Here is a 260825-nt window from a genome sequence, read left to right on the forward strand (position 1 = left end):
TAACTATTAAGTGCATTATTTTAAAATATAGTAAAGATAGAACCACAAAATTTAAAAGAACAATAGAAAAATAATCATAATTCACATTAATTGAATATTTACAAATGCCATGTTCCAGGCATCGAGTTAATTGTTTCCATGTTATTTTCTGTTATCTGGAATTTTGTGAGCTGTGTGATACTTTGTGTGCTTCAAATACATCATCTCATTTAATGTTCAGACACACTAAGAAATCAATACTATTATTAGCTTTTTCATTTGAAAGGTAATATTGAATGATTAAGCCAATTAACTTGATTTGTAGCAGAAAGAGGTGCTCATTCAGGCTCCCTTCCCCCATCATCAACACTGTCACTGCATCATAAAGGAAAGACAATCTACACATCTGCTGGGAGTAAACAAACCATTTGCTCACACACAGTCCAAAACTTATTGCCTCATGAGCTTTCAACCTGATTCAAGAAAAACTAGGAAAATTAGTCCATAAAACAAGAAAGACATTTTTAAATTTGTTTTTTTCCTCTAAAACCAGGGTGCTGTGATGTTTTCTGTAGACCACCACCACCAAAAAAAAATTCACCACCATTATATTATCTTGATTTCATCTTATGTATAGCAATTATACTAAAAATACTGGCTATTAACCTATCCTGACAAAACAGGCTAATTAGTGAAGTGCACAGTTATCTAATTTTTTTCTTATATGAGATAGGTATTTTTTTAAGTGATAAACCATAGTTAGCTACTGAAAGTTTAGGTTTTCTTTATAATATCACATATCTCAATAGCAGAAGGTAACCTATAGATATCTTTTTAAATTGAGGGCAATCATGCAAAGACAAATTTTTAAAACAGTAGAGATATTTTCTCTGAAGCATTAATGATTGATTGTAATGAGTCAACTTCTTTTTAAGATTAAAATAGGCATTTGTCATTATATAGACTTCATAGGTTTGCGTCCATCCTGGGTTTTTTTTTTTCTAGGTTATACTGCCTAAGTCCTCAAAGGTCACTTTGAACAAAGGGATAGATCCTGGGAAAGTTAGAGACAATCAAAAATAAAGATGCCAAATTTCCTACAGTCAGTATCATAAACCTCTCCAGGTGCAGGATTCAATAGTCAAATGGGATTCAATCTGCTATGTCGGCTTGCCTTGGAACTAGTATCTTCAGAGAAGACAGAACATAATAAACCATACCTCACTTTCCAAAAGTAAATGCCACTCCACATCGCTTGACCTTGAATTACAAAACAATTACCAAGTGGGTGGTATAAAGGGGGTGGCACGGAGATGGGGGAGGGGGGGAAAGACGCGGGGAATGAAGAGATGAAACAGAGGTGACATAGGGAGAGTGGTAGAGGATTTGAGCACTTTGGTAGTGGTAGGGTGTAATAACCTTATACATCAATCATCATAAACTTTTAAAATATTGGAATATTATATAAACTACAATTTTTTGTTGGCTGCGTGCAAGGCAAACAAAAAAAAACAGCGGTAGGGCGTTTGCCTTGCATGCAGCCAACATGGCTGACCCGAGTTCGATTCCTCCACCCCTCTCGGAGAGCCCAGCAAGCTACTGAGAGTATCTTGCCCACACGGCAGAGCCTGGCAAGCTCCCCGTGACATATTCGATATGCCAAATACAGTAACAAAGTCTCCAATGGAGACGTTACTGGGCCCGCTCAAGCAAATTGATGATCAATGGGAGGGCCTTTACAATTTTTTAATTTTAATTTAAAAAAGAGAAAGGGAAAATTCACTCCAAAGAGAGAGGAAAGCTAATAGGACCATTTAGACCATGTACAAGGAACTTCTCTGGCTTTGATTATAAGTATATCTAGAGAACAGAATTGCAATCCATTCGTTTTTACTTGGGAACTCAGCTCTTTGAGTCCAAGTCCATCATCTTTAAAATGCTTTTTCTGTATCTCAGATAGACAAGGGAACACCAAGTAAAGGATGTTGGGAGGACCCATTCGAGTTGAAAGATGCGTGCTGAAAGTAGACTATCGACCGAACACGATGGCTGGCTGCTCAATACCTCTATTGCAAACCACAACACTCAAAAGGAGAGAGAGACCATAAAGGAATGCCCTGACACAGAGGCGTGGTGAAGTGGAGGGGACAGGTGGGCATGGTGGAAGGGATACTGGAACCATTGCTGGTGGAAAATGGGCACTGGTGGAGGGATGGGTACTTGGTCATTGTATGACTGAAACGCAAACACGAAAGTTTGTAAGCCTGTAACTGTACCTCACGGTGATTCACTAATTAAAAAAATTTTTTAATTAAAAATAAAAGGCTTTTCCTTTGGTTTCCAGAACTTTTAATGAAAGCAATCAAGAGAATGTGACCACTGAGCATCTTGCTGCTCCATCACCCTAGGTGAGGCTCTCCTCTGGCTGATATCACTGTATCTATTCTGAAGCAAGAGGCAGAGAACCTCCCCACCAGGTGGGTCCCAGTAGCCTCCACACCCATCCTGCACCATATTAAAGGTACAAATCATAGCTCCTGCCTGATTTCCTTCTTGTAGCTCTAATAGCCCAGAGTGGTCAAAGAAGACAGAGAGCACTCTCCAACTTAATCCCTCAGTATCTTCCAGGGGGAGTATCTAAAAAGATTCACCCCCAACACAAGAAGAGCACTTGAAGATCAATGGGGAGCAGGGAGCATGAAGAAGCCCACCAAACTCAATAAGTAAAAACAAAATCACCAAAGATTTAAGCAACACCAGTAAATTCTCAGCCAGTGTCGCTAGCGATACTTTGTTGAGGGTGTTCGATGAGTTCAAAGAAATGGGAACACAGATAGTCAGCAAAGCATAAGAAAGCATCAGAGTCAAAATGAAAAAACTGCTACAGTTATAAATGACAGAAATGAAGAACTTGGTAGGTGATATAAAAAAGTAATAGAAGCTCTGAATGACAGAATAACAGAAGCTGAGCAAATGATTGAGGATCTCCAAGATGAAAAAGTGGAAACTGTGAGGAAACAGCAGAAGATGGGAAATAGCCTGAAAAGAAATGAAAAACTTATCAGAAAACTATGGGTTGAGTTTAAAAGGAACAACATGAGAATATTTGGCATCCCTAAAGAACAGAAAGGCAAATGTGATGAAGAAACATTGAAGAAATCATCAATAAGAACTCCTCAGAGTTGAGGATTACAGGCACTAAGATTCAAGAGACCTGAAGGGTCCCAGTGAAAGTAGACTCGGTTAGGAAAACTCCAAGACACATTATACTCAAAATGACAAAATCCAAAGACAGAGACAGAATATTGAATGCAGTTAAGATTTAAAAAAAGGAACTTATATACAAAGGAAAGCCCATTAGATGTATAGCAGATCTATCAAATGAGATTCTATTCTTCTATTCTTAGCTGGAAGAATATGGAAGGATATTGTACAAAAAGTCAATGAAATGAACACCTTACTAAGATTATTCTATTCTGCCACAGTATAATTCAGATTTGAAGGAACTTTACAGAGCTTCATGGACTAGCAACAAATTAGAGAAATCATAGCCTTGAAACGAGTATTTCTTTAATAAGATCTTAGAAGTTTATTTTAAAACAGGAGTCTTTGGAATTTTCTATATAGTTTCATATTATCTGTAAATAGAATCTATTTTTGTCTCACTTTCCAATTGAATACACTTCTTTTTAATTTTTTTATGAATCACCATGAGATAGTTACAAAGTTTTCATGACTGTGTTTCATTATACAATGATCAAACACTCATCCCTCTACCAGTGTAAATTTCCCACCACCAATGTCCCCCGTATTGCTCCCACCATCCCCATTCCACCCATCACCTGCCTTTATGGCAGATAGTTTCCTTCTTAATCTCTCTCAACTTTGGGACATTATGTTCTATAATACAAATACAAGGAGGCCACTTAAAAACAATTCTGCAAGGAGCATTAAAAGAGCTCCTTTAAAGGATAAGAGAAACTTCCCATCATTTGGCACTGAGTATGACACTCCCTAATAGTGCATATGGTTGTCCTCTAAAAGATTAAGAAAAGTTAAAACCTTATAACTATTCATCATCACAAATCAACTTTTATTTATTTTCTGATACTTCAATTTGCCATTCTTTTAAGTTTTATTGGACGAAGTAATATGAAATAAATTTGCCAAGGCCAGGGGGTGGGAGGGAACCTGAGGATATTGGTGAGAAGAAGGAGACTTTGGTGGTTCGAATGGTTTTGAAATGTTGTTTGCTTGAACAACTTTATTATGAACAGCTTTGTAAATCACAGTGTTTCAATAAACATTCCTGGGGGGAGCCGGGCAGAGGGGATGGGTAAGGGGGTCCCTGACAAGATGGTATGGGTTGGTGGAGGGAAGTTGACACTGGTGGTGGGATCAGTGCTAGAATATTGAATCTCTAAAAGTCAACTGTGAATAACTTTGTAAACCACAATGCTCTAATAAAATTTAATTTTTTTAAAAAAAAAGAACGTGACTATCCACTGACCTGAGAGCTGGACACAGGTCATCAGAGGCCTCACCTCTCCTTACTGTGATTATATTTTGCTGAAGTGGAATTAAAATCATATGATTAAAACACATAAAATTTATATAAAAACTTCAGAGATGTGGAGGGTGTGGCTGGGATTTGAAAACCTACTCATCTTGTTGTCCAAAACACATCCTCATATGCAATATCCCTACCTTATTAAAATGTCACTTCCCAATTTAGAGTGATTAGCCTTTTCCTTTTGTCTCTTTTTGCCCTCCTTGTGTAGATTTAGTTTCAAGTTGCACCTAAGAAACTTCGGGAACTCTGACTCAATAAGCAGCCTCCTTATCCTGTTGATGCTCCTCCTATTTCCACCATCCCTTTCCTCTTTTCACCTATTTTTTTATAAGAGTCTCCAAGTTTGCCTTTCCAGATTACACATCAGGAATACCAGGTAAAAACTGCTTAGAGAGCAAAGAGAAGGGTCAAAATGGTTTTCCCACTAAAACGAGTTTACTTCTCCACTCTGCAAATTTAGATAGGATAAGAAACCAGTAAATACAAAAAGGAGTGGTCAAAAATGTATAGTGAGTAAAACCTACCTCCAAGTCTGACCATTTAAAATCCAAATAAAAGCCCCATTAGACTCCATGATTTATTTGTTAAAGATATCAGTAGTTTTGGGGGAATACAGTGAAATAAATGTGCAGAGAAGGAAAAGGTAAAGACAGGAAAAATAAGAGCCAGAGTTATGACTCAGTGGTAGAGCACTTGAATTGCATGTTGGAGGCCCGGGGTTCAATCTCTGTCACCACAGGGGGAGAAAAAGAGAAGAAAGAAGAAAGAAAAATTGTGGTGTTTACTGTCAGCACCTCTGGTTGCTTATGGAGACTCACTATAACTCTGCACTTAGGTTCCATGAGTCATGTAATAAAGTTTCCCCTGTTCATCAAACTAATCCAAATCATGTAACTAATATCCCAAGAAAAGTCAACAATGAAGACATTTGGGAATGGAAAATAAAGCGAATAACTTATTGTTCTTTGATTATAAAAATAAAGGTGGGTTGTTGTACGCCAGTTTTTTCAAGTCTCTCTCTTTACCTTCTGCAAAGGCAAACCATAAGGCTAATTGCTCTTTGATGGTTAGAACTGACGGTTAGAACTAGTGCTTAAAGACAAAAAGGAGGTCGGAAAAAAAACTCCACCTGAAATTGAAGCCAACTACTTCTCCCCTTCCCATTAGAATATTTTTCTATAAGTAAGTTTTCCAGAGAAGAGGACATCACTGAGGAAGCAGATGGCTATTTTCAGACAAGTAGGAGATACTCCTTATTGTCATTCTCTTGCGTCTTCATCGGGAGGGATTTCAGCCACTATGGTTATTCCTCACATACATTTCAGTCATCCTGTTTATGCAATGCAGTCAATGGACTGATAATTGTACAATTGTACTGCAAAACAAGCAGCTGAATGGGAAACAAGCTGGATTCAAAAACTGAAACCTTGTCAGTTAGGCGTTAGTGAATCATCACATGAAACAAATTGTTCAATTTCTGTTCAATTCATTAGCCACATGAATAAAAGGAATTGCTATCCCAACACACAACATTTCAATTTCCTATTTTCACTTACTACCTTCCTTTTCCGTGTGGCAAAGAAAAGGCATTTATATTTTGAACTGAATTTTTTCCCTCTGAATAGGATTTTGTTTTCATCAGAGATAACCCTAAGCAAGTGCTCTCTGAAATGGAGTCTTGATAATATAGCACCTCTGACATTGGAGGATTGGTCATGCCTGCCTCTTAGTAACTGGGCTAGTGCCTTCAGTTAATACCCATAAACCCCTTTGCCCTTTATTTTGGAGTTTCTGACATAAACAGTTATGAATGTTTCAGAATTAACTTGATTAAATTCAACAAATTATGAACTTGACTTGATTAGTATCTTCTTCCCAAAGAATCCAAATTTCTATTTTTCATTAATTTAAGCAGAATTTTAAAACTTTTTATTTCCAATTTATTTCAAGAGAGAGAACTGAGACCACTGAATAAGTTAGAATACTCTTCTTTTGTATTTCTGGTTAGTGAATTCAGGATACCATGCAAATAATTGATGCCAAGTCTACAGATTCACACCTTAATGAGATTGAGTCAGTTATTTTAAAAAAGTGGTCAAATAAAAGTGACAAAAACAAAAACAATGACCCATAACACTAGTAAAATATTTTTGGGGTCATTAAGGTACAATGATTTCATCACCTGAAAGTATGAGAAAAATTAGAGATATTTAAGATACTTTGAGACAAAAAGAGAAAGACATTAATACTTATTAAATATTTTTCGTACAATATGTTTAATTTTATGATAATTCTGTATTCTCATTTATGAAAAATTATACTGATACTCAGAAATCATCTATAAGTCTATAGAGGAAGGAAGGAAAGAAGGAAGGAAGAGAGGGAGGGAGGGAGGGAAGGAGGGAGAAAGGAAATGTGTAATTTTTATTTCAAAAATAATGTTCCCTTTACTGTACTTTCGACTAGAATTTTTGCTTAAAGTTGCCCAATTCTGGTAAAAGTCATGATTCTCGAGAAGTACTGTTTAGAAAAAAAAAACTAGGACACAAAAAGTGTTCTCCAGTTATCTTAAGTTTAATTTGTCTTGACACCTTTTTCCATGGAACAAATCAGTGGCCAACAGATTGAATATCAAGTTGTCACCTGGAATCAAGCTAAACACTTCTGTTGAGCAATTTTGCTGGCCACATCTCACTGGAAGAATCACACTGCTCCTAGCATCAGAGGAGGATAAACAGGTCATCCCATATTTCTAAGTCACAGACTAAACCAAAAAGATATAAATAGTACTTCTCAGGAAGCTGTGATTTCCAAAACCAAGAGGAAAAGTCTGAAGAAAGCAAATCTAAAATCTCCTACATCTTCTCTTGTGCTTTTATCCTAAGTGTTAGCACTTTTTTGATGCCAGTGACAGCAGCAGGAAAATTAGAACAGGGGTTTAGAGGGCATTTATTAGTCCACAGACCTTGGAAGCAAGTCCAAAAGCACCTCTAGCTTTAAGAGTAGCTAAATGCTCAAGCTTGTCAGTGTCATTAACACACTGGTTCTATCTCATCCTCTTGACCTTGTGTTCATTATATGAAGCCCTGGAAGTTTCAGACTTACATCACAGGGGAAACTAGCATGTCTCTTTCTCAATAGTTCCAGAAATGTTTAGAACTTAATCTTAACTAACCCACTATTGGGCAGAGCCCACTCTTGCACTAATCTTAATGGATCAGCAATTATGATAGTTTATTTACCAAGTCTTAGTCATAAGCCCACTCATTGATCTGAGAGGTAGAGTCAACCTCTTCCAAAGTATGGACTTAAAAAGAGGGGTGTTCAGGCTGCAGAGATAGTACACAATGAAGCAGTTGCCTTGCATGGGGCTGACCCCTATTTGACTCCTGACACCACATATGATACCTCAAGCATCACCTAGATGTCCTGACATTATTGGATGCGTCCCCCCAAAAAGAAGCGATGATTCACAAAAGTCATACGACTACTGAAAAAAAAGAAGAATGGGCCAATTTAAGCGACACACCAACACATACCTTTTTTTCTACTCTCCTAAGAGATATTCATGTTCTCTCTTGAACATGTATTTTTCTCTCTTTCTCACTCCCCACATTTCTCTAAGTAATATTTTTCAATAAAAGTATTTTGCTTCACTGAAAAAAAGGAACAACATCTTCACAAACAAATTTCAAACATAGAATAAATATTTCTGTCCAGGCTAGGTAGGAATTGTAGGGATTTTTTTTCCGCCATTTCCAGTCAGAGGCTCAAGAGGCAGATTCAGTCTGGCAATTAGCTATGGGCTGATCACCAATTCAAATATGCTGGAGTGGGCTGGGCTGATGATCTGTACTTGCAGTAATCATTTGGCTGGGTGAATCAAATTATACTTTCCAATGCCACTTGAAATCAGGATTGCCATGTCTGCACTCATTTTCAGCAGTAAGTGGTACCCTGCATGTTATTCCCTTTGATATTGACTGTATGTGAGCAAGGGAAGACTTTAAGCTTCTTTTAAGTTCTATTCAACAGGAAAAACCAAAAGTTTTGGAGATTTCTGAGGAAGCTAATTAGGATCCATTCCAACTTAATAGTTAGTCTTTCACACTGAAATGGATACGGGACTATGTTCTGCCCTTTCAACATAGAGATTTTTTTTTTCAAGTAGTTATGTGATTTGGGAACTTCATTTGTTCATAATGTCATGCGTAGTGATCAATCAGCTGTAATGATCAAAAGGAAGTTTGCCTCAATCGATTTCAATAAACAAATAACCGCTATAGTGGCAAATCTAATGTGTTCTTCACTTCAAATCCACTTGCCAATAATTGGCCTCATTAACGTCTGGAAAGCTAGCTGTTCACTAAAATTGGGCAAGCTGTACATTAGATGTGTTCAGTGGTTTGCAACCCCTTGGGAATAATAGACCTACTGAATCAGCATCTTGCTAACTCCATGGAAATTAACAAGCTAAAAAGTAAGGATATTGCAAGATATCTGGAAGGACTGAAAGAGTAGCCAGAAAATTCCTACCACCTTCCCATAATTAATCTTTTTCAACTTATAAAATGATGGTAACTTTTACATCTTTTATAAGAGATTTGACTTGAACAGAAAATAAACTTGATTTCTTTGTGCCATCTAGCTTTCAAATTGCCCTGCCCACATCTGTCAGATGTTTTTATTGTTCAATTATAAAAACTGTACCCAGACTGGATTATGAGAATGCTGTTCACAGACACCATAACCACAGATGCCCTTGGGTTGAACATCAGGCTCACTACAACTTTCCCAAAGAAGGAAATATACATCCAGCTGCTGCACCAGACTCATCTTTCTTGGAGAAACAAAGAAATCACAGCAAGTGAAACTTTCTGGGGCATCTGAAACATACATTTGGGAATATGGGATGCAGTAAGAAGAGTGGAAATAGACTTAACTAATTCGCTTACATTTACACACCTGATTTGTACAGAAATGGTCACAACAGACAGTGAATACAACAATTCAGTTTGGCTAGGGGGTAAAGTATATATTTTTATCCTGAATTATTTAAGTCAGCACTACCAACATTCACCAATAAAGATCTATTTGCTGCTTCATTTTTGTTTGTGTGGTCAATATCTGTAAGTCACAAGAAAAAAAATTGCATTTGCTACCCAATCTGACTTTCTGTCTTTAGAGCTAGTCCAGGTAAGTTTAATATGAAGTTTTTTGTCAAAGGAAGTTTTAAGCATTTGTGAAAGACACAGAATGTCACTGGACGCCTGCTTCTCCAGTCAAGTCACAATCAATCACAGAAATGGTTATTCCAATTTCTGTCAGCGTCTCACTGACCATTTGTAACTTTTTTAACTAACTTAATCACAACTACAGCTTTTGTTTTTGTTTTGGGGGCCACACACCACTATGCTCAGGGCTAACTCATGTCTCTGAACTCAGGGTCATTCCTGGTGGTGCTCAGGGACCGTATAGGGTGCTGGGGATCAAACCTGGTTTGTCCGTGTGCATGCTAAAACTTTACCACTGTACTATTTGTCCAGTCCTCAAGTATTTTTAATAGTGTCCTCCATGATACATTAAACACTGACTTTGAAAAATCCCGGTCTTTCCATGGCCTCTTGAATTATTTATTACTGCCGCATTCCAACTCACCCTGCAATTGCAATTTATCTCTGTCTCTGTCTCTCTCTGTCTTTGTCTCTGTCTCTGTATGTGTGTCTCTCTCCTCTCTCTCTCTCTCTCCCCCTTTGGACATTATGGAATATAGATTATATGGACAATATGCAATATGCATTATGGACATTATGCAATATAGAATTCAAAGGTTATCAGGTATATCCCTTTACCTTCTTTCAATACCAGTTTGTCCAAAAATGATCATTTCCAACTATCCAACTATATTGTCATCCTGTTCTCTTTTATATCTGAACTGACTTTCACTCCACACACACTTGTGGCAAGCTTCAAACATTGACCAGTCCTCCTGGCCCCCCATTTTCCTTAGCCTTGGATATTAGTCTCACATAATTTTTCTATATCCCACAAATGAATGCTGTCATTCTATATCTCTTCCTCTCCTTCTAACTCATTTCACTCAGCATGACACTCTCCATGTCCATCCATTTATAATAAAGCAAATTTCATTTTTTTCTAATAGCTGCATAGTATTCTATTGTGTAGACGTATCATAGTTTCTTTATTCTTGGGCACTTGAACTGTTTCCATATTCTGGCTAATGGGAATAGTACGGCAATGAGTATAAGATGATATTTCTGCTGTATGCTTTTTAGCCCCCAAGCTGTACTCCTGAAGTGATATTGCTGGGTCAAATGATAGCTCAATTTTAAGCAATCTGACTATTACAAGCCTGGATTATCTTACCCCTGTCTCACAGCTATTTTCTTTTCTTTTCTTTTTTAAATTTTTATTAGTGAAACACCATGAGGTACAGTTGTAGACTGACAAATTTTTTATGCTTGGGTTTCAATTATACAATGATCGAACACCCACCCCTCCACCGGTGTTCATTCTCCACCACCACTGATCCCAGTATCCCTCCCACGCCCCCACCCATGACCCCCATCCCACCTTGCCTCTGTGGCAGGGCATTCCCTTTTGTTCTCTCTCTCCTTTTGGTTGCTGTGGCTTGCAACGGAGGCATTGAGTGACAATCATGTTTGGTCCACAGTCCACTCTCATCACAGCTATTTTCTTATCCTTCCTCTCTAAATGACATCATTTTTTCTCAGATACTTCCACTCAGTCCTGTTTTAGAGTTGCCGGTCTTCCTGGCCTCTGTTCCAGGGACACTGGGTTGTTTGTTTGTTTTTCTTTTCTTTTTTCTTTTCCTTACCATTTTTATTGAGAAACAAGGATTGACAATTTTGTTAATTATACCTTTTATAGTCATTCATATATACATCATCTCCAGAACATGCCTGTCACCAGAGTGCCCGCTTCCCTCCACCAGTGTTCCAAAGGACCCTCTTCCTTGTCAGTTCAGTTCTATTGGCAAATCTCCAGTTCTGATGAAACTGGTCTTTTTCTGTACCCTTCATATGTGTCTTTATATTCCACATATGAGGGATATCTTTATTTATAGTGGAGGTAATGATACTCATACACAGATGAATAAAGCTAAACTTCTGAAATTCTACACAACTGTAAATTAATGATGTTGATAAAAGAATTATTTTCAAAACCTATATCTTTCTCATTTTTAGGAGGATAAAAATTTAAAAATTAGTATGAATAATCTATGTCAATATATATTTTTTATAATTTATTTCTTTATTGAATCACTGTGGGAAAAGTTACAGAGCTTTCGGGTTTAGGTCTCAGTCATGTAAATATCAAACACATTTCCCTTTACCAATACTTATTTTTAACCACGAACCCCACTAGAACCCCACCTCCCACCCCTCCCAATTCCTGTGTGGCAGATGAGTTCTAGTGAATACTCTATCTACTTTGACTAGATACATTGTTTCGATAGAAGATGCACCATTATTGTTTAGAGTTTACGACACCCCCCCCATCAGACATGCTGAAACAGCGTTGTGAAATGATTTTATGTCAGTATATTTTAAATTTCACAGGATATAGATAAATCCTATAAATATACAAGTTAGCAAGAGTGAGGAAAATTTTTAAAAATTTAAGGGAAAATCTAAATAGATCTATAGAACTATAAAATGTGTTTTATCCTAAAAAGGGAATATAGTTTTGTGATCATAAATATTATGTTATAGATAATGCTTAAGTACCTGCATTAATAAGTAAAAGAATGCAATAAAAAAATCTCTACTGATGTAAAAAAAATAAGATCACCTGAAAAGACATAGAATGAACATTTAATATAAATAAAATGCTAATTCATAACTAAAAAAGTATCAAATCCCTTAGCAAGCTAGGAATATACAAACCTTTTTTAGTTTAGTAGAGAACAACCAAAGTGTCATGAGTAAATGATATTCTAGTGGCAAAGTGCTAACAACTTGTCTTTTAAAGAAGCTCCATTAACCCTTTTTGCAAAATGGACTCCAGTTCCCTAAGCTGTAACCTGATCATGAAACTCTGTATCTTTCCCTCAACTCTGAATGATATCCTGCTGGATAGAATCTTCTTGTGAGGTGTTCATTTTATTAGGTTTTGCTTTTGTTTTTGTTTTTAAGTACATGCCACCATTCATTCTCTTCTGGCTTAGAGGCTCATTTGATAGATTTCTGTGAAATTTATGGGCTTTCCTTGTCTGTAAATTCCTTTTTAGATCTAGCTGCTATCAACATTCTGCCTCAGTCTTTGGCTTTTGTCATTATGATTATAATGTGTCTTGAGGTTTTGCTATTTGGGTCTATTTTTGCTGGGGCCTTTCTAGCTTTTTGGACCTCGGTGTCTGCACTTTTCAACTCTGGGAAATTCATTAACTAGTCCTGTTCTTCAGGGACTCCTTTGATTCTTATATTGTTCTTCTTTAATTTATCCCATAGTTCTCTAGACTTTTCTTAGAGGTTTCCTGCATCTTATTTTGAAGCTCCTCAATATTTACCTCAGCTGCTATTGTTTAGCTGGTCAGACATTCTATTGAGGTTTCTTTTTATACTTATCATCTATCATACTCTTTAGTTCTGTCACTTCTGATCGTAGTTTCCTCATTTCTAACTCAGACTTTCTTGTGCCTTGCTGATTCCTTATGGCATCATTTTTGAGCTAATTAAACCTCTTCAGCATGGTGTCACTAACATCATTCTCTGAATTTTGCAGAGCTGATTGGTAGTGGTAGAGCCTTCTATGATATTATTTCACTCGTTGAACTTGATTCGCTTCTATGCATCATCCCCGTGTGTATGCTATACTCCTGCTGTTCTGAGGGTGAATCTTTGTACTCTGAACCCTAGGGATTTCTAAGGTGGGTGTTGCTCTTTTCCTTCCCTATCTTAAGGCGGGAAAGGGGGGTAAAAATGTGAACAGTGTGAAGTGTAATAAGTAGGGTGTTTCAGATGCTGGATCTTCTGAGATGGCTATGGTCCAGCATGGAGGTTGTCAGAAACTGGTGAAAGGGAAGATAATCCATTTCTGATTCCAAAAAGGTCTAGGGAATGTCAGCCAAAAAGTTGATGTGAGGGGCTGGAGCAACAGCACAGAGGGTAGGACGTTTCCCTTGCACACAGGCGACCCAAGTTCAATTCCCAATATCCCATATGATCCCCTGAGCATTGTCAGGGGTAATTTCTGAGTGCAGAGCCAGGAGTAACCCCTGTGTATCCCTGGGTGTGACCCAAAAAGAAAAAAAAAACAGGTTTATGTGACCTGGAAGGAAGGGTGGAGGAGCAGAAGGTCTGAATTGTGGAGGTGGGCCTGCCAAGATGGCAGAGGTCCTCAGCGATATTCCTTCCATGGCCTGCTTTATGTCTGGTTTTTTCCCCTCCTGTGGTTCTTCATCAAATAACTTTTGCTTAGAACGGCTTTTCTCCCATTCTTCTCTAGCAATATATCACTCCAATTATTTTTAATAAAAAATTGAGTCAGGGAGATAGTTCAATTGACTGGAGTGCATACTTTGTATGCAGGGGCCCTGGGTTCAATCCCTACAATGACATGGTCCTACAGGGCCCCTGGTGGACCTGCTGATGGGCACGGTCCCTCATAGTTCTCTATGAGCACCACCAGGAGTAGCCCTAGAGCAGCAGCAACAACAACAACAGCGCAATTTTCCACGATTTCAAATAATCCACTGTCGTTTTTGTGCCTGTATCTCTCCACTAGAATTTAAGTGAGCATAAGTTTGCAGTCACATTCACCACTATATCCTCAGTGTTTAGAACTGTGCCCGGTACTGTTCTGATATGAATATTTGGAGTTCCCTCAAGTCACATTATAAAAAGTCACTATTTTATGTTCCAGAACTGATTTATTCTAAACACAATCTAATATTAGAAAAAGCAGCAGCCCACTATTTATTCCCCTGACTCTTCCCAGAATGTGGCAATCTGCATAAGAATCACTCCCCAGAATAAGAGAGCTTCTTTGAAAATTGAAGGGGAAAAAAAAAACACCTCAAACTCACTGGGAACTTGGGGCTGCTTTCGTTTTCATTATAAGTAAGACAAGGTTCATGAGAGTAAGCATCTGCTCTTGATTCTTTAGAAGTTGAAAATTAGATCAAATGAATTGGAGGACAACTACATCTTGTGTTAATGTTTTCCTCCTCGAATGAAGAAAATGAGATGATGTGAGCCATGACTCCATTTGAAAATGAAAGTTTGTATTTCTATTTGCTTCCCCGTTAAAGTACACTGTTTTTTCATTTCAGACTTTTCATGTTGGTAAATGTTGCAATACTTTACATTCATTACCATCGGGCCCATTTACTAAGTGCAAGCAAGACAAGCATAGATACATCATCTCCATGAAGCATCATCTCTAAATTACACAATAAATAAATGAGACTAAGCCAGAAACTATTTCCCAATCCTTACCTTAATGTAAAAGAAAAAAACCAAAAACAACAACAAAAAAATTAACCATCATGGGTGAAAGTTCCCTACTCTTAAAGGGTGATATTTATAATAATCTAGTATGCTTTATTGTGCCAAATAAACTGATCATCCACAAATATATTGAACGCTGACCCTAATTCATAAAGTCAAAAGTGGACAAGTCAGACTTTGCCTGTCTTATGCAAAGTATAATGCATTAAGAATCTTGCTGGGAACCTTCTGTTGATTTCTTATTAACTGATTACAGAAGTCAACAGCAAAGCCAAAATAAAGTAGTGATTCACAGGCAGATGACAGTTAGCAAATGTCCTTAAATTTATAATTGTCCTTGGGTCTATTTAATTTAGCTTTAAGTCATGAGGCATAATTGAGATAAAATGGTTACACTGAGAGGTATCAGATATGACAAGAAGCTGGCTGTGACTGTTTTGTTGTAACGCTTCCATTTGGGGACTTTTTCTGCCAACACATTTCCTATGATGGCTGTTAAATTTTATAGGATTTTTCCCACCATTAGTTGTAATGACATTTACATGTTAAATGCTTGCAACAAATGAAAACCATGATTCCATTGTTTCACACAGTGAAAACCATGGTTACAGCTATTCTGAATGAAGAACAAATCTAAAAAAGAATCAAGTAATTCCTCCTCCTCATATGATACCCACATGGGCTCAGTGGGAAAGCCTATTTACTTTGGAACTCTTCTATTTTTGAAGCAACATAGATTTTTGCACATGTAAGGAAACTAAAGATAACACTATAAGCCAATCAGGAAACAGCTTAAATGTGATTTTACTTGAAGAAAATTGTTCTCTTTCATGTAGCTAGAAATTAAGGATGGAAGACATTGTGGGTGTTGTTTTAGTGGGTTTGAAATGCCAAATTTTAGAAACAACATGGAAAGCAAGTATTAGCAGGTTTTTTTAACCAAATTCTTACCTGAAAAACTTCAAGGAGTGCTTCTGGGATGTTCTGCATTACTGTTCTTAGTCTTTAGTCTGATATTGTTTACTGAAATTTTGTAGGTTTATTCTGATTGGTTTTCCTGAATTATTTAAATAAATAACTATACAGAGACCCACCTAACAGATTGATGATTGCCAGAAGCAGAATTTAAATTTGGGGGGAAATGAGTGGATTGTAAAACATTAATAAATAAGAATCCTTCTAGTTATAAAGTAAGTCATGGAGCTATTTATAATGTACAGCATAGTGACCACAGATAATATTAAGATTCTTTAACTATGTATAAGGGATGTCAACTAACTATTGTGGTAATCATTTCATAAATATGCACAGATAATGAAACATTATGCTGTATATACCTAAAAGCAACAAAGGTACATGTCAGTTGTGGCTCAATTTAAAAAATAATAAATTAATCCATCTCAGTTCTGGGAACATCTAAGAAATTAAAGATTCTTGATAATTAGCATTTAATATTCAATTTGAATTGTCTGTTATAGATTTTAACTTTCTGATATTCTTTCTAAATATACTTAAGCCAATATTTTCTGACTCATAATAGAGTCATATAAGAGTGTGAATTCATCTGAAATTATATGTAATTTCCTATTAAAAGAACACCATTGGAAATTGTTCAAGTATATATTTGAGAATTGCTAACTTAAAAGTTATCTTGTCATCTTCTCTACTTTTTCTTATTCCCTCAGTTCTACCACCAAATATGCTGTAACCAATGCAGTGTTGTGTTTGGTGAAAAAGAAGATGAAATTTATTTTTTCATTCAGCATGTTTTCATTTGGATTCAATAATTCATTAAGCTTTTTTATTTGTTTACTAAACTACCTACTCTATCTCTTAAGGCAAAATTGACCAAAGACTTGTGGTTCATCACTCTTGTTTACCCAAATTTTTCCAAACTGGGCAATTGGAAAGATTCTCAGAAATCTGGTTTGGTTTAGTATTATGAAAAGAAACAATTTCGTGGTTGGCAGGCAATCGGAAAGCACAAACTGAGTTCTATTCAGTGATAAACATTAGTTTTGGTAATCATTAGTTTATCTTCAAATACACATAAATCCATGCATACAGCAAGTTGAATTTAGCAATCCAAAAGCAAAATACAATGGGCTATAAATGTTGGTGCATAACTAATTGTGCTGCTTTCGGCAAATTGCTTAACCTCTGAGATTAGATTTCTATACCTTTGAAATCAAAGCTCTATGATTTTATTGTCCTCAAAGAGAAATAGGTTAAACACCCAAGTCATAGTAATTTGCTTTATTCCAGCATACAATTCATAGTTCTGATATTTATTTCCCACCATTAAGCCTTTCCTAATGTTCTTCCTGAAAGTATTTTCTTCCAAAATACTTAGGAAAGCCTGGTACAACTTTGTTTATACAAGGTCAGTGAAACCTCTATATTTCATTTGTTTTTTTTAAAAAAAAGCTCTCTTTTTTATATGCTGGACACTCAAACTAAAAAGCAGTCCACCTAGTGTGTTCAGCAATTTAAATTTTGAAGCAATACTGAATCTTTTATTAATGTGAAGTTTCATACAATTTGTGTTTATCTTAAATAATGCTGTGAAAACACTAATACTATAGAAATAGAATCAACTTCACTGCTATTTTCATTTTTCTAATGAATACAGAGGGGAAGCTCAGTCTGAGAAGTAAAGGTCATAAGCTAGAATTATACCATGGCTATTTGTTACAAATTTTAAAACAGGTACAGTTTGTTTAAGGACACCAGGCAAGAATGTCAAATCTATTTAAGACATTTAAATGTATTACAATTTTTCCTACAATGAGTGGTTATCTGTCATTGAGTTCCTTGTGGGATTTCACACATTAATACAGTTGAGTTACAAATAGGTAGAGGTGGATGAAATCGCATGCTTTCTAGCCAAGGCATTACACAGAAAGTCATGGTGTTATATGACATTGACCAAGTTGCTGCTAAGTCCCCCAAATACAATGCTGGCATCAATACTGGTTCCAACATCAAATCCCCAGATATTGGTTCATTTTGTTCAAGGCATCACACACTGTGTTCAAATCACTGCGGAGGTCCTGCACCACATTTTCAATACTTCGAGTGTCTTTGAGAATTTCAACACTCTGTGTGTAGGGATTGAAATGCACCGAGAAGGGACGGGTAATTGATTTTGCAAAATCCCTGCAAAATAAACAGAAACAACGAATATGAGATCAACCACTACTGGTGTCAGACGTAGACAGAAACAGAGTCAGAAAAATGAAAAAACTTCCGTAGAAGGAAGAACAAATGTACCTCATCTTTTCTTTGGCTTCCTCAAAACTTTCTGAAACAAAGTAGGCTTCCTGGAAGGTGGTAATAAGGCATTCCTGTAAGCAAGTGGTCTTGGGGTCAAAGGCTTTCACACAGGCTTTGTCAGAAAGAGCATGCTGCAAAATATACCACAAATGTGTTACATTTTTTAGCAAGGGGCTAGGGACATGATGCCATGGGCTGGAGTGTATTCTTAGATGCGAAGGCCTGAGTTTGATCTCAGTACTACATCACACTGCCACACCCCACGCCCCTGCCAGCACTATTGGATTTGTCCTTCGTTGTCCATGGCACCACTGGGCCCTAGCAGCTTCACACGCCCAGACCTGAGCATTCAACTGTCTAGTCCAGCAGGTCCAGAATCCCTAGGAGTAGCTATGGGCCCACCTCACCCCCCTTCCTAGTCCCTCTCCCAACCCAAAACAAAAAGAATCAAAGTGCCAAGAGTCAAAAGAGCACATCTCTAAAGAATATCATTAATTCCACAGAACTTAGATCATAGCGTGCATGAAACATGGAACTCTCCCAACAAACATGGTAAATTGCATGTCAAGTCCAGGGAGTTATTTTTTTTCAGTCTATTATGTGCTGAGGGAGAAAATTAGGTTAAAGTATTATTTTATTTGTTATCATCCAAATTCATATGGAAAGATAGCTCAGTGCTGTATCCTAACAGAAATGGAATTTTAAATCTATGCTATGAATAGGAGAAGGAAAAACATAAATATGGACCTAAATTTGTTGCTATAAGCAGTGTGCTGAAATTTCATTTAAATGGCAGAAGTAATAATTACCTGCGTGGAGAAGTAATTGAGACTCTGACTGAACTATTTGTGGACTCATTGCGAGACATTTTGAGGCCAAGTAGTGTATATCAACAGAGTCTGGAGTGGGCCTGTTTACTTAATAATGCTTGCAAAGCATTCATTTACCTTCTACCAAGTTCCTCAAAGCAAAACACAGCACAAAATATTGCCAGGTCGGGGCAGAGGAGATAGGGATAAAAGGGCTAATATTAATAGTTATAGTTATGCCAAGATGGGCACTAGAAAAATCAGAAAGTCAATGTAACTGCACTCTGAGCATCCTTCGTCCCACTCAGCTCACTGTGTGGCTGCACTTAGAGAAAAGGGAAAAATGAGCGGTCATGTTCCATAAAGTCCAGGATGCTAAAAGTCAGTACTTACTTCCTATCTCATGCTCACTGCCACTTTATAGACCCTGGTGAGCTCACTCTTAAACACATGTGTCCTTCAGATCACTATGAAACTTGTGGGTCTCCGGGTCTCGAGCTTGCTTGTTATGTGTGAACAAATCACAAAAGGCATCCAAAATGACTCAGACATAAATGATTATGAATTATATTTTAAGAAGTACTCCTCTGCATTTCATCTCTTTCTTTAAAAGGATCTTATCCTTAAATTAAGGGTAAATTAATTAGCAGAGAGTGCTAGAGAGAGAGTGAGGTTGGAAAGGAAAAAACCTTGAACTAAGTTAGAAAACTTGGTCTCTTGTTCACTTACTGGTGCTGCTGGCTAATTGGTTGACCCTTGCAAAATATTTCACCTCTCAGTGCCTTCACTTACTAAACTATAGATGAGAAGTTTAGAGGGCACATTTCTAAAGATAATCTCTATTCCAATCTCTGGATTTCTAAGCGCTTTTCTATCTCCTCTATCTCTAACCGCTAAGATTTCCTAGAGGAATGCTGAAGATCTTTCATGTTCAGTATTCTTCGTGCATTCCCCCGCAACAATTTCAAAATGCATGAAATGATTTGCAGCCTTCCATGAAGAAGGCCGTAGTTCCCTACATTTGAAAATATAATTGAGAACCAAAGACTGACGTGCAAGAAAAAGAAAACTACCCCGCATGTGATTTGCTTTCTCACAAAGTCGCATGTCCAGATTAATGCATACATGAATCAGGAACACGGAGAGCGAGTCTAGCAGAGCTAACACATTCTGGTTTGGGCCCCACAAAATAACTTCATTATAAGAAGGTCACTACACCCGCAAATTTGTTCTAAATTCAATATGGTGTAATAAACATCAGGAGATTTTAGTTCCACGTGACTAGTAATTCTGTCCACATTTTAAAAGTTTTTTAAAACCTTCCATTTTGAGAAATAAAAAGCGCTTTCATGAGATATTTCGCTCATCTGCGAAGAAAAGAGCTCCTGATGGCTTAACCATGACTTTGAAAAATACTTGTTTTCTTTGCAGCTATGTGCTGTGGGTCCGTTTAACTGCATGCGTTGTTCCATTCATCTCTCAGTACATATGACAGGAAAGACAGTGACTTAGTGACTAACTCTGTATCCCTTATCTTTCTATTCTCACAGTGCTACGGTGAAGACCAGGCAGACAGTGGCAGCAGAACATTTGAGCAACAACTCCTCAAGGGCATCCCTGCTGAGTCAAGTGTCCTTGTCCCTACTGGCCAAGGACAAGTACAAGAAGGCAGTACAACATCCCTGCTTGGGTTCACAGTGCTGTGAAAGAACATTAGCAACAGCAACTTGAGAGGTCTCTGTGTAGGTAATGTGGATGTGGGAATAAAAACTGAGAGCCGTTTTGTTAGAGAAAAATTCATCATGTGATCATTCCACTGGATATTCAGATACACTCTTTCAGTCAATACAACTGATACATGAGATTTAAAAGACCAAGTAAAATCCCAGGAAGTAGGTATAGTGCTCAATACTTCAACAAAAGTTAATGAATTCTGGTACCAGAGAGATAGAACTGTAGGCAGGGCACTTGTCTTGCACATGGCCAAAGTTTGATCTCTGGCACCCCATATGTCCCCTGAGCACCTTAAGAAGTGATCTTCGGGGCCATGAATAAGCCCTGAGCATAGACAAAAAGATCAAAATCCAATATAGTCTTTTTATATACATATATGTGCATATATATGCAAATATATACACTTATATACATAGAGATTGAAATAGCCATAAATATCACTTACCTGATTTAATGGTCAAAGGGAAGATTGAAAACTGATTGTTTTTAACTCTGAAAAATGCAGTATATTCTCAGGAACCTGCTCTGTCCCACTATTCTAGGAGTTTTATTGGCTTGGTTTGGTTGTGGGGGTTTGAAAGAGGGGGTTGTTTGCTTTTGTTGGTGTGTTTTGTGATGCTGGGAATTTAACCAAGGCCTTATATATGGAAGGCAAGTGTTTTACTGCTGAACCACATCCTTCAACCCAATAATTTCTTAATTGTGAGAAACCTCTCCTGCATGGAGAAAAACAGTGCATCCTCTTGGGTACTGTCAATATGGGGGTAGTAGTGGCCAGAGACTGTAGCACTACACTATCCTCTCGTTGTTCATCGATTTACTTGAGCAGGCACCAGTAACGTCTCACTTTGTTGTGAGACTTGTTGTTACTGTTTTTAGCATATCCAATACATCACGGGTAGCTTGCCAGGCTTTGCTGTGTGGCTATGCTTTGCTTTTGCTTTTCAGTAGCTTGCTGGGTTCTCCAGGAGGGGCGGAGGAATCGAACCCAGGTTGGCTGTGTGCAAGGCCTTACCACTGTGCTAGACTAGAGAACAGGAACCTGGATTTGAGGGAGTAGAAGTCAGTGTAACCAACAAATGGAGTGATGATCACATCTATAGTCTATGATATAGATCCTGTGTGATGGCTCCTACAAGGTCTTCTGTTTATGAATACTCAAAATACTCAAAAATGTCTGTTTTGGATTTGCCCATTGTGCCAACAATAGAACTTAAGACTAGGAGACAGGCAATCTAGGTTCTAAACATACCGATTGTGATGGCGTGTTACCAATGAACGAAACTCATCTAGGTTGAGAAACAATCTCATTGACAAACCACAAAGATTAATTAAGATGAGTGCTAAAGCTTATTGCAATAAAATTTTTAATACAGTCTACGAATACACAGCAGTCCATACCATTCTCCCTTCTCCACTCACCCAGCATAAATTGACCATAGTAGCCTTTCCCATTGTCTGAGGATGACCTTACCACCCTTCTCAAGGGGAATAAGCGACATTATCAAGTCGCTGGCTTTGATCTGTAAATTGACTCATTTGCCGTTTCAGTCTTTAAATACAAAATCTCTTTACCACACCAACTTTTTTTCCAGAATCCAGTTGTTAAATTGTTAGTAAAAAATATTATGAGGTGCCTAAGATTATTGGCTAGTAACTGAATGTAAGGAAATTGAAATTCAGATCCATTCTTTCCTGCATTCTTTCATCATTTCAGACAAGTTACTTCACTTCTCTCACTTACACTGAATAAGCCTATTTCAGAATTTGTCTGAAAACTGGAAATATTAATATAAAATTCTATTTCCAGAGTGATAGAGATTAAACAAGGCAATACATAAGAAGTGGAGAGCCCATGGGAAATGCTCAATAGATTTAGCTAACAACCATCATTCAGTCTCAAGATGGTGCTTGAAAGACATGTGAATGTGCCGTACCATAAACTAGTGAGGCAGTGCTCTTCTCCAGAGGTCTGGAACCCTTTTTTTTTTTTTTGGTGGTGGGAGGAGCACAATTGGCAATACTCAGGGGTAATCTACTCCTGGCTCTACACTTAGAAACTTCTCCTAGCAGGGCTCAGGAGACCATATGGGATCCCAGAGTTTGAACACAGATTGACCACATGAAAGGCAAGTGCCTTACCACTGTACTATCTCTCCAATCTCTGGAATCCCTTTTTTTTTAATTGCTAGTTTGTTGCCTCATGGATTTTTTTAATACTTTATTCAAATACCACGGTTCACAAAGTTGTTCATAACATGATTGTTATGGGCTTTGATGTTCAACACCAATCCCATCACCAGAGTGACCTTCCCGCCAGCACTGTCCGCATTTTCCCAATCACCCCCAAAGCCTGTTCCCTTAGGACTCACATAATATTTATTTTATACAGCTTGTTAAAATTCATGGACAAATCAGTCTCCCAGCTGAAAACTCTGGGGCGCCCCCAGGAGTGGGAAGGGCCAGGGACCCACTCTGTCAAAGGTCTGGCAGCCACACTCGCACCCCAATGCCACCTCCATGTCAGAGACCCAACTCCACTCCTTCACTATTAATCTCCACAGAGAGACACAAAGAAAACTCCAGGTACTCTAGTGCTTAGGCTGAGAGCTCTGAGATGTTCTCGGAGTTGAGGAAAGTAGCCTCCCTCCCCACCTCTTACTTCTGAAAGCCCTAGCAGCCACACTCACCTCCCACAGTTGCTGCCATCTCAACTCATTGGCCAAGTTCTACAGATCCTGGAGTTTCTGGACACAACACCTCCAAATTTCACAATACTGAAGTTCCAGTAGGAGCACATCAAATTAAATAGACAAGTGACAAAAAAGCCATCTACAAACAGTTTGAACATCAAACAAGAAAAGGCTCAACTACCAACAACCAGCCTAGCAAATCCTCAGACATGGACTTAACCTAGTGATGAAATAAAACAGATTTCACAAATTTTCACAAATCCTTTCTTTACAGAAAGAAAGTGCTGCCCAGTCCTGAGGCTTCCATATCCTAGGCTGCAGTACTGCCTACTCAGGCCTCATCAATTTAAAATCTTCCCGTCAACCATCTTTGCAATGACACAGTTCAGGTATATTTCAATAATAGTAGATATAATCAATACAGGTTAAATCTGGGGGAAATCTTATGGTTAAAGTCAGATTTAGAGGTAGTTTTAGCCCTAGATTCTAAATAAGATTTTGTAAATATTTCTATACTCACACTACAATCATTCTTTCCCACATCAGAACAAATACACATACACACACACAGATGTATGTAGGTCTATAGTATTTATATATCTCCTTTAAATATTTCTCCTGCTAACCAAGCAAAATGATATAACATTTCTATCATTCAATTGAGTAACAATAGCATGGTATTCTCTTACTCAATAAGTAATTTTGAAAGTGATTCATGAGTTTGAATAAGGTACAGGGGCAAGAGGACAAATACTCTGTTCAATCAATTCTTATCTGGTACCCAAAAGTCCTACATTTGCTCTGTCATTACTACACTGCTAGTTTCAAGAAAGAGGAGGGGAGGAGAAAGGCAGGCATGAGCCAGATGAACAGGGTGTAGTTGTGGGAGACTTATAAACAGGGAGTCCTACTAATTTCACCGCTTACATTCTAGATAACCTCGGAGAATCCACAGATATCTCAAGTCTTCTCTCTCTCTCTCCAGCGTGGCAGCCTGGCAATTCTTTAAAAAGTTGCTAAAAATGGCAGTAAACACAAATACTGAAATAAATATCAAGGTGTTCTGTTAATGTTGATAAATCATCATATAAGAGTAATATAGCAAATTCGCTCTTCAAAGATATACCAAATCAAAACACCCATACAGTAATTGTTTAAACCATGGTGAAAACCTAAAAAGCAGAACAGATAGTTTTGTATGTCATATTCTAGCAACTACTATGAGGCAGTAGTTGATTTAGTTCAAAAAAGAACTAGTTCAAAAAAGAACTAGATCTAAAAAAAAGAACTAGATCTTTCCCATACCCACACACACAAAAAGAAATTTCCTCTTGCATTTTGAGATGGATTCACTTTTTTGAGATAGATTCACTCAATTAACGAACAATTATTTTCTTCTACCTAATGTTAATGAGCTTCACTATTATTCTCCTAGCAAAACAGAACCAACAAAGACTCTTATCAATCACTGTTTTAGAATTTCCCTACTTTGAATCCAAGTTCCTTGAAATCTGGGAGCTTAAATTTTAAATTGGGTGACTAAAATGAAAAAAAAAAAAAGACTAAGTGCAAACATTTTTCTTTAATAATAAAGAAAAAAGTATTTTAAAAAAGACACAAGTCAGATCAAGGATAAATGCCATTCGTTAATCCTATTTTCAAGTTTATTTTAAAGTCAATTTTGCAGATGATTTAGTTCATTATCAATTGTGGGCCATTTTGAAGAAGACATGGAAAGTCTCTACCCAAGTACACTATGGTTGTAAGATTTATGTTGGCTTTTACACATTTTTCCACATTTCTTTTGTTTCTGTCTTAAATAAAAATGAGCATTGTCAAAATGTTAGCATTGTCATTGTGAAAAGAAGGGTGAAAAATGAAAATAGTCTTCCAAACTATAAAATTATGTATATACTCCTTGGAAATACTTGATTAACTCCAAAATGAGATAACTACACACACATACACACACACACACACACACACACACACAAGCGCACACACACGGGCATGCAAAAATCCTATTAAAGAAAAAATAATTAATGTCTGCTGTTCAAGGATGAAAAGTGAATTGTAAATACTTATGTAAAAGTTAAAAACCTCTACCAAATTATTTAGGGCCTAGATTTGAACTACAGTTGGACCAGCAAAAAAAAAAAAAATTCATCATATAGAATAGTACAGGGGCTAGAGTGATAGCACAGTGGGTAGGGCATTTGCCTTGCACGCAGCCAACATGGCCAACCCGAGTTCGATTCCTCCGCCCCTCTCGGAGAGCCCAGCAAGCTACCGAGAGTATCTCGCCCGCAGGGCAAAGCCTGGAAAGCTCCCTGTGATGTATTCAATATGCCAAATATAGTAACAAGTCTCACAATGGAGACGTTAATGGGCCCGCTCAAGCAAATCCATGAACAACGGGAGGACAGTGACAGTGACAGAATAGTACAGAGGGTAGGGTGTTTGCTTTGCACAGGGCTGACCCAGGTTTAATGCCCCAGCATCCCATATGGTCCCCAGAGTATGGCCAGGAGTAATTCTGAGGGTAGAGCCAGGAGTAATCACTGAGTATTGCTGAAGTGGCCCAAAAACAAACAAAAAAAATCACCTTAGAAAATAAGTGCATTGATAATTATAAGCCTGTTTTCACAGTAATCATTGTGCTGCTATTAATAGCTACCCCTACCTGGCACCAGGACTGTCATTTGTTCATTCAAATAAAAGATAAAATTGCTCAGAAGCCAGTGAGAGGGCTCTGGACACTTTCACGGAACTAGGCAGGAGTTGAGTGAGAGGGTACAAAGGAAAGTATCTTATGCTATATTTTCTGTGTGAGCAAGCACAAGATATTTCTTATAGGAAGAATTTCTGAATTGTAAAAATGGTCAAAAGTAGCCATCATAGGGAGGTTGGAGTGTTGAAATTTGAGAATGGAAGAATGCTAATGACTAGAGGTGATGGACCAGAACAAGAAGATTCACAACCGACAATGCCCTTTGGTATTCATATTTCTGGCTGAATTCCAATTCCAGATGATTCTGTCTGCACCAACAAGAGCAAAAACAACAGATTCACCCCAATGCTGCCTATGCATGCCTCATTAAGCAGACCAGAGGACCCTGTCGAAAGTTGGGGCAATAAGAGAGATTGTTTCGTTTGTTTTTGGAATAATTTATAAACCCACTGAGAAGAATGTAAATAAATGTAGCTCACAAACTACATCTGTTTTTTTTTCTACTTTTTCCAGGAAAATCAAGAAGCATCTTGTGTAAGGCCTCTATCTTGCAGAGGTATGATATAATTATGTTTCTTTGGAGTTTAGCCACTGCACTAAGATGAATTCCAAATATATTTGGTCAAGATCTTTGCTTTAAAAAAAAAAAAAGACTTGGGACCAGGAGGATAGCATGGTGGATAAAGCATTGGTCTTGCACGTGACTCACCTCGTTTCTATGCCCAGTATGTGGCTCCCAGAGCACCACCATCAGGAGCAAACCCTGAACATAACCATACGGCCTCAATCCTTCCTCCTTCCAAAATTTTATCCCATTCCATTAAGCTTTTGTTACATTAAGTAGCACTGCACTGCACTGTCCTCCCATTGTTCATCGATTTGCTCTAGCGGGCACCAATAATGTCTGCAATGTGAGGCTTGTTGTTATTGTTTTTGGCATGTCGAATATGCCACGGGGAACTTGCCAGTCTCTGCCATGCAGGCAGGATACTCTCGGTAGCTTGCTGAGCTCTCGAGAGGGGTGAAGGGGCAGAGGAATCGAACCCGGGTGGGCCGCATGCAAGGCAAATGCCCTGACCCCTGTGCTATCACTCCAGCCCTTGTTACATTAAGTATTATAGTCAATTTCAGTCCCTCTGAGCCTCAGGCAGGCTTTGACTAGAGCACTGGCTGTGTGTCCATTAACTCAACTGTGTTCTCAGCCTCTGCTGATTCAGCTTACCTTTTCTCAATTACCACACTGCTCAGCATGACTTGTCAGAGGAATTTCCAAGTACAGTGTGATGTCAGATGCCACAGTGCCAGCAGCCATCTGCCTCACTGTGCTATCAAATATGCTAGACTCTAGCTTCTGTGATAATGGGGATGCTAGATGATACACCAAGTGGTTAAGAGCTCTAGTCTTGACACCTAGACCACTTGAACTTGGGTCCACCTGCAGCACTTGTTTGCTGCCTAGTTTTGAGCAAGTTCCATAGTTCTTTAACATCTGTGTGCTTCCCTTTCATCATCTATGGTAATAATACTCTTCTTTTTGTAATCATACTCTTGACCTCATTGAGATATCATGAGAATTGTCAGTATACTAAATATGCCTAAAATAGTAAGTTCTCTGAGGTATGTTATTTTCCTCATATTCTCATTATTCAATTATTGACTGTTATTTACTTAGTGTCTGAAATGGTACCTGGCACAATGCGGTACTCATCCAAATGTTTGAGGAATGAATCAATAAAATAACAAAGTGAATGGGCTCAATAAGACTACAGCTTAATTGTAAATCTTTGGAGTGGAGTGATAGCTGAATGGGCGGGAGCTCATGTTTTCTTCAATCCCTAACCCTCATGATCTATAACACTGAGCCAGGACTATCCCCTGAGTGCTACTGGGCACGGCTCAGAAACAAAACAAAGAGAGAAGAGGAGAGGAGGGGAGTAGAGGGAAAGAGAAAGGTGAGGAAGGGAGCGATGGGAAGAAAGGGAAGGGAAATTATAAATCTTTCAAGAATACAAACAAGCTAGTCCACTGAGCCCTGCCAGAAATGATCCCTGTGCATAGAACCAGGAGTAAATTCTGAGCACTTCTGGGTATGACCTGAAAACAAAAGAATGTAAGCAACCAAAAAGTTCCAAGAATCAAAAAAAAATTCAATTATATTATGTAGTAAAAATTAAATATTCAAAAGAATACTCAAAATTAAAATCCTAAAAATAGCCATGTTACTAATCTTAATCTGAATAATCAAAAACTAGAATAAAATTGCAATCATCACCATTTCCAGATTATATATCATATTGCTTTCAAAATTCACCAAAACTTTCTATCTCCATAAAACTCACACTATTAAGAAGGCAAGTTGGGAGGGAGGGAACCTGGGGACATTGAAGGAGGGAAGTTGATACTGATGGCGGGTTTGGGGTTGGGGCATGGTATTCTTGAAACTCTACCATGAACAGCTTTATAAGCATGACTCCTTTAAAAATATATATTAAAATAATAACTTATCACTGTATCACTGTCATCCCGTTGTTCATCGATTTGCTCGAACAGACACCAGTAATGTCTCCATTCATCGCAGCCCTGAGATTTCAGCAGCTTCTCCTTACTCGTCCTTCCCAACGCTGCTTTATTGGAGGCTCTTTCAGGGTCAGGGGAATGAGACCCATTATTTACTTTAAACAATTAATTAAATAACATGCCATCTCCTAATAGTATAAAATACAATCCTTAAGTAGCCAGAGTCTATAAGTTGTCAGAATGCTCCAGGCTTCACCCTTTCTGAAGATCACTCACTGCATTTTAGGACCCAAACGAGTTATCTGCAAGATACCACTACTCATAATTACAAACCTCTCTGACTATAATTATTTTGTTGCATGTTTTCAAATTGCAAACAGATATCATAATATATTTTAATTTGAAAAAGCTAAAAACTACCTCAAATTCCTTTTGGAGAAATAAATAGTGGGGAATTCATGGGAGCCATTAAAGTCACAGAATGGAAAGCAGCCAATACTTTCCTAACAAGAGAATTTCAATGACTACTAGTTCATTGCCCACTTTTTAGCACTATATTTAGGCCATCCATGTGTTAGTCAACAGTTGAGCACATATTTGTCATTCCTGCTGATTTGTTCACATGGCTGTTCATCCATTTAAGTCACACCACAAACCCAGAAAGGTCTGACCCATTTTCAAAAGTGCAAAAAGTTAGGTCAACACCCACATATGAGGTGCCAAAGCCTCTGTATTAAATATTTATGGGGTATCTTCAAGTAGAAATGCTCAGACAAACAAATCAATATTTCCCATGACCTTGAACCATTTTGCTTGGGAAGGATATTTTCATTCACAGCTTCATACCTTTAATTCTCCAATGGAGGAAAGCAGTCCTGCTCCATATGCCCGCAGTTGCCCTTCTTGCTTGCAAAGGCCAAACTCGATTGTGAAGAAATAGCACTGAGGGAAAAAAAAAGGACCTAGTCAACATGTTCTCCTATAAGGTAAAATGGCACCCAAATTAAATGGTGCACTGTACATAATTTTTAGCACAATCTATTGAGATATATTTCACTCAAGAATATTTTAAAAACATTTTTTCCTGCTTGATAATTCCTTCCTAGGTTAAAAATATATGAAAAATATATGTATTAATAGCTGAAAATCTTATGATTCCTGGATACAGAAACACACAAGAGTCAAACAAATCATATCCCCTACAATCATTTTTAAAATAAAAAGCACAGATTTGGAAATAAATATGTCACAGTGATCACACTATAAGAATATGCTACTATATTTATCAAGTTGTGTTTCAGTGGCATAAATAAGTTCATGTAAATATAAATATGGAAACATAACTTGAAATCCAGTAATTCTAAATTGATTTTTGCAATTTGTTTATTTATTTGACAACAACAAAAAAAATTTAATTAACTACTAGGTTCCAATCATTAGTTTAAAAATTATGGTAAAGAAAACAGAGACCAAGAAAGCAAGCACATGTCAACAACTTACCAAATCTATGACTCCACTGTTAAGGATTTTAGTGAAAAACATTAAACGCATTTCCATGTACTATACACACAGATAAATATGTGTGCTCATGTGTCTATATCCACATATACATATATAAATAAGATCATACATACAAGTATACATATGTAAGTTAGAACCATTTCAGTGTCCCAATCTTATCATTATCAACTGCTACAGCTTCCCCAAGACATTAAAATCTACAAGTGCTTCTACCGAGTTTAACAAATCAACATGGACAGACATAAATCTCCGTACAATTGAAAAATGCACAAAGCTCCCGAGAAACGTTAATATCACACTATTATTGCTCTGAAAGAAAAATCAAGGGAAACTGACAATGAGCAATAAAAAATGCATCAAATTAGCACTGTCCTGCATTGGTGATGATAGAGAGCTGAAGGTGTTAGAAAGAGGAAAATTTAAACACTCCTTAAAGGGGGGCAAAAAAATAATAATTTCCAGCCCTTGGCAGTTTGCTCTATTTTCATTTGGAGGTTAAGATGTTCCTCAGATCTGAAGTATTGGTTGATACCTTTTTTTCAGTGTGATGAAGATATCTGAATTTGAAGAGCCTGTCTGCTATGCAGCACTGGGCTAGACCTGAGGAGTAGTCATTTTCGGTCATGGAGTTGAAACTCTGGAGGCAAATTTCTTTTCCTGGTACACCGCCCAATAATACTAAAACAATAGCCCTTCCTTCTCCAGTCCCCTCCCACAGTGTCCAGCAAGAATTCCTCCTTCCTCTCTTCTGACTTGACTTCCCATTTTTCCATTCTTTATCCATCCTTTCATGGTCTTTAACTTCTTTATATACAATATTTCCATTGACATCTGCCTCCACACACAGGACAATAATCTATGAGCACAGGTGTCTCTGCTTCTCCAGAACTGGGTTACCCAACCTCAACACTATTGACATTTTAGACAGGAAAGGTGGTTTGTTTGTTTGTTTGTTTGTTTGTTTGTTTGTTTGCTTTTTGAAGAAGGGCTTTATTTGATGGGAACTTTATTTGAGGGGTTATTTTCTTTTGTTTTTGTTTTTGCCTTTTGAGCCATACACAGATTTTCTCAGGGCTTACTCATTGCTATGTGCTCAGGAATCACCCAGTGATGGTCAAACATGCATCAGTCATGAGCAAGCAAGTTGCTGCTATACTATCTCCCCAACCCAAGAGAGGACAATTTTTTGTACTGTATCTTAAAGGATGTTTAGCAGCATCCCTAGCCTCACTACTCACTAGATGCCAGAAGCATCTCCATCCCATGTTTTTGTAGGAACCAAAAACATCCCCGTACATCTTAGTACCACCAGTACTACAGGACTAAAGCAGCATCTAGTCCCCGGGTCCTAGCACTGACCCCCTACCCCAGATAGCTTCATATCACTGGGAGTGAACCAGAGGCTCCCAGAGTACCACTTGGGAAGATCCCAAATACAAATATCTCTAACATTGGAAAATATCTAGAGAAATGGACATCACATCACTCCTAATTTAGAACCACTGGCACAGAATGATATCTGAACTATGAATACTCAAGAACTCAAGAACTATTTGCTGTGTAAATAAATAGTCAATGAATGAATGAAAATAGGCTAGTTGTTCAATAGCATTACCTGGAGGAAAGAAACATTATAGATTGCCTGAGTTCTAGTCTCAACCCTATTTCTAATTAGCTACTTGACTATATCCGCTCTATGTGTAGCTTTCCTGTCTATTCATTCATTTCTTCTGCTAATACTCTTTTAATACATCATATATGTCACCTAACCATTGAAGATGTACAATGAAAAATGTAACAAAGCACTTGATCTCATGAGGAATGTATGCTAGTAGAATGAGACAGACAACAGTAGTAACAACAACAAAAACCAATATACAGAATAATATAAGTGAAATATGGTATGTAAATAATAAAACCATACGTTTACATTTTTAGCAGTGAGCAGTTATTCAGATGGAGTGATCAGGAGAGGCAGGAGAGGCATCTCTGAGGGAATGAAATTTAAGCTATAACTTTCTTGAAAAATCAGCCCTTCATTTAGTAACAAAAAGGTCAGTTGTGAAAAGATCTGGGGTGAACAATTCTCATTCCTTTGTGGGTGTATAACATAATGGGAAAAGAACAAGTGCAAAGATACTGAGGCAGGAACAGACCTGTACTTTCAAGGACAATGATAATTCATAGGAAGGTTTTAAGCAGGAAAGAGAACATTTTGATTTGTTTTCAAAACACATTCCTGGTGCTAAATAAAGAACATATTGGGAGCTGAGGTGTGTGTGTGTGTGTGTGTGTGTGTGTGTGTGTGTGTGTGTGTGTGGTGTGTATGGTGGGGCGGCGGGGGTCTGGGCAGAGGAGTTTGAGACTATAGGAGCAGACAGATCCTTTCAAAGGCAGAAGGATCAAGGATCAAGGGTGGTGGTGAATGACTTAGACTATGACTTGAATGGATGTAAGAAGGGAGTTCTAATTAGCTACTTGACTATATATATACTTGACTATTATATAAGGAAGAAGGGAGTTCTAATTAGCTACTTGACTATATGTACTTGACTACTTGAATACAAGGGAGAAGTCAGAATCATACAAATAACCAATACAAAGACATGTTAAATATCTAAAATATAACCCTCAAGTCTGTCTTTCAGGATTGTGTAAAAAAAAATTACAGTCTAGGTGATAACATTTAAGAGATCTAGAGTTTGGTACATTAAAGAGCTAGACATCTGTTACTTTGGAGCTTCTAGGAAAAGACAAATACCATATGATCTCACTCATATGTGGAATATAATGAAATGAAGCAAGGGATGCAGCAGCAGAAGCAAGGGATGTCCCTGATGAGACAAATCCTGATATGGGGAGTCAGCAGAACTGTGAACTAAGGATGCTGAAGATAGGGGTGTGGGGGGTTAGGACCATGGGACCATAGTGGAATGATCTTGACACTCTGGTGCTGGACATGATGAAGTAATACTGCAAGGAACTATGATACTCAATAAAAACCAATAAGGGTTTTCTTTCTAAAACATTCTATTTAGATATATGTTCTTTTTTAAAGTTTTCAAGGTAATTTTTTGGTAAAAAAAAGTTAATGTTTCATTTCCTTTATTACCAAAATGGAAAGAATCTAAAACAGAGGAAAAATTAAGATCACATGACATCTCTGTAGTGTATCTTTGTCTGATTTATTTACGTTGCTATTTATAACACATAGTGTGAAATCCTTGGTTCCTTGACACTGAATTCATGGCCAGAGATGTTGCTCAATGGTAGAACACTTGCCTCGCATATGTGAGGTTTTGGGTTTTATTCAAGCAATAAAAATTTATAGCAATAATAATAAGTTGAATGACAAATTGAACACAAAGGTGTTTGTAGGGAAAAAAATAAATATACTATCACATTCAAAAAACTTCAAAATGCACACATGAAGCCAGCTACGCAAACATTGAAGTCAGTCTATTAAGTTCAGATTTAATTTCCTCCTGTTGTGTCACTGCATATACAAAGTATGATCATGATTATAACCACAATCAAAACAGACTAAGTTCCTGAAAAATATTCTAGTGTATCATATCACAGTTTTCACATAGATTCGACATCCCCCTTCTGTTTTCAGGAAGGAATGAAAAGATCTGCATAAACTGAATTAAAGGCTTAAAGTTAAATCTACCAATATATCTTAGGTTTGGGTATTTCTAGAATCAGAGTATTTCTAGAATCAGGACAACCTCAGAGTAAAGAGTGACTGTATATCATGAAGAATGTTCTCTGGACCCACACCCCACATGAGAAGCCTTCCAGAAACACTGACCTTACACAGATTCATCTGCTCATATCCTACCTTTCCCTCTGGATTCCTGCTGTCCTGAGCCCAGGAAAGTACCTATCACCTCCTCTAGCTCACTCTATCCAGAGAATTAAATCTTTTGCTTTGAGGCAGCTTTCCATTTGCAACTCCATTTGTAGCAAGTAGAAAAGGAGAAACTGCAAAATACACCTACACCTTGGGTACTGGAAAAATTTTAATTGTGTACACTTAAAGATAAGTTTTGTCTATTTTCTGTTTTAAATACCATTTGAGAGTATAGAAGGTTCTAGACATGACAACTACCGGGATGTAGGGGCAGAGGGAAGGGGGGAGGAAGGCAGCCTATGTCTTCTGTCTGATTTTCCATGCAAAGTCTGCCTGCAGTCGAACTGAACGACTCCTTGAAGACCTTTCAAAATTCAATAACTAATTGCTTGCTGAAATTTTAAGAAAATACCATTTTCTTTTCTCTGAATACTCTCCAGCTGCGAATCTATAATATGTTCCCTTAGAGATTTAACAAATAAATATCCTACCTATTATTCCCACCCCCCTACCATCTACCAAAAATACCAGAATTACGGAAAACAGTCCTGGCCACTAATGTCTTCTAAACAGAAACAAATAATAAGACAAACAGTTCCCAAATTGAAGGTTACCTTTCATCAAAGCTGACGTTCATGAATTCTAAATTTTACACACCACTAATTATATGTAATTATTTATAAATATTTTATTTGAATATAATTACATATAATCATTAACTGAAAACCAAAACAGGAATGATAGATTGAAGCTCCTCCATTGAAGAAAAGCAGAATAATTTACATACATACAGTCATTAGGCAGAAAAAAGTCTGAGTGACAACCTGAAATCCAAACACCACCGTGGAACATAGTTAACGCACCAGCTACGCAGGCGGGTGCTTCGTAAAATGAGATAGTTCGCCCAATGCTGCCATCTTCAGATCACTACTGGTAGTGCAAAAGTTCAGTCTATTTAAATCAGCGGTGAAAAAGATTTAAGGAGGAAAGGTAAGAACTCACCAGCAAAAGAATACTGTCCCCACATGGTGAGATCAAAAGCATACAATGCAATATTTGTTTTTTTCTCTTATTGTCGCTGAATTTCTTACTAAGGTACATACTACAATTATACATGTATACAACATCTTCCAAAAATTCCTGATGGAAAAGAAATTTACTGTTCTAATTTCAGTCAGTCTTAAAGGAGGTTTTCACTTCTTACTTCCCCATTCTCAGCATCCCTTGATATAATTATATAATCTCGTATTGAAAGCCATTCTATAATCCTCGATTGATTAAAATTGTACATATGTATTTATACATTTACAATGTTACCACAAATGTTTTTAATTTTATTAAAAAGTAGGAGGGAGCCCTAGGTCCTTCTACTTTCTCAAGGAACATGACATGCACATGGTAGCTATCAAATGAATATAAGTGTAATAATAATGCAGATGAATCTGGAGCAGTGGTGGTGGATCTCTGTTCATTCACAATTCTGTTTCAGTTTTTTCAAGAATGAAAATATTGAGCAATAAAGATGCTCAGACTCAAACTTGGAAAGTAGGAAAGTTTATTGGAAAGTAGAAGAGAAAAGAAAAGAAGTTCCCCAACTGGGGAGAATCTTAGTATAGGACTAAGTTAACTATGGCTATTTTGTGAGATTTTTATAGGAAAACCAGGTCTTTGTGTTACAAGGAATGTGGGGATGTTCAAGATAAGGGCTTTCCTGTAGACCCTTTTAAATGAAAATTGGGCGCTTGGCAAGCATTACAGAGGATACAAAGATCTGGTCATTTGCCTTAGGTATTTCGCATAATGGAAATAGGTCCCTGTGAGCCTAAGCACTGTGGCAGAATTTTATGATGAACAATTGTTAACTCCCAGTTTATCAGAAAAAGCCCAGGAACTTGCAGGAAGTCAAAATTGCAGGACAGGTCAGTCAAAAATAACTGCTCACAGCAGCTGGCAAGGGTAAACTGAGGATTCTTCTTTCAATAAGTAGCACATGAGTGACAGAATATGAGAATGATCTATTTTCTCTTTGCCTTCATTAAAAGTTAATTTTTACATTTCCTAGTATATATTTTTGGACAATCACATTCACCATTCCACCTTGAGAATTTCATCATCCACATACTCAGGACAGATAAGCCACAAAAAGTAAACAGTTTTAAAAAGTCCTACCTGGGATGTAATAATTCAATTCAATCTACTTTACATAGAAAGCATCATTTGGACCATGACACAGATACTACTTGTGTACATTTCTCATCCCCCTAACATTAGAGAAGGACAAAGAATATAAACAAATGCAGGCCAAACAGCTCAAAAATCTTAGAAATACAATGTTCAGTGTCTGAGAAAATAATCTGGAATATAATGATACTATTTAAAGTCATTGCTAAACATCTCAATTCAACACTAACACTAAAACATCTAAAGATAGGATAATTTGCATACAGTCTCCCCAGTTTAAGAGAACTTCTTAAATTAAGGGACTTGGGGGTTTGAGACCACACCCAATAGTGCTCAGGGATCATTCCTAGTGGTGCTCAGTGAACCACATGTGGTGCCGGAGATGGAATCAGGGTTGGTCACATGCAAGGCAAAGACATCTTAATCCCTGTAATCTCTCTCTGCCCCTCTCCATACATATTTTATCTTACTACTCATTTGACATAGACCCTGATTACTTTCTACTTTTATAGATGGGAAAACTCAATGCTCAGTGTTCAAGTGATTTGCCTAGATTTCACAATTCATATTTAGCTGAACTAAGAGTGAGGCTAAGTGTCCTAACTTCAAATTCTCATCCACAAGTACACTATGGACAAAGGCTGCTACCAACCAGTCAGCCACTACAGTTCCTATTACTAAAGAATTTCCATATGGATACAAATAGTTAATACCCCACATCCCCAAGTGCTCCCTGGCAACCAATGCTGCCCATTTCCCTTCCAATCCTACCCCCACGCCCTCCCTACCACCACTTAGTCATTTAAGCAGGAGATTAGATCTGCAAAGCTGGGGCATCCAGAATATGGCTCCCACACATCTAACGGGCATCTGTTCTATTTGGCGCCTGTGTCATAGAAAAAGGATAAATCATAGAAAGGAAGAATGCCACTCCAAGGGTCCCAAGTATGCCTCTAATAATCGCCGATAAAGACACAGAGAAACTGTCCTTAGAGCCTTGTTTTCAATGACTCCTCTAACATCTCCCTTAGTTTGAACAACTAGTGTGTCAAAGAGTACACTTGAGTGCCGGAACTGGAACATATGTGTGGCATGCAAAGGGTCCAGGTTTGACTGCTGGCACCACAATGACTCCCTAGCACTGCAAGGGGTACGCCACAGCTACCCAACAAACATACAAACCGAAAGAATACACTTGAACAATTGTTGAAAATTGCAAAGACCATGCCAGGTCCTCTCTGCCTCGCCTATCACTCATCCCAGATGTTAGAATTTGAATTTTAGCAACAACAAATTTCAGTCTACGAGAAACAATTTTCCTTGGAGTTTTGGAAAAATTCTTTAACCTTAATGACACGAAAAAAAAGGTAGGACTGAGATGAAAACAAGGCTTGACGGTTAAGCAGGGGGAAAAAATGGCACATGTTAAAGCAATACAAATCAATTTATAATCCATAGTGTAAATCACAGTGTCTCAAATAAAACAGTATGGGGGGGGGGGTTAGAGGGGGGATAAAAAAGATAAAAAACTAAATCACACAGGAGAATGTGCCAGGACTGTGTTTGCAGAACAAGAGACTGACTAGAGACTAGAAAAGGTCTCTGGAAAAGGATTTCAAGAGATAGAAAAGAAGGGAGGGGACATGGGTTTCGTGCTTCATATTTTGCCCTGGACTAGTCAGGGCAAAATAAGGTAAATAAGTAAAGTACAACAAATGCTGAAGTTGAGGGGTTGCCAAATCATTCACCCCACACTTTATATCCTCCCCTCTTCATGGGTCCACAGACTTGGGGGCCAGAGATTCTAGAGCCCAAATATCTCTATCTGGGTGCCCTGTGGATTTCTAAGCTTGTTTTCTAAGCTCCTGGTAAAACAAGAGTGGAAATCAACATTATTCTCAGTAGTCTCATCTTCACCACAGCACATTTTTTTGTTCTTTATTAAATTATCCTGCTCTCGAATATTCAGATTCTGAGCCAGAGCCAGGTCATTCTTTGAATTCACAAGCAGATTGAAACATGAGTCATTAGCAAAGAAAATATCATTTTCTCTTTCTCTAGCTAAGACCACGAACATAGCTAAAGATAAGGTCTCAAGAATCCGAGAACAAACAATATGAACAAAGAGAAAAGGCTAACATTAAAAACAATAATAAAGACAGGTATTAGAACATAGAATGACTGAAACCCAGTCATCAAAAACTTTGCACCTGTGTATCTCACGGTGATTCAATAGAAAATAAATAAAAACAATAATAAAGCTCCTCTGTTTTTAATCCCACCTTAAAACATCTCACAGTGTCTTAAAATTGCTTGATGCTGGACCTGTCTGGGAACCGGGAAGGCAATGAAACTGGTTTGAGACCCAGATGGGTAAGTAGGCTCTTCAAGGAGCTTCAGGAAGAGGGAAGCTACCGGAAAGAATATTGCAGAGAGATCAGGAGAGAATTATGAGAACCCAGAATGAGCACCACAGGAGGCAGACACTAGGACATTTGTGGAATGTGCCAGAACCCCAGGCTTCACTAGTGCCGGTAGAAGCTGCCTCTTTTACCAGTTGTTTTCCTCCAACCACAACAGACAAAAACAAATAGAGGAGGGGAAAAAAGAGAGAGAGAGGGAGAGAGAGAGAGAGAAAGAGAGAGAGAGAGAGAAACATTTTGGGATCTCAGCAATGTCTTGTCAGCTGAATGAGATGACCCCTTGAGTCGTGAAAACCAGCATATATTGTCTTAAGCTAAGAACGAATGAATTAAAATGTAAAAACCTAAGCTCTGGGGACACATTATGGCAAACCTTGTGGAAAATTGATCATCAAATATAAGAGGAACTTCCGTCGGAGGAGGGAAAAAAAAGGCGTCAGCAGAAAACAACTTTTATTGAAGAATACACCGACATAGGCGATTTTCAGCAGTGTTGTTTTAGTGAGGATTTCTGTGTGTGTTTCTTAACTACTTTTTCCTATATCATTCTAGTTGCTTTCAAGACTAAATGGATGGTTTTAAGTACCCTCTGGCCATTTCGGTTTTATTGTCCCTTCTTATCCTGAGCATTTCAACTTCAAAGGCCACCGGACTTATTATCATTTAACTATTGCTAGTTTCTTACATCAGACTTTAACAGACTTTTTTAAATAATTTTTTTTAAGATTATGAAAAAGAAACACCCTCTGCCTTCCTCTCAGACAGCTCTGGAATGCCCAACCACTTTCCCTCAAGGTCCCCAAGCCTGGCTTGCCCTAGAACTTGAAACAATGCTGCTTTCAAAGCTCAGTGTCAGGTCACAAAGGACTGTGCTGTCCCTCTCAAAACCCTCCTCTTCACCCAAGAGGAAAGGGCCAGACTGGGACATCCCACAGAAAAGACCCTGTAGAAGGTGAGGCTGCCTCCTACCGACACATCTCGCATCCCTCTTCGTATCACTCATCCCACAAGGAACCAGTTGCCGCTGCCTTTAATTCACTCACCCCGTCCACATTGCATGAGGCCTCCCCTCTGTCCAGAACATTCTCCAGTTACCCAGTCTGTTTGCCTTGTTCCCTCCTGCCCGCAGGCTCACTGTTGTCCTCACACCCCTGGTGTTCATGCCTGGATCCTTACTGAAATACCAGTTCCTCCTCCCCTGTCAATGCTAAAGTGAAGACCAGGGGTCTTTGGAGGTGGAGCTTGAACACTCCTTTCCATTTTCGCACTGGCACACAGGCTCCCCTGCAGCTGTTCTCCTTTACTTGTAGGACTTGTGCAACCATCTGAGTATAGTGCTGAGTGCAGGGGTAGGGGGCATGAGGGGGGGATGTTCATATCTGTGTGCTCAAGGGGGTCACTCTCCTGGTTGCAAGATTGCACAATCCATTGAACTGCATTCTTTAGTGATGGAGCTGGAGATGTCCATCTAAGCAGTGCCTCCAAGCCCGAACTGCAGAAGAAGATTGCACTGGGTGCACGCAGCAGCACCAGGGATGGAACCCACAGTCTTGAGTTTGCAAGGCAGGTGCTTTCGCAACTGAGCTCTCTCCCACACCCTGTTTACCCATATTTGCCTGCACCACACTGAGTTGCCTGAGGCTAGAGACAGGACTGCTTGTTTCACTGTTGGTGCAGTTAGATGTCTGTCTTAAACACACTGTCTGCCGTGAACAGCTGCTCAGCAAATATTGATGGGAGTGGGGAAGTAATTCTGCAAGAAGAGCGTCCCAGTGGGCGAAGCCAACAGTCAGGGCCAATCATCCAGATCAGTAACTACTACCTTCAGCAAATGTTCCAATATTACAGGCTTTGGAGAGATGAAAAACTCCCTACTCTAGTCATCAACTCCTGTTTCCACTTATAGCCTCAGAAACCCATGTGCTCCTTGCTCTCCCTCCACACTCAGGTCAAGCGCATCCAGGAGGAACCACAGCCTCCGAGGCCCTCGGAGGACGGGATGAAGGTTGATTGTCAGGTATCTCCAGCAGAAGCTCAGCAGTCTAGTGATTAAGTGGCTTCACTAGAAGCAGCAACTCTGAAAACCCACTGATTTTGACATCTGTGTCCTCGTCCAAAAATGTCGGGGCAGTGTTTTTCAGCTAAAGGTTGCAGCCAACGGGAAACTAGCCAGGGAAAATGCTAACTGCTTGATCAGGGAATGGAGGAGTTTGACTGTGAAAGAGCCAATCCCTGAAGTGCCTCCAGGCCCGGACTACTCAGAATTAGCAACAAGGAAGAATTTCAATCAGCATCACAGCCCAGGCCTCCATTTAACAGATAATGACACACAAGAGCAGACAGATGCTATTTTCTCCTGGAGATGAATTGTGAGATGACCATCCTTCCAATTCTGTGTTCCCCCAAATTCTGGGGCTCTATAAAAAGGATATTATGAATATAAATAGACTCCCTTTTAGTGCTTGCTGGACCTGCTGGCATTTCACATTTCACAATTCAAAAGCTGGTTTCATATTCACTGATATTACTCCTCGGACTCCAGATGTAGTGCATGAGCCTCAGTGCAACATCTCCATATCAAAGCGATTCTCAAAGTTTGATTCTTTCTTTAAAGCAATTCTATCTTTTTCCAAATGCCCGTTTGCTAAACTTATATAAACAGCAACCTTGAAGGGGCTAACCTTTTTCCTGAGGACACGCGCACACAAAGAAACACACATACACACACACACACACACACGCACACACACAACCACTTTCCTACCAGGTACAGGGATCAGCATTTCATTTGTATATGTTCTTTACCTAATGTGGTTTGGAAGTGTCCAGTAACTGACATTTAAAAAAAATTTTTTTAATTGATTGAATCACAATGAGATACACAGTTACAAAGTTGTTCATCATAATTGGGTTTCAGTCATATAACGTTTCAACATCCATCCCTTCACCAGTGTAAATTTTTTGAAACCACCGATGTCCCCAGTTTCTCTCCCACCCCCTTACCCACTTCTGACTCTGTGACAGGCACTTTCTCTCTCTCTCTCACTCTCTTTCACCCTCTCCCTCTCTCTCTCCCTCTCTCTCCTTCTCTCTCTCTCTCTGTCTCACTCTGTCCACTCTCTCTCTCTCTCTCACACACACACACACACACACACACACACACACACACACACCTCCCTCCCTCTCTTTTTGGGCATTTATGACTTGCAATTCAGATACCTACTTTCAACACTCAAAAACTGACTTTTATAATGTACGCAATTCTGAGCTCCTTGAAGGAGAAGAAAACTGATGAGCACATTCTCAGTCATTCATCCTTTGGTGTGCCCTAAAATGTTCTGCATCAAATCACACATTCTCCCCAGATGTGGTGATTTTAAAGGTCAGCTCTCGAATGCCAGAACGAAAAATGAGGTTTTTACCGACTCCCAAGTCAGCTGTGGGTAGTCAGGGCTGCCTTTAAAGAGTCATTTGATTTTCCTCCCCACATTATTAAAGCAAACTCCTCTTGAACATTAGGGCTAAAGGGCTAGTACTTTCTCATCTATTTCTTTCCGGGTAAGACTAAGAATCCAGGAAGATGACTCTACGTCTGGAAATTGAGGAAAAAGGAACATTTAGTGGGGAAAGCCATCCTTGCCGCTCAGCTGCTCTGAGCAGTGTTCTATTTTAAGTCTTTATTCATGAAGTCAAGCTTCTTTTCTAGTCACCACCCATCACCACTACCACTTCCATCTCTCACTTTCAGGGGAGACACTAACTACTGATATGTGGAAATGGGGCTGAGAAGATTTACCTGGGAACTGGGGGCCCTGTCACAATAAGAGGCCAAATGAAACTGAACCTCTTGATAGAATTGCAGCTCGGTGGAGCTCCCTGATCTCTCATAATAATCACTGTCAGTGACTGAAATCTTCCCTACATAAGATCAGTGTTTAACATCATACAGCCACCGCAAGAGACAGGAAGCTGCAAGTGTAATACAAATCAGGCATTGGAGAGCACTGACTCTGGAGTGCAGACCAAAGTTCAAGGACACTGTCTGTCATTTACTTCATCTGAGAAAGAGCTAATCCTTTCACCTTTCTGCATCCTTCTCATCTGTAAAATGGAAAAACCACAAAATGAATAACACTTCAAGAATCATTACTATGCACTGGTACAAAATTGTTTGTTTTAGGGGCGGGAGGGGGGTATATTGGGGTTCTTGGTGGTGAAAAATAAGTACTGGTGAGGGGCTGGAGTGACAGCACAGCGGGTATGGCATTTGCCTTGTGTGTGGCTGACCCGGGTTCGATTCCCAGCATCCCGGGAGTAATTCCCGAGTGCAGAGCCAGGAATAACCCCTGAGCATTGCCGGGTGTAACCCAAAAAGCAAAAAAAAAAAAAGTACTGGTGAAGGAAAATGTGTTTGATCATTGCATGACTGAGACTTAAACCTGAAAGCTTTGTAACTTTTCCCACAGTGATTCAATAAATAAATAAATAAATATTGTCTGTTTTACTGATGGAAAAATGAGACTTAGATTGAGGAATTTAGGCAAGCTTAAGAGGGAGAGATCTAAAGAGGAGTCAGTTCTGCTTATCCCCCAAAGTCCATGTTATTTGCATCCTGCCAGACCATCTGTTCTCTGTTCCCAGAGTGACTGGATATTAGAATTGCTTGCTATGCCCTTGACTGTTGAGGATTCTTTGTGCTAGGAAAGATGGAATCTGCCTAGCTTGCCTGTAGTCTTCCTTCCACAACTTGCACAGGAATTATTTCCTTCATCATTGTGGCCCCTAACTATGCCAAGTAACAGCAGACAGCCACCAGAAACCAATGAGGAGCATACATATAAGGCCTTCATCAAAGGAATCCCAGTCTTTGGAGTCTTACAGAAGGAAAGAGCACTGTCATTGCCTAACACTGAAATGCTGAGTACAATAAATGAGGATGGGTTGCAATTAAAGCACATCAGTTTTCTAGTAAAATGTTGTATTATATAGCACAAAACTAAATACTAAAAAGTACCACTATAGCATAGTCCTCCCATTGTTCATTGATTTGCTCAAGCAGGCACCAGTAATGTGCCTGCTTGAGACTTGTTGTTACTGTGTTTGGCATATTGAATACGTCACAGGTAGCTTGCCAGGCTTTGAAGTGTGCGGGAGAGATACCCTTGGTAGCTTGCCAGGCTCTCTGAGAGGAGTGGAGGAATCGAACTCAAGTCGGCCGCGTGGGCCGCATGCAAGGCAAACACCCTACCTGCTGTGCTATCGCTCCAGCCCTAAAGAATATTGTTGTTTAAAACTACAGGGATCATGGGTTGGAGTGATAGAATAGTCACTAGGGGGCATTTGCCGGCACATGGCTGACTCAGGTTCAATCCTCGGCATCCCGTATGATCCCCGAGCACCGCCAGGAGTAATTCCTGAGTGCAGAGCCAGGAGTAATACCTGAGCATCACCAGGTGTGACCCAAAGAGCAAAAAAAAAAAAAAAAAACTACAAGGATCAGACTGGGGATATGGCTCAGTGGTAAACCATTATATCTTGTATGTATAAGGTCCTGGCTTCAATTCCTGGCACTACCAAACTTTTTTTTAAAAGAGGGAACTACTTACATTGAATAGGAGCACCATTTGATGAGCACAACATGGATTTGATAAGGGACAGTGCGGGAATTCAAGAGGCAAAAAACAAGATTCCTGAAATAGCTCTGAGAGTTCTTGAAAAGCTACTTTGTCAAACTTTGTGACTGACTACCCAGGCCGCCAGGATGTTGTGGCTGCCACACATCAGTTCCTCTGTTCCTCTTCATTCCTCTCATCAGTAGAGAAGCTACAGACAGCTGCCGAAAGATGAAGTTGCACTTCTAGCTCAGAACCATGCACCCCATCAAACGGGGACATTAAGTCAGCTCTAACCAGCTGTATCCTTCCGGAAAGACCGGAAAGACCGTCTGAGGAAGAGTGAGACTGACCTTTAAGAGCAGCCAGCAGTACTCCGTGATGGCCTTTCATATGTAAATGCAGGCATGTATTTGGAAAATAAATTAATCAATTAGTGCAAGCATGTCAGTTCTTTTCATGTAAGCAAGGTGTACACTTAATTGTTTTTCACAGACCTCGGCCAGAGCAGAGGATATCCTTTCATGAAAATAATTAAGTCAGGATAGTGTTCAAGTGGTAAAGTACTTTAAGTACCTTTCCTGTGCAAGCCCTGGATTTGGATTCCTGGAACCACCAGTGCCCCCTCCCTCCCTGCACACACCCCTCCCCACACTAAGGAACATCCCACATAACAATTTATAAAACAGTAGAAATTGCAACAGTAACTTGCTGCAGGACACAGTGTACATGTTCGTACTTGTCTCAATTGCGCAGACAAGTGCTTCGGTGCATTGGAGATGGTCTCAGAAAAACAAAAAGCTCAGCCTCTGTTGTTACTCTACAGTGTCCTCTTGGCCAAGCCTCTGTCTGAGCTTCCCCTGTAATCCTCTGTAAAACAGGGGTTCCTATTCTCATCAAAGTTTCTTTGAGCACTACTTATACATCAGCCAACTTGGCTAGCCAGGGACTATGATGAGGGGTAACATGAACACTGTCAGTGTTGATGTGCCGCCATTGGGACATGAAATAAACACATGGCAAGTGCTAATTCGTGTAAGAGGGGTAAATTGAGGTAAGCTTCCTTACTCTGAGGTAGTTAAGACCACAGTTATCTTCAAGACCGGCTCAGACCCTATCTCAGAGATCTGGTTCTACAGAGAAATCACCTTCTGATAAGGCAATTGAGGACTTTTAATTATGGGTCAACAATTTCTGAGCCCCTCCCGCCCCCCCCCCACCCCCACCTACGGCAATCTAAAGAGATGCAAATGTTTTCCAAAGTATTAGCAGCTGTTCTTTCTCAGTAAGCAAATAAAAATTAACAAGATGTGGAGGGTGAGGGTCACCCTGAAAGAGGAGGGGTGCTATTAGGTAAAGTTTTAAACATAAAACCCTCTAAGTAACAGTAATGTAAAGCACAGCGCCTAAAAATGTATAATTAAAGTGCCTCTCATAGAGACAGGTTGGGGGGAGAGGATGTAATAATTGGGAGACATTGGTGGAGGGCAGTGGACACTGGTGTTGGAACATTGTATGCCTGAAACCAAACATGACTAACTTTGTTATTCACAGTGACTAAAAAAAATTTTTAATAACCAAGGTGACTGCTACATGTTCCCTCAGGAAATCACCTCTGGTGATTTCATCTTCTCCCTGATTTTACCAAAGTTCTCTCCTCCTTCCCCTCTTTGCAGTCATGGAGTTGCCTTTAATTTCTCATAATCTGTAACCCTCTAGACTGTGAATCTCCAAGGAGGAGGACTAAGCCTCCCTGTCTCCAGGTGGATATGCAGTGTCTGACTCATAGTAGATGCTCAGGAAATACTTGCCAAATGGATGATGAATAGACTGCACTTGATTCCGCCAGAGCTTTAAAAAGAGACATTGAGTTGTAATCTCGCCAAGTCATGCCTTTACAAAAACGGAGCTTTGCAAAGAAGCAGAATCCAATGCCCCTTTCTTACTGATCACAGCCTAAACATGAATCTTGGAAGAAATAAAGTTTCCTAATTAAATTTGAAGGAGGAAAAGGTGAACTGCCCCAAAAAAGGTCTCTGAGAGCATTCCATTTAAGTGCTTCTCCAATGTCCCATTTTAAGCTCTCTCCCTTGCTTCATTACCGAGAACTTTTCAACCTTGCAGACCCCAGCATAGGCCCCCTGTGTGCAAACACGGAGACAAGTGGAAAATGCCTCGGAACTAGAGCAAACATCTTCTGGAACTCTTTCAAGTGCTTCTTTGCATCCTTTTATGTTAATGCCTCCATCTCACAGCCAAACTGCAAACACCTGGCTCGAATACTCAAACTTGAACTCATCAAGAGGAGCAGCCAAGATCTGAAACCCCGAATTTATTGCTTTCTCTCGTTATTAAAGGAGGGCGGCATGTCTCAGTGAACAGCATCACTCCTAATCTGCTTGAGAAGTTTAGTCAGGAATTCATATTTCATGCACTCTCCCGGGCACAAACAATATTTATTCATTTGTTTTCCCAAGCTGTTCCGTCGACTTGCTTTTCTTTTGGCTCACTCAGGGGAGATGTGCTATTAACTCAGAGGAGGCCTCCTCCATCTCCCGGGAGAAGCTTGACATCTTTCAGGGGAGGCCTCACCCTTATTATTTATGGTTAAAACACTTTACATTGCAAAGTAGCATGCTGTCTCTGTCTAAAATCCCTTTTGTAATATAAACTGCAGAGTCTGCATTTCAGAAGGGAAACCGGAATGCTAGAAAGGTAGAGAATTACCCAAGGTGACAAGGAAGAGGAAAACAATTCTCTCCAGGGCCTTCTCTGCACTTGAGTCTTACTGGTGTGACCACCTAGATATTAAGTGTAGAATCAAGTCAGATAGAGGCATTCACATTTATTAAACACTTAGCTCTGGCCTAAGCAGCTTTTTTGAGGTATTATCTTATTAATCCTCAAAAGCTCCACCAGACTCGATTGTATTATTATTTTCACTTTAAAGATAAAGAAACCAGGGTACAGGGAGAGTAATTAAATTCTCCAAAGCTATGCAGTCTCTAAGTAAGTGACAGAGCCCAGAGGTGAAGGGCAATTGGGCTCTGGAGCCCTGTAATCCCTGCTACCAGCCTCGATAGAGGGTTCCTAAGAAACGAGGAAAGGCTCAAGAAAAGTCGCATACTGTCATACACAGTAGGGGCCGCTTGGTTTTATTCCAGCTTTCCCTTTTCTCTCTCCCAAGATTATCTAAAAGCCCAATGCTACAGGGGAAGCTTTAAAATACTGTTGCTATGGGGCTGGAGCAATAGCACAGCGGGTAGGGCATTTGCCTTGCACGCGGCCGACCCGGGTTCGATTCCCAGCATCCCATATTGTCCCTCGAGCACCACTAGGAGTGATTCCTGAGTGCAAAGCCAGGAGTAATCCCTGAGCATCGCCGAGTGTGATCCAAAAATAAATTAATTAATTAATTAATAAAATAAATTAAATAAAATACTGTTGCTATGGAAGGGTGATTATGATCTTACTCAAAAAGAACAGGTGGGGCAGGAGAGACTATACAGCAGGAAGGGGGCTTGTATTGCGTACCAGGGTGTGGCCCAAACACAAATCCCCAGAAAACTAAATAGGAGGTGTGAGCATTGATTAGGTAAAAGTAGCACTCCCTGAGGCAAGACTGACAGAAGGAAAGGGATAGATACAAAAGGGTCTTTGGAAATGTGGGATTTAAAGATGCATAGCAAGATAGCAACAAGGGGCTAAAAGCAGCACAAAGGGGGAATTGATCTACACAACTGAGTTTATGCGTATTGAAGAGGAGTGCTGAGGTCCTTGGGGGAGGATCGTGGGTACATTGGTGAGGGATGTGGTATTGGAATTATGTGCATGGGAAACCATCATGAGCAGTATTGTAAATCACAGAACCTCAATCAATAAAGAAAAATAAAGTTTTGGTTTGGGTTTGGATTGGGGGATTTACCCAGCAATGCTCAGGGGTTACTCCTGGCCTCACACTCAAACATTACCCCTGGCGGTGCTCCAGGGACCCTATGGCATGCTGGAGATAGAACCCAGGTCAGCTGTATACAAGGACAGTGCCCTACCTGCTGTACTGTCTCTCCAGCACCAAGGTTTTTTTTAAGTTTTTTTTTTAAGGGTTTACAAGAACTGGGAGTCTGGATTCCCGTTGTTCATCGATTTGCTCGAGTGGACCCAGTAACGTCTCCATTTTGAGACGTGTTGGAACTGTGTTTGACATATTGAATATGTCATGGGTAGCTTTCCAGGCTTTGCAATGTGGACGAGATACTCTCGGTAGCTTTCCAGGCTCTCCAAGAGAGGCAGAAGAATCGAACCCGGCTCGGCCGGGCTGGCTGGCTGGCACAAGGCAAACACCCTACCACTGTGCTATTTGCTCTCGCTACAACTTTTTTTTTTAATTAACCCTAGCACAGGGGGTAGGGCATTTGTTTTGCAAACAGCTAATCCAGGTTCGATTCCAGGGAATATGGTCCCCTGAGCACCACCAGGAGTAATTCCTGAGTGCAGGGCTAGGAGTAACCCCTAAGCATTGCCAGGTGTAATCCAAAAAGAAAAAAAAGAAAAGAATTAACCCTAGAAAGATTCACATGTGAATAAAGAGCCCTTGGGAAGAGGCTCAGTGTCAGACCACCCTCATTGCATGCCTCAGGCCACAGTTGGAGGCCCTGCACTCCATAGCATTATCAGGTGTGGTCAATGGCAATACCAAGGGTCACTAGTGCCCTCTGGAACACCACAACCAAGAGTGTTCCAGCACTGCGACCAGTGTGTGACCTCCAGTCATAACAAACACAGCAATTAAGGCAAGGGGAGAGAAAGAAATGTGTCAGGGTGGAGATATATGACAGAGGTTACATGCTTGCCTTTCACGGGGCCAACCCCAGTTCGATCCTCAGCACCACACATGATCCCTGAACATTGGTAGGTGCAGTCACAGGGTCCATGGGCAACATCCCATCTACAGGAACTCACCTTAAACTGTTGGGAAAGAATCACTGGTGTGGCTGCTGGGCCTGATGAGCAACACTCGGCAGCTTCCTAGCCCCCCAAAGAAAGAAATGTGTGGGCCTGGTGTGATAGCACAGTGGGTAGGGCATTTGCTTTGCACGCAGTCAACCCGGGTTCGAATCCCAGCATCCCATATGGTCCCCTGAGCGCCGCCAGGAGTAATTCCTGAGGGCAGAGCCAGAAGTAACCCCTGTGCATCACTGGGTGTGACCCAAAGAGAAAAAGAAAAAAAAGAAAGAAATGTGTGTGGAAACCACTACTTTTACTTTTGCAGTGCCAACAACAGAACCTGATGCCTCATGCATGTAAATTGTGTGCTTTATCACTGAGCTACATCCCAGGCCCCAGTGTTTTCAGTTCAAAGATGCTAACAGCTAACTTTGCCACCAAAAAAAGTAAAAGCAAACAAAACTCATTTGCTGCATCTGATCACTGAAACCCTTCACAACTTATCTGAGGGGGAAAAAATTATAACTTTCCTATTCCTAGAGCACTTTCAATTTGTCTTTTCTTCTGTGAATGTAAAAGATAGTCTCTCATGACAGCCCAAGTGTTTGATAAATGGAGGAACACCTCATTGCTCCTTTTTCTAATGCCAAGATTCCTTTGACTAAATTCTTCTTTGATGTGGTAAAATTACTTCTCTGAAATACTGGAAGGTTCTATATACCAAAATGGTAAGAGCAGTTATCGCTGCTGTGCTGTTACAAACAATCTTGATATGCCTTTCCTTATTTATCTGTTTTTAAATTTTTCTAACAGCGAATGTGTCATGTTTGTCAAAATGAAGGGAAACAAGGCTTTATTTCTTTTGTTAAGACTCATTAGTAAAGCAGTCCCTAAGTCATCTTACATTTGCCTTCCCTTCATTGCTGAAGAAATAATTTTTTATGAACACAATAAAATGTAGGTTTTCCGAGACCCTGGCAAAGATGATGAGCGCCCACCCCATTGTGATTCGTTCCTCCTGGCCTGGCCAACATTTCTTATTTATCATCACATTGTTTTTATAAAATGCAGCATTTTATAAAATGCAGCCATCAGAAACATTCTAGAAATGTCCATCCATACAGCAACAGGCATATAAACCTCATAGACAATTACAGTATTTCTAAGAAAGGAGCAAAGAGATTTTTAATCATCATGTGTTCAATCTCATGCCATGTTTCTTATTGTGCCCCCATTCATTGTGGTGGCTCATAATGTACAATAATACATTTTACATCTACCAAATGTATTCTGGGTTTTTATATCACAGTGCAGAAGAATAGCTTTGGAAATCCTTTTGACTCTTTTATTTGAAAACTACATTTGTGGAATGGGGTAATTAAATTCCTATGGTTCGATATAACATTACCTCTGCTATTCTAACTCATAAAAAATTCCAACCATTTTCTCTCTGCTTTTGCTAGAAATGGAATTACACCACAGATATTTCTGTTAATACCAGTCTAGGATTTGAGAGCCTACTCTATTGTAGTTAAACCAGAAAAATTCTTTTGTACATCTTTATGGGTATTAAAATGACTATAGCAATCTTCTGTACTTGATGAATGCATTGCAGCTTCCTTTGAGGAAAAAATAAAGAACTCAATGCCTGGGTATTTGACTCATGAGAAGAAATTATCTCTGATGAAGAACTAGAATTAACTTTAAAATATTTTTAAATTTAGTAACTTTAAAATAAAAAGTAAATTTAAAATTATTTAGTAAACAATACATCTTTTGGGGTAAGATTTCTTAGGCAATGGTGAGATGGAGTGTATTTATATTTGGGTATGATTTAATATTAGCTCAGTATGTGTCAAATTTGCTTTATTTGCCCCTCATTTAGCAGTTAGTGGTAGAACTTTTCATTTTCCGAAAGGACAACTGAAGTACAAAGAGGTGGTGCAATTTATCCCTGAGTACAAAGTAATAACCAAAATGGCATCCATATTATTGAAAAGACAAGTGTTAGCAAAGATGTGGAGGAAGAGAAGACTTTTGCACTATTGGGAGAATTGAAAATTAGTGCAACGACTATGAAAGTTATGAAGTTCCTCAAAAAAATTTTTTTAAATCTGTCACTCTCACTGTCCTCCAGTTGTTCATCAGTTTGCTCGAGTGGGCCCAGTAACGTCTCCATTGTGAGACTTGTTGCTACTGTGTTTGGCATATGAATACGTCACGGGTAGTTTGCCAGGCTTTGCCATGCAGGCAAGATACTCTCAGTAGCTTGCCAAGCTCTCCAAGAGAGGCAGGGAATTGAACACGGGTCAGTCGGGCCAACCTCATGCAAGGCAAATGCCCTACCGAACATATATATTATCCAGCAATTCCGTACCTGTGTATATATCCAACAAGTACAAAAATATGATCTCAAAGAGGTTTTTGCAATCCCATATTCATTGCAATCAGCAGCCAGTAAAACAGTCAAGATATGGAAATAACTAAAGTATTTATCAGTGGAATAATGAATAAGGATGTAGCATATATATATATATTTAATTGACTATCATTCACTCTTGAGAAAGAATCAAATCAACAACAGGTATGGACCCTGAAAGCATTATGCTAAGCAAAAGAAGACAAAAAAAGACAAATATCACATAATATCATAGGATATCACTTGTATGTGGAATCTAAAAAACCTGAACTCTAAAGACCAGAATCATTAGCAGAGAATGAGAGCAGGGAAAATGGTGTAAATGTCTGATTATATGATAAATAAATATGGGTATCTAATGTACAGCATGATATTTATCGTTAATAATGCTGTAATACCTGACTATATTACAGGTATATTATAGGTAATAATAATAATACAGGTATATTACAGGTATATTATAGGGTTGAAGCAATAGCACAGCAGGTAGGGCATTTGCCTTGCATGCAGATGACCCGGATTTGATTCCTCTGCCCCTCTCAGAGAGCCCGGCAAGCTACCAAGAGTATCCAGCCTGCACGGCAGAGCCTGGCAAGCTCCCCGTGGTGTACTCAATATGCCAAAAATAGTAACACAATTTGTTGTGAGACGCTACTGGTGCCCACTTGAGCAAATCAATGAACAACAGGAAGACAGTGCAACAGTGCTACAATGCTGTAATAAATACTTCAAAGTTGCTAGGAGAGATCTTAAAAATCCTCTACCGCCAGAAAAGACATGGTAACTATGTGACATGATGCAGATATTGTGTGCAATAAGTAAATATATCAAATCAACAAATAAACTGTGAACTCATTCAATATTATATATCAATTATATCTCAATAAGGTTAGCATTTGAACCCCTATGGGTTCAAGTTCAGATTCTGGTCAGGTTCAGACTCTGCAACCAACCAGAATTATACTACATACTACCCATCAAACTTCCAGAGTAGTATTTTACCAAGTGCTGAGGAAACCCAACTTCTGATTTGTGATGCTATTATGTGGGCAAAATGAAGCCCACTCAGGCTGTAGAAGGAGGATGATTGGATGAACTGGTGCAGTGCTCTGCAACTATGATATAATAGTCCTAATATCATGAAAACTATAATACTTCATTATAAAATAAATTAATTTTACAATAAGAGAATGAACATTGACTGAAGCTCCTCTATAAATGAAGGACAGTTTCAAGTTTCAAAAACATACAACTGTTTGAGATCAAAAATGAGTTTGCTAAATCTCTCAGTAAAATGGGAATAGAAGGAACTTTCCTCAACATAGTTCAAGACATGTACCAAAAACCCACAGCTAAGTACAGTGGACAATGTAGAGCTCTCTTCTCTATTTCAAATAATGGCGTTGTGCTCATAATAGAAAGAAATAACCACCCCTTCTTGGGGACACTAATGAATATCACAGGAGAACATCCACAAACAGAGCAAAATAGCTTTAGCTTCAGTGTCAAAGTTCTTAGACAAGAACGATGGGCTGAAGGAATAATTGCCTTGGAGCATTCAGGGAGAAAAAGAGCATGAGAAGGGTGTGGTGGAAATAATGAAAAAGGACAGATACTGAGCTCTCTGGGGCCAGTTAAATAAAGTGTTCTTTCCAAAACACCACTACTTTTCTACACGCACAAAAGATAGAAATGTGAAAGTAATGAGTTGTAATAGATATTATTAAGTTTTAATTAAGTTATCTTAGAAATAACACACAAACTGATCATCCGCCCAAACATCTCAATTAAGAATGTATAAAAGTGCATTCCTTCCAGCCCTTTGTCGGCTTTGTATCAAATGATCCAAACAGCTGAACTAGTTCAAAGACTCTACATGGAATAAATAAGCCTGGGGCTTATTTCAGGCTTTCTGCAGAGACACTAAAATGGTGATTCTTAATGTCATTCATCTTCAGAAAGATCTAGAGCTGCGCATATCATCAAAAAAGTTCACCACCCCCAACCAAGTATGCAAAGACATGAGAAACCAGGAAACTAATGGAATGTCCTCCACAGGTAGGAAAACACTACTTAGCAATTCATAAACTAAAGTTCCCTTTACACTTCCACTTGAAGTGTGAAGTGAAGTTGATTATTAGTTTAAAACTGAATGTATATTTTATTACCACTCTCAACATGAGAAAGTACTGCTTATACCTGTAAATTCAAATATACTTGACTCATAATCATCGCAGAAATCAATCAGTATAAAGACTTATTCTTAATACAACAACAAAAACTGCTTTATTTTGATTTTTAAAAAATGTTATTCATTTCCAGAAAGTTATCTTTCACAAAAATGAATTTCTATTGATGCTCAGGTCTCTGTTCAGAACGAATTATACCTTTTCAAAAACTCTTCTAGACTTACATCTCCTAAATTTTACTCCTTGGAATATTAAAAAATTGCGATGATAATATTAACTTACTAAATAGTGAATTCTGTAACAAAATAATGTATTTTTCAGGTTCATCTTTTTCATGTTTTAACATTTGCAAAATATAACTTTATCTTACAATGTCAAAAAATGAAGCAAATGAATCCTTTTCTTTCTCCTCAAAAAGTGCTATTAGGGGACCAGGGGAGATAGCTCAGTGGTCAAAGACACATGCCAAGCACTGAGACCCAAATTCAAATAATAACAACACATGACCCCCCCAAACCCTACTGGGATGTGACCCCCCAGCACCACAGGGGTAAGTAGATCCCCACCTTTGGGCCAAGCATTGAATCATCTAACCTAGCTGGCGAAGTATCATAGGTGGTAACTCCCAGGCCTCCTTAGCACTATTTGGGAACCCTTTAAAAAATGCTGTTAGAATAAGGGTGTGTTTCATAGCAAAAACACCTTAAAATGTAGGAAACATGGTAAAATTTTAGAGAGTGTTTTTTGGGTGTTTTGGGTTTTTGCAGTGCTGGTGATCAAATCTAGGGTCTCATACATGTAAGATATGAGGACCACCACCACTGAGTCAGGTTCCCAACCTTAGAAAAATATTTTTTATCACTAGTGTAGATTCCCTCTATACATGATCTTACCAAAGTCTCTAAAATATCCTACACTTGAAAAACCCAATGCTGTGTCCTTCACTGAACTCAGTGTTGCCCAGATACATTTACCATTCAATCCCCTCTCTAACAAAACTCATAATAACACTTCATGAGACTAATATTCTGGAAACTGCCTGGGATAGACTACTTATTCCTTCATTACCCTGGGTCAAGAATCCTCTAATCAGCATTACCAAGATTACCAAGGACAGAATCCCTTCAATCTGAGAGGAAAGTAAATATGTTTCAGGATCAACAGAACTGAATAGATGACCTAACTCTCTCTTTAGAGGAAAAATTCCAACTGGGCCAGAGGCCTATATAGTCTGCTTGAGAAACATCTGTGATGTATTCATACTGATTGCTTTCTCCCACAAATGATGCACAGCTTTGTCTGTTTCAAATGCCTTTATGATGTGAGAAATGAATAAACTGAATTGAAGCCATCTGCATCATCGTAGGATGGGATGCACCGTGTGGTGAAAGGCATCCCTTTACATTCGCTCACAGATGAGGAAAGAAAAAATCAATATTTTCTAGAACTAGTTCTTAAATTTACCTGGTCAGCAAGTTTCTGTGAGTGTGTTCCTGTGATGTGGAATAATACAAGTTGCATGCAAAACAGCAGGCAGTAAGAGGAAGAACAGACCCAGAAAAAATATTACCAATGATATGTTACTTTGCGATGCAGGGCTCTAGATTTTGTTGTTATTGTTGTTCTTCTAATACCAGGCTAAGTCCCAAACACATTCATTTCACACTTCAGGCTATTTATCTAGCAATAAACCAGTTTTAAGCCAATTTTTTTTAAATAGCATTAAGGGATCATGGAAAAGTCTCGAAGGTCTAAAGCATAGCTTCAGCGTGCTGGAGGCCAAGGTTCAAGCCCCAACCAGCTCCGCATGTTATTCTGAGGATCTCTGGGAATAACCCCCAAGCACCAATCTGGGAGGAACCCCTAAGAAATACCAGATGTGGCTAAGAAAAAAATTTTTTTAAAATATTGAAATAAGAAAACAATGCTAAACAATTACCAGTGCCTTTAGAAAGGCACAAAGAGCATTGTCCACAGGCCTGGCCAGGGCATGTACTACACTTAAACCAGAAGCATCAGCACTAGTGCCCCCATCTCAGGCCCCATTCTGCACCTACTCAACTAGAATCACCATTTCCACAAGATTCTGGCTTCTTTTATATACAAAACAGCTTAAAAATCCCTTTCTAGAAAATATAACCTTTGACTTTCAGTTTCCTATTGATTGGGACCCAGTGCATCATATTACAGTGCTAACTTGTGGAGATTAATAAACTGTCATTTTCAGCTACTAGAAACCAATGATTTCTGCTGGATAGGAAACTTAGCCGCAAGGTTACAAGGTGGGAGTGTTCAGTCTGAAGAACATAAACCATTCGTACCCTATCCCAGGATCTTTTCTTTCAGTGATTGTATTGTCTGAGTTCCTCAAGATCTTCTTTGAACCAGATTTACCATGTGGCTCTTCCCTCATTAATGAGTTGAATAAATATTGTGCATATACTTCGTGCAAATGTAGCATAGTAACTGCTTAAAGTTATAATTTAACACCAGTCACCTCTCAGGGACAATGAGAGGCTTATCTCTGATGAACATCATCAAGCCATCTTTTCTTAGAAATAAACAGTCCGTTGTCTAGCAAACATTAACTGATAACATCTACTATGATGAAGCCCACTCTAGTCTGGGCTGTTCCCACACAAATGGTTTAGTCTAAGGTATAATCAAATTTTAGAGGGCTGGCCATAAGAACCTGTTCTGGCTTCCAGACATGACCTGTAGCCAGACAACTTTTTGTTTCTGTTTTACTGTTTGAATTTGAAGGTGTTTGGGTATCACATGTTTCCTTCTCCTCAAGCTCTAATACTTATTTTCTGAAACTAGGTTGTTTATACATGTTTGCTACCTAGCTGGCCCCTGAAGGCATTTAGGCTTCCAACTCTTAAAGAAGACACTAATCTGTTAAATTCAGTTAAGCCAGCACTTCAGAAGGAAATGGCTGGTCTCAAATTTATAGCACATTCTAATCAGCCATTATTGGGAATATTTTTACATATCTATCATTCACAGACCCTGGGCTGCTATGATGAGTATGAAAAGAGTACAGCTGCCAAAGTCAGTGGCCTTATTCATTATCCACCAGAGGGCAAATTATTTACATGTATAACAATGCATTTGAAATGCATTTACTAAGCATCATCATCAATTTCTCCAGATACAAAAGAGTTTCATTTAAATGATTCTCAGGGTGTAGAAACCACAGCCCCCATAAAACAGCAGAGATCACTTCATGCTCAAACCTGCGTTATTAAAATGTCAAAATAAATACCATGCCGAAATATAGAAAGAAGAGACAGTAGCTACAGGCAATAGGGTGGTTGCTCTGAAATCTGGTGTAGAAATTCAAAATCAGCTTTGACCTAAGCAGAGTTTGGCAGTGCCAATTAGTCCTGGTGGACGGTGTTTTTTCCCCTAGATGGATTTGTTGACAACACATCACAGAAAGTTGTTAAGCGTCTGTGCTCGCTAGGCATAACTCTCTTTTTTATAAGTGCTAAATTCACGAAACAAGGAAAAGTAGGCACTGGATAAACAGAGCCATTAATAATATAAATCTCAACTAGGGTAGAAGAATAATAAGGCCTGTCTCCTCGTTCTGCCTAAATAGTGATTTCTGTGGTTTTTCCATTTGTCCTCTCTATGGATTTTTCTCCTTTGGTACATCTCATCTTTCATTTTACTCTAGCACTTCTTCAGGGGCTTAATGGGAACAACTTTGAGGAAATCAGCTAATAATACCCCCATTGCTCATCTGGACAGCTAAGAGGCCTAGCTAACCACCACTATCCCCCAACCACTGGTCTGCTTACCCTGCTCTGAGGCTTTAGCTCTTAATCTCTTAATTTTGCTGCAACTGGGCCATTAAATTGGCCTTATAGCTCTAGCATATGGCTTGAGATTGTTAATATGCATGCCATCCAATATGGTTATTTATTCATTTTTTTACTTTCCCAGCTGAATTCAAAATGTGTTTTCTTTCAAGACCATCTTCCAACAGCTTCCCATACACTTCATGAATGTGTCTGTGTGTGTGTTATGTGTGTGTATGTGTGTGTGTTTCTTACTGAAGGATATAGCCTCTGGTTCTAGAAGTCAGTAGCAGTTTTAGTTCATTTCAAGAAAAGTCTCTCTAGTCCCCTCACACTGGCCTATCGTTCTCCATACCCTTCACATCGTATAGAAGCAGTTTTTCAAATTTCTCTTTGTTCTGAAAAAAAAAAAACCACCTTTCAAAATAAATGGACAGTCTAAAATATGGGAAAGAATTGGGACTGCAAAGCTTGTGAGCAGCAGAAAATCAAAGGTAGTTGGGATGCAGGTTCAGGTGATATCAGGAAAAGAAAACTAGGGGCTGGAGCGATAGCACAGCAGGTAAGGCATTTGCCTTGCACACAGCCAGACCCAGGTTCGAATCCCAGCATCCCATATGGTCCCCCGAGCACCGCCAGGAGTAATTCCTGAGTGCATGAGTCAGGAGTAACCCCTGTGCAAAGATGGGTGTGACCCAAAGAGCAAAAAAATTAAATAAATAAATAAATAAATGATACAGCTGGCAAAACCATATGCTGCAGGTCAATTCCCACCACCCAATTCCCTATGGCATTTAGAAAGAGACTCAAAATGTTTAATAGCCTTACACTTTCTTGATTTTATCATTGGAAATGCCACTACCAGATTCTAGGCAGGGTTGGTTTCCTTGGGGGACACTGTGGTCCCCATAATCCCTTTCCAGTTATTTCCAATGTAGAGGAAAGCTCTCTGTGGGCTCCTGCACCAGTTCAGGATTCCTGGCTGCAACACTGAGCTTAGGATGCACACATCCTGGAAGAGGAGACTTACATCCACCTCTCCTGCATATCTGCTGATGTACATGAGCAAAAACTGAGACTGACTTTGAGTCCTCTGTCTTTGTGACCTAGGTGGTAACTTCATTGTACTACATCTTTGTCTTTTTCCTATTCCTCCACCTGACAGTACCTAGGATTCTTTAGCCTCTTAAAGAATATGTGTTGATTTGAAGTGACTTTTGGAAAGAAGCAAATACATTCCAGGGATAGAGCAATGAAAATCAAGCAGAGAGGGAGAGAGAGACAAAGACGAGGGAAAGGGGAGAGAGAAAGAGAGAGATTATTAATGGATTAATGGTCTCTAACAGGTGAAAATGTTTTTCAGCTGTTGGAGCTAGGGAAATTCACAGGCAATGGTATTAGAACCATGTTAAAGATTTTATGTTCCACAAGAAAATTTACTCATCCTACAAATATACTGATCCCAATAAATAGCTTCAAAGTTAATTTTTTCTTGAAAGCATAAAAATAGACACAAAAATATGGGAGGGGATACATATAGTGACCACCTCTATATGTGTTCCCTTATATTTTCTCTCTCACACACACATGCACACACACACACATACACACACACACACACACACACACACACGCACGCATGTGCACACATACTGAAGCCCAAGTCTTTAAAACCTGTGAATATATTAGAGAAAACAAAGACTAAAACCCAAAGTGTCCATGAGAAATTTGAAAGACACATAAATTCTAAAATGTTGAATTTGAAGCCAGATTGAAGGGAGGGAGGAAGAGAGGGAGAAAGAAATAGAGAGAGAAAGAAGGGAGGGGAGAGAGGAAAGAGGAAGGGAGGGAAGAGATGGAGGGAGGAAGGGAGGAAGGGAGAGAGGGAGAGAGGGAGGGAGGGAGGGAGGGAGGGAGGGAGGGAGGGAGGGAGGGAGGGAGGGAGAAACAAGTGGTGATTTTAAAATGTCTACAAACACTTTGACATTCCTTTCTCTGAAAGATGGAATTTAATTATTCCCTTCCCGTCTTCCTCCTAGTGAGTGTGAGCTAGAGTGAATCCCTTCTGATGAATATAAGCCAACATGAATAGCACATGATTAAGTCACAAAAGCCAGTACAACTTCCTCCTCCTCCTCCTCCTCCTCCTCCTCCTCCTCTTCCTCCTCCTCCTCTTCCTCCCTCTCCTCTCCTCTTTCTGATGCTTCTGCTGCTCTTCCTCCTTTCCTCTCTTCCCTTCTTCTTTTCTTCCTCCCCTCATTTCTGTCATTCTTCTCTCCTTCCCTCCATCTCTCATTACTTGTACTGGAGGATGTCAGCTTGAGGGTTGGTAAGCAGTAGTATATTGCCAATAAATATAAGAAACAATCTCTACAGCAGAGGCCAAACTAGAAATCAAGACCCAGACTTCAGTCTACAAATATCTTATCATTCAGAATGGTGGAAAATCTTTATGAATTTATAATCATTCACTTCATTTAGAAATTCAGAGATTTAGAAATTCACTTAGAAATTTAGAAATTGACTTAGAAATTCAGACTGTCTATATTTAAGACAGGTGTAGACTGGCTACACCAGCCCTGCATTCCCACCAGACAGCCTTAAGTGGGAACTGAAAGTCAGATCCCTGACGTAGACAAGACACTCACCCTAGCATACTTCCCCCTTCCCAATCTGTCTCTACACTAACACCAACTTCAGGGCATTTCACTGTTTATTCTCTTTTAGTATAGAAGTATTTCCAGGTTCCAATTCCCTAGACATCAAATAATGTACTGAAACAAATGATATACTGAAAGAGCTGTTTTAAGGACCATAGAAGAAAATTTATTTCTTGGAAGTGAAGGATATTCCTGCTTTGTCTAATATTACACCATTGTGCATCAGTGTCAGATATATGCAATTTGAGATCCCATTTTCCCCAGCAGCAGTCTTGCTCATCTGGAATCACGGACTGGTCTCTGAAGGTGACCCTGCTCCTTCTCACCCTGGGCTCTTTGAAATGAGCCTAAAGGAAGTGATCTAAGCTTGCTAGATCAATTTACAATAGTGCACATTTCCTCTTGTAGTGCTTGTTTTAAGAAGATCTCATGGAGGCTGTAGCATCTCTTCCATCTTCTTCTGGGTTTATACTTGTACCTCTCATTTAGTCTGAGCTTCTTATTGCTCACTCAGACTGTGTCTGACCATAATCACGTCCACTAAATCAAAGAGATGCTCCCAAAGTACAGCCCCAATTTTACCATTAATTACTTGCCTTTACTATGTACTAGTAATTAATATGACTAGTACATAAACATTGTTCTAAAATGATAGTCAACAAGTTACAACGGGCAGAGCAAATCTGGTCTACTATCAGTTTTTATAAATAAAGTTTTATTGGAATACAACTAAACTTGTTTCTTTATTATGCCATCTGTGACTGTTTGCATCAGAGTAGTTGTCAGAAATACCTTAGGATATCCAAGCCTAAATTATTTATTAGCTAGTCACACACTAGAATGAGAAGGATAAAGATACAAATATTAGGTTGTTAATCAGTCAAGAACATACACTGTGCTGTAAAAGACTGCAACATGAGAAAAAAGTAGCATCACTATTTCCTTCATAGAACATTTGCCTTGCATTTCACAAGTCTCTAAAATTCTCACCTTATAAATGGACATAAATTGAATAGCTTTTGAAGTTGAAAATTAACTTACTGTGGCTAGTTTCTGAACATCTTCATCTGATGCTCCCAGGGATGCCAGGCCTATTTCTTGTGAAAATTGGGCAAATTTAGGGTCTGCAAGTAGTGGAACATGCCCCAGGAGTTCATGGCATGTATCCCTGGCAATAAAAACAGAAATATTACATAAGAAGCTTTAAATAAACATTGATAGAACAAGATAAAAAATACTAAATATATCCTGGTAATGATAATTATGTCTGTTACCAAATTTCATCAAGCCAAAGATTTTTTAATAACATTTCACATCTCTGAAAACTAGCGATAACTTGCAATCAATAACAAATTATATAACATATAATTTTTAATAAAATAATAGTGACTAATGTTCTATTGTTTATTGTAGGTCAAGCATCTGATCATTATCTGGCTATGTATATATATATATATAATCTCTGTTGGTCCTCAAGAGAAGCTTCAAGAATTTAAGAAACTTATTACTACAAAATCCTATAGGGACAGGTGCTATAGCACAGCTGGTGGGGTGTTTGCCTTACACGCAACCAACCCAGGGTTCAATTCCCAGCATCCCATATCCCATCCTGAGCACTGCCAGGAGTAATTCCTGAATGTAGCATCCCAGCATCCCATATCCCATCCCAGCATCCCATATCCCATCCTGAGCACTGCCAGGAGTAATTCCTGAATGTAGAGACAGGAGTAACCCCTGTGCATCGCTGGGTATGATGCCAAAAAAAAAAAAAAATCCTATAGTTCAGGATGGGCAAGTTAACAGCCTTGTACTAAATCTGACCCACTGCCTGTTTTTCAAGACAAAGTTTTTTTGTTGTTTTTGTTTTGTTTTGTTTTCACTTTTTGGATCATACCCGGCGAAACTCAGGGCTAACTCCTAGCTTTATACTGAGAAATCACTCAGGAATTACTCCTAGCGGTGCTCGGGGGACCAGATAAGATGCTGGGTATCAAACCTAGATTGGCTGTGTGCAAGGAAAACGCCCTACCCACTGTGCTATAGCTCCAGCCCCAAGACAAAGCATTATTGAATCACAGTGATGATCACTCATTTATGTGTTGTCCATGATTTTTTTGGACTAAAATGGCAAGGTAGAGTAATTGTGACTGACATTACCCAATCTACAAAGTTGTATTTAGTTACTAATAAATAATGTATTATTCTTACTGCCATTTTGAGAAAAACTTTTCTGATACTTGCTATGGAGAGTAATAAAGCCAAAATTCAAATACACCTCACCCTGATTTTTAAACTCTTGCTTTTTACACTTTAGTTGCACTCCATCTCCTGTCACACTTTGCCAGGCATTGGGGAAACAGCAGAGGACATATTGTCATCATTAGAGTGACTTTGCCCAGAGACAATTCTTCTGTCTTCATATAACAAAGGAATTCCCTTGAGTCTGTACATTAGAAGCCCCCCCGAAATCCTCCCCTCAGCAGCCTTCTGTTCTGATAGGTATAATAGAAGCTTGAGAGCCTTGCTCATTTGCCTGAATTTCCCTTTGGAGCTGAATAACTAGGCAAAGGCAGGTAGTATCTCTACGAAGCGAGACAGATGCCTTCCTGGGTCACTGCCATGAATCCTGATACCAAGCTATATTGGAATGAATTCCACTGTGACTCTCTAGGAAAAGATCAAGAGGCAGCAGTATTTCATTATCTTGACAAAAACTAATTAGCCAGGTAGTAATTGAAAGACTCCAAACTCCTTTGAAGTGTTTCACTTCAAAACAGTGCCATAATATAAATGCAAAATGCTACCACCACTGTTGCAAGTAAGCTGGGCAGTCATGTGGATGAAACAAGTGAATGGTGGTGAAGGGCACAAAAATTGATGTCTACATAAAAGAGTTGGCATTACCCAATCAAAAAATCTTGTTCCCACAGTAGAAACCACATCCTAACCTTGGCCAGTCACTATATAGACATGTCAGGTGTGAAATACAGCCAAATGAGAATATGTAGACATGATACTGAAAGAAACTCCCAATTTATTCCCTGCCAACTATGTGCCAAAAACATCCCTTTACACACAACTAAATTTGGGGGAAAGCAGATATGCTGACCATTCTACAATCTCATTGCCGAAGGTAGAGATAAAGACTCACTGGATACTCATCTAGGAATTAGGCATCATCCAAACTATTTTATCTATAAAGAAATTAAAGAAAGAAGGGTGGGGAAGAAGCTAATATAGTTATCATATTATGTATTGGGTATTGTACTAATCATATAAGTAATTTAATTATCACTTACAAAGAAGTTTTATCAATTCCATTTGTAAGAAGGAAAACAGATTTGCTCGAGCGGGCCCAGTAATGTCTCCATGGGAGACTTTGTTGTTACTGTGTCTGGCATATCGAATACTCTCAGTAGCTTGCCAGGCTCTCCGAGAGGGGCGGAGGAATCGAACTCGGGTCGGCCATGTTGGCCGCGTGTAAGGCGAACGCCCTACCCGCTGTGCTATCGCTCCAGCCCCAAGGAAAACAGAAATTCAGTAAATTTAAGCAATTTTTCCAAAATCAAATTGCAAATATGAGAACATTTTGAACTCAAATTACTCTGCTTAAACACTATGCTTTTTGTTCCCTTGGTTTAACTTTTGGATGTAGAATAAATGAGAAGAGGATTAAGGAAGCCTGGCTCAGGTTGTTGGGGAGAGAATTTAATCAAACTGGGTAGCTGTACTGAGTCTGAAATCTCTTCTCATGCCATTTAGTGGCCCTAAATTCTAGAAATTATTTGAGAAGTCTTAAAAAACACTAATAGGGCTAGATCAACAGTACAGCAGGTAGGGCATTTGCTTTGCATGCAGCGGACCCAGGTTCGATCTCCAGTCTCCCATATGGTCCCCCATGCACCACCAGGAGTAATTCCTGAGTGGAGAGGCAGGACTAACCCCTGTGCATTGCCAGGTGTGACCCAAAATAAATAAATAAGTGATAAAAATTAAAAATACTAATCATAGAGTCCAAAAACCTACTGGCTTAAAGGAGAGTAAGATTGCAGGCAAAAATTTTTTTAACCAGACTCTGGCATAACCAGAGCATCTCTATATTTTTCAAAGCTCTCCAGTGGTTAAGGTATAGACAGAGAAGACCTCCCACACACAACTTTGAAGATAACTGATAATGCTAGGTACTTTGTTAACTGGCTTCAGTAACTAGATAAAATTTGGATGGGTGTAATTTTGAGTTTCCAAATTTTAATTCTGCTAGAATTACATCAGAAAACTAGTGAATAAAGCCGGTGACAGAAAGGTCATGAGATAGCTAATAACATCTCCACATGCATTTGAATCAGTTACTGGTGTAATACTTCTATGCCAGAGTGGACCCTATAGACTAGCTCTTGCGATCAGTTTTTTAAAGGTCATGCAGTCCACACTGTTTGGAATTAGGATCAAGAGGCCCACCATGGATAAATATGAATACCCAACTACAGCCTACTCTGTAAATACTGAAGCACCCCAACTGAGCCAAGTTGAGAAAACAATAATTTCAAATGAGACCAGATGTCAAACTCCAGAGAAAAGCTGAAGATGATGATACATACTATTAACTCACAGTAGCATTTAAAAAGCCAGAAATTTAAATACAATTGTTGTAGCCAACATGTATTGAATGCTTAGTATGGGTGAGATACAATGCTAAATACCAATAAGGTAAGAGTATACTAGTAGGTCCGCCTACTGTATAGAGATGAGTTACCTATATATAACTAAAGCACTAGAGCCAACACTACTGAAGGCATGGGACCCAGACTACAAAGATTAAACTGAAAATATGTCTGTCAAGGAATCAGGGTGAGGGATGAGAGGGAAACTGGGGTCATTGGTGGAAGGATGGGGTCATAGAGTTGGGGGATTGGAGGTGGGAACATTGTATTCTTGACACTCTACTATAACAACTTTGTAAATCACAGCATCTAAATTTAAAATAATTTCAATATTTGATTATTGAATTGAATTCACAGCAGTGAATTCTTGGTGTCATACTGGATGTTCTTTTGAGTCTACTAAATAGTTGAAGAAGATTTCTGAAGAAGTCTTCTGTTTAACTGATTAGTAATAGAGTCTAAAAGTTTATTCTCTGGCTGAGATTAGTACCAGGAATTTTACTCCAAGGCTTGGAGGCCAGCCACACATGCTAGGAGAAAAGGGAACTCAGATAGAGAAGGGAGCACCAAATAAAGGGTGTTGGGAGGATCCTCCCAGGATGGGAGAAGCATGCTGAAAGTAGACTATAGACCAAACATGATTGCCACCCATTGCCTCTTTTGCAGACCACAACATCCAATAGGAGAGAGAGAACAAAAGGGAATGCCCTGCCACAGAGGCAGGGTGGAATGGGGGGCGGGGGGATGAGGGGTGGGAGGGATACTGGGATCTATGGTGGTAGGAAATAGGCACTGGTGGAGGGATGGATATTTGATCATTGTATAATTGAAACAAGCACAAAATTTGTAAGTCTACAACTGTACCTCATGTTGTGTCACTAATAAAAATTTTTTTAAAAATAAAATAAAATAAATAAATAAAAGCTTATTCTCTTAAAGGAGCATAAAACAATATCTTTACATGCAATTAAAGAGAAGGAAGGAAGGAAGGAAGGAAGGAAGGAAGGAAGGAAGGAAGGAAGGAAGGAAGGAAGGAAGGAAGAAGGGAGGGAGGAAGGAAGGAAGGAAGGGAGGGAGGGAGGGAGGGAGGGAGGGAGGGAGGGAGGGAGGAAGGGAGGGAGGGAGGGTGGAAGGGAGGGAGGGAGGGAGGGAGGGAAGAAGATATTTGAGATTCAAAGACACAAAAGGGCTAAGATCTCTACAGTCAGAAAATGAGCTTTGGGGAGGTAGAAGGACAGCATAAAGGACTGAAGTGGGAGTTTTGCATGCAGGAGTCACAGGATTAACACCCAGCACCACATGGCCCCCTAAGCACTGCGAAGAGTACCTGAATTACCCACATAATGCCACCAAGAGTAGCAATTTGAAAGGGGAAAATAATCTAGAAACTAAATTTTAAGTTAAGGCACCATCAGAAAAGTACTCACAATCAATTTAAAAACTCTTAATAGTAACAATGAAAAAGTGATTCAACCATATACAAAATAGGATCAAGGAAAGTATAAGTTTAAAAGACAAGAATCCTTCAATAGCATGAGTTATATTATTTCATTAATAATGAAAGCTTAGTTTTCCTGTGACTGTTAGGCGGAGGAGATTCTGGCCTCTCCTTGATAGTCACCTCCCAACTTTCAATGCTCCCCAAAACCCCTCAATAAAAAGGTTTTTAAAGAGAAGAAATGAATAAATGAAAACCCAAAGAAAAATGTCTGACAGAATCATTCAAGGAGAGTGAGAGATACTCACAGAGTTAGAAGCAGAAATGTTCACACCGTCTTTTACCGGTTTGCACTCTGCAAACCTGAGACCTGAGAATGGGTCACACTGAGACATTCTAGCGAGCACAGAAGCAGCAAGTGTGGCTATCACACTACTCACGGGGTCAGGGTTTTAAGTATAACCATATCTCAAGGTCAAAACAAGATCATTATGTTTCCTGACTTTTGGGAAATTGTCTCAGAAATAAACACTAGATTATTCTCTATCCCAATGTCTTTGGCTATTACTCCACGGTATAGGCAAAGAAAGCAGAAGTACCTGGAAACTGCAACCACACAGCAAAGAAAGGTTTTTAATAGCACTTTACAAAATCAGTTCATAAATTCTGAAAAGCTGGCATATTCTTTAGCCTCTTGGAGACTGAGGCACTTAGAAACTGGCTTCACTACCCATTTGAGGCTAAAAGAAGTCCCAGATGATGAGGAATCTGAGCAAGCCTGAACTCTTCCCTCCACACTGGATGCCCACTTCTGTTAGGCTAAAATCATGCTATTTCACTCTTGCTCGCAAATTGCAGTAGCTGTTATGCGTGCATGCAAAGTAGTTCTTGATTCCCAGGAACTGGTCACCCACAGTGGGACCCCTGATTTTAAAGAACTGGGCTCTGAACTAAGCCCTCGGACCTATATCTCTTACCAGATCATTCTTAAAAGATTCCATTATTTGGCTATAATTGCCCCTGTCAGCACATGCTGCTGCCAATCTCAACATGGCAAACTTTTCTCCTTTAAACTCACATCCCTTTGATACATTTTCACCTGAATAATGCCTTTGAGAGGACTTCTCACAAAAGCCCTCTGTTCATAGGAAATGTAGGGCCTTTCAGAAATGGCTAAGACTGCAAAGCATCATGTCCCATATATATATATATATATATATATATATATATATATATATATATATATAAAAGGTGGGAGAATGAACAGCAAAAACTGATATCAGACACTAAATTTTTGCTGTTTTAAATTGGAATCTTCTCTGATAAGCCCTGTTAGGAAGATTCTAAAGCCCTCAAAATGGGTTTACAAAGGATCCAGGGCAAAATGCCTCCAGAGAATTCTTAAATCATTGTGAGAAAGTTGTGAGCATTTTGCCACAGGGGGGAAAAGGTCCTCATTGTTCAGTTCAAATTCAAAATGAGTCTGGCATTTTCCTCCTTTTATCAGTTTTCAAAGCTGACTCCTAGCACTGTGTGTTCTACAACTCTACTTTTGCTGGAAATTAAAGCCTTCCAGAAACAATGAGTGGGCATCCAACATTTACTTTCCACCTCAAATCAGCACATCTGTTCCCTCCCCCCCCCCACTATATTGCTATAAGTTTGGTTTGCGCTAAATGACACAGAACCCAACACTTAGTGCTAAATCATGAAGGGAAGGGATGGAAGGTGAGTGGGAGGTTAGAGCATTTGCTTTGATGAAAGAAGCAAGAGGATGAGCTGGGAGCAAACATAGAGCACGACTTTACATGTCAACACAATATTTGGTGAGTTAAGCACGAATCATCGTAATGGCACACACAGACGGACACTCTGAAAGAGGATGTCTGGGCTGTTTTTACTGTACCAAGAAGATAATATTGGGAATTAACTTGGTATGGGGTCTTTTTTTTCCCAGTGCTTACTTTAGAAGCATATACAAAGTTTCCTCAGTTTAGATTTAAAATAGCAATCTGTAAAGCCTGGCCCAGATAAGATTTGAAATGGTTCTTATGATCCTTTCCTCCTATATCCCAGAATAAATATATGTGTGGTTCCCCTTTATGATTGGGTATTAGTCTGGAGGAAATCATCTTTATTTTTGACCTTTCTTTCCCTTAGAATCTTAAGAAAGGCCATTAATGCTATTATTCTTCACTATAATTATTTTGAGATGATCAGAAAATAGTACATTTATCATTTTTGAATTCTAATTCAACACACATTTAGTGTGTGTCTAATCAGCACCAGGTACTATGTCAGGAACTGAGGTTTTAAAAGTGACTAGGGTAGAATATAGACCAAACATGATTGCCACTCAATGCCTCTTTTGCAAAACACAGCACCCAAAAGGAGAGAGAGAACAAAGGGGAATGCCCTGCCATAAGGCAGGGATGGGGGGCATGGGGGGTGGGAGGGATACTGGGACCCGTGGTGGTGGAAAATGGGCACTGGTGGAGGGATGGGTATTCGATCAGTGTATAGCTGAAACCAAAGCACAAAAATTTGTAAGTCTATAACTGTACCTCATGGTGTTTCACTAATAAAAATTTAAAAACAAAAAAAAGAAACCACAAGAAAGAAATAAATAAAGAAATAAATGTGACTAGGGCATGATCCTAGTATGAGTCTCAGCAAAAGTCATCCCACCGAACATAAAGTAACAAAATATGAGACTAACACCGAAGAGTAGCCGAGATAAGTACCAGGAGGATTACCCCATGGCTTTGAGGACAGCTGTACACACTAGGGGAAAAGGCAGCTCAGATAGAGAAGGGAGCACCAAATAAAGGGTGTTGGGAGGTTCCTCTCAGGATGGGAAATGCGTGATGAGAGTAGACTATAGCCCGAGCAAGATTGCCACTCAGTATCTCTTTTGCAAACCACAGCACTCAAAAGGAGAGAGATAACGAAAGGGAATGCCCTGCCACAGTGGTAGGGTGGGATGGGGGGAAGGGGGGTGGGAGGGATACTGGAACTGGTGGTGGTGGAGAATGGGCACTGGTGGAGGGATGGGTATTCGATCATTGTATAACTGAAACCCAAGCACAAAAATTTGTAAGTCTACAACTGTACCTCATGGTGTTTCACTAATAAAAATTTAAGGAAAAAATAAATGAATAAATAAAAAAGTCATCCCATTGCTCCATAAAAGGGCAGTCCAAAATCAAGTATTAACTTTCCTGATACAGTGAGATAAGACAATGCATATATATTAAATTACACTTACATCTAGGCCTATAACACCTCAGTTGGTTTTAACTTTGGGAAGATATTTTATCCCTTAAACAAGGAGTAAACATCAACAGGACACAGGTCACACCACACTTAATCTTTGGGTTCCAGTGCTTAGAAAAGTTTGAAATCCAAATGTGTGGCACATAATATTCAATAGGGGATGCTGGGGATCACATGGTACCTGGAATCCAATTTAGGGTCCTGCACCTGCTGAATCTGTGCTCTACTACTTGAGCTAGCTGCCCAGCCCCTCGTAACTGCTTTCTAAACATGCCTAAATAGATGAACTCCCAGTGCTCCATGAAGAAGAGAGTCAAGAAAATCCCAGTGGTTTTCCTAATCTCCAGTGTAGCATACGGGACTTGGACTAGCTCTCAATTTTGCTATTTTCTATTTGTGTGACGGTAGGGAATTACCTGACTCCTATGAACCTTAAATCACCATCGATAGACTGGTGAGTGAAATCCACAGGATGTGGGGAATGTCAGGTCACTTTTTCTTTCTCTCTTGCAGTGACTTCTGTGGTGGTCAATAGATGTCATTCTCGATATGATAATGAAAAGATCTGAATAGAAGTTGCCTCTTTCTTGCCTAAAATGCAGCTATTTTGGATTTTTTTCTTGTGAAATTTTAATTCTTAAATGCAAATATTCCCAGAACATTTTCTCCCAGGTCATCTCAGTCTTCCACATAAAAGTCTCTCCCTCGCTACATGGTACTGAGGGAAGATAAAGAATCACTCTCCAGGTGTAGGTGCAAAAAAGCACTAATTTTGGATGATAGGCAGCAAACAGGCAAAGACTGGGGTGTGGTTGGGGTAAAAAAATAAACCCTCCTTTGAATCTGCATGCATAAACGTATGTTACGCACAAGCACACAACTAAAACTTTTATCCCCAGTTTCCAGTTAACAATCTGAGAACAAAAATAGGGCTCTGACAGGTACTTAGGCACACATTTGGTTTCAAAGCACACAGGTTTTAAATAATACATAAATTATATGAATAATTCCCATTGTCAGAGCACTTGGAATTCTTGTGACAAACCCTCAGTTAAAAAGACTTAGGGGTTATTTTGCTTTTAGTGACCTAACTAATCAAGACACAATATTGTGATTAAAATTTTAGGGATCCCGTTCTAGAAAATCTGGTCTTGTAACTAAGGATTTGCTAGAATTTTATGAGGCTCTCGGTCTCCACAAGTTCATAAAAGATGAACCCCCTCCCCCAATAAAAAGGTCAATTTGGTATTTATGTAAAGCCATTTGTCTTCATAGATCAAGGCATGAGGCATGATTTCCTCATCCATCATGCTGAGGAGATGTGCTGGCACACAGTCACTCAGAGATGATAATGGGCTCAAGGCTGGTGTCTACAGCCATGCCTCCTGCCAGAGGATAAGGACATAGCAGCCACTCTCCTGCACTTGGACGTCGGGGAGAGACACTGCCTTCTTTTCTCCAGTGAAATAAAAGCTTTATCTCCTCTGATAAACAGGAGGATAAGGCAAAGGAGAAGATGAACTTCAGCAAGTCCAGTAGTTGGACTCAGGAGAAAGTATTCTCCATACAACACCCAACAGGTGCACAGACTCTGAAATAAGGCAACCAAGATGCCTTATTATTTTTTTGAGGGCCATCAGATAGGGCCTTACTATCTAGGATATACAAGACACTGGTAGAACTTAACTAGAAAAAATCTTTCACCCCATCCAAAAATGGGGAGAAGAGGGGGTATGGTGCTGCCAGCAGGTCAATCTGTACCTGTGAGGCAAGTGCATCAGCAGCCTCATGGCACCTTCAGACTTCCAGATACCCGAAAATTGCTGCTGTGCCTTTGGCCAGACCCCAAAAACTTGGGACAAAGTTTACCAAGAAAGTAAACGGCCAAAAGTTAGGTATGTGGGAAACACACCCACAAACCACCTCCAGCGCAGCAAGGCCTCTTTGGCTCCTGATTGAACTGCTTAATGGCCATGATCCCAGAGACTCAGAAACAAATCTCGGAACCCAGCGGCTTTAGGTAGAAATGCGTCCAGTCTCTGCAGTAGGCTACCGGTGCTGGGACAACCCAGGTGGGAATAGGTTTCGTGCCTTGGCCTGTTCCCCCTGGCGGCCCAGTGGCCACCATCCTTCTGAGGCCACTGGATAGTCACATTTGGGCCCCCAGTCACGAAACACACAGGGCCTCATGGGATGGGGGTGGAGCCGGGCTTGTCCTCCCCACCCCAACGAGACCCCAAGTCATTGCCCACGAATGGCCTCTCTGGCTCCTGATCAAGCTGCTTAATGGCCATGATCCCAGAGACTCAGAAACAAATCTCAAAACCCAGTGGCTTTTGACAGAAATGCATCTGGACCCCACAGTATGTTACTGTCGCCAGGCCACCCCAGGGAGGAAAGGGTGTTGTCCCTCCGCCTGCTCCCTCTTGGCAGCTTGGTGGCCGTCATCCTCCAGAGGCCATTGGACAGTCAGGTTTGGGCCCACAGTGACGAAACTTGTTGGGCCTCACGGGATGGGGGGGGGGGGGCGGAACCGGGCCTGTCCTCCCCACCCCAACGAGACCCCAAGTTATCATCCACGAACAGCCTCTCTGGCTCCTCATCAAGCTGCTCAATGACCTTGATCCCAGAGACTCAGAAACAAATCTCGAAACCCAGCGGCTTTTGGCAGAAATGTGTCTGGACCCCGAAGTCGGTTACTGTCACCAGGCCAACCCAGGGGGAAAAGGGTGCTGTCCCTCCACCTGTTTCCTTCTGGCGGCTCGGTGGCTGTCATCCTCCAGAGGCCACTGGACAGTCAGGCGTGGGCCCGCAGTGACAAAACTTGTTGGGCCTCATGGGATGGGGTGGAGCCGGGCCTGTCCTCCCCACCCCAACGAGACCCCAAGTCATCGCCCATGAACGGCCTCTCTGGCTCCTCATCAAGCTGCTCAATGGCCATGATCCCAGAGACTCAGGAGCAGATCTCGAAACCCAGTGGCTTTTGGCAGAAATCCCTCCAGATTTAAGTGTTAAAATTTCAGAATTTCAAAACCACATGGCCCTACTGCAGCCACACGACATCATATGTTATTCATAACCAGCAATAGAATACAAATTGTCTACAGTTGCCTTTTCAGCAGATCTGAGTGTTGGGGTAAAATCTCAAATAATGGTGGGTCTGGCATTGAAATTTTGAATGTGATCAAAGTAGAGAGAGAGTAATGTGGAAATCATCTGCCCCACAGGTAGGGGGAGGGTGTGGGATGGGGGTATACTGGGGTTTTTGGTGGTGGAGAATGGGCACTGGTGAAGGGTGTTTCATTGTATGACCGAGACTTAGACCCAAAAGCTTTGTAACTGCTCTCACGGTGATTCAATAAATAAAATTATAAAAAATGAAAAAAAAAAGTAAGGTGGAGTTCATGCACAATTCAATCAGCTAATCAGTGGCTGAATAAATAGCAGTACTCCTACAAAAAAAAAATTTTAAAAAATGGGGAGAAGAAATGAACAGAAACTTCATCAAAAAAAGAAATTCAAATAGCCAAAAAGCACATGAAAAAATGCTCTACATTGCTAATCATCAGGGAGATGCAAATCAAAACAACAATGAGGTATCATATTACACCACAGAAACTGGCACACATTAATAAGAACAAGAACAACCAGTGCTGGAGCAGATGCGGGGAGAAAGGGACTCTCATTCTTTGTTGGTGGGAATGCTGATTGGTCCAGCCTTTTTGGAAAACAATACGGAAATTTCTCCAAAAACTGGAAATTGGGCTCCCATATGATCCAACAATGCCACTCCTGGGAATATATCCCGGAGATGCAGAAATCACAACAGAAACAACATCTGCACTTTATGTTTATTGCAGCACTATTTACAATAGCCAGAATCCGGCAAAAAACCGAGTGCCGAAGAATAAATCACTGGTGAAAGAAACTTTGGTACATTTACACAATGGAATACTATGCAGCTGTTAGAAGAAATGAAGTCATAAAATTTGCATATAAGTGAATCGACATGGAGAGTATCAGGCTAAGTGAAATGAGTCAGAAAGAGAAGGACAGACATAGAATGACTGCACTCATCTGTGGAATATAAAGTAGCACATGGGACTAACATATATGGGACTAACATCTAAGGACAGTAGAGATAAGGGCAGGAGAATCACTCCACAGTTTGGAAGCCGGCATCACGTGCTGGAGGAAAAGGCAGTTAGGAAGGAGAAGGAATCACTAAATCACTGATGGTTGGAAGGACAGGCTCAGAATGGGAAATGCATGATGAAAGTAGACTAAAGACCAAACATGATGGCATCTTAGTATCTGTATTGCAAATCATAACACCCCAAATTAGAGAGAGAATAAGAAGGAATGTACCTGCCACAGAGGCAGGGGGTGAGATGAGGTGGGGGTGGTGGGAGGGACACTGGGAACAATGGTGGTGGAAAATGTGCACTGGTGGAGGAATGGGTGCTCGAGCATTGTGTGACTGAAACATAATCATGAAAGTTTGTAACTGTATCTCACGGTGATCCAATTTTAAAAAAGAAAGAAAAGGAAAGGAAAGATGAAGCTAGAGTCAACACATCTCCCAGCATGAGAAATGAGGAAATCATGCTTTGATATCCAAAGATAAATCTTTACAGGCAACCTGCTTTTCAGCCCAGCACCTAATGTGGTCCTCTGAACACTAGTAGGAGTGATCCCTGAGTGAGAATAAGTGAGGCCCAAAACAAAAGTAAAAGAATTTTTTTAATTAAGATTTTCTCTTTGCTTATTGCTCCATAACATTCCATTGTATATACACAGCACAACTTTTTCCTCCCAATCAGAAATTTTCTGGCTGTAATTGTACTTCTGTCTCTACAGTGCTGATCCTAGCTTCTCTGACTATTCTTTGACCCATATCTTTGCATAGCTGCAGCTTTATATTTTCCCTTTAATGCAGATATAGACTAATCCTCCCTCTAGTCATACTACCACTACTGCCTCAGGCTACAGTGATTAAAGACAATTACATGGCACCTCAAGAAATTGCAGGTCCTTGGGGTGTGGTGCCGCCAGCAGTTCAATCTTTAACTGCGAGATGAGTACATCAGTAGCCTGATGGCGCCTTCAGACTTCTAGATACCCCAAAATTGCTGATGTGCCTTTGGCCAGAACCCAACAACTTGGCGCCAAGTTTACCAAGAAAGTAAATGACCAAAAGTTAGGTATGTGGGAGACACACCCACAAACCACCTCTGGCTCAGCTATATAATTGGAGGCAAGTCCTCTCTGGTTCCTGATCAAACTGCTTAACGGCCATGATCCCAGAAACTCAGAAACAAATCTCGGAACCTAACGGCTTTTGGCAGAGATGCGTCCGGTTCCCGCAGTAAGTTATTGGCGCTAGGCCACCCCAGGGGGGAAAGTGTGCTATCCCTCCACCTGCTCCCCCTTGGCGGCTTGGTGGCCACTATCCTCTGAGGCTATTGGACAGGGAGACACATGGGGCTTCACGGGATGGGGGTGGAACCGGCTCTTTCCTCCCAGACCCAACGAGACTCTGGGTCACTGCCCATGAATGGCCTCTCTGGCTTCTGATCAAGCTATTTAATGAACATGATAAAACGGACAGTTTAATTAGGAACCAGAGAGGACTTGCCTCCAATTATATAGCTGAGCCAGAGGTGGTTTGTGGGTGTGTTTCCCACATACCTAACTTGTGGTCATTTATCATGTCCCAGAGACTCGGGAATAAATATTGGAACCCAGCAAGTTTTGGTAGAAAACCCTCCAGATTTAACTGTTAAAATTTCAGAATTCCAAAAACACGTGGCCACTACTCGGCTGAGACATCATATGTTATTCATAACCAGCAATAGAAAACAAATTAATTTGTCTACAGTTGCCTTCTTGGCAGATCTGAGTCTTGTGGTAAAATCCCAAATAATAATGGTGAGTTTGGTGTCAAAATATTGAATGTAACCAAAGAGAGAGAGAGAGTAATGTGGAAATCATCTACCCCACAGGCTGGGGGAGAGTGTGGGATGGGGGTATAGTGAGGTTTTTGGTGGTGGAAAATGGGCACTGGTGAAGGGATGGGTGTTTCATCATTGTATGATCAAGACTTAAACCCAACAGCTTTGTAACTGCTCTCACGGTGATTCAATAAATAAATTTACAAAAAAAGAAAAAACAAAAAGAAAAAGAAAGAAATTGTAGATCCATTGTTCCTGAGTCTGGAAACTTTGGAGCTAGATGTTTAACAAGATCTTTATCCATTGATCCATAGTTGGTCATTTGGGTTGTTCCCACATCTGGACTATTGTATAAAGCACTGTAATAAATGTATCTTGCTCACTGAAATCAGCCAGAAGGAAAGGGAAAGATGATGTTTTCTGTGGGATATAAAGTACATAGTAAGAGAAACAGATTATCAAAGGAAATAGAACTGGAGAGTTGGTCCACAGAACTGAGATTACATAGAGAAAGGAGGTGCTAGGAAGAGTCATTGAGGCACTGAAGGGAAGTGGGCACTCTGGTAGTAGGTGTGTTATTGGAAGATGGATACATTAATAGGACAGTATTCACGGGCTGAGCAATATTATAGTGGATAGGCACTTGTTTTGCACACACTATCCCAGGTTTAATCCCCAGCATCCCATATGGTCTCCCAGTGCAGCACCAGGAGTGATACTTGAGGGCAGAACCAGGAACAACCCTACCCAAAAGTATTCACAAATTTCACATCTGATTGTCTCGATACAAATGGGGAAGAGGGAAAAAAAATATTCAACATCAGCACATATAAGTTTTGATATTTTTTAAATTAATATTACTGCTACCATAGAACCACGATTAATCCACAGATAGAAGCATTGCCTCTGAGTGTTGGTTGTTAGGTTGAGCAAGTAACTCAACCACTCTGTGCCTTTCTTTTCCCACCCATAACAGTCCAAAAGGTGGTTTTGTTATGGGGGTTTATTCACACACAGTGTTTACAATAGCACCTGGGGAGTAACTAAGGGCATACACAGGCCTGCCATTGCCAGTGGAAGACCAGGCTACTGATGCTGCTGTGATTGCCTGTGCCTGTCGTGGTAGGAATTCTCTGTATGGGAGAAGGTCAGGAATGATGGTGCCTTCAGGTGTAGAGCCTGTAACTTCTTGTCAGTTCCTAAGTGACCCAAACCCAATTCCTCCTGAGGAAAAAGATGATGGGTCAGCTGCAGGTAGAACAGGTAGGAAAACAAAAGGATTCTCTTATTGAAAGCAGACAATTTTCTCAGAGCTCCTGGAACCACTACTCTGAGATCCTGCCTAGCAGAGCAGTAATGGCCCTGAGTGGGAAGCTGACCGACTCGCTGCACAGAAGCCTGGCCTGCACACATTTTCTGGGGAAGAGCGAGTAGAAGCTAAAGAAAGCGTAGAGGGTGAAAGTTTCACTTTATGAGGATGTGGCTTATCCTCACAGCCCCATGAAAGATCTTGCCTGCAGCTGACATCTACAAGGTCCAGTATTCCAGACACCGTCCACAGAAGGGCTGACGGCTTCTCTGAGCTCTCTGAGGGCAGCAAGAACAAGGGTGGGAAAGGAAAGAGCCTGTTTCTGCTCGTTAGAGCTAGTGAGAGGTATCTGCCCCATCAGGAAGGAACAGCCAACCTTCCCTAGCCATTCAAAATCCTGCATCTCCACCTGCTGATATTATTACTTAACAAATGAAGATTTATGTCTGACCCTCAAGAAAAGGAAATTAATGACATCTTCTGCCACTTTTACAGAGGGATTCGGTCTAATAAGCAAGGGCTAGGCATAAAATTCACTTACTTAGAAACAGGTGGAAAATATTGTCCGGAATAATTCACTTTTATTATTTTTGTAAAACTGAAACACAGCTACAATGATCAGGAAAATCAACTGACTGAAAAGACTATTTTTTTTATCTTTAAGCAGTTACTTTTTAAAAAATAACATTAATTGCTCCTCAAATATTTGACTACAAGGAGAAAGATATTTCCTAACACACAATTGGCTTGATTATGACAGTCAGTGTTGCAACATTAGTCGATGGCACCATGGGTTTTTCCTATTGGTGGAAGCTTGCTCTTTGATTTGAAAGTTGACGCACCAGGAAAGAACAGAAGAAGCTCTACCTACGTCAATACAAGCCAAAAAATCCATCATCCCAGTGCAGCTCTGAGTCTGGAACTCCCTGATTGGATATACACTATGTTGTGCCAAGTATATTTTTGTTACTAAACATGTTAAACACAACATCTGAAGAATGAAAAGAATAAATATTTTTAAATATTTTCACTAAAATATTTTTAAAAGGAATTTCTGGTGCAAAATTGTGTTTTTATTTTGGCAATGATAGCTCTTTGGGGAAGATAGATATTGGCATGTCTTCAAAAAAAATTGCTATCAAAAAGAGCATTCATACTTAAACCCTAGATTTAAAATTCCAAGTTGCTCTGTTCTGAACAATTGACAAGGGCTAGGGAGGCTGTGCTATAAATGTATTTTACAACGTTGCTCTGGGCAATATTCTGTTTCAAAGGGCAACCAGTACAGAATCATTTGATAACCTCTGGTCTCTGTTCTAGAAATCTAGATCAGGGGCTGGAGAGATAGCACAGCGGGTAGGGCGTTTGCCTTGCACGCGGCCGACCCGGGTATGATTCCCAGCATCCCATATGGTCCCCTGAGCACCACCAGGAGTAATTCCTGAGTACAGAACCAGGAATAACCCTGTGCATCACTGGGTGTGACCCAAAAAGAAAAAAAATTTTAAAAAAATAGAAATCTAGATCAGGGCACGTTTGTCCTACATTGAAAAGAATAAGACTGGATATCAGATAGATAATAAGGTAAATGATAAGTCATATGCAAATAATACATATTTTGATAGATAAATAGATGAAGAAATGCCTTAGAAAGCATGGTTGTCTACCCAGCATCATCTCTGAGACTTCAGTCAGTCAATACACACAGCTTCTGGAGTAAAATATGAAATTTGGCCCCAGGAGAATTTAAAACTGTATTTCTTGTTATCAACTTCTGCGTATGATTCCATTAGCCATCAGGATGCCATATATAATTTCTAGTTGTATACATAAGCACATGCAAGTCTTCACCATCCACCTGGCACAAAATACATTCAAGACACCTATAGGTAGGACTGGAGCAATAGTACAGCAGGTAGGGCATTTGCCTTGCACACAGTCTACCCGGGTTTGACTCCCAGCATCCCATGTGGTCTCTCAAGCACCACCAGGAGTAATTTCTGAGTGCAGAGCCAGGAGTGACCCCTGAGCATTACCAGGTGTGACCCAAAAAGCCACGCCAAAAAAAAAAGACACCTGTAGCACTGTAGCACTGTCCTCCCGTTGTTCATCGATTTGCTCGAGCAGGCACCAGTAACGTCTCACAACAAATTGCGAGACTTGTTACTGTTTTTGGCATATTAAAAATAACATGGGTAGGAACTAGAAAAAAAATAGAGCGATCCCACAGATGTCCTAAAGTAAGTACCAAGGGCAGAAAAATCCAAATAAACAGAAGAAAAACTCAGGGAGTGGGGTGCAGAGATTAAACTCCAGAGCAACCTCTACACACCAGAAGATCAGAGACCCAACCAGCAAAACCAGACCAGGGAATGAGAAAAAGATCCCATGTCCAGCTCACTTCTCTTCTCAGCATGTCCACAAATCCACTAATCAGAATTAGCAGCACTTTCCCAATAAGAAAGAGAAACTCAGATGCTTTCTAATCCTACTCTCCTACCTCCCTGAAGGGAGGAAACACCACACTTCAGACATTCAATACATATGTACCTCCAAGACAGCTTCCACGGACCTGTGCGTAGCCCTGGTAGAAGTTAACAAGTCATAGAGCATAATACCGCGTGTCACAGAGCGGCATATTATTTTTTAAAATCAGATAATGAGCTTTCCAATTTTTTTACATGGGACAATATTCAGGATGTTACCAAAAGGAGAAAATGTACATGCTGTGCATTGTGTGATGCATAGCTGAGGCTCTTTTTCTTTTCTTCATCCCCTAAATTTTTCTCATTTTAATGAGGAAAGGAGTTATGGATAATCTCCACAATTCCATTCACTGCTACTCTCAAGGCTTAGGGAATCAGCACTGTATTATAAAGTTATGTTTATATGAAAAACTAAACGGGCAAGCAGAATTGGCCTGTCTAGGTGTTATGGGAAGAGAAAGCTATTCTCATCCATATGCTCTACCCTCAGAACTTCCTATGGTGTTTGAAATTCCAACACACACCACAGCTAAAGGAGCATGACTCCCAGTCACAATGGCATCAAAGGGAAGAGAAAGAAATATTTTTCAGATATTCGTGATTTTCATGCATATTGAACATGTAAAAATGCCCCTTTCATAGGATGTGAGTAAAGGCGTTAGGGTGAAGGAAGCCCCTAAGCAATATAAAACTGGAGTTATGAAGGTAGAGACCCGAGTGCTTCACACAGCATGCCCAGGACACCCTAAGCTCCCTGACCCCACAGAACTCAGATTAGGGCTGGGACTCTGAGCAGATGCTGCCTCTCAAACCTGGCACCTCCTGTGGCAGGAGTGCCTGTGGTTGCAGCTTACGCTGGATTCTAGTTCCACTTGATATGCCAGGTTTGGTGATCCACTCCAACCTCAGTCTGGTCCCCTCTTTCCTCTAAGGCCTTTGCCAACAACGGGCCCTGAGTTAACTCCAGTGAACCAGGAACCATGAAACCATGGACCAATGCAACCATAAGCCTTGCTTGACGTAAAGGAAAAGTGCTACAGGAATATCAACCTCTGCCTGGAGAGTCCTCACAGAGAAGCTTGTGATCGAGTTTTAATCCTGGAGCGAGAGGATTTTACAAGAGCATTCCAGGAATTCTGAGTTATCTGTCAAAGATTCAGGGGAGGGTAAGAAGGCAGCAAATCACAGCTGACACATAAGAGATAGAGCAAAAGGAGACAGTAAGAAGCAGCTGTGGTCTAATGACCTCAGGCGTTTCCCCTCTCTATGCAACAAGGAACCAGCAGAAGTTACACAGGAAAATATTGTACTCAGATTTGGGTCTTACCAAAAGGAAAAAAAAAATTGCTGAGGCTGGAGCGATAGTACAGTGGGTAGGGTGGTTGCTTTGCATGCAGCCAACCCAGGTTCTATTCCCAGCATCCCATATGGTGCCCCAAGCACCACCAGGAGTGATTCCTGAGTGCAGAGCCAGGAGTAACCCCTGAGCATCTCCGGGTGTGACCCAAAAAGAAAAAGAAAAGCTTGCTTCAAAGAGGAATGAGCATGATAACGAGCAGACAGAGCCAGTAATGTTTGCATGATATATTACATTTCTTCATCTGAACACAGGTTCTCCTAGTGGGTAAAGTCCCCCCACCCTCACCACAAAGAATATTTGGCAATGGCTGGAAACATCTTTGATGTTCACTTCTGCAGAGGCGTTTCCACTTGGGCAGAGCCCAGGGGTGCTGCTTCACATCCAACAAAGCACAGGACACCCCTCCACAAGGAGGCAACTGATCCTAAAAAGCAGTAGAGGCTGAGAAACCCTGTGCTAAAAGCAGCTGAGGTGGTCAGAGAGTACGAGTCAAAGCAGCCCACAGCAGACTTCCCAGAGGAGCAGATGGCGGGGCTTCTCAAGTTTTCATGGTGCCACTCCCTGTGCTGGGTGACAATCCCACACCCAGGGACTTGGCCAACTCTCCTCATTCCACTGACGAAGAGGGATGCTATTCCTGGAATCACCTTGAATTTGGACCCAAATGATTTCTTAAAGGAAATCACCTGCAAACCTCAATACCCAATTAGTGACAATGTGCCCTAGAATCACAGCTGATCAAAGCAAGCAAGAAAGCAACAATGAAGAGCAGAATCAGTGCCTCTGATTCTGCCTGGAAACAAGAAAGCAGGACCATCTTCCACTTTTAGCAAATCAGTGACCTTTCAATCAAGGTAGAGTAAAGCAAATTCTCCCGCACTCACCAAGTCTCCACTGTGTCCATACCAGAAAACACTCCCTAGGGAGTTTCAACCTAGACTGTCACCACTTCAGACACTCACATCTCATTATCTGGCCCGATTAGAGAACCCAGAGTCTTTACAACATAAAATGCAGGCACATTTAAAATCCCCTTCGAGGGAGAGGAGAGGAAGGAAGAGGGAGGGGATGGGAGAGAGAGAGGCAGGGAGAAAAGGACAATGCCTGCCACAGAACCATAGAGGGTGGTTGTGGGGGGAGGGGAGAAGTGGTGGGAGGGAAACTGAGGTCACTGGTGGTGGGAAATGGACGCTGGTGGAGGGATGGATGTTGGATCATTGTATGACTGAAACCTGATCATGAACAGCTTTGTAACTATGTATCTCACAGTGACTCAGGCTGTTTTCACTGGGTTGCTCCAGAGTGTGGCAGGTGAGAGCCCTCCCCGCCCAATGAACCCAGCCCCAGCAGCCAAGCTCCACTGCCCAGCCACCACCATGCTCCAGGCCACTTTCTGGATGCTTGGACCTAACCTCACACATGAATAAAGTCCCACAGAACCCAGATAATGCAGAACTTTGTGACCTTGGACTCTGAACTCAATGGGACCCGGGAACAGAGATCCTCTGCCTGCTTCTCCCAGTCTCTGGTGACTCAGGGATCACACCCATTGGCCACACCCTGCCGGCACCAGATAATCTCCTCATCAGCTGCTCCTCCCAGATGGGAGTATAAAATGAGGCCCCATGACCATGCCACTGGACTCCGAACCAGGCTATTTTCACTCGAGGCGCCCCAGAGTGGGGTGGGTGAGAGCCCTCCCCGTCCCAAGGGACCTAGCCCAGGCAGCTGACCTCCACTGCCCAGCCACCACCACTCTCCAGGCTGCTTTCCGGCCCATAAGACACTTCCTACCCATTTTCCATGGTTACCGCACCATATTTGATAGGATTCAAACAGTAGGCAACAGATCATAGAGAGAAATATATAAATATATGCCTCTCGGAGAGCCCGGCAAGCTACCGAGAATATCCCGCCTGCACGGGCAGAGACTGGCAAGTTCCCCGTGGCGTATTCGATATGCCAAAACCAGTAATGACAACAGGTCTCATTCCCCTGACCCTGAAAGAGCCTCCAATCATTGGGAAAAGGCGAGTAAGAAGAGGCTGCTAAAATCTCAGGGCTGGGAGGAATAGAGACGTTACTGTCGCCCGCTCGAGTAATCGACAAACAACAATGGGATGACAGTGATACAGTAAATATATATATTATATATATATATATATAATTTTTTTAAATCCCCTATGTGAGGGCTAGAGAGGCAGTACAGCAGGTGAGGCACTTGCCTTGCATACAGCCAATCTGGGTTCAATCCCTGTCACCTGATATGGTCCCCTAAGCCATGCCAGAAATGATCTCTGAGCACAGAACCAAGAGTACATCTCAAGCACAGCTGGGAGTAGACCCACAAAAAAAATAAATAATACTAAAATCCCATGTGTGTTGTAAGCTATGATATCAAAATACTTTGTAGCTGGACTGAAAAGAAAGATAAAAAGGTGTTTTTTTTCTGATAATGTCTCTTTGCTGCTCTCACTCTCATTCCTACCTGCATCTTCAGGGCTCACCTCGGTCTCATTAGCGTTGCTTCCACTACAACAGTTCAGCAATTGAAGGCTGTTATTTGGAAGTAGAGTACAAGTACCAAACACAGGAGCCAAGTTGAACTTCACAAATTGGAGAATCTGCCCTCTCGTTGGCTTTCAATTGAGGATATGGGATTTCATTACAAAAACAATGCCTGTGAAGGAGCCCGGGCAGGAAACAGCAGTACCAATATAGTACCCCATAGATTCAAACTATGTGGTTGAGAAGGGATTTAGGATTTAGCAATACATCAGGATTAAAGAGATCTTTACAGAGAATGTGGTCTGCATAAATGTATTTCTAGAAGAAAGTAATGGATATTGGTAGTAGTGGTCACCTCTGGAGTGATGAGGAAAGATCAGAAAAGTTCCTTTGACAATGTGACAGATTATAAACTCTGAAATCTGAGTCATGCACATGTTTTACAATTTATAAAATAATAGCGCTAAAATACTGTGCAAGATGAGAATGATATAAAACTCATCCAGAAAGAGCCTTTAAAACAACCCCAAGTTTGCAAATTCCAAGTCTCCATTCTCTGACTTGGCTTCCTCTATCCTGAGTGTTCCTAGGAACATGGAATAAGAAAACAAGCAAATTGACCACGGAAGCTTCAAATCTGCCTCTGAACTCCTAGTTTTTACATCCAACCAGGTGCTTCTTCCTCAGAGAGTCCCACCCATGGGTAACTCAAAACCAAGGTGTGCAAGTCCAAATTCTTTTTCATTCTCTCTTCCCTCAAAGCCAAATGTTCCTCTATATTCTTAATAATTATTAGAAATAACTATTCACGGGGCTGGAGTGATAGCACAGGGGGTAAGGCATTTGCTTACACACGGCCGACCCGGGTTCGATTCCCAGCATCCCATGTGGTCCCCCGAGGACCTCCAGGAGTAATTCCTAGTGCATGAGCCAGGAGTTACCCCTGTGCACTACCGGGTGTGACCCAAAAAAGCAAAAGAAAAAAAAAAGAAAAAGAAATAACTATTCACTATGCTTCCTCTCTAAAATTATTTGGTACTTCTCCCCCAGTCTCACCCTTATTATAGTCACCAAATAGTGTTAATTCCATTGAAATCATGCTTTTCACATCAGTGCCTTCCGGTCCTATCTTTTCTGGCTCAACACCTGATCAGGTGTGTTCCTTCACCCGCACCTCAGCAGTATGCGTAGATGGTCACTAGCTCATCCTCTGCACCACCCCGTTCCAGTCCATTATCCTTCTCACACAAGATTATCTGTGCTTAAGAACCTGGGATAACACAAGATGACCTACTGAAAAGAACCCAAATCTCCTAGCTTTCCATTTTACTTTGTTGCCTGAAGAAACATTTCATCCCTGACACATCGCCTGTCCTCTGGCCACTGGGTGTAGCAAATCTTGCATATTTTTACTCCTTGCATGCCTCCACAACATCTCGCTCACTGTTTTTATATCAAAGTTTTCCTGTGCTTCCCTGCCCCTGTCTTGTCCAAAAAAAGGGAAATTTCCACTTACCTTTCTAGGCCCCTCACTCAATGTGTAAACTTCTCTGAAAAGCTTTTGGGAAATACTCCCCCCCTCCCACCCCACCCCACCCCACCTCCACACACATACATACAAGCTCCTCTTGCCTTTAATACACTTCTTCATTATAGCTCTAACCATACTCCTTCGTAATTATTTATGTTTGTAGCTCCCCTGCCAGAGGGAAAAAAAGTACTATATTTTATTTATCTTTAAATCCACTGAAACTCCCTGCTAGCTTTGCACATAAATGTTTGCTGGATGAATTGGCTGAAAGTGCTTTGGTAAAAGTGTAACACATAATCTCAAAATATTTCAGACCTCAGTGGCTAAAATCTCATTTCTTTGTCCTCTCTCTCTGCATACCTATTGGCAGGCTAACACGGGGCTCAGGAGGGTCAGTTATTCAGAGGGAACTAACAAAGCGCTGCTATTTGTAAACAGAGCCATTTGTAAACCCTCTGGGCTAGATTTAGAGATTGCCTTTCTAACTCTGACAATGTTCCTCTGCACTCACTCCACTCTAAGCATTTCTTTGCCAAATGTCTTGAGTCCTATAAGTAACCTTTGTTTACCCTGAAAACAATTTCAAGGAAGCTGAAAGGAATTTAAAAACCATGTAGGGACCCAGTAGGGACTCACCTGGTCAGCAAGCCTCCAGCCTGCCTAAGAAAAAGAGGGGGCTCCGGAGACTCCACTCGGGGGACCTTTCTACCACCATTAGCTACTTAATTGCTTGAACCTCCAAAAGCTCTCTGCTCCCCAGTGAAGATCATGGCAGTCCATTAATCACAAGATTATTCAAGTAAAACAGCATCATAAGCAAAGTAGTAGCCCTGGTTGGTCTGAAGAATAGTTAGTACTTTTTTAGGTTCTGGGACTCATTTCCAGTACTGGGGGTTGGGGGTGGGGCGGCTTTCTTACCAACAGGGAACAATTTTATGACAGCCTAGATGTGTCTTATAATGTAATTTAATTCTGAGACTATTACCCAAGGAACTATTAAGTCCCACAGTTTTAATAATTCAGTCCTACAAGGCCACCCGCACCAACACCCCAACTCAAAAGCCAGCCACGAGTTCTTGCGACCATCGGTGCTTCTCGCTGACCAGTTATCATGGGGTCCAGCAGCCCCACCCTGGGTTGCAGATACCAGTTGCAAGGCCAAGTACTTAGCTGTGCTTCTAACTCACTGACTATAAATATGAGGTACCCCAGAGTCCTTCTGGAGAACAATTCATCTGCTAGAGTCACTTACAAGTATGCTAGAGCATCCAGATGATTATCCAGAGGGAGAGAACATTGAATGAAATGTGGGGAGACATCTCAGAGTGCCTGCACTTTCTCTGAAGGTGCCGCTCTCAAAAGTTCAGACATTCACCAACCCACATGCTTCCAGGAACTTTAGTCTTCTGGAAACTTTATCAAGGCTTGTTATACAGGTTTAATGAATTAAATCTTTGGAATGGGCAATTGATTCAATGTCTTTTTTTGGTAAGACCCAAATCTGAGTACAATATTCTCCTGTGTAACTTCTGCTGGTTCCTTGTTGCATAGAGAGGGGAAACGCCTGATGTCATTAGACCACAGCTGTTTCTTACCGCCTCCGTCTGCTCTATCTCTTATGCTTCAGCTGTGCTTTGCTGCCTTCTCACCCTCCCCTGAACCTTTGACAGGTAACTCAGAATTCCTGGAATGCTCTTGTAAAATCCTCTCGCTCCAAGATCAAAACTCTATCACAAGCTTCTCTGTGAGAACTCTCCAGGCAGAGGTTGATGTTCCTGTAGTACTTTGCCCTTATGTTGAGCAAGGCTTATGGTTGCATCAGTCCATAGTTTCATGGTTCCTGGTTCACTGGAGTTAACTCAGGGCCTGTTGGCAAAGGCCTTAGAGGAAAGAGGGGACCAGACTGGGGTTAGAATAGATAACCAAATCTGGCATATCAAGTGGAAATGGAATCCAGTGTAGGCTGCAATCACGAGCACTCCTGCCACAGGAGGTGGCAGATTTGAGAGGCAGTGTCTGCTCAGAGTCCCAACCCCAGCAAGGTGGGACTGCAGGTTCCTCCAGTCAGTTGCTTCCTAGGGCAATCAGGATCTAGTCTTGGATGACTTAAAGGGATACCCAAACAAATCACCTAGTAAAGAAGCCAAGGACAAGTCTAACTCTCTCACCAGATGGGAAATAAAAAAGGTTTCAGAAACTGTGCTAGAAATTGCAGTTTTAAAAATACAAATATTTATCTCTTGATACGTCACAAATCTCAAGTAATAAATTAAGGAAATTAAGATAAGATTAGGTTAGGCACTTATTTGAGTGGAGTCCCAAGTGAGAACATACACAGTTTTCAATCTCAAGCTCTTTTCTTTCTTCTCTCTCTTCTGCAAATATTTTTCCCAGAGATCTATGCATTCAGGTGTCGGCTCAGTGTCCCTCCCCAAAGGCTGCCGTATTCCCCCACCAAAAGGTAGCAACCATTGCTCTTCATCTCTTCACCTTGCTTTCTCTTCACAAAGGCAAAGTACATCCAAGTTTGTACATCATACTCATTATTAGCACATCATAGCACTTGTTATCTCTCTCTGTGTGTGTATGTGTGTGTTCTATGCTGACCACTGTCTCCCTTATTCCAGGGAAGAACCTTGTATTGCTCTGACAAACCAAGCAAGTGTCCTAGTGATTGTTCATTTTCTTAAATATCTAAAGAAGTCTAAGGAAACCAGAGCAATAGTACAGTGGGAAGGGCATTTGTCTTGCACTGAGCCAACCCAGGTTTGATGCCTGGGATCCCATATGGTCCTCTGGACAGGAGTGATCCCTGAGCGCAGAGCCAGGAGTAAACCCTGAGCACAGTAAGTTAGGACCCAACACTCCCACCCCAAAAATCTAATCAGGACACCATTCTGAAGTTGTTTATGATTTCAGGAAAGATGCCTATCACGTGGTTAAAATGTTAAAAGCTAACAAGCTTAATTACATGTAACAAGTGGGTAATAAAGGACTTCTGAGAAAGGAATGTTTATACATAGGCTAGAAGGAGAGTGTTTTCTAGAGGAGGCATATGTGCCACCGAGGTGGTGATGAGAATTTCACAATGTGCAGGAAAGGGACCAGAGCATTTCTCTCTGGGAGTCTGCACACGCCCCTGTGTCAGGAGGCCAAATTTATGAGTATGTGGGGGTTCATGGCTTCCCTTCAGACCCCCACCGCTGATAAGTAGCAAGCATGACATCACCATTTTGCCTCCCTCCACACCCCTAGCTCACCTATTTGCATCAGAGAAGAAATAAAAGCCCCAAAGGCAGCTTCTCCCAAAGTAGACAGAGTCAAAGAAAAAATCACCATCCAATATAGATTTGAGATGGTAGAGGAATGGGAAGAGAGTTCAGGAAACCAAACCGGCAGAAGAGCAAGGTCCAGAGTTCTGAGTTTGAAGATAGTAAATTAAAAAAAAAAAAAAAAGGCTAAAGGAGAGGGCAGTGGTGAGTGAACAGGAAGCTCCTTGGTGTGGGTGCAGACTCCTGAGGGATAGATAGGCGTGTCTGGCTGCGTGTCTGTTCAGGCCTCGCCTCCCTGTTTCTGGTTCCTCTTTAGTAAAAATGGGGAGAATGGAACAACCTATACAATAAGGCAGTTGTGGGGATTAAATAAACTGATGAAAGCAGCACGGATATGTAGAAATGATCCTAGTTATCCTTGTTATTAGTATTTCAGACTGAGCCATGATACCCTGAAAGCAACATTTTCCAAACAGTCTATATGAATTGTGGCTTTAACAAAATCACACATGCTTTAAGCAGCAATGCTGTTTACAGCCTGACCAAAGCAGAGGGCTGGTATGGGATTGAAGTTAAAGAGTCATACAAGCGACATGAGCAGACACCATCTACCCAGCTGAAGAGCTGATATTTCAAAGGAATGCTTCATTCTTCAGGTGACTAATGTGGCTCTTAGTAGCTAGAAAGAAAAAAATTGCTTTGGAGGTAAAAGAGGGTCTATATCACTTTCAGGTAAAGTGAACATTGATCAGCTCCGAGTATGATGATCTCTGTCTAGCCTTGACTTACAATGCAGATACTCACGGTTCTGGCGTGTAGAGAGGGTCCGAGCCATGGCGGATATATTGAGTACAGTGGAACACTCTGTAGGCCAGTCCTGCCAGGAAGTCTCTTGGGCTCAGATAACCAGCCACAGGTCTCACTGTGAACCCAGATCTTTCTAAAGAGGCAACAAAAGAGCCAAACTACTTAATGCAAAATAATTTGAGGGTCCAAACAAGCCTTCCTATTATTTATCAGGGTGTTCTAGAAACAAAGCCATCTCACTCTCAGTAGTCTTAACAATTGAATGGCATATACTGTTAACAATTAACACGTTTGTGGCTTTTGATTACTAAAATACACTTATGAATGATGGTTTCCAGGGAAACAAGGCTTTCATTCAAATGGAAATAATGGTGAAAAAAATATTTAAGAATCAAAGTTCAGAAGCTAGACTGGATTATGAAAGCTCAAATACACAGGAGGAGATTTCAATAGAATTGATGCTTACCACTTATGACTGGGTGTCTTTTCCTAATAGACAAATAACATACATGGGTAAGGATCAACTCTGTGTGTATGTGATCAGTTGCACAGATAACTTGCTCCTTTCATCAGCATCTTAGAATCAGTTCACACTAAGCTTCCTACTATCAGTTAATTCCTTCATTTTGTAATTCTACATTGTTCTCTGTGATATTTTAATAACAATTGTATCAGTTGACTGCAACTTGAAAAGATACATTCAAGTTCCAGATGCTCTGTTGGTTTCTGATAAGAGAAAACAAAATAAGTAGATACTGAAAAATCTATGAAATCAGCTTGTACTGTTAGCTGAAGTAGGCTAGGCTGCTGGCCAACTGTGTTCATAATGTAAGGGCTACCTGAAGTTTTTCTCTTGTGAAGAATCAGAACATTCACAACAGATGGGATATTCTCATCCATGATACCAGCACAGGAGTAGGATGTTTGCCTTGCACACAGCCAGCCTAGCTGAGCTGGGTTTGATTCCTCCGCCCCTCTCAGAGAGCCCGGCAAGCTACTGATGGTATCTCGCCAGCACGACAAAGCCTGGCAAGCTCCCTGTGACGTATTCGATATGCCAAACACAGTAACAACGAGTCTTAAAAAAATGGAGACGTTACTGGGCCCGCTTGAGCAAATCGATGACAGTGACAGTGACAGTGATACCAGCACTGTAGAGTTTCCCATTCTGAAAACTTTAACTCATTAGGTAAGCACTTGAGAATGTTTAGAGCTGATTTTTAATGACAAAAATAATTTATTCTTATAAAAAATAGTTCATCCTGGGATTATGGGTATCTACATGAACTTGACCCCTGTTCTCAAACCTCCCTGGACCCACAATTTTAACTGTATTTGTGCCCATTTCAAAAGTTTTCATTTTAATATGTTGGATTCTGAATATCAAAAGATAAAAAGGTTGTTTTTTTTCTTATTTTTATGTTTTATGACAATCTGGTCAATATAGCCCATGTATGGGACATAAGTGTTAGCACATAAACATTTTTTAATAACTATGCATTTTGTTTTTATATGAATTTTCAAAAACAGGACCAGAGATCTAGTACAGGGATAAGGTGTTCACCATGCACACAGTCAAACTCAGTTTCATTCCCAGCACTACATTTGGTCTTCTGAGCACCACTAGAAATCAACCCTAAGCACAGAGAGCCAGGGATTAGCCCTCAGTACAGTCAGATGTAAATCAACCAACATGTAACCATCAGATTAAGAACTCTGAATTTATGTATACCATTGTTTCAAACATTTAATAAATTTTTTTGTTAGTTTCCCTCACCTTCCTTCTTGTCCCTGTTGCAATGCCTGGGGGGGTCACACACTTGCTTACGGTGCTTGGATACTCTGCTTGCAGTGTGCCAGAGATCAAACACGACTGTGCTTCCAGGAAACCCAAAGAGTAAGTCACCAAGATTACACCCAGCATTTGTGAGATGGTCCTGAGGATTGAACTCTCAACCTCAGGCTTGCAAGGTAGACATGTCTACACTGATCTATCCTCCAACCCTCCTAAATAAGGTCTAATCTAAATCTAACTATTAAAAGAAGTAAAAACATTTAAACCATTCTTACTAAGTACCAATGATTGATATAAAACTCCAGGCATACAGTCATCAAGGGCTGTGAAGAACAATGACAAAAATCATCACAGTTAAGATTCAGAATTGTTGAATGCATACAAGCAATATCCTGAGGACTACAGGAAAAACAATTGTTTTCCCCTGTCAACCACTTTGATGTAAATTAAATAATCTACATTTTCAGAGAGGAAATTGAGGTACAGAAAGGTCTTGATAGCTAGTCTCATTTCACATCAGTAAGAATGGACAGAGTGGAAACTAAAGCCCAGACATTCTGCAATCTAGAATTGATGCAGAATCACATAGTCTCAAAACAAAAATCATACAGTCGCTCATGAAAATGCTAAATTGGAGGACAGATGTAGCAAAAAGAAAAAAGTTATGTATTCTAATTAGTGTTCTAATTATTAGGGTTTGAGAAATAATGCAGCAAAAATGCAATCTCTGTACATGAGCGATTATCAAACCCAAGGTAAATATCTAAGATCCATTTAAGATACTTAAATATCTAAGAGGATATGAACTATTTAAACAACAAAGAAGCCTGTAGAATGTAATTAGGTGCCAAGTAAGTGAAATGGATCAGTCACTGTCACTGTCACTGTCCTCCCGTTGTTCATCGATTTGCTCGAGTGGGCTCAGTAATGTCTCCTTTGTGATACTTGTTGTTTACTGTGTTTGGCATATAGAATATGTCACAGATAGCTTGCCAGGCTTTGCCATGTGGGCGAGATACTCTTGGTAGCTTGCCAGGTTCTCCGAGAGGGGTGGAGGAATCGAACCCGGGTCGGACCGGTCGGCCACATGCAAGGCAAACACCATACCCGCTGTGCTATTGCTCCAACCCAGTGGTTCACTATATTCTTTCTACTGAGGATGAGTGAGAGAAATAGTACAGGGCTTATAGGAGCATGCCTCGCATATGGCCAGTCCCAGTTCTATCCTAGCACCACAAGATTTCCCAAGTACTGTCATATGTGGCCCTGCAGGTCCCAGAACACCACTTGGGTGGCCAACATAAATAATAAAGTATGAAAATTTAAAAAAAAAATCCTAGGGATGATGTTCACAATTAAGACCATTCCCATCATGCTAGGTGTGGTTTTCAGTGTACCTGCTCTGTGCTCTGTGGCTGTTCCTAGCTCTCCTCTGGAGACATCACTGACCTAGCTCGAAATCAGAAAGGGGGCAGGTGTGCCTTAGGCAGAGCAGAAACTTGAAGCACCCCTTGCTTTGTCTTGTTGGCAGCTCTAACATCAGCAATGAGTACAGTCCCTCGCAAGCAATTTACGCTTTAAAATATTGATTTGATTAATTTACTACTTTTCCCCCAGAGGAAACTCACTTACTCAAGTTGAACATTTTATCCAGGATATTTCTTCATCCAGCACAAAATGTTTAACAAAACAAAGAGCCACTTCGGAATTCCTTCCCTTTCATTCCTTGGAGCCGGACAGAGTAGGGGTTAGATCTGAAGTGGCAACTGAAGTGGCGAAGCTCCTTCACAGCCTACCACAGAGAGACCTGCCAGGCCCTGGAGGTAGACAAATGGCTGAGGCAGCTCCCTGCCCAGAAACCCAGCTCTGCTTCACACTCCCTGCACTCCTAATTGTCCTCTTTTTAATCCAAAGGACTTTTCTTTTGGGGTAAAAATAGCCCTTGACTGCAACATGGATCCTTCCAAGGCAACGAACTTGAGTTTGCAAATGAGAATGCTTGTCCCTGTGAAGCCTCACCTTTCAGGAACAAGGAAACGTCTTCGAGTTGAGGCACGTTATCCTCCCGGTAGCCGCAGTATTTCGACAGCAAAGGGAAGTTTTTCAAATACTCCCGGCAAGCATGAGTGGGGTAGAGCTTTGAGAGCTCCCGGAACACAATACCCCAAGTTTTTGTTTCTTCCTCAGTGTACTCCACCCGGGGAATGGGCTGACCACTAGACACAAGAGAAGACAAACGGAAAGGCCCAAGGGCTTAGGAGTTTTCTTCTTATCTATCAGGATAACTATCAGGAGTCAACTTTGAATTTTTTTTTATTATTAAGGAACTGTTATTTACAAAGTTATTCATTCTTGAGTTTCAGGCATGCAGTGCTCTATCCCATCACCAGTGTCAGCTTCTCTCCTCTACTGTCCCCAGGTTCCCTCCAACCCTGCAGCCTGCCTCCTTGACAAGCACATTTAAAGTTTGGCTGTTAGGGCCGGAGCAATAGTATAGCCGGTAGAGCATTTGGCTTGCATGCGGTGGACTGGAGTTCAATCTCCAGCATCCCATATGGTACCCTAAGCACCGCCAGGAGTAATTCCTGAGCACAGAGCCAGGAGTAACTGCTCAGCATCACTGACTGTGACCCAAAAAGAAAAAAAAAGTTTGGCTGTTATTGTTTGGTTCTCCTATTACTTAATTGGGATGATGCAGAATAATGGAACAGGGAATAAAAGGTATCCAAGGGGCGTGGGGGGTGGGTGCCTAGATTACCCTGGTCCCTAGATTCTAGAACTGAAAGGGACAGGGAAGGGAAGGAAGAAGAGATGGACAGAAGGTAACAGGGGCAGGAGGCAAGGGTTAGCTGTGTAGAGCTGTGCTAGATCTATATATCTAAGCCACAAAACCAGCAAAATGGAAAGCAAGAGCCAACCTTTATAAAGAGGTCTGAGTGCCTAAAAAGATCCCATTCAGGGCCAGGGAAATAAAAAGCAGATAAGGCGCTTGCATTGCCTGTGGCCAAACTGGTTCCATTCCCAGCACCACATATAATCCCTAAGCACTGCCAGGATCCCAGAGCCTTTCTGGACATTCCCCCCATTCAAAACATGAAAATTTACAAAATAATAATAATAATAATAATAATAAAAGGATGCATACTTCCTAATTGTGTGTGTTTGTGTTTGAACATTCAGATAAATGATTTAGTTTCCATCTTCATGCTTCCTTATGGAAACTTGATGAGAAAAAAAAAAAGCATGTCCTTTAACTGAAATCATTAACTAATAAGAATTGTGGTTGAGTTTAAGTACGCTGCTGCATTCTACAAGCCTTTTCTGCAATCACAGACAACAGTGATGCAGAAGGTTACCTGAACATCCTCAATAGGTTCCTAGAAACTTCTACTTGGAACAAAAGGATGTTATAGGAAAGCACATCCTTGAATAACATCAGTTCATTCCATGTGACTGGTGCTGGTTTTGTCTCATCTACATTCTAACAAAACAACGTCGAATGAACTAACAGTATTCCAGGACAGTGGTGAATGAATGCTGTCCCTTGAAACTGAAATTGCCTGGCACTCTCTTTGTCTCCAGTGGTGGAATCTCACCCAAACTCCAAGTCATTTTGAGATCATTTGTATTGTGAATAAACTGCCGGCGGGAGACGGGGCGGGTGGTGGGGGGGGGACTAAAAGACATCTAATTTAAGGTGAGAAATTTTGCAAACTATAAAATATAATTATTTCTTACACATCATGCTCTGTGGTGCACACCATGAAGTGCTCTCCACTTAGGAAGGTTAGGACAGTTTTTCTGTAAAAGCACAGAAACAAAAAGATTTTTGCCTTATGCCCTACCCAGTCTCAGTCACAACTGCTCAGCTCTCCCTTGGATCTGGAAGGCAGCCACAGACAACAGGTAAACAGATGAACATTGCCTTATTTTAATCAAGACTCCATTAGAAAAACAGGTGGTGGGCTGCAGTTATAGCATACTGATGTCTGGGTTAGAATATTGAAAGGTGGCCCTCGACTGAAGTTGTCAGGGAGGGCTTCCTGGAAGAGGCATATAGTACCATCTGCAGCGATGGTATCTGCTTATGACTGCTGGCTGCTGTTAGAACATCACCTTTCTAAGTAGGACCATCTCTCCTGATATTGATATAGGCTGGCAGGCAGATCGGGCAAACCTCCTCCCCAGGTGATGGCAGTAAATTTCCTGGGAAGTAATAGCTCTGAAGTTGCAAAGGCCAACCTCGCACAAAAACAGAAACTAAGGCCTGATGAGACCCTCACCTATGTAGAGCAACAGACCCAGAGAAGCTCCTGCAGAAACAAAAGGCCAGGAAAGGAATTTCAAAGAAGGCCATCACCACTCCAACCCCCTCAGGTAACCTCTTTAGCAATGGACTTTTACCTAGGTAGAAGCCCCACATAGGGGGAAGGTTGGAGAAACTCTATAAAGGCCACCTTGAACAAAGGAAGGGTGTGCATATGCTGCCCTAGCCTATGTGTTGCTTGTGCCCATGTGTCCAAGTACATGCGGTGCCTGAACACATATGTCACCTGCGTCTCCCCTCTTGAGATGTGTACTTTCATGCTTTCCTGTCTAATGCTGGGATGTGTGTATGCACTCTCTCTGCCATTGGAGAAGCCTGGGTTCTCTCTTAAGAACATTACTCTCCACTCTTTCCCACTTTCTCTTCCTCCTTCCCTTCAAAATCTCTAAATAAAATATGTTTTACTTCACTGCTTGTCTACTCCTGAAATTCTTTTCTGTGAGGCGAACCCTGGGTCCCAGTGGCAGAGGCAGATGGGGAGAAAGTGACTGTCTTTCTCTTCCCCACTTCATGGGGCCCACTGACATCAATATAACCTAGAGCCATAGAAGGAAGGGGAAGGTGTGTTTTGTTGTTGTTGTTAACTATTCCTTAAGCGATCTGAATATTCATTTAACTCATTTAATATGGAATCTCCAATGAAGATGCCAATTCTGAAAATGAAATGGGGATTTGAGAAAGTTTTCATGATATGCTCCACAGCCACTGACAACATTCCCCACTGCCTGCGCTGGTCACTCAGCAGAAATTCTACTGATGATGTCAGCAAATATAAACAGGGAGCATATGGAAGTTCAAGTACGTGCACACAAAACGGAACTCGGCTTCTGCAATCTACGGAATAGTGCAGCACCCAGCCCCCACAGGAGCCGATGGTCCAGGCTGCAAATGCTACATTCTGGGAAGCATCTTCAGGGAGTTGGGAGCATTCAGGCCAGGGCTAGAGGAAGGGCAAGGAGAACAATAATAAGAGAAGACCAGCCAACAGGCCCCCTGCCACCTAACTTCCACCCACCAGTACAGAACTCGGTATGTTTTATCAACTGGGACAATCACTCTGAATAAAGGAATTCAGGGCATTCCTCCTCACTCCTCTCTCCTTTTGGGTGTTGTAGTTTGCAAAATAGCTTTCTATTTCTCATGTTTCAAAGACTTCTGCTGAGAGGAGGACTTTCCTTACAAAATTTAAACTGGGACAATCACTCTGAATAAATGCCACAAACTAGAATTCTGCCCCCTGCCCCCTACAGTTTATTAACATTGTAGATGAACTCAAATACTTTCCCAATCAGCTCTACCTGCTGGTGCTAACCTGTGCTTCTTTTTTTTTTCCAATTTATTTTATTTTTTTATTGAATCACTGTGAGGTACAGCCACAGACTTACAAACTTTCATGCTTATGTTTCAGTCATACAATATGACTGAAACACCCATCCCTCCACCAGTGCCTGTTCTCCACCACCAATGTTCCCAGTATCCCTCCCTCCCGCCCCCCCACCACCTCCCTCGCCTCTGTGGTAAAATTTAACTGGGACAATCACTCTGAATAAAGGAATTCAGGGCATTCCTCCTCACTCCTCTCTCCTTTTGGGTGTTGTAGTTTGCAAAATAGGTACTAAGTGGCTACCATGCTCGGTCTATAGTCTACTTTCAGCACACATCTCCCCTCCCCCCCACCCCTGAGCGGGTCCTCCAAGCATCCTTTACTTGGTGGTTCCTTCTCCACCTGAGATGCCTCCTCCCCCCAGCATGTGAAGCCAGCTTTCAATCCGGGGAGCAATCCATGAAACGAAGAAACAGAGTTTCAGACTCTTAAAAATAGAACAGTAAAGGAGAACAGAAGAGAAACTTACTGAACTATTATATGATGATGTATGATGACTCCCCATTTTATTCCTCTGTTGGTGTTTTCCTAAGGAAAATCTTTTGCAATGTGAGTAAAACATTATGTAAATGTTTAAAAAAATACTTTCTATTTCACAGTCCAAATCAAGCGATAACACAGCAGTAGGGTGTTTGCCTTGCATGCAGCCACCCGGCTGAGCCGGGTTCAATTCCTCCGCCCCTCTCAGAGAGCCCGGCAAGCTACCGAGAGTATCTCGTCCGCACAGCAAAGCCTGGCAAGCTACCCATGACATATTCAATATGCCAAACACAGTAACAACAAATCTAAAAATGGAGACGTTACTGGGCCCGCTTGAGCAAATCAATGAACAACAGGAGGACAGTGTTTTATTTGTTTGTTTTTTTCACAGTCCAGTCCCCAATGTGGTTTCCATTACCCCAAATTGCCTGCAGTTTTTTGTTTGTTCGTGTGTGTGTGTGTGTGTGTGTGTGTGTGTGTGTGTGTGTGTTAATTCACTGAAGTACATAAGAAGTAAGAGAACATACATGGAAGAAAGCCAGAAATTGACATTTGTTTTCTCTAAGTACGAAGACTAGGATTTAAATAAACCAAATTAGAACAAGATTAGCCTTGTTTAAATTTGGCTGTTGATAACAAATAAAAAATTACAACCTGGCAAATATTTGCTAAGAAGATCAAGCTGCTAAGACTTTGCATCTGTGATGAATTTAGAGTGAAAACTTGCAGTGGAAAGATAAAAATAGAAAGGATGTAGGGAAATAAATATATAAACCGTCTGCCTTTGGTTCCAGAAAATTCAACAGAATCAATTTGAGTCAGGTAAGCCAATAAAGCTAATAAGGAGTGTGCACACTCAGAAGGTAGAGAAGCGATGAGGCTGAAACAATAAATGAAATATCGAGAGGCCATTTGGAAAGAATCGTTAGGTCAAACTTTTTCCTTCACTATTGATCTGCAAACACACAGCATTGCAAAATGGAGCTGAATAAGCCAGCAGAAGGGAAAAATGGTTTCAGGAAGAAAGCAGGAGTTTTACAGGTGTGTTGCTTGATCATGAACTGCCAACATCCCTAATGCTGAGACCGTGGGTTGTCATAGATATTCTCTTCTGTTTCCACTTGACTGTCCTGCCTGGGTGACTGACTAACATGACATTTGATTCAAGGGCTGATGCAGTGACCCTGGTCAATATTTTACACTACACTAACCCCAACCCCCTTAGCTATTTAAGGTAAATGCTTAAAAATCAACTTTATCACAAACTAAAGGCCAGCTTGAGCCATTTTATTTCTATTTTTAAAAATTCCATATAGAGGGAAAGATTCTATTTTTAAAATTCCAAATAGAGAAATCTCCTGCTTTTTCACATAATTAATGCAGAAATATCATAGTTCATCTTTGAGAACCATCAGTCAGAGACTTTTGAAGTTATGTGTTTTAGGTGAAATAATGCATTTAATTCTCACAGCTCCATAAGATAAAAAAAACAACTGCAGTTCTCATTTTATTGATGCATAAATTGAGGTTCTACTAGATGAGGAAATTGAGGTTCTGAGAGATAGAGCTATTTCTTAAACAATGGAGTCTGCAAAAAACTCAATCTGGTTCTAGCTGACTATCATATGTAAGCATGGTACTATCATAATTGGCAAATCATATAAAATACTTCATATTTATTCACTCATGTGTCTTACACAGTAAGACTGCAGAGAGTTCTGGATGTCTCCAATAGAATCAGCTTGTGCCGCAAGACTCAGGACTAGAGGGGCACTCAGACCTTTTTTCCATTTTGAAATGGACATTTATAAAAATTAAAATGTTGGTGTTTGGAAAAATCAGAACGTGTTATATTTATGTATCCTTATGCCAGGGTTTTATCAATTACATATGAGAAAGATAACAGAGAGATGTTCTGATGTTTTCCAGGAAATATTACTGTATATTACTTGCTTCTACCCTCGGGAACATATTCTAACATATGGAATAGGCATTGTATTTAAGCCTCTTCAAATCACTGCTCTGACCCCAAAACAAAGGAACCCGAATATACCACTTTCCAGAGAAAGCCCCTAACAGACGGCGTGGAGCATCTCTTTGAAAGACTGATTAAAGGCAACAGAATGGGTCCAATAAAAATAAAAGAGAATTGGGGCTGGTGCAATAGTACAGTGGGTAGGGCATTTGCCTTGCACACGGCTGACCTGGGTTCAATTTCCGGCATCCCATATGGTCCCCTGAGCACCGCCAGGAGTAATTCCTGAGTGCAGTGCCAGGAGTAACCCCTGAGCATCCCTGGCTGTGACCCCTCCACCCCCCAAAATAAAAATTTTTTTTCCCTTTATTTTATTTTATTTTTTTTAAAGTTGTAGATTTACAATTTTTTGTGCTTTGGTTTCAATTATACAATGATCAGATACCCATCCCTCCACCAGTGCCCATTTTCCACCACCATGGATAATATCCCTCCCACCCCCATCCCCCCATCCCCCCTGTCTCTGTGGCAGGGCAATCCCCTGTGTTCTCTCTCTCCTTTTGGGTGTTGTGGTCTGCAAAAGAGGCATTGAGTGGCAAACATGTTCAGTCCATAGTCTACTTTCGACATGCATCTCCCCTCCTGGGAGGATCCTCCAAACATCCTTTATTTGGTGCTCCCTTCTCTATCTGAACAGCCCTTTCCTCTAGGATACCCGGCTGGCCTCTAAGTTATGGAGTAATCCTCCTGGTGCTGATCTCAGCTATTCTTGGGTATTAATCTCATACTTTGTTACTTTATATCCCCCAGATGAATGCAATCTTTCTATGTCTATCCCTCTCTTTCTGACTCATTTCGCTTAGCATGATACTTTCCATATTGTACCACTTGTATGTAAATTTCATGACTTCATCTTTTCTAAGAGCTACATAGTACTCCATTGTGTAGATGTACCAAAGTTTCTTTAACCAGTCATCTGTTCTTGGGCATTCAGGTTTCTTCCAGTTTCTGGCTATTGTAAAGAGTGCTGCAATGAACAAACAAGTGCAGATGTCACTTCGACTGTACATTTTTGCCTCTCTGGGATATATTCCCAGGAGTGGTATTGCTGGGTCAAATGGGAGCTCAATTTCTAATTTTTTGAGAATCGTCCATACTGTTTTCCAGAAGGGCTGAACCAGTGAACCAGTGGACATTCCCACCAACAGTGAAGGAGTGTCCCTTTCTCGCCACATCCACGCCAGCATCGGTTGCTTTTGTTCTTTTGAATGTGGGCCAGTCTCTGAGGTGTGAGATGGTATCTCATTGTGGTTTTGATCTGCATCTCCCTGATGATTAATGATGTAGAGCATTTTCTCATGTGCTTTTTTGCCATTCGGATTTCTTCTTTGAGAAAGTTTCTGTTCATTTCATTGCCCCATTTTTGGATGGGGTTGGATGTTTTCTTCTTGTGGAGTTTAACCAGTATTTTGTATATCCTGGATATCAACCCCTTGTCAGATGTGTATTCGGTGAATATCCTTTCCCATTCTGTAGACTGTCTTTGTATTTTGGTCACTGTTTCTTTGGAGGTGCAGAAGCTTCTTAGTTTAAGATAGTCCCATTTATCTATCTCTGTTTTCACTTGCTCGGCCAGTGGCGTGGCATCTTTGAAGATACCATTAGCTTCAATGTCATGGAGGGTTTTGCCAACTTTATCTTCAATGTACCTTATGGTTTCTGGTCTGATGTTGAGGTCTTTAATCCACAAAATAAAAATTTTTATAAAAACAGAATCCTGTCATACCATGCCTGTTACTCCACCTCAAGCCTCACCCACAGGTCCAATAGAGAATGAGAGGCTTGAAACAATAGGAAGGCCAGCATTTGAGAAAAAAGGAAGGTTTTTTTTCCCCTTTCCTGAGTGAAGAAGAATGGCCACGCCGGTGCAGCGGTGTCTGCCATCTCATTTCTGCAGAGGCCGCACTGAGCAGCAAGGTGACAGGCCTTTCATCAAGAGAGTAGCCACAGTGAGACAGTCCCTGGGAGGGGATCTGGAGCCCAGAGTAGCACAGCAAGCCTTGACATGTGTATGCTGATACTGGAGATTCACACAAGCCTGGCACCAGGTACCCACTGAGATCTAGGGGTTTTCATGGGCCCAATATGGGGTGGAAAACAGGACCGCCCAGCGTATCCTGTTCTATCCAGTACTCAAGAGACAAGAGAATGCTGCAGGTTCTCATCAGGCCTGAAGGGCAGGTTTTATTGAGGGGCTTCCATGCTGTGGTGTGTCTAGCATGGAGAAAAGTGGATGCTGAGAGCACGGACAAGGCCCGGGGAAGACAGGGCCCATATCTGCAGGGGTGGATATGCTGATAATGGCTTCCCCACCCTACCCCCTGCCATCTGTACATAATGAGGGGAAGGGGGAAGTGGGGCAGGGAGGGGGGACCTTTAGCCTCTTCTGCCCTCTCTTTTGCTACCAACTCTGTTTCCTGGGTTTTGTTTGTTTGGTGCATTGTTTGGGGGCCCACATTTGGCTGAGCTCAGGGTTTATTCCTGGCTCTGAACTCAGGGATCACTCTTGGTGGGGCTCCAGGGACCATATGTGGTGCCAGGGATTGAACCAGGTTGGACACATGGAAGGCAAACATCCCACTGTACCATTGTCTGGCCTCCCAGTTATCAACTCTGGAAGAAATAGGCCCTAGAAGAAGAAAAGAGGCTGGGGGTAGCTCAGTTGGTAGTACACCCTGCTTCAAAGGTGTGAGGCAACAAATTTCATCCACAGCATCACTTCCCATGCTGGGTGCAATCCCAGCAGCACTGCCACTCGGAATGCCAGGTGCCACGACCTAGTGTGTGACCCAGCAAACTGAGAAGGTTGCACCAGTACCGTAACTCAAGAGGTGTGAGCCCAGATCATCACAACAGAAAGGGAAAAAAGGAGGAAGATTTGGAAAAGTGGAGGAAAGATGTCTTAGCATTACAGCAGCCTCACACACATGCCTCAGACACATACTCACGTGAACATAAGTCCATAGATATGCATACATACCTACTCCAAATAGCTAAGCAGGTGAGGGATACTTTGAATTAAGCTTGAGATTAATCTTTTTTTTTCGATGAGCAGAACAAGATCTTAAATACCCAAATGAGACTACTCGAATAATTGAAAATGACAGGAAATTAGATGTTGCTAAGGAACTTGCTTCCCAGCAGGAAAGTACAATTCAACACAATACCATTGAAAGCATTGCTTTCAATGGTAGGTAAATAAAACCAGTTTACATTGGTATAAACCTCAACTAGATGAGACTTGGCACAAACTAATTATATGTAAGTATTATAATTTGATCTCTAGGGAGACCCTTCCATTTATAAAGAATTAGTTGGGAATGCAGGAATTTCAATCACCAAAATTATTATTCACAGACTCCCAATTCACAGGGAAAAAAAAGACACAACTTTCAGTAGTTTCCATTCATGGCCAAGTCTGCCCTTTTCCCAAAGAATGGCAAACTAAGTTTTTATCGACACAAGAGATGCAGTGAAGACAGGACAAGGAAATGGGTTAGAATGGTCCCGGTGGGGATTTAGGCTCAACAATAGGAAAAACTTCATGGTGCAATATATACTCAGAGATGCCAAAGAACTTCCTTTGGAAATTCTGAAGGATGTGGGAGGCATCTTCCAGCCTGTGAGGTTAAATCCTGCTCTTTCTAGGGACAAGGACATGGATGTCCCTGCAGAGAGGAGGGAGTGAATGTGAACAGAAGACCTAATTGGGGGCAGGTACAGAGGAAGTACTGCTATGTAAGTCCTGAGCTTGTTAGAGCCAAGTTGTTTAACAAATACACTTTTGACACTGAATTCTAGGGACATCTACCCCACTGAGGATGAAGTGGTGGGAGTTCTTTTCTACAGGCAGATGAATAAACAAGGGTATAAGCAACAATGCCATCATTTCCTTTAACTATTTGTTTGATCTTCTCCTCTAGCAGATACAACAGCAAGCTATTTTTCATACTTTTCCTTTAAACTTGCGGAGCCAGAAAACATTTGATTACAGGCTATATCCCGCCTGCCTCCTGCAGTCTTGGCTGCTCCGATTCCTAATGTGCGATGGTTTCTCTGCTTGTATTATCTTTAGAGGATCTCCAGTGTCAGGAAGCAATTCAGTTATTCAGTGGAAGAAGATGTGACAGCCACAATTGATGGTATTTACATCAAGATGGCAAGACTGATGAAAACACAATGCATATTGTGTTCTTTGAAAACAGTCAGATATCCTCAGTGGCAAGGACCAAAAGGAGCCGAAGGTAAACAGAGAATTGGTTAAGGGGATGGGTGAATCTAATAGAGTGAGGAATGAACTATTTTCTATTTTATTTCATTTACATGTTCCTCAGAACAGGAGCTGCCTCACTTATTCAAAAGCTGTTTATCTGCCTGGAATAGATGGTCCCTCTCATCTCTATCTCATCTCTTTTCTTCTTCCCCACCTTAGGCCTCTCTCTTGATTGACACTTCCACCTGGGGGGTTTGCAAAAGGGAAATGAGATGAGGTGAAATGTAAAAACTCATCCACTCAGCAACTCATTAGCAATTAGCAGTTCCTCCAAGGGTTTGAACAGAACCTTTGGAAAAAGATTATGGGAATGCGAAGGCAGGAGGTCTCTATCTTTGTTCCTTCTTGACTTATGAGATGCATGAATGTGCCTCAACGAGCCTACTCTGAATTCTGCATAATTTCCAAGGATGTATCTGTAATGCATCCTTTTCTTTTCTTATCCAAGAAAGCACATAAGAACACAGAATGAGGTTGAAATGACTCTAACGTTATTATAAGAATCTTGATTTTGATAGAATACAAATCTTACAATTTTTATCATTCTTACTGTAGGCTTACAAAATTGCTTATGTTTATGACTCTGATGAACAGGTTACCATACCTCCCCACCACCAAAAGAACCCAAGACCTTCCATCAATGTCCTTCTGTTATTTCCCCTTCCCTTATCCCTCTGCCTGGTAATCTGAGTTTTGTATTCCAAGGCCAAGGATTTTTCCAGTATTTTTCAGTATTATCTGTTTCCTTGTTTTGTTTCTCTCTATGCCACAGAATAGCAAGATTATCCAGAATTTGTCCTTATCTGATTTATGTCACTTAACGTAATGCCTTCCAGTTCCATCCAAGGTGCAGCAATCTGAAATATTTTATTTTTTTATAGCACATAGTATCCAACTACATATATATATCAATGCACATATACATACATACACATATGCACATAAACACACACATGCTCGTGCGCACACACACACCACCATACACATACACACACATATATCACAACTTCTTTCTCCAGTCATCTGCCATTGGACAATTAGGGTGTTTCCACATCCTGGCTATTGTACTCAGCTCTGTAATGAAACTTGGTGTGTATAAATCTTTCCAATTATTGTTTTCTTTTTAGGGGGTGGATAAAACAAAATGAAATTGCTGTCATGTGAAGATTCTATTCTCACCTTTTTGTGAACTCTCCATACTATTTTCCAGACATTATGACCACCCGCCCTTTTTGATATATGTCATTCTCACTGGTGTGAGAAGTTATCTCACTGTGATTTTGATTTGTATTCCCTGATAATGACAATGAATATTTTTATATGTGTATTGGTCATAATTTTGTAAAAATAGTATCCACCGATAGTCACAAAATTTACTATTATTTGTTTGCACTTCTCACAACTGGGTGACACACCAAAGTGAAAAAATTCCAATCAGTTCTTGATGACCCTTACTGCTCCCTGTCAACGTAATGTCACCAAATACAAAGCTGGTTAGTGCCACCTCTGTGAAGTAATGTCACCTGCAGCCAGGGTTCTTTAGATAGTGATATTGCTGAAGAGTGTTCAGCAAAAATGATAATGTATGATGCTGATACAAGGAAAAATGCTGCTCCAGCCGGAAAAATAAGATATCATAAGTAAATAAATTCCATTAAAGCTTAACTACAAGCCAAATGCCCTTTTTCTGATTTCTAAGAGACTATAAGAAAATCTGAAGCAACTTCATTTGATACACTTCAGAATTAAGGTCAAAAAGATTCTCTATAACTTTAAGATCAAATACATTCATAATTGGCCAAGGGAAATTAAACAAGAAGTAAAAATAATAAAAAATCTAACTCAGCAAAGCTATGCCCCCTTGTCAGAATGTATACTCCTTGAAGACAGGGAGTTTTGCTTGCCTTGCGCACATCAGATTTTTGTTTTAATTCATTGGGGTAGTGCTTATTAACAAGACTGTAAATGTTCATATGTTTTAGGGGTTCAAGTTTACCATACCATACCACCACTAAAGTGCCAATATGACTCCACCACTGCCTATAGGATTCTTCCCATCTATAATTCCCTATTGGTAACCTCAGTTCTGTCTTCTGAAGCATTCTTTGTATTTTATCTCACCACCAGAGTGGAGGCTGAAACATAGCATAGGTGTTCAATAAGCAATATTTGTGGGATAAGTAAACCAAGAAAGGAAGCCAAAATAGTTCATAAATTTTAAAGTTGGGGAAAACTAGAATTGCATATCAAAAATTCTAGCATATATGTATTTGTCTTTCCTCATATATTTTAACTGATAAGAAAAAAGCAACTCTGGGGCTGGAACAATAGCACAGTCTTGCACACGGCCCACCTGGGTTCAATTCCCAGCATCCCATAAGGTGCCCCGAGCACCGCCAGGAGTAATTCCTGAGTGTATGAGCCAGGAGGAGTAACCCCTGTGCATCACCGGGTGTGGCCCAAAAGAAAATAAAAGAAAAAAGCAACTCTAAAAGCTTTGAGATATTTTGTTTGTTTGGGGCACTCTCCAGCTGCATCAAGGGTTGCTCCTGATGCTGTTTTAGGGATCACTCCTATCTGTGGATGGGGACCATATGCAATGCTGGGGATTGAATCAAAGATTGGCTGTGTCCAATCCTCTGAGCTTTTACTGAACCCTCTGGTAGCATCAATTATTCCTAACTACTACTTACTTTACATGAAAGGACTTGTTTTTTCTAATTTTCCCAAATCATTTCAGGTCATTGTAACTAGAATTTTCCCCATGAAAGAAAGTAGTATTCATAAACCTAAAGAGACAGAATCACTCAAGCAACTAAAACAGCAATGATCTTTGGTTAGACATCTTAATTAATGAAAAATATTTTCAAAGCCACAGAGCACAATGATTCAATGACATTTTTTAAAAAGGGAACTCACAAATCAGAGCAGTGACGTATCGAGCAGCTGGATAGGACCCAGATTTCAAAGCAGTGAAGTCATTTGACAAACCCAAACTGGACAAGGCTCCTCTGGAGAGGAGATTGGTCAGCCTGCAACTGCTCAGCTATACCACAGAGTAAATGAAGAACAAACACATTTCCTACTAGTCCCCTAGGCCACTCAGGTAAAGAGCATTTGTGATCACATATTTTATTTGCTTTTGCAAATGAGTTTTGCGCACATGAATTTTTGCAAATGAGTCTACGGGCCCTAAGGAACTTTCAGATAGTAGCAAACAAAAGCTTTAGTATGTTTTGTTCACATTGTTAATATTGGCACTGCCTTTACCAGAGACATAATGAAAATAAACTACTGCACCTAGGGAGCCTCAGGGAGAGTGAAATTTCAACTCCTGGAAATTATTGGCTTTTATTTTTCCTGTGCACCCCAGGACAAAACTTCCCACCATGTTCTCACCTTACAAAAAGCCCTTTCGCATTCTAAAAGGATGATTTTCATCTGTCAAAACGACCATGAAATTAAATATCAACAAGGACAGCAATTGTTCTAACACCCATTGTAATGTACAAACTGAACATCCACAAGTATTTTGAGTGCAAAGAACGCAACACAGAAAAACATAAAAATTCAACAGTAATCTCAGGTCCCTAGGAAGAAAATAACTAGATTGGGGTTCTCCAGGGGCCCACATTCTGGCAAGGAAGTGGTTCAGTAGAAGAGCACAAGTTCCAGGTATGTACTCAATATATACAAGGTTGAGGATATAGTCAGGGTGAGGTATGTGTGAGGGTCAATACTCACTACACACACACACACACACACACACACACACACATACACACATACCCCTCAACATTCAATCCATGTCACTGGTACCAAATGCCATAAGGTCACCTAGTTCACCTAGTTCTATGCTTTTTTAGTACTTCATTTATAACACAACTATAGCCAGAAATCTTCAGAATAGAGCCTTAGAGTCAATGAGTGTTCAATAAAGAGAGGACTTTTGCTCCAGAGACTGGAAAAACTATTGCAAAAAATATTTTACAAGGGAAAAAAATGACCAACAGAAATTAAATTCTATTAACACCTGAACCCGAACCTCTGTCTGTAGTGGAGAGGGAATATGGTTATCCAATAGTTCATGACCCTAGGAAAATAAATGAATGATCCCATTTAATTTAACTGTAATGATAACAATAACATTATAGCATATGGCACAGGTTATGTCATATAATACTCACCTTTTTTAATCTTCATTAGTCACCGTGAAATTACAAAGTTATTCATGACTGGGTTTCAGGCATGCTTGTTTCAACACCGATTACTACACTTCCCTCCACCAATTTCCACCCCTACCCACTTTTACCTCCCACCTACCAGTCTGCCTTTTTGAGGGACACTTTTTAAAAATATATGTTTTTGCGTTGTGGTTTACTGTTCTGTCTCCAATAGCATTTTACACAAACACCTTCCTGTCAGCACCACCTGTTCCTCTTATTTGATCTTCCCTCCACAAAAGTCCTTGATCTTTCCTATCTGGAACAAGGATGGGATCTCCCAGGACCCTCTGGTGATATGTTTCTTACTGACAACCAATTCTTGTGTTCTTTGCTTCCATTGTCTTTGGGCATTTATTATTCTCCCATTCTATTTCCTTATACTCTGCATATGAGAGAGATCATTCTGTCTCTCTAACTTCATTCAGCATGATTCTTTCCAGGTCCCTCCATGTAGCAGCAAACTGCATTATTTTGTCTTTTCTTGTGGCTATGTAGAATAATACTCTATTGTGTATATGTATCAGAGTTTCTTTATCCAGTCATCTGTTCTTGGACACTTGGGTTGTTTCCAGATTTTGGCTATAGTGGATAATGCTGAAAGTAACATAGGGATTCAAATGTCTTTTCTCCGTTTTGTTTTTGGGCTCTTGGGCTAATAATATTCCAGTACTTGGGGTTGCTAAATCAAATGGAAACTTAATTCCTAGATTATTTAGGAATGTCCAGATTGTTTTTCAAAAAGGCTAGACCAGAAGGAATTCCCACCAATAGTGAGTAAGAGTCTCTTCCCTCCCTCCCCCCTCTCCCCATATCCACAGCAGTGCTGGTTGTTTTTATTCTTTTGGATGTATACCAGTGTCTGTGGTGTGAGATGATACATCATTGTTGTTTTGATTTGCATTTCCCTGATTATTAGTGATTCAGAGTATTTCTTCATGTGCCTTTGGGCCATTTGTATTTCTTCTTTGATAAAGTTACTTTTCATCTCTTCTTCCCATTTTTTTGATGGGGTTGGATTTTTTTCTTGTGAAGTTCTACCAGTGTATCGTATATCTTGGATATTAACCCCTAATTGAGGGAGTGTTGGGTAAATAGCTTCTCCCATTCCAAGGGCTATCTTTCTATACTGGTTGTTATTTCCTTTGAGGTGCAAAACTCCCTTAATTTAGTGTAGTCCCATTTGTTTATCTTTGTTCTACTTGCTTGGTCGGTTGTGTATCATCCCTGAAGATGCCTTTAGCTTCAATGTCGTGGAGAATTCTGCCTACATTTTCCTCTGTGTACCCTATGGTTTCAGGTTTGATATAAAAGTCTTCATTTATTTTCATTTGAATTTTGTGTGTGGAGTTAGAAAGAGGTCTGAGTTCAATTTTTTGCATGTGGCTGATCAGTTTTCCTAGCCCCATGTGTTGAAGAGAATGCTTCCCTTACAGATAATTAAATGACTCCTAATATCCCCCCCATTTCGTTACTGAGAAAGCTGAGGCTTACTGCATAGTAACTACCTGAGATCAAACAGCTGGTAAGTGGCATGGGGGAACTGGAATCCTGAAAGGCTAGAAATTCACTCAGCCAAACACCTGAGAGGAGTTACTCGGGAGCTAATATGTATCCATCACTGAGTTGGGTTTTTGTGCCCTCCTTTGACTCAGAAAAGATGAAAACTCCACAATACTAAGAGGATCAAACGGGACACCATCTGTAAGAAATCGGGGCCAATGCTTAATTTCTAATAGATAGTCAGAATGCTTGGCTCTTTTCCTCCAGGTGTCCAGAAATGAAAAAAAAAAATTTCATCACTTCCCTGCGGGGTCGGGAATAGGCCTGGAGGAGACTGAACAGCACTCTTCTGTATAAATTCATTCTCCTCTCAGAAACGACTGGAAGAAGTCATTTTTATCCTTCGTGTTCGCGGAACTAATTTCAAAGTGAAAAAACACCATGCCTCGTTCCCTGAGAAAGCATTAGAATGTGGCGCACACTTCTTTCTTGTCAGTCAGAGATCCCCATCCATACTGCGCTAATGTTTTCCACTGCTGTCGGGGTCGGGCTATAATCAGACAACATCCTACTGAGGCATTCACCTATAACGAAAAAAAAACCACCAAGCCCCCCAAATGAAAAGGAGAAGCCTTTTCCAAATCAATTTTCTCTTTTGTCTTTCTTCCCAATGCTCAGGCTCCCTTCCTTTCAGCCATTGAGCTGAACTTCAGGTAGAGAGAAACATTTGGCATGAAAATGATTCTCCCATAAAGCCTGATGTCTTTTAAATACTTACAAGAACTATGCATTTTAAATGTGCTGAGAATTCTGCACAGAACAGGAAAGTATTTAAAAATCCAACTCATTCAACTCTGTTGCTCTTGTTTTCAGATACTACCTAGGTCAAATTTAAGTTGCTAGGCAGATTAAAAAAAAAAAAAGGAAGGAGAAGAAGAAAAGAAAATGTGCAATCTCTTAGGCAGAAAAATTATGTATATTTAGATTTCACAAGGGAGGCACTCTTAAAACCTCTAATGTGACCTTCCTTAGAAACCATCCTTCTCATCTGGGAAATGACCCTCGTACTACAAATATTTGGTTTTGTTCTACTTTTCAATTTACCGCTCCATTTCAAAGAAATTAAAGCATCAACAACTAGTGTTTATGCAGGAGTCACAAAGTACCCAAACAGCCACATACATCTCAGTTTCATTCAAAACCTGGGAAAGCAAATCAATGGAGGATAATGGAATGGGATAAAATTAGCTCAGTCAGGAAGAAAACATATTTGCCTTCTAAGGTGCCTCTTCTCAAAAAGGCAGAGAAGGAAAGAAAAAAAGTGAAGCTTGTTCTTATATCACACTAGAGTCCACAATTCATCAAGGTGACAATGAAACTGATGAAGGAAACGTTATTAAAGATAAAAATTTGCAGCTCCTCATTTAAGTTTTTCTCCCCTTTTTAAGCTAAGGTAGTATAACTTTCCCTTTCATTCTTCCTGTCCTTTCTATTTGTTATGTTTCCAATTAAGACTCGCCTATCTAAAAATAGGGACCAGGGCACTCAAGATTCCTGTTAGTAATGTATTCCTTTAAGCTACATTCTGAATGCAAGCAGAATCCATAAATCAAGTCTCTTCTCGCATGAAATAAGAAATGCTAAGGTCAACTGAAATTTCTAGGAAGGTGGAAAGGTAGAGCCACCCCAGTTATTTTTCTGCAAGTTGCAATAATTGCTAATGTCTCAAAAAAAAAAACCCTCAGTAATGGTAATCATCTGGCTCAGATAGCAGCTGAATAGTCACAGCTACCCGAGTAGGGAGACACCCCCAAGCCCCAGAGAAACAGTCTGGGCAATGAGAAGTAAGAAGGAGGCAGCAGAGTAGCTTTTCCCGTATCTGCCAATAGCTTTGCCCAGATTCTGGAGCCCACCCAAATTGTCTATGACCATGGATCTCCTTCCCTTCCTCTGCAGACCCCTGCTGAACCATTTGGTGAGACCGGAAACTGAGATACCTACTGAGAAGTAAGATGCTGGCTTGGAATCCCTGATATGCTCACTGCAATGATCATGTATCGATTCATTATCATCTAGCCAATAAAATGCATAGCCTATTGCTGGATCTTAATGTGATCTATGGGGACTAGGAGCGATTGGAAGCTGACCCCCCAAAAATTCCCTTTTCTGCTTTGATAGAGGAGGTTAGATTTCTCACCACTGCACATTGATGAGGCAATTCTCTCCCCTCCCCTCCCCCCTCCACCAGACTGAATGGATTGCCTGCTGGGTTAGTGATTGCACTTTTCAAATATGCTTGCTCCCATTTGGGGATGTTTTGTTTTAGAGTCTCTGTTTAGCTGTGTTCTTACACTCCAAGCAAATGAATCACAAAGGGTACAATTTTGTAAATCAAAATATCAAGAAATATATAGACTAGCAACTAGAAAAAGCCAGAGAATGAACAAATCCCTGGGTGCTGTTTGGCAAGTCTCAGCCCAGCTGTGTTTATTTCATCCATTATGTATCCCATGGGGGTCAGGCTTTAGGGAGAAGGCAAAGAGTGCAGAGCCTGTGAGGCTGTAAAGGTTTAGGGCCTGGTTTTGCTATCTATGGCCAGTGCAAGCAGATGTCCCTAGCACTCTGCAACAGACAGCACAGCACTGAATTCAGGCTGAATCACAAAATAATACTGTTGAAATTTTTAGGATAATGACTAAAACTGTGCATTTATAGCAAGTTTCTGAGCAGTGACAATGCTACAGAACTACTGACCACACACAGAGAATCAGAAGTCTAGTGGATATTCTAATTTTTCTATTGATTTCTCTCAAATTTGCTGCTATCAGGATACCTTTTATAACTGTCTGATTTTGTTACTAGGAGAAAAAATAATGTGATGTTTGTTCTTTGTTGATTGAGTCCTGACTCCACAAAGTCTTACGTGTATTCAATACACTCAAGGTCTATGCAATCCATGCTGAAAATTCTATAAAGAGAAGAAAGACATTTTAAAACCCCAGGTTGGGAGAAGATTGAGAGGTCCCTTCTCTATCTACTGGGATAGAGAAGGGACCATTATGACAAAGATAGTTGGAAATGATCTCTCTGGATAGAAACTGTATGCTGAAAGTAGGTAAAGGAACTAACATGATTACCTCTCAATATCTGTATTGCAGACCATAGTGCCCAGAAGGAGAGAGAGAGAGAGGCGGGGGGGGGGGGGGGGTAAGAGAAGGAGAGAGAAGGAAAGTGCCTGCCATGGAGCCATAGAAGCAGGCTGAAGGGGGGGTGGCAGGAGGGAAACTGGGGTGATTGGTGGTGGGAAATGTATACTGATGGAGGGATGGATGTTGGAACACATGTTTTGTAACTGTGTATCTGACTCAATTAAAAAAATTAAAATTAGAAAAAAATAATAAAAATTATAAAATAAAACCCCAGGTCACTTAGTTCTGTCACCTACTCTCAACTTGTGTAAAATGCCACCTCTGTTGAGTGGAAATGCCGTAGTCAAAACAGGAAAATATAGCCACTTCCAAAACAGTCTCTCAAAGAGAACATTTGGACCCTATAGGAGAAACTCTTGAAGACCCTCAAAATAACCTTTCACAAAAGCTATTTCTGATGTTCAAAAAAATTCAGTAAATTAATGCCTTCCTAGTAAGTTATTTCTTTTTTTTTTCTTTTTGGGTCACACCTGGCGATGCTCAGGGGTTACTCCTGGCTTTGTACTCAGGAATCACTCTTGGCGGTGCTCAGGAGACCATATGGGATGCTGAGAATTGAACCCGGGTAGGCCGCATGCAAGGCAAATGCCCTCCCCGCTGTGCTATTGCTCCAGCCCCCTTAGTAAGTTATTTCTAATTAGAAATTAGTAAGATACTTAATGTTTGTGAGCTTCAACATCCTCATCTTCAAAATGAGTACAAGAACAGCATCTAGACCAAAAAAAGCTCACTGAGGCATTCCATGAGAGAAATGTTGTGTGCCTGGGTTAGTTGAAGCTGAAAGCTTGTACGCAACAAGCATGCACTTTTCTTTTGAAAAGCTTTTTTAACTTGGCACATCATCAAGCCTGAAATTCCTTCATTCACACTCTTTAACGTCTTTAATTTGTTTCAAGTGAGCTTAACAATTGATTACATGGAATGGAGGAACAATCAGCTACTTTGCACGTGTTGATAATAATAATCCTATCTATCAGAGATTCAATACCATCTTGTGCCAGTTGGCCTCTGGGCCCTGGAATCATTACTAATACTCCTGCCATACAAGGTAGATTATGTGCTCATTTTTAGACGTGGGCACTGCCTCTTAGAGAGGCTAGTCAGTGCTCAAGGCCAGAGTTTATAAATGGTAGAGCAGGAATCAAGACCAGTTTTGTCTATTACAAAACCTTCTGCATTTTGCTCCATGCTCTGCTGTACCAAAATACCTTGGTTTGCATGTGGATTAGTTATACAAATAAGGTGTGAACAACCAATGTAGTAAAAACTTTTTGGATGCATCTTGAAGAAATAAAACCAAGTCCAAGTTAACCGTACTTGGTAGTCAGCCTCTAAGCTAAATCCCTAATGACCCTCACTTCTGACAATTATGGTCCACTATAATGTCCACCAAAATTTGCCAATAAAATGCAAAAAGAGTGGTGGCATGTCACTGCTGAGACTAGGTTATAGGTGGAATTATAGCTTCTGCCTTACTCTCTCTTGGGTCCCTTGGCTTGGGATGAATTCAGCTGCTAGGTGGGTACTTACTAGACAGCCCGTTGGTGAGGTACATGTTATAAGGAACCACGGCCTCCCACCAACAGCCATGCCAGTGACAATAATCAGGTCCAACAGCCCTATCAAGTCTTCAGATGAGCTGATAGTGCACTTGTTCTATATTTTCTCTTTGGGAAGATGAGCAGTAATGGGTTACCCATTCTCTTCCCCAAATGAGTATCTGTGTAGCAGCCAAGACTTGTCAAACAACTTAATGATTTGATCTTACCCAGCTAAAAGGAACACAAGGTGTGTATCACCATACTCGTTTGTGAGTTTCCTTTTTGAAAAAGAGCATCAAATCACAGTACCCTAATGGTTTTGAAAATATCTTTGAAGTTTCATTCATCAAGGCATCTTCTCTGAAAACTTCTCTATGTTTAGTCAACTTTGGGCCTTTTGATTCCTCTAGGTTTATGAATGCTGCATTTTTTCCTGTCCTTTCTTTGTGTCAGTTGGGAGAGCTCTTATCTTGCATGACTGAGGCCACAAGCTTGATCCTCATTACTACCCCACCTGCTTAGTGCCATTTGATGGCCTGATGGCCATCATTATGTGCAAAAATTTACAAGAGTGATGGGTGGTAACTGCTGAGAAACCTGAATTCCTTGACACTCATTTTGACATCCATGAGAGACCATAGCCAGAGCTACCTAACTAAACTGCTCCCTGAAACTTCAAAACTTTGTAAAAGAAAAACTGGAAATTGTCATTTTCTTGTGCCAGAATGCAATCTAGAGTCTTACACTCACAAATTAGGTACTCTATTCCATGAACTATGTACCCAGCCCAATAAATGTATGTTGTTTTAAGCTATTTAATGTTACTATACAACAATAAGTGACAAATACGGGATAAAAATCAAATGAATGTAAGTATCTAAAGAAAAATCTTGGGGCTGGAGTGCTAGCACAGCAGGTAGGGCATTTGCCTTGCACACGGCCAACCAGGGTTCGATTCCCAGCATCCCATATGGTCCCTCGAGCACCACCGGGAGTAATTCCTGAGTGCAGAGCCAGGAGTAACACCTGTGCATCACTGGGTGTGACCCAAAAAGCAAAAAAAAAAAAAAATCTTGATCAAGAGGAAAGGATGGCAACTAACAATTTTTTTTACAAAGAAAGTGTGGAGGCCCGAGAGTACAAGGGTGAAGGTCATGCCTTGCATGCCACTGATACTCAATTCCCAGCACACATGAAGCCTGGGGAGGCATCAGCAGATGCGGCTGGTGGCCTGTAAGCAATGCAGGGTCCAAGCAGCACCCCAGGCCCTTCCACTGAACTGCTAGGTTGGTACAGGCTCAGTTGGCCAAGATGTGCCGGGAGGGAACCCCGGGCCCACTCAGCAGTACTTGAAAGATGTCAAAAATTATACTTTGTGGGCGGAAGAACTGAAGCCACAAGTTAGATCCTCAGCACCACTCCGTGTTTAATTCCCTCTTCCTGGCCCACCAGCCAGCAGTTGTATGCAATGTGTGACACACTGCAATCAAAGGATGGCACAGCATACCCAAAGTGTGGGACTCCCACCACCATCAGAAGAACAAAAGAGGAAAAAGAAAGCAAATAATGCCTTAAAAGTGGACAGAAGACATAAAGTGAAAAAAATAATAATAGAAAAGTATCAGTAAAAACTTACAGAGCACTTCCTACATGATTCTCAAGGAGCTACAGATATATTGACTCATTTAATATTCATAACTGTCCAATAAAGTAGGAGTAAAGTCATACCCTTAGACACATAAGAAAACTGAGGCACCCAAGACAAAAACCTTTTCTGAGCCATCAGTGGGTGAGTAGGAAAACTGGAATTCACCCACAAGAAGTCTACCTACAATTTCCACACTCACGGCCACTCCACGCAGAGGGACAAGTAGCCAGGCCATCTAAGAGGGTCAGGGGCCTGGATTCATTCAACTCTTTTGGTCCAACTTCCTTGATTGTCTTTGATAGAGATACAAATCAAGTTCATTTCAGTCATGCAGCACGTAAAATTTTGGTCCACAATGATGGATGGTGCTACATGGATGGTGCTGTATTTAGCGTAAGCTTGTAGCAGAATAGTATCATCTGTTCTGTGACATGCTGACATACATCCAGGAACAAAAATCACGTAGCAATACCATGCTCAGAACACAGCCTTGTGCAAGCACAAAAGTATCTCCTTTGTTTTATTTCACTGGTAACACACTCCCAGGAGGGAGGCAGAGGAGATCTTCCCATTATCCAGAGGGAAAAAATAAGTCTAGAAGATGTAAAATAACTGCCTGATCCTTCTATTTGAAATTGAGTTTTACATTTTCTCAGCAAAAAAAAAAAAATGTATATATATACACAGGGAAAGTTTTCAACAATGAGAAGCAAATTCTGATATCTTGCAACCTTCTTGTTTACCTTACTTATTGATATTTGCATTTCCCTATTTACATTTTGAATTCCATGCGTGGAATAAAAAAACCCAAATTAAAGAGGAGAGGAAACAGCTACATGAAAAGAATAGGAGGTTCATGTAACACCTTAATTTCAACCTAAAGAAAGTACATTCATAACAAAACACAATCAGAGTAATATTCAAAATCAATTTAAACAAACGAGTGGCATAATTAAAGTCAGAGCTCGGGGCCTCTTTCCATGAGAGCAAGATGGATTGAAATGACTGCCACCGCCCCCACCAAAAATATAATTAAATTAAATATGCATGCATATTGTTGAGGAATAATCATTATAATAGCCCCCAAAGAAAAATTTGTTTATTTCTAGTCAATTGAAAAAATAATGTATTCCTTATTTTTCTTCTCTAACAATAGAGCAGTTGTGAAACTCACAGCAATGCACAAAGCAATGCCAAAGTTAAAAATAAAAGGTACCAATGATAGTGGTGGAAAATGGGCACTGGTGGAGGGATGGGTATCTGATCATTGTATAATTGAAACCAAAGCACAAAAAATTGTAAATCTACAACTTTAAAAAAAATAAAATAAAATAAAGGGGAAAAAAAAAAAAAAAAAAAAAGGTACCAATGATAGAGAAATGGGAGAGTTTCAGACAAACCTCACAACTACAATATCACAATCATAATTTTCCTGCTACACCTGCCATGGATCCCACCCCACACTTTCGTTTTCTCTGATCTGCAAGTCTACCCATTTCACTTCACATTATCTACTCCCAGAGTACTTTCTTATCTATACTAAGATTGCCTTTATTGGGGCCCGGGGAAGGTGGGGTGATGGCGTGTCAGATGTGCTTTCACAGCTGTCTTCAGAAGCAACGCCTTCTCCCTCCACTGCGGTCTGTCTCAGGTCTTCTATGGAGAATGAGATTCGCACTAATGAATGTGTCCTCTGCTATTATTGCTCAGGCAATTAGGCCTCCCTGATGCTAGCGGCCATGCAGCTCGGGCATGTCTGCGGGCGGCTGCGGACCTCTGGGTAATCAATCATGCTTCACGGCAGCGCTGTCAATCAGAGAGCGTCTGAGTGGCACCGATTGACGGTTCTCAGTGTGTGGACCCTTTCCCTGCTTGCGCTGCTCTTTGGAGCCTGCTGTTTTTTCATGAGAGAGTGAATCTTTTTTTTTTTAATTTTTCTTTGCTTATGTTGATCCTTTCTTCCTACTTTATTCTTTCAAGACTTTCATAGAAAATATAGTATCCAACACAAATGCCCCAGAGGTTCTCTGGGTCATGGTTTCAATATATATGCATTATTCTATACTCCGTTTCTTATCCTCCTGCTTCCTTAGCTTCAGATGACTCACACCACATCCTGATGATCCCAACTATAATCCTGAAACATCTGTACTCCATCTTCATCTAACGTTTGACTGTGTGTTTGACTTCTCCTCGGTGTCCAGAAAGCCGTGATCATTTATCAACAGGGAATTGAATTGTTCTTTCCATGTCAGAATTGTCCCTAATTGTATCACCAAATTCTATTTTCAGAGACCTCCACGCTAGATTTTTCAGGGTCACCTCAATTTCAAGTTGTCTGCTCTTCATACTACTGGTTCCAAGCCTTGAGTTGGAAAATCAAATCATTGTGCAGCGCCAGAAGCCACTCAAGTGAGCTTATTTTAAAGTAATTTTTGTCTTGATATATTTTTTTCATCACATAGTCAAGAAGCCATTCACAGTAGAGAAACATCCATGTCAATTAGCCAGTGCATTTTTTTATGGCTGCAAACCGCAAGGAAACCTTCTGTAATGCATGACAAACTGAAACATATGGTTCAAGAAGATAGTCCCTACTAAGATAGGCCTAATAGAGATTTACTAGGACCGGAGGCCCAGTTCTGCCCATTCCTTAGAGAACTTGCAAAGATCCTGATTGCATGCACCCAGGATCACACTGCCAGGCCCTATTCCACACTCAAAATCAGAGAAATCACAACCCAGACAGAATGAAAAGAAGGAGACACTAAGTAGTGATGGCTTTTCTCTACTAACCACAAGGACTGAATTTGTGTTTTCCAGATCTAACCACTCCTGAGAGTCAAGCTTCCTGCTCTGTCCATTTACAAGAAATATCCAAGGCCACTAGAGATCTGCTGTAGCTTCATACACATAAAACACACACACACACACACACACACACACACACACACACATACAGAAGCAGACCTGTGGGAATATGACTGCTTTCTATGATATCACTCCATAAAGAAGGATGTTCAGCAACACAAAAGGGAATCATTACATACATAGTCTCTAAATGGAAAATTGAAGGAACTTTCTTCTAAGCTGAATCTGCTAGGGAGATTTGAGCTATAGTATTTGTTAAGATTACAGCAGAAACAATGCTGCTAACATAGCTAAGAATTTAATGAGAAACAAACCCAAAACTGAGAGAGCATTTGGGAAAGGAGTGGGACTCCTTTAGCTGACTCGTAGAGTGTTGCAGTGATAGGGTAGTAGAGGTTGGCTGCCAGGGCTGGGTTCCTTGGGGCGGGAAGGGCTCTCACCTGCCCCACTCTGGGGCGCCATGAGTGAAAACAGCCTCGCGCGGAGTCCCACACTTCACGCTCCAGGCCGCTTTCTGAACTGCATGGCCTCAAAGCGCGAAGAGGCTGCGCGACACATCATAAGACACTTCTTACCCATTTTCCGTAATTACCACACCATATTTGATGGGGTTCAGACATTAGTCAACAACAACAACAAAAATACATATATATATATATATATATGTATATATTACTGTCACTGTTACTGTCCTCCCGTTGTTTATCGATTTTCTTGGGTGGTCCCAGTAACATCTCCATTGTGACAATTGTTACTGTGTTTGGCATATCAAATACATCATGGGTAGCTTGCCAGGCTTTGCCATGCAGGCAAGGTACTCTCAGTAGCTTGCCAGGCTCTCCGAGAGGGGCAGAGGAATCAAACTCGGGTCAGCCATGTTGGCTGCTTGCAAGGCAAACACCCTACCTGCTGTGCTATCACTTCATATATATATATGGAAAATCAAATCATTTCCAATATATATATTGGAAAGCCTGGCAAGCTCCAATACCAGGAGCATCCCACCTGCACAGGCAGAGCCTGGCAAGTGCCACATGGTGTATTTGATATGCCAAAAACAGTAACAATAACAGGTCTCATTCCCCGGAACCCTGAAAGTGCTTCCAATCGTTGGGAAAGACAAGTAAGGAGAGGCTGCTAAAATCTCAGGGCTCTGAGGAATAGAGACATTACCAATGCCCACTCGAGTAAATTGACCAACAACGGGATGACAGTGATGACTGTGATGACTGTGATGACTCTCAGAACCACAAACTCTGTGCCAGAAAGTGTGCTATGCACAGCATGTTCGTTTTCTTTTCAAATTCTTACTACAACCCCATAATCAATTGTGAGATACACTCCCTAGAAGAAAAGCTTGCACAGTGGGCAAGTGAGGTTCACCAATCAGAGCAGCCAAAACTCAACTCCAGATTGTCTTATTTTGATACCCCAGTTTTTCAACAATTTGTTCTATGCAGTCAGTCTGGACTGACTGTCCAGGGGAAAAATGATTCTGAATTTCAAATTTTCTTATTTAAATACTGTTTTCTTTGAATCTAAATTCATCAAATAACCTTCAAGTTATAAGTGGCATCTCTAAATCAAGACAACAGGAAGGGTTTTATGAGTCAAATAAAAATAGTTTCTACTAATAAAGTTCTGAATTTGTCCTTGAGCATTTAGTAACCAAGAGTCTAAAACTATCCCAGCTTTAAAGGTTTTAAGTTCCTTGAGTCTAAAACTATCCCAGCTTTAAACAGGGAACCAGATTCTGATATGCTCCAGCACTATCAATAAGACCTCAAATGGGGCTGGAGCAATAGCACAGCGGGTAGGGCATTTGCTTTGTAGTGGCCAACCCGATTTGATTCCCAGCATCCCATATAGTCCAAGAGCACTACAAGGAGTAATTCATGAGTGCATGAGCCAGGAATAATCCCTGTACAAAAGACCTCTAACATTGTTTTCTCTTTTTTATTTGGTTTGTTTTGGGAGGGAGATGGTTCCTTTGGGGGTGGGACAAACTTGGCTTTGCTCAAGGCATATCCTGGTGCTGTGCTTAGGGTCACTACTGGTGGTGCTAGGGTCCATATTCAGTGTTTGGGATGGAATCAGAGTCATACACATGCAAGGCATTACTCAATCTCCAGTCCATCTCCTCCATTTTCACTTATAAATTTTACTTCCCCCTCTCCATAGATAACACATCTTAATTTTATGCTTTGTGAAAAAAAGAAGTTGGTAACTGCCAATATTTAGCACATAGAAAACCTTACCCTCCATAAAGTTTAGATTTCCTTTCCATATAAATATATTTTCTTTAGAACTAAGCTGCCCATTACTAAAGCTCCTTGAAATAGGATTATTCTTATATGCCAACTCTATTAGTGTTACCCCAATATCAGCTTGCCCTTGTCCAGTCTCTGTGTTCTATCAAGAGAATAAGTAATAATATAAGCCACCTCCTGCCAGCATCAGATAATCTCCTCATTGGTCACTCTCCAGAACTCACAACTGCTTCTCCCTGAAGGGAACATAAAATGAGGCACCCATAACCATGCCACTGGACTCCATGCCAGGTTGTTTTCACTCGGGGCACCCCAAAGGGGGCAGGTGAGAGCCCTCCCCTCCCCAAGGGACCCAACCCAAGGCAGCCAACCTCCACACCCAACCGCCATCACGCTCCAGGCCGCCTTCCACATGCTTGGGCCAAGCCTCCACATATTCCTGGACAACACGGCCTCATTTGAAGCTGTGTGACACATGATAAGACACTCCCTATCCATTTTCCATAATTACTACACCATATTTGATGGGGTTCAGACATTAGGCAACAAATCATAGAGGGAAATATATATATATATGCATATTTACATATTTTCATATATATATATATACCAAAGCTCACATCACCCAAACTTTCACAACATGTTAGTGATATCCTATAGAATATCTTAATGATAGAGATATGGTGCCGCCAGCAGGTCAGTCTGTACCTGTGAGGTGAGTGCATCAGCAGCCTGATGGTGCCTTCAGACTTCTAGATACCCCAAAATTCTGTTGTGCCTTTATCCAGACCCCAACAACTTGGTGCCAAGTTTACAAAGAAAGTAAATGGCCAAAAGTTAGGTATGTGGGAGAAACACCCATAAACCCCTCCAGATGAGCTATATAATTGGAGGCATAGCCTCTCTGGTTCCTGATCAAAATGCTTAACAGCCATGATCCCAGAGACTCAGAAAAAAATCTTGGAACCCAGCAGCTTTTGGCAGAGATGCGTCCAGTCCCCGCAGTAGGTTACCGGTGCTAGGCCACCCCAGGTGGGAATAGGTTTCTTGCCTTGGCCTGTTCCCCCTGGTGGCCTAGTGGCCGCCATCCTCCAGAGGCCACTGGACAGTCAGGTTTGTGCCTGCAGTGACAAGACACGTGGGGCCAAACGGGATGGGGGTGGAACCAGCTGTTTCCCCCCTGCCCCAACAAGACCCCAAGTAGCTGCCCACAAACGGCTTCTCTGGCTCCTGATCAAGCTACTTAACGGTCATGATCCCAGAGACTCAGAAACAAATCTCAGAACCAAGTGACTTTTGGCAGAGATACGTCCAGTCCCTGAAGTAGGTTACCAGCGCTGGGCCACCCCAGTGGGGAAATGGTGCTGTCCCTGCACCCACTCCCCTTTGGTGGTTTGGTGGCCGCCATCCTCCAGAGGACATCGGACAGTCAGTTTTGGGCACTCAGTGACAAGACATGTGGGGCCTCACGGGATGGGGGGTGGAGCCAGCCCATTCCTCCCCGCCCCAACAAGACCCCGAGTCACCACCCACAAACAGCCTCTCTGGCTTCTGATCAATGGCCATGATCCCAGAGACTCAGGAACAAATCTCAGAACCCAGCAGGTTTTGGTAAAAATCCCTCCAGATTTGTTAAAATTTTGGAATTCCAAAATTATGCGACCACTACTGCAGCTGTGTGACATCATATGTTATTCATAACCAGCAATAGAAAATAAATTGTCTACGGTTGCCTTTTTTGGCAGAGCTGAGTGTTGGGTAAAATTCCAAATAATAATGGTGGGTCTGGGGTCAAAATATTGAATGAAATCAAAGTGGAGAGAAAGTAATGTGGAAATCATCTGCCCCACAGGTGGGGGCAGGGTGTCAGATGGAGGGTATATTGGGGTTTTTGGTGGTGGAGAATGAGCACTGGTGAAGGGACAGGTGTTTCATTGTTGTATGACTGAGACTTAAACACAAAAGTTTTGTAACTGCTCTCATGGTGATTCAATAAATAAATATATAAAAAAGAAAAAAAAGTAAGGTGGCGTTCATGCCCAATTCAATCAGCCTAATCAATGGCTGAATAAATAGCAATACTCCTACATTTAAAAAAAAATATCTTAATGGTTCCTGCCAAAATAGAACAAACTTCACACTGTTTCCTATATGAGCACTTTTTTGTAAGCATGTTCAGTGGTTCTTCATAACAGACAGTACAAAATATATTCTTTTTGTTGTGTTTTGGGACAGAGATTGGGGCTTGGGATGGAAACATCATGAATTTGGTGGTGGGAATACGTAATGGTGGTGGGATTGGTGTTTGAATATTAAATGTAATCAAATATTGTGAAGTAACTTATAAAATAAAAAAATTTTTAATTGAAATAAAATAAATGGGGGCTGGAGCAATAGCACAGTGGGTAGGGTGTTTGCCTTGCACACAGAGGACCTAGGTTCGATTCCCAGCATCCCATATGGTCCCCTGAGCACCGCCAGGAGTAATTCCTGAATGCATGAACCATGAGTAACTCCTGTGCATGGCCGGGTGTGACCCAAAAAGCAAAAATAAATAAATAAATAAAATAAAATAAATTACTTTTAACAAAAGAGAATAATATTTTAACTAATCCCTTCATCACTATTCTTCTGGGTTCCTGGACATAGTTCCCAATGTGGGCAGTATTTCCCCTACACAAGTTATTCTCTACACAGTGGCTTAGTGTCCTATAATTAAACTCAATTCTAACACTATTTACATTAGATTCCGTGGCACCAGAGTTCAGTCCTGGAAGTAGGACTTTGACATACCCCAAACCCCCAGCTGCCTTCAAATTACCAGTAACAAGGTCAAATTGTTGCTTGTGGTCCTGACCAATAGAAGATAAACCAGAGGTTCCCTCAACAAACTCATTGGGTTTAATTCATTTGCCAGAACAGCTCAAAGAACTTGGAGAAACCTTTACATACTAGATTGCTAGTTTATTATAGAAGGTACTAATTCAGGAACAGTCAGAAGGAAGAAATACATAGAATAAGGTATGGAGATAAAGCTCAGGACATCTATAGCTTTTCAGGCAAGCTATTCTCCCTGAATCTCAGTGAAATCACCAACCAAAAGGTTTGCTTAATCCTGTCATTTGGAATTTCTCTGACAACTTCATTACATACTCTTGATTAATTATATCATTTGCCATTGACAACTGATCCAACCTCAAGCCTCTTTCTCCCACCAGAGGTAGGGGAATGATACTGTTGAGCCTGAAACATTGAGCCTTCTAATCACAAGGTCAGAGCCTCCAGAAATCAGCTTCTATTCTTAGGTATGGCCCAAAAGTTATCACATTGACATAAGCCTCCTCCAAAATCTTGGTGCTGCTCCTCACTTAGGAAATTGTAAAGGGTTTTAGAGCTTTGTCCCAAAAACAGAGTGGATGATCAAATCTTTTATTATAAAATATCACAACTAAACTAACGAAGCATTACATATAAAATATATGCATACATGATGTTATATATAATACTTTACAAAAGCATCTATATACAAAATATTGTTATCTGTTTCTTCTAAAAGAAAAAGCTGCCAAACACATGTCATATGGACAGATCAAAAGCCCTCAAAGGTCTGTATCAACATCCTCTTTTAAGGACCCCTCAATATCTTTGTGACCTGATGTGGAAGATCTGTGAACTAATATGGAGCAGATCCTTTGGAGTAGGACTGATGGAGTATGTTTGTTTTAAGGACCACACCCAGAAGCTCTCAGGGCCAAGCTTCCACCAAGTCTCAGCTATATCAGGACCTCTTAAACTTTTTCCACTTGTGACCCCTTCTCGCCTGAAAAAATTTCATGTGACTCCAAGTGTATAAGTATACAAATAGATGATTTGATGATAATCATAGGATTTGGTGGTAATTTCTTTTTTATGTTAACTTCTTTTAAGACAAAAATTTTAACATCACAAAAAAAATTTTTTAACATCACATAAACCCCTGATCACAAATACCTTGTCACATGTATTCGCGCCATATTCAAAGCTCAGTGCTAGTCCCATGCCTGGTTCTCTAATTTCATCCCAACCCTGATCAGAATTGGGTATGAGACTCTTCCATATGCCCTTTAGCTATAGGAAACTCTCCTGTATGCAATGTATGTATGTAAGGCAAACATATTTCTATGGAAGCTGCTTTGACTTTTCTACTATTTTTTTCTGTATTCACTACTTTCATTGCGAAGCTAAGACACTGAAGTGGGTTACTGAAAAGTCAAGTCAGAAGTAAAATGAAAACACATTTTTCAGGCCCCAAGGAGTGTACAGAAATGGTCCTGTTGCCTTTTTAGAGAAGTTGGCACAATGGTGAAAATGTAGCACTTGGTATGTGGCCTGCAAGTCTCATTATTTTACAATTATACCTGGATGTCAAACATCAGGGTTGGCATTTAAAGCCCATGGAGTTGTGAGTGTTTAAAATGTTCACGTTGGCCTTCTGCGAAAGTTAAAGAGAAGACAGGTCTTTTTAACATAGCATGTGTTTTTCCTAACTAGCCAATAACAAGTTGCAGGAAAGAGTTATACAGGTACTTACTATTTATAACCCATGGCCACATCCACAAAATACTTTCTTCTCTGCCGATAGACGTTGTCCTTAAATCCCTTAAACAAAAAAGAGATTAAATGATTTAAGAGGGTCCAAAAATTACCCGTGGAAATCCTAAGAGAAAAGCACTGTGATCTTGATCGGGTATTCAGGTGTTAATATTCACATTGGACGGCCATTGGTATAACAGTCCAAGCACTGGATAAGCTTACAATACAACCTCATTAAATTTGTGCTGTGCAAGAATGCAGGTGACGTTTGCCTTTCTGCAAAGTAGGCAGAGTGGCTTAGTTAAGCAAATGGATTTTGTGAACAATATCTTTTGGGTCTCAATTATAATCTACGTGTAATTGATCTCAATCACAAATTCATCTTATCCTATAATTAAAATGAGTCTCTTTAAGATGGTTATTCAATAGGTTAACTTAAGTGTAATTGCTTCATGTAAATGGACAATAAATAAACATATTTACAATTCTATTATTCACAGAACCAGAGAGGGAGCATGAGGGTTTTCATGACTTGTGTGCAGACAATCCTGGTGTGATCCATGGCACCACATGGTGCCACCACCCCCCTCCACTACCATCCCTAGCATCATCAAGCATCACCCTGGAGGCCCTGAAGCACTCCCATGTGTGATATCTGAAGAGATACTTATGCAGGCCTACAAACCCTGATATGGCAAAGCCTAAGCAACACTGCACACTTGGGTCCTGGCATTGAGCCACCTATCAATTGGCCGAGAGTTGCAAGGTGGGAACTTGTGCCTACTGAGAGCACTGCTTGGAAGACCCCCCAAAATAAAATATATTAACATCCTCTTATTCATACTAATCACCAAATCCCCAAATTGGTCCAAATTAAAGAGGGTTTACTGGTTTTAATGAGTATAGCTACACGAGAGAAAAGCCATTACAAGTGACTCAGGTCCAAGATAGCAAGTTAGCTCCATTCCACTCTGAATTCCTATGATGCGAATTAGTCTTTAGCCAACTTCAAGCCTTGTCTCCATGATCATGCCTTGGGAAATTAAAAATTCCGTCTGTCATTCGTCAATCAAGAGGAATCCTTCTGAGAGGACTTTCTGGTTTATTGGAGAATCTTTCCTCTTCCCAACAGATTTTCCATTTTCCCTCTCCTTCAAGTACTTACAGAATACCAATTCTTACAGGAGTTGTTTCATCAAACTTCTTGGAAGCTCAGAGGAATTACTACAATTCAGTTGAATTGTTCCCATTTAACTTCAAACCTCAGCAACCTTCTCAAGCCAAAGGATAACTAGTAAGCTAAGCAGTGGTCACTCTGAGAATGGATGCAGACAAAATATAAAGAAATAAAATAAAACCAGCCACTGAGATCATGGGCTTTCCACAGAAAAAGGGGGTCAGCCCACCAATACCTTGATACCTCTGCAACAATTAACACTTTTCTACATGGTGGGCTATTGAACAGGAACCTTAAAATCATTAGAAAATTATACCAGTCTCTCATCTGGTGAAATAGAACAGGACTTAAGGATAGAAATCCTCACATAAATGACTATTGGTCAGATATGAAGAATTCCCACAACCTTTATTTCAAGATGAAAAAGTTGATAATAGAAGATTTGGAAGTACCCTATGGAAACTAAAAGCTAGCATTTTCTTCTGTATAAATTGAAAGTTGGGGTGTATATGTTTGTGTGTGTGTGTCTGTGTGTGAGTGTGTATGTGGGGGGGCGGTTAACTGGGGTTAAAAAGGCTTGTTTAAGACTGGAGCAATAGTACAACAGGTAGGGTGTTTGCCTTGCATGTGGCCAACCCGAGTTCAATCCCCAGCACCCCATATAGTTCTCTGAGAAGTTCTAGGAGTGATTCCTGAGTGCAGAGTCAGAAGTCCTGAGTACTGCCAGGTACGGCCCCCAAAACAAAACAAAAGAAGTCTTGTTAAGTCTTCAAACGTGTACATACAAATCGTCTGACTATGATTACCATATTCACAAGTGGGTCTGTGACCTGAGAAAAGGTCCAGACAGTAGCAGACAGGATCGTGCTTCAAAGTTATAGTTGTTTCCCTTGTGGCCTTACCAGGCAACTTGGAAGCTAAGACCGAAGAGTTCTAAGAACCTTTAATACTCAAAAAGGAAGCAAGCCATGACAAAAGATAAAGAATCTCGAGAAAAACACATCTGTTCCCTAGTTCCTGCCAAACCAGACACCATGGCAACCGTATCATAATCTACTGGGTTTCCTGAAGAATCTCAACTGTCTCTCCCCAGCAAGCACCTGCACCTTTTCCAGGCATGCAAAGAGAGTGATTTGCTCATCATGCCTCATTAGTCTAGTGTGCTGGTGATTACCCAAATGCTGTGGGCACTCCAGCGCTTCCACGATTGAACTCTGGACTGGCAAAATGAAACAGGGATGCGAGTTAGCTAACTACACTCGCGATTACAACGGAGGCAGAGCCAACTTTGGCTATTCATTCTGGACTGATGTCAGGGAGAAGGTTATCAGATTACAGAATGGCCTGCATATTTGTAGCATGCTGAACCCAAGAAAAAAATTATTCGTTGTTTATGTGAGATCCAAATTGGACTGGGCATCATACATATACATTATATATGAATTTACTAAATTTGGCGGCCTTCGGTGCCTAGAGTAAATGAGGCATATCCACCCTTTGGGTCAGTTTAAAACCAGGGGAACAGAAGACCCAGTCCACACCTGAAAGTATTAAATGCATGTTGGCAGTCAACGTGCAACCCTCAAATAGGTCAACTTTGATGCAATATTAGAATCACTAATAATTACTTTTAGTTACTACTTGAAACCCAGCAACATTCCCAGAGGTTCTGATTTAAGTACAGAGATAAGATGTTGGCATCAGTCTTTTTCATAAAGAGTTTTTGAATAAAAAAATTACTGGACCAGATATTAGTTCTTAAACTTTGGAACTCCCCTGCAAACCCTTTTATATGCAGATTCCAGAACTCATCCATGAACATTCTTCTGATAGGCCTCATGGTATTCTTTTTTCAACAAATGCCTTGCGGGTGGGCCTTGAGCTACCTTGAAAGAACCTCTCAGTCTAGGTTCTTGCTACTCAAATCACAGTTCCACTCCTTCTAGAGAAGTCTCAACAGGGAGGCTAGACTCTCAGACCCTCCATGTAAATTTAATAAAAATTCTCCAATTGACTTTCATGTCCCTGGAAGTTTGAGGGGTGCTCACTTCCTTTTCCAAGTCCCTCTGAACCATTCTAAAATAATCATTCTTGTCTTGGTACCAGAATTTTTCTCTAGGTACATCCACAAAAACACTTGGACAACTCTTTCCATACTCATCAAATAACAATAAATTTAAAATATCAACTTAACAACTACTAATTCAATAAAGAAAAGGCATGTTCCAAAAAAATGCCTTTTTTTCTGGAATGTGAAAAACCTATTTATTGAGAGATTAAAAAAATTAAAAAATAAAATGTCAACTTACCACAATAAACATGAGGTGTACTTAACAAAAAAATCTATGTGGCCTTTTTTTATGACAAGTGAGATAAGAGACTGCTAAGTACTTGCAATTATTTCAAGTGGATGTGCAGAAAATAAGAAACGGTATCATGAGGTGGTTATAATTAGGAGTAATGGGGCCAAATTAATAACTGTAAAATCTACACTGGGTACAAAAATACAGTTTTCACAGCAAGGTCATCTCGGTTCCTGTGGCTGGGTGGTTTAAAATAGCTGACCCCCTTTTTCCAGGTTAAGTAATTTTCAAACTGAACTGAAAGGAGCATTTGGAACTAGAAGGTTAGTGAGAAATCCTTTACTGTCCAAGCATTGATCTGAATGATTTAATACAGGGTTTCGGTTGCCAGGATGAAACATTTTTACTCTTGCCAAAATTCTTTCCAGTTGTTTTATTAAGTAGAATTTTCAAACATCCCTTTGAGGTCAATAAGAATTTTATTTCCACTTTTTCACATCAAGAATTTAAGGTGTAGGGTCCCAGAGCAATAATGAAGTGGGGAGGGCATTTGCCTTGCATGTAGCCTACCCGGGTTCAATCCTCAGCATCCTAGAGGGTCCCTCAAGCACTACCAGGAGTAACTCCTGAGTGCAGAGCCAGGAGTAACCCCTGATCATCACTGGGTGTGACCCAAAAAGAAAAACAAAAAGAATTTAAGGCGTAGGTAAATAGACTTGTCCAAGGTCATCCTGCAAGCTAAGAGCCGTGTCTGGGCAGGTCTACTACTGCTTATCCCTCAGATCAAACCCTTCTGCTCATCTTGACTCCTCTGGTGGTAGCAAAGGGAGAAGGGAGAAGTAAGTAGATGATTATTATAGAGGGTTTTTTTTAGTATTTTTTCTAATATTCTAGAAGTTTACATGTTAAGAACTATGGATTGTTTTTCCCTGAAAATTTAGACCATACTGTCACGTACAGCATACCATGTCTTTTGAGTGAACCTGGATTTTTGATAACCCAATTCTTTATGTCTGACCACTTGTTTGGTATGCTGCAGATTGATAGGAATTGGTCTGCTGTGCAAAAGACTGGCTGGCTTGAAGGTTAAAGCAGTTATCAGATAACTATAGCAGTCATTTAGTTTCCTTGAAATCAGGGGAACTGAAACGTAAGTGGAGACTTGTTCAAAGTTGTTCTCTGCTGCTCAGGCTTGGAGACCCACTGCACAGAGTACAGGACAATATCAGATTTCTGGGTTTCCTCCACTTGAATGAAATGAATATACAGAAACCATTATCCTGAGACCACAAAGCCCTCCTGTAAGCATGAGTGATCTTCTTGTGCTTCCCCCTTTTATCTCTCCGTTTTTACACCAGGGTGACCATGGGGGCAAGGGGGGCAGAGAGAATGCTTGTAAGGAATGAGTGCACTGCTTACTTCTCCCGGACTATTAACTGCAGTTCATTCTGACCATAAAGAAGTCCCGGGTCTCTTGTGTTCAATAAAAACTGATGTAAAGAGGGAGAGTGGGAATAAAGGGAAAGGCTTACCTAAGTATCATATTTCTTTAAAGGTGGTCATTTTTATTGGAGGAGAGGAGAGAGGGTGGTAGATGGATTTAGAGGAGAAGCAGGAAGAGATACATGCATCTTCCGAGCGGCCTTATTCTAAAACCCGCTGCCTTCCCACTGAGACTGGAGCGCTTTCCATTACTCTACTCCTTAACTACCTCCAGTCAAAGAAAATAGAAAGGAGAATTTTATTTTCTCACTAAGCTCCATAATGCCTAGTCCTCCCTAGTTTCCCCAAAGGGTCATCAATTTCAGTTCCTCGTTTTTCCAAGGGTCACCATCTGCAAGCATATTTCAGCCTATCTCATTCTACAGACGTATTCTCCAAGGTTTCAAAGCTCCTCTGTGTCCAACCCTTTTAAAAATAAATGCCGTATGGAAATGCCATCCTTCTAACCTGCTTCCAGCCAACGCATATGTACTGGAAAGCTTTATCATTTGAAAATCTGTTGAGTTACGGGGAAAAAATCCTGAATTGCTCGACAATAAAGCTTTACAGCACAGAACGTGGGATACTGCATGGCTAAGGGTGGAGCTGAGAGAGCACATGGAAAAGAATTTTATGGGCCACTTACTGGGTGATCGGCATCCAGCTCAGATCCGTACATGAGAACTCGGTGAGAGCATTTGTCTAATTCAGAGATCTTCCGGGGAAACCAGGGCACATCCTCTAGCTCTGTTGAAAACACAGTGCAGGTTCAAAATATTAGCTCACAGATTGTGTTTTCCCCCAAGCAATATTTGTCCAATTGCAAAAATCGCCCAACAAGTAAAACCCAGTCTTGCCTTCTTCCTCAGTCCAAATGTTCTCCGGGGGATTCAGTGTCACAATTGTGGTCTGAAACTTCAGCAGCTGAATGAGCTCGTTGAATTCTGTTTTGCCACACTCACAGTCCACAAAGATTTCAACTTCTGAACTTCTTCTTCGAGATCGTCTGGATTCAATATGAAGCATATTGACATGCTTTTCCTGTGAAAACAGAGTGAACCTCTGAACCGCCTTCTGGGTACAATAACAGGAATTCCAAGTTCTATCCTTGTTCAAGGTATCATGTGTCCATGGAGGAAGAAAATAACAAATTCCTCCTTCTTTGGTTATCTCAAACATGAAAATGCTCCCAACCATATGTCTTCTCATAGAAACAGATCCTGGAGGATCTGTCTCATAAAATGAAGGGGTATTCAGGAATATAAACAGAATGGGTCACAAAGATAGCGCAGAGGACAGGGCACTTTCTTTGCAGCTGGCTAGCTTGGGTTCAATCTCTCACATATGGTCCTCTCAGCGTTTTCCAGATTCCTGAGCGCAGTGTCAGGAGCAAGGCCTGAATACAGCCAGTGTGGCTCCAAAATAAAACAATGAAAAAAGAATCACAGAAGGGGCTAGAGAGGTAGTATAGCAGGTAAGACACTTGCCTTGCACACAGCAGACCGAGTTTCAACCCTCAGCATCTCATATGGTCCCCCACCCCCTACCAGAAGTGATCCTTAAGTGCAGAGCTAGGAGTAATTCTTGAGTACTACTGGGTGTGACCCCAAAACCATATATACCTACATATATATATATATATACATATCTATTCAGGAATAATATAAAATTTATTATAGTCTTCATTTCCCAGAATGGTCCACATCCCACTGGTGGTACACATAAGGCACTTGAAAATTAGGTTTAAATTTGACCCCATGATGTTCTCTTCTTCTGAGTTAAGTGAAAACTAAGTTCTCTTAATTCTAACCTAGTCACAAGTAAGCAGATACATCCATAGTATGGTGACTGGTATACACTGACCTAGGGATAGGTCTAACAGAATCCTGGGTGAGCTTAGATATTTTAGCACAGGAGTAGGCTGGGTAGTTTTCAGGGCCAATGTGAGATAAAATCAAACATTTTCCTCTAAATAAAAAAAAAACCAGTTCTCTTACCAGAAAAAGAAATGTTCTATTTCTGCTTTTATTAACCTTTGCACTAAAGACACACTTTCTAAACTGGCTGACAAAAAGGTTAAAATTAATATTAAGTTCAAGGTTCAAGTATCTTCACACACATCATATCATGTTGGGTTTTTAATGTCCTTTGGTGGAAGCAGAGCAGATATTTTTAGATGAGGGACCTGAGGTCCATATGGGTTAAGTGGCTTAGCTAAGACCCCATGACTAGCTGATGGCCAGCTGAAAATTCCAGCCTGCTAACCCTTTCTCCAGGGACTTTATCACTGCACCCAGATGTCTAATTGAATTGGCCTGCCTTTGGGCACTATATAGAGACATGCTGGATGATATAATTATGTGTAAAATATTTCCCCAGATTTCCATTACCACTGTTTATGGTAGCTGATCCTCTTTTCAAGGTCAAAGGAGAACAAGGAAATATTTGCCAAGGAGGCTGTTAATTCCCCCATTATGCTCATTAAAGAGGCATCACAATAACGCCTTGTGTCTGTGTACTTTCACTCATATTATTTCATCACAACAACCCTATTAGGTAGGAATTAAAGCTGCTCATTCACAAATGAAGAAATTAAATCTAGGAAGTAGCTAACAATTATCCAAGCCAGGAGACACAAACCTGACTCCCTGACTACAATTCTGACCATCCTTCCACTGTGTCATAGCTTAAGGCAGCACACAGAGATAAGCCCCTTAACTGACACCCCTAACAATAGCCAGAGTCCCCAGACCAATGTAAGGATAGGTGTTTCTGAAGGGGAAGGGAGTCAGCAGGTGTGATCTGGCAGGAAGGTTGTTTTAGGCTTTCCTATCCCTCCCCTCAACCCTGTGCTTCTCCCACAGCCCCACATTTGGGCATGAGGAAGGGCTACTGCACTTTTATAATAGACTCTGAGAACCAGGGACTGGAGTAATGGTACAGCAGGTAGGGCATTTGACTTGCAAGTGGCTGACCCAGGTTCGATCCCTGGCATCTTATATGGTCCTATGAGCTTGCCAGGAGTCATCCCTGAGCACAAAGTCCCAAGAATAATCCCTGATCACCACCAAGTGTGGATCCCCCCTCCAAAAAAAGGAGAAGAATCAGCCTTAGCTTATATGTAAGTCGAGTGGCTCATATGTTTAAAAGTGTTGTATCAGGACCAGAAATAAGGTTCAATGATAAAACACATGTCTTTCATGTGTGAGGCCCTGAGATCTATCCCTGGAACCATGGAGATGGGGAGGGAAAAAAACACATTAAAAAAATATATATATATATACTGTTACACCTAGTTTTACTGGATATAAGACCAGATTCTTATTTCCTTCTTATCTATTCATATAAACTTTTCCTTTTTGGGCCACACCCAGTGACATCTGGAAGTTGCTCCTGGGGGGTTGCTGGAATGAGGGCATTCCTAGCAATGCCAGGGGGACTGAAGGTGGTGCTCCCACCTGCAATGCATGTGCTCCAGCTCTCTTCGCTACCTTCTTAGCTTGCGCTACAATCTAAGCTGGTCAGACAAATTTCCCCACTTAAGTAGTCTCCTTGCCAATAAAGTTAACAAAAAAACAATAATATAAAAATTTTAAAGATGCATTAAATTCCTGAAACAGTGAGGCTTCAGGGAATACCTACACTCATGCATCTCACTTTATGCAAAAATGTACTCTTAGGACAATTCAAATGTTAACAAATCAAATCAGGCTCTTGATATTTAAAGATACCCTGTTTGACTCTTTGCGTGTTTGCATTTCCAGGTGTGAGGATCACATTTTTTAATTACTGGCTTCCCCACCTGCCAACAGTCTGCAAAATTACTAACGGGCTACTCTGAATTAATAAAACAGTCCACACAAATGAGCTTATTTCACTGTTTGGCAAACACTCTCCTCGTAAGGCCTTATGAAATTTGGTTTCTTTGAGCTTTTCAACATATTATCTGGCAATTTATTCAGTCATGTGTCAGTACAAAAGACAGGTTTGAACCAAGCACACAGTGCCTTTTTGAATGATGTAATGATAGTTTACATTCACCTGAAAGAGTTTCAGTGCTTTCACCAATCCTCCAACTTCATTTTTCAAGGAGAATACAACAGCCGTCTTGCCACTTTCTGTAGCAGTTTCACTTTTGCTGTTTCCCTTATTAACATTTTTATCATCATTTTTGCTGCTGTTAGCTTTATTGAGCTTCAAGGAGGTAGAGACACACACAGAGAACATTCATTAGGAATTCAGAGTTTTAATAATTGAATATAGGATTCATTCAGAACTCCATTCATTTGCCGGAAACCCTAGCTATCACAGAAATGAGAAAGTGTCAGGTCACTCATAATTGTTGATCATAAATATCAGTCTAATTTACTCTTACATGCTATTTTTCAGTGCCCTCCAATATCACCCAGTGGTTGAAATGAAAGGGGAATAAGATTTGTTCCACTTTAATAGCAACAAAAATCTGACCATCATGAACTATAAGGTTGAATAACTCCTGCCTTTCTTTCTAGGTTTATTTAAAATAATAATATCTATTGAATGATATAAAATAATATTAATTACAAAAGATATGAAAATAAGACAAAACATTATCACAATAATAGTTTTATTTCAATGAAAACAAAATGTTTGAAGCTTGGGGATGTGATTCAGAGGTAGTGCAAATACATTGCATGGATGATGTCCTAGGTTTGTTTGATTCCCAGCACCAAATATATGTTTCTGGTGCATATATATATTTATATATTATAAATATATTTTTATATATTATATTTATATATTAAGCAAAAATTATATATTAAACAAAAAATATATGTATGTATTTTTCCCATTCCACAATGTGTCAGGACATGCACTGACTCTAGTAATCTTATTTCCTGCAATGAGATACACATTATGCAGGTGAATTTATCTGCAAAAATTCAACACAAAGGGTTTTATCCAATTGTGGCCATTTGTATCAAGAGATGTTATCTAAAAAGTGTTAAGAAAATTTAGCCACAGTAAGAGAGAAAAGAAAAGGAGAAAGGAAGGAAGGAAGGAAGGAAGGAAGGAAGGAAGGAAGGAAGGAAGGAAGGAAGGGAGGGAGGGAGGGAGGGAGGGAGGGAAGAATGGAGGGAGGAAGGGAGGGAGGGAGGGAGGGAGGGAGGGAGGGAGGGAGGAAGAGATCATAATTAGGAGCATAGAGTAAAATTTAAGAAACATCATTAATAATTTAAGACACTATGATACATTATGAAGTAAGACTATTAGTCCTATTGGCTAAAGATAAAAATGGCAGATTCCAGAAATTCAGATCACTCTGTCAAGAAACGCAGAATAAAAGGATGTAAATTTATTTGACAGGCAAAGTAAAGTTACAGTGCACAATTTTGTGTATGTTTTATGCTAATGAAGTAGACAGAGAATCTTCTCCCTGGCAAAAAATGATATAGTACAACCACATCAATTATATTACTTCTTCATGAAACTGAGAAATGTACATTTGATACTAAACCCAGGGCATAGTGATTTGCCTTTGTCTTCTCTGATTTCCCTACTGACTTTATTTTCACATGTTGTATTGTCTCACTCACAGATTTATATATCATGGAAATGTATATTTTATTATTTATGAGTTGAGGGAGGTAAGTTTATGCAGACACTGACATTTGACTATATTAGTCATTAAAAACTCTAAAGTAAAAAAAAACAACTCTAAAGTCTTAGTATTCTCAACATCTGCCACACCTCACCACATAATACACAGACATACAGATCTTATATTTCTAAATAGATTTTTGTCTATGAAAAGGGTCATACATTAGTCACACAGAGTGTTCTTTACTTTCCTTCTAGCAATTCATTATTTAAAATTCCTCAGAATAATATCTCATCCAAATATTCATGATATTTAAATGTTTAAAAACCTATTTATGTTTCTGATCTCAGTTTTCGCAAATTGAATTTAAATAGTTCCACAAAACTTGCTCTGATTATGTTTCAACATTTTTAGCAATAATAACCTATCAGTACAATATAACCCTCTGGCACATATTGGGAGCTACAATATTAAAACTTTGTCTGTGATACAGACTGAATTAGAACTGGTTGATAAACTCGGACAGTACTTTAATAAAATATCATTTAATAGTTTTTAAACCATTTTAAATTTTAAATAAAATGTAGAAACATTTTATTTCACATCCTTTTAAAATCCTGTGACTTTTGCCTTTTAAAATACTGCAAGACATTCTTTTCTATTCCTTTAATACTTAAGTACAAAAACTGTTTCAAATGCTGAAATAGTGTGTTTCTCCACTATTGTATTACTTTTAAAAAGGTAAGGAGTAATAAGGAACACCTTATTTTTTTAAATCATCAGACCTTTTTTTTTTTAACTCCAACAACCAGCACAGTATACAAAAATAGAAAATAATGTGTTTTAAAGACCAAGATTTTCAATGAAAAGAAACTAGAAGAAACAGTAATCTTGAAGGAACCATCAAAACCTATTTTATTTCCTCTCTCTATTCCTAGCCACACATAATAGGAATAACTTAGAATTTCAAAACTTATAGACATTTTCTGTTTACTACTATATGAAACATTGATTCATACAGTCTGTTGATGTTCTAAACTAATTTAATATTATTTCTATTTATAAACTTCGTGAAGAGGAAGTTTTAATAAGTAGGAATGAGTAACATCCACTTTATGGGGGAAAGAAGGCAGGCTGGAAAAGGCAGAAGGGAAGCAGGGCAGACCGATGATAGAGGACATGAGTTGAGGTGTGTGTGGTCCCTCTATGTCAGGTGACCAGGTGCAAGGGTAAAGCCACTGCCCTGGAAAACACCTCTCTAGAAGTGCCAACTTCTCAGTACTCACGCTTACGCTTCCAAGTAGCTGATGCTCTTCGGGCACTGCTGAATCCAAGGAAAACCCTCTCCTTGCCCAGTATTTACTGGAAAACATCATCATTGCTGGCTGCATGGATCCCAGTGTAATTTTCTTCCTCTGCAGCAGGGGGGACTAGTGGAGCAGCAGCGGCCCTGGTGGTGCGTGAGAGAAGGGACTTGAGAACTGCAGCCCACTCAGGGCGCTGTCCAGAACCCTGGGACTGAAGACAGAGCAGTGAGAATCCTCCCCTCCCCAGTTCCTTTATAAGGATGACTAAGGGCTGATGGAAGCTGATTAGAAAGAAACTCATTTCTAGCTGCTGATGGCCACAGTCAGATTACAGATCTGAAGCCTGGGGTTATCTGTGTTGGTGGGGTGATTTGTTTCATAGGTCGAGTAGCCATTTGCGCGTGGGTGGTAGACAACAATACATTATGGGGGTGTTATTTCTAAGAGAACAATCTGTCCCTGACGTTAGCTCTCATCTTTCAAATCGGAATCCCAAAATCGTGCAGTCACTGCTGCAACCGTGTGACATCATATATTATTCATAACCAGCAATAGAAAACAAATTGTCTACTGTTACCTTTTTGGCATATCTGAGTGTTGGGGTAAAATTCCAAAGAATAATGGTGGGTCAGGTGTCAAAATATTGAATGTAACCAAAGAAGAGAGTAATATGGAAATCATCTGCCCCACAGGTAGAGGGAGGGTGTGGGATGGGATGGGTGTATACTGGGGTTTTTGGTGATGGAGAATGGGCACTGGTGAAGGTATCGGTGTTTCATTGTATGACCAAGACTTAAACCCAAGAGCTTTGTAGCTGCTCTCAAAGTGATTCAATAAATAAAATTATAAAAAATGAGAAAAAAAGTGGAGTTCATGCCCAATTCAATCACCCTAATCAGTGGCTGAATAAATAGCAGTACTTCTACATTAATAATAATAATAATAAACAAAGAACAATGATCTAGAGATTCAGAAAGAAAGCTCATGGAGGAGAGTAACAGAACAACATGCTGAAGAGATGCCTCCAGACCCCACGCCAGGCTATCTTAACCAGGGCAACTGGAAGGGGGCTGGGTGAGTTTCCCTCCCTGCCAAAACAGAACCCCATCAGCCAGAAACCTCCAGAACTCACTCGCCACTATGCTTACAATCGCTCTCCACATTCTCAGACGAGCCTCACCCACGAGGGAATCTGCTGCATAATCATATTCTAAATTTTAGAATTCCTGGAGTGCACAGCTGCGAATGCTCTCATACTCTACATCACTGATGTACCAAGAGCGGCACACATTTGATAGGGTTTAACAAATATGTTCGTAATCTCTTGAACAAGGGCTTAATGAAGCTCCAGAATGAAATACAACAATCTTCACACACTTTCCTCTAGGAAACTTTATTGGACTACTTTTAGCGGATTATTTGTAACAAGCAATACAAAATTGTTTCAGTTCTGCTTGGGGAGCATGATTTGGGATTTGGGGTGGAAACATTCGAAATATGGTGGTGGGAAGGTGCAATGGTAGTGGGATTGGTGTTCGAATGTTAAATGGAATGAATTATTGAACAACTTTATAAAAATAAAACTTAAAAAAATATTTCAAGGACTAAGTCTGAAGAGGAACTCAGTTTACATTATAGAATCCCCTGTAGGTACACACACACACACACACACACACACACACACACACACACACACACACCTTTAGAGGCAAAGGAAAATGGAGGAGAATAAAACTGGTTCATCATCTTCATCATCTACTTAGGAAGCAGTAAGAGAATTTCAAAACAACAAAATAAACTTATAAAAAACTGCTTTTAAATAAAACTGCAAATAATTAAATGTGGAATCATCTTTCAAGCAAATGTTGGACAACTTTAAATAGCCCCATGAAAAATAGTGAAATTGTACTGCTATCTTACATCATAGTAAATAATTCAAAATGCATCACGGATCTAAAAGAACTCAAATGGTGCAACTCTTAAAATACAGGAGCATGTATTCCTGACTGTGAATTGGGCACCTTAACCATCTGAAGCATAAGCAACCGAAGAAAAAAATACATCAGTAAGGCTTCACCACAACTTGAAGATTTTGTGCATCAAATGACACCAACAATAAAGTGAAAATAACTCATACAATGAAAAAAATATGCACAACAGCGGTGCTCAAAGAGAAAACCCAGAGATAATGGAGGGACCATGTGGTGCCAGGAATCACATGGGGTTAGCCTCATACAAGGTGGATGCTTTAAACCTTGTACTAGTTCATTGGCCCTCTTCTAAAAACTTTCCTTTATGAAACTGTGAAGTCAATGCCTGGCTGATCCTCACTAGTATTCAGTATATACATGTTCAAGTTGCCATTGCTTTTTCAACTTTTTTTGGGGGGGGGCCACATTCAGCAACACTGAGTCTTTTATTTTTTTCACATACCCAGTTTGAATAAACCAAAACACAAAGAGGATGGTGATTTATTTGGGATAAATTTACTTTGCAGTCACTTAAATGAAACCAGAATATGCAATTCAAATAGTTAATATTTTTTTTAATTCAAGAATATATCAATGTGAGGGTTCACAAGAAAAAACAAAGGAAATTCAAAAAATGAGTAAAGAGAGACACACCCGGCCACCCAGATTTTTCACACTTTCAAACAAATTCAATCCTTAGTTGAGACCTCAGAGAATAAACACACACTCTTCAACCCCAACATGTGAAGAGCACTGAAAAATCAAAATCGATTGACGGAAAGAAACAAAACTGTTGTGGTAAAGAATCTACTATGAGCGGTTTTCATCTTTTGTTTCCTCCGGGGGACATACAGTGCTGGGGGTGAAACCTGCATTCCAGTATGCAAAGCATGTTCCCTGGCCCTTTGAGCCAATTCCTGGGTCCCTGTAATGAAAGGGAGAAACGGTGATTTCTCAGAGAACAATTAAGGAAAAAGAATTTATTGAGTGAGAATTCAAACATATAAACTCAGTCCACTGACTGAACTGCTGCACTTTATTCCTTAAATTTCTTCCCTGAAAGATGCTACACAGAGGCCAGAGAGATAACACAAGAGTTACGGCACTTGCCACTAACACTTGCTGACCCGGGTTTCAGACCTAGCACCTTCAAGCACCACCCAGAGTGACACCTGAGCAGAGCCAGGAATAAGTCATGAACATAGGCAAATGTGGCCTATCATGTCCCCGAATTTTTTTTTTTTTAAAGAGAAGTAAACTCTCTGCCAAGACTAACTCACCCAATTCGGAAAGTTTTTGTAGTGCTTCATTTGACATCCTTCTTAATTATGGAATGTTAATGAAATTGATTGTTTTTCCCTTGGTCTAGTTAAACATGAGCAGGTCATATTAAAAAGGAAGTTTAAAAACTAGTTTAGGAAACAGATAATTAACGAAATGTGAAGATCTAGGGAGGCTAGTTTTCTCTTCTTTGGGAATCCCATTATCCTTTATATAGAATCCTTAGAAGTTCTGTAAACTAAGAAAATAAGCATTTGTCCCAAAAGTTGAATTTAAATTGAGAAATTTAGCAGAATTTAATCTGAGATCCAGCTTCTTTACATTTGGTAAGTGAAAAAGAATACAGCTTGAGTTCTGCCCTTTTGTGGGGAGGAATGAAGAGCATTTTGAAGCAGCAGTGAGGTCCTTGACCTTACTTCCAGGTTCATTCTGTTATTCTGAACGCTTGTACACAACACTCAGAAGATTCTTTTAACAGAGCTTTAAGTAAGTAAAGTAAGTAAAGGCCCTCCCGTTGATCGTCGATTTGCTCGAGCGGGCCCAGTAACGTCTCCATTGGAGACTTTGTTGTTACTGTGTCTGGCATATCGAATACTCTCGGTAGCTTGCCGGGCTCTCCGAGAGGGGCGGAGGAATCGAACTCGGGTCGGCCATGTTGGCCGCTTGTAAGGCGAACGCCCTACCCGCTGTGCTATCGCTCCAGCCCTAACACATAAAATAATGAGCAGGAGTTATAAATTATATTCTCACACTAAATAACTTATAGCAAGTTTCAAATAAAAGAAAATTAGAATATCTTAAGACATTCCATGACCTCTCCCCACAAATATGCATATATGTACTCCAGACATCAAATACACTAAGAGGTTCATATAACTCCCGAAAACTCCGTTAAGAAATCTAAGAAATCTAGATCCCAGACACCGTTTAAAAAAAAAAAATTAAGACAAGACATACCTTTAAAAAAACACATCCGAACTTGCCACTAGGGAGATGGATTAAAGGGCTTGTGCATATGCTTTGCACATGAGTTCCAGGTTCATGCACCACCACATGGTCCTCCACAAAGCACTATAGGAGGACTGGCATGGTGCCAGGACTAACTTAAGAACACTTCCAGGTGACCCCCAAACTAACCCACAAACAAAATAACTAGAATGGCAATACCTTGTTATAGTTACACACAAGTATATAGGTTTTTCAATAAGTATTGCACAGTACTTTATACGACCTGTAATAGCAGAGATATAAATTCCCCCTAAGAATTGGCTGGTATCAAGGCTGGAGAGAACAGACTGGAGCACAGGCTTTGCTTGCAGGAGACCTGGGTCCTACCCACGGAACCACATGATCCTGAGTACCACACCAAATGCAACTTCTGAGTACTGAGTTGGGAACAGCCTGAGTGATGGCTGAGTTTGGCCCCAAAACAAAATAATCTGGAGTATGAGATAGCTCAATGAGTTGTAGCACAGGGTTTTCATGCTGGAGGCGCAGACTTGGTTCCCTAGCGTCACATGCTATCTGAGTGATCCTTGAGTACCACTGGATATGATCCAAAATTTAAAATAAAAAAATAGAAACAACAAAAACCCCGTAAGAATGTAGTTAGGAGCATTAAAACCCTTGGAAAAATCAAATACAGCAAGAATTACTGTCTATCCCTAAAGGCTAGCTGTCTTACTCAAAAAAGCCTTTAGTCATCAACAAAACTAAAGTTCCTAACATAGATGAATTCTAGATGCATGAAAATATCAAAGTAGGGATGCTCATAAATTCAATTCTATATCAAAACTGAAAATAGTTTTTACAGTTAAATCATTTGAACTCAGTTAAGTGTCATATAATATAGAATAGAATATTTGTACAAGTTAGCATGTGGCAGGAGCAGCTTATAAAATCTGTAAAAGTCAAGACTAGTAAACCAGTGGTACATAGAAAATTATTAAAGTAAAATTTACCTGAACTCAATAGCTCAATAAAGTAATCTCAATAGCTCAAGTTGCTAAACTACATTTACTGGAGTCTGATTACGAATCTAGCACTGCATTATCACTTTCACACAAAAAAGAATGTGCTAGAGGGCTAGGGACATAGCTCACCTATAGGGTATAGAGCATTCACCCACCTGTATGAGGATCTAGGTTTAAGCCCACATGTGCTCTAGATATTTCGGGGGCCAGGGGGAGTCTGAGAGTTAACATTTGACAAAATGTACTCTAAACTTATCAAATACTTTAAACTTAACAAATGTACTAAGATTTTTTTCAAACTTTGCAGTAAATACTACATTATGTATAGGAAAATAACTCCCCAAATGCCACAGTCCTGAAGAACAAGGACATCAAGATGTTCTAAGCAATTTCCTGAACAGCAGGAAATGAAAGGCTGGAGATGCTGAGTTTTTGATCATTTCACTTTTTTTCCTGAATAGGCTGACTCATTATTAACTGATGAAAGATAACACCCAATATTAAAAACTAAAATCTAATGGTTCTACTGGCATGATTGTCAGTTAAGAAAAAAGTTCATTTGCTTCCCTGGTTTACAGAGAAAAAATCCACTTCAGAACTACATAACTTATTTTACTTTATTACCACTAGTTGCAGGAAGCTGCTTTACTGAGTCAAATAACTATATACTCTAAGGCAGCACTGTTCCCAATTTCATACTGGTGAAAAATGTTTTCAGTTACAAGGGGGACATGTTTCTTTTTTATTTCAACAGCACATTCAAATGACTGAATTGTATAAAAATATGAGATGTTCTAAAGTCCATCATGGATATTTTCTTCTAAAAAACAACAAGACTACTTCTAAGTATAATTTAACTGAAAACACTAATTCGACTTCAAATTTATTTTAATGATATGTACAGGAGTTAACAAATTACAATTAAAACGGAATCAGTTATGTTAGTTCTACATAACTTAAAATCATGCAACACTGCATGGTAAAAACGACAGTTTTGTTCATATACAAAAGGATATTATTTAAAACTCATGACAGTTATCTTGATATTTCTGACATAAGCTTTTCGTAAAGAGTGATTTTTTAATGTAAAGACCTGATTAATCAGTTAATGCATTATTAGGAAAGATAATAAACATTATTAGTAAAGTGAGGTTACAAGCAATTAATTTTAAAATTACACCAGGTACAGGGTTGAATGTAGTCTCATGAAATAAACACTTCATTAAGAAAATAGTTCTGAAAAAGATCTCATGTTGAAGCTATGTATTAATTTCATCAAATCAGATGATATAAATCAATACTCAAGTTTATTCAGTTAAAGAAAATATGCCTATCCTTTCTTATACTCATAAATAAGTACTTAGTCTTTATATACAATTGAAAAGTTCAAGGTAAAAAATATACTGCCAATCCACCTACTATGGTTGAAAGAGGTCTTTATCTACACATTAAATTGCATTGATGTAAAATGTCCAATTTAAATCACATTCAACCAGCATAAATATTTAAGCTAAATATTATTGTAAACAGCAGAGAAAAACATATTTTTTTAAATCATCACTGGGTAACAATCTAGTTCTCAGTTTAGACTGCTATATAGAAAGATTCAATATTTAACCAAATCCAAACCCCACTAAACTAAGAGTAAACAAAGTGAATGTTTTCCAAAGTGCGTAATTTCCAACTCATCCACTTGTAGTTTTTTTTTCATCCAATTCCAGTTCATTAGCAAGAAAATAAAATGTACTTAGCTATAAAAATACTAAGGAATGTTATTGAAAAGGAAAGGCTATTTGGTAGAAGTAACTACAAAAATAATTAGTTTAAATCTTTGTAAAGCTTTAATGCAAGAATATCAGTACACTTTCTTTCCACAAACTTTAAAGCATAATCAATACCAAGATTTTAAATTTCCACCTTTCAAAATTTTGAAAGAGTTGCAACAAAATGTCTCTTAAAAAATTAAGCAAGATGATCAGGCAGGTGTTAATCTGCTGACACTTGGGGACACTGGTGTCTGTGCTGGGTTGTCATCTCTGACTCCACTGGCTGCATGTCCAGGCAAGGAGTTACTCTGAAAGGCAGATGTCGGACAACTGGTCATGCCAACATTCTCATCTTCCCCAGTGTCTGAATCTGGTGTTGTAACTTCGCTTTCCTGAAGTCCCAGGATCTCACAAACTGCTTGTGGCAATTCCTAAACAAGAAAAACCAAATATAAAAACTATGCTGTCTATAAAACAAATAGGATTAAATCAAACCAAAATGCTTCCAAGGAATAAGTTTCATTAAAACAGAAAGACAGCCTATTGAATGGAAGAAAACATTTGCACACCATAGATCTGACAAAGGGTTAAGCCATAAAAAGAATTCACACAATAAATGAATTAACTCAATAAAAGTCAGTAACAGGGGCTGGAGTGATAGCACAGAGGGTAGGGCGTTTGCCTTGCATGCAGCCAACTCGGGTTCAATTCCCAGCATCCCATATGGTCCCCTGAGTACCACCAGGAGTTATTCCTGAGTGCAGAGCCAAGGAGTAACCCTTGTGAATTACCGGGTATGACCCAAAATGAAAAAGAAAAAAAAAGAAAAAAAGTCAGTAACAGAAAAGCAATAACCCCGTTCAAAAAAATGAGAATTGCCGGCGCATATGCTGCCTGAGCCCATGTGTGCTTACGCCCACATGGCTGAGCACATGTGTCACCCGCATCTCTCCCCTCTTGAGATGTGTACTTTCATGCTTTCGTGTCTAACTTCTCTCTCTCTCTCTCTCTCTCTCTCTCTCTCTCTCTCTCTCTCTCTCTCTCTCTCTCTCCCCCCCCCACTCCACACCTTAAAAATCCTCCAAATAAAATCTATTTTATTTCAAAAAAAAAAATGAGAATTGCCAAATAGACTCCTCCCCCAAAGAGGACATACAAATGGCAAACAGGCACATGATAAAATACTTATTATCATTTATTACCAGGTAAAAGCAAATCAAAACACTGATGAGGCATCACCTTACACTATTGAAACTGGCCCATATACAAAGGACCAAAAACAGTACATCATGATGAGGGTATGGGAAAAAGAACCCTTTACTTGCAGTTGGTAGAAATGTAAACTAACTCAGTTTCAATGGAAAATAATACATATGTTTCTCAAATAATTAAAAACAAAACTACCCAATGATTCTGCAATTCTACTCCTAGGCATAGATCCATAAACTCAAAATCACAAGTTCAAAATTACAGGTTCTAATCTGGATTCATTAAACCAATTGGGTAATTTATCAAGCACTATAGCACTGTAGTCACGTTGTTCATGAATTTTCTCAAGTGGGCACCAGTACCATCTCCATTCATCCCTGTAGCGTGCTAGTGTAGCCCAATGGCATCTGCTTGCTCCAAGAACACGAAGTGAGACTTCTTGTTACTGTTTTTGGCATATCGAATACACCACAGGGAGCTTGCTAGGCTCTGCCATATAGGCGGGATACTCTCGGTAGCTTGCTGGGCTCTCCGAGCGGGACGGAGGAATCGAACCCGGGTCAGTTGTGTGCAAAGCAAACGCCCTACCTGCTGTGCTATCGTTCCAGCCCAATTTATCAACGCTTACTTAAATTTCTACAGACACTCAGGTTGTCACAAAAATATTACTTTCGTCATATGTCTTAGGTTTTCTATCTTCCAAAATTAATCATTGGTTTTCAATTAAATGCTGTAAATCAAATGTTAGCCAAAACTTTGTGTCAGTTTATTCTCAATAAAGCTGCCATTTTAATACCACAAAGAAAAATTCCTAACTTCAACAAACCAAAACTATGCAAAAAACATTTCAATTATTTAAGATTGTATACCTTGCATTTTACCATCTGTAGAGAAATTGCCTCAGCCTTGCACAGTACATCTTCCACATCAATTTTCATGGACAATTCATTGATATGCTAAAATGAACAAAATAAAATGATAACCAAAACAGAAAGCTCTACTAAATCCTACTAAACAATTTATTACCAATTATGTTTCACTGCAGATAAAAATCCTTTAAAAAAATATCTGCATATTACAAATAAAAGGAAATTCAAAGTTTTAAAACTAGCAAATAGCTCATAAGCTTATGGAACATTAAGTGCAGCAGCTGTTTAAGAACATGAGGACTGATATTCAGTAGGAAACATGTCATTGGAGAGGGCTGGGGATAGGACAGGAAGGGGCAACATCTGGTGAAGGGAACCTTTTGACCTGGAGAAGGAGGTGGTGCCTGCCGAAAGGTGGTCAAGTGTTATGTTTGAAACCCTGTCAGCAGCAGTACTGTAAACGACAGTGCAAAACACACACACATATACATATAGTGCCTCCCACAGAAGCGGACTGATTGGGAGGGTGGGGCGCGCAAAGGGTATGTTTGGGGATAGGAGCTTGGTGAAGGAAGTGGACACTGGTGAAGGCACCAGTGCTAAAGCATTATATGAACCATTATATGCCTGAAACCCAACTATGTAACCCAACCTTGTAATTTCTCAGTGACTAAAATTAAAAAATAAAAAGCAGTATCTGTTTAAAAAGTATAAGCAAAACAAAATTATTTTCTTAGATAAAAATCCATCTGCTGAGTTTCCTTTTCTTATTAAGCAGCCAGATAAAAATAACTGGCCAATATGTATTTGTTGAACTGTCAGTCAGTCAGTGCTCATACTCTGTTACTGATATCACTCAAAGGATTCAATAAAGTGCCAAGGAAATGTTTCAGCATTCAAACAAACGGAGCAAAACAGTCAAAATTACTTTTGAAATCCAAATTTAATAAGTTACCTTAAGTATTTCATTAAAGCCATAATGCTTTTCCATTATTTGCTGTTTTTCTGATTCCAGAATAGCACAACAAATAAGAAGATGGAAGTTTTTACATGGCAGTTCAGTCCACATTACCTATCAAAAGAAAAGAACAACTAAGTTGGCAAACTTATACTGATACTAAACTACTTTCCTCAGATGCAATGCTGAACTTCGAATGACTGACTGTTCTACAGAGGAGATGCTGCCTAGTGGAGCAGTCTACTATTTTCCTACTTGGGAAATGAGGGGGAGGGAAGAAAAATCTTACCTTTATCTACAAAGTAACTAAAATCCACTAAATGAGAGCCTGATGTAATCTCAGTATAGCTCTTTAGGTAACCATGGTAAGCAAATCACTGCACCTAACCTGTATGATAATGGCATTAAGCTGCCACAGCGATAAGCTTTAAGGTTGATGGGTTAGAGGTCTTTTCCATCTGTTTCTGAACTTTCAGTTCTTCACTTTAAAATGTTTGAGCAATAGCTTCATTTCTTTCTAAATCTAGGTAATGCCATCAAAGTTAAGGCCTTAATTTACCCCTGGTTAATGTACCTAACATCTTTCCTAAAAAGCCAAAGGAAAAAAAGAATTGAGAGGCTAACTGAACAAAATTGTCAAACTTTAAAATATGATCCCATCTCAAGAGTATGTAGTAACATGAATTTCAGGGTCAAGGACACCAATACAAATGGCAGAATGCATGACGGCACCGAGAGCCCCTGAACATGCGGGCAGTCCATGAGCAGCACCAGAGTGCCTGGCCAGAGGTGATCAGAAATAAACAAAACAAAACAAAGTGATCGTTATTTCCCGTTTTGAACAGGGGTAGTGACTCTTCACAGAGCGACAATCCTTCAGTCAGCATGAAGTCTCCTCTAACAGTAACACAGCTGCCAAAAAGACAGGAATCAACTTTCAACCAAGAAAACCTCAGATGACACTGGGGGACCAAATGGATTATCTCCCGACTCTTTCATCGGGAGAATTTCTGCAATAGCTGATTTGCATGATTATAAGACAGTGATCAATGATTTTATGCCAATATTCCATTGTGAAAGCACACTGAGATCTTGTAATAATAAATATCTGAGAATAATAATTTTGTTTTTCATTAAGAGTTGCTCTATGTTGAGGCCGAAGAGATAGTATAATAGATAAAGCCTTGCACATGGCTGACCAAAGTCTGGTCCCCTGAGCACAACCAGGAGTAATTCCTGAGTGCAGAGCCAGGAGTAACTCTTGAGCATCACCCAGTGTGATCAAAAAACCAAAACCAAACCCAAAAAAGTCACCCTAGATGGAAAATGAAAAAATGGATATAGACCAAAATCATCGTCACAAATATCTGCTAGTATAGGGATGAAGAAAAGGAGCTCTACTTTTCTTCTTTTAGTACAAGAGAAAAGAACAAACAAGAAGTTTAAAGGCAGAAATGTTTACATATTCCAAATATGTATGGTAGGATTTTTGTTATTTTATATTCAGCTTTAACTTAAATTTCTTTATTTAAAAAGAAAAAGACAAGAGGGATTGCTTCTATTTCAACTGATAAATTGATGAAATTGATATAACTGATAAAAGCTGAGTGGCATCTCAGCTTTTACCAATTTATACCACATGGAACTCTGTACCAGAACATGGATTCAGATGGAGTCAGTCTCTCATGACTGGAGCACAGTTGCGAGTGTCTGGAGCCAGAGCTTTCAAGCGCCAGTTTGATGGCAGAAAACCCCTGACATGGAGTCTCACTTCTGGAAACTGTGGACACAGCTACATGTGGGGCTGTCTCACCAACTGAATGTGAGAACTGAGAAAATTCTGGCAACAGTCAAAGGTTTCTGCACATACAAGGATGAGAAATTCATTCAGAATCAGCCATACGATGAATTCAATGAATTTCTGGCAGCACTTGTCCATACTGTGTTTCTCAGGCAGAAAGAAGCTAATGGAAAAAAGTGTAGAGAAGTCTCTGGTGGAGAAGCTGTTTGGGAAACTCACTAGTTCCAACTTTCATAGAGATTATGATTTATAAAAATGAACTTCAAGGGATTGGTGGGGGTAGGATGCCTTCCTTGCATGCGGTCACCTGGGATTCAATGCCCAGCACCCCATATGGCCCCCAGAGCTCAACCAGGAATCAATCAGAAGTAACCACTGAGCACTGCCAGGTGTGACCCAAAAAAAGTGCTACCAAAAAAACAGATAATTAGCTCAAGATCATTACTCTTTAGGGAAAAAACACAAAACTGAGAATTCTAGGAAATTTCAAATAGGTTGTGATAATACAATTTCTTTTCCATAGAATAGGTTCAATCCATAACAAATACATTTGCATAACAATTTAAGAACTTACCTCCCATAATCGAAGAATATCTAGAAAACTAAATTCCCTTTTAAATCTTATTAACAGCCATCTGAAGCAAAAGTAAAGGTATCCAGAGTCCTGAGATTCTAAACAAAGAGAAAAATGTGTATATATGGTCAAGACTAATTTCTTAACACAGAGACATTTCATTTATCAATTTCCTATGCATCTTAAGCTATTAAAATTGAACATGTTTGGTCTATGGCCAGGGAAAACAGGGGTTAGGAGGACTACTCAACGGTTGGAACTAACCACAAGTGTGTGTGTGGGGCTGAGGGTTGGTAAGAGAGACAAGAAATCAGTAGGACAATAGCAGCTGTGAATGATCATGCTGGACAAGATTTGAGGGTTAAAAATAGGTAAAGGGATTTTCTTGATAACTTTTCAGTATCAATATTGCAAACCACAATGAGCCAAAGCGGGGATAGGGGGTTGAAGGAGGGAAGGTAGTAGGGAGGGGGGAGAGAGAGGAGAGAAGGAGGGAGAGAGAGGAAAGGAGAGAGGGAGGCAGGTGGTGAGGGGTAATGAGAGGGAACCTGGGGACACTGGTGCTAGGAAATGTACACTGGTGGAAGGGTGGAATATGTATATGAATATTGGAATATGTATGACTGAAATACAATCATAAACAGCTTTGTAAGTGTCTATCTTACAGTGATTCAATAAGTTTTTAAAAATTGTATTATTTGTGGCTGGAGCAACAGTATAATGGGTAGGGTGTCTGCCTTGTAAACCCTACAGTCCAACCCAAGTTTGATTCCTGGCACCCCAAATGGTCTTTCGAGCCCACTAGGAATGATCCCTGAGCACTAAGCCAGTAGTCCTGCAGGGTGTGGTCCCAAAACAAACCAAAAAAAACAAGGTATTTATTTGCCTTCTACTAAAAGTCTCCAATGGAGACGTTACTGGGCCCGCTCGAGCAAATCGATGATCAACGGGAGGGCCTTTACTTTACTTTACTTTTAATTCAATCAAACAATATTATGAATAAACATTTTAAAGCAGAATTAATACAAACACAATTTGGTGCCCTATTTTTTTGGGGGGATGGGGTTCTAAACCAACAGTCCCATACAATAACAATAGAGTATCTACATATTTTAAATAGTTCTTTACATATTCCCTTATAATGCATTCCAACCTGCTGGGTAGTTTCATTCATTATACCTACCTAAATAACTGCAAAATCCACTGTCCAACAATCGAAGTAAAGTACTTAGCTGAATTAATTGGGTTTTCATGCCTTGCATTTGTTCTTCAAAATTCTGATGCTTTAAAAGGAAATAAATATAAGCATATAAGTAAAATTTAATAAATGTTATATTATAGCAGTACCTGAAACATGAAGCTTAGGACAAATATTTGCTTATGTAAAAAAAACAAAAACAAACAAATTTAGGACTGGAGAGATGGTACAACAGGTATGACACCTGCCTTGCATGTGGCCAACTTAGGTTTGATCCTAGGCGTCCCAGATGATCCCCCAAGCAATACCAAAAACAATTCCTGAGTGCAGAAGTAACCCAAGCTTCGCTGGGTGTGACCCCTCCAAAAACATAACTAATTAAAAAGCTAAAGAAATAATGAAGAGATAGGGAGAAAATCCCTTGGTCTCAAACCAACCATTACTTTTTCTCTCCAGTCATTTTAGATAAAGAATGCAGAGATAGAATAAAAATGATAACATTTGTGTCAAATAAGAGACAAGTGAAAGGGGCACACATTAGGAAATAAGCTTTTATCAAATCACTTCCATTAATATTACTTCAAATTATCAAATGAAATTAACTTTAGTTCTAATATGTATCCATCACATTTTTAAGGATTATTTCTTCAATTTTCTGACATTGGGGAATCTGTAAAGTTAAAGTGCTTTCATTACAATAAGACATTATATGCATTTTGCACTTTAAATTCTCCCACAAGTGTAAAAGCTATATGATGTGTGATATTGCAATAGACTGAATATGAGCACAGATATGAAAACCCAGCTGTCTTCTATTAAACTAGACATTAAAGAAAATTGAAAATGGAAAACAATCCCCCCCTTGCTCAGTAAATTAATTTTTTTGTCTTGGAAGTTACTTTTCATTAAAAAATGTTACATGCATTCATGGCTAACACGTTTGTAACTGTTCTAAAAATAATATTTATACATTTCTCATACTAATTATCTGTACGATAAAAAGCCATAAAACCCACATAAAGAAAAGCCTGTTTTTAATAAATATATATTTTATATATTTAAATAGAAAATATTTTTTAAATATTCAAAGGGGTAAATGGGGCCCCGAACCCAAAAAGTTCAAAAAATATATGATTTACATGTTTTAATAATCTTCAAAGTTGAATAAACTCAGTCAAATGGAACAGGAAACCACCAAAACAATCAGTTTGAAGGCTCCTGGATGATTCTGGTCCCTTTAATGCATGTGCCAACCCTTTGTGGTAGCCTATATCCTTAACACTTCTGAAAAGTCTAAGGAAAATATACTCCCCTCACACCTGACTTTTAGTTTGAGAGATAAAGGTGCATTATTAAATTATCAAATAAGTTATCAAATTAAAGACGATATTCAATTAAATGTTATTTTACTGACAGACATTTGAAGAGCTACATATTCTCAATTAACTGGTTTTTCTTTACTAAGTTCAGAAACTAATTTAGTTAACATGCTGTTTTGAAATGTAATTTATTCATATTTGTCATAAGGATCCGTAGAAGAAGGTTCTTTGGTTGACAGGATAACTGTTAGAGTGGCATAACCAAAGGCTAGATCTGGTATGGAAATAGCTGTATACTACAGTAAATAACATAGTATAATCATAACAATCCACTCTATGCTAGAGCACTCCAAAATGACAGCAGCCAACTTCAAAAGAGTACCTACTCCTGTGAAAAGGGAAATGAGACCGACGGTAGGCATACATAGATTATAAATGAATATACATGTACATGCATATGTGTGAGAACGGGGGAGAAGGAAGATCAAACTAGACTACATGGCGAAATAGATGAGTATACGAAAGTTCGTCAGGTCATCTTGCAAATATTTTTATAACAGGCAAAGTTTATGCCTCAGCCTACTTCAATATTAATATCAACAAGAAGATTAGTCTCAACCATGAAAAAGGACGAACTTACATGAAATTAAACTGTAAAACAAAAAGGAGTCCAAGAGCATCAGTGCAGATTCAAGGACATCCAAACAAGAGCCAGGCAATGGTAAATAATCAGATTATTTGGACTGCAACATATTGACCTTTCTTTCAAATATTATGAAAAACATTTCAGTAGACAATATATTAGGAAATCCTTTTAGAATAAAGACTAGAAAAATCCCCAACCCATCCTATATGGGGAAGGTGGAACACAAAGAACATTTATGTACTATGATAAAGACAACACAAAGAACTTGACGCATCATACACAAAAATGACAGACTAAATACCTGTTACGGATGTACAGAAAGCAATTTTTATATTTGAGACTTAAATACATGCACATAATTAGGCTTACACATATGTATTTTCCATAAGCCAAGAATCTATTTAAACATCAAATATTACCCTCAATTCTATGAAAATCATTTTTTGGAAATCTACTTGTAATATATTCATGTTAATTCTTTTGGAATACCTACAGAGGTCTAAATTAAGCACTGGGGAAATATTCATGTGTTTATTCTATAAAAATTGACTAAGAACCTTATGTCAGTTCTTACAGGAAAGTTCACTAAGAAAATTCAAGAAGCACAGGAGAGAACTAGTTAAACAAATTGCATGGTGCCTATATTAAGAATCATACCAGCTTTAGTGTAAAAAAAAAAGAATATCACAAAGAAAGCAGACAACAGTTTGTATATATTTAGTATTAGCTGTACAGATCTTAGAACAATGCCATGAGATTCCTAGAGCAGTTGGAAATAATTGGAACTAAGAAGGCAGGTAAAGTCAATCAATGAAAACAGCAAAGACAATCTGGTTATTACCAGATTAGGGAAGTTAATAATCCTTCCAAAGTATCTAAAATCATTAAGTCAGGTAAGAGACTAAGTAATTTGAGTATTCAGTAATTCACTTAGTAAGAAGAACATTTTTAAACTATCAAATCTTATAAAACATACGTTTTAAACATACATTTTTTAAAAGAACTAAAATTATGTGAATTCATGGATAAAAGAACTTGGGGAAATGGACAAAAGTGAGAAAAGTTAAACGGGGATAAAAATTAGCAAGAGTAGCACTGTAGTACTGTAGCACTGCTGGCCGGTTGTTCATCGATTTGCTCGAGCGGGCACCAGTAACATCTCCATTGTGAAACTTGTTACTGTTTTTGGCAAGCTACCCTTGATGTATCGAATACATAGGCTTTGCCATGTGGGCAGGATATCTGCTGGACTCTCCAAGAGGGGCGGAGGAATTGAACCCGGGTCAGCCACATGCAAGGCAAACGCCCTACCCAATGTGCTATCACTTCAGCAAGAGTAGAAAAAAAAATTTTTTAAACTACTGAATTCAATATGTGCACCCCTTCAACTGAGTTGAACACTATTAAAAGGTGACATTTTATACTACCACATACTCAAAACCTTTCTCCCCCTTCCACCTAAGCCATTTCAATATCTGACACCAAGGGCCAGCATCAAACATATTGGTTTTATTTTTAAACAGTACTGTGACCTAAACAGTCTGATCTTTGAAGCTCATCTGCTTTATCTTCTCTTACACCCGCTCCCTTTTTTTCCCTGAGAAATCAACTGAAAAGACTGTTCTGTATTATTTCCCTGCTAATGCTCTCTCTGTATTATTGTCCTAGAACCACCTCTGCAGTACACCAACGATAATAAAATGTTTTTGTATGAATGTGTATATACGTAGCTCAACTCTAATAAATCACATGCTTCAGAGAAAATAAGAGTGAATCACTAAGAAAGTGTTAGTATTACAAAGAGTTCAAACACATTCAAACACACTTACTATTAATGACAAAAACCCAAAATGTTCACAAAGGTTGAAGAGATTAACTGGCATGACTAAGCTTTATTTCTGAAACAGATGCTACAAAAGCTTAACTACTTCATGAGAACTGAATTCATTATTTCCTCAATTTTTTTAAAATATAAAAACATGGTAAGAGTCTAATTCCCAAGAAAAGTAGAAACAAGTACTGGGAGGTCTGGTCCATGGTTGGAAGCTTGCCAGGAATGGTGTGTGTTTGTGGTGGGGGGTGGGGGTGCAGTTAGGATAGAGAAAGGACCTCATGACAATACTTGGAAATGATTACTCTGGACAACAACTAAATGCTGAAAGTAGATATAGAGACGAACATGACAACCTTTCGGTTCTGTAACTGCAAACCATAATGCTGGGAAAAGGGGTAGGGAGGGAGAGGGAGAGAGAAGAGAGAAGAAGAGAGAGGGAGAGGGGAGGAGAGGAGTGGAGGAGAGGAGGGAAGAGGGAGAGGGGAAGGAGAGGGAGAGAAAGAGGAGGGAGGAGGAAGGGAAGGGAGAGGAAGGGGGGAGAAGGGGGAGAAGTGCCCACCACAGAGGAAGGTAGAAGAGAGGGGAGTGTGGCTGGAGGGAAACTGAGGACACTGGTGTATACTGGTGAAGAGGGGGTGTTGGAATACTTATGACGGAAACTGAATCAAGAACAATTCTGTAACTGTATATCTAAGGCAATTGGATAAGAAAATTAATAGAAAAGAACCCCCCCAACAAAGTTTTCTCTATAAAGACTCATAACTCTTCTGCAGAACATAAGCATTAACATACAAGAACAATAAGAATAAGAACAACATTAAATCAGACTATTCCCAAACTATAAAATTATACACACCAACTTTTTCTATTAAAAACAATGCCAGTATTTCCAAGCATCTAAAAGACAATTCTAACACAGAAATAGAATAATTTTAAGTTTGTTCATCAACCTTAACTGTAAGATAAAACTTTCAAAACTGGTTTGATGAAAGGGCCCGTTCTTACCATTTGGTCCATGTAGGAGGCAAAGCACCAAAAGGCATCCACTTCATTTTCCATCACATATAAAAGAGGGGAAAGTAAGTCACTCATTCCTTGTACGTATCCTAAGAATTTAAAAAAAAAAAAATCAAGTATCTGAAAACCTAAGCTTTATGTGCATGTCGTATCTTCTGTGCATGTCATCACCACTTAAAATCACTCCTTTCCTGGAAGATAAGGAAGTAGCACTGTAGCACTGTTCTCCCATTGTTCATCAATTTGCTCAAGCGGTCTCCATTGTGAGACTTGTTGTTACTGTGTTTGGCATATAGAATACGTCATGGGTAGCTTGCTAGGCTTTGCGGTACGGGCAATATACTCTCGGTAGCTAGCCAGGCTCTCCGAGAGGGGCGAAGGAATTGAACCCGGGTCCACCGGACCAATTGCAAGGCAAACACGCTACTGCTGTGCTATAAATTTAGAGGAAAGTCTATAATCACCTAAACAAGAGAAGTTATTTAGGGGAAAAGTCAAGCAGATACATTTAAGCTAACTAATTTGGCAAGATGCTACTATTCAGAGTAGCAATGTTATTGCAAAAGAAGGTGCAAAAGCATTACAAGAAAAAAAACAGAAATGACAACAGCAAACATCCAATGTAAAAGCATGGACTCAAAGGAGATTTGAAAGGAAGTCAAAGAGGTATGGGAAAGTCCCAAAGGAACAGTGTTGGGGGGGGGGGGGGAGGAGAGAAGAAAACAAAGTTACAAGGTCAGAGTTGTCAACAGCATCCAACCCTATCAGTAAGTGAAGGAAAGTTAAGATCTGGCAAGGGGCCAACTACTGCAGGAACCCGGATCACTGGTACTCTCAATTAAAGGAGTCTACACAAAATTGTGTGCCTCTTTTAAATATTCATTACTGTGGTCTTCCCTTTTCTTGGTAAAAATAGAACCTAAAATAATAAGACCCTTCCCTTAAAATTTTTTCATTTTTGCTTTTCACTAAACATACTAATTGTTCATTTTTTAAGCTCCAGTTTATAAGACCATCAGTTTTCTTAATTATTTTACAATTAGATTTCACACATAGGACAGAGATGCATGGTTCCCTCCCTTCCTCAAACCAAGGGTCCAAGACATGCAGGTAAGCACTCTACTGAACTATATTCTGTGCCCAAGACCCAGATTCTTGAACCCCAAAAATGTTGAGTTCATATTCAAACTTTTTACATAGATACTGTTTAATTTTGGTAATTTCTGTATGTTAATAATGGTGGAATCTTGGGTAATCTGTGGAAAAAAGTTTTTCATGTATATATCCGAACCCATATGTGCTCATAGCATTCATCTAAATCTCTATGTACAAAAGCAATTTAAAGAGTACCTATTTAAAGAGGGGGAGGATATTTCTACTAAAAATGATATACAATTCTGTAAGGAAACTTAAAAAATTAGCCCCAAAAATATGCACAGCAAAATCACAAAAGAAAAATCAGATCAACTGTATAGTAGTGGGGCAGAGAGTTCAAACACCTTAAGGATTTTCTTATGTAAAATTTTGACACCTGCCCCAAGCCTATGTCCTATCATCTACTGCGGTCTATTCCCTGTCAACCTTACTCTGGTGACAGAAAAAGTAGTTTTAGAAAAGTGAAATGTATGCCTTGTCTGGGATTTGTTCCCAACCCCCAGCACAACAGAAAGGCCCCTGCAGTTTTGTTGTTTCTGTTTTTTTTTAAAGTAGTTTTACTGTAGTTAAGGGACTGGAGCAATAGCACAGTGGGTAGGGCATTTGCCTTCCACGCGGCCTAGCCAGGTTCAATTCCTCCGTCCCTCTCAGAGAGCCCAGCAAGTTACTGAGAGTATCCCACCACACAGCAGAGCTTGGCAAGCTACCCATGGCGTATTCGATATGCCAAAAACAGTAACAGTAAGTCTCACAATGGAGACGTTTCTGGTACATGCTCAAGAAAATCAATGAACAGCGGGAGGATAATGCTACAGTAGTTACAGACCACTGGGTTCCCATGTCAGATACCCAGTTGTAACAGCACTAGACAATGGAATTACTAAGATACTTGAAGAAAAGTTTCAAGAAAAAAAAACCCAAAAAATGAAAGGGGTATGTGACATGAAGTTAAAAGGTAATAAGAGCATTTTAACAAACATATTGCAGATGTTGCTGAACATAATGCACACCTGAGAGGAGATAAGCTCAGCCCAGCAATCTCCAGCATAGCACATGGTTCCCAGCCCTGCCAGCTGTGACTCATGCGCTCAGAGCCAGGAGTAAGCCCCGAGAACTGTTGAGGGCGGCCCAACAACCAAAAAAGAAAAAAAGGAAAAAACAAATTTCAATGTGTATATGTAATCTTAGTAGTTCTGTTTCTCTGGAGTCTATAATACAAACTTAAGAAAAGAATTTAAAAAATGGAAGAAAAACTTAGATATCTGTCACCAAAATTTACCAATACAGGAACACATAGTAAAAACACTGAAAAACATAAAAACTAAACCAATTAAAGCATAAAGGAAACCTGATCTAATTTACTGCATTACATCTATAATAGAAATATGTTAAACTATCATTAAAGTATAAAAACTTTATACTCCAACAAAACAACACCTTCATCTGAAAAAAAAAAACCCAAAATAACTTTTTAATATAGTTAGGATGAAATTAAGGCATAAAAATTTAGAAGGTATAAAAATTTTAAAAAACTAATCCTTTAAGTCTTCAGATTACATATGGAATCCCTTCTATATTTCTCTGAAAGTCGTAGCTGAAGCAAGTAGTTGAATTAATCTTCATATTCTGGTTGCTTTAAATCTGTTTTATTTTATACATGATGTTCTTTGGTATATGCCATCAGTTGTGGGAATGAAATTAATGTACAAATTCCTTTTAATTAAAGATTAAGCTGTCTTAAATTAGCATTCAAGATTCTCTACTACTGCTGACTGATGCACATCTTAATCAGCACTACTATAGTTTCTGAAGATGTTCATAGAAAATTTGTAGGAAAACAAAAGAACTTCTGCTCATCCTAGTGTATATCTAGTTTAAAAACTTAAAAAAATTTTTCTTTCATCTACATAAAGGTCAGTTTTCAGGTTAACTGAAGTTTTTAGTTAATCAAACAGAAAAAAAACACTGTAGGAGTGAAATTATTATTTTATTAGCATCTTTTTCCAGTACATATAGTACTGAAAAGTAATTTAACATTTTATTGGCCATAGGTCTTTTGGTGTTTTTTTTTTTTTGTAGGCATGGTGGTTTTTTTTTTTTCCCCCTTTTTTCTGGAGGGGGGTGGTTCCCAGGGAGATACCCTGGCTTGGTGATCAGAGGCACTGTTTCCCCAGCAATGCTTGGGGGACCATGTGATGCTGGAGATTGAGGCTAGACATCCTACAGACAAAACATGCTCCCAGCCCCCTTTACTGGTAATAGAGGGTCATCATAGTGAATATACTCTAAAAGAATCAGGCACCTTGCATAGAAACACACTGAGATGTGCCTCTGAACTAAAAATTACTAACCTTCCCTTTAATTTTTCTGCTCATTTTTCAATTTTTTGTCTTTTGTTTGTTTTTGATCATTTCTGACCCCTTCCAAACCATTAATGAACGTACATTTAGTGCAAATACTTTTATCTACAGGGTAAGAAGCCAAACAATTCAATGAGAATAAATGAATAGACAAAATTGACAGGTAATATAGGTCACTGGTAGAGTGTACACTTGGAATGTCTAAGGCCCTTGATCAGACACACACACACACACACACACACACACACACACACACACACACACCCTCTATTATATGACTTACACACTGGTAAATTTCAATTCTAAATAAACATCAATATATTTTTAATTACAACTTGAGAGGAGAAGAACATACCTAAATCAAAATCATATACTGGTAAATTTCAATTCTAAATATACATCAATATTTAATTACAACTTTAGGAGAGAACTTACCTAAATCAAAATCATACATACAATAGGTCATCAGAATGTCATGAAGCAAAATCAACCCTGGATTATCTTGGCCTTCATAAAATTTGTTTGTTCGATCTGTTCTGTTAACATCTTTTTCTGAGGAGAAAATTATCATACATTTGAATTATCTTTCAAATAGCGTATGTTCAAAAGTTTGTTAAGACTGTAGTTTGACTGCTTTGCAGTGGGTTTATACTCGTGCACAGTATCAGGAGCAGAGCTTCATAGCCCTCACCACCAAAGCTCTCATACACCACACCACGGTTTCTCTCACACCTTCCCTTGGCCCACTGGGAGTCTCCAATTTTTCAGAGTCTATGAGTTCTGTTCTACAAAATCCAGATTTTTATAATGCTCACATTTTTAAAACACAGAATTACTTCCCCGCTATTAATTTTATTCTTTTGCCAAGCTTTACTTAATGAAAATAATTCATCAAATTCCATTTCAGAGTTGGAGTAAAATAACATTTTGGACTATTTTTCAAAATGCAGTCCAACTCCTCATGGGTATTTTAAAGTATTTTTCAATTTTTATCTCAATATAGACATCTTCTAATTAAATAGTAGGAAACATTTTAATTAATTAAAAACAACACTAAGTAATAATTCACTTTAGTTCACAATAAAAATGCCAGTCATGAAAGCATGTGATAGGCAGTATTATTTGCAAACAGTAATGAAAAAGGCTTTGATGCAATCAGGCATAATCAAAAAGATTTGTTTCAACCATAATTGCTTCCATCATTATGAGAAGTATTATCCACTTCTTTGTCATGTTCCATAATCATCCTTCAGAATAAATTACATCCTTACTTTTATACATTTATCCATTTTATATATTATTATAAACAATTTATTTTAATTTTGGAAAAACAAAAATTCACATTTTGCTAGAAATTATTTCATACCATTAAAAGCACATTTGGAAACATCACCATGAATGCATCCCAAGCTGCACTGACAAATTCAGTTCACAAACACTGATATCTATTTTTGTACCAATACATGTTATTGTATAAAACTTTACAACTAAAAAGGCCTTTCTGAAATTTTAATATCTCAGTAAATTAGAATGAAATAACTTAAAAAGATTTAAATCATTCATTTACTCAATAACTCTACCTAAAAGTTATCATTGCTATAAAGAGAAAGTGATCTTCATTCACTACTGTCTGGTCCAAACTTAACAGAAAACAGTATGGAGACTGCTCAGAAAATTAGAGATAAAATTTCCGTATGACCCTGTGATCCCTTTCAAGCATATTCCCCAAAATACCAAAAATATAATTCACAAAGATACACACACACACACACACACACACACACACACACACACACAATCTATGTTGACCACAGCCATCGTTCAAATACCCAAGGTTTCAAATGCTGAACGGTAGGTGAAGGGAAAATTAAACTGTGTTACATATACAAAATGGAATACTACACAGCTATGAGAAATGAAAAATCATGCAATTTGCCACAATCTGGATGCAACTAGAGGGTAGTCATGCTAAGTGAAATGAATAAGAAGTAAAAAAGACAAATTCCAGATGATCCTGCTTATATATGGAGTAAAGAAACAAGCAAGACAATTAGAGCAGCATGTCTAAACAGTGGGTCATATGGGTCACTGTTGAGTTCCCGGAAAATTCCTAGTGGGCCACAGATGAAAAGTCACATCAATTAAAGGCCAAAGCACAAGAATAGGAGGATCAATATTTTACTGTGAACAGGAGAACCACAGAAAGGAAACAAGGTCAGGAGGGGACCACAGTTGGAAGAAGGTTAAGAAAACAATGGATTAGACAATCTCCAATGAAAACAAGCTCAAAATACAACCAACAGAAAAGACAGTTGAACAGTGGTCAAGGGGTAGAGACACTGGTGGGACTGAGGAAACAGTATTGCAAGTGTAAAACAATAGGGAAACGCATAAAAGATGTTACTCAATAAAATAATTATTGTTGCTCTCCTCCTCATTTCTACTCATCCCAGTCCCATCTTAAAACTCAGTAATTAAAAAAAATTGGAAGTCACTATACAGAAATAGACAAAGTATTTTACAATAAGAATTTAACAGTAGAAGATCAACAGAAATTTAGTTGTTACAGGGTGGAGTTTTATGGGTTATTCCTAGCTCGGTGCTCAGGGTGACTTCAAGGCGATGCTCAGGGGAACATGCAGTGCCAGGGACCCAATCCAGGCCACCTGCATGCAAAGCACACACATGGCCTACTTAGCATCTCTCCAGCCTATTGTCTAGGTATATCTTAGAATTAACTGTATTATAGATTTGTTCAAATATGTTACATTTGATTTAATATAAGGAAGCATACCTATAAAATTGTGCATTTACTTTTTAAATAAGTGAAATACAAAATAAAAGGCTCATAAACTAAGATTCTATTTTAAAACAGCAAGATAAGGAAAGGAACCACTGCAACAATGATAGGGGGAAGTGGTCTCTTGGGATGAGAACTGGGTGCTGGACCGACGTAAAGTGATATACATGTGGGCCAGTCATAGTACTGCAGGTAGGGCACTTGCTTTGCATGCAGCAGACCCAGGTTCCACAGTCCCCCGAGCACCACCAGGAGTGATTCCTGAGTGCAAAACCAGGAATAACCCCTGAGCATGGCCAGAAACAAAAAAGTGATATGCATGATGTCAGGAACAGTACTGCAAACCACAGTGCCTAAAGGAAAAAAGAAAATGAAAAAGTGTCTGCCACAGAGGCAGGCTGGGGGGCAGGAGAGAAAATGACATTGGTGGAGAAAAGGGGATGCAGGTAAAAGGACTGGTGCTCAACACCGTATGCCTGAAACGCAATCATGAATAACTCTGTAACTTTGTAATTCACAGTGGTTCAATACATTTAAAAAAATCAAATAAGAACATCAAAATAATTCATTCTCATGATATGGCTAGTAAAGGTATGTAAGTCAATTTTATTAATTCATCCACAATTTACTTTGTCATTATACAAATACAGAACTTAAAGCTTAATAGGTGTCTTAAATGTGGGAAAAAGTTGGTTGTACACTCAGGAACTCTGGCCCCGGTGTTCCAGTGTCATTCCCGGCAGTGCTCGAGAGATCACAGTGCTAGAGACAAACCTGGACCTCCATACCCATTTAAGGTCTCTCTCTGGCCCAATAATCAATGTGATTTCAAAGAAAATCTCTAACCAAAAGTAGAAATACATTGCTCTGAAGGTTGAATTTACTTGACCTTCTTACCTGCTTCTTTTTTCTCTAGGTGACATTATTTTTTTTTTCCACAAATAATTATACCAAAGACACACATTTAAAACCCCAACCCAGATTATCTCAGATTATTCAACTGGCCACTTGCTTTCGCTTTCTCTCGCTTATGCCAAGATATTACTTATCTAATATCTAATTCTTATCCTACTGTTCTCCTCTCCTTTAGGGAACCACCCAATATCTCCAGTCATATATAGTTGAGGGCTAAAGATACTGCTTTGGCTGAGCACATGCTTTGCAGGCAAGACTCCGAAGTTCGAATCCCAAAACCCCAGTCTTCCAAACACCATATGGGGCCGAGCCTGAACCATGCCAGCTGTGGCTGAATTTCTCAATAGAAAATGTAAAATATTGCTCCACCCCTGACTTCTCTCTCTCCCTTTCATATCACATATTTAATGTACCAGTCTTATCAAATCTACCAAAAACATAAATCGAACATATCTACTTCCCCACATCTCTTGCTTGAAGCTATTCATACTCATTGTCCTTCCTGTTCCTGATCTTTAATTTAATCCACTTTTGACCAAGCAGAAAAAAAACTTCTTAAAATCTGTACAGGATTGTCTTACTTAAAATGTCCAATATTTTCTTCTCATAATTAAGTTCAACTTCTTAGCTGGATCTACAGGACCCACAATCTACAGGACCTAGAGTATATTTGTACTTTTTAAAAAGAAAGTTAACTTATTTAAAAGAAAAACATAGCATCTTTTCTAAAAAGTACTAGGGGGGTGGGGATAGAAGTATTGTAGATAAAGAATGGTTTAAAGCTGCTCCCCACCACCCACCCTGCCAAACGATGTACAGGGGCAGGGTGGAGGTGGTACACATCCAACTGTGCTCAGGCTTACTCCTGACTCTGCAACTCTGGGATCATTCGTGGTAGTGTTCAGGGTACTACATTCTATGCCAATCAAACCAGGGTCAGCAATGTGCACGTTAAGCACCTTAACTCCTGTACTATTTCTCCAGTGCCAATCTCATAAATTATTCTGGGTTATGTACTTAACTAGACAATATAGGACAATTTGCTAATCTTTCCTTTTATTACCTGCTAAAAACAAAAAAACCGAACTAACATATGTTCTAATTCAACTCCATTATGGAAATTTAGAACACCTACATTTTATTTATTTATTTATTGGGGGGGGGGTCACACCTGGTGATGCACTAGAGTCACTTCTGGCTCTGCACTCAGGAATTATCCCTGGTGGTGCTCAGAGGACCATACGGGACGCTGGGAATAGAACCCAGGTCAGCCACGTGCAAGGCAAACGCCCTACCTATTGTGCTATCGCTCCAGCCCCAACACCTACATTGTAATCTAATTTCCTAGATATAAAGTTAAGACTAGGACACAAGAAAAATTCAGAGATGAGTAACATCCTTACTACTTGATTAAAAAAAAAAGAGGATGGAATGGGGAAAGAAAAGGTTTAAAATGCCTGCTATCTAGTCTCTTAAGATCCTTCCTATTTTAATTATTTTATGCTCAAAAGGAAAAAAGCAAGACCAGGAGACTAAGCATAAGCTTCTTGCATGGAGGATGCCCAGGTTTGCTCCCCAGCACTGCACAGTTGCTGAAGGAGCTGATCCCCCATCAGCAGTTGGCAGAACTACTTCTGGCTCTGTGCTCAAGGTAATGCTTGGGGTCAATTTTCTTATCTCTAGAGGTTATGATTAGCAGAAACCTGTAGATTGGTAACTATGTGCAATCCTGCAATAATTTATACCAAGTTTATAACTACAATCAGATAACTAATACAATTTTAAAGTGGGTCTATATTTTCTTCTTCCTGCTTAAAAGCTCAGGGGGTAGGCTAACAGCAGCAGTGTTTGGGAGGCCATGCAGTGCCTCAGGGCCTTTAAGATGCTAAGCAGATTTACCATTTGCGCTCTCTCTGCAGCCCAAAGTAGGTCTACCTTTAATGTAAAATTCTATCAATGCCTTTTGGGAGGAACAAGTTTTTCCTAAATGAAGTTACTCAGTTTTCAAAGACTATTTTTAAAAAATTAACTCAAGTCATTTATTAAAAAATGAAATAAAAGCACAGTCATAGACGGCCTGGATAATATAAATCAAAGCAACTAATAAGAATTTTATCGAGATTACATAAAAAGCTATTTTCTTCTTTTTGCTCACACTGAGTTGCTAATTTTTCTATAATAAAACATTTTTTTAATAAGAAACAAATTTTAACACAATTAATTCAAATGCAAATAAAGCAAACCATGTATATGTATATTCACATTCTAAAATTGAAAATAAAATTGAACAATACTCATAAGTACACTAACCAAATTCATGTAACTATTGAAACAGAACAACTAGAAACATTACGCATTATAACATACCCTCTAGTTTTACTTTGAGTCCTAACTCTATACCATGTACCTCCATATTTTAAATATTATCAAGACTTCCCATATAAACCTCTTTTGTATTTTTTAAAATCATTAAGAAAAGATTACCGATAAGACTTCTATAATCCCTTAACCTCGAATTTCTCTTCTCTTGCTCCTCACTGACAGATTTCCACTGCAGTTTCATCCTGAAGTATTCATCACTTTAAAAAAAAAAATTTTTTTACACACAGTTTTTAAAAATTTTATTTAAAAACCATTTGCGAGAGCTTTCCTACAGTTACATTTATGTGCTAGTGAAATGTACATTTATGTTTTAAAAAGTCAAAATTGAATGAGCAAAAAAGAAAAAAAAATAATCTTACATTAAGTCATAACCTTTGCTTAAGCTACCTGAATAATTTCAGGTATGATTTTCAGGAAATATTTACATCAATCTTTAATTTCATACCTAATATTCTTCTAGTCATTTAATACCTTAACTACTAAACTTTTGGAATAATTACAAATAAAAATTTACATGATTTTAAAAAACGTGACATGAGATCTACCTTCCAATCCATTTATTGCAGAAATTCATTCATATAAAAATGTCCAGGGGGCAGGAGTACAGAGGGTAGGACATTTGCCTTGTACACAGCAGACCTGGGTTCAATCCCTGGCAGCCCATATGGCCCCCCGAGCAATGCCAGAAGTAATTCCTGAGTGAAGTGCCAGGAGTAACCCCCTAAGTATCAATAGGTATTACCCCAAAAAATCAAAACAAAGTTCTAGGACTGGTACATGTGTTAAAAAAAAAAAAAAAAAGAAATGACTAAGAATTTGAATATGCTCATAATAATCAAGAATTTGCTTTAAACCAGTCTAGACTGGTGGGAGCAACAGTACAGTGGGTAGGGTGCTTGCCTTGTACAAAGCCAACCCAGGTTCGATCCCTAGCACCCCATATGGTCCACCAAGCCTGCCCAGAGTGAACCGAGTGCAGAGCCAGGTATCCAGGTATAAGCACTGAGCACTGTCGAGTGTGACCCCCAAACACACAAAAATAACAATAGGCTAGACTGACAACTGAGAACAAAAAGTTAACTAGAAAATTGGTCTTTTTTTCTTTCAAATGAGAAGTTACTTAAAAAGAGATCCTCACCCAAAACAAAGACAAGCTTATGTTATAAAAGTACCAAAAAACAATAACCTAAAAGAAAACTTTTTATGACCACTTGTGTAATTTAGTAATTATAAAGATGTATGCAAAAAAAAACCAGGGGGGTTGGTACATTTTAACCAACTTGTTTCACCTTCACCAACATAACTGAACTAAGATCCTTTATTTAAAAAAAAAAGTGTTCCTAGCTGAAGTAACTACAGTGCTCACTGTTGATTTTTTTTTAATTAAAAAGATTAATTATTTGGGAAATTAAGAGGCAGCTCAAGTATGCAATGCCCTGAGTTCAGACCCTCATACTACATGGTTACACAAGCAATGCCAGGTATAGATAGTCCTGGTGACCCAGAATATCTCTGGATATCGATAAAAATAAGAGAAACAATTAATTTCCTGTACTCCAGCCCAAATCCTCATCATGAAACCCTATGCTAATTTGTATGGGTGAATTACTTTAATTTCACTGATGAACAGACAAAAGACCATCACTTACGTTTTTTGTTTTTGTAATTGAGTTCTTTCCTCCTTGGTGCTGTCCCAAGGAAAATAACCCAGAAGAAATTTCCATGCTTGCTTTCTCAATGAATGACTAAGTCCCTGAAGAAAAACATGCACATTTTTACATTTATAAAAAAGAAAATGTAAGTTCAAATGTGTAAACAAAAAGACTAATATCTCAAGAGCTCTACAGATTAAAAACAGCTTAACTCAATCCATACAACATGCTTTTGACTTAAAGATTCTGAAGATGTGAGGCCCAGAGATTACAGATTACCAGAGGCAATGATACAATTCCTGGTAGAGCAAGGTCCCCCAAGTTCCACTAGAAATGGCCTAATTCCACTAGAAAAAGCATTATGAGGTTGCAGCCCCACAACCTCCCTGCTCCCCTCCAGAACCCTGAAAAAAGACTGAGAATGCAATAAAGCTTCCAGGAAAGATCCCATATATAATTTCAGACAGAGGAACTGGTTATTCTTCATAATATAGTCCTTACAAGACAAGACCTCCAATATTGGGGTACGTACCTCCTTCACAAAAGTCACAGAATTCCAACCAAGAAAAAGGATCTTTCCCTAGACTTAATGGTGTTCCCTCACTCAACTTCAGAGACCTCAGGAGTGTGTCACTCTGTCCTACAGAGATTTTCCAAGGGTATACTGAGATCAAAGCCCAGTCTCATAAAGTCAAGACATCTGCTACACATACCCCTACAAGGATTTTAAGACATCATTGTTAAAATTTCATTTCTCTCTTACCCCTCTAAATATCATCTGTTTCATATTCTCTACGTTTAAAATTCTTCCTTCTGAATCAATGTTCTTAGTCCATTCTTCCAGGGATACTGGTTCCCTCCTTTGTACAACAGGTCGTTCTCCCAAGTCAATCTAAAACAAGATGAGCAATAAGATGAACACATCTTTTTTTAATTTAGTTTTTTTATTGAATTACCACGAGCTACAGTCACAAACCTTTCATGTTTGAGATTCAGTCATACAATGATCGAACACCCATCCCTCCCCACCAGCACTCATTTTCCACCACCAATGTCCCCAGTATCCCGCTCCTCCCCCTGCCTCTATGGCAGACAATTGCACTCTTTTTCTCTCTATTTAATGGGTACTATGGTTTTCAATACAAATTACAGATACTGTGAGGCCATCATGTTTGATCCTTTATCTTCTATCAGCACAACGCTCCCATCCTGAGCGATCTCTCCAACTATCATTGATCCCCTCTCTATCCCAGCTGCTTTCTCCACCAGCTCTTGAGGCAGGTTTCCAACCATGGAATAGTCTTCCTGGCCCTTGTCTCGACTGTCGTTGGGTGTTAGTCTCATATTACAGTATTTTATATTCCACAAACGAATGCAGTCATTCTATGTCCCTCTCTTTCTGACTCTTTTCACTTAGCACGATACGTGTCCATGGCCATCCACTTATAAGCAAATTTCTTGACTTCAACTTTCCTAACAGCAAGAAACACATTTTAAACAGTGAAGTCATCATAAATAGAAACTGAAATTAAATACTAAACTAACATTCTCAATTTTCAGCTGTGAACTGTAAGATAAGCATTCTATATATCTTCCCTTTTACTACACAGATCAATGATTAGGGGTCTGAGAGATACTATAAGGATAAGGAGGTTGGGTCTAACACTAGTTCCATCTTTTCCATCATATGGTCCCTCATCACCGCCAGATGTACCCAGGCAGGCCCCCGAACACCCCCTGGGAATCCCCAAAACCCCCAACATCCCATTTTGCAGCTGGCTTAGAATAAACAGAATGAACCCCTCGGCTACCTAACAGTGCTCAGGAGCTCCCCCAAGCCAACAAAATAACTGAGTAGTTGTTTCAGAGATAGAAAATTTTTGCTGGAGCTAGAGAATAGTTCTGGGTTTAACCCTCTGTCACACTGCCTCCTGGGCACTGTCAGGAGGCACAGAGGTGGGAGAAGCCATTAAGCACCACCAGCTAGCCCCTGCCCCACCCCACCCCCAATAAAGAGAAAAACATTTGCTCTCATGTTTTGATTACAACCATGTAAACATTAAACATGTAAATTTGCTAAGAAACCTTTAGAACTAAATGGTGTTCTTTATTAGTGTTACTTTTAAAATGCAAATATCATTTCATTAATCATTTGTATCACTTGTGATCCCGTTGTTCATCGATTTGCTGGAGCAGGCACCAGTAATGTCTCCATTCATCCCTGCCAAGTGCTAGCGTAGCCCAATGGCGTATTGGGGGCTCTTTCAGGGTCAGGAGAAAGAGACCCATTATTGTAACTGTTTCTGCCATATCATATACATCACAGATAGCTTGCCAGGCTCTGCTGTGTGGGCGGGATACTACTGATAGCTTGCCAGGCTCTCCAAGAGGGAGAAACTAATCATACTCTAAAATTAATTTTATTCCAAACTAAACTTTGCAGTTTTCAGAATTGATACACAATCCATTAACTCATTGATATTACCTATTTTTTTCAATTCAATTAACAGATACCTGCTGGTAACTTCAAAATACCATTTTTAATATAAGCTCTCTCAATTAAGTACTATACACTTGATTATTTTCTAATTGTATGTAGTCTATAACTGCAGCAGATTCAAAATTTGTGGTGAGCATATATAAAAATTTATAGTATGACCAGAGTGATAGTACAGTGAGTATAGAGCTTGCCTTGAATGTGGCCAACTTGGGTTCGATCTCCTGTACCACATGTGGACCATGAGCCCAGCCAATAGTGACGCCTGAGTGCAGAGTAAGGATTAAGTCCTGAGTAATGTTGGGTATGGCCCAAAAGCAAAAGGAAAACAAAAATCTGTACAGTTCAGGACCAAAAATTAATTTCCCAAGAGACTGAAAGACCCATAATAGTATGTCCTGACTGTCTACTGAGGAACACCTAAATCAGAAACAGAAATTAGGCAATTGCAAAGTTCAGTATTCATTCACTTCTACTATGCATTCAAAGAATTAGTACCAAAATATAAACAAAGAAAAGAGATCCAAAAATAACTACCAAAGATAAATAATAACCAATAAAGAACAAGCCAAAAGTTTGGAGAAAAGTAATCACTACTAGTTGTTAGGAGATAACACTCAGCAAGAAAGATTGTAAGAATTATTGGTGAAGGGGGAAGGATTATAAGAAAAAAAAACATGTATTCAAAACTGAGTTTCTAGCTCTACAATATTCAAATTCATTTAAATTTTTTTTTCTCTTAAAGGTAGAGTTAAATATAGATCTCTACTCACTCTTGTGATGACTTCAAATCCTGGTTCTTCTTGCTGGTTTATCTTTAAACCTGGAATAGCATCACTAAGAAAATCTGCCATTTCTGAAGGTGGCCGTTGATGTGTGGAAGGATCACTGCCTCTCAAACTATCAAAAATGTAGTTTGTGACTTTGGAAAATCCTACCATAGTTGCTGTATAAGGATCCTTTTTAATTTTCTATGTAGTAGGAAAAGATAATGACATTATTAATTCAAATAAAGAATACAAATATCTTATGATTTAAAAGTCAAAGTTGTCTTAAGGGGGGAATCAGAACTAAAAAATGGTCTATGATTGTCTTTAAATTTTGTTTTTCTCTGGGAAATAAATGGCAAATAATGCTACTGATTGTAGATACATGATTTGCAGGCTTCAGTCAATCTGCATACATCAGAAACATATGCAGTGCTTACTTTCCATTGATGAATGGCCCACAACAGCTTTCTTCTGTCTAGCGGTCCTGCCTTCGCAAAAAGAATATTTCTTGAAGTGTGCAGTACCACACTAGAGTAATGCAAGGTATTTGATAGCTAAGTTTAAAATGTTTAAATATTATCTCACATTGTAATCTAATTTTATAACTAGTAAATCATGCTGACACCAGTGATGTATTTTGAGCAATGCTGTCTTAAAAGGCCGTGAAATGCTTTTGTACTTTTTGGATTTACTTCTAAATCCCAAAATGCCACTTTATTCATATTTAGCAAAAAGAGTTTTACTTGTTTTTGACTTGCTGGGATCCCCACACCATGGAGCTCTCAGGACCACGTTTTTGAAGCATGTAGCATCACTGTGCAATCAAGCTCACCTCAAATTTGCCCCAGGCCCTTTTTCAAGAGGACTGTCCTGTGCCATCATCTGAACCCCTCTCCCATCCTTTCCAGAACTGACAAGATCACCTATGCCCCCTCCGAACCCCAAAACAGTTACTCTGAAAGGTCTATCTTTTGAATTACTACCTTCATAGTAACAAAAACATTTCTCTTACTTTCTATTTTAATCAATATTTAATCTCTTGCCCATCTTCCTTAAAAGCTCACTCTTTCCTTTTGCTTTTCTTTTGGAACCAAGATGAGAACATCCATGACAGAGAAAGCATCCAAACATTTGTTAAATAAACAAATGGCCATTTCATTACATATGAATTGTAATGAAAAATTCACTTCATTTTTGTCTATATTAAGTGAATATTTTTAGGAAGAATATATTTGAATACTTCAAAGAAAATTTGATTGTCATTATCTCAAAGCAATCTACTGAACTAGAAAATGAGAATTCAAATCATATTTTTGCTAAATTTATCATTAAAAAATCTGTTACCTTTCATCTAATCAATAAAAACTATGTTAATAAAATCTACTAGCATCCAATTTCAGTTTAATAATAAAGGATAAAATTTGCCATCAGAGCAAATAAAAACCCACAGAAGCTTTTGAATTTTAGAAATTTTATGAAATATACCATTTCCAAACTACAGAAAATAGTCCAAAAAGCCCCCACACAAACAGTCTCATTCTGTATGTTTGACAAAGTGAGAGGTAGAAGACATAAAATAATAAAGTGAGATTAGCGGAAGATAGATTTAGATACATACTTGTATTAAACCATATGCTGGTTCATCAAGAAGATTTTCAAAAGACTGTGAGAGACTCTTATTTTGACAATTCACAAGAAGTATTCTCTTATCCTGTGGAGATCTGTAATAAAAAAGAAGGGATTTATAGAAAGTTCGGGCACACTGCATCAATTACTACCCCAAAAATTATTCATGCACCACGAAACAGCAACAACACAAAAAATACCTTTTATGTCCAGATCTAGAACTACTTTCCATTAACACTAACAAACAGTAACTGAGTTAAATGAGTTTCAAAACTATCTAAAATATGAATTAACAGAACAAACAAACCAAAAAGACTACATTGTAAAGAATCCAAATTACTTTTCTTCTCACCCCACCCCCTACCCAGCCCCAGCCCCAGCCCCAGCCCCAGCCCCAGCCCTAGGCCAAAACCCTGGTTTTCAATGCAAACACACACTGAATTACCTGTCCTACATGTGGGAGGCCCTGGTTACCAACTCTAGGGACACAGGGACGGACACACACACACACACACACACACACACACACACACACACACACAAATATGATCTGGGGCCAGGGATATGGTTCAGAGTAGAGTAAATGCCTTGCATGTATCACACATACCAAAAAGAAAAATTTTATCAATATGTGGTTGGATAGGTAGATGGTTACCAATTTGATCATACAACTTGGTAGAAAAGCAGTATTAGATGCTAAAAAACGTAAGAAATGACATTATTTGCTAAAGAACATTAATTCTGCTAATTATAATTATAAACATGAAAATTATATTTAACAAAATTATGAAGTATTGTTTAGATAGTATAATTTTTAGTTCCATTAAGCTTTAGAAGCAACTTTCTTATATACTTAATAACTAGAGTAAATAAAATGCATTCTAAGTAAATATCTAATTGCAAGTAATAGATAAATTATCCAATCTTTTTTCTATTCAGTAAGTTTTAAAACTTAGCAAATAAGCTGTAATAACTCCACAACTTTTGTGCTTAAAATAAAAATTAAATGTGCTCTTTTGCTGCTCTCTACCTCTAGTTTATTATGTTTGAGATAAGAACTTTAATAACAGTTATCTCTTCTCAATTCTAACACAACAGGATGAAACCCCAGTGCCAGGGTGGATATGAAATTCAAAACAGGATCTTCTTACATAGTCAGAAACAGCACTCGATCTTCACAGACAACAGTAGCTTAATATGCCCCTGAGCATTTTATGGAGTTCAGGGCTAGTAATTTGAAGTATGAGAAAAATAGTAACTCTTAACATATCTAATTTTCATTTAAACATCACTCTTCAGAATATTTTGGGGGGTGTTCATGGGTAATATGAAGACCTACAGGTTTAAACGAGAGGTCAACTTTTAAATGCAGCACCAGGGGAAGAAAACTAATACAGGAATAAAGTATTTTTTCCTACCATGATGCTGCTGGCTCTTGCTTTATTTCTGGGGTTAAAGAAATATTGTAGTGGCTAAGGTGCTCGCCTTGCCTAGGGCGAACCACAGCTCAATTCCCAGCACCACATATGATCCTGTAAGCACAGAGCCAGGAGTAGTAAGCCCTGGGCACAGCCAGTTTAGCCCAACCCCCATCCACACCTCCAATAGATACAGTGCACAGATCTGATGTCTGGCACAGCAGGGCCCCAACCACTGCTGAAAGCAACCCTAAACAGAGCCAGGAATAGACTCCGCACCACATGGGCCAGGGATATGCATTCTGACCTAATCACCCCCAAAGTAATATAAAATCACTGCAGCAGTAAGGCACAACTCTTCTTAACACTAGCAATTCTATTAGAAATTAAGGAATGGCTTAAATTAGTATATTTAACACAGTTATATTAATATCATTGCTACAGACAGTATGTCTACTAAAATTTCAAAAGCAATTCCCATGCTTTCTAGTGAATTTCCTACAAACACCTCAGAAAAAATTTTTAGAGATTGTAAGAGCTGGGCACCACAGTAAAAGTATGCTGGCTGTGGTACTTGCCTTGCACACATATGGTTCCCTAAGCACTGCCAGGCCCTGAGCACAGAGCTAGGAGTAAGCCCTGAGCACAGCTGACTGTTGCCCCACCAAAAAACCCTAAAACCATAATAGTTTCACTAATAAAAATTTTTTTAAAAAATACATATTTAAAAATGGGAAAAAATGCACTGTGTGATGCAGTAATGCCACAAGAGTGACCAATATGTAAAGCTCAAGAAGTAAATTAAAATACTGCAAAGAATGTCAATCCAAAAGAGGTAAATTAAAAAAAGATACCAAGTCAAAGGGGTAAAGCACATTCCTGGCATGTTCAGATCTTTGTGCTCCAGCCCTAGCGCCACATGGCCTCCAGCACACTGGGTGTGGCATTCACTGGTGGGCCCAAGCACAGAACTGTCAGGCCCACACAATAAACCAGGCACCACCGGCATGCCCTCTATGGTCTCCCGGCACCACTGGGCGTGCCTTCAATAAAAAAAAAAATTCAACAGTACAGAATATTTTCAGCAAAACCATGCATATCATTATAAACATAAAAACTGAATTGTGTATGTAAAAATTAAGTAATTGGGTTATCTAGAACCTAATTTCATAGAAGGTTTATAGAACACAACCAACTTGGCTTTGGGGGGAACTATAATACTTCTTGAATATTAATGTGTTAATGTAAAAAAAGGATCCGATCTACAGAATGGTTTAATAAAACCAATGACTTACTCATAACCTCGCATTCAATTTGGTTCCAGAAAGGTAAATGCAAACATACTGTGATTCACTGTTTCACCCAAGTGAATATCATGTGTCAGGATCAACAACTGTAACACTCTGATTTTTTCAGAATATATATAAGAAGCATTTACTAACAAGTCTCAGCCATTTTGTGTTAACTGAACCAGTTGGTTAGAGTGAAAGAAGGAACTGAGCGGAGTTTCTTCCACCCTCTTGAAAGACTGCCCCACCTCCAGCATTCATGATGTCTGCTCATATACGTGGTGCGGCCCTTAATTAGGAGAACTTAAAAAGCTGACATGGTCTTAAATCAAGTCTCATTCTTCAATTTAGGGTAATCAGAGAATATAGCTCTCTGTTGGTTCTGAGCTAAGAAGACAAGGCTGCTGAAACCAAGGTCTTCTGAACTCTTCTTCCTATTTCCTTCAACAATCTCACATCACAGAAACATGATTCTGGAAGCATTATTTTGCTTAACTACTGCCGAAACAGGAAATTAAGACACCCATAGGAGATAACGAGGAGAACAAAAAAAATTTTGATATTTGGGGATTTTCATCTCTTTGGACTTAATGGAATTCCACTTACTTAGGTCACAACTAATAAGAACGAAGACCTGAAGACAGAGAGATAGTATAGCAGGAAAGGCACTTGTCCAGCACAGCTGCCCCAAGTTCAATTCCCAGAACCCCATAAAGACCCAGAGCTTCTCCAGGAGTGATCCCTGAACACAGAGCCAGGAGAACCACCAGGTGTGGTCCAGAAACCAACATAAAGAACCAAGACCTAAATATATTCTTAAGAATCTAACCATGGAACTTAGTTCCTCCACAGCTGGGGAGTTTCCTTTTCTTTCCTTTCCTTTGCAATATTTCAAACTCTGAAGGTGGGGGTGGGGGAAGAATCTGATAATGGAAGAATATATAACTTTTTTAATTAAAAAAAATACATTGGCTTTTGAGTATCTACATTCTAACCACTTGAGTATATAATCTTTATGGGACTATATTACACAAAATAATTCATTTATAATGGAAAAGAGAATAGAAAATACTTATTTTCCCCTAGGTTACAGAGGGCCCTTGGAGATAAGTATTTGACATACTATTCTTACACTTTGCATGGCAGAGCCTGGCAAGCTCCCCATGATGTATTCGATATGCCAGAAACAGTAACAATAACAGGACTCATTCCCCTGACCGTCAAAGAGCCTCCAATACAGCAGCATTGGGAAAGACGAGTAAGGAGAGGCTGCTAAAATCTCAAGGATGAGACGAATGGAGACATTACTGGCGGTCGCTCAAGTAAATCGATGAACAACGGGATGACAGTGATACAGTGATACTGTGATTCTTCAGATCATTCAAGGAGCAAAAACTAAAGTGGACCCCAGTGAAACAGGAGCGTACACAACGGTAATATAGCTTCCATTAGAAATATAGTGTTTAAAGGACTTACTCTACACAACTAACTCCTTCCCCAAGAAAAGCACATCCCTAGTTAACCACAAACTCAATGATAGGAGAACAAAGAGAATCAGTCTCCTCTGCTAGGTTTTTCTCTTTGACTAAGTAATCAGTCAATTATGCTCAGACATTTTCCACTTCATCCTCCCCCTAGATGATTTCATTTTCTCCAGAGCCTAAATTACTACTGATATATATGTGTGTACTATATAGATACACATATACATTGTACACACATATACACATGTGCATATCATATGTATACTATATACATGTGTGTAAATAAATATCTTTTTTATATTTTCTTATAGTACTCTATATAGATTATTTTGAGAACCCTTTCAGCTGATATCGTACATATATTTTTAAAAGGACTCTTAGTCTGTCTTATAATAGCACCAACTCCTGTGGTCTTATGTTTCTGAATGGAAATATGTACTCATCGTAAAGAAACTTCCTCTGTAGGGATATACCTGATTGCTGAGAACAGGAAAGAGAAAGATGTATGCTTGGCATAACCTCTTCCAGACTCTCTCCTGGATCTGCCTGATAAAAGAAAACATGCTTTCACATCATAAGTAGACCGTCCTCATTATGAAACCTGTGGCTATACAAGTAGCAGGGAGACTTCAAAATTAATTTGAGGTGAATTAGTATGAAGCTGCATATCTAAGCCTCACCAGTTTTTGGTTTTGGTTCATATCCAGCAGTGCTCAGAGATCACTCCTGGTCATATTCAGGAGAGGTCCATACACAGTGCAGGGATCAAGCCTAAATCACTGGAGTTCAAGATAAGTACCCTCCCTGCTATCTATCTCTTCAACCCACCAAATATTTTTAACCTCACATCTGATTCTTATATTTACATATTTACAAACATTAAAAGAAAGATGACCATTTCACTTACAATCCTCATTAAGACATGACCAAACACATTTACGGTATACAACCCTTGATAACACCTTAGTCATGTTGATTCTATACATAAATCCATACAGGACAGAAAATTCCTGAGCTAACCCTGACCTAAATTCTATTTGAAGTCATATAAAAAAAATCTGCAATTTATGATAACCCTTTCAAAATTATGTCAAACTGATCATTACCATGTCACTTATTTATTCAACAAAGATTTACTGCACCAATACTATATGCCAGGCTTTTTGGCTAGGAACTCAAGAGAAAAATGTAAACAATGTTGAACAACCCTCTCTTTATGCTTTCATTCTGAAGTAGAACATAAAAGAAGTAAACTGACAAAACTATTCTGTTAAGAACCATCAACAAAGCATAACATAGCAAAAGGAATGGAAGTGGGAACCTAGACTCTATGGAAAAGGCCTTCTGAGAAAGTGACAAACTGAATCATTCTGTGGTTCAGGAAAATATTCTAGGGTGAAGAGTTAGTATACTAAAAGAAGACCCTCCAGACAAGAGTTTAGGGCGTTCCTGGATCCAAAATATAATCCTGCACTATAATAGAAAATGACATGAAAGGACATTAAGGATTATAAATAAAAGGTGGCAGAGGAACAACACAGGTTAAGTTAAGGTCCATGCCTTGCATGAAGCTGAGCCCAGTTGGGTCCCCGGCACCTTTCATCCCCAACCACCAGCCCATGCAAGACTGAGTAAGCCTGGAGGCCCTTGGGTGCAACCAAAGTGGCCTGGGTCATTCCTGGCTCTGTAGGGTCAGGGCAGCACCTCATTCTAGGGCTAGGATGGACTGCTAATAATCCCCAGGATTGGCCTCCTTAGCATTTGGGAGACCTTGGTCAGTCTTGGGAGACACTCCTTCCCCATAACCCTAAAAGAGAGATAATCTAACAAAGCTAAAACCTAAAACAAGGCAGCCACAGTAAGCAGTTTTGATTTTTAAGTTTTATTTAATGCTGCGTGAAAACATCTCATTGAAACTAATCCTCTACATCTTCTAATCCTTTATAATACCATTTTTAATACATTTAATAATACAAGTCATCTCTTCCACATAGTGTATTTTAATACATCTTAAATGTGCTTAGTTCTCTAACATCTGTCTTCAAAAATAAAGAATACAGAGGAACCATCATTGACACAGTGGATACTGTATGTCATCAACAAAATCTCAAATGGAATGAACTCTTGTAACAGTTACACCACAACACTGATTGACACGACCTTCATGTGATGTTAAATAATGACAATCATTAGTCACACCTGCCCCAGTAATGACCCCACCCCTCCTGAAACTTACTTTCCTATTCAGTTTCACCTTTGAGATCCTAAAGTCACATACTATCCACTACACCTTACTTTGTAGCAGCTATGGTAATGATCAGCACACCCGAGAGGATCAGAATGGTGGGAAGAAAATGGCAGAAATCACAGAATCGAAATCTCCCAGCTTTATAAAATCTAAAGCTAAGCATGTCTTACTGTACTATAAAGTTAGAATTTTTAATAAAATTAATCATCCCTGTGTGATAGCACACAGCAGATAGGGCGTTTGCCTTGCACACGACAGACCCAGGTTCTATTCCTCCGCCCCTCTTGGAGAGCCCAGCAAGCTACCGAGAGTATCTCGCCCGCACGGAAAAGCCTGGCAAGCTACCCGTGATGTATTCGATATGCCAAAAACAATAACAACAAGTCTCACAGTTTGTTGTGAGATGTTACTGGTACCCACTAGAGGAAATCGATGAATAGGAGGCTAGTGCTACAGCAATACCATCCCTACAGTTCTCCAAGCGAAAAAGTACTTTATCATCTTTCTCCCTCCTTCTCACCCCCACATATATATTCAGTGACCTTGTGGCTCAGTAGTCTGTCTGACCCCACGTATCTTCCCAATCACAAAATACAACCCAAAATAGGGGCCAAAGAGATAGTACAATGGGTAAGGCCCTTGCCTTCACATCCCACCTGTGTTTGATCCCTGGTACCCCATATGGTCCCCTGAGCCCAGGAATGACCCCTGAGCACAGAGCCAAAAATAAGCCCTGAGCATTACCAGGTGTGACCCAAACTAAAAAAAGGATTTCCCTGATATTTCTCTTTTAAGCCACACTCAACAGTGCTCAGGACAAGACAAGTCCCTGCTCTGTGCCCAGGGGTTGTTCCAGGACTGCTCGGGGAACCAGGCACTGCCAAGGGAACACATGAGGCATCCAGTGTGCAAAGCATGTGCTCAGTCCATTGATTTCTCTCCATCACTAACTGATCTTTGCTGTGATTCTCTGAGTTCATGGCACTGTAATCTGCCCGAGATGACAGTAACCATCTGCTAGCATAATTTACAAGATCTCTCAGGCTCTGTCCTTCACTGCCCTCCTTCTGTACACGATATCGATCTGAGATACTGATGCTCTGTCCTGTGACTGTATCACATCCATAGTTTTCTCTCTGAAACATCTCTTTTCTATATCTCACACCCTGTCACATGTGTTCATTTAGGTCAGAAACCAATTTAGATGCTTCTTTCTCCAAAACATCTTTCCTGAGCCCTTACGTAAAACCTGTCTGAACGAGGTACCCTCCTTTCCCAGGATTTCAAAATAAAACTTTACTTCACCTCCATCTTAGCTTTAAGTTCTACTGCCATTTACTTAACAATATGCTCCACCTACCCTGTACATGACTATCAGCTGCAATTAGCTGCATTCAGAATGGGAGACCCAGAATAAATCTGCCAAAGTGCCAAAAAATAGCACTATGTATACAAGTGCACATAGATGATTAACTATAGGACAGATTTTTGGAAAATGAGAGCTTTCTGTCTTCTGTACCAATAATTTTATAAATAACTTGTCTGATTCAAAAGTGGAACATTATAAGCTATGTCTAACAGAAACTACATTAATAAAAGGCAAATATATCCACCATGATCACCGATGCATCATATTTGAACCCTAAAAAGTGCACAGGTCACTAATACCCAATGACAAGCAAAAATAGTTCCCTTGGGACAATAATCCAATTTCAATAAGTATAAAATAATTTGATACTTACTCACACAATACCACATATTTTTCAAGAGATTCAATCAGTAGTTTGCTATCTCCTTGATGAAAGTGTAGAGCAGGGAGAACGACGTCATCCTTTAGACAGAATACCAAATACGACCAGCCCATACCCTCTTTGTTTTGCTTGATTGATTTCAGGTCTGTCAAACTGAACAGGAATGACCATTTGCTTTTCCCATTTCTATGACTTGGAGCATCTTAAAAACAAGAAAGTGGGGCAAAATAGTTTTGTTCACCTTTTTTAAAGGTACTGATAATGCTCTTCATGACTGCCTAACAGAAATTAGCTGAACCTAGGGAATGACTATAGCATTCATATTATTATGGTTTCCATCTGTATTTGAAATGGCTACATACATTTTAAGAGTAACATTTTTTAAAAAATAACAGCCCTACTGTATACAAATTGAAAAATTGTTTCCCCAACTCAAAAAATAAAAACTTTTGAAAAAAATGACAATGGCTTTGAAGCAGGAATGTTGGATTCAAATTGCAATACCACTGTCTTGCTAACTGAATGATCCTAGTAAAATACGTGACTTTCTCGAAGCTTCAGTTTCTTCATCTATAAAATGAAGACCATTATACTTACCTTCCAATATTATTCAAAGAATAAAAATCTTATCTGTCTACTAACTAGTACAATGATGAGTATATAACAAACAGATAGTTGATGAATATTAATGTTTTCCATTTCCCCCAAATACAAATGACATGAGGTTCTTGGAGAGTAATTTAAAAAAAAAAACCCACACACACAAAAAAACCACTTCTATTTTCTCATTTCCTTGGAACGAATATAAAGATTGACATTTACACACACAAATTAAAAACACAAAGAACAACAGATAACAAAATGAAAATATACAAAGTTGTGAACGCTTTCAAAAGAATAAATTCAAACTTCCTGTTAGAATGACCTTTTATCAAACAAAAACCTAGTTTAAACTAAACTATAACCACGTAGTATAAAACATTTTGAGTCTGGGGCCAGAGTGATAGTATAGCGGGGACCCTGGCATCCCATACGATACCCAGAGCACTGCCAAGAATAATTCCTGAGTGCAGAGCCAGGAGTAACCTCTGAGCGTCACTGAGTATGACCCAAAAAGCAAAAAAAAAAAAAAAAAATTGAATCTGTATAGTTTATAAAAACTTAAAAATTGAAAATCTTAAGATTTATGAATACCATATTTGACAAGCAGCATAAAAATTAAACAAATTAAAATATTTCCTTTTAATACTGCACTATTCAAAGGAATAATTAATTTCTAATGTAAAGTATGTCACTTTCGACATTTTACCTCAGACATGTCTGTTTCTGAAATTTAAAAAAATCTTATCTGTAATATTATTTCCTGTCATACTATCCTGTTAGACAAGACCACCACTAATTCCATTCCACACTATAATTTCTGTAAAAATAAAATGCACAGAAGATACATGCTTACAGACCTTGATCAAAGGGTAGTTCAATCAGTACTGATCTGCACGTATGTCACCTTTCTATACATTATCACCTCCAATAAGATCCTGACACAGAAATTTACACTTTACAAAATAAAGGCATCGTTACTATCTCATGGACACACGACCAAGTATCATTTGAAAAGAGATCCAGAAAGGCTAAAGTAACTTCCTACACTCTGACCTGATCAGCTCTCACACAAGTTTGGATGATGAGCTCTTATCTAAGGCTAGTACTAGAGTAAATGTCACCTTACATCACATTCCTCTGGAATTTACATTATACAGAACAAAACACTACTATGAGATAATATTAAAGTGAAAATAATTCCAGAATTTCAGTATCTTCATCAATCATTTAAGTGTAAATATACTTGAATTGCTTACAAACTACACACACAAATATCTTGCAAAGATCAAGGTATTTTCACATCAAAACAGCAATGAAAAATTACATAAAGATAAGTTTTAACATTAAAATGCTTAAAGTAATAAGAAAGTACTTAATGCAAGAAAATCATATGAAAAAGACCGAATAATTCGTGCAGGCTGCAAGAATTATCAAAAGTCTGTGCATATTACAAAATAGAATTTTATGTATTGTTTTTCTCACAAAGAGACATACAACAGAAGGTGCCCCACTCACCAGTATTTAAGTTGGTCTATATATTGTATATATAAGCTCATATATATGTGAGAACAGAAACACTATTTTGTATCTCCAGTGCCCAGATAAAAATACTAGCACATAGCAGATACTCAAAAGATGTGGCATTAAATAAATTAATAACCCGATAACAAGTCAATGCAAAAGTAATCTTCAGTGTACCATCAACAGTTAACCAGAAATAGAAATAGGTACAAAGTTAATCCTTAGAATAACTCACAATTTTCTCCTTTTTAAACTTAAAACCAAATAGAGTACATGCTTTGCATGTACAAGATCCTGGGTTCAATTCCAGGCAGCGCATGACCCCCTTGAATCCCACCAAGTGCAAACCCCACAACAAATAAAAGTTAATCAAATAAACTATGATGAACTTAGGTCACCAAAAAACATAGAAAGTACAGTAAGTTTTCACCTAATAAGGACAGGTTCTTGGGAAAAACAACTTTAAGCTAAGGCATGACATATCATGAAACCAAGTTCACCAATGACCTCATTTGACATCTGCCCAGATTTTTTTCTCATCAACGTTTTTACAAAAAGATTATCTGAGAACCTACTATTATCTCGAACATGCTGACAAAGGAAAACTGACCATAACAGCATAAGAATGAAATAAAATGTATCCCTACATCTTGAGTAGAACTAATACCAAGAACCTGACAGTTTATTTAGATAGGTACATTACAGCAATTCTGTTGTTCTGAGACGTATTTTCAAAGTATTTAATCTGGTATATAAAAACAGTAACTCAAGAGTAGAAACTCATTAAAAACATGTTAAAGAAAAAGCCAGAGATACAGTACTGGGGTTAAGGCACTTGCCTTGTACATGGCAGACCAGGGTTCAACCTTTGGCACCTTTGGTTCGCTTAGCACCAAGTGGTCAGGGTCAAGAAATGACCCTGAGTAGAGCCAGGAGTAAGCTCTGAGCATCACCAAGTGAGGCCCTCAAACTCCCTCTAATGTTAATAAGTCTTCAAGAATCATTGTCTAAAGGTTTGTTTCACATTTCCTGTGAATCATTAGAAAGTTAAAAAGTAAAAACTGTTGGTTAGAATGTTTCCTATGAAAATATGCTTTTTGAAAACAAAGAATATTTCATACTGGATAAATCTGAATTCTGAAAACTTAAGCTTTGAAAGTGTCTACTTAACTTTAATAGGAGCCACACATAAAACTTCAATACTAGGGCCAAGGGATGCTGGAACGGTAGGAGCAGGGCAGGTAATGCAACTCCAAAGACCAAACTCGAAGCCTCACGAATACCCCTCTGATTCCTCTTAACTTTTAATAATTACTACATAATATCTCTGTATAAGTTATAATGCACCGTCAAGCCATGGAAGCAGTATTATAGCTATCAAGTTTTGGTTTAAGGTTCTCAACTCTGATCACTAAACTCATCAACAGAGTTTATTAAATCTAGAGATACCCAGGCTCCATCTCCAGAATCTAGTTTGTTAGAATAAAATCCAGGCATTGATGTATCTTTTATATGGGGGATATGAGGGCAGGGGACTTCCCAAGGGCACTCAGATGGCCCAGTAACCACTCCAGGTTATATTGAGCCAACAATGAAGTTCTACTCACACAGATAGTGCTCCGAGCCACAGGGCCAGGTCACTCCAGAAGTGCCCAACGGCCTCCAGGACTACACCTGGAGGTGTTCAGGGGACCATTCAAGTGCCAAAAATAAAACTCAGGATCTCAAGCTTGCTAGGCCTGTGCTTGAGGCCTCTGTGCTATCACCCTAATCTCTGGCATATTTTTTTTAAGTCTAACTTCCCAAAGTGATTTCAATATGCAGTCAATATTGAAAATAATACTAGCGTAAAAGATCATCATCAGATTGTGGTTTCTTCCTACATGTAATGTTTCTTTTTTATTAAAATTCTGAAAACTCACTTGTGTTCATTCTTGTACGCTGTCATTTTAACTTTCAAAGATCTGACAATGTTAGACAATGACAAAGAATAACAATAAACCAATCCTGAAGCTCTAAAGAAGTTAAACTATCTCACAGGGTCACAGGGTCAGAGAGAGAGTACAGTAAGCAGTAAGGCAAAAGTACAGCAGTAAGGCACTGTGGCATGCAGCTGATCCAGACTGATCACCAGCACTGCAAATGGTCTCCAAACCACCACTAGAAGGAATTCCTGAGCAGAGAGTCAGAAATAAGTCCTGACACTGCCAGGTGTGGCTCAAAAAGATAAAAAAAAAATCACCTCACCATAGCAAATTTGGTTTTTGAACCTCTCTTTGGCATTGTTCTGGTAGGCACTCTCCCTTTCAGTAGAAAGTGAATACCTTCTACCACTCAAAAACCAAACCAAAGCAAAACAAAAAAAAAAAACTCACAAACAAGTACACAAAGTACACAAACTACCAGTTTCTCAAAAGTTCATGAATTGCCAGGCACTCTAGGGGAAAGGGCAGCTCAAGATAGAGAAGGGAGAGCACCAAATAAAAGATGTTTGGAGGATCCTCCCAGGAGGGGAGATACATGTTGAAAGTAGACTATGGACTGAACATGACTGCCACTCAATGCCTCTTTTGCAGACCACAACACCCAAAAGGAAACAGAGAACAAAAGGGAATGCCCTTCCACAGAAGCAGGGTGGGATGGGGGGGATGGGTGTGGGAGGGATACTGGGATCCATGGTGGTGGAAAATGGGCACTGGTGGAGGGATGGGTATTTGATCATTGTATAATCGAAACCCAAGCACAAAAATTGGTAAATCTACAACTGTACCTCATGGTGTTTCACAAATAAAAATTAAAAAAAAAAAGTTCATGAATTTCTATCTAATTACTTGTTTGCAAAACAACTATTCCATATAAGAATGATATACAGTAATAGAGGACTTAAGAGATAGAATAGGGGCTAAAGTGCTTGCCTTGCATGCTGCTTAACTAGGTTTGACCTCCAGCAACACATACAGGTCCCCCAAAGCCCCCCAGAAGCTACCCGAGTGCACAGCCAAGAGTAAGTCCTGAACACAGATGGGGAACACTCCCAACCGATCCCAAAAAAAACTGGGGGTTATAAGTCAAAGGACTGGAACACATATTTTGCATACAGAGCTCCAGATTTAATGCCCCACACTACATGGTTCCCTAGCACAATCAGGTGTGACCCAACATTTAAAAATTCATTCAACTGATAATCAGAAAAAATTAACTCCATACAACTGCTGACATCTTTAAACAGGACCTCATATGGCCACATGGTCCATCTACATCATATTTGATGCAGTTTGTATGTTTATCAAGCTGCGAGCTTCACAGTTTCTTGTTATCTACATATAAATAACCAAAAGGCAAAAACAGACCTGAAAAATGTGTATGTATGTACATGTATGTGTGTAGGAAAATGCATGTATGTACAAAGCGCAATAAAATTTTATGAACATACACAAGGGACTGCAGCAGGCTGCAAAGATCCCAGGAAAACACCAATATTACAACAGTATGATTTGTGGTATACTCCATCTCCCCCTGGTGCTTTAGAATGAAATAACATGTTTATATTCTACTAGATGTTTTAAATGTGCATGAGAAAACCAAACAATAAAGTTTATCTATCATTAATAACTACAAAACTTTTTAAGTGCTTTTTTAAGTGAGAGATGAAAATGGGATGCAAATAAAACGAGACTAGATATATTAATCGAAGCATCAAATCATCATTATTCTACAACTAATATTAAAGAATTTTCTTATGCTGTAGCACATCAGTTTGAGATTTCAGCTTTCATTCATACCTCCATTGATATGTGGCTTCTTTTTAAATGAAACTGCATTCACCATGTCCCACTCTGCTTCATAACTGTTCTGATGTTCCGATCCTCGATGAGCTCTTTCTTTGGGGGCCTGGGTCCATTCCACAACTGAACTGGAGTCCTAAAATAATTTGAGCATATAAAATATTTAGGGGCCAAAAGCAGAATTCAATTTCCTTCAATAATTATTATTCCTATGCAAAATAAGTCTGTATACTGTGAAAGACAGCACTAATGGGTAAACTTTTTTTTCTTTCTTTATTAAAAAGATAATAAAACCATGCCTAAACTCCCTTGCATCAAACCATCAAAGAAATATAAGCAGGAGTTAACTCTGGAAAGCTTTTGATTTCCTAATAAAGGCTTCATTCCTTTCCTTCCTTTTGCTGCTCTGAATACAACTGCACCCAGTTTATGACCATAAGAGAAGAAGCACTGCAAATATTTCCAAACTTCCAGACTGCTACGTGCTAGAGAAAAACAGCCAAAGATAGCTAATTATTTACATCACCACTGTTTTCATATTCTTACCACTGTTAACTTTCAATCTACCAATAATGCTTTGGATCCCTGGATTTGACCACCAGTACTACAAAAACCAAGTAAACAAATATTACCAGTAACATGTGCATAAAGTTCAGTAGAACTTTTTTCTCCAGTGCCAGACATCAAAATCAAGGAACATGGAGCAAGAGCTCTGGCACCTTCTTCATCAGTTCTACCACATACTTCATATATATGTGCTCAACCCTGAGCCCCCCAAAATAACAGGATCAGTGAAAATATAATCAAGTTTAAAATCCAGTATTAAAAAGTTTGAATTTAAAAAAAAAAAACCAACTTCCACCATTTTATTTATATAGACAAATATCAACACAAAAGGCAAAATCTGGCATGAGTCAAGTCAAAGAATATGAAATGACAAACAGCAAGATGTTCATCTTCAGAAAGAAACAAAGAAAGTTTAAATGATATTTTTGCCTCTAATAAGAAAAGATAGTTATCAAATAAAAAAGTATGAGAAGACATCATTTCATACTCCTGATGATACTGTTATTTGTACCAACTCCAGAAGGACAACTTAATCTTATTGAAATTCAAGTATATATTCATTTTGTCATCTACTCTACAGAAATACTGGTACATGTCTATAAAGTGGCAAACACAAAATTTTCTTCATTCTTGGGTTTCAACAAGAAAACATTTTTTGATTCATTAAAGCACTTTTTATAATAGTGAAAAAGTAAAAATAGCCTAATATCCACCAATGAAAGAATAAGCAAGTAAACTAAAGGGTAGCCAATGATATTAGGCAGCAAAGCTCTGTATATATTATTATATATAAATATTAATAGGTATATATTTTATATACTCTTTCAGTGCATAACAGTAAGTGAAATTTAAAAGTTGTAAAAAAACATGTGAAATATCACAACTAGTGGGCTGGAGCAATGGTACAGCAGGAAGGGCATTTGTCTTGCACATGGCCGACCTGGGTTCGATCCCTGGCATCCCATATGGTCCCCTGAGCAGCGTCACGAGTGATTCCTGAGTGCAGAGCCAGGAGTAACCCCTGAGCATTGCTGAGTATGACCCAAAGATCAAACAAACAAAAAAAAGAAGTATTACAACAACACGATTATAATCTTGATAAACTGATAGACAAACAGATTTACAATGTTTATAGATGATGACATGGAAAGATATAGACCAAACAAGGTCAGGATCCTCAAAAATGGAGATCGGGATTCTAGTCAACCAGGTATTCAATTTTTGCTATTTGAAGCTTGACAAGGCTGTAGTTGTGTATTCTGTGTGTGTGGGGGGGGGGGGGAGGAGGGAGGACGGGATCGGAGTGGAGGGGAAGGGGCACTGTATTACTATATCACTGGCAGAGCTGGGCGGGGGGCGGGGTGGGGGGAGTAGCTGGGCCATACCAAACAAAGCAGGAGTAAAATGCAACATACTGACCGCTGAATGCCAGTAATCGCATATAAATATGCCCTACCACTTGAACCGCAACTCTAACCAGCGTGATTTTGTTTGTTTGGGCTTTTCCTGGCTATGCTCTGGAGTCACTCCTGACTCTGCACTCAGGAATTTCTCCAGACAGTGTTCGGGGAACCATACGGGATGCAGGGCATCAAACCCAAGTCAGCTGAATGCAAGGCAAATGGCCTACCTGCTGTACTATCACTTCGGACTCACAAGTGTGATTCTTTTTGAAAGAAAAAAATTCAAAACTCGTAGTAAGAAAGACACTGTAAAGGTACCCCAAGAAGGCAAAAAATAACTGAAAGAAGACAAGGAAAGAACAAAGAAAGGACAGTGAGGTAGAGAGATTTCTCTGCTGGAGATGAGGAGTTACTTTTGTGGTGGAAAAAGTGTTCAAAATCAGATCTTGAAAAAGTGTGCAAAACCTGTTCTGGGAAAAATCACTAAGTGGTACACCTTGAAAGGGTGCCTTTGGCAAAAAGAGAGTAGACTAACAGCACTTTTTTTACATGTACCTGACCCTGGCTCGATCCCAAGCTCTGCATGGTTCCTGGACATGGCCAAGAACAACACCATAATACAGCACTGGGAATATTCCCTCAGTATTGCCACGTGGGACCCAAAGCCCCTCCCAAAATAAACAAATAAAAATGGGTGAATTTTTTAGAATAACGATAGCACAGCGGTAGGGCGCTTGCCTTGCGCGCAGCCAGCCCGGCCGACCCGGGTTCAATTCTTCCGCCCCTCCTGGAAAGCCCAGCAAGCTACTGAGATTATCTCGCCCTCAGGACAAAGTCTAGCAAGCTCCCCGTGACATATTCAATATGCCAAACACAGTAACAAGTCTCACAATGAAGACGTTACTGGGCCTGCTCCAGCAAATCTCAATCAAGCTGTTAGCTTTCCCTGGCAAGCCTTCAGTCATACACCATTTTTTCTTACCTTTTTCGCATAGAGAATACTAGAAGAATCAAAGGCATCATCCAAAGGTCTCCAGTCCACAATTACTTCAGCATCCTGGAAAAACAATTATCTTACATTCTTAACCACCTATTTTTTAATTCTGTATGTCCAAAATGAAAATTTTTACCACTTAAATCTTAGCACTTTAAATATTCAGTATCATCTGATAGCAATTGTTACATAGATTTTTTTTAAAATTCTGCTTGATTTTCTATGCAACTTTTTATATTTCTGGAACTTTTACAGAAGTTTTAACATTCCATGTCATTGTACTTGCTCATCTAAATTACTGTATTTGTAAGATCATGTCCATGTTAAATTTACAACCACTGTTTAATTATATAATTCCACTTTACACTTGAAATTCAAACGTACTTGATAATTCCACAAAGATGAGTCACCACAACAAAAGTAAGTTATTATAAAAACCATACCTTTTCAAGTTAGAGAGCTAGTACAGCATGTAAGGCACTTGCCTTGCAAACAGTTGACTCTGATTGTCTCCCGAGCACCACATATGGTCCCCTAAGCACCACCAGGGATCACACCTGAACACAAAGTATAACCCCCACATACCCCCCTTTCTGAAAGAACCATACCTTTTCTAAAACACGCAATATTCCTGCAATCAAGCTGTCTTGGTCTTGAGTCTTTCCACAAGATGAATGAATATAGACGCCTTCCTGCTCATATATAACCTGGAACAGCAAAAATAAGATTAATTGCATCATTTTTATTTGGCACTACAACTTTTTTCAAAAAGAAACCAGTTGAGAGATACTTTTTAGAATGCTTAACAAGCTGTTATTTCATATATGAGTAATATTTTTAAAATGTCATTCAGAATCTGAATATTCGAAGACAAAGTGAAAGGACATTCGCTTTTGTTAACCTAAAGACAACCATAATCATGCTATTCTCCCAAAATAAAGGTGTCAAATTAAATACTGTGTGTATCCATAATAAGTTCAAGACATTTACAAGTCTTTAGAATGATTATTTTGACATATTACACTAATGTGAACATAACATATAAAGAAGTTGCTTAATACATTACATAAAACTTTTCAATATGATATCCTAAACAGTATTCAATAAGACTAGGGATTATATAAAGACATGAAGATAGGAGATACCAGTTACAAATGATATTTAAATATACCATATTAAACCAAGTCAAAAACATTTATTTACTCCCAAACATCTGAATACTATTTTAATGTGATTCTCCATAAAGTCACCTCTGGTTCACGGTATTTCTCAAAATCTTTTAACTTCATAATCCCCTTTTTCTTACTGATGTTGTAGAACTTTAATGTTTCACAGGTTTTGAGAAACTTTGTACTGCTTGGATTTCTTTGTGTTAAGTGATATATCTTGAACCAATCTTTTGAACCAAAATTTTCTATAGACATGTCATAAAGTGAGATTCTATTCCTGGAATTCATTTCAAGTTATTAAAAATACTTCTACAGAGGCTGGAGAGGCAGTGAAACAGGCTGGGCACTTGCCTTGCAAGCAGCCCAGTTGATCCCCAGCATCCCCACATGGTCCCCCCTGCCCTGCCAGAAGTGATCTCTGAGCAGAGAACCACGAGTAAGCCCTGAGCACCACCACATGTGGCTTCTCTTTGCCACAAAATTAAACCTTTTCAGGGTCCAGAGAAAAAGCACAAGGAGCTGGAGCACACAGTTTGCAAGCAGAAAGCCCAGATTTGATCCTGCCACTGGAAGCTTTCCTAAGCACCACTGGGAGCGACCCTGAGCACCGCCAGATGCAGCCCCTGAATACTATAAGAAAGGGGAGGGGGTAGTGGGGAGGGGGAGGAGAAGGAGGACGAGGAGGTTTCTGTGGCTCTCAGTTCATCAAATTGTAAAAAAAGGGAAGTTGAATGAGATAATCACATATAGAGGAAATACAAAATAGAAGTAGAAATACAAAAATATTCTCAAAAAGAAATCCCTTAAAATCTCAAGTTTCACACCCAAGAATGGCCGAGATTAGTACCAGGAATTTTACTCCATGGCTTGGAGGCCAACCACACATGCTAGGGGAAAAGGGAGCTCAGATAGAGAAGGGAACACCAAATAAAGGTGTTGGGAGGATCCTCCCAGGATGGGAGAAGCATGCTGAAAGTAGACTATAGACCAAACATGATTGTCACCCATTGCCTCTTTTGCAAACCACAACACCCAATAAGAGAGAGAGAACAAAAGGGAATGCCCTGCCACAGAGGCAAGGTGGGATGTCGGGGATTGGGGGGTGGGAGGGATACTGGGATCCGTGGTGGTGGGAAAGGGGCGCTGGTGGAGGGATGGGTATTTGATCATTGTATAACTGAAACCCAAGCAAAAAAAGTGTGTAAGTCTGTAACTGTACCTCATGATGTCTCACTATTAAAAATTTTTAAAAAAAGGGACACACACACACAAAAATATCTCAAGTTTCAGGGACAGAAGAAAAATATATCCAGAAATTACACATTATCATATTTTCACCTAAGAATCAGCTAGTAAAAAAAAAAACTTCAGAGTTCCCAAAGTATCAAAAGACAAGTTAATGTTAACTTCATTAATTCAATCTAAGGTTATGTGATATACAGAGGTTCTCAAAATTACCTGACACTCCCTTTTCAGAAGCAAAATCACTCAGTGCTTTTTAATTTTAATCAGTAAATTTCCCTAGAAATTTACCTTCTTTAAGAAAACAAATAGAAAGTACCCTCCAACGACAGGCACCTGAGGCGACTGCAGAGATGCTAGGGGGCCCAGGGGTCTCTCCAGCACCTCTGAGGGTGGTGCAGACAGCATCATCTACTTTGGGAAACACTGGGTCAGAATTTAAAGTGAAATAAACCCTATAAAAATAAAAATATGAAAAGTAATAGGACCCAGTAGTTCTAGTATAGCTAGGATTGGCCCCGGGTTTCTATTCACTGCTGGGGATTCTATTACCAGAAAAAAAGGAAGGAAAAACAGTACATTAAGTACCTCTTTCCCACTTATACTGATCCAGAGTTTTGCTTTTTTTTTGGGGGGGGGGGGAAGCATTGGTTTGGTTTTGGCCACACCCAGTGATGCTCAAGGGCTGACTCCAGGCTCTACACTCGGGGATCACTCCTGGCAGTAACTGGGGACAAGTCGTGGAGGAGATTAAACCTGGCTTGGCCATGTGCAAAGCAAATGACCTACCCTGTACTGTTGCTACAGCTCTGAAAGTTTCACATACTTCTTTTCATTTTATAGGAAAGGAGTTTCCTCCAAAGGCCGAGAGAGTCTGGGGAAAATTGTCTGCCCTAGAGGCAGAGGAAGGGTTGAAAACAGGGGACATTCATTGGCGGTGAAGAATGTGAACTGGTGGAGGGATGGGTGTTCAATCATTGTTATGACTGAAACTCAAACATGAAAGCTGATGTAACAGTATCTCACGGTAGGTAGGTAGGTAGGTAGGTAGGTAGGTAGGTAGGTAGGTAGGTAGGTAGGAAGGAAGGAAGGAAGGAAGGAAGGAAGGAAGGAAGGAAGGAAGGAAGGAAGTTTCCTAAGCTATTTCACTGGGGAAATAATTAGGAAATACTAAATTAATAGGTACTGTATGAAAAGTGAAACCCGTACTCACCCTAATTCTGGGGTGCACTCAAGAGAGGGAAGGCCAAGTCCCCACCCTGGCAAAGCCCCGGCAGCCACACTGCACGCCCATAACTGCTGCTATGCTAACAGCCCAACTGCACTGCCTCATGATTAATCTCTGCAGAGACACCAAACTGTCGAAAATTCCAGTACAGTGATCTTCAGGCTCAGAAGTTTTCTCAGAGCGCGGGGTGGACAGCCTCCCCTGGGCACCACCTGAAGCAGTAATATTTTCTACAATTAAGTAATCTAAGAAACTGCTTTTCTCTAAGGAAAAGCAATGTGTAATTTTTTCCCCCTTAATTTAATCACTGCAGTTTACAAAGTTGTTTATGGATATACTTGTCATAGGCCTTTAGTATGCCAACACCAATCCCACCAGCAGTGTGACTTCTCCACCCCAGTTCCTATTTTCCCAACCACCTCCACACCTGCTAAGCATACAAAATAATTTATTTTACAATGCTTGTTACAATTAAATGGGTAATGGAATTAAAAGAAATACTTCACAAGAAAATCTGTGAAAATCGTCACAACGCACCATGGGAGTCAATAAACCTGTGAGGATTTACTCAGATGTTTGTTGCTAGTTTAGTATTTTGTGATATAGGTAAAGGTAAAGGTAAAGGCCCTCCTGTTGATCGTCGATTTGCTCGAGCGGGCCCAGTAACGTCTCCATTGGAGACTTTGTTGTTACTGTGTCTGGCATATCGAATACTCTCGGTAGCTTGCCGGGCTCTCCGAGAGGGGCGGAGGAATCGAACTCGGGTCGGCCATGTTGGCCGCGTGTAAGGCGAACGCCCTACCCGCTGTGCTATCGCTCCAGCCCTTTGTGATAGAGTTACTGCTTATTTGGCCTAGTTGGCTTCTATGTTACTTTCTGGTTCAGTGCTCAGGAAATCATGAAGTGTGGGTATAAAGCACAGGCCTCAATAAATAGCAATACTCCTACATACATACATAAATAAATAAATAAATAAATAAGTAAAATTTAAAAAATAAAGCAAAGGCCTCCCATGCAATTAGCCCTTTAAATTATTTGCTGTGCCCTAAAAAACAGATAAAAATGCTAATATGCTTAATTTATCAGTACAGAAGCAAAAGACAACAAAATAAAATTTCCCACTAAACTCCACAAGGCATTCCACTAAACTGCCAAGAAATATTCCACATGATACAAACAACACCAGACAAAGTTTTACTTGTCCAAAGACTACATAATGAAAAAGCAATTAAAACCTAATATACAGACACTGACAATTGTTCCAATATTCTATGCAGTCATAGTCTAACCTGGAATAGTGATATGAACATAAGTAGGTCCCCTCTGTACTACAGGAAAGAAAGAAATCAACAATTCTTCTTTTTTCTACCTAAGATTTGAAGGAATACAGCTCAGGTCATAAAGCAGATCTGACTTCTGTGACTACATGCCCTGCCATCCAAGCAACAGCCTGGAGTGGCCCTGATTTAAAAAAAAAAAAAAATGAAGGAAAATGAAGATTTTATGGCATAATGTAGTAGCACTGTAGCATTGTCCTCCTGCTGTTCATTGATTTGCTCAAGCGGGCCCAGTAACGCCTCCATTGTGAGACTTGTTACTGTGTTTGGCATATCAAATACGTCACGGGGAGCTTGCTAGGCTTTGCCATGCGGGCAAGATACTCTAAGTAGCTTGCCGGGCTCTCTGAGAGGGGCGGAGGAATTGAACCTGGGCCGACCAGGTCGGCCACATGCAAGGCAAATGCCTTACCCACTGTGCTATCGCTCAATAAATATAAATCAAAGACAAAAATCGTATTTCAAAGATGCTCACAGGGATATCCTTGGGCAGTGAAAACTGAAAGAAGAAAAATGGGACAAAAGCCAACATTACTAGAATTGCGCTCCATAGTTGGCTACCTCTTCACACAGAACCCAGGATGAGTTATCTGACCAGGATCCTAAAATAGCATAACAACAGACAGACAGCACACACTTTCCTTGGCTGCAACCTTAGGAATAAAGAGGTACTGAATCTAAAATTAAAATAACCTAATCAATCTGCTAGCTTATACTATCAGATATTACTGAAAACCTATGTAGGAACCTACACATCTAACAACATACTGACTTGTAATATTTTACAAAGAAAAAAATTCCATGTTATATATGTGTGGGAATATATATATAATATATACAGATACATATTATGCAAGCATTCCCTGCCAAAAGAATTTACTGAACCATACTGATAAGAACATTATAGTACCAGTATCAGAAGAAACACAGAAGTTGGCAAAATAATGATTTGGATGGTCTTATATTTTAGTTTATAAAACATGATTCCCATATGGCCGGGTACTTGGAGAAATACTATAAGGGTTAAAAATACCTGCCTTGCATGCAACCAATCTCAGTTCAATCCCCTTCACTTCATATGTACACTACCAGGAATAGATCCTGAGCACTGCCAGGTGTAGATTCTCTCTCTCTCTCTCTCTCTCTCTCTCTCTCTCACTCACTCGCACGCACGCGCGCGCGCACGCACACACACACACACACACACACACACACACACAACTTTCTTTGGTGCCAGAGAGAAAATACAACAGGTTAAGAAGGCTCTTGCCTTGCACGAAATTAACCCTGATTTGATTGCTAGCACCACACATGATCCCCTGAACATTTCTTGGAGTGATGTCTGAGCACAGAGTCCAGAAAAATCCCTGAGCACTGCAGGATATGGCCCAGACCTAATTCCCCCCCATCTACTTAAAAAAAGAAATTACAAAGAGCCAATATTTTGAAACAAAGTAGCATACTGTTTAAGAAAAACTGAAATTTGAAGAGAATGAACAAACTATTCAAGGAAAAGATATGAAATACCACTAATGGACAAAAAGTTAGGTCAGACAGCACGCTGCCACAAAGAAAGGCCGCAGGGGGGCCTCCACAGCTACCGAGAATGCTCCCGGTTCCGAAGGGAGCCGAGATCACCGGGAAGTCCCAGATGGGGTAGGTGCCGCATCCTGCCTCCTCCAGAGGGAACCCCGGTGACCATGAGCCTCTACAAGCATAGCTCGCTCATGCAGGAACCAGGACTCTCACTGCAAACCGCGCGGCCACGCAACATCTTCTTATATATAAAGTGGTCAATGGAAAGTAAATTCTCCAACGTTTCTCCCTGAAAATCAGGCTTAACTCTTTTACAAACCACAACACCGAATAGGAAAGAGAGAACAAAAGGGAATGCCCTGCCACAGAGGCAGGGTGGGATGGGGATGGAATGGGGGCTGGGAGGGTTACTGGGATCCGTGGTGGTGGGAAATGGTTACTGGTGGAGGGATGGGTATTCAAAATAAATAAATAAATTTAATTTTTAAAAAAATGGTTAGGTCAGAGAAACAGCTCAAAAGACTGAGCAAATGATTTGCATACAGCACCACATGGCCAGAGCACCACCAGGACTAACCTTCAAACACCAAGTAGGGGGTAGCCCCCCATCACCCTTGGTGTAGTATCAAAATGAAATCAATCAAAAAATAGTTTTCTTATAAGTAGCATGATTCGGTCTTTTCTAACACACTTTCAAGTCTACCATGTTGTTGCTGATTCGGGGTTTTTCCTTGTCTATTATTAAGAGAGAATTGTCTGATGGTGTATAATCTTCAGAAGAATATCTTCCTCAATTTTCTTAGTTTATACTTCACGTATTTTGAAACTTTATTATCAGGAACAGCATTTAGGATTTGGTAGCATCATTCTGATGCACTGAAATGTCATTATGAAGCCTACCTGTTAATATTTCTTTGGCTCTAAAATTACTTTTATCTGATATTAATATAGCCATTTTACCTTTACCTTGCTTAGTGTTCGCACGGTGTATTTTTCATCTGTTTGTTTATAACCTCTGGGTATCTTTATACTTAAAATACTTTTCTTGGGGGTATGGTGCCGCCAGCAGGTCAATTTGTACCTGAAGGCAAGTGCATCAGCAGCCTGATGGCGCCTTCAGACTTCCAGATACCCCAAAATTGCTGCTGTGCCTTTGGCCAGACCCCAAAAACTTGGCACAAAGTTTACCAAGAAAGTAAACAGCCAAAAGTTAGGTATGTGGGAAACAAACCCACAAACCACCTCCGGCTCAGCTATATAATTGGAGGCATGGCCTCTATGGTTTCTGATTGAACTGCTTAACAGCCATGATCCCAGAGACTCAGAAACAAATCTCCCAACCCAGCGGCTTTTGGCAGAAATGCATCCAATCCCTGCAGTAGGTTACCGGTGCTGGGCGAACCCAGGTGGGAATAGGTTTTGTGCCTTGGCCTGTTCCCCCTGGCGGTCCAATGGCCACCATCCTCCAGAGGCCATTGGACAGTCAGGCTTTGGCCCTCAGTGACGAGACACGCAGGGGCTCATGGGATGGGGGTGGAGTTGGTCCTGTCATCCCCACCCCAATGAGACCCCAAGTCATCGCCCACAAACGGCCTCTCTGGCTCCTGATCAAGCTGCTTAATGGCCATGATCCCAGAGACTCAGAAACAAATCTTGAAACCAAGCGGCTTTTGGAAGAAATGCATCTGGACCACACAGTAGATTATTGTTGCCGGGCCATCCCAGGGGGGAAAGGGTGTTGTCCCTCCACCTGCTTCCCCCTGGCAGCTCAGTGGCCATCATCCTCCAGAGGCCATTGGACAGTCAGGTTTGGGCCCGCAGTGACGAGACACTTTGGGCCCCACGGGATGGGGGTGGAGCTGGTCCTGTCCTCCCCACCCCAATGAGACCCCAAGTCATCGCCCACGAACGGCCTTTCTGGTTCCTGATCAAGCTGCCTAATGGCCAGGATCCCAGAGACTCAGGAGCAAATCTCGGAACCCAGCAGGTTTGGGCAGAAATCCCTCCAGATTTAAGTGTTAAAATTTCAGAATTTCAAAATCACGCGGCCACTACGGCAGCCACAAGAAATCATATGTTATTCATAACCAGCAATAGAAAACAAATTGTCTACTGTTGCCTTTTCAGCAGATCTGAGTGTTGGGGTAAAATCTCAAATAATAATGGTGGGTCTGGTGTCAAAATATTGAATATAATCAAAGTAGAGAGAGAGTAATGTGGAAATCATCTGCCCCACAGGTAGGGGGAGGGTGTGGGATGGGGATATACTGGGGTTGTTGGGGGTGGAGAATGGGCACTGGTGAAGGTACGGGTGTTTCACTGTATGACCGAGACTTAGACCCAAAAGCTTTGTAACTGCTCTCACGGTGATTCAATGAATAAAATTATTAAAAAATGAAAAAAAAAGTAAGGTGGAGTTCATGCACAATTCAATCAGCTAATCAGTGGCTGACTAAAAAGCAGTACTCCTACATTAAAAAAAAAATACTTTTCTTGGAACTAGAAAGAGCTCAGCAGACTGGGGAGCATGTTTTGTATGCAGGAGTCCTGGGTTCAATCCCTGGTGGCACATGGTTCCTGAGCAGCAAGCCATGATAAACTACTGGGTGTGGGTGGAAAGGAGAGACAAAGAAGGAAAGCAGGGAAGGAAGGAAAGATCATGAAACAAAAGCTAATCACTGAGAATAAAACTAGCTAGACTGATGGGGGGGGATATTAATCACCAATAAGTGATCAATAATAATAAGAAAACTGAATTTTGTCGTTTGAAATCTTCCTACCGAAATTTTTCAGATCCATATGGTTTGACTGGGGAATCTTTCCAAAGTTTAGGAAACAATCCCAGGAGCTGGAGAGAGTATAGCGAGCACTTGACTTGCATACAGCTGATCAGTGTTCACTCCCCAGCACCACGTATGGTCCAACACAGCTTGGAATGGCCCTAAAACCAAATTAAATAAATAATGCCAATCCTACACAAACTTCTTTTGTTTTCAAACAGAAAACTGAAGACGAAGAACACTTCTCAACTCACTCTCTAAGGTCAAGAAAGATCATCCTGCTCCCTAAATAGTCAAAATCTCTCCAGTCCCTTACAGTGAAATTTTCATAAAGAAAACTCATTCCTTTGAAAAGATGCAGAAAAATCATTTAACAAAAAAATCAACACCCATTAATAATAAAAACTAACACCTTATTAGGAATAGGAAGAAACTTCTTCAGTCTGATGAAAAAGATCTATGAAATACCACAACTAACATAATATCATATACTTATGTTTTATACAGACTACAGAAAATATGGACACCCTTAGCACTTCTATTTAACAGTGCACTAAAGGTTTCAAATACTGCAATGAAGGAAAAAAAAGGCATTCAAACTAAAGAAAAATCACTTATTTGCGATGACATAATCCTCTAGAAAACCCAATGTAATCTATGTAAAACCTACTAAAACAAAGGAAACTTATCACAATTCATCTAGCAAAGATTCAGGCCTTGTAATAACATACAAAAATCATCTCTACACTGGTGACGGGACGGGTGTTGGAACATTGCTTGACTGAAATCCAATCATGTACAACTTTGTAATTGTGTCTCTCACAAAGATTCAATAAAAATAAATTTTAAAATCAATTACATTTTATATATTATCAATGAACAATCAGGAAATTTGATTTTAACACAGAATTTATTGTACTGTAACAAAATCAAACACTGAAAGATACAAGACTTTTAAATGGAAAGTTATAAGCATTTCTGAAGTGACAGATAAAAATTAAGAAATGCACTATGTTCCTGGTTGAGATGAATCATTTATTTAGATGTGTATTTTTCCCAAATTGATTTTACATTGATTGCAATATAAACTAAAATGCCAGTGGTTCCTTTGGAGAGATTAACAAACTGATTTACAAAGAAATAACAACAACCCAGAATTAACCACACCAATTTCAAAAGAGAGTAACAGGCAGCGTGTTTTGCACTGCATCACCAGCACTATGTGGTCCCTAAAGCACAGAGCCCGGAGGCAGCTTCTGAGCACTGCAGTTTTACCCTGCCCCACCAAAACGGCTACAAACCTAAAGTAGCCAAGAAAGTTAGGACACAGTGGTCCGGAGCACACATGTAGTGAGACCCAACATGAACTCTGCCACCACATGCCTCCTGCCACCACCACCACCAAGAACTGCAAGGTATGAACCTGGAAGCCCCTGAGCACTCCGGGAGGCCCCTGTCCAGAAAAGGAAGAGTTCGAAAACATTCATATAGATGGCAAATTTACTTTTGTAAAACTGACAATAAACGGGGCTCGAGCAATAGCACAGTGAGTAGGGCATTTGCCTAGCATGTGGCCAACCTGGGTTCAATTCCCAGCATCTCATATGGTCCCTCAAGCACCGCCAGAAGTGATTCCTGAGTGCAGAGCCAGAAGTAGTCCCTGAGCATCACTGGGTGTGACCCAAAAAGGGAAAAAAAAAAAGACATTAAAGAAAACAGACCCAAAAGTGCTTATACGTGATGTATTGGTTTTTCTTTCCCCCCGCCCCCCAGTTTGGGGGTGAGATCAGGTGATGCGATGAGGGTGCGGCTGGTTCCCACAGAGCTGTAGGAAGATGAGGTTCCTGGGATCAAGGCTGCTGGGGCTGCTGAGAGAGACTCAAGCAATCTCTGCATGCACGCTACAACTTATCTTCCTGCCTGTAAATTTTTTTTAAGGCACAAAAGCAATTCCTCAAAGAAATATACTATTTTTCTCTTAAAAATAAACTAGTAAGTAAATGAAAAGTCAAGCTGCAAACTGCAAACATATGTTTTCAAATTACAAGTGCTGTGTATGTTGTTGGGCTGGAGCGATAGCACAGTGGTAGAGCATTTGCATAGCAAGCCGCTGACCCAGCCCAGCCGGGTTCGATTCCTCCGCCCCTCTCGGAGAGCATGGCAAGCTACCAAGAGTATTTCTCCCGCAGGGCAAATCCTGCCAAGCTACCTGTGACGTATTCCATTTGCCAAACACAGTAACAACAAGTCTCACAATGGAAATGTTACTGGCCTGCTTGAGCAAATTGATGAACGGGAGGACGGTGCAGTGTATGTTGTTTGGTTGATTGGTTTTGGGGGCCACACATGGCAATGCTCAGGAATTAATCCTAACTCTGCACTCAGAAATCACTTCTGGCATGGTATGGTAGGCCAGGGATGAAATGTATGGCATGCCAGGGATGAAACACAGGTCTGTCGTGTCCAAAGCAATCGCCCTACCTGTTGTACTATCACTCCAGCCCCACACATCACAAATTTAATAAAGGACTGGGGGGTAGGGGACTCCCAAAAGACAGAATAATGGGAAATAAAAGAGTTGAAATAAAACAGGTTTGGAAACGGGAAACGAGAGAAAGGTGCATGTCTCTTGTGTTTGTGATCTGGGCTTGATGCAGGGGTTCGATTCATAGCAGGACAAAAATGAACGGCTAAAGGTATGAACAGAAGAAGCTTCACCAAAGAAGATACAGTGATAATAAGTAATTACATGAAAAGATGCTCAACATAGTCATTAGGGAAATGAAAATTAAAATCATAATGAAATGCTACACATTTATTAGAACTGCTATAATTAGGCAAGGGAAATTTTATGTTCAATCCCTGGCATCACACGGTCCCTAGTTAGAGCCTGAAGTAGTACACAAGCTAAGTGTGATGGAAAAATAAAAAGACTTGACACACATTTTGTTGCTGAAGCTATGGAACAAATGAACCTTTTGTACACCACCACTATGAATATAAAATAGTACATATATACTGGAAAACAGTATGGCAGATTTTGAAAATGCTAAACATGCTACTAACATATGATCCAGACAAGCTACACCTAAGTATCCAAGAAAACAGCATATACTCAACCCAAGACGTTATAAACAAGTCCACAAAGGCTTGTTTTGCAATATCCAAAACAACCTCCATTCCCAAACAAAAGGATACTACTTAGCAATATGATCTTATGCTATATCACATATTCCTCAATGCAAAGAAATTTCCTATCAAAGGCTGCTCAGAACCCACCCATTCTTCAAAAGTCTTGTAGGTTCTATGTGCATATTCTGTTCTCTTTACCTGGAATACTTTTTATTCTTTTTCATTCTTTCCCTACAAGTAACTTTTTTGTTTTGTTTTGGGGCTACTCCCGGCTATTCTCAGGAGCTGCTCCCAACAGTGCTAAGGGGCTCTCCGAGGCGCCAGGGACTGAGCCCCAGGGTCCCCTGCATGCAAAGCATGTGCACAGGCCAACTGAGCTATCTCTCTTGTCCCTGCAAGTAACTAATATTCTTCCTAAATGGCACAAGGCACAAGTGCCCAAACACTTCCAACTCTCCAAGCCACCTGATGCATGTTTTGTTTGGGTGTTTTTGTTTTTGTTTTTTGTGGAGGGGCTCAACAATGCTCACTGACATTGCTCATACCTGGCAGAGCTCAAGAATGAAGTAAGGGTCAGCGGCATGTATAACAAATGCCTGTATCTTTCTAGGCCCTTGAAGTTTTTATGTTCTGTTTCGTTTTGTTTTGCTTTTGGACCACATGCAGCAGAGCTCCGGGCTCACTCCTGGATCTGCACTCAGGGATCACTCCTAGTGAACATGTGAGGTACCAGGGCTCAAACCTAGGTCGGCCATGTGCAAGCACCCGACCTGTTGTACTATCTCTCTGGACCCCAACCACCCTCAAAGCTTTTTTTATTCACACACTCAATAAATTTAGTGAGCACAACTAAGTGCTGAAAATAAAAGCATTATAGGAAAATGCAAACCAAGGGCCACAGAGATAGTATAAACTGCTCACCTCACATGAGTTCAACCCTGGTTCATTTTCCAGTGCTGCATAAGGTCCCCCAAGTACCACAGGGAGTGACCCCTAAGCAAAGAACCGGGGGAAAACCCTGAGCAAAGACCCTGAGCACTGTCGGTATGCCCAAGAAAAACAGTTAATTTTTTTCACTAAATTTATTCATTTATGGAGCCAGAGAAGGTTCAATGGGATGAGCACATGCTTTGCATGCAGGAGGCCCAGGCCCTACCCCTGGCATTGCACGGTCCAGCACAGACCCAGAACCAATCTCTGGGTACCACCAGATGTGCCCTCCCCCACCCCCACAGGAAAAAAAATTATACATGTGTATGTGTGTGTGTGTGTGTGAGTGTAGTGTGTAGAGAGAGACTAAATTACCTATGTAATGTAAACCAGTAAACAATGACCATGGCACAGTGTAATGGCAATATGCACAAGATCCTGAATGTCATTTTCAGATTTTACTTAAATGAATTTCTTTTGGACATCTATGGTGTGCCAGACACTGATCCAGTTGCCAGGCATAAATAAGAATGAGTAGTTCACAGCATTTATAATTGGAGATTCAGAGAAGAAAACAGACCATTGCAACATATGATTAAAGTATCGTACGTATGGACCAGGGAGATGAAGCAAAGGGCTGGGGGTTATGTTTTGCATACTAGAGTCTGAGGCAGAGACCCAGCACAGCATGATCCCATGAGCACTGAGCTAGGAACAGCTCCACAGCATCATTGGGAGTGACCCCCAAAACAAAAATAGTAAAGCAATAATAATATCTCAATTTTAAGTCTAAAAAGTTTAGACATGGGCTGGAGCAATAGACATCGAGAGTAGGGAACCCACTTTGCAAGCAGACAACCCAGGTTTGATTTCTGGCATCCCTTATGGTCCCCCAAGTACTGCCAGGAATAATTCCTCAGTGCAGAGTCAGAGTAACTCCTGAACATCACTGGCTGTGACCCAAAATATTTGTTTAAATTTTGTAATAAAAAATTTAGAGACAAATGTAAAAATCAGATCTGATCATCATATCATCATCCAGGGCTTCATAAGCCTGCTCAAGAATTTGAAATTTCAAGGTGCTGAGAATACAGTGCTGAGGTAGAACTCATGCTTTCCAATCCTCATGTCTGGCACTGGGACAAGAACAACAATGATAACTAAGAAGTTAATATGAAAACAACTCTTTGATACTCAAGAACTATTAGAAAGCTCTAGGAAGGAAATAACCTGGATCCAAACTGTCTCTTATAAAGCTAACACACGGGTTTAGCAATGAACAAAGCCAAGAATGAACTGCAAAACTCCAGACAGGTAGAGAAATTCGTGGTAGCCTTAACTAAGACAGTGGCATGGGGATGAAGAAAGAAAGAAAGCTGAGATAAATACTTCAGGAGGTTGAAATGACAGGAACTTCATGGCTGGGGAGATGCTGGAGGGAAAGAACAGGGACGTCAAGGACAGAAAGAATGAGGAGGGTCACTCACTGAAGTAGGAGATGCAGAAAGAAGAAAGTAAATAGTGACTTTTATTTGGGGGCGTGTTGACCAGTAATGACTGAAACCAAAGAAATGTAAAATATGTGGTTTTGAGAGTATTACAACACAGAAATGAGAGTGAATATAGAGATACTGAGATAAAAGAGGACACAAATCTACAGAAAAGGCAGACAAAGGAACTATTATTGCTTCTGTCAGTGTGCCAGACAAAGTCAGACAACAGTAAAGGAATAATTCAGCAGTTTGGAGAAGCACAGGATGGATTACATAAATTCTCTTATGCCAGTGATCGCAAGTACACTGTAGTACCACAAAGTAAATCCGTAAAAATATAGCCAAGAATTCCTTTCTCTGGGGCAAAAGTAATAGCAGGTGCCTTGCATGTGGCAGACCTGGGTTCAATCCCTGGCACCTCAGAGCCCACCAGGAATGACCCTGAGCACCACCAGATGTGGCCCAGATGTGGCCCAAACATAAAGGGGGTAAAAATAAATTCCTCCCACTAAAAAGTAAAAATAAAAATAGGTTTGGTTCTAATTTTTCATCTTGCCCAAGCATCTGAGGTCATAAAAGCAAAAGCCTAACATTTAAATTCTTTTATGAATTGTACTTTAATTCTATAACTGAAATACCTTGTTAAAGTTACAAATTACTGTACTGTGTCAAGAACAGTCTGCGCTCAACCATTCTTGAATCCAAAAAACTCAGCACATAGGAAGTACCAAATGTTTAACTAAAGAACACCAGAAAAAATAGTACTATTACGCTAGGAAGTTACTATCATGTCACAAGATCTGGTTTATGAAGAAAAAAAAATTCTGTAGGAATAAGATCAAAACAGACTAAGAAAAAAGTTTATTTCCCAATAAACTATTTTTATTTATAAAAAATAAGATTTTCCAATAGAACCAAATTTTAAAACAATCACAGTGAACACGCAAACTACAGCAAAATGCAGATGTACTAAAACAGAATTTTACACAGAAACAGCAGTCGTGTAAATGAGCCCATCTATTTCACTCCAGCCATACAACTATTCCTCCCCCTTATTTTCTATCACTTCCTACTCCTTCCTCTTCACTGAGTACCACGTGCCAGCAACAATGCTAAATGCAAGTGGGACATTTCAGACACTGTCCTCAAAACCATTAGCTATATCTACAGAACTTCAGAATACAACTATTCACTAAAAACAGCACCCACTTAAAGATTAGAAAATTCAAGCCACAATTCTTAGATAATGTAGAAGAGTTACTGAGAGCGGACCATGGTTTTCTCCACGGGTAACACCTGTTAGCTGGGGTGTTTGAACATTCCTAGCTGCAGTGCAACCAATAATCTCTTGTAGTAGCTGCACAGCTGCCAGAATCAAAGAGCAGAGCGAGCAGCCACACCAAATTCAAAATGCAGGCTGAAGTCTGCAAAGCATTGGGCTAGAGACAGTGCAGTGGCTATGGCACTCGCCTTGCATACAGTCAACCTGGGTTCAACCCCAGCACCCCACATGGTCCCCCAAGTCTGCCAGAAGTGATCCTTGAGTGCAGAGTCAGGAGTAAACCTTGAACACCACAGATCAAGGCACCCAAATAAAAGATTTGCAAGGTAGATACTCAGTCCTATGCTTGTCTATTTGTGCCACACCTAGTGCTCGGGGAAAGCACCCCAAGTAGTGGCTCAAGGAATATGTGAAGCCGGGAATGGAGTTCACTCCTCTGCATGAAAAGAGTGAGTCCATTGAGCCATCTTTTCAGTCCAGTCCCAGGTTCTGAAACTTTTTTGTTTGGGGGCCAGGGATGCTCAGGGATCACTCCTGGAAATGTTCAGGAGACCATATGAAGTATCAGGGATAAAACCCAGGTAAACCACATGCAAGACAAGCACCTTACCCTCTGCACTATCTCTCCGGCCCCTTCTGAAACTTTTTAAGGTATAAAATCCCACATGGAGTTGCAGAACTAAAAAAATAAAACTGCTTTATTATTAGCAACTTTTAGACAGGAGAGATAATATAGGGATTAAGGTGCATGCCTTGTACCTAGATAACCCTTATAGATCCCCAACATCACATAAATCACATAGTACTCCCAAGAATCCTGGTGCAGCCCTGGCGATCTCCAAGCACTGTTGGAGTGGTCCAGTAACTGCAAGGTCTAAGCAACATCACAACCTCAGGCCTTAGCATTGAACCACTGGCATGGTTGTCTGAAAATCGCTGGGAGTGGTCCAAGGCCTCCTGAGCACCACTTGGGAATCCCCCTGCAAAAGGGAGTGTTTGATTTGTATACATATTTTATATACTTACATACCAAAGGTCTCATATGAATTTCTAAGGTGAAAAGGGTCACATGTAGTACAAGTTTTAAAAGCCCTGCTCTAACAGGCGGAAGCCGTAAGGTGTGGCCCCAAAACAAAAACAACAACACAAAAAGAGTCGGGAATGGAGCAATAGTCCCACAGGCAGGGTGTTGGCCCTGCAAGAGTCCAACCCAGGTTTCATTCTCCACACCATACATGGTCCTGCGAGCTGGTCAGGAGTGTTGCCTGAGTCAGAGCTAGGAGGAAGCCCCGAGCACCACTGGGTGTGTCCCCCCAAAAGAAATAAAACAAAAAAGCCTCCTCTAAGCTTCTCCCTAGCCCACTCCACACCTCCTCAAATTCATACACTGCTTCTGAGTGTAACAGATTAACTTCCTCCCTCTATTACTTCCTACAAAGTGCTTATATTTAAGGAAAAGGGAAAGTACATGACATTCCTGTGAGTGTGAGAAACTGAGGGGCCCCAGGGGAGAGCACCCCAGTTATTTGGTTTTCCAATCATTACAATCGTTCTTTCCCCAGTGCCAGAGAACAGAGCCAGCATCTTGCCCACACAAGGCAAGTGCTATACCACTGAGCTACAGTCTGTGCTCCTTGGCTGTTTTTTCAAAGAAAGAAATAATCAAGTTTGTGCATCAAAAAAAAAAAAAATAAGCCCAGAGATAATATAGAAGAAGTTCTGGCAATGAGAGTGAAACAAGTCAAAAATGTGGCAGGAGCTGTGGAGACAGCTCAGAAGCTTGAACACAAGTCTGGAATGCAGAGGTCAGAGTAGAGTCCAAGCACTACACGGGGTCCTGAGCACTGAGGCTGTCTCTCTGGGAGTGTCCAGCACCGCTGGATTCGAGCAATGCTGAGCAAGCCACATATTGCCGGGAGTGACCCCAGCGCTCCCCAAGCACCATTTGGAAGACCCAAAAGCAAACAGAAAATTCTGGGTCAGGGAGGTAACTAGAAGGGCAGGAGCACATGCTTTGCGTGCCAAAGCCCTGTGTTCAATTCCTAACACCATCTGGTTTCATGAGCACTGAGCCAACATGGAGCGGGAAGGAGCCCTGCACCCATACACTGCCAAGTGTGAACCAAACACAAGCAAGCAAACAAAAAATTAATCAAGAACTCATAACAGGACACACACTGAAGGCCTGAAAGAACTGCACACTTAGAATAAAGAGAATGTAACAATAACAAAGTCAAGAAACCTCTTCAAAGTAAAATTGGAAGATACTGATTTTTGCTACAAAAATGGGTGGCTCCCGCTCAATCATACCAGGTAGGAACTGTCTCTGATCTGAGAATTATGTGGCCTTCTCCGAATGGGGGTAGTCAGATACCCCTCTCTGTGAGAAGGCCCAGCAGCCCCCATCCACATCTGATATCCTCTGGCATACACAGTCCAGCTCCACAACCAAACCTTATGAAGCTGCCAAGACATCAAATTGTCCCAGCTCCTGGAGCGCACAACCGCACATCTGCAAATTTCACAGCAGCAGCAGCCCAGACAGTAAATTTGATGGGATCATTGAGTAAAAGACCACCAAGTTCAATAAGCAAAAGAGCAACAACAAAGACTCAACTAGTACCAAGCAGCCCAGTAAATCTTCAGACAATGACCTCAGTAACACCACTGTGAGAGGTGACAATGATCACAAATTAACTTTCATTGATTTTTTTAATATAATTTCATTTGTCATTTTGTTGTAACAAGCAATATGAAGTAAATGTGTCTGCTAAAGGGGCAGGCTTGGGGAGTGGGTTGGGGTTAAAAAATGGGGACGTTGGCGGAGGGAAGGTCACACCAGTGGTGGGATTAACGTTGGAACACTGAATACCTGAGACAACTGTATTATGAACAACTTTGTAAATCACAGTGTTTAAACTTTTAAAAAAGACACATCCAGACTCCGCACCAGGCTGTCTCATATGGGGCCCATATCCCCAACAGCTAAAAACCTCCAGAACTCAATCACTGCCATGCTCATGGCCAATTGCAACCGGCTCAGACTAGCCTCATCCATGAGTGAATCTGCTGAAAAACTCAGGTACACGGGTTTTGTGACCACTGTCTTCAGGCTGGTAGGGTCAGGAATGGGAAACACCCCCCCTCCACCTCCCTGCTCTTGAGGGAGCCTGGCAGTCACGCCCACGAACTGCCTCTGGCATCATATAAACTCATTAACAGTCATGATCCAGAGACTCACAAATAAATCTCGGAAGAGAGCAACAAGCTGCAGGGATGTCTCCGGAGTCACCCAAGCTCACCATCCAGTTAAAAAAATTAACTCCATCTGTATCACTCTATTTAAAAATTTTAAATTCCTGAAGTGCACAGCCACACATCTCATACTCTACGCCCCTGATGTACCAACAGTAGCACAACACACTTGATGGGGTGTAAAGCAGAAGGCAACCAATCTCGATTTAAGATTATATATATATGTGTGTGTGTGTATATATATACATACATATACACACGGCTCAACCTGTAACATGATAGCAATCCCTTAATGGCTCTAGGGTGAGATACAACAATCTTCACAAACTTTCCGGAAACCTTAGTGGATCATTTTTAGCGGATAATTCATACATAACAAGCAATACAGAATAAATTACTTAGGTCCTGCTTTGGGGCTGGGGGGGGGGAATATAGAATATAGTGGTGGGAAGATGTAATGGTGGTGGGCTTAGTGTTGGAATATTGAATGTAATATATTATTGTGAACTTTATAAAAATTAAATTTTTAAAATTTTAAAAATAAATTAAAAGAACTGGATGGCTCCAAGTTTGTATTACATACAACTATATGAATGACGACGCCATGAGTCAAAATGTAAACTTGCTAATAAAAGACTAAGTGAAATATTTTGGAAAAGGGAAGCTCTAGGCATGGAGAAATAATTTAGATGAGCTAAAATAATTTAGATGAGCTGTGAACAAATGAAGTGATCGAGATTTATCTGCAGAGTAACAAACTGGCCAAGTAAATTCAAGTCTCCTTCATTTATCTGAAGGGTTCTTTCAAAATCAGTTGAAACCTTAAAGAGGGATGTGTACTGAAATAGGAACTTTCCTTCTTAGAAAGTGCATCATTGAACTCATTTCCATCAGTCCAGATGTGAAATCAAACAGAAAAACATATATATAATACAACACACACATACACACACACACATATGTATACACACATATATACAGAGTGAAACATAAGATCATCCACCCTGAAAACAAAAACTGAAGCCAGCAAATATTCTGAAAATAATGAACAGCCTACCATTTAAAATAGCGAACAAGGAGAAGCACATGAAACAGTTTCCTAACGCTTTTATGAGTTCCTGCAATCCTGACAACTGCAATGTAAGAAATAATGACTGACATCCTCTCCATTCCGGAGATAAAGAATGTGAAGGGCAGCGAAGCCATGCTTGCTCAACTCCCAAGGTCACCCGACGGAGTCACACGAAAACCAGGACCACATTTGTCATTCTGCCAGCGTCCCTGGCCTGATGGTGTCAAAAGTCCCCAAGAGTTCTCTGGACAGCCGGGCTGTGGCTAACCAGTGGGGCACTGGCCTCCCGCGCGTGAGGCCCTGGGTTCGACCCCTGCCCCCAAAAGGAGAATAAAAGAACCATTCAACGGGGACTGGGGAGGCAGCAGAGAGGGAGAAATAAAGGGCAACTCAAGCAAGACAGGCCGCTCCCTGCGACGACGAGGAACTGCTTCCCAGTGCGGGATGGGCTCTGAGTCATTCATTACCAGCCCGGCAGTAAAGCACAGGCTCCAGCCCTGGGAAGGGGGCCGGTCCGCAGAGTCCCGCACGCGGAGGCGAGCGAAGCCCTCGGAGATGAGGCCCCGAGCCCTGCTCCCGCCAAACCAGGCCGGGGCTCCGGCACCCGCGCGGGAGAAGGAGCACGCGCCGCGAGCATCCCCGGGGGCCCGCCGGGGGGCAAGCCGCTCCCAACGACCACCACCTTCCTCGCCGCCGTGGGACGCTGGAGCTCCAGCCTCCCGAATGGAAGCGTGCCCTGCCCTGCGCTGCGCTGCCCTGCGCTGCCCTGCCCTGCCCGCCCACTGGGCAGCCCGGACAAAATGCAAGCCAGTCTGCTCTTTGCTCGTAAATGCAGCACGACGCTCCTCCCGAGCGGGACAAAAGGACCTTTCCCCCCACCACCATCACCCCGGAGCCAAGCAGGAAGCGGCAGGGGTTCTGTTCAAGTCTCAAGAGAGGAAGATTCGGGGGGTGGGAGGGGGGGGAAGACGAGGGGATAAAAGAGTAGCTAGAAAGTACTAGAAGGTAAAGGGTGGGAGCGTGAGAGAGCCAGAAGGAAGCAACTAAGGCAACCAGCTGCCCCTCAGCAAAGGGGGAATGCGAATAAAGAGCCTTTGGGGCCCGGGGCGCGGCCCCGCCCGAACGCCCCGGGGGCAGAGCGGGGTCTCGCCAAAGCCCGGGCGCAGCCGGCATTCTCGAGGAAACAGCTGACACCCCCGAGCCCTCGTCTCCCGCCTCCGCCACGAGCCGCTCCGGCCACCGACACACCTTCGCGCCCTTTCCCGGCCCTCTTCCGAGCAGCGAGAGCAGCCCCGTCCAGGAAACAAAGCCGGGACTGAGCCCGGGTGCCGTTACTTACCTTCCCGCTCACAACACCCGCCGCCGCCATGTTTCCAGCGCGTGCCTGTGATGACGTAGCACAGCCTCACGTGTCTCTCGGACCCACAACAACATCCGGCCAGACCCAGGCTATATCCGGGCGGGGGGGACGCGGCGGGGCGGGGTCCGGACCAGGAGGAGGCGGGACCTGGGCGGGGCTGGGGCGGGGCGAGTCGGCTGACGCATGCGTGGTGAGTAGCGCTCGGCGGCTCTTCGGGTGGAGCCTTTGGCGCGTACTGCGCATGTGCCGAATTCCCGTTTCTGCCTGCAACGTGGATGTCGTCGTGGTGTATTGGAGTTTGCACGGGATCGGGACTCTGAACCGTCCCTTAGGCCACTTTAGTTTGGTGTGCTGTGTCCGACACAGTAATGGGAGCAAACAGACAGGGTCCTAGGTTTGTGTCGCTCGGCGATCGTCCCTACGTCACTTTCTCTCCTGTCAAATTGGGTTGACACAGGTTGTGGTTGAGAGTAAAAGAATCCCAATCGTGCATCTCAGGAATCCTCTGTGTGTGTGGAGTGTCTGGTTTGAGGTTGGTCACCGCCGCTGCTCACTCATGATCTTGAGCAATGTATTTTGATAGGAACTGCGATACCACCACACCCTCTTCGCTCCAGAGTCCGGCGCGCGTTACTTCCTAGCTGTGGAACTTGAAGGAAGTTTCCAAATTCACCTAAATGACAAGATGGAAAATTAAATTACCCAAGGAGTTGTTTGGAGGGAATCTCACGAGACAATGCGTGTGGCAAGAGCTGAGATCTTTTAGATATTTATTTCATCTCTGGGCTGTAAAAGAATGCCAGAAATGACAGGGTGCTGCCGGGATTTCTCTGGCACAAGATGTGGGCCTTTCCCACACCTCAAGCAATAGTAAAAAGCCCCCGTGTACCAAAATACCAGTGCTCCTTCAGGTACTTTTCACACAAGGGAACAGCACGGAGGCTTTGGATGTGGTTGAAGCAATAACAGAAAAAAGGAGATTGCGGGTTTTGTAAATATCAGAAACCTAATAGGGTTGGGACCTACAAAACTTGATTTGGAGGATGTCGAAGCACTAGGATCCTGCTTCCACAGCTAGTACCGGCCAAGCTTATAGCTGAATACAAAGCCACTTACTGACAAGTGACAAATGAGCTCCGGGAAACGAGCGTTTACCTTAGAGTTTAAACAGCATAGAATGAATACTTGAAGGCCTTCCTCAAGTATCCCAGAACCTCTACACTATTCTGGGCATAGGGCTCTAATAACGACCCATATCAAATAATCCACTATTACAGAGTAATGGGGTTTGGTTAGTGAAGTATTAATATATTACCGGTACTCTGTGTTTTAGAAAAAAGTTAAAATTCTTAGTGCAGTGCAGGACTTGAATACTCAATTAATGATAGTTATTTTTTTCCATAATATATCTGGAAATTAAAAGCTTATCATTGAAATTTTGGCTTCCTAGATTCATCTGCTACTTTTTTTTTTTGGTCACACCTGGTGATGCACAGGACTTACTTCTGGCTCTGCACTCAGGAATTACTCCTGGCAGTGCTCAGGGAACTATATGGGATTCTGGGAATCAAACCTGGGTTGGCCACGTGCAAGGCAAACACCCTACTCACTGTGCTATCACTCCAGCCTCTTATCTACAACTTGATCTTCTCATGACGTCCTTCAACTCCACCTTACCATGTTTTACTGCATAATTATTACAGATTTTATGCCAAATTTTTTGTGAAAGTGGGGTGCAGACATGTGGAGGAGGTTAGGCCTGACCTAGGACTACTTACAGGAACTCCCAATTCTGTGCTCAGGGGTGTCTGGCACATGGTGCTGGGGAACCATATGCTGCAGAGGACCAAACTAGAATTTTCCATATGCAAAGCAAGTGCCCTAACTTCTGCACTGTCTCTCAGGATTATGTGAAGTTTTTCAGGGGGAAAAATATGTATTACTGGGGGAAAAAAGTGGGTGTGGATGATTATGCAGTAAGATGTGGTAAATGCTGATGCTACCCATGAACTAATCTTGACTTCTTTCGCTTTTCTCCCAAGTTTGATTCCTCTGCCCCTCTCGGAGAGTCCGGCAAGCTACCAAGAGTATCTCACCTGCACAGCAAAGCCTGGCAAGCTACCCGTGATGTATTCGATATGCCAAACACAGTAACAAGTCCCACAATGTTACCGGACCCTCTTGAGCAAATCGATGAACAACAGGAGGGCAGTGCTACAGTGCTACTGATCCTGGAACATTATCTTTATATTCTGTCATGCCCACCTCCTTTGTGATGGTGACTCCCAAATATTTCACCCAAGTCTGTCTTTATTGCATAAAATCCAAAGCCTATACCCATACCAAAACTTACCTGCTAGAAAGGTTTTCTTAAAATACACATTTACACACAGCAACAAAGAAGAAAACCGGCTGGAGGGCTCCACAGCTCCCGGAGAATGCTCCAGGTCCCAAACAGAGCTGATATCACCGGGAGGTCCCAGATGAATTAGGTGCTGCATCCCACCTTCTCCAGATGGAACCCCGGTGACCATGAGCCTCTACAAGCATAGCTCTGGCATGCGGGTACCAGGACAATTTTTCCAAACTGCGCGGCCACCTATGCAGCCGCGTGACATCTCCTTATACACAAAGTGATCAATGGAAAGTAAATCATGCAACGTTTCTCCCTGAAAATCAGGCTTAACTCTTTTGCAAACCACAACACCCAAAAAGAGAGAGAGAACAGAGGGGAATGCCCTTCCACAGAGGCAGGGTGGGATGGGGGGTGGGGGGTGGGAGGGATACTGGGATCCATGGTGGTGGGAAATGGGCACTGGTGGAGGGATGGGTATTCAAAATAAATAAAAATCACAAATCATCCTGTTATTCGTCGATTGCCTCGAGCAGGCTCCAGTAACGTCTCCTTCATCCTGGCCCTGAGGTTATATTCAAGGCTCTTTAGGAGAATGAGACCCATCATTGTTACTGGTATTTGGCATATTGGGTACGCCACAGGGAGTTTGCCAGACTCTGCCGTGTGGGCAGTCTACATTCGGTATCCTGCCAGTTTGTCAAAGTAGGAATGAGATGTCATAATAAGATGTCGCGCGGCCGCGCGGTTCAGGGAGCTGGTTTTTATAGTCTCAGAGTCTTGGCCGCTGATGGGATTACACGGCGCCAGGGGGCCAGTTGGTGGGTGTGACCCCCGCCTACTGGAATTTGGAGGATCTGGGTGGAGGATGCTCGACTCCAATCTGAGACTATAAAAACCAGCTCCCGGAGGAGAAGAGCGCAGTCTCCTGCCCCCGCGCCTGGCTATTCCTCGCCGGGGCCCCTTGGAGGGGAGCGGGTTGAGCTTTCCTCCCTGCCCTGGCCAGGGCCCCAGCAGCCAAAGACCTCCAGGACCAGCCACCACCTTGCTGAGACCGCTCTCCGCACACCTGAAGGTACAGGCAGAGGGACAAAGCCACGTGGGTTCCGGGCCGAGATCTCCAAGCCTACTCGGATTGGAGTCGAGCATCCTCCACCCAGATCCTCCAAATTCCAGTAGGCGGGGGTCACACCCACCAACTGGCCCCCTGGCGCCGTGTAATCCCATCAGCGGCCAAGGCTCTGAGACTATAAAATAAATAAATTTTTTAAAAAATACATATTTACGTCCAGATCACTTGTTACTCAAGGAGTGGTATGCAGACTAGCTACAGTAGTGCCAACTTGGGAGTTTGTTATAAATGCAGAATAGGTTCGCAGAACAATCTATTTTAGGTCAGTAGATAGCATAAAGGACCTGTATGTGTTCTTTGTATGCAGGAAGCCTGGTTTCATTTCCCAGCATAACATAGCCCCACAAGCACTGCCAGAAGTGACCACTGAATAAATACACATGCAGTGACTCCTGAGAACTGGCAGGTGTGGCCAACATTCTTTAAGTTAGTATAAATAATGTCAATGAGCTCCCTGTAACTGAAAATAATGAGCTCTCAGTAACATTAAAAAAAAAATTATTGTTTGCAAGGGGGGAATTTTTACTGTTCCTGAATTCACTGCCATAAACTGAATAGTCACTAATTAATTATAACTTATCTCACAAAGTCATTTGATGTAAGGCCCAGAGAGATAGTTCAGTGAGCTAAACACACGCTTTCCATACAGGAGCCCTATGTGGTCCCTCAGCACTGCTGGGATCTACTTTCAAGCAATAGCTGGAAATAACCCCTAAGTATAGCTGAGTGTGGCTCAGGAACAAAACAAAAGTCATATGATATAAATGAACCTTAACAATCATTATCATGAGGAAACTTTGGACTTGGGTGGAACTTTAGAGATAGTCTCCCCAGATTTTACAGCTGAAGAAAATGACTAAGAGATTAATGACTTGTCAAAGTCACTGGTGCTTTCTAGTTTAACAGAGACTTCATTACAGACATTTGTTTTCTTCAATTGTGTTCCACTAGCAGCTAAAAATAATCATTCCCCTCTCTAATCACATCATTTGGTTGCCTGTTCATTTTTATTCTCTTTTATGTCAGTTTCTGAGTGACTGAAATTGTCTTTCAGGGCTTATTCACATCATACATCATCTATTAAAATACCTCCTACTTTGTGATTACTCTTTGGTCTCTGTCTTTCCCAAACTCTTACAATGGATAGACTAAAAACTTTCTGTGCTTGACTTTTAGGGTAGTGTTATGAAGTGAGTATATATGAGATAAAAAGTTATATGGGACCTTCCTGTACATTCATTTTTACAAATTTCTAAAGCTTAAATGTATATTTGGATGTTTCACAACTTCATTATATATTTTTCTTTAGTGAAGCAAGATAGTTTTTAATTGAATGGAACTTATTTATGTGATGAAAGAGAAATATGTGATGGAAGAGAAAGAGAAAGTACGTGTTTAAGAGAGAACACTGGCTACTCCAGAGTGGAAAAAGCAAGCGAAGAGAGAGACAAGCAAATGAAATACAAGTTCACAGGGGAACATTGACTTGAAGAGCAAGCCTCATTACATATTTTTTAATGTAAATCAGTTACCTTTGGAGGTGAGGAGTAGATAATACAAATAAAAATGTATTAAACAATAGTGGGTTTTGTTTTAAATTATAACAAATTCAACAGCAATTTCAGAATTATTTAATACACATTTTGACATAATCATAAAGATCCAGCTTTTTTTTTATTTCCAGAACACTGACTTTTTTCCTTAAAGCTATCCAAATGGTCTCAAAATTGCACCATCCCCGTTTCTGACATTCTTGTACAAAAATATCCAAAGAATTTCATTTCATTTTTCATTTCATCATCCTGTTAATCGTCGATTGCCTCGAGCAGGCCCCAGTAACGTCTCTTTCATCCTAGCCCTGAGATTATATTCACGGCTCTTTAGGAGAATGAAACCCATCATTGTTACTGGTATTTGGCATATTTGGTAGGCCACGGGGAGTTTGCCAGACTCTGCCCTGTGGGCAGGCTACATTCGATAGCCTGCAAGTTTGTCCAAAGTAGGAATGAGATAATAAGATGTCATAAAGAAAAGTTCTGATAAGATGTCCGGTTCCGGGATCTGGATTTTATAGTCTCTGAGTCTTGGCCGCTGATGGGATTACACGGCGCCAGGGGGCCAGGTGGTGGGTGTGACCCCCGCCTACTGGAATTTGGAGGATCTGGGTGGAAGATGCTCGACTCCAATTCGAGTAGGCTTGGAGGTCTCGGCCCCGGAACCCGCGTGGCTTTGTCCCTCTGCCAGTACCTTCAGGTGTGCGGAGAGTGGTCTCAGCATGGTGGTGGCTGGTCCTGGAGGTCTCCGGCTGCCGTAGCCCTGGTCGGGGCGGGGAGGAAAGCTCAACCCGCTCCCCTCCAAGGGACTCCGGGAAGGAACACCCAGGCGCGGGGGCAGAGACTGCACTGTTCTCGTCCGGGATCTGGATTTTATAGTCTCTGAGTCTTGGCCGCTGATGGGATTACAAAGAATAACAAAAGAGAATTTTCCTTACTTAGAAAAGACAAATGAAAAGACTTGAGTAGGATTTTTCTCAAATTTGATTGAGCATAATTGCATTTCATTGTCATTCCTAAATTAGTAATGCTATAAGGAGTGGGAATATGACTCACTTCAATTAATCAACACACGCAATGGCTGTAGAAGCCAGTGTCTCATGAAGCATATGGCCACTCAATACTAGAGTATAGTTAACAAAAAGAAGCAGAAAAATGGCAACTAGATATGTGGATATGCACTTAGTCTATCATTCCTTATCACCTGCTCTGTGAATCTGCAGCTTAGAACTGCACACACTCAGCCTGTTTTGGTACTTTAAATTTTTACAGAATCAACTTTTTCATTTTTCGGTATGAATTTTGAAATTCTTCATTTGATGTTAAATCTTAATACTGTTAAATTCACAAATATGATAATTTCTTGCTTGTTTGTTTTTGTTTGGGGGCCATACCTGCTAGTGCTCAGAGGCTTCTTCTAGCTAGGTGCTGAGAGTCATGCCTGGAAGCACTCTGGAGATCATGTGGTGCCGGGGATTAAACCACAGGCCCTGCCTGCATGCAGTGTGTGAGCTCCAGCCCCTTGAACTATCACTTCAGTCCAAATATGTTAATTTACCTACACAATTACAGTTCTCTAAAACATGCTGCAAAAAATTTAAAAAATGTCTATTTTTCCACATCTCAGCAGTCATTCAGATACAACTTCAGAACTTACTTTTTCCAGTGGTATCTTACTTTTCTCTTTCACTGATTTCTGATTTTACTTTTATTTTCTTCTTTCTTGTGGTTTTGTTATGTGGCTTTTTTTCTAATTACTTCAGTGGACCCACTCTCTTTCCCACCTAGGGAATAGATTGGGGTTGGTTTGGATCCTTCTGTTCTGTTCTGGTCAATGATGTGACTTATGACCTATTCATCTCTGCCCAGCTTGCAGGATGGGCTGCTCAGAACTCCTGCCACTGTCTGCCTCCCTGGCTACCAGCTTATATGTCTAACTCTTGTATCACTAAAATAATATATCAAGATAAGACATTTCTCTTTTTTCTTTTTTTTTTTTTTGGGCGGGGGGTCACAACCAGTGATTCTCAGGGCTTACTCCTGGCTCTGAATTCAGGAATCACTCCTGGCGGTGCCAAGGGACCATGTGGGATGCCAGGGATCAAACCCAGGTCAACCGTGTGGAAGACAAATACCCTTCCCACTGTGCTATCACTCTGACCCCATAAGGCATTTCTTAATTCAAATGGTACAGAAAGCACAGAGCAAAAACTACAATTTAACCCTTACATACCACACCCAAAACAAACAAATAAGCAAATATTCCCCAAGAACAGAAGCCCAAGTCCTGATGGGTTCACTAGTAAATTCTACCAACCATTAAATAAAGACTCATCTATTCATGTATCTTATTCTCTTTCAAAATATCAAAGAAAAATGAATTCTTTCTAACAGCTACTAAGAAGTCAAAATTACCTTAATACCAAAATCAGAAAAAAATAAGGAAATTGTAGGGAATGATAATACACTTTGGCCTCTGAAGAGCTGAGATCACCAAGCAGTTGTAGGCGGGGAGGGATGGGAAGAGTTGGATTAGAAGCAACGTAAGTTCAGTGGTGGTGAGGTAAATAACTATCTACGTATCATAATTATAAAACTTAACACTACTGGAATCATGTTCCCAAACTATAATATTTTTTAAATTTTGAATTACACCAACAGGGAAAACTAATAAAATAGCAAAAAAATATCTTTTGCTACTAATTATGTCTTTACAAAAACAAATAAAAAACGGGAAATTGCTTAACCAAGGAGATAATGTGTATCATGTAAGCTAGCCTTTGGTGAAGTATTTAGACATTTCTCCAAAGAAAACATACAAAAAGAAAACATACAAAAAGTGTATGAAAAAGAAAAAGTCACTGTTACTAATCATCAGAGTACTTCCACAACAGTGCTTGCTTTGCTAGCAGTGCTGGAGAACCAGGCTCCCTGGGCTCCTGTAAGGAAGGCATGTGTCCAGCCCTTTGAGCTGCCCAGGAAAGCGACTATTTAAAAAAAAAAAAAGCAAAATGTGGAATGCGTAACCATGTGACACCTCCAAATTCCACCATGCTGACAGTACAGTAGGAGGATAGCAAATTAGGTAAGAAAGTAGCATAGAAGCCCACTAAGCTCAATAAGCAAAAACAGTAACACAGAAGGCTCAACTGGCAAACAAACAGCTCGGTAAATCCTCAGACAGTAACTTGAGAAACAACACTGTAATATATAACAATTCTCATAAATTTCCTTTTGCTGAACTATTTTTGATAATTCTATTTACCGTTTTGTCCTAACAATACCATATAAAATAAATTTTTTGTACCTGTTAAGAGGACAGGCTTGCTGTGGTGGGAAACTGGGGAAATGGTGGAGGGAAGATCACACTGATGCTAGGATTGTTGTTAAAACATCGAACATCAAAAACTGCTGTATTTTTTTTAATTATTAAAGAACCATGATTTACAAAGTCGCTGAGGGTTGCATTTTACGCATACAATGATTCAACACCAATCCCTCCACCAGTGTCAACTTCCGTCAACCAGTGTTCCCAGAATCCCTCCCCACTCCAATCCCTACTCCACCCCTGCCTGTCAACTTAACTGTCACTTTACAAAGTTTCAGTGGTTGCCACTTAGATCTCTTGTTTTAAGTTTTGTTGAACCTGTGCTTTGTCTATACAGCTATACCCCTAACTCATATCACTGCTATAACTGAAGCCCTGATGCCTGTTTACCCATTACTTCTCGTTCTCCTCTTCCTCCCCAACCCCTTGATTTTCTTCTCTTCTCTGTCCATCTCCTCTCTAAACACTGGATCACAAAACAATTTACTATGCATGACTTTGTAAATGTTGGTGTTTAAAGTTAAAGTTATAAAAATTTTATTTATTGTTTTCTTCTTTTTAAAATTATAAAATTTTTTAAAAGCTTTAAAAAGGGAAGCAGGGGCTGGAGAGATAGCACAGTGGGTAGGGCGTTTGCCTTGCACGCAGCCGACCCAGGTTCGATTCCCAGCATTCCATATGGTCCCCTGAGCACCGCCAGGAGTGATTGCTGAATGCAGAGCCAGGAGGAACCCCTGTGCATCGCCGGGTGTGACCCAAAAATAAATATATAAATAAATAAATGAAAAGGGAAGCAAAAATGTGGGTGAGGAAGTAGAAGTGGAAAAATTGGGACCCTTGAATACTGTTAGTAGGAATGCAGGTATAGTTATTATGGAAAATTACATGACGATTCCTTGAAAAATTAAAGGCAGAAATACCAGATGATCGAGGAATTCAACCCATATTACTTATACAAAGAATTTTAGCCTCTTGAACAGAGAGCAACACTCCAGGAGAGACTGCTCAAAGGACTGAGCACATGTTTGCCATGCAGGAGGCACAAGGTTGATCTCTAGCACCATATGGTCCTTGAGTTTCCTACTGCTATGCTAATGCCAAGAGTAGCTTTTGAGTACTGCAGTGTGGTCCAAAATAAAACAAAAACAAAAGAAAGAGCCACCCCTGTGTTATGTGCAACACTATTCACAATAGTCAAGATGCGAAAATAACCTAAATGTCCATCAATAAATGGAAAAAAATATATAAGATAGATAGATAGATAGATATACCAGTGAATCTTTTTTTAAAAAGATCTGAGACAAGTTACAATATATATGAAGCTTGATTACATTATACTAAGTGAAATGACCAGAAAAATTAAGATGCCAATTTTGCTAATATAGTTAAGAGTCAAATTAATAGAATGAGAGATTGCAAAGATGGTAAAATGGTTCCAATCAGTGGCAGATGGGTAAATGGGAAGATCAGTAGGCAAAATGTTTCAGTTAAGCAAGAGAAATATGCCTTGGAGATCTCTCTGTACAACATTGCCCTATTAATAACCAAAAATTTATCCTTAAAGATGTGCCAATATTGGGGTGGATTAGTAACTCAGTAGGCTAGAATGTGTGCTTTGCATGCTGGAGGCCTAGGTTTAGTTCATGGTTTAGTCCACATGCTCTCCAAACAAAGCCAAGAGAAATATTCAGTCTCAGAGCTGGGAAGAGCTTCTGGAATGGTCCAAACCAACAACAACAGCAAAAACTTTGTCAATAGCTTAGATCTCACAAAAATTTTGCTGTCCCAGTAATTTTTTTTTTCAATCACACCCGGCAGTGTACTCCTGGCAGTGCTTGGGGAACCACAGGGGATGCTGAGAATCAGACCCGAGTAGACCACGTGCAAGGCAAACGCCCTACCTGCTTTACTGTCACTCCAGTCCCTTGTCCCAGTAATTTTTTTTCTGACTTTTTGGCCACACCCTGTGGTGCTCAAGGACTACTCCCAGTGATTTGCTTGGGAGTTGTTCTTGGCCACGCTCGGGAATTATGGAGTGATGAGAATTGAACTTAGGCTTCCAGCATGCAAAGTATGCACACGGCCCCTTTAAGTTATCTCCCTAAGTCATCTTTTTTTTTTTAAAGTAAAACAGAGGATCTATATATTCTGAAATTCATAAATTACACTTCTAATTATGTTCTGATTCACATGTATGAAGAATCACATGACAAAATATTCACAGTAAAGGCTCGATATGCAATTCGAGTGTTAGAGTATTTGCCTTGCATGTGAGGTCCTGGTTTAAACCCTGACACCAGAAAGGGGAAAAAAAGAAAAGGTCAGTGATATTGCTCACTTAGAACATGTACTTGGCATGTGGAAGGCTCAGATTCGATCCTGGGCAACACATGATCCCCTGAGCACTACTTGGAATGACCTCTGAGCACAGAGCTAGTATACCTTCTGAGCATCAACAGGTGTGACCCAAAGACCATTTGGAATCAGGATGTGGTTCAGTGGTAAAGTACATGCTTGGCATGCATGAGACCTGGATTTGATCTTAGGCACTGCAAAAATATTGGTTTTTTTCACTGTACATTGTTTGTAATAGTAAAATTTATAACAACTAGAATGACTCTCATGGAGAGAATGTCATATAAGCTCTGCAATACTCTATCGTAATTTGAATGAATGAAATAAAACAAAATTAGAATCATTTTCAAAGATAACGTTAATTTTTAAAATAGTTTGTGTTTTGTTTTAAAACATGTTTTTAAAAATAAATGGTTCATTTATTTTTATGTTAAAAACTTTTTGTGCCTTTTTTATCCTTAAATGAATCCTCTTTACTGTTTTACCATCTCTTTCTCTTTTCATTTGTAAAGAAATCATTTTCTTTCTGTTATAATAAGAACAGTACTTGTTTCCTTCTTGTTACAAGATTGTATTTCCATTCACAAATTCGTCATGGTATATTAAAACACAAATGAGGTAGCTATAATCAATGGCAGTGGAACTCCAAAATACAATTACAGGCCTTCACAATTTGACTGGAAATGACAGATAGTAATTTGGATTACAGTGCATTACAATTAATGCTAAATTGCCAACAGCGAACACATTTAACCCCCCTTCTCACTTGTAATCAATCAAGCATAAGATAAAGCATATCAGGGAACACAAATCATTACAAACTAAAAGTACAGGCACTCAAGGAAGAAATAATGCAATATCCATTTCTATTAAAGTCAACCTTTATTTAATGTTTTCTTTTGGAATTTAAAAGGCAATTCTTATAGTAAACCATTTCATCAAATTTACTCACATGAAACAGTTAATTTAAAGAGAGAAAAACTCCCAATACATCTTATGAAAATAGTTTACTCTTAAAAGAGAGGTACCTGCCATAGAGGCAGGCTGGGGTGAGGGGATTTGGGAGGATGAGAAGGAAACTGGGAAATTGGTCTGGGAAATTATACTGGTGTAGAGATGGGTTTTGGAACATTGTATGACTATAACTCAATTGTGAACAGCTTTGTAATGCTCTTTCTCAGGGTGATTCGATAAAAACAATTTTAAAAAAACATTTTACTCTTTAAGAACTTAATTGTAACATGTTCTTTCATTGAAGTATGTTTTCGTTAAAAGGATAATAACAAAAACAAGGCACATCTGGAAAAAGAATATGTTAGCTCGAATTAACCATACAAATCTGATAGCAAGTCAAATGTAGTTAAATTAATTAGCTTGTCTTCCATAGTGCCAATTGCATGTACTTTTCCTGAGTCTGTATTAAATCATAGGTATTGGACGTTTTTTTAGGAATAATAATAATGTACCAGAAAACTCATATACTCTCTTTTCAAGATACTAAGTTTCACTTTATGAATTTGAAATTGCACTTCAAGAATGAATTTTTCTTTGTATTGGGTTGTGCCTCTTATAAAGGTTATCATTCTACAATGCAATTATCCAGAATTGCTCATTATGCAAGCTCGAAACAAGGATTAAGTCAGCCTCTTTGTGGTGAAAAATGAACAACAGGGTACGATTTAATAAGAAGAATTAATCTACAGTAGAACCACAATCTCTTAATAGAATTCATGCTCTCTTTATAATTCACTCTCAGAAAGTAATTTAAGGGTTGAAAGAACTGGTTGATAATTAACCTTTTAGAAAGCTTCGAGCAAGAAGGATTTTTTTTTTAATTCTTTGCTATTAGTGTCCTATAAACTAACCATTAAGTATTTGGTCTTGCTCTTATGTCCTCTCAAGTGTCTGGATCCAATTACTAGTCAGGGCTACAAAAAAGAAATAAAGAAAATAATAACAGGACTGTATGGCCCAATATTAGTATGAAGAACTTTAAGCTAGCATTTGGGACACTTTACCATTTTGTTGTTGTTGTTGTTGTTGTTGTTGTTTGTTTGGTGTCTGAGTAATAACCAGGGTTGCTCAAGGATTGCTCTTGGCTCTGTACTCAGGAATTACTCCTGGCAGTGATTGGGGGACAAATGGCGGTCATTGGGGATCAAACCAATATGATGCCAGGGATCAAACTTGGGTTGACCACATTGCTAGCAAAATGTCCTACCCTTTGCACTATCACTTCATCCCCCACTTTGCTGTTATTTTTAAAATCAATATGCAATCACAAAGATCTGGTTCCACTACTCTTCAAAAGGCCAACCAATTAAGAAACTCAGTGATGGTTAGAGAAAGCTTTGTTCAGCAACAAGTCTGCAGGTTGGAAGATGACAGACTCACATTCTCAGAGTGGTACTGCAGAGATAGTACAAGATTAAGGCATTTGCCTTGCAGGTGGCAAATCCAGATTTAATCCTCAACATCATATATGGCCCCCTAAGCACCTCTAGAAGTGATTTCTAAGCACAGCACCACTGGGTGTGACCCAAAATTTCCCTCCAAAAAACAAGTGACCATCTTGTCCTTGTGGTCAAAGAAAACAGATTATATCTTAAAAATATGGAAACCTGGTGTTTATTTTTTAGAAACTCATTTTCCGTGAACCTTATTTTCATTTCCCGTTTGAGTCTAGACGAACAGCTTAAGACCACTCAGCGGTGGTTCCAACCCACTCAGTGGCCTGAGCAGTAGGAACTGCAGACCAGTCTTCTGTGGCAGGCTGAGCACTCCAATCTTCAATAGGGAACTGCTGAATGGGAACAGAGGGCACCTGCACCCCTTCAGACCAGTCTGCAACCTCAGGCTGAGTCGCGGTGAACTCCGGAGCTGGGGCAGTCCATTCACCCTGGAATTCCTCCTTCGTCACGGCCTTCTCAGCAGCTGCCTGCTCTTCCTTTTCAATCTCCTCGGGATCTCTGTAGAAGTAGAGATCAGGCATGACCTTCCATGGTGTTCATGGGAGATGGTGCCTCGCATGCGCAGAACCTCCCGGGCCAGCATCCACCACATGAGGCCCACAGAGTGAGCTCCCTTGTTGTTGCAAGGGATGGCAATGTCCACATAGTGCAGAGGAGAGTCTGTGTTACACAGAGCAATAGTAGGCAGGTTAACGTAAGAAGCCTCTGTGAGGGGCTGGTGGTCAGCCCTGGGATCAGTAATCACCTGAAGTCTCGGCTCCCGGAAAGCCGCCTGGATTTGATTGGTGAAAGTTCCAGGAGTGAAGCGGCCAGCGATTGGAGTGGCACCCGTGGCAGCAGCGAACTTCTGCACAGCACGCTGGCCAGTATTCCTGGATGAGATCACACTGACATCAGCTGGGTTTTCAATGGCAACAATGGCACGGGCTGCCAGCAGAAGCTTCTCCCAGGTTCTCTTCAAATTTATGATGTAGATGCCATCAGTTTTCCTTTTGTAGATGTACTGATCCATCTGGAAGTCCAGGTTGGTGCCACCTACGTGGGTGCCTGCTGCAAGGAATTTGAGGACATCCTCCTCCTTCATCTGCGGGACATCAAGTGCTCTGGACATTGTGAAATTTCCCTTTAAGTTACCACGGTAATCGTGAACAACGCTGTATGGGTCCCTCCCTGGGCAGCGCGGAAAGGGCAAACCTGGTTTATTTTTTAAAAATATATATTTTTGTTCATTTATTCGTTTTTATTTTTTTACTTTTTATTGAATCACTTTGAGATAGACCATTACAAAGCTGTTCATGATTGAATTTCAGTCATATAGTATTCCAACACACATCCCTCCACCAGTGTACATTTCCCAGCACAAGTGTCCTCAGGTTCCCTCCCATCACCCCCAACTCTCCACCCCTGCCTGCCTTTGTGTCCCTACCTGCCTCTATGGCAGGTGCTTTTTTTCTCTCTGTCTCTGTCTCTGTCTTTGTCTCTGTCTCTGTCTCTGTCTCTGTCTCTGTCTCTCTCTCTTTCTCTCCTTTTGGGCATTGAGGGTTGCAATATTGTTACTGAAAGTTTACCAAGAATATCCCTTACCTACTTTTAACCCTCAGATCTTGTCCAGCATGATCATTCCCAGCTATTATTGCCATAGCTGTCTCTTCTCTATATTACCTACCCTGAGCACCACACACATTTGTGGTTAGTTCCAATCATTAACCAGTCCTCCTCACCCCTGTTTTCCCTGGTCATGGATATTATTCTTATATATATATATATATATATATATATATATATATACCACAAATGAATGTAGTCAATCTACATCTGTCCCTCTGCTTCTGACTCATTTCACTCAACATGATATTCTCCATGTCCATCCATTTATAGGAAAATTTCATAATTTCATTTTTCCTGACAGCTGCATAGTATTCCATTGTGTAGATGTGTCATAGTTTCTTTATCCATTTGTCTGTTCTTGAGCACTCAGGTTGTTTCCATATTTTGGCTATGGTGAATAGTGCTGCAATGAACATAAGAGTGCAGATGGTGTTTCTGCTGTGTGTTTTGGGGCCCCCAGGGAATATTCCCAGAAGTGGTATTTCTGGGCCAAATGGGAGCTCAATTTCTAGTTTTTTGAGAGCTGTCCATATTGGAAACCTATTTTTAGAAAGGGTGATTTTGCAGACTAGTGGATACTAAATGGTAACTTCTTGGAGCAAAAATCCTATAAGGGACGGATTCTATTTATTTTTACTTAATTTTTTATTTATTATTGGGGGGTACCCAACAGTTCTCAGAATTTATTCTTGGTTGTGAGCTCAGGAATCACTCTTAGCAGTGTTCAGGGGATCACAATTGGTGCCAGGGATTTAATCTGGATTGGCCACATGAAAATCAAGCCAGGCACCATACCCACAATCCCATCTCTCTGGCTCCTTAAAATTTTTATTACAATTTAGGTAACATGGTTACAATAGCTTTATGGCTGATAGAACTAATATACAAAGTAACTGCACCTTCATAAGATCTTTTTATGATATATTAAAACACAAAAGAGCTCTGTTCAGAAACAAGTCAACCAGTTGGAAAGATGACAGATTCATATCCCCAAAGTGGGACTAACTAAAAGGATAGTATAAGATTAAGGCATTTGCCTTTCATAGAGCCGATCCGGATTTAACCTCTAGCATCGTATATGGTTCCCTAAGCATAGATTGGTAAAGTATGAATCAGAGCATAAAGATCAGGAAACTAGGCTCTAAGGCATACTCCTGGGAATCTGTCCAAAGGTGAAATGTGTTCACTCTTGGCATTAATTGTAATGCACTGTAAACCAAATTACAATCTGTCATTTCTAGTCAGATTGTGAAACCCTGTAATTGTATTTTTGAGTTTCACTGCCATTGATTATAGCTACCTTGTTTTTAATTTTATTATTTTTTATTTTAACATACCATGTGATTTCATAAAAGGAAGTAGGTCTTTCATCAAATTTCACCATCAATTTTAGTCCATGAACATCCACCACTAGCCCTTAGTCACATATGGTTAGACTTTCATTCCCTTCCACGATTTCCCCAACTGTCTGTTAATAATTGTTATAATTCAAGGCCAGAAGGTTTTTATTATTCAATACTATTATTCCCTTATGTTTTTTTCTCTATATATGCCACAGATGAGTGAGATAATCTGATATTTGTTCTTCTCCCTCAAATTTATTTCACATAACATGACACCTTCCAGTTCCATCCACATTGCAGAAAACTGTGATTTCATCTTTTCTTACAGATGCATAGTATTCCATTATATATACACATAGTATTTAATTGTATAAACACAACTTCTTTATCCACTAATCTGTTGTTGAACATTTGCATTATTTCTATCTCCTGAGTTTTATATTCAGCACTGCAATAAACACAGCTGTGCATATATCTTTTTGAATGAATGTTTTTTGTGTTGGGGGGGTAGATGCCAAAAAGTTTTCTCTGCTATGCAAAACCCTTTTATTATTATTTATTGGAGGGGTCACACCCAGCAATGCACAGGGGTTGATCCTGGCTCTGTACTCAGGAAGTACTCCTGGCAGTGCTCAGGAGACCATATGGGATGTTGGGAATCAAACGCAGATCGGTTGCATGCAAGGGAAATGCCCTACCTGCTGTGCTATTGTTCCAGCCCCTGAAAAAAACCTTTTAACTTGATATATTTCCATATATTTACTTTGGTTTTGTTGTCTTTTCCTCTTTAGTCAAATAACTGAAGACAGCTCTGAGGTCCTATCCTTGAAAGTTTTGTGTATGTTTTCCTCAAATAATTTTATGTATTCTAGTCTAATCTCAGTTTTTTAACCTACCTTAAATAAACTTGTGAATTGTGTAAGATACAGTTCCTATTTCTCTTTTTTCCTTTTTCCTTTTAGTCATATGACCATAGAACTTTCCCAGCACCGTTTGTTGAATAGGTTTTCCTTGGTTCACTTCATGCACACAGCTCCTTTATCATAGATAAAATTGTACACAAATCTGAGAGATTATCTGTGGGATCTGTATGCTTTGCTATTGGCCTTAGAGTCTTTGTTTTTTTGTACCACATTGTTTTGATTACTGTAGCTTTGTAGTATAGTTTGAGGCCAAGACATGCAAGGTCTCCCACCTTCTTTTTCTCTTAGAATAGCATTGGTGGGGACAGAGCAATAGTACAGCTGGTAGGCACTTGCCTTGCATGTGGCAGACCCAAATTTGATCCCCTGACATCCCATATGGTCCCCAAGCCCCATGAGGAGTGATCCATAAGCATAGAGCCAGAAGTAAACCCTGAGCATAACCAGGTGTGGCCCCAAAACAAAAAAAAAATAGCATTGCCTATTCAAGAACGTTTATGATCCTATAAAAATTTTAGTAGATTTTAAGTCCTTGAAGAATGTTGGAATTTTGGACTAAGTTCTTGAAAAAATATCGAAAAGCTGGAATTTATTCTAAGTCCTTGAAAAAGTTGGAATTTTGATGGGAATTGTATCAAACCTGTGTAATGTTTTTGAGTAGGATGTTCATTTTGATACTATTAATTCTTCCATTCCATGAACAAATAATATTTTTCCACTCGCTGGTGTTCTGTTTCTTTCAATAGTGGCTTATAGTTTTCAGTGTATATATCTTTCACATCCTTTAACTTAATTACTAGGTATTTTACAGGTTTTGAACACTATTAAAATGGTAATGTCATTATTCCTTTTCTAGTTCATTATTTGCTATAGAAATTTACCAGGTTTTTGTGTGATGATTTTTAGTAAGGTAGGTATTTTTAATTTATTTTGGGTTTTGAGCCACACCCAGCTGTACTTAGGACTTACTCCTGCCTGGTTCTGTACTCATGGATCAATCCTGGCTGTACTCAGGAGACCATCCATGGTGCCAAGAATTGAACCAGAGTCAAACTGTGCAAGGGAAGTGCCTTACCTGCTATTTTATCTCTCTAGCCTAAGGCAGGGATTCTTAAACTTTTTCCACTCATAACCCCTAATTTCTCAGAAGGCTTTAAAACATCGGGGCATATAGCAATTATACAAAACAAGAATTTACTGATAATAAATCATAAATAAGTTTTTAACAATACATTTTAAAGGTTTTTCAAGACCTTCTATGTTCAGTTTAAGAAGTTAGGTTCAGAATGGAGAGATAATTACAGACAGGGCACTTGGCCAACCTGGGTTCAATCGCACAACCAATATGATCCCTGAGAATCACTATGATTAATCCCTTTGTGCAGAACCAGGAGTAAGCCCTGAGTACCACTGAGTGTGCCCCCATTTCCTCCTGCCCCACAAAAACAAAAAAACAAGAAGCTAGGCTCTAATGATTACTCCATTGTATCTATAAATCTAAGCAAGCGTTTCTGGGTTAAGAAATTAATTTATAGGCACATAAATTCACCAGGTAACATTATGTTCTACAAAAAGTAGTATTAATTGCATTTCAGGGAAATGCCTAAATAAGTTTAGCCAAGTTATTAAACTAAATTTATGAAAGGAAGGAAGGAAGGAAGGAAGGAGGGAGGGAGGGAGAGAGAGAGGGAGGGAAGGAAGGAGGGAGGGAGGGAGGGAGAGAGAGAGGGAGGGAAGGAAGGAGGGAGGGAGGGAGGGAGGAAGGAAGGAAGGAAGGAAGGAAGGAAGGAAGGAAGGAAGGAAGGAAGGAAGGGGAAGGCAGGCAAGTGGGGGATGGTTCTGTATTACCTCTCTCCTCCTTTAGCTATTTCTGCTTATCTGATTAGATACACCCACATAAGCAAGATTTAAAATGACCAATTAGGGCCAGAGCAAATAATACAGGTAGTTCATTTGCTTTGCACATGACTGACCCAGGTTCGATCTCCAGCATCCCATGTGGTCCCCCCAGCACCGCCAGGCGTAATTCCTAAGTGCAGATCCAGGAATAACCCTTACCATCAGTGGGTGTGACCGAAAAAGAACAAAAATAAATAAATAAATAAAGACCAATCAGAAATTGTGACTATCTGACTCTGACCACTCCTGAACACTATGCTCAGTCCTTGGTACTTCATTCTTTTGCTCTATTTTTGGTTTAAATATATTATCATATATAAATCTATATATTTTTAGCAGCATATCTCTTTCGATCACGATCACAACAATCACGACCATCCAGTTGTTCGTCGATTGCCCCCAGCAGACCCCTGTAACGTCTCCTTCGTCCTAGCCCTGAGATTTTTTAAAAAGTGTCATATTAAAGACTCTTTCATTCTCTTAGGAGAATGAGACCCATCATTGCTACTGGTATTTGGCATATTGGGTATGCCACGGGGAGTTTGCCAGACTCTGCCGTGTGGTCAGGTAACATTTAGTAACCTGCCATTTTGTCCAAAGTAAGAATGAGATAATAACAGGTTGTGCACTTCTGGGAGCTGGGTTTTATAGTCTCTGGGTCTTGGCTGTTGATGGGATTACACTGCGCCAGGGGATCAGTTGGTGGGTGTGACCCCTGCCTACTGGAGGATGGAGGATCTGGGTGGAGGATGCTCAGCCCCGATCCGAGCAGGTTTGGAGATCTCAGCCCCGGAACCTGCATGCCTTTGTTCCTCTGCCGGTACCTTCATGCGTGTGAAGAGTGGTCTCAGCATGGTGGTGGCTGGTTCTGGAGGTCTTCGGCTGCTGGAGCCCTGGTCAGGGCGGGGAGGGAAATTCAATCTGCTCCCTTCCAAGGGGCCCCAGCGTGGACAACCAGGCACGGGGACAGGAGACTCTGCGCTGTTCTCTTCCGGGAGCTGGGTTTTATAGTCTCTGGGTCTTGGCTGTTGATGGGATTACATATCTTTATCAAGTAATCATAATGAATACTACAATTAAGGGAATAGCCTACCAGCTCTGTTTCTCTGAGATCAGTAACTATGGGTTTCTTTAAACAACTAAAAATCTCCATTGTTTACGAAATCTACTAATTCTAGGGCAGCAGAGTAGAATTTCAGGTTTTTACTTTTATTTGTTTTTTGTTTGTTTGTTGACTACTCTGACTCTGTGCTGGGGAATCAAATGTGTATTACCTGGTATCAAACTCAGACTTCTACATAGAAATCACTCAGCCCATCAAGTCATTTTCCTGTCTCCAAGCAGTGTAGATATAACACAATTTTTCAGGCTTTGGGGCAATATACAAAAATATTTACATAAATACAAGTATCCTTGTGACTCCAAGTGCTCGTCAGAGTCCTATACCTCTATGTATCAAATTCTAAGCCAAAGGGCTAATAGATTAAAGCAATTGTTACTGTGTTCAAAGGAACTTCTGGTCCAATATAGAACAGGAAATTGTATCTATGGGTTCCCGTTTTTCTAGATACAGTATGTGTAGCAATAAACAAGGCAAACAAAATCACTATCCTTCTTAATTTTCTATTCTAATCAAGGAAACAGATACAAACAAAATAAATAATTTTAAATGAAACTATGTTTGGGGCCAGAGAGATAGTACAGCAGGTAGGGCACTTGCCTTGCATGCAGCCTACCCGGGTTTGAGCAGCACCTCATATTGTCCATGCCAAGAGGGATTCCTGGGTGCAGAGCCCAGGAGTAAGGCCTGAGCACAGCTAGAGTGGCCCTAAAACAAAGCAAAAACAAACAAACAATTATGCTATGTTAAAGGGAAAAAGAAGGAAAAAAATTACAATTTTAAGTTAGACAGGAAATCCTGGGAAACGTAGGAGGCAAACGCAGCTAATTCTTCTTAAAAGTAATTGCACTTGGGTCAGAGAGATAGTACAGGGCTGAAGGTGCTTAATGCACATGCAGTTGACCAGGAAAGCTAGCATCCATAGGGTTCCTGAGCCAAGCCAGGAGTGCTCCCCAAACACAGAGCCAGGACTAAGTCCCCAAAACAAAAAAATATTTAAAATATTAAATATTTAAATATATAAAATATTTAATTTTTTAAAACTTAATTTATTCCCATATATTTTTATTCCCATATATTTTTATTCAAGATTCATGAGTTACAAAGTTACTGATAGTTGCATTTTAGGCGTACAGTAACTCGACACCAATCTCTCCACCAGTGTCCCTGATTCCCCCCCCATCCCAACCCCTACTCACCCCCCTGTCAATTTGACAGCACATTATAAAATTTCAGTGGTTGCCACCTGGAGCTCATGTTTTCAATTCTGTTGAATCTGTGCTTTGGGTATATGTCTATACCTCTCACTTTTATCACTGGTATAACTTATGAATCTCTTGACATCTATTAACCCATTATTTCTTGCTCTCTTCCCCCGCCCTTGATTTCTTTCCTTCTCTGTCTCCTCTCTAAATACTGGGGTTAAGGATGATCTAAGCATCCCGCTTTCACAGCAATACATTTCTTCATTCGGTAGTCTATATTCCACAGATAAGTGAGATCATCCTGTATTTGTCTTTCTTCTTCTGCTTACTTCACTCAGCATGTTATCTTCCACTTCAAACCTTGTTGCAGCAAATTATATGATTTCATCTTGCCTTGCAGCTGCATAGTATTCCATTGTGTATATAAACCATATCTTCATAGTCCATTCATCTGTCATTGAACACCTAGGTTGATTCCATTATTTTAGTTATTATACTAAGTGCAGCAATTAATACAGGTGTGCATATATCCTTTTGAGAGAATGTTTTTATGTCCTTGGGGAAAATTCCCAAAAGTGGTATTGCTGGTTGATTGAGAACTCTCCATACTGTTTTCCACAGGAGTTGTACCAAACAACATTGCCAGCTGCAGTGGATGAGAGTTCCTTTTTCACCACATTCTCGCCAATTTTCAATGTGTGTGTGTGTGTGTGTGTGTGTGAGAGAGAGAGAGAGAGAGAGAGAGAGAGAGAGAGAGAGAGAGAGAACAGGTATAGCTCTTCAGTAATTCTTGCAAATTCTTTTTTTAAAAAGTTAGTTGTTGCAAATTCTTTTTTAAAAAATTTCGAATGGGGGCTGGAGCGATAGCACAGCGGATAAGGCGTTTGCCTTGCACACAGCCGATCCAGGTTCGATTCCCAGCATACCATATGGTCCCTTGAGCACCACCAGGAGTGATTCCTGAGTGAAAAGCCAGGAGTAAGCCCTGAGCATCACTGATTGTGACCCAAAAAGAAAAAAAAATTAAATAATTGTAAAGGTAAAGGTAGTTTTGTGCAGTGATGATGTTGGAGCAGGAATAGGCTCGTGGGAGTAGATACAAACAAAGCTTTCTCTGGATTATGCCCACACTCTGATTCTTTATATGTTCTTCTGCTTTTGAAACTGCTTGTCTTCCTTAGAAACATTGCTAACCTCTTTAGTTTATGCTTCATTCTCATTCTATAATTCTCTAACAAACCTTTTTCTAATCTTGTTCCTTATTTATATGTTGTTTATTTTGGGGTCATATCCATCAGTGCTCAGGGCTCACTCCTGGCCACATGCTCAGGAATCACTCCTGGATGAACTCAGAGGACCATATGGAATATTGGGGAACTAACCTGAGGCAGCAGCATGCAAGGCAAATGCCTACCCATTGTACTATTTCTCTAATTTCTCTTTTTCTATTCTTAAAAAAATGAATGGAAACATAGGACAGAGACATATGACAACAGGTAGGACATTTGCCTTAATTGTGGCTGTCCTGGGTTCGATCCCTTGCATTCTATATGGTCCCCCAAGCACTGCCAAGAATAATTCCTGAGTGTAGAACCAGGAGTAATCCCTGAGTATTGCCAAGCATGGCTGAAAAATAAAACAAAACAAACAAACAAACAAAAAAGAGTCTGAGCCAGGAATTGGATTAGGGGTAAGATGCCTGCCTGGCATGTATGAGGTACTGGGTTCGATTCCCAATACTACAATATATATATATATATATATATATATATATACATATATATATATTTATGGGAAAAGAATTTTAAAACTCTTTATAAGTGTGGGAATCCCAAGTGCGTTTATCAAGGAAAAAAGACTACACTCATAGGAAAAGGAGCAAGTGGCTAAAATCCAGCCTGATCTGGACAAAGGGCACCACTTTTATTCCCTGATGTAATCATGGGCCGAAAATTCGAGTCAAGGGGTGGTTTGCAGATGATCTTTTCCTGGAAAGTTCAACCACCGTACCAGGAATAGGGCTCCCACCCCTTTTTCACTATTTTATGAAACTCTTAGAGTGGTTTTTATCAGTTCCTTTTTATTTACTTACTTTTGAGTTTGGAGCCACATGGGAAGAGGTGTGGGGTGGGGGTGTCACTTGCAGCTGTGCTGGGAGGAACATGTGGTGTGCAGAGTGGAACCAGGCCTCCCACATGCAAAGCATATGTTCCAGCCCATGGAGCCACCTCTTAAGTCTGTCAGGCTGGGTTTTGGAGAGTTAGAAGAAGAGAGTCTCTAGCCCAGAGATTAGAGGGTTGGGGGCTATCAGCTCCATGCTACTTCTATTGCGGATTGAACAGTTCTGCTGAGGATAAGGATAAGATAACAACTGGCTGGTGGTTAGCAATTTTGCTGGAGATAGGAGGGTTGGGGCCTTTCCAGGCCCAGATGTTTGCTGTTTCTTGTAGCTGGGTGGGGCCTCTCTACCCTTTTTTCCATCCTGTCCTTGCATGCAAGCAAGATGGAAGACCACAGTATGGTGTTCAGGGAAGGGAACCAGGGAAGCATGACAGTGCCAAATGCGGCTTTTGCTAAATTTGACTATAATACAGGAACAGAGAAAGCGAAGCTCACAACTGAGGATGAATTCTGTATTTAGTGGGAAGGAATTGGTAAGGTTTATAATTTCAGGGAAGGTTTCAACAGAGAGAATGCTGTCCAATATAATGTAGTAAATGAGATTGCTCATCTATTTAAAAAAACAAAAACAAAAGACCACCAGGCCAAAGCATAGATATAGTTCAACAGGATAAGCACATCTTTTTCATGCAAGCATACAGAAGGCCCAGAAGGTTTGATCCTTGATGCATATGGTCTCCCAAAACACTACCAGGTATGATCCAAATTTCAAAATAAAATGAAATAATTTCACCATGGTAGGGGTGGAGAGTGGAGAGGTAGTACATCAAGTAGAGCACTTGTCTTTCTCATAGTCAACCTGGGTTCAATACATTGTACCCCACATAGTCCCCCCAAACTCTGCCAGGAGGGATCCCTGAGCACAGAATTAGAAGTAAGCCCTGAGCACATGCACCCCATATAGTCCCCCAGCCCTGCCAGGAGTGATCCTGAGCACAGAGCTAGGAGTAAGCCCTGAGCATGTTTGGATGCAGTCCAAAAGAAAAATAAAATAAAATAAAGTTACCAGATGGGAGTAGGTGGGATACAAGTGGTAGGAAAATGTTAGCATTGGGTGAAGGAATAACACAGGTAAAATTTTCCATTAATGATAAGAATTGCTAATATTCTTATAAACTTACCTTATGTCAAGGTATATTAAGTACTTTGCATGCAATCACATTTTATATTCTGAGTAACTTTGCTATGTATATGCTAAATTATTTCCATTTTGTAAATGAAAGAGCTGGTACATACAAAGTTAAACAAATTACCTAAGTCACACAGAGAAAGAGAAAACATTTTTTTGGCTTTTTTTATGTATTTATTTTTTATTAATTTAATTTAAATATGTTATTGGTAAACAATTCACATACTTGAAATTCAGCATAATATGTTAATGTATCAAGTTTGATAAATGTAATTAAAACCACAATCAAATTATAGGACATCATCAAAGTTAGGACATAGAACACTTACTTTTCCTTCATTTGCTTATTTTCATGTGTTTTTTATTTTTTATTTATTTATTTATTTATTTCGAAAATAATTTTTTTTTAGATTTACAATTTTTTGTGCTTGGGTTTCGATTATACAATGATCAAATACCCATCCCTCCATCAGTGCCCACTTTCCACCACCATGCATAATATCCCTCCCGCCCCCACCTCCCCCCCCATCCCACCCTGCCTCTGTGGCAGAGCATTCCCTTTTGTTCTCTCTCTCCTTTTGGGTGTTGTGGTCTGCAAAAGAGGCATTGAGTGGCAAACATGTTCAGTCCATAGTCTACTTTCAACATGCATCTCCCCTCCTGGGAGAATCCTCCAAACACACTTTATTTGGTGCTCCCTTCTCTATCTGAGCTGCCCTTTCCCCTAGAATTCCCAGCTGGCCTCTAAGCTATGGAGTAATCCTCCTGGTGCTGATCTCAGCTATTCTTGGGTATTCATCGAAAGAGAAAACATTTTTAACTCAAACATCTAGCCTCAAACTTTTTTTAAAATTTTACTTTATTTTTGTTAATTTGTTCACAATAATTTGTTACATTTAATATTCCAACACCAATTATACTACCATTATACCTAACCACCACCAACTTTCAAATGTTTCCATCCCGACCCCCAAAGCAGGACCTAAATAATTTATTTTGTATTGCTTGTTGTCAGTTAAAAATGATCCAAAAACATTTCCTTAGAGGAAGGTGTGTGAAGATTTTTGTATTTCACATTTCATCTTATATAAAGCCTTATATAAGAGATTGCTAACATATTGTTAAAGGTTGAGTGTACAGGAGTATTTGTACAGGAGTACGGTGCTGCCAGTAGTTCAATCTGTATCTGTGAGGCAAGTGCATCAGCAGCCTGATGGTGCCTTTAGACTTACAGATACCCCAAAATTGCTGCTGTGCCTTTGGCCAGACCCCAAAAACTTGGGGCCAAGTTTACTAAGAAAATAAATGGCCAAAAGTTAGGTATGTGGGAGACACACCCACAAACCACCTCTGGCTCAGCTGTATAATTGGAGGAAGGCCTCTCTGGTTCCTAATCAAACTGCTTAACAGCCATGATCCCAGAGACTCAGAGACAAATCTCAGAACCCAGCGTCTTTTGGCAGAGATACATCCAGTCCCCAAAACGGGTTACTGGTGCCAGACCACCCCAGAGGGGAAAGGGTATTGTCCCTCTGCCTGCTCCCCCTTGGTGGCTTGGTGGCCACCATCCTCCAGAAGTCATTGGACAGTCAGGTTTGGACCCACAGTGACAAGACATGTGGGGGCCTCACGGGATGGGGGTGGATCTGGCCCTTTCCTCCCCACCCCAACAAGACCCCCATGAATGGCCTTTCTGGCCCCTGATCAAGCTGCTTAACAGCCATGATCCCAGAGACTCAGAAACAAATCTTGGAACCAAGCAGCTTTTGGCAGATATGCGTTCGGTTCTCACAGTAGGTTACTAGCGCTGGGCCACCCCAAGGGAGAAAGGGGGCTGTCCCTCCACCTGCTCCCCCTTGGCAGCTCGGTGGCCACTATCCTCTAGAGGTCATTGGACAGTCATGATTGGGCCCTTGGGCCTGCAGTGATGAGACACATGGGGCATCGCAGGATGGGGGTGGAGCCGGCCCTTTCCTCCCCACCCCAAAGAGATTCCGAGTTGCCACCCACAAAAAGCCTCCCTGGCTCCTGATAAAGCTGCTTAATGGTCATGATCCAAGACTCAGGAACAAATCTCAGAAGCTAGCAGGTTTTGGCAGAAATATCTTCAGATTTAATTGTTAAAATTTTGGAATTCCAAAATCTCACAGCCACTACTGCTGCCTTGCAACATCATGTGTTATTCATAACCAGCAATAGAAAACAAATTGTCTACTGTTGCCTTATCAGCAGATCTGAGTGTTGGGGTAAAATCCCAAATAATAATGGTGGGCCTGGGGTCAAAATATTGAATGCAATCAAAGGAGAGAGAGAGAGAGAGAGAGAGAGAGAGAGAGAGAGAGAGAGAGAGAGAGAATGTGGAAATCACAGGTAGGGGGAGGGTGTGGGATGGGGGGGTATACTGGGGTTTTTGGTGGTGGAAAATGGGCACTGGTGAAGGGACAGGTGTTTCACTGTATGACTGAGAATTAAACCCAAAAGCTTTGCAACTGTTCTCATGGTGTTTCAATAAATAAAATTATAAAAAAAGGGAAAAAATAAAGGTTGAGTGTTGCATGCATATATATACACACACATATATGCATATATTCACATACACACACACATACACACATATATACACATACATACTTTTTCCTCTTCCTGGGATGGGTTGCCTTCTACTTTACATCCCATTAAATGTGGTGTGCTACTCTTGGTACATCGGTGGTGTAGAGTATGAGAAGTCTTCAGGAATTCTAAAATTTTAAATATGATTATACAGCTGAGGTTAATTAATTAATTAATTTTTTTAGCTGGATGGTGACTTTGGGGTCCAGAGGCATCTCTCCATCATATTGTTTTGTGTTGCTCTCTTCCAAGAGATTTATTTGTGAATCTCTGGATCATGACCATTAATGAATGAGCGTATATAGCACCAGAGGCAGCTTGTGGGCAGGACTGCTAGGCTACCAGAAGCACAGGGAGATGGGAGGAGGACACCCATTACTAAATCCATGTGAGTCTGGAGATTTCAGTCACAAGTCCCACATACCTGGGCTTTTTCAGCAGATTGATTCATGGATGAGGTTCATCCAAGCCTGTGGAGATCAGCTGTGAGCATGGTTAGCCTCAATCTTTTTCAGTCCTTATCCTATACTGCTAAGGACAAAGGAAGAAAGGAACAAAGCTAGGGGTGAGCTTTGGGTTTGAGAAATGTCTTGATACTTAATCAACAGGGAGTGTCTAAGGACAGACAAAAGGCTAGTAATTTGGGGCTGGAGCAATAGCACAGCGGGTAGGGCGTTTGCCTTGCACGCGTTCAACCCGGGTTCGATTCCCAGCATCCCATATGGTCCCCTGAGCACCGCCAGGGGTAATTCCTGAGCACAGAGCCAGGAGTAACCCCTGTGCATTGCCGAGTGTGACCCCCAAAAAATTTTTTTAAAAAAGGCTAGTAATTTTCAGTCACAGGATTCTAACATAAAAGAGAACCAGGAATCACCTCATTTTGCTGAGGTATAAAGGTACCACTAGAACAGTGTTTCCAAAAGTGGGCCACAGTCCAAAGGGCAGTGACAGTCTGGGGATCAGTTGGAAGGTTTTTTTCTGCTTCTTAAAGAGGTAGATTTCCAGTGATCACTGGGTGGTTTTCTTTCTGAAGAGGGGATGGTATGCAGTTAAGTTTGGGAATCTCTGCAATAGACTAGGAGCTCTGTCAAAACAGAGATCACAAACATTTTAATCATCACTAATGTTCACCTCTGGGCTGGAGCAATAGCACAGTGGGTAGGGCGTTTGCCTTGCACTCAGTCAACATGGCTGACCCAAGATCGATTCCTCTAGCCTCCTCGGAGAGCCCAGCAAGCTACCAAGAGTGCCTCGCCCGCATGCAAAGCCTGGCAGGCTACCCGTGACGTATTCGATATGCCAAACACAGAAACAAGTCTCACAATGTTACTGGGCCCACTCGAGCAAATCAATGAACAACAGGAGGACAGTGACAGTGACAGTGAATGTTCACCTCTAACACCTACCACAAGCCATGAGTGCTCATTAAAAAGCACCTACCAGCTTAGAGGGTTGAAGATAAATACGTGTGTTGGGTTGGACTTACATTGAGTCGAACCATATGAAATGGCCATTTATGCTAGCCTTATTTTTTTTTTCGCTTTTTGGGTCACACCCGGAGATGCACAGAGGTTACTTATGGCTCATGCACTCGGGAATTACTTTGGGCAGTGCACAGGAGACCGTATGGGATGCTGGGAATCGAACCCGCATTGGCCATGTGCAAGGCAAATGCCCTGCCCGCTGTGCTATCGCTCTAGACCTAGTCTTAATTCTTTTGCAAAGCACTCCCCCAACATTCCTTTTACTTTGCTCCAATTGCCATGTCATATTAATGTTTGTTAAAGCTTACTATTTTTTATTTTCATACCATTTTATACGTTTTCCCCTTACAATGTCTACCTCATCTTCACTCCATGTACCCCCTCTTGGAAAACCTACTGAAAATACTACCCAACCCAAGTTTTCTTTCTTTTTATGGTGGACACACTTAGGAGTGCTCAGCAAGTGCTCCTAGCTCGATGCTTGGAGGTTACTCCTGATGGTCCTAAGGATCAAATCTGAATTTCCTGCATGCATTGCACTTATTCCAACCCTTTGCACTCTGAACCACGACCAAGTAGTCTTAATTGATTAAATCTACTTTGTTGGGTCATGGATTTAGTTAATGATTGCAGCATATAGGTTAGACCCCCAGCACTGCATTTTCACCCAACCAGAACTCTTAGCTGTAGCCTATTGACCCCTAAACACAGCTGGCCGTAGATCTATACAAATAACTAGATTAGGCCAAGAGTGTGGCTCATTGGTAGAGTTCATGTTTTGCATGTGCGAGGACCTATCTTCAGTTCCTGGTACCATAAAAATAAACTTTCTTTGTTAAAATTTTGTTGTTTTCTGGGTCTTACCTGGTGGTGCTCAGACCTTTCTCCTATTTCTGTGCTCAGGGGCCCACTCCTGGACTCAGGGGTCCATATGTGGTGCCAGATAGCAAATCTGGGTGGGCTGCATACAAGGCCCGTGACTTACATGTTATTCTACCCTCCTGCTTTGTGATTTCTGGTGTCTAACCTATTTTTCTGGGTTTGTTTTGGGTGTTCTCTTTTCTTTTAATTTTCATTGAATCACTGTGAATTACAAAGTTACAAAGTAATTCATGATTGAGTTTCAGAGTGCAATGTTCTAACACCAATAACTTCACCTGTGCCCACTTCACTTCATCTAAAAATATCCTCAGTTCTCCTTCCCTCTGCCTGCCTCTGTCACAGACACCTGTAATTTGGAGGCACTTTGGTTGACAGTACTGTTCCTGATAAAGTGTCGTGTATATCTCTTATATCTCCTCTCAGTGGCCCATTCTCCCCGAGATGTCCACTTCCCTCAACTATCATTTAGTGTTCCCTTCCCTGACCTCTCCCCTCCTCCTCCTCCCAGTGGTCAGCATCCTACTGAGGGTAATTCTCCTGCCTTTCTTTTCTGTAGCCTTTTGGCATTTGTTATCCCCCTATTACATTTCCTTATATCCCACATATGAGAGAGATTATTCTGTGTCTATTCCTCTCACTCTGACTCATTTCACTCAGCATGAAACTTTCCAGATCCACCCCGTGGCAGCAAATTGCATGACTTCATCTTTTTCTGTTGGCTAAATGTATTCCAGTGGGTATATGCACCATAATTTCTTTAGCCAATCATCTGTTCTTGGGTGTTTAGGTTGTTTCCAGATTGCTGTCTTTCTTTCTTTCTTTCTTTCTTTCTTTCTTTCTTTCTTTCTTTCTTTCTTTCTTTCTTTTTTTTCATATGCACAGGGATTATTCCTGGCTCTCTGCTCAGGAATCAATCCTGGAGGATCTCAGGGATCTAGTCTTAATTTTTTGAGAACTATCAATACTGTTTTATATAGAGGTTGAACTAATTTACATTCCCATCAACACTGAATGAGGTTCTCCTGCTCTATTGTGTTGCTTTTAGTCTCCTTTCAAAGTATTTTTTTTTTTGCTTTTTGGGTCACACCCGGCAATGCACAGGGGTTACTCCTTGCTCTGCGCTCAGGAATTATCCCTGGCGGTGCTCAGGGGACCATATGGGATGCTGGGAATCGAACCCGGGTTGAACGCGTGCAAGGCAAACTTCCTACCTGCTGTGCTATGGCTCCAACCCTCAAAGTATTTTAGATATCCTGATGCTCCTTCATGTGTATCATAGGTTAATTATTTGTATTGTCTTTCTGATTTATTAATCCCTTAATATATAGTGGTTTCTGTCTCTCATTAACTTTTAGATTTTGTTTTAGTTTTTTGGGGAAGTGGTCAGCTTGGTGCTTGCAGTTCTCTCCTAGAATACAAAATGGTACAATGGTACTATTACTTCATCAGTTTCTTGAAATTTTCCATATGCACCAGGAATAATCCAACCATTTTATTCAAAAAGAAATAAAAGTGTCTTTCTATGCAAACTTTGGCACAAATATTTAACTGTTTTACTTGTAAACATTATAAACAGAAAAAAAACCCAAATGTCTACAAACAAGTGAAAAGTATTATCTATATAAAGGGGTATTACTTAGTAATAAAATGGAATGTATTATCAGTATATACAATATGGATGAATTTTTCTTCTTTTTGCATGAATCTTTTTTTGTTTTTATTTTTGAGCCATACCCTGTAGTGCTCAGGGTTACTTCTGGTTCTGCACTCAGGAATCACTACTTGTGGGCTTGGGGGACCATATAGGATGGCAAGGATCAAATCTGGATCTGCTGCATCCAAGGTAAATACCTTATCCATTGTACTATCTTTCCAGCCCTGACATGGATGAATCTTAACATAAATGTGTAAAGAAGCCGTATTTAAAGTTACATACACTCTGCAATACCATTTATATAAAGTTCTTGAAAATAAGAAGTAACCCATTGCAAAGGAAAACAGAGATGCAGGAAAAGGGCTAAGAAAGAAAAGGAAACATTTTGGGGTGATGGATATACTCATGATCTTAGGCTGTCAAGGATCACATTTGTCAAATGAACACATTTTAAATATATGTGTTATGTTTTATGTCTACTGCACTTTTACTTGACCTTTTAAATGTAATATACACAATTTTGTCCCCTGATTTTTAAAGAAAGTTATGTCTCACTGATTGTTTATTTTAAATACACAAAACATTCTCACCTTTTTTTATATCTACCTAAGATTTTATTATATATATGCACACGAATTGATTTTAGTATTCCCTTACTGATGTCAATTTACAAATAATGCTACATTAAAAAACCTTGTACAAAGTCATTTTCTATATATAATTATATTGTTATACAAGCCTATAAAACATAAGTAAAATTAAAATGCCAAAGGGAAACACATTTATAATCTGATTGCTATTACCAAATTGATCAGTCAAATTTTAATGCAGGAAGCAAAAACCATTTTAGATATTTTACCTATTTGGGAGGGACCCTGGAAGTGTTCAGGGGTCATTTCTAGCAATGTTCTGAGGACCATATGCAGTGCCAAGGATCAAATCAGAGTCAGTACTAGACAGGACCCTTACCTTCTGTACTGTCTCATCAGCCCCCTATTGTTGACATTTTAAATGGAAAGACACTTGTTATAGGGTATTTGGCACTTACAATCTCACATGTCATCACTAGGACAGGTCATCATGGAAACCAGAGAAAGAAAACCTGAGACCACAATATGGCAGCTTGAAATGTCAGATTAAGAAACTGCTGCCGCCACCATTACTTTTCTATATCTGACTCTTCTCTGCTTCATGGAAATTGTTTTCCACAATCTTATAATGTTTTAGAGCCCTAATGAAATAGCCTATGGGGTCTGGGAGATAGTTCAGGGAGTTGAAGCTCTGGGTTTAATCTGCAGGAGCTGTGGGTTCAATCCTGGGATACACACAAACCCAAAACAATGAGAGGAGCAACTCTCAAGGGCCAAACTGGGTGTAGCCTAAAATAAAATTAAAAAATAAAAAAACCTTTGTCACACTTCTTTTTTGAGGGTAGCCTAAGGGAAAAACCCTCTGGCTCTGCTTAGGAGACCATAAGGTGCAGGTTCAAACTTGGGACTCCCAGATGCAAAACATGCATTCCAGTTCTTTTGTTTGTTTTCTTTTTCTCTTCCTTTTTAAAAAAATTTTCTTGGTTGTTTTGCTCAGGGGTTACTCCTGCCTCAGGAATCTGTCCTGGTAGTGCTCAGGCGACCCTATGGGATGCTAGGGATCAAACCCAGGTCAGCTATGTGCAAGGCAAATGTCCTAACTGCTATACTATCACTCCAGTCCACATTCCAGTTCTTTGAAATATCTTCCCAGTCCCCTGACCTCTTTTTAAACCATGAAGATGTGTAATTGGGGAAATCTAATTATTCCAGAACTTTAGCTATGCTAAAGTTTAGGCGTACTCGATATGCCAAAAATAGTAACGATGATGGTCCTCATTCCCCTGACCCTGAAAGAGCCCCCAATATGCCATCGGGCTACACTAGTACGTGACAGGGAAACATTACTGGTGCCCGTTCAAGCAAATTGATGAACAACAGGGTGATAGTGATAGCTGTGCAAAAATTTTAGAAAACATATTTGCTCTTTAACCTCTCTAATTAGGAAGGTGAATTGGTGGCTGCGTAAGCCCAGAATATGTATACCATGCTTGGTGTTTATTCAAATTTCCACCTCTCCCAGCAGGAATATTTGCCCCTCCATTTTTAACAGTGGTATCTAGAACATATAATAGCATCTTATAAAACTTTTTTAAATCTCCCTTTTAACATGGTCCTACACTAGTTCCTCCCCATTTGGGGAGCTCCTTTTCTCTTCTACTTAAAAAAAAAAATTAAGAATATTTTTTTGATGAAAAAGTTTTAAAAACTAGTATGTCAGTATAGTTTTATTTTCTACTTAATGAAGCTGAACTTTTTCTTTCAAGTTGAGTAATTTCTATCATTTACTATAAAAAAACTATAATTTAAAAATTAAACTACAGATTTTTAAAAAAATTTTATTGAATCACCATGAGAGAGTTACAAGCTTTCATGTTTGGGTTACAATCACACAATGAGTAAACACCCATCCCTCCACCAGTGCACATTCCCTATTACCAATATCCCCGGTATACCTGCCCTTTCCCATCCTCCCCCTGTTTCTATGGCAGACAATATTCCCCATACTCTCTCTCTACTTCTGGGCATTATGGTTTGCTAAACTACATATTTGTAATCAAGAAACACATAACATGACAGACAAATATTTCACTACTTCTCTAAATTTTTAATTTTTCTTTATGCATAGTGGCTTTTATCACAAATTTCTGATATAATGATATGATTTATCACTATTATGCATTTACAGTGAAAATAATTTTTTACTACTTCTAGATTTAATATCGCTCAGCCCCCACTGTGGAGCAATAGCACAGCGGTAGGGCGTTTGCCTTGTACTCAGCCAACATGGCCGACCCGAGTTCGATTCCTCCGCCCCTCTCGGAGAGCCCAGCAAACTACAGAGAATATCTCACCCTCACGGCAAAGCCTGGCAAGCTACCCATGATGTATTCGATATGCCTCACGATGGAGATGTTACTGGGCCTTCTTGAGCAAATCGATGAACAACGCGAGGACAGTGACAGTGACAGTGACAGATTTTATATCAAATTTGAAAAGCCTTACTACATTGCTTTTGAATCCTTCCTTGATTGGGGCCAGAGTTGTAGCTAAGCAGGCTGGGCAAATGCTTTGCCCGTGGGAGGCCCAAGTTCCGGTTCAGTCCCTGGCTTGTTGATTCCTCAAGCACCACCAGGAGTAGCCCCTGAGGACCCTAAGTTGTGGTCCTAAAATATATATAATTAAATAAACACCTGTTGGTTTGGAGAAATAGTTCAGAGGATTTTTGGCATATGGAGTATGAATTCAATTTTAGTTCTTCCTGCAAAGAGCTACTAGGTATCTGGGCTGGAGCGATAGCACAGTGGTAGGGCGTTTGCCTTGCACAAGGCTGAGCCGGGTTCAATTCCTCCGCCCCTCTCAGAGAGCCCAGCAAGCTACCGACAGTATCTCATCGGCATGGCAAAGCCCGGCAAGCTTCCTGTGATGTATTGGATATGCCAAACACAGTGACAAGTCTCACAATGGAGACGTTACTGGGCCCACTGGAGCAAATCTATGAACAATGGGAGGACAGTGCTCAGTGAGTGCTGCAAATAGCTACTAGGTATCTTAACACACTTGAGTTAACGTTAATCAAATATTTGTTCAATTATTGAAATATTATTTACTCAATTATATTATAATATTTTATAATATTTCAATAATATACTCAATTATTTACTCATTTACTCAATTTACTAAAATATGAGTAAACTTGAGTCTGGAAGTAGGAACTTGAGTCTGGGCTGGAGCGATAGCACAGCGGGTAGGGCGTTCGCCTTACAAGCGGCCAACATGGCCGACCCGAGTTCGATTCCTCCGCCCCTCTCGGAGAGCCCGGCAAGCTACCGAGAGGATTCGATATGCCAGACACAGTAACAACAAATCTCCAATGGAGACGTTACTGGGCCCGCTCGAGCAAATCGACGATCAACGGGAGGGCCTTTACCTTTTACCTTATGAGTAAACTAATTTCAAATATCTGTCTCGTACTAATTTTTTTATCTTTGGGTCTATTTTTTTCATCAGTCTAATCTGTTCTAATATTCTGGTCAACAACCAAAAAAAATTTTTTTAACCACTGAAGTTTTGTTCTGACATTTCATTAGCATCTTCTCTTGTGGCTTTTTGTTGTCGTTGTTTATGGGCCACAACTGGCGGTGCATGCCAGCTACTCTCCCAGCAGCACTCAGTGGACTATGTATGGCCAGATCAAACATGAGCATCTTATTTGCAAAGCTTGTGGGTGGCACACTTGGTGATGCTCAGGGGTTATTCCTGATTCTGCACTCAGGAATTACTTCTGGCAGGGCTTGACGGACTGTATGGGATTGGCCCCTCACAATTCTGTTTTGTTTTTTTAAGAGCTTCCTTAGTTAATCTCTTTATAATTCATTTTCTAGTTTTAAAAAGTTCGGGTTTTTATTAGATGCATTAAAGTAACAAAGTAATCTACTAAAACTGTAATGTAAATTATGTTGTCTTTCTGTTCAAGAGTTTGATTTTCAGGAGAAAAATAAAAATATTGTTTTGTATTCTTCAGTATTATGAACTCCTAGATATTTGGGCATTTTCTCCTTTTTCTTACTTTAAAACAGATCTTTTCCTTCATGTCTTTTGTTTGGGACCAAAATCTGGTAGTGCTCAACTGTATGATGGCTAAGTGCTTGGGGTTCATCCCATAATTGTGCAGGGTAGTACATGGTGTCAGAGATCAAACTGGGTAATCCCATATGCAAAGCAAAGCAGGCACTCCAGCCATTTGAGCTACCTCTCTGATATATCTTCTGATTATATAAGTGAAAACTCCATTTTTGTTACTAATTATTTCGAGGAGGGGATTGGGAAGGGAAGGCGGAACACTCACAGTCAGAGGATGACTCTTTTTAGTGCTCAGGGAACTATGCAGTGCCAGGGTTCAAACCTAGGCTCCTACATGCAAAGCACATGCTCCAATACTTTGAACTCCTCCTGGCTCTCACCTCTAGGATTTTAAGTTCTGTAAGGACATGTACTCTGTTCAGAGCACTAGTAAAATGTTTTGCATAGATTTAGGACTAGCCTCTATTCTGAGAATAGAAACACAAATTCTGCTAAATTCTGATCTAAGTCATCATTTCATATGATTTTTGCTAGATCAATCCTACTTCCAAATAAAAATAAAAGCTTATTTTCTTCTCAAGAGATATAGTTAGGGGCTGGAGTGAAGCACAGCAGGTAGGGCTTTGTCTTGCACGCGGCCAACCCGGCCAACCCAGGTTCAATTCCTTCACCCCTCTTGGATTGCCCAGTAAGCTACCGGGAGTATCAAGATACCAAGAGTTTCTTGCTCACACAGCAAAGCCTGGCAAACTACCCGTGATGTATTTGATATGCCAAACACAGTAACAAGTGTCACAATGGAGATGTTACTGGGCCCGCTCGAGCAAATCAATGAACAACAGGAGGATAGTGACAGTGATTCTTTAATTATGTTTATTTTTCCCCTAACACAACAAATCTTTTAAAGTGTTTCATATATACTTTGCAACGAAACAAACTTCCAGGTTCACCTTTTTTTTCCTTGGAGATATATATATGTATGTATATATATATATATCTACATATCTATATGTATATATGTATATCTATGAAGATATATATGTATATATATCTTCATAGATATGTAGATATATATGTATAAAGGTAAAGGCCCTCCCGTTGATCGTCGATTTGCTCAAGCAGGCCCAGTAACGTCTCCAATGGAGACTTTGTTGTTACTGTGTTTGGCATATCGAATACTCTCGGTAGCTTGCCGGGCTCTCCGAGAGGGGCGGAGGAATCGAACTCGGGTTGGCCATGTTGGCCGCTTGTAAGGCGAACGCCCTACCGCTGTGCTATCGCTCCAGCCCTATATATGTATATATGTATATATATCTTCATAGATATGTAGATATATATATATATATCAGGCAAAACCTGGCAAGCTCCTCGTGACATATTCGATATGCCAAAAACATTAACAACAAGTCTCACAATTTGTTGTGAGACATTACTGGTGCCCTCTCAAGCAAATTGATGAACAACAGGAGGACAGTGCTACAGTGCTACAGTGTGCACAATGTGAGGTCTTGGGGTGAGGATGGGGTCGGGGGACATTACAACTTAAAATCAAATCGATGCAAACCAAACAGTTTTATTCAGAAGAAATAGAAGATTAATCCATGCAGGAAAAGTAAGTCTTACTACTTTATAGAGATCTTCCATTAAATTGTTAAATTTAATTAATAAATAATTATTAAATTATTTTCAAGTCATCAATTACCTAATAGGAAAGATAAATCTAGCCACCTGAGTAGTTCCATTTTCTGAAGTCAAAACTAAGTCATTTTCATATTGGCCCAACTTCTTTTAAATGAAATGTTTACAAGGTCAAGTTAAAGTTAGCAACAACTGCATGATGCAGTGAAGAAAGATAAAAATTCAGAAAAGCATGACAAGCAGCAGCTAAAAGCATTGTCTAGTAAAATGGATAATTGTTTATTGATTTTGCTCCTATGGCCAGGCCTTCTGATGCTCCCCCTGCATCTTCCTCAATAGCCAATTATTTCTGGGACCTTTGATTCTAAGAGATCTTTTTGACTGAGTATACATCATACGCTCAACTCTCAGAAAATGAGCACACATTTTCAAGTGTCCTATTTTTCAGTTAGCCTCAATGACAAATAAATGAGAACAATAACATCAGGGCATGAATCCAGACCACAATACCCAAATGAAATGTGGAGTTAGTTTAAATTACTTATTTGGGTACATAAATGTCCATCTACAAGTCTAATTAGTACAACAACCCAAGCTTTTGACTAAAGGCTTTCCTTTTTTTCCTGTCCATTTTCGGTTTAATTCTCAGTTGGGGTTCCCCAGCAGGCACTTGCAGAGGCTCATTTTAACATTTCTTAACATTTCTTAGTATGTACACCAAAATGGCATAAAATTCATTTGTGTTAATATGACAAGTTGAAAATTTGCTTTGGGCGACCCATTAAACGAACTACGATCTTTGTAAATAACTGCCCTGTGCAATTTCTAATTGCTCAGCAACCAGAAAGCAACATCAGAATAGCAAAATCATCTTGAAAAATTGCATGAGCAAAGCTCTTAACGTTAAAAATTTGTTTCTACTGGAGATTAAGAACTGGGGACACTAACTTCTACCCAGTCTTCACAACTAGTGTAAATAAAAGTGGTGAACAACAGTTTATGTCTTCTGTGTGTTTCCAAAAGATAACAAGCAGTGCCTTAATTATCTTAAAAGAAAGAGAGAGAAGAGTGAGTGGAGGAGGGGCAAAAATGAATTAGAAGGAGGCATTAGCCAAAAATTGTGGTATATGAAAATTTCAGAATTCTTCATATAAATGTAATTGGAAGTGTCCATGTAACTTATTGATCGCAGAAAAGAGAAGCCTTTTTGGAGGAGTGGGGAGGGTACTTGGCCCTGAAAAAGTTATTAACAACTTTAGTAATTAAATATCATTAAAAAATTTTAATCACTGTGAGATAGAGCATTAGTTCTTGTCCAGAGGGATCTTGTCCAGAGGGATCTTGTCCAGAGGGATCACTGTGAGATAGAGCACTCAGTTCTTGTCCAGAGGGATCAGTTCCAACTATTGTTGTCATAATGGACCTTCTTCTATTTTTAACTCCTCTCCACCCACCACATGCTTGTGGTAATTTCCAACCATTTCCCAGTCCTCCTGGGCCCTGTTTTCCCTGGCTTTGGATATTAATCACATACTATATATTTTTTTATGTCCTACAGTGAATGCAATCATTCTATATCCATCCCTCTCCTTCTGACTCATTTCACTCAGCATGATACTCTGCATGTCCATCCATTTATAGGCAGTAATTAAATACCTTAAAGTGTTTCTTACTCTTCCTTAATGATGTTAAATGTCAGCACAAGTCATTATTAAATTAAGAAGATTCCCCAGACTTATCAGTAAATTCAAGGTTTTTTTTTTTCCCAAAGCAGTATTTGGTTTAGACCAACTTCTTTTATCTTCGTGCATCACTGCGTAGTTTCTGGACACTATACACTTAGATGGTTATTTTGGGATTCCTAGTCTGTAATATTCTAAATTAGGGGCCATAGAACTAGTAAGAGTTAAGGCACTTGCCTGGCTTGTGGATGACCCTGGTTCGATCCCTGGAACCTCATAGTCTCCTGAGCACTGACAGAAGCCACCCCGAGCACAGAGCCAAAGGTAGCTCAGTTGCACTGTGGGGCATGGCCCAAACTGCCTCCTCAATAAAAATTCTAAATGGCAGGACTGGAGTGATAGTACAGCGGAAGGGTATCTGCCTTGCATGTGTCTGACCGGGGTTCAATCCCTGGCATCCCATATGGTCCCCTGAGCACCACCAGGAGTAATTCCTGAGTGCAGAGCCAGGACTAACCCCTGAGTATTGCCGGATGTGACCGAAAAAAAGTCTAAATGGCAAATATTCCTAAGTTTTGTTTCTCAAATTAACTCTACCAACTTCCTAGAATGAACTATCAATAGGAAAAAATAGATAAAAAAAAAATCAAATAAAAGTCACTAGGTTGATTGAAACTCACAATCAACACAGAAATAAGCTTTAGTTCTTAGTTCTGCCTTTAAGGATGACACTCCCCACCCTAACCCTGGTTTTTAGGTAACCCTTTACCTGCCAAACATTCTATAAATGACAACAGTTTCTACAGTTGTCATGGCAATTACTTTTCAAATAATTGTATAGTTAAATATATAAATGCTGTGATAGCAGGCTGGAGAGATAGCACAGATTACAATGTATGCCTTGTATGCAGCTGACCTGAATTCAATTCCCTACACAACATAGGTCTCCTGAGAGAGCACTGCCAGGAGTGATCCTTGAGCACAGAGCCAGGAAGAAGCCCTGAGCATAGCCAGGTGTGGCCCCAAAACACAAACAAAATAAAATAAAATAAATGACGTGACTGCAAGTGGCAGCAACAAGCTTTAGGTCTGGCAATGCAGGGAACCTGTGCTGAGGAATTAGGACTGATAGCAGCCTGAAAGCAACAGACTGAAGGTAAGCTGGAAATGAGCAGCACCATTCTGGTCATCTTCGGTAAAGCTCGTCAAAAATGATATCCTTGGGACTGGAGCAATAATAGCATAGCGGGTATGATGTTTTCCTCGCACGTATGACCCGGGTTCAATTCCCAGCATCCCATAGGGTCCCCCGAGCACTGCCAGGAGTAATTCTTGAGTGCAGAGCCAGGAGTAACCCCTGTGCATTGCCGGGTGTGACCCAAAAAGGAAAAAAAAAAGATATCCTTCTTTGACATTTTCCTTAAGGTCACAATTGTCAACTTTCAAATCTTTGTAGGGAAGAAACATCACATCGCTTGTTTATTAGTTTTGCTTTGGGCACTGTATTCAGCAGTGCTCAGGGGTGGCTAGAGAGCTTGTGGCCCATGCAAGGCCTGGAATTGAACCCAAGTCTCCTGCAAGCAAGGCCCATTGAATTCTCTCCAGTCTGTCATTTCTTTAAAGAACACTTCAAATTTAAAAACAATCAACAAGGGATTCAATATGAGAAAGAGAGCTTATATTGTATAGTTGTGGGAGATGAGTAATTTTTGTTATCCAGCCAGCTAAACATCATTAAAGCTTCTCCTTCTTCTGATATAAGTTTTTCCTTAGTGGGGCTGTTACATTTTGAAGAAGATTCATTGAACACTTATTAAAAGTATTCCCTATTAGCTCGTGCAAACTAAAACTGAAAAAAATAAAAATAAAAGTCACTATTTCCTCCTGATGGTCTTGCATTAACTTAGGTAATAAAACATATTACCGAAAATCACCTTTAATGACACTGGAAAGATTATTAGAAAATTAAGACATTTATTAAGCTATTTTTCTGCCCTAACTTTTTTCATTCCAGGTATGAAAAGGAAGCCCCACACTCATAAACTGTGAAGCGCATTTGGAAATGCACCAATTCTTCTCTGTCTCTCGCCAAAGGAGACTCAGCAATGACCCCAGAATGGCTTGTTTCTGTCCTCTGTTTAGTTTGCCACAAGGCAACATCTGTCAAAGGCAAAAAAGACAAAACAATACAAAAACAATCCAATTGCTTTCTAAAAGGCATTTTCTAGGTTGAGAAAAGAGCAGCTGTCTCAATAAGCAAAAGGCATCTGTTTCTTCACTGCTGACACAAAATTTGAAAAAGCAATTTGAGGATCACTTAATTGCCCCTCAAAGCGAGAAAATAAGTAATTGTATTTTAATCTGGCTTGAAAATGTGTTAGTTATATGCAAGACTCAAAATCATTGTCTAGCTTTACCTTTAAATTAACTAATCGGCTTCAATTGCTGTCATCCTAATCACCTCGCCCTAAAAGTTCAGTAGATATCTAGTCAAACACAGAACGTGACATGTATGCGTAGTTGACCTCATACCCACAGATATATTATTAGTGTCCCAGACTATGGGCCATGGCTATCAGTTCCCTATCTCCAAACTATTTGTTTTTTAATGATACTTGAAATAATATGCAGGGGCTCACAAAGGAAAGGTGCTCTACTGCTGGGTGACACCCCAGGTCCCTTTACTGTAAAGGAAGGTTGGTTCCTTCCCTTGTATGTGTGTTGAGCACAGAGTAATCACTTTATAGAAATGACTGAGACCAGAACAGTAGGTAAGGTGCTTGCCTTGAATGCAACTGATCTGTGTTCAATTTCAGGACCCTGTATGGGCCCCCACGCCTTCCAGGAGTGATTCCTGCATGCAGATCCAGGAGTAAACCCTGAGCAGAGCAAGTGTGCACCCCTAAAAAAAAAAGTCACAAGCAACAGAATGTGTCAAATTTTTTTAAAGGCCTTCAAAAACCTTAACAAAATCACATAATATCTGTTTAATTTGCTCTCTGAATTATTCCATTAAAATTTAAACATAAAAAATTTAATATGAATGCATAAAACAAAAATAAAAATATGAATACAATTGCTGTTGTATAAAATATACTTCTCTCCACTCTCCACACGCATGAAGGTACCGGCAGAGGAACAAAGGCATGCAGGTCCTGGGGCTGAGATCTCCAAGTTTGCTCTGATTGGGGCTGAGCATCCTCCACCCAGATCCTCCATCTTCCAGTAGGCAGGGTTCACACCCACCAACTGGCCCCCTGGCGGCATGTAATCCCATCAACAGCCAAGACCCAGAGACTATAAAACCCAGCTCCCGGAAGCGACATCTTATTATCTCATTCTTACTTTGGACAACCTGGCAGGATACCAAATGTAACCTGCCCACACGGCAGAGTCTGGCAAACTCCCCGTGGCGTACCCAATATGCCAAATACCAGTAACAATGATGGGTTTCATTCTCCTAACAGTGAAAGAGCCTTGAATATAGCACTTTTTAAAATCTCAAGGCTAGGATGAAGGAGACGTTACTGGGGCCTGCTCGAAGCACTCGACGAACAACAGGATGATCGTGATCATGATCATGAAAATATATATACCTTTATGTGCCATGGCATTGAGGTGATAAGTATACAGCCTTATACTGCAGAAAAGTACCTATAAGTAATTGTTGGGGCATTGCCACGCTCCCGGGTTAGAAAACATATTAAGAAAATGAGCTCAATCCAAAATTATGTGTATTATGAAACTTAAACAGACTTCTCTTTCCTTATTGTATTTCCACAGGGATTAAGTTACAGTCAACCCATTTGATTTCCTCAGATCGCAGTTACTCTTTGAGTTTATGATATATGTAAAATATTTGAGTCAGCTAGGACCAGAGAGATAGATAGTACAGTGAATAAGGAAGGCACTTGTTTAGCAAGCTGCCGACCCAAATTCCACCTGAGGCACCACATGTGGTCCCCCAAGCACTGTCAGAAATGATCCTTGAGGATAGAGGCAGGAATAAGCCCTTAGCACAGCTGGATGTGGCCAGAAAACAAAACTAACAGTGTGAGGTAGCTAACTTCTAATTCAAGACCTATCACCACAGTTACGGTAGAAGACGGAATTGTTTTATTTGGGACTGGAAATGTAGGAATGTGGCATGCTCAGAGGCTGAGTACATGCTTTGCATGCAGGAGGCATGCAAGGTTTGATCCCTGCAGCCCCAAAGCCCCTGGAGCACTGGGTGTGGCCCCCAAAACTAACAAAAAAACAGAATTGTTTTTCTTTCTTTCAAAACTAGGGGCCACACCCAGCAGTGCTGAGGCCATGCAGCAAAGGGGATAGAGCTCAGGGTCACAAATATGATCTTCCCTGTCCCAAGAACAGAATTGAGCGACTGTTGGTGATGAGCTTAATGTAACACACATTGATTTTTCCATACATCCAAAATGTTTACAATGTTAAAATGCAATGTTACTTCAAAAACAACTTTTTACCACTTATCTCAGGAACCACTCTTTTTTTTTTTTAATTTTTATTAGTGAAACACCATGAGGTACAGTTGTAGACTTACAAATTTTTGTGCTTGGGTTTCAGTTATACAATGATCGAATACCCATCCCTCCACCAGTGCCCATTCTCCACCACCACTGATCCCAGTATCCCTCCCACCCCCGCATCCCCCTCATCCCACCCTAACTCTGTATCAGGGCATTCCTTTTTATTATCTCTCTCCTTTTGGGTGCTGTGGTTTGCAAAAGAGGCATTGAGTGGCAATCATGTTCGGTCTATAGTCTACTTTCAGAATGCATCTCCCATCCTGGGCGGATCTTCCCAACACCCTTTATTTGGTGCTCCCTTCTCTATCTGAGCTCCCTTTTCCCCTAGAGTGTGAGGCTGGCCTCCAAGCCATGGAGTAAACCTCCTGGTATTTATCTCAGCTATTCTTGGGTGTTAGTCTCTTATTTTATTATTTTATGTTCCCCAGATGAATGCAATCTTTCTACGTCTGTCCCTCTCTTTCTGACTCATTTCGCTTAGCATGATACTTTCCATGTAGTACCACTTGTATATAAATTTCATGACTTCATCTTTTCTAACAGCTACATAGTAGTCCATTGTGTAGATGTACCAAAGTTTCTTTAACCAGTCATCTGTTCTCGGGCACTCAGATTTTTTTCCAGATTCTAGCTATTGTAAACAGTGGTGCAATGAACAAACAAGTGCAGATGTCACTTCGACTATACTTTTTTGCCTCTCCGGGGTATATTCCCAGGAGTGGTATTGCTGGGTCAAATGGGAGCTCAATTTCTAATTTTTTGAGAATAGTTCATACTGTTTTCCAAAATGCTGAACCAGTCGGCATTCCCACCAGCAGTGAAGGAGGGTCAGGGACCACTCTTGACAGTATTCAGGGACCCAAATATGGAGCCAGATATCAGTTCCATGCCAGGCCAGGGCCTTTCTTGCTGTACTCTTTGGGTCAATGTGATTTGGTATCATTCTTGGAAGATAGTTTAGTTGCTGTGAATTAAATTTGAAACAGGCTAAAAGTTAAAGCTGCCTTCACAAAATTGGAAATGTGGGGCTAGAACAATAGTACAGTGGGTGTGTCGCTTGCCATGCATGCGGCCAACCCAAGTTTGATTCCCAGCTTCCCATATGGTCCCCTGTGCAGTACTGCCAGGGGTAATACCTGAGTGCAGAGGCAGGAGCAAGCTCTGAGCACCAGAAAGCCAAGCGTGTAGCCCCCAAAACCAAAAGTGCAGCAGTCATATATAAATTGAGATATTTATATGTAACAGATGTACACAGTACATAATTAATGATGGTTACTTCTCAAGAAGGATGTAGGATGGTAGGGAAGAGCTAAAAAATAACTGTGACTTTGGTACTCTTAAGTAAAAGGCACACATCAGGAATAGGAAGACAGGGAAAGAAATCAGGGTGGGTAAAAGAAGCAGATGGGATGTAACAGGGGGTGGGAGTCAAGGGCCTTGGGTGCACTGGTGGATTAGAGGAGTGGTATTGTTATTTATCCAAAACAGAGTAAAAAAGACTGAAAGGAGGAAACTCAACCCACAACAACCAAACTTAATGTGCCTGGTTTCAGCACCCGGCAGCTGACCTCCACAATCCAACCGTCGCCACACTCAAGGCTGCTCCCCACAAGCTCGGGCCAAGCTTCACTCATGAGTGAAGTCGCACAGAACCCAGGTAATGTGGAACTTTGTGACCGTGAACTCTGGGCTCAACAGGAACCGGAAGCGGAGATCCTCTGCCCAATTCTCCCAGTCTCTGGCGATCCGGGAGTCATGCTCATAAGCCACCTCCTGCTGGCGCCAGATAATCTCGTCATCGGCCACCGTCAGATCCCATGGATTCTTCTCCTGGAAGGGAGCATAACATGAGGCCCCCATAACTGTGCCACTGGACTCCATGTCAGGCTGTTTCACATGGGGCATCCTAGAGGGGGGCAGGTGAGAATCTTCCCCATCCCAAGGGACCAAGCCTCTGCAGCCAAACACCTCTACAACCCAACCGCTGCCACACCCAAGGCTGCTCCCCACACGCTTGGGATGAGCCTCACATGAGTGAACATATTGCTGGAGACATCATAAAACCCATTCTCCATAATTACCACACCTTATTTGATGGGGTTCAGACAGTAGGCAACAAATCATAGAGGGAAATATATATATATATATATTTATACATCTTTTCAGATATATATGTGTGTGTGTATATGTATATATATACACACATACCAAGGTTCACATCACCCAAACTTTAACAACATGTTAGTGACCTCCTATAGAATGTCTTAATGGCTCTTGCCAAAATAGAACAATCTTCACACTGTTTCCTATACGGACACTTTTTTTGTAAGCATGTTCAGCAATTCTTCATAACAGACAATACAAAATCTATTCTTTCAGTTGTGTTTTGGGACAGGATTGGGGTTTGGGATGGAAACATCCTGAATTTGGTGGTGGGAAGGTGTAATGGTGGTGGGGTGTTTGGATATTAAATGTAATGAAATATTGTGAACTACCTTATAACATAAAAAATTTTTTTTACAATGTGCCTGGATTTGGGGGAAGGAACCTTGGAGACACTGGGGTGGGGTGGAACTGGCTAGAACATAAGATGCCTAAAATTCAACTATAAATAACTTTGTAGATCAGTGTCTTAATAAAAATAATTTTTAATTTGTATTTTAAAATAATTTAAAAACTCTGTCTTGAACAGAGTTTTGGTTTTTATTCTTCAGGCTGGAAAGGTAGGTGGGGAGGGCACCTGCCTTGCATGTAACCAACCTGCAATCCATCCCAGAATACCATATGATTCCCCAAGCACCACCAGGAGTGATCCCTGAGCACAGAGCCAGCAGTTCACTCTGACCACAGCCAGGTGTGCCCCCACCTCCCCCAAAAAAATAACAAAATAAATTTTATTATTCATTTATTGGGGGAGTTTCTTTCAGTGGTGCTGGGGCCCCTAGGGTTACTGGGTGGTGCTTAGGAGATCATACATGCCAGGATTGAAAGGACTGAACCCAGAGCCTTTGCATGCCCAGCACACACTCCAATACACTGAACCATCTCTCTGGTCTCAAAGTTTTGATTTTTTGATAGCATGAAGTTTTATATTATGTAATTAATAGGAGTTATAAACCTAATCCAGGGATCCAGAGAGTACAGCAATTAAGGCACTTGCCTCACACAAGGCAGACCCAGGTTTGCTCCCCAGCATCATATATGTTCCCCAAGCACCACCAGGAACCATCTCAGAGATGTAGAAAGTAATCCCTAAGTACAGTTAAGTGTAGCCCCAAAACAAGAAAAACTATTCTGGGAGCTGGGAGCTAGATCTAGTGGTAGAGCACATGCCTGGCAGGTGCCAAGACTTGTGTTACCCCAGCACTGAATCACCAGGTGTGTTCTGGGACCCTCTGAAAATGAAAACTTACTGGGGGATCCCAGGTGAATCCCACTAAAAAATTTTTTAATTTTTAAAAAACAAACAAAAAACCCCCACAAAACTATTCTAAATAATCAAGTAAAGCTAACTCTGTGGTTTGGGTTGTTTTGGTTTTAGTGCCACAACCAGCAGTGTTCTTGGCAGACTTAGAGGCCATGAAATGAGCCAGGAATTGAATCCCCACTGACTGCATGCAAGGCAAGCACATTAGAAGTTATACTATCTCTCTGGCTCCCAATTATTAATTCAAAACTTTATATTCTAGCCAGTTTGTAGTGCATCAAGCTTGCTTTACATGAAGCCAACCCCTGCCAATTTCTGACACACAGGAATAGCTCCTGAGACCACTAGGTGTGATTCAATCCTTCCCCTGCCAAATAAAACCACAGCAAGCCAAGAATAATGTATTTCAACTAATTGCAGGCAGATGCATTTTAATTTCCTGATTCACATACTATTAGGGGTAACCTACTCTTTCTACAGTAAGCAGCACTGGCATGCATCTAAATTCTATGATTCTAATAAAATGCATCTAATTAATCAGATTTCCTTTGGGATGATTTCATGGAAAGTCAGAGGTTATTCAAAAGGCAAAATACACCCAAAGATAAATAAAATAAAATGTCAAAGAGTCTGAACATGCTAACATAAGAGCTTCTAGACATACTAGTCATAGAAAAAAGTTGTAAAACAACTATTCTAAGACGAAATTTATGTAAAAAATTTCAAAGCACAAAATGACATCTTTCTGGGCCGGAGAGACAGTACAAGAGTGAATGTGCTTGTCCTGGCACACAGACCTAACTGAATCCCACCACTGCAAATGGTTCCCCTAGCACCACCAGTAGTCACTCCTAAGCCAAGAATCTCTGTACACTCCTGAGTGTGATCCAAAAGCAAAAGACTGCACACCTCTATAGGTGTATAATTATGTGTGTGTTATGTATCAAAATGGCAATTTAAGTACTAGAGAGCAGTAGTTATCGATGGGAGGCAGGCACAGTATCCATGAGAAACTTCACAGAATCTACATTTGAAAAACATCCCTTCCCCCACTATATCCTAATTAAATGTAAAATGCATTTTACATTTCAAATGCGTACTATGTATGATGGTTTCTTTAAAACAGCCTAAAATTGAAGAGTTTAGGAAATACTAGCATTGCCCCTTTTGGTAAGAAAACATATCCAGCAATGCTAGCTCCCAGGTGGGTGGCAAGGATTGAACTTTGGTCAACTTCGTGCACTAGGCCTCTAGCTAACCCTGGTCTGATTTTTTTCTAGGCTTTTTGGTCACACCAGTGGTGCTATGCGGACCATGTGGTGCCAAGGACTGAACCCTCAGGCAAAAGATGTGCTCCAGCCAATTATGTCTCTAGTCTCAAGCTGTCCATGTTTTAGTATTATCCTATTTCTACTAAGCCTCACCTTACATTAGACAAATTCAAATCTGGGAAAGTCGCATAAGCTTTTTTTCCTGAGTATTTGATAATGCACTGATGATACGGTTGCCAAGAAGTATCAATATCAAGATGAGAACTAATATCATGGTAAAAAAAGATTATTTAGATAGGCAGGTCCATCTTTTCACTTTAATGTGGTATATTCTGAATTACATGCAGGTTTCTGTTGCTTCTTAAAAGAAAGATCCTTGCTGGGTGTGCATGTAACTTTCACTTGCCAGCTGCATTTATCTACTCCAGAGAAAATACTGCAATAGAAAGGTTACTATCTGGATTCACATTCCACTTCTAAAAGATATGTAAAACTTGACTTGCACAGGCAGTGTTAATGGTCAAGCATTTTTGCTTGAAACCCTGAAACACCTAGAGTATTTGTAATTTTTTGACTTATGGTTATTCTAAGGTTTTTAGAATAAACCTTACATTAAGGAAAATTTGCTCAGAATTGTGATTGTGTTTCCTTGGAAAGGGAAAGTCTGCCAAAGCTCTACATCTGTGAAGGATAAATTCTGACTAAAAATTACAGATGAACATATATCAGAATCAATATTTATTATGAAATCAAGCAAATGTATATTTTCAATGAATCCCAGTTTGAGTAATAATTATGCACTTTGCGTTTTAGTAAAATGCACTAACGCATTTTGCAATTCAGAAAAGGAAGATCCTTAAGGATCTACTCAGTCTCTGTACTCTTAAACAAAATTGCAGAGCTCCTGCTGGTCACTACATTCTTTATTCTATCTCAAAAATCTTACAATGGTCACAAAATACGTATTCGCTCTAAGTTATTTTTCACCTGTAAAAAAATTTGAGGTCCAACATAGGTTTCAAGAGACTGAAATTGTTGCTCAGGGGTAGAGTGCATGCCTTTCATGTATGAAGTGCCAGCACCCCACACCCAAACACTTTCAACTTTAAAGGCAGACTAAACCATTTCAAGTGATAATTGGAAGAGTAAACCCAAATTCTCTGGAGAGAAGATCAATGACCAATACTCCAGATACCATTGACAGGTAATTTTCAAATTATATTATTAAAATAAATAGTATTACAATTCATTATATAAATGTTTTAATATTTGGCACAATGCATTGCTTGACTTATATAGAAACTATTTGATAAAGGTCATGTATATTTTTCAAAATAATTTAAAAAACTGTGATGTAGTCGATTTTTATTTACTCCTCACTGCCTTTTGCTCCAAATTTTAACTTTTCTTACTCAAAAATCTAAAAATGGAGTGTCATTTTTTAATGTCAAATAGAAAGTAAACACTAATAACATGGCTAGAATTTTATAAAGATTTAAATTTACCTGTAACAGCCAATAGTTTAGTATATTTTCAAGAGGTACACCCAGAACAAAACAAATTCGAAGACTCATATTTTATACAATAATGATGTAAGGCTTTTTGTTTACCCCAAAACTGTTGCAATTTACATGTAAGACAATGATTTTACTTCTTGAACACAAAGCCAAATAAGTAAAATACCCATCACCATTATACAATGACTGCATATAATTAACATAATCAACTTTTTAGTGACTATCTTAAATCCATTTTTAATTATATACACTAAGTGTATATGCATTTACTGGTTGAAAATACTGATTCTCCTTACTGGCCTATCTACTACATTTACCATAAACACAATTAACTTGTGTCTTCTTCCTAACAGCACAATTTTAAGGACAGGAATACAAAAATTT

General features: G+C 40.0%; 3 protein-coding genes across 3 annotated transcripts; all 3 read right to left on the reverse strand.

Moving 5' to 3' along the window:
• Window positions 1-17498: 17498 nt before the first annotated feature.
• On the reverse strand, window positions 17499-137098 carry TPH2 (tryptophan hydroxylase 2). Its single transcript, XM_056130810.1, has 11 exons — window positions 136985-137098; window positions 134159-134311; window positions 130975-131158; window positions 130764-130864; window positions 125154-125221; window positions 92839-93035; window positions 89022-89157; window positions 61464-61590; window positions 29655-29750; window positions 18322-18455; window positions 17499-18207 (listed from the first exon to the last, which is right to left on the reverse strand). The coding sequence occupies exons 1-11, from the start codon at window positions 137087-137089 to the stop codon at window positions 18033-18035; spliced, it is 1476 nt and encodes a 491-aa protein (XP_055986785.1). The 5' UTR covers window positions 137090-137098; the 3' UTR covers window positions 17499-18032.
• Window positions 137099-143099: 6001 nt separating this feature from the next.
• TBC1D15 (TBC1 domain family member 15) lies at window positions 143100-210535 on the reverse strand. Its single transcript, XM_056130648.1, has 17 exons — window positions 210436-210535; window positions 189249-189347; window positions 188629-188703; window positions 185674-185812; window positions 179759-179969; window positions 171570-171672; window positions 169955-170152; window positions 167448-167576; window positions 166682-166785; window positions 165135-165229; window positions 159371-159487; window positions 155409-155509; window positions 150590-150689; window positions 149407-149504; window positions 147029-147145; window positions 146074-146160; window positions 143100-144426 (listed from the first exon to the last, which is right to left on the reverse strand). Exons 1-17 carry the CDS (start codon window positions 210463-210465, stop codon window positions 144205-144207), a joined length of 2025 nt encoding a protein of 674 aa, XP_055986623.1. The 5' UTR covers window positions 210466-210535; the 3' UTR covers window positions 143100-144204.
• Window positions 210536-223852: 13317 nt separating this feature from the next.
• On the reverse strand, window positions 223853-224774 carry LOC130038854 (40S ribosomal protein SA-like). Its single transcript, XM_056130652.1, is given in 2 exon segments — window positions 223853-224180; window positions 224183-224774. Coding segments are annotated over 2 exon segments (885 nt in total). The 5' UTR covers window positions 224760-224774; the 3' UTR covers window positions 223853-223872.
• Between the last annotated feature and the right edge of the window lie 36051 nt (window positions 224775-260825).

Source organism: Sorex fumeus, unplaced genomic scaffold (assembly GCF_029834395.1).
Source record: "Sorex fumeus unplaced genomic scaffold, SorFum_2.1 ptg000081l, whole genome shotgun sequence".
Taxonomy (NCBI): domain Eukaryota; kingdom Metazoa; phylum Chordata; class Mammalia; order Eulipotyphla; family Soricidae; genus Sorex; species Sorex fumeus.

What these genes read in the sequence shown, in the direction of transcription:
- TPH2 (XM_056130810.1), bottom strand. Translation starts at nt 137,089, where the DNA reads ATGCAGCCAGCAATGATGATGTTTTCCAGTAAATACTGGGCAAGGAGA. An exon ending in ATGTTCAGAAACTAGCCACA is followed by an intron (nt 29,751 to 61,463) that starts GTAAGTTAATTT and finishes TTTTTCCCTCAG; the next exon opens with TGCTATTTCTTCACAATCGA. An exon ending in CCTCCATTGGAGAATTAAAG is followed by an intron (nt 18,456 to 29,654) that starts GTATGAAGCTGT and finishes TATATTTTGCAG; the next exon opens with CATGCTCTTTCTGACAAAGC.
- TBC1D15 (XM_056130648.1), bottom strand. Translation starts at nt 210,465, where the DNA reads ATGGCGGCGGCGGGTGTTGTGAGCGGGAAG. An exon ending in CAGCATATGGTTTAATACAA is followed by an intron (nt 170,153 to 171,569) that starts GTATGTATCTAA and finishes CCTACTACATAG; the next exon opens with AAAATTAAAAAGGATCCTTA. An exon ending in ATATTCTTCGATTATGGGAG is followed by an intron (nt 147,146 to 149,406) that starts GTAAGTTCTTAA and finishes TTCTTTTGATAG; the next exon opens with GTAATGTGGACTGAACTGCC.